At 42.1% G+C, this 219401-nt stretch overlaps 4 protein-coding genes and 2 long non-coding RNA genes across 10 annotated transcripts; 2 read left to right on the top strand and 4 right to left on the bottom strand.

Annotated features, from left to right (window-relative positions):
• Positions 1 to 28466: 28466 nt before the first annotated feature.
• Positions 28467 to 36301, bottom strand: LOC137153527 (uncharacterized). Its single transcript, XR_010919825.1, has 4 exons — positions 36104 to 36301; positions 31761 to 33277; positions 30384 to 30552; positions 28467 to 28890 (listed from the first exon to the last, which is right to left on the bottom strand). It is a non-coding gene; the product is annotated as an uncharacterized lncRNA (long non-coding RNA).
• CCDC150 (coiled-coil domain containing 150) lies at positions 32032 to 77511 on the top strand. 3 transcript variants are annotated; one of them, XM_067548978.1, is made up of 28 exons: positions 32032 to 32134; positions 32408 to 32577; positions 32838 to 33058; positions 33186 to 33364; positions 34653 to 34721; positions 37428 to 37544; positions 46678 to 46807; positions 50713 to 50756; positions 51917 to 52009; positions 53328 to 53435; positions 54897 to 55021; positions 55297 to 55474; positions 55987 to 56055; positions 56797 to 56889; positions 58262 to 58345; positions 60194 to 60301; positions 60445 to 60507; positions 65179 to 65307; positions 67427 to 67596; positions 69129 to 69222; positions 70029 to 70198; positions 71055 to 71181; positions 71888 to 72082; positions 72709 to 72777; positions 72863 to 73024; positions 73398 to 73484; positions 74449 to 74568; positions 75572 to 77511. In XM_067548978.1, the coding sequence occupies exons 2-28, from the start codon at positions 32432 to 32434 to the stop codon at positions 75686 to 75688; spliced, it is 3267 nt and encodes a 1088-aa protein (XP_067405079.1). In that variant the 5' UTR covers positions 32032 to 32134; positions 32408 to 32431; the 3' UTR covers positions 75689 to 77511. The 3 variants fall into 3 exon arrangements, with proteins under 3 accessions (XP_067405079.1, XP_067405080.1, XP_067405082.1); XM_067548979.1 differs by lacking the exons at positions 32032 to 32134; positions 32408 to 32577; positions 33186 to 33364 and having other exon boundaries at positions 32992 to 33058; XM_067548981.1 differs by lacking the exons at positions 32032 to 32134; positions 32408 to 32577; positions 32838 to 33058; positions 33186 to 33364; positions 34653 to 34721 and adding an exon at positions 36947 to 37080.
• A 1325-nt stretch (positions 77512 to 78836) lies between these two features.
• On the bottom strand, positions 78837 to 117663 carry GTF3C3 (general transcription factor IIIC subunit 3). The gene is made up of 19 exons (XM_067548977.1): positions 117562 to 117663; positions 113118 to 113220; positions 112570 to 112772; positions 107980 to 108103; positions 107222 to 107413; positions 106106 to 106271; positions 105136 to 105283; positions 96147 to 96219; positions 93839 to 93916; positions 92153 to 92256; positions 91445 to 91616; positions 90596 to 90798; positions 89731 to 89832; positions 88456 to 88591; positions 88138 to 88375; positions 87432 to 87622; positions 85190 to 85314; positions 80663 to 80815; positions 78837 to 80152 (listed from the first exon to the last, which is right to left on the bottom strand). Exons 1-19 carry the CDS (start codon positions 117661 to 117663, stop codon positions 80030 to 80032), a joined length of 2736 nt encoding a protein of 911 aa, XP_067405078.1. The 3' UTR covers positions 78837 to 80029.
• LOC137153525 (uncharacterized) lies at positions 117455 to 167470 on the top strand. The gene is made up of 3 exons (XR_010919824.1): positions 117455 to 117630; positions 164246 to 164395; positions 166917 to 167470. It is a non-coding gene; the product is annotated as an uncharacterized lncRNA (long non-coding RNA).
• On the bottom strand, positions 123919 to 129258 carry CUNH2orf66 (chromosome unknown C2orf66 homolog). Of its 3 annotated transcripts, none has more exons than XM_067549836.1 (4): positions 129169 to 129258; positions 128421 to 128561; positions 126332 to 126532; positions 123919 to 124209 (listed from the first exon to the last, which is right to left on the bottom strand). In XM_067549836.1, the coding sequence occupies exons 1-3, from the start codon at positions 129241 to 129243 to the stop codon at positions 126350 to 126352; spliced, it is 399 nt and encodes a 132-aa protein (XP_067405937.1). In that variant the 5' UTR covers positions 129244 to 129258; the 3' UTR covers positions 123919 to 124209; positions 126332 to 126349. The 3 variants fall into 3 exon arrangements, with proteins under 3 accessions (XP_067405937.1, XP_067405939.1, XP_067405938.1); XM_067549838.1 differs by lacking the exon at positions 129169 to 129258 and adding an exon at positions 129093 to 129141; XM_067549837.1 differs by lacking the exon at positions 123919 to 124209 and adding an exon at positions 125726 to 126037.
• PGAP1 (post-GPI attachment to proteins inositol deacylase 1) lies at positions 147750 to 218828 on the bottom strand. Its single transcript, XM_067548976.1, has 27 exons — positions 218708 to 218828; positions 206926 to 207079; positions 201271 to 201446; positions 200374 to 200545; positions 198984 to 199144; positions 197189 to 197241; positions 196827 to 196893; positions 195370 to 195475; positions 193805 to 193860; positions 193641 to 193724; positions 190449 to 190498; positions 188669 to 188720; positions 187023 to 187100; positions 185935 to 186010; positions 185560 to 185633; positions 185411 to 185462; positions 183668 to 183734; positions 174919 to 175027; positions 174409 to 174447; positions 163296 to 163389; positions 162577 to 162667; positions 162135 to 162332; positions 152493 to 152628; positions 151524 to 151574; positions 149856 to 150082; positions 149311 to 149415; positions 147750 to 148320 (listed from the first exon to the last, which is right to left on the bottom strand). The coding sequence occupies exons 1-27, from the start codon at positions 218738 to 218740 to the stop codon at positions 148182 to 148184; spliced, it is 2700 nt and encodes an 899-aa protein (XP_067405077.1). The 5' UTR covers positions 218741 to 218828; the 3' UTR covers positions 147750 to 148181.
• Positions 218829 to 219401: the final 573 nt, after the last annotated feature.

The raw sequence follows: 219401 nt of genomic DNA, 5'->3' as shown, positions 1-219401 counted from the left end.
CAGTAATCATATTAGGTTTGGATGAAAACTACCTTATCACCAGGATTACCAGGGATTTCCACTGGGCCCTGAAAAGACAAAGCAAACAAGTGGTGGAGGCAGCACATATAAATTAATAGAACTCTCTTTTCCTGTGTTGTGGACAGGGCTAATTATTGCAAGAAAGAATAGTGGTGATCAATTCAAAGACACTGCAAAATCTCTGTGAAAAAACACTGTCCCAGATTAATAGTCTTTTTGAGAACAGAAAGACCATGAGTACAGGAAAAAAACCTGACCAGTATCAATAATATTAGATCAATCTACCACACAAAACATCTTCATGCAGACAAAAAATTAACAAAATTTCTCCTAAAAATTATGCTTTTTAAAGAAGGAATTCACAATATATTATACAGGAATGAATAGCCCGATTCTGCCACGCCTCAGTGGGATTTGAAGGTGCTCAACACCTAAGACTGAGCCCTAAATGAGCTACCAAGAATTCATTACAAGTAGAGCACTCTGTCTCGTAATTTCATTGCTAGAATAGATAGGGCACCAGTGCAAAGGAATGACACACTGCTGTATGCTACAGTAATTCATATCTGTGTAACTTGCATGATAGGCTAAACTGGAGACAGTTGCTGAGGATTCTAATGATACTGTGTTTGGAGAGGAATTTGAATATATCAAGGTCATTTCTACACTCGCACACTTATCAAGAACACTTGTCAGACTTCAGCTGTATTCATAGGAGTGTAGCAAGGACATACCTAAAATCTGTAAAAATAAGTTTGGGTTAGAGTGTGATTACATAACAGGAATACAAGGTTACAATGTGGCAAACATTCCAGCTGTCCCTTCAGGGAACCCTTCTGGAGCCAAAAGGAAGCTGCCAAAAGCTGTAAAAAATCTCTGTTCAACATTTTAAAACTGCATAATGAAAAAAAGAAAGAAAATCTCACGTCTACATCACAAATTTAGTCTCTCAAATAATTCAGTTCTGGGTGCTCCAAAAAAACCCCTAATTGTTTCCAGGGAAATAACTGCGTAATTACAGTAAGAGGAGAACATTGTGTACATTATGCATGATCCTGAATTCCTTACTCAGGCAAAACCCCTATGGAAAATAAGAGATTTCTCTTTATAGAGAGATGGAGTATAAGCTTTTGTCTTCACTGACACAAAGCTGTAAAAACAGAAAGATAACTAAGGGTTTTAGTGATCAGGCTGTAAAATTCTAAGTGGAGACAAAGCACCTGTAATGTTTACTGTGTAATAGGTGAGGGGTCAGCACTATTTACCCCCAGGGTGAACCACACAGTAAATCTAAAGTGCCTTGTCTCCACTATAGTTTTGCAGTAGGATGGCAAACACAGTTATTCCATGGTAAAAACATACCTTCTTTGTCATTGAAGACATAACCTTAATCCTACTGTCTTTAAATTCTTCTCTAGAGGAACTTCAGTAGCTTAAGATTTAATGTAATAAATCATACATTTTATCCCAGCAGTAGTATGAAAACAATTGCAACTTTGCCCACACAGGACCTTTTTCCACAGGAGTTCATTTGAACAAAGTGTATCTAGCGCTCTCCTCTTGCTAGAATAACTATTAGAGAAGAACAGTGTGCAACTTGGATTTAAATTTTGACAAGCTAACCACTGATTACAGACATTACAGTACAACCTACAAGCTATAAAGCCAGCCTGAAGTTTTCATTCATCCAAAGTTCCACTAGTGGAGCAGTTTTGCCTGAATAAGGACTGGTTGGGTCCTGTGCTTGGAGTCTATAGATCTAATTCTCCATTGCCTACCAAATTGCTACCACTCTGATTTGGAGAGGAGAATCAAGCCTGAATATGGTAGGTGTCTCATCTTTAGAGATTTTTAAAGCTAGACTGGACAAAGTACTGCAATTATGCTATGGGGAAAAATCCTGCCCAGACCCAGAGATGGTCTTTTTTTCATCTCTAACATCACTGGTTCTTTTAACACAGTTAACATGACTGAACAACGCACATTGGAGGTCTTTGATGGTGTGAGTCTGACAACATGAACAAGTTGGTCACCACAGTGAGGTGAATGTTCATAGCCTGGAATTTGAGAGAAACTATTTCATGAACGAGTAGAAAAAATAGGAAAGTCTGTTCTAATCAAATTACAATGACAAGTTTTGTTCCAACCTAATGCACCCTATTAGATCCCCTGATGTGATTACATTGAATTCCTTAGTGAAGAAGCTGAAAGCACTGAGTGGAAAGAGAACAAGTACAAAATAATATGGTCTTGTGGGTTAATTCATGCTGTTTTATCTCCCCCTCCCTTATCAAAGGTATCTGAATAACTCCAATAAAGTGCTATGATATATCGCTACAAAACGTATCACCTCTACATGACATTTCTATGAGTAACACTATTAAAATGGGCTCACTGCAGCTCTCTGTGGTGGGTCCTTGTCCAGTCAGCAAGAAGAAAAGAGGTCAGTGCCCCTTTAAAGACTCCCCTTTCAATGAATGGGTAGTAGAGAGGGAAAGTTTACATGGATGGAGCAGGGAGGAGTAAGAAGCTGGGCCAGGTTGGTGGGGGTGGGCACGGCCTTTCCTTCTGACTGGAAGAGTTTTTTGGGGGGCACGAGTATTTGTACCCTATTCAGTTATGGACAAACCCTCCTTTATCTGGATCAGGCTGCTGCACCCAACCATAACATTTGCAAAGAGGAAAAGGTTTCTTCATGATCTGCTGTGGGCATTATGCTACTCACCCTTTTTTCCTTTGGGTCTGGGGAAGAATTTTCCCTTCTCTGCCACATTGGCTGAAGTGGGGTGGGGTATTTTTCCATCTTCCCCATGGCAGGTTTCAAACCTGGTGGGGTGGAGTGACACTATAACCTAGCTCCTCCTCAGTTTAGTACACAACACTTGTGTCAGATGTCCAGTGCAGGTACTTGGTATGGACAGGATACGGTTACCCAATAACATGGATTGGAAGAGGATTTGAAAGAAAGCACCTTAACGGAGATGAGGATGGGAGCTTGGAGTGCCTACATCTGATACAGCAGGAATCTGACACTCCTCCTTTTCTAGCTCCCTTTAGCCCTCATCCAAAGGTAAGGCAGTGGGGTCCTAATCATCCCAGGTTGGGGATTATGTGGAAATGATTAAGGAAATTATGACCTGCACTGTACAATTTCTGGCTGGATACTTCCAGATTTTTTAAGTAAATAAAGTTGAGGCCTAATTAAACCACACCCATTGCTTCCTGTCTTCTGTTGTGGCCAGAGAATATCAGACTATCACTTTTGGGCTAAACTATGAAGTGACTCCCAGAATCACAGTTCCTGGTTTGACAGTCAATACAGTGGCACATGGAAATACAGAGATAGTCTGGATACTCCAGATAATACAAATATAAACTTATATTGAAGAGTCCTTCAGGATGAGCTTGGCATGTCTCAGACAATATCATTAGCATACATTTGGGAAACCTCTTAATTTAACCAATCCAAGAGCACCACACAGGATTTGGTAGAGCAGGTTGAAATGAATTTGTACATACAAAGAACTTGCAATACATGATGCCTGGCAAGTGCTAGCTCCATTTGTTTCTAAGAAGTGCTGGAATGTAGCATGAACAGAAAGTATCAGCATAGAAATAGCAATCCTGCAGCTGAACGCACACTTCAGAAATCTACTGAAAAAGCTTAAAGTGTATGACAGGTGCTAGCAAGGCAAGGTTTGGCCAGACAGCTGCAAATTTTCTTTGATCTGTACCATACGTTTGAACCACAAGCAAGCTAGGACTGTTCTGTATCCTGATTGGACATGTCCAGTGTAAGCAACTTCATGTCAGGAAAGCAAAGGGCTAGGGTTGAACATGCAGTATCCTGGGCATGAAGGATAGAAACATACTAATTTTCTTTTTAACTAATTAGACTATTGCCCTTACATCTAACTGCATGCTTGGGGAGGTTGTAGGTCTAGCTTGACATAAGTAATTCGCCTCATTTCTTAGAGGACATGATTGGGAAAGTGAACAGAAGGTTAAGTTGTCATAACAAGCACTATGCTGGAGTCAGGATGGCTAGCTAAGAGCAGCAGGAACATTCTGGTATTAGTAAACAAGCTTAATGTAAGAAGATAGGGGTCAGATCATGCACGAATAGCTCATGGATAGAGCATGTTGTACAGAGAATGGTTCCTACAAAGTAACCAAGCCAATCCCAAAATGTGTGAAGGAATGTAATGTTTAAATGTATATAAAGAGGTTTGCTGTGTAACTGTGGCTATGTGGTATGCCCTAAACCCACCCCCTATGCTTGAGTCTGATCAACTCAGTGTAGCTTCACTATATGCCAAGTGTACCTGAGTGACAAAACCTGAAGTCAAACAGTTCTTGGGAAGCTAAGGGGAAAGAGGTCTTGCAAGGCCTCCTAACCAAGGCTCATTTATGCCAGATTCTGTCCAAATACAGCATTAAACCTGACAAACAGGTGCAAAATTTCAAGAGAGGCACAGAAAAGCCTGTCACTATTTGTTTTCACAGACTTGTTTAATTCAGAATCAGAGGACATATTCCAAAATCCTCATTTATTCAAAACTCTTAAAGCCAATGGGTCAAATCTAGCTTCCCTGACTAAGAGTAGCCACATTGACTGGAATGGGATGGCTTCCTACACTACGGCCATCAGGGTTTGGCCAATGAGATTTTGCCTTAGAGTTGAATGAGAATTGAAGAAGGGCTTAACACTTAAGGGAGTTTTGCCCGAGTAAAGATTTGAGAAAAAGGAAATTGAATAAGGACTTCAAGATTTGGAAGCTGAAGAATTGTTTCACTGTGTGGAAAAATAAGTTACGAATTAAAATAACTGCAATTCTGTTAAGTCTAGATTTGTTTATGATTGTGTCATTTACAGGACAGCAACACATACATACATATACCCAGATGCCAGTGCTGAAGTGGGATGTCTCATGATTTTTTTCCTTCAGATTTTCTGATGCAGTAGGAAATGTGGGCAAAAAGTCACATACTGTGGAAACCTTGTCACAAGTTTGCCACTTATGAAGCTGGCCAAACATTGAGCTTTTTAGATATCACTGAAAGGGTCTATTTTAAAATGATATTTGAGACTATGTGGTCAAACCTAACCTGACCCTGCTTTTTTAAACAGATGGTGGAATCTTACTTGAATTTGCTTGATTGAATCTATTCAATTCACTGAAAAAAAATTGGAAATGCAGCTTAGAAAACTTTAATCCAGGAAGCTTAACTCCTTGGCACCAGCTGTTTCTATGTGGCAATGGATTTCAAACAAAAATATCCTACACAAAATGATTAATCTTTAACAGTTGTTTTAGTTAGCTGAAAAAAAATACACTCTATGGCATTATTCCACTCACTGCATGTGGGATTTTTTTTTTTGTCTAATAATTTTCAGCTCATCGTTTTTATTGTTAGAAGGTCTCAGACCACAGCTTTTCTACCTAAACAAAACCTTAAGTAGTTTCAAAACTCCAACTACCTCTAATATTATGACACTTTTCAGGAAGCCACTAGTCATTACTCTTCCCACCAAGATTCTTCTAAAGTCTGAGGGCTCAGACCTTCTACCTTTAAATATATGAATGCTGACTAGTATGATGCAAATATTACAAAACTTGTGTACAAATAACTCCTACTGTAAATTCAATAGCAAAACCATACTTAAAGTTAGATGTAAAGCATTCAAGTGTTGATAGGTTACTGAATAATGTGCACATTGCAGTTTTGCATGACCTTTCCTAATGTTAGAGAAAAGGTGAATGAGTTCGACCAACTGAAGTTGGTGAGAGACAAGCAGGTGTGATGCTGTCTAAAAGGGAAGGTAACCATCTACACTAATATGGTCACCACTTTTACAAAATTGTGCTAAATGTTGTACAAAGTATGTCTTGTGAGGTGTCATTAGAAAAGTGGTAATCTGCTGAGTATTATCTTATGTGTGTATCAACATTGTGTGTGGAGTTATAAAATTTTGTTATATGCTTGTAACTCAAAAATGTGAGTCCAAGACATGCCCACAGGTTAGCTCTTCAGGAGTAACAAAGGAACTGTAAACAAGAGCCTCCACATGTCATTCTCGAAGACACCTCAAGGCTTATAGGCAAATCCAGAAGTTTGTTTTATGCACTTTGAGGGTGAGGCATTATGGGGGAAAGCTTATAAAATGTTACTCTTTTGTGGGCCAAATTCATCCATAGTGTAACTCTTATTGTGTTTGTCTCATTGCAAATCAAGGAAGAGTCAGGTAAACCTACATAAAATACGTTATCGTATTATTACTTGAACATATCTTTCTGAGGCATGAGGTATAGCCTATTATAATTTCAAACATGGTGTTTAATTGGGCAGAACAGAAATTATTAGTAAAATAGAATTTGCATTAAAGATTAGAAGACGTAAATTACATAATCATACAAATTAGCAAGCAAAAAAAATGAATAAAAATAAAAGCATGCAAGTGACAACAAACAAAGCTACTACACCATGTGCACTTTGCATGGAGTTTGTTCATTTATTTCATGAACATAGTTTACGAGTAATTATTTAGGATGATACTTTGTGCTCTATTAGGAAACATGCTGAACTGGTGAGGTTCTACCATTATTATTGCTATTGTTTTTAGTACTGTCATTACAATTATGATCTACTAAGAACCTTTTCACAGGAAGTGGCACAATTCTAATACATGCGACCAAATTGACTCTAGTAGAATTACAAGGAGGATGAATTTGACTTAGTAAGTCTCAGACATTCAGTATTCATTTGCCATAAACCATGTAGGATGTTACTTACATTCAAACATTTCACCAAATTTTGCAGCCTTCTCCCTCTGTGGGTGCATTTACTCACATGAGGAAAGCCACTGACTATCTTACACTCACCAGCATGAGTAAGTGTTGCACAACCAGGTTGTTATGGTCTCCAATTTCCATTTTGTATATTTTCCTCACTGAACTTATATATTTCACTGATTCTGTACGTCTTTGCACTAACTTCTTTGTGGTGAGTCAACTTTATGTTGAAAATACTGGGGCAAATTCATTTCTGGTGTAACTCCTTTGGATTCTGTGGGATTACACCAAGGATTAATATGGGCCAGTCTTTCAGTTGTCGTTGTTAACTGATTGTATTACAGGAGCGTCTAAGAAGTTCAATGAGTGATCAAATAATTATTGGAAACTTTCTGTCTCTTTCTAGGTTTAGCTGCAGTGCCGTCCTCGCAGAAGTAGTGTTTGGTTTGTAGGCAGTGTAGTTAGCTGATTATATCCATCTCTTTGCAATCACTAACTTTAGTGCCATCAGAACAAGGCACAGAATTCCCAGCTACAGCATCAGCACAGAGAACAGCACATCTAACAACATCCTGGTGCCCACTTTGCAGAATTAATCATTACATCTTTAATTTACAGCTTAATTTTTAGAAATGTCAACTGTTCAACAAAGAATGCATTGGTGAAGAAAGGTGAAATCCTAGCCTCATTGAAGTCAATGGCAAAACTTCCATTGACTTCAGTGGACCCAGGATTTCCCCTGTTGTGTTTAATTTGCCTGGCTTTTTGAAAACACCTCCAACACTCAGTTCTTTATGAACGAAGATTTGGCCAACGAGCATTCTATGAGCAAAGAAAACAGGCCAAAGAATTTACATCCAGTTCATTTGACTTTAAAAATTCTTTTGAAGATATGAACATGTATCAGTTCTTATTTAACAAACTAAAAACATGTAAATACTTAACAAATGCTTAGAGATCATATGTCGTATTATGCTGTAAATAAACCCTCACCATCTTAGCATATGTCACCCTACCCACTTTGCTGAATTTCTAAGAATTTTGAAGAAATATCACCTCAACTTAATAGTACGAGAGTCTGCCATATTTCAGTAGCAAGACCTGCTCTTCATAAAAACAGATGTTGGAAGTGAACTATCTTGTACATTAGCCTAGTTACCAGGCATTGTAGTTAGCTGATTGCTAAAGGTAATGCTCACTAACCACACAGCCAGGTAAAAAGATATGTAATGCATCTTATTGGAAGTCTGGAATATTGAAGTGTTTTGTCAAAAGACATTTAGCCTGGCTTCATTGTAGAGGTGCACAATGCAGGGACACAGTAGAGCAAATGAAACATAATGGATTCCCCATCAAACATGCAAATGACATCAATCTAATTGTTAACCCAATAATGTATGTTGTTCAGCTGGAACACAGCTGCATATTAAAATGTTTCATACCCTTGCATGCAGAAAGAAAATGCAAAACAGAATCTGAAGAGATCTTTTTATTTTGTAATTTGCAAACATAGGGTCTGATTCTGATTCATAGATTCCAAGACAAGAAGGGACACTGTGGTCATCATGCCCCCCCAGGAGCTGAAGCTGTACCCGGTCAATACCACCTGCTGGTTTGCAATGTGAAGTTGGAGCCCCCCAGTGGAGTAGACTTTCCTGCCAAAAAGGTCCATCTTTTTTGCCTCCTTTGCTCTAGGCTTAGGCACTTGCTGACCCTGCCACACTCGTTTGCCGCTACAATGACCAGCGAGCCTGGAGGCAGGTGGGTACAGAAGTACTCATAGGCCTTCGAGGGAACAAAGTACTTCCTCTCTACCTTTTTAGCAGTTGGGGGAAGGGAGGCTGGGGTCTGCCATAGGGACTTTGCCAAGCTCTCAATGGTTTTTATGAGTGGCAGGGCTACCATGGCTGGTCCTGACAGGGTTAAAATGTCCGTCATAGTGTCCACTCCCTTAGAGACCCCTTCGACCTGGAGCCCCATGTTTTGGGCAACTCTACGAAGGAGCTCCTGGTGAGACCTGCTATCCTGGTCGAGATATGATCTTTGAATGGAGGGGCTGATGTCTGGTCCCCAAAGCCAATGAAAGGGAATGTCCCGAATAAGACCCTTGGTCTTGATGGAAGGCTCACAGGGTCCAATATGACCCCTGCACCGGGACTTGCCACTGAGGTGCCCATGGCATGGAAAAAAGAGGGACTGCCTCCATGGTATGCCTCTCTCTCACGGTGCCAACTCTGCCTGGAGCTGTTGGATTCTGCTTCAGAGTCGGATCCTGAATGATCACTCCTCAGGGATCAGGGTGGTGCAGTGCCAGTGATCAGTTCCAGGGAGATGGGTGCCAGGGCATCATTGAAGGCTTGCTCTTGGAAGGCACCGAGTGATTCTTCGGCACTGCAGTTTCTGGCTCTGGTGCGCCTTCCCTAGCTGCAGGCAGCAGAGCCGTCTCCTCGATGAACTCCCTGGCAGCCTCAAAAGTTTCAGGTGTGGAGGGGAGCTGCAAGTCTTCCTGCATAAGCTCCTTGGGTGGGGAGTCCCCGGAGGGGCCGGCCTCAGCAGTTCCCGTGCCAGGGCCAGAGTCAACGGCACCATAGCCACGGGAGCAGAAGTTGAGTGACCTGACACAGGTCACCCTCCAGTTGAGCCCTTGCACCCAGATGGTTTAGACATTGGCGAGTGACTCCTGTCTGTTTTCTTCTGCTTCTTGCATAAGACAGGAGAGTGTGAGCGGTGCTGCGCTCTTCGGGTGTCCCCCGGTGCCAGTGCCCCATGACACGAGACACTTCAGGCAGATAGTATAGGGATCACTCCTGGGCATGGGCTTCTTGCAAGCCCTGCACAGTTTAAACCCGGAGGACTGAGGCTTGCCCAATCCCGGGGAAGAAAGGGGAGATCCCTTAACGGTGATCTAACTACTAAAACTACTTTTATCTACTCTAAACACTTAATACTACTCTAACTATTTACAAAGAACAGTGTGGATAACACTACGAAAGGGACTCTTGCAAGCAAGAGAAAACCAGTGTTCCAGCTGACCATCACAGGTGGTAAGAAGGAACTGAAGAGGCGGGGTTTGGCAGGGCCCTATATAGGCACTACTCAAGGAGGCTCCAGAGCCAACCTTACAGATACCAATAAGGGAAAAAAACCTTCAGGTGACTCTGCGCGCACACCTGCTTGGAATCGTCATGAGCACGCACTTGAAAAAGAACTATCAAATACAGATCAGTATACTGAAGTTGTTTATTTATTTGAAGGCAGCTGATATAAATCAAATTTAAAAAGAAAAGAAATAAACAGCACTGCCACAAGGTGGCTGGTACCTTTAAGTGAAACGGGTCCAGCACCTCTGGGCCAGCACAGGTGCAGCCCATAATGACTTGATGAAGAGAGTGGGGTGGCACTTGAGGCTAATAAATGAGTGGAAGACTGTTGTGAGCAAAGAGAAGGTCCCTGGAAGAAGATGGGAGGTTGGTGGGGAAATGACAGCTACAGGAGTGGTGTGAGTCCTAGAATAAGGGCCATGGCCTAGGGAAGCAGCTGTGGGACCTGTATTCCTAAAGAGGAACTGAAAAGGAGAGCCAAAGCTGGGAGGCTGACAAGAGCTAGGGGTATGTTGATACTGCAATAAAAAATCCATAACTGGTCTAGTCAGCTGATTCAGGTTTGGGCTGCAGGGTTATAAAATTGCAGGGTAGATGTGACACACTGCACCCCCATGTGCACTCTTATGGTGTGACTGTGTATCATTCATGTTCACCCGTATAGTGTAACTGCATTGTTTAATTCAAGGTATGTCATGTAAGATGTTTTTGGAATACTCATGGTGGGCTGACCATTATAGTAATATGTTGTAATGTCAAGCGTAGGGTTATGAAGCTCTGCTATGTAATATTTCCAAATATGTGTCTCATGGCTTGAGACAGATCTAGGCAAAACTCTCCAAGAGCAGAGAGGCAATTCGTGCCTCATTAAGGTTGCATAGAAGAAACCCAGCAACATTCCAGGGACAAAGGACTGTCCCAGACGTCAACAAATGGATCCACAAGGTACCTCAGTGACTCAGGACATGGAGGGAGCCATACAGTCCTTGTTTGTCATCTGACCCTGAAAGGGGTGGTGAGGCCCCAGAAGCGAGAAGGAACATTTTAAAAAGGAGGGACATTTTGCTGTTCTCTCTCCCTTCCAGCTCCATCTACAAACATCACCAACCAGCTGAAATGCTGACCCAGGGGAGAGCCTGGTAGGAGGCAGACCAGCCAGCCTGTGGTGAGAATCATCTAACACTGTTGCTGAAAGTGCTAACTTCGTTTAGAATGTGATTTGCCTTTTATTTACTTTTGATCAAATCTGACCTGCTTTCCTCTAACTTATAGTCACTTAAAATCTTTTTGTACTTAATAAATGTGTTTGTTTGTTTGTTTCATCTAAAGCAGTGCATGTGGTTTAAGGTGTGTAAAGACTCCATTTAGAAAGAGCAGGCTGGTGTATGTCAACTTCTTTGATTAAACTGACAAATTGATTATGAGCTTGCATTGTTCAGTGGGCAGCACTGAACACTGTAAGACGAAATTTCCTAGGGTAGCATCTGGGACTGGGGGTGTTTGCTGGGGTAATATTATTGCATAATCCCATGAGTGGCTGGCCAGAAGCACTCACTCACTGAGTTGAGAGCAGCTTCCTTGCAGGAGACTGTGTGTGAACTGCCCAGGAGGGGGGTTCACACAGCAGAGCAGAGTGAGACGGGCACTAAGAGTGAGGGATTGGGGTGACCCAGCAACACACCAGTCCAGATGGTGGAGGGGAACACCACAGTAGACTTTTGCGGTCAGGGCTGCAGCCCAGTCTATGACATCCTGTAAGCAGAGAGGATCCCAAAACCAAAGTTCCAGCCTAAGTGTCTCCACTGCAATTTTATAACCCCACAGCTTGAGCCTAACTCAGCTCACCTGGGCTAGCTGGGGTCTTTTATCACAGTGTAGATGTACCCTAGGAGACCAGAGGAGGGACTATCCTGATGGCCTTTAAAACAAAGGCTTAGAATCCAGGAAGAAGCTGCAGAAGAGCTCTGGCTGGGTGTGGCTTTTCTGATAAAAGAACAGGTGGGGACCAAAAGGAAGTCTGGGTGTGGAAGAACATGCCAGAGCTGGGAGATGAGGTGTGCTGTTGGACTGTGTTTTGGCACTCTCATGGACTATGTGCACTGTGTGTGGGATAAATGGAGTGTGTGGGATAAATAAATGGAGTTTGGGGCTTCCAAGGACTATGTGTGCTATGTGGAATAATAAACCAGCCTTGGGAAGGGGTAACACTGGACATGAGAGATCATGTGGTGGAACCTTTGAGGAGCCTGTGAGGGGAAGCTGAAGTCATTTACCCTGGGGTTATTGTGCCCAGCTGGAAGGAGACACTTGGAGGGGAGAGGGAATTTTGGGAAGCACAATAAAGGTATCATGCAAAGCATTTCAATAGCAACAATACCTGTCTTCCATTATACAGCAGTGATGCTATTCCTGAGTAGAACACTCTGGGCTGAATCCTCTGGTCCTTACTTAAGCAAAACTCCTGTAGACTCCAAGGAGACTGTGCTTGGCTCTATTACCACTTCAGAAAAACATCACATTTCACCTGAAAACTAGAGTTCTGGGTAACAACAAAACATAATGCAATTCTACTGTGCAGTACAAGTGAGTGCTAGATTTGTGGGGAATTAAGTGTCTCATCATCTCATGGTATAGATCATGCCAGGGTAGTTTGCTGGTTTAAATGTGGCTCCTGGTAACTGAAAGCTATCAGCTGATGGTGCTATGGTGCCCTACCTGAAATCTAAAGTTTTAATGCCAGCAGCAACATTCTAATTGAGCCACATCACATATGACAGACAGCTCTCCCATAATGGGTCCACATCCGCAGTACCCTCTGATGGACACTGCTAGATATGCTAAGGGGTGCAATAATTTCACTCACTGGCTACAAATTAAAAGGCAGCGCTCCCTAAAAGAATAAACAGGGCTCTGAGTCAGGTACTGCACTGGACGGATTAACATACAGATCCACTAGGCCCAGCCCTTAAAAACAAATTATAGAAGAAAAATTAAACCCAAGTCCAAATTCACCATTGGCCTGCCCATGGGATACCCACGTACGGCAGTGACAGGAGGGTGTGAAATGCTACCTGGTTACTTTGGAAGCCTTTTGCTTTCATGGTGTATAGGTGCAAATGAGAACATGAGGTGCGGGGTAACATGGCCCCATGTTTTAGACTGGAAATGTCTCTTACAGCAGCCCTTTAAAGTAAATGAATGTAGGTAACTGTACTGCCCAGCTTCCTGCCCCTCAGCCACCTAGGCCCTAACATTCAGAGCTACATGCCTAGCTTGGCTCACCCACATATCTTGATTTAGTCCTAAACTGTTGCACATGATCTGGTCCAAGAGGTGAATGTAGCTGAGCTGCTTGGCAATAGCCACCATAATGCAATTACATTTAACATCCTTGTCAGGGAAAAGGGTATCCCAAAGCCCCCAGGAGCATTTAACTTCCAAAAGGGGAACTACACAAAGGCTAGTCACCTGGCAATTAAAAGGATTAATCACAGGAGAGAAGTGCCTGCACCCTACATGGCAACTCTTTAAAAGGTTTGTGTGTGGTGGTATGAGTAAGCAAACAACCAAGTGGCTGGGGGGCAGGGATGCTGGGCTTCCCAGGGAGCTGGGCGGGTACTGGGCTGAGTGCACAAACACTGACCTACTGGGGGGCAGGATGCACTGTCTCTGGGGATCCATAGAGTGACTTCCATAGGGTGGCCCCTGAGGCTCTGCAGCCTTCCTCCCGCCAGCCAGTCTTCACCAGCTCTGCCGAGTGCAACATGGTCTTTGCCAAAGCCTTCTGGAACCCAGTGACCCTGCAGTCACTGTTGCAGTCCCGCCTGCTCCTTCTTCCCTTCTTTGTCCCCCACTAATGGGGGGAAACCACCCATACCCTCCTCAGCATTGACAGAGACCCCCCCTGTGCACTCTCCTGTGTGAGAACTGGTGGTGCAAGTGACCCTCATTTCCTTTCCCGCTCCCCTCCATCATGTGGGGGTGACTCCCATTGGGGGTGACTCCAGATTATTACTGTTTATTTCCTGCTTACCTAGTGTGGGGGGCTCCCTACAGAGCCACAGTCTCTGCTCCAAAGGGGAATCTCTATCTTAAATATGGCCTGGGCAGGAAAGCCCAGAGGCACCCCACACTACCTGGACAGCAGGCACTGGCCGGAAAAGCCTAGAAGCAGTTTGTGCTGATGGTGCAGAGGCACTGAGTGGGAAACCCCACAGGTGGTTCACACTGACTGGGCAGGAGGTGCTGGGCAGGAAATCCCAGAGGTGGTTGACACTGCCTGGGAAGGAGGCACTGGGTGGGAAAACCATGGAGACAGCTTATGTGGATTGGCCAGTTAGGTGCTGGGCAGCAGAAGCATAGAGGCAGATTGTGCTAACTGGGAAGGAGGCACTGGACAGGAAATCACTCAGGTGCCATGCACTGGCTTGGCAGGTGTCGCTGGGTAGGAAAGTCCAGAGGCGGCTCCCGCTGACAGGGCAGGAGGTGCTGGCAGGAGAGCCGGGATGTTGTTAGCACTGACTGGGTACGAGATGAGGGGTGGGAAAGCCTGGAGGTGTCTCAGGCTGACTGGGCAGGAGTCATTAAGTGGTAAAACCACTAAGGTGGCTGGTGCTGATTAGCAAGCAGGCACAGGGAGGGAAAGCCCAGAGGCAGCTTGCACTGACTAGGCAGGAGGCGCTGAGTGAGAGAAGTCTGAATGTGGGTCGAGCTGACTGGGGAGGAGGTGCTTGGTGGGAAAACTGCTGAGTTTGCTCAGGTAAACAGGACAGAAGGTATTGGGCGTGAGAAGCCTCGAGGCAGCTTGCGCAGACTGGGCAGGAGGAGTTGGGCAAGAAAACCCCTGCAGTGACTTGTGCTGACTGGGCAGGATGAACTGGGTAGGGAACCCAACTAGGTGGCTCATATTGACTGGGCAGGAGGCTCTGGGCAGGAAAGCTCAGAGATGGCTCGCACTGAAGGGGCAGAAGCAGCTCAGTGGGAAAAGCCCAGAGGCACCTTCTGCAGACAGGACAGGGGGTGATGGGTGAGAAATCTGTACAGCAACTTGCACTTACAGCACAGGACAGGAGGTGCTAGGTAGGGGAAGCTTGTAGGTAGATCATTCTGACTAGGCAGGATGCACAGGGTGGGAAATGGAGCGCAGGTTTCTGGTGATTTGATGAGAAAAAGTGAGTGGGAAATGTCTAAGCCATTTTGTACTGACTGTACAAAAGGCCCCATGCAAAAAATACCTGTGGAGGCCTGAACTGACTGGGCAAGAGGAGCTGAATTGTGCTGCAAGTTCTGACACAGATTGGTGCTGAAAAAGAGGGGTTGTGGTAATTTCAAAGAGGGGTGAGTACCTAGTCCATTTAATCTGAATTCACCTTGTTAACGTGGTGTCCACTGAGACTACAGCTAACTACTTCACCTCTTTCCCTCTCATTCTAGGAAATCAAAGGACAAATTGGACAACATCGTAGAACCGCCAAAATAAAAACAGGAAAAGAGAAGTGCAAAATGATGCACACATTGCAAACATGGCCCTCCTTGTAACGAGGGCTTGGGATTAATACTTGTTCACGTAGACACAATTCCCCTGGAGGTACCTGTTAAACGATTTTCCTATAAACAGGTATCAAGATGTGCTCCTTCCCAAGAGAAAGGCTTTATGGGTTCATCCTGTACCTGAGACTGAGTGACCTCCCTTTAACAAGGATTGAGGTCTCTCTGGGTTTCTCGTGTTCCAGAACCAGTCTTTAAAATGCCCATGCCACTGACCTCTCCCTGTAAGGAGGATGCACGTCCCCCTTTTCTAGCTTGTCCTGGCCACCAGGACTCATTTGCCAAAGATACCAACCTCTGCTGAGGGAATGGAGGTGTCTCCTTTTAAGCGCGTCTGGTTCTGGCCCATTGTAGTGCACCTGTTTGCTGTAAGTAGAGTTTGGATCTCCTTTGCCACGCTTATTAAGCCACAGAGCACTTTGAAACGCCAGGCAAAATGAGTGCCCTGTAACCAGTGTGTAAGGTCTTATCCCTCTCATTCTTAAACTAGGGGGGCATTTCTCTGCCTGTGGCACAAGGAGGGTTGAGATTCTATTGCTGTTAGTCACAGAACATTCCCCTAGAATGATTGAAACTTGGCTTTTTGGACCTTTGAAGTGAAATCTTATTAATGACCTGTGTATTTCCTGTCTGGGTCAGATGTGACATGGTGTGGCAAAAGGGGGGCTGTAAGAGGATGGTGGAGGCCATGAAAAATTCAATCCTTTTTTCCCAAAAAGCCAAGAAATTGCCCAAAAATGCATATCTCACAAAGTCTGGAAATGAACAGATGAGGTGGGGGCTCCTTTCAGATCCTCACAGCTATGTAATCTTTCCTCATTTCCTCTTGCCCTGCCCTCGTTACACTGCCCAACCAACCTCAGCTTTGACCTCTTGCTTTATTCTGCTCAAGAAAGACACTGCTGGATGTATTAGTATTCATTGTATAGATTCTGGAGAGCGCCGTATGTTGTGTCTGAATTCTTGTGTCTCTTTGGTGATAGACAGAGGATATTCCTAGGGTTGTGTTCGAAATGTTTGATGTGGCTCTCCTTTCTGAAATGTGTTGACACCCAGGTGGTGTAGGTACATGTCGTGGTACTCAGATCCTGCACATGGGTGCACCTCACCGTATTAACGATACTGTGTCATAAGCAAGGGGTGTTGTTTTGGGTAAAGTTCAAGGGGCACAAAGTTGTCATTTTCTTGGTGGGGTAGAAAGGTAAGCTGGGAAAGGTGTCACTGAGGATGGTGCAGTTAATGGTAGTGGGAGACTCAGCAGGATTCCTCACTTTCCCATTCATTTCCAGATCTAGTCACAATGAGGAATTTTCCCCCTTCCCTCAAGGAGGAGTATTTTAGTAAAGAAAGGGTGATCGCCCTGTACTCAGAATTCAGGTCTGTTTCCTTCTTCCTCCTCTCTACATTGGGCCGCCTACTGCCAAAGTGACTTGCCTGGGCAAACAGACCACCCTATACTGAGGGAATGCAGCTCTCTCCTTTTCTGCACAATTGGCTCTGGCCCATTGTAATAGCCCTAGCTTACGGACCACCCTGTTTGGGACGCCTTTGCCATGCTTATTAAGCCACAGGACACTGGGACCTCCCAGGCAAAATGACTGCCCTGTAACCAGGGTGTAAAGTCTTATCCCTCTCATTTTTAAACTAGGGTAGCCTTTTTGTGCCTGTGCCTGAGTGACCCTCCTTTAGCAAGAGTTGAGGTCTCTCTGCGTTTCTACTGCTTAGGACCTAGCCTTTAAAATGCTCTCTGCCATTGACCTTCCCCCGTGAGTACGGTGTAGGTCTCCCCTTTCTAGCTTGTCCTGGGCCACTGGCACGTGCTGGCCAAAGAGACCACCCTCTACTGAGGGAATGGACCAGCGGATCCACTGACACCCTTGCAGGGACCGAAAGAAAGCCAGGGGGTAGTCGAACCTGCCAGAGCTGGAAGATGAGGTGTGCTGTTGGATTGTGTTTTGGCACTTTCACAGACTAGGTGCACGGTGTGTGGGGATAAATGGGCTGTGTTTAGGGCTTCCAAGCACTGTGTGTGCTATGTGGAATAATAAGCCAGCACTGGGAAGGTGCAATACAAGAGATCGTGTGGTGGAATCTTTAAGGAGCCTGAGAGGGAAAGCCGAGGCAGTTACTAGGGTGTTATTGTACCGAGATGCAAGGAGGTACTCAGAGAGGAGGGGGAATTGTGGCAGGCCCAACAAAAGTAGCATGCTTGATTTAGTCCTAAGTGGAGCACAGGATCTGGTCCCAGAGGTGAAAATAGCTGACCCGTTTGGTAATAGTGATCCTTACATAATACAATTTTACATCCGTTTCAGGGGGAGGAACACCAAAGCAGCCCATGATGGTAGCATTTAATTTCAGACAGGGGAACTGCACAAAAATGAACCTAAAAGGTTCAGTTCTAACATTGAAATGAAGTACTATGCCAAAAGTTATAGGAAGCACTGCATTGTTTATATACAGTTAAATCTTTTATATAGACCTCTTTTGCAGATGAGCAGCAACATAAATCAAAACCATGACCAAAAAAATAAAAAGTGATCCATGTTAAATCTTTAAATAGATCATTAACTGCAGGAGGTTCAAAAGATGAGCAATACGATGCATTTGGCTACTAGTATTAGGGTTATATTATCAAATAATCTACAATTCTTGATAAGTAGCTGCATCTAACATCTGTTTCTGCTGCAATTGTACTGAAAAATAGGCCAGATTCCCTATAGTTATATGCTGTTAATCTGCGCTGCCCTGTGATGGAATCCTCTAACCATGGGAGGATCATGCCTGTGCAAGAGGAACACTGATGGTACTGATGCTCCTATGCAACTCTGCTTCCCTGCTGCTGACATAGGGGCACAGAGAGATCACCTTAATGGTGTGGCTTTGGCTCGTTGGTGTTATTAGTATGTCTGATGTTGAAGCAGACTAAGAGCTGTTTTAATTCACAATGGGGGAGCGGCTCTGTACACAGCAGTCCAGGAATTTGGAATTACAAAAGGTGAGTTCTATCTACCTTTGCGCACACAGCTTAATTTACATTGCCCGCAGATCTGCCAGACCCCAAGGATTTGGTCCAGCCACCCAGGAGCCTTGCAATGATCACTGGCTGGTCACATAAAGGTGATATAATTCTCAAACTGAAGAAAATTACAATACAATGCCACTTTTAAAAGGGTATTTAATTTTCTGTATTCTAAAGAAAAAAAGTTTCCCATATAGATGGGACAGAGGTATATCAGGATTACCTAAACAATTCTAAACTCAAAACATAAGATGTTAATTTAAACTTTATTGTATCTGTAGTGTAAACAGCCACCTTTCTGTGTGTTACATCTTTAAGTCTGAGGCTCTACTTTCTACAGACACACACTAGCAGCTATTTTGTGTTCAGTGTGGTGCAGACTGTATGAGGGACACACCCTGTATGCAACTTCATGTAGACTTGTTTTGTTATTCACTTATTCTGAAATAAAGGTAATTCTGAAAGAATATGTTTGCTCTTTGTGTATGGAAAAACATTCCGTACCAAACACACCACAGAGGTGATGTCGTTTCTTTATCTCCAACATCAAATGAATATATGACAAGATAGGGAGTTGGGTCAATTCCTACTCAAGAGCCAACCCAAACCATCACTCAAAACTCCAGCTCAACTTTTCTTGATGTTTTAAAGAGGTCTTAACATTTTTTCCCTCTACTGCATTTTGTGTGTCTGTTCTCATTCACCTCTTCACTTCCTGCAATACAAGAGACCAAGAGAGATGCAAACACTGAGATGGTGGTTGTCCAAATCTATCATGTTAATTGAAATGTTTTCAAGGGGCTTGTAATGTAACTTTATACAGATTTAAAAGATTTCCACCTGTTCCTAAACATTCCAATGCATTTATCTCTGGTGTTGTATAGCAGCACTTAGATTTGTCTTGGATAATTAATAAATTCCTCCAACTCTACAAAGGAGGCATTTGCCTCTGAAAAGGCAAAGGATGAAGAATTTATAGTGTCACCATTGGGCTCTGAATGGTGAACCCCTAATGAGGATAGTGGAGTCAGATTTTTATCTGGGTTAAGTCAGCTATGTATTTCAAGGAAGGCAGTGGAGATATCCTGATTACAGCACCTGGTCCATGGTCAGTTTGGTAGTAAAGGAGATTAGAGTGGACCTTTTAAGACATTATAGTTCAGCTGTGACATTTAATAATAAAAACTTGCCAAGGGATCTGGTCAAGTAGTTATTCCCTTTTATTGTGAACAGGGAAATGAGATAGATAATCTGTTTAAGTGATGTGGAAGTATGTACTCTGATTAGTATAATGGATCCTGATTAAAATAAAGATACTGAGTTATGTTATGTTATCTCAGAAATAAAGATGTAGAGGCTGATTCTGATCTCAACTTATACCAGTGAGAAGCAGGAATAACCCTAATGAAATCTGTGGAGGTACACTGGACTATCAGAAAGTGAGATGAAAAATTTCTTGCCCTTTGAAGTCTCAGTATCATACACTGAAGTTAATAAAATATGAAATACTTGCACTGAGGTACTCAACCTGCAGAAGAAATCTGAATATCATGAATAGAAATAATTCACAGGGCTGAAACCTACTGTCATTGAAATTAATGGGAGCTTCTCTATTTAGTCCAGTGGGAGCAGGATAGGTCTCATACAAACAGAAGACAGCTGTTTGACTGAAGGCATTTCTCTGTATGCCCTGTAGTTTAATTGGCTTCCAAAATCTAGAAAAAGGATTATTTGAGATCAATATACCACTTAAGTAATTTTTTTTTTAATTGATTTCTTCCTGGAGGGACTGAATGAATGAGTCTGCTATAAACAGAGTACTAATTAATTACTTTTGTTTCTTATTAAGTTACCAAATTTCAGCCAGAAATTGTTGGCAGTTCACTAGGAAATTCTTGATCTCAGTATTTTGCTAAATCTTAAAAACATATTAAATTGGACAAGATATTCTAGTTGATTAGTTCTGTGTCCTTAAGACCATACTTTCAACTAAGTAAGTCTGTCTTCATTTGTGTAACTTCATGGTCTAGATGATCACATATAGTATTATATCCCAGCTGGAAATAGAAAGAACGCCTCTCCCCCCACGTTTGCTTGCATGTTTTGCACATTACAGATATTAATTCTCACTACAGGAGAATTTAAGATTTGAAGTCTGGGAAGAGCCTCATTTAATGTCTTTGCAAAGTAGTGGGGAAGAGGCAGCCACCTTTTTCCTCATATCTAACTCAAGGAGTACCATTATCCTTCAAAGGATAATCATCATATATGATCTATACAGAATGTCCAGTTTCAAAAAGCAAGGGAAAGCAAAGCCACATTATGGCAAATTTAAACTGGAGATTCCTTACATGCCTAAAAAGTAAAGGTGAGTCTATGCTGCAACATTCAGATCCAAATTTCAAACACCTCAAAGTCTGCTAGTGTTCAGATCTGGGGTTTTAATTTAGCTCTGTTGTAAAGATAAGCACATCTGTGAAATTTAAATCTGGATTCCTATACTTTCACAAACTCAAAGTTCAGGGCAGCAGGAAGGGGCTAATGCTACATTTTTTATTTGGGCTCTGTTCTGGTGGGAAAAAAAAGATGGGAGAAAGCACCAGGACAGAGGAGAGAAGACACTATTAGATGGTCTCCGTATGTCTCACGGAAAGTAGGGGAAGTTTGACTAAGTTTGAGTCAGACAGTTAATTGTGCTGCTATCACAATTAAAGCTCTGGAAAATATTCTATTTAGACAGATATTTTCTGCATTTTTTCCTGGAGACATTTGCCTGCAGAGAAGATATGGTGATGTTGAGTTCATCTGCTCCTACTGCTTACTCCTCAGTGTGACATTATAATTAGTTATCCTAGTTTGTAACATCATAATCAACTCTATCTTCACCTAATGAGATAAAGGAGCTAATGCAATTCATGTCAATCTGAGTTCTATTTTCATGCCACTAATTTTAGTGTCACAGGAGGTTCTACTTACCACTAGAAAGCTCCTCCTCCTGTCAGTTAGCTCTGTGAGGTCAACATCCCTTCCTATAGTCACATCCTGTCTCTCCATTGCTCTCTGTCCATCTGCAGCCCCTCTTTCACTCCAGGAGTTGCTGCTGCCATCACTATTTCTTTTTCATGACTTGGCCCTCCAAGCAGGTCACCATGTGGTTTCCTCTTCTAGGACAGCCTTTCAAAGTCTCTTGTCACCCACAGCATCAGACAACTCTAATATGCACTGCCCAGATTCAGCCACTTCTACAGTGACCTAGGCAGTTTTCCAGTTCACTGTTCTACTGGTGCCACTTCCCCAGTGGCAGGCAGGGGAACCCAAGCCTACTTTCTACTTCAGGTTCCAGTTCTAGGACCATCTAATCAGCAGCTAAGATCTATTCCCTCCTAGACCTCGCTGCCACTTTCCTTTAGCTTTTCCTACCTGGCTAACTTCCCCATCTGGGTTTGCCAGCCTCCTAACTGTCTCCTCTCTGGAAGTAGCTGTAGGCTACCACCTCTGTCATCCCCAACCACACCTCCCTTCCTCCAGAAAGCAATTGCAGCCTACTGGTAAACAGCCTCCTTCTGCTCTAAACTTTATACAGACCCCTCCTCTTCCTTCACAGATGAGCTTCCTCCCAATTAGCTCCATTCACACAGTTCAATTGGCTGATTGGGCCCATCTGACCTCATTAAATGCTCAGAACCCTCCCCCCCCAATCACACACAGTATAAGAAAATCCCCTAAGTAGCAGGGAAGCGAAAGTCACCTAAAATTGTTATTGTCCCATGACCCCACTGGAATTGCCCATTAGACACTGAGGGCCTGGTTCACCCTTGGGAAAGCATTTATACTTGTGCAAAGTGAATGGATATGGTAGCATGTGATACTCATTTTGTTTTGGTGTAAATGTTTATATAAAGGTGTATGGTAATGAGGAAGTAGGCCCTAGGTCTGTCTATTTTAAAAAGTTAGCCTGACTTTCATTGACACGTTACATGCATTTTTGAAAAACAATGGAGATAAAGTTTGTACATATTCACACGTTAGCCTTTTGGAGAAGATGAATTTCTGTTAATGGTGCTGATTTAACACTTCATTTACGTCTACAGGCTTTGCTATTGTCTGTCTGCATTCTTCTACTGCCATCTCCACCTTGTCAAAGGCAGTTACCAGCATGAATATCACCATGATCACTCTCGGCCTGCTCTGAGAAAAGACCTTCATGCAGGAGAGCAGCATATCAAAAAGATTAAACTGCAGTATGGAGCTGAGAACAGAATTTTGTTCTCTATATCAGTTCCCATGGCATAAGCCAAATTATTTTCCTCCTTCAGCATACCATTATTATGAATTGGTTGTATTACCATAGCACCTAAGAGCCCCAGTCACGGACCAGGACCATTATTTTAGATTTTGTACAGAGAACGAAAGGATGGTCCCTGCCCCAAAGCTTCCAGACTAAATATAAGACGAGATAACAGGTGCTTACAAAGATGGTGGAACACAAGGAAACAATACTGGTCAGCATGTTAGGTGCAGTACCAGCGCACTAGTACCATAACCATTCTGAAATGTTTTGTAGATATCACAAATAAGAATTTTGAGGACAATAAGAAGATAGTTGTGTGGCTGTTGTTTACAGGGTGCTCCTCCCAGTCATGCAGGGCAGACTAGGAGAAAGCACTGAAGTGTTTATTTAAAAATTTAACAAGTGAGTGATAGAGGCTGGCATCGACATCTTGATAGTGAATGAGAGATAATAGGTAGGGTGCCATCCAGGCTGTGCAGGGCCTTGAAAGTGAAGACAAGCAGCTTATGTTTGATGCAGTAGAGAAGGGGGAAGCCAGCAGGAGGATGGAAAGAGAAGGGTGACATGGTCAAAGAGACAAGCTAAGAAAGTGATCTTTTAGTATTTCATACCTGACAATATGCATTACAGACAAGAGGTTTTCACTCTCTCCTAAAGCATCAGTGATTAGCCATTGTAGATGTGAGACTAGGTGGACAAACTGATCTAGTTTGGCAGATTTTATGTTCGACTTACCAGCTTAAAAAAAAAAGGCACTATTCCTTCCTATCACCCACGTGAGCAGAAACACCACTTGCAATAAGAACTTTGTCCTGGTATTTGTTCCCTGAAGTGACTTTATAACAAAGATTGTTTTATCAAAAGGAGATTAGACAGGCAAATAATGGGGTGAGCTGAGGGGAAGATAACCCTAAAAACAATAATTATATGGTGCTAGCAGTCAAGACCACATCTTGAATACAGAGTTCAGTTCTAGGAACTGAAATACCAGAAATAAGTAGACCAACTGGAAGGAATTCAGAGAAGAGCAATGCAAATATTAAGGGAATACAAGATTTTACATATGCAGGAAAGGTTCAGAGGAGTAAATATATAAAGCTTTGCTAAATAATAAGAGAAGCAAGATATAACAACTGCCTATTATTAAAAGTATAAACAAGAAGGGAGAAGCATTTTTTAGAATAGCAAGGGGTAGTTGTGATGGAGTCCCCAGGAACAGAGCTCTGGTACCACTCGGGACACAGCCAGTCATGACTCTAGTGTTTCAGAATTTGCCCTCCTCGGGTCTCCACACACCAGTGCAGCTGTCTCCTGAATCTGGCCAAGTTCGCCAGAACTTCCTCTATGGACCCCCTGGATGGGACCCTGGGGAGTTCCTCCATGCCCAAAGGGCCAGGCACCCCCGTCTTGCAGTCAGAAGTGATTCACAGCCAGCATGGAAGTCAAAAGGGTTTATTAGTTCTCAGGATCACAGCGTAGAAAGACTTTGTTAGCAGATTAACTAGTAGTTACAACAGCGACTGTGGAGTCTCGGAGCCCCACTCTCGGGCCCCACTCCTCTTGACCCCTCATGGGCGACTGCCCTTCCTCCCAGCCACCAGACAGACCCACTCCCACTCTGGCCCCTCCCCAGTCCTTTGTCTCTTTCCCTGGCAAGATGTTACAACCGTAACTACAACCGTTAAAATATCGTAGCTGGTTTGCTCCAGGAGGGCAGAGAGGTTTGCCAATTGTCTGCCTATGGGAGGCTGGGGAAGGCCCATCCACCCCCTAATGGCCTCTGCAATGATCACACACCGGGTCCCATCACCGAAATACAAGTAACATATGGGAAGAAACTGAGGCGTGCACACAGCACTGATAGAAAACATTAGGGTCATCTCCACTTCGTCACAGTGATATAACTAAAAGTAATGTTATTACAATAAAAGGAAATGTAAGCAACAATTCTGGACAATGAGATCTATTGGGCTGTGAAATCGTCTCCCAAGGAGAAATAGTAGAAGCCCCATTGCTTGAGACATTTAAAACTGGACAGGACAAACCACCAAAAGAAAAGAAAACTGCCGAGAACAAAGTTGCTCTACCAGGGAAATTGACTAAATGACCAGCATTTTTGTCTCCAAATGCTATGATAGCATCCTTAGGATTTGTGATCTATTGTGAATATAGAATGAGCCATATGCACCTTTGCCTGAAAATGCATGAAACACCAGATTGTGCAAAGTGGAAGAGGCAAGGTATTCAGCAGAGAGGGAGGTAGAAGGCACAGAGGAGTGTAGATGTCTCCCTAGAAAAGTCAAATTTCAATCTAGCATTACTTTTCAAACCTGGTTTACAATATGCCTCTGCATACAGCTTTGTGCACTGGCATGTGCATGCACCTCTATGACTATCAGGTGCACACGTACATATAGGTTTTGCACACAAGTGGAAAATGATGTTGAGAACATAAATTAAAAAAACCCCAAAACTTTATCATCACAATGTCCTGTCTCCTGTATCATTGCCTGTACAGAAAAGCAATTTTAAATAAATAATCACAGTTTCAGGCTCTTTTAAAGACTGAAATGAAATTCTATTGTGCAAGGATATTTGGGACTGCAAAGTACATCAGACTGCTTCATCTCCATTTTCACAGTTAAGTGCTTTGATCTTAACTACAGATTCTTCTTTTGAGAAGTTTAACCTAGAAAATGCCACAGACAGGGTGATTTATTCTTTTTACTTCTGCAATTTGGATGTGAAGTTACTCTTGCACATCAGTTTTTGAAAGGAAGATCAAGAATGTGAATAACAAGTTCACATCAATCAGATCTTTTAATGCAAACTAAATTAGGAATCTGTTTGATCAGTTTATTACAAAATTAATAATGTGCCTTCAGGATAAGATATCATTTATCAAATATTGTCACCATACAGCAGCTTATGAAAAGATCTCATTTCAATTTAACTTATATATCAGTTGCTCTTTTTATATGTACACTTCATGTATATGCGGATCTTCTGTATAAGTGCATCCCTGTTTGGGTCAGAGTACTAGCACAGTCTGATTAGAGAACGGCCTAAAGTGCAAAAGCCGACTTATTAGTGAAACATTACATATAGTAAAAACATTAATATACACCTTCTTTATATATCATCTGCTTGGGTTCTTACCTAGAAGTTTATACAGGTTAGATAACAATGTCACTTTCAGCCCCCCCATCACTTTCTACTTTTCAAATTTCCCATGTCCCAACTGACAGTAACAAGCATCTTGGCAGTACCTCTTGAGGATAGGTTCCTGGGACAGATTTTTGAGGATAGGTTCCTGGGACACCTAGGTTTCTGAATGAATGCTAAGTTTATCCCTACTCATGCTCATCCAAGTCCTGTGTTTTGTTTCTTATTTTTCAGAAACGTTCATAGCCCTTCTTCCAGTATGAATCCATAATGCTAAAGTTACCCTAAATAAACCCAGCTAGAATAATAGACAATTAAGTTAGTGAAGCAGAATACAGCAGGCTATGCAAAGCCTGAACTAGGGTCTAGTCTCAAGAGTTGGCCAGCACCTCTTGATTGGTGTTGTGTGCCCTTAGTTCATTAAATTCAGTAGGAACTAAGGGAGCCAACAGAAGGCGCCGAGCACGTAAGGTCAAAATGTATTGTTACTACTCTGCAATCATAGTCTAGAACAGTGGCTCTCAACCTGTTTACCATTGTGGACTACATATGCAGCTCTCTATGTATTATCCATATTCACACAATACATATACTACCTGTGTGACCCTCAGGATGTCACATGGGCAACAATTGTGTGCTGATGGGGCTGCAAATGGCCCCCGGGTTGAAAACCAATGATCTAGAGTGTGTGTGTCTGTGCCATTCTGTCTGCATCTCAGACTTTGTAGAACACATATCTGTGTCAATGATGTTTCCCTTCCATCCCCCTGAGGTTGGCCCTCATGTCCAGTTCAGATCTGTAAGAGGGCAACTCTTTCTCAGAGTGCCCCTGTGTGGCAGGCTGCAGCACAGCTGGTGTTCCTGCATCAGTTTCCACTTAGCTCAGCTTTGAAAAGAACAGAGTTTCTCTCGCTGTCCAATTCAAAAGCCCCCCTGGGATAATTGATTCCTGTATGTGTTCAATAGTCTGCAGAACCCTCATGATAAATCCATTCTCCCCAAAATCCCAGGTTCATAATTTTCCATGCCCCCTCCTGGAACATCATTTTCAACTCAGCCTCCCAAAAGTCCATCTTGAGGCTGCTCCCAGACTCTTTCTGCCCTTGTACCAGGGCTCCACTCTCCTGGCCATCCATCTGAGAGTTACCAGATTCACTTGGTATTGGCTAGTGTCAGCAGACAGGACACTGGGCTAGATGGACCATTAGTCTGACCCAGTATGGCTGTTCTTATGTTCCTTCCCACAGTTCTTCTCTGGTAGCTCCAACTCACAGCTCTCCTAAGAGAACTCTACAGTATTCCACTAGCCCAGGCTTCCTGCCTGCTAGTTCTAACCCTGCTTAGGGAACATCCCTCCAGGACCAACCCCTTGTTTTGGCCTCTGCTTCCTACAGTCCTCCACTCAGGCCTGCTGCAAGGGCAGTGCTTAATTTGTAATGAAAGATGTGCCAGGGCTCAAGCAATTAGGTGCCCAGGCTCAAGAAATTGTTTTACGTTCATAATTGATGCAGCAAAACAGAGGTGCCAGGGCTCAGCTCTGGAAAACTGTGGCACAAATTAAGCACTGTGCAAGGAGGCTTCTTACTGTGTTCCATTCACCAAACCTCCATGCCAAAAAGTCTAAGCCTGCTCCTGGGATCTAGCATCAGCCCTTTTATTTTGCACTCTGCTTCTTCTAAGCAGGCTGGTTCTTCCCCTTGTTCTTAAAGGCCTCTGCACAAACTCTTAATTCAGCAGTGGTTCCCCAGATCCAAATCAACTCTTTGCTCTTCCAAATGGTTCTCTGTACCAGATCACCTCTGCTGTTCCAGTTTCTCTCTGGGTCTTTCCTTTCCTCTTCAGGTAGCTCTCACCTGCCCCTTCCTGTCTCTCTCAGGCAGTTCTTACCTCTTTTCCAACTAACACCTTACTGTGTCAGTCTCTCCCATTTATGTGGCCCAGGTACCCGCTCTTAAACCTAATTGGGAGTCAGCTGATGAATCTGAGGTGCACTAGACACCCCCCTCTTTTAAAGGGCCAGTGTCACCCTGTGACAGCATCCCTTCAATGTTCACGTGCCATATTATAATTTTAGACATGCAGGGTAGAATTGTCAAAAGCCCTCGGCACTGGCCTAACTATGTTCCCATTGAAATCAGTAGGAGTCTTGCTATTGACTTAAAAGGCAGTAGAATTAGACCAGTGCTGGTGATTTTGCAAATCCCATCTGAAATCATCACTTAGACAATGGAATCTCTCAGTTACAACACCTTTGAGGTTACCATTGTCTCCTTTTCTACACAATTTACAATTTACTCTTGTACTCTCTCTCTCTCTACATATATACACTGAAGCTCAGGCCAGCTCTGCATGGTGGGTCCCTCGGAGGGAATGCCATCTCCACCCCGACTTACTTCAGCAGGCAACCCAGCCTTTCTAGGTGTTACCAAATGAAAGCGGAATCCAGGAATAATAAAGGACCCACACTCCCTCTCAGAGCTGATATGCTTTTACTTCCTCCCAACTCAAATGGATATCAACTCCAGTATTTATTTAGTGGACTTCTAGAAGTTCGTCCTCTCTAGCTTCTTTCATCCAGGGACTCACCAAGGGAGACCAGTGACACAAATGTAAATAAACAATTAAATGAGTTATTAACAAACAGATACAAGACCAGAGACCAAGGGCCTAAAGCCCAGGAACCTAAGATATAAATGCAATAAGGGGGTAAATGGACAAATTAACCATGAAGATTTCTCTAACTTACACCCTCTAGGCATACACAAGTGAGGTGAACATATAAGTGTGAAGCAGGTAGATGCAGGAACAGGACTCGGAACCAGAACAAGTGAAGAGGAGCAGGTGAGCGGGAATAAAATATCAGGAACAGGAGCCAAATCACAAACAAATCATGGACAGGAACAGGCAGGAACGGGCAGTGGACAGGTAAGCTCTCCAGATGTCTTCTCTCTAGATCCGAAGCAACAGAAAATATGGGCTGCCACTTGGATGGGCAGCAACCCTCCTGTGTTGCTGTGTGTCTTATATAATCATCCCAACCAATTCAATAACTCCATTTTCCCGCCTTTGCACTTATTCCATTGGTTATGCACATGTTCTTATAATATTGTGCACATGACACCACAATTTATACACACAGCACTCTGTATGCACACGGTCCTTAACGATGTTGCACACAGGCAGCCCTTCAAGTTCATATGTCTTATGCCCAAAGCCTACCTCTTTAAATGTGAGAGCCACAATGAAAGGATGCCAATTTGAAATTTGAGGTCAACCAGGGTCTATACCCTGGAGGGTTCCCAAATCTGCTAAAATTGGGTAACATGGGGTTGGGGGGGGTAAACAAAAATTATAACTCAAAGGCGGAGGGGCTCAGTTCATAAAGTGTGAAAACTGCATAGGGTGCAGGCATGGTACTAGGGACTGTCGGCCAGGAGGGATGTAGTGCAGGAAGAAGGAGCTGTGTGCAGACAGGGAGATAGGGTGTAGGGAAGGGGTAGCTAGGAGCCATGTAAGCTCAGGGCACTAGGAGAGGAGTAGCTAGGAGCTGTGTGTCAGAAAGGGAGGCTCCGCCACAGTTGTTGCTCCCCGAGGGCTCTGCTGGCCCCAGAACCAGGTCCCCTCACTCGGGCAGCTCTTACCAGCTGCACAAGCAGTCAAAGGGGGCTGGGAGCTGACGAGCAACTGCAGCCCCAGGGCCCAGGCACTAGCAGCAGAAGATGGGGGAGCACTGCAGCTGCCTGCTCCATGGCACCAGCCAGAGCAGCAGCTGCCCCACTCTGCCTGGCTCTGGCTTCCCACCTCTAAATACTCCGCTCTGGTTAAGGCACTGCAGTTTGGAGGGGCAACACCCTCCCATGTGCCCCCCAACTCTAAGCATGGGCTCAAGGCATCTGCCCTGCTGAGCGCTAGATCTCACAGATCCCCTGAAACCAGCTTGTGGCACCCCTGGGGGCCATGGACCCCCAGTTGAGGACCACGGATCTAGTTCATCCTCCTCCTGCAACACCTTGCACTGAGGCAGGATTAAATATACCTAGACCATCCCATTAGATTTTTTTTAACCTGTTCTTAAAAATCTCCAATGATGAGGATTCCACATTTTATATTCCTCCATACAAATATGGACCAACCCTATAGTAAGCCCAAAAACCTTTTACAATGTCAACTGTAAGTTACAATTGAACTCAGTCAATTTGTTAAAAATATATCATTTATGAAATCTTAAATTAAAATCATTAATACAAACACGAGAACAACAATTAATAATAGTTAGCCACTATAGTCCTCTTCCGTAATATGCCAGAAAGCAGCAAATTATTTGCAGGGGTAGTCTTGACAATAATTACCATTAAAAATTTAGCAGGCATTGTCTACAGTTTAGATTCCAAATTCAAAACAACAACAAATGTGATTTTAAGTACACTATTTGTAACACTTACTTCTGGACTTAGGATTTCTGTAGTATCTGATTTAAAAAAAAAATCTTTATTCTTTTCAATATTAGTGGATGACCAGCATTTGCAGTTATGCACAATATTATAAGATTCATGATCATCCCATTAGGACTTTTGCAGCATTTTCATGATTGCCTCTGCTCTCTGCTGCCATCTAGAGATAAGATTTAATTAATAAAAATATTATAATAGCACTTTACACTTGTATAAATACATTTAATCCAAAAATCTCAAAATTCATAACACCTTTTTGTTTTTTATTTTACAGATAAAGAAGCTGAAGACAAAGTGTCTCAAGATGCCGAAATTTGCGCTATCATGACCCATGATAATAATTTGCCCAGGACAAGGAGATACATAAATCCACATATGAACTGACCTAAATGCTTATGTTACAAATATATGCAAAACACCAACATATTTCTGTACTGTAGTCTTCTTGATGAATTAATAGAAGTGTTATGATGTATCAGCAATAAAAATCTGAAAATGACTAGCTCTTACTACCTGCTGCTATGTTGATAGGGTGAGCTCAGAGACCATATTTTATGCAGAGGTCACTCCATCTGTCTTAGCCTGAGAAGGCCCAAATGTAGGATAAAATGTGTAATTAAGGCCCAAAATTAGGGATAAAAAATTATTCAAACAGGACACTTAAAATGCTGTGGAATTAATTCCTGTGGTGCAAATACTTTTTTACAACCTCCATGATTCATCATTTCAGGTGTAAATGCATTTCAGAAAAAAAGAAAGAAAGATGTCTGCTCCCTTTTTATTGTGAAAGACAGGTGACTTTGTGTCTAAATGAGTGACATCCCTCAGGATGAGGGAAACTGACATATATAGGACAGATTACGAGGTGGAAGAAAAAAGATGGTGCCAATTTTGCCAATGCCAAGCATTCAAAACTGGTGAGGTTTGCCCTCTCCTGCACCCCAATACCCCATGAGACTGAAAAAATAATACATGATATGTTTTGTTTTCTTTTTATTTCCCTTCTGGGTTTTGAGCCTTTGCGAATCCCGTTTTCAAGATTTTTTCTCTGCGCCCAAAAGGGCTAGAAGGAGCCTTTAAAAAAACCCATCAAATAATGAAAGCTGAGATTCTTGTGTCCTCACATCTCTCTAGGACAGGGGTGGGGAACGTCCGGCCGGCCCGCGAAATCATGTGGTCTGGCCCTGGCGGCGGGGGGTGGGAATTCGGTGGCAGACACTCAGCCGTCTTCCGCGTACCACCATCAGGCCCTTGGCAGAAAAAAGGTTCCCCACCCCGGCTCTAGGAGCTGGAGTTTAAAACCGAAACCTCCACCGAGTGTGAGAATCGGATTACCCACAATACCCGGAAACTGAAGTATCAGGTCACCTTGAAGGCCACACAGAACGAGAACCCACAGTGCCCGCCCTCAGCTCTGACCACTAGGCGCCACGTTGGTCTCTGCTGGGATAGCAAGACACAGACAGAAAGGACAGCGCCCAGCCCGGCTCGCTGACACTTCGGTGTGGATCACTGCGCATGCGCCTCCGGCATCCATGCTCCCAGATGCCTCTCCGGCAGGCCGGCGCCGCTTCTCCGCGTCCGGGTGGAGCGGGAAGGACTACAAATCCCAGCGTGCATCCGGAGCTGGTGGGGTCTCGGAGCATGCGCAGAAAGGGGGCCGCTGGTGCCGCGGCGGGTCGGTTTGAAGCGGGGAAGAAGCTCTATGGAAACGGGGCAGCGGCGTGTCAGCCGGCGGCGGGGTAAAGGGCGAGCCTGACCCCGGAGGAGCTCGAGCGCGGCCCCCATCGCCCGGGCCGGCGGGGTCGCATGCGGGGGGGCGGGCGGGAAAGCGGGGCAGGATCAGGATCAGGGGATGGGATTTTGGGAACAGAGCGGCCGCCGCGGGGGGATGGGGAAGAGAGGGGGAGGGGGGAGTGTATACGCCTGGGAGTGACGGAAAGGCCCGTTCGGGGGCGGAAGGTCAGCCAGGCGCCCAGCTTGTTCCTTCTGTGACAGGGCCACATCGCCGACAGGTAACCGCTGGACGCGGGGCAGCTATGGCCAGGCCGACCGTGTCCCCCATGAGCGTCAATGCCACAGCGCCGGAAGCCTTCACCGTGCTCCAGCAGAGGATGAGCGTTGTTGAAGAGCAGACGAGCGCGCTGGTGAGAGACCTGGAGATGCTAGGTGTGAACGGACGGAGGTACGGATGGGAAGTATTATCCGGGTCCTTCTTTTCCCGGGAACGCTCAATTTTTTTTTAGTAACTTGTCCCCACTTGTTCCATTTTGCTTCGGAGTGAGCTAGTATCTTGGCTTCCCTCTGGAGTAGAAGTTGCTAGCAGAGTCAGAGTCACATGCTACTGCCATCAGCAACAGCAAGAAATACTCCAGTGGCATGAAACAAGATTTAAAAAACTAAAAGTATTATATAATAGTGCCACATGTTCTTCTTTTCTTTCAGCCTTGATCTCTTCCATTCAAAGCCCTTAGAGACATGTGGGAACCACCAGCCTGTTAGCCCTGTTCGGGCCAGGGTAGCGTTTGTAGGTGAAAGTGACATGCTATGGAAGAACTGTGAATCTCTGGTGAATCGAATGTGCCGGTTGGAGAGTGTTGTACAGACCTTGAAGCTAAACCTCTTCCGGTTGCAGACTGAAAAGGAGCTGAATCCCAAACATGCAGGTATGGGAAGGAGAAAGCTGTTTTTTGTGGTGGTAGCGGATGTCCTCATTCTCTCTCCTCTCTTCAGATGCATTTTTTCTGCATTCTTTATCATGACCATTTTTGATCCTCCCTTGCTGTCTGGCAGCCCACCTGGAACAACGTATGAATGCAATGCAGGAGGAACACTTGCAGGAACTGAAGGTTGTGCAGCTGGAGGCAATGAAGTTGCGCCAACATCTAAGTGAGGCAAAAGAGGATGTAGAAAAGGCACAGGAAGAAGTTCAAAGATTAAGTGCTGCTCTGGAAATTGCCACAGCAACCAAGGTACAAGACCTGGCTGTGAGTGTGCATGATGGCCTGCTGAAAGGCGAAGGCATAGTCCTTGAAGAGTGGCTATATTGATCCCAATACTAATGTATTGGTCTCTAAATGCTGCCAGCTCTGAAAATGAGGCCTGGTCTACAGTAGAGAGGTTGGTGTACACACTACAATCATCACCCCCTGCTGACAAAACTGTCTTTTTTTTTTTTTTTTTTTTTGGACAAAATAAAACTACCTTGATGAGAGGTGTAGGGCTTTTGTTGGCAGAGCCAGGGTGACACAGTGTCAATGTTACCCTTGCAGTTGTGGAGGGGCTGTCATTCTTGTCAATTTCACCACTCCAGTGGCCTCCTGGCTGGCACCCATCTCCCAGCTGGGACTGGGTGGGAGGCAGGCAGCTGGGACTGGCCAGGACATGGGCGGCTGCAGCCCACTGCCCGGCTGGCACCCACCTCCCAGCTGCATGCCAGGACTAGGTGGGATGCAGGCGGCTCGCTAGCTGCTCATGCTCCTGGTTGGGACCGGGGAGTGTGTATGTGGAGGGTGGGGAGGGAGCCCAGGAGCCCATGGGCTCCTGACAGGGAGCTGAGAGATGGGTCTCTCAGCTGCCCACACTGCCCCTCTAGGTCAATGGAAGTGCTTCTAGTGAGGATGCACTCCATCGACCTAAGAAGAGCAGTGTGTACATCAGCCATCTCTGTAAGTCTACATAAAATATTTTTCTAGTGTGGACAAGGCCTAAGACTCTTTGCTTTGATGTGCTTAGAGGTCAGATGTGTGCGATTAGAAATAGCATTGTGTGGGTGGTGCTAATTTTGTTGGAGTAAAAGACAATCTCATCTCTGTGAATGGGGCTGTCTGGATCTAGTGATACATTGAGAATGACTTTTTTTTTTTTTTTTTTTAAACCCAAAACCCTGTATTTATAATCCCTCAAGAGTTGGGTTTCTTGCCACTCTCAACTCATGGATTGTTAAGCATTTCTCCATTTTTCCTTGTTTATCCTTACACTCTCTTGGTCCCACATCTGGGCCACTATTCTTCCAACTGAAGTAGACTGTTCTGGAGTCTGTAATCCTGTCTCCTTAATTGTTTTAAATGGTTGCTGAAATACAATGCAAGGTGCTTGTCCCTTGAGAGCACCAGACTACAACTAGGAATCAAATCCTGGTCTCAACGTGGCATGTAATATAAAATAATACCAATGGGTTACTGGCCAGCCTGGTTTTGAAATACTCTTGAAAGTTTTTGCTGCAGTTGTTGTGAAGAAATTATTTCTTGTCTTTTTTAGACAAATGTAGCCATTGCAGCGGAGGAGCTGAGGACAACAAAACACATAATGAATCGTAGACTTCATGAGGTAAGGGCAAAAGAGGGTTAGAAGGAAAAGTGAGGTGATAAAATTTTTGGGGGGGACAAAGCCTGGATGATCATCTGGGTATGAATCTATGAAAACCAGGGATGGAAGGTGCACATCTGAAAGGAGGCTGCTAAGCATGCCCAAAACTACAAACCTAAGACAGAACGCCTTTTATGCAAGATATAAAAATGTGTTAGTTGAAACTACTGAGAGAGACCTAGTATCTATGCTGTGGAAGAAGATTTACCCCCTTAGCCCACAATTTTCTAACTGCTTCTCCTAGTCATGGAGAATGACGTTATTGCATCCAAAATAGAACTGGTGATTTAATGTCAGCTAGCTAGTGAACAAATTGTAGCAGATATCTTGTGATGGACTAATTAAATATAGTACATATACTAGGCCCTAAGCTTCTAGGCATCATTGTCCTGATGAAGTAGAGTGTGAGCTTCTGGAAAGCAGCCTAATCCTGTTAGAGTGTGGGTTGTGTCCCTTATGTCATTTAATAACATCTCAAGCTAAATGAGCAGCAGTTCTAAAAGACTCAAAAGGTATCCTGATCATGTCTTGGCCAGAAGGATGCTGGATGCAATATGCAGGTCTCAGTGATAAGCCTCTAGAGCATAGAAAGGATGGGAGGTGGGTAATGGAAGCAACTGGTGAGATCATACAAGTCCTTCCTTCCATTGGGGAAGATGGATTCCTTCCACCTCTTCCAACTCTTGCTCCATTGGGGAAGATGTATCTCCTCCTTAGTGCCAAAAACCATAAGTGGCTTGTGGGGGTGCCAAAAAGCTAAGCTGTTTCTCACACTGTTCTTGGGAGCCTAAAGCCCTAGTTGTCAAAACCTTCAACTATAAATACAATGTGGTTACTCTTTGTCAACATAAATCATACTGAAAACTTAAGCATAAAAGTGAATATCAAACTAAGTTATACACTTAAATGTCAGTGAATAGTTTCTCTGACTTCTGATGTGGATCCTCTCCCCTCCCCTCCCATTCATAATCACACAGAACACAGTCAATTGATGATTGAGCCTCTCTGTAGCAGCTGTAGCAATTACTTTCCTGGCATTCCTTTCCTATGTATTTTCAGCTTATTTTAATGTTACTTATCAGCTGGAAACAAGTTTGCACTATGTGTGACAAGCCAGATCTCCCCCAGACTACTGGTACAGAAATTATCACTCACTTGTCATTGAATTATTAAATAAAATCCTCTGTTTTAAAAAATACTTGACTTTGTAATAGAACTTTCAGTTGCTGCACTGGAATGCTGTAGAAATGCAGGGGCTTTGCAATAGCATTCAGGTTCAGCTTGCTCTGATGTACATGGCCCTGGTTCTAAGCAATGCATTTAGGTACTTGTGTTGTACTCACTGGAGGATGAAGATCTGAAGCAGCATGTAGAGTTTAAACATTTCTCTTGTTGTGTGTCTGATGCTCTCTTCTTATAGTTCGCAGAGATATCTATTCCCAGATACACTAGCTCACATGCTTAACACAGTATTTAGGCAGTACTCCTGACCAGCATGTAGCAAGGCCCCAGTTCTAGGCTCCACCTCAAATTGGTGCTAGTTTCTCTGCAACAAATAGAAGAAGAACCTTTTCTCATAGAAGCCTCACTCATTCATCTTTATCCCTAGGAAGTCTGTTTTTATATAGGCCCCTTATTAGTAATTTGATACAGATGCCCTGAGCAAATCAGGCTTAAAAGTAATCCACATGTTCTATCAACACCTGGAGCTAACTAAGGGAAACTCTCCTGGGTCTTAGTTTCCCCTGGGAAGACCAGAGATTAGAATTACCTGTTGCATAGGGTCAAGACTCAAGAACATACCATATGTGTGATTTGCTTTCATGGGACGTTTCACACTAAATGTGTCTAAACCTTGTCGTTTGAGTTAACAGAAAGCTTTAATGGTAGAATCTTGCTGCAAGAGGTTTTCTGTATATAAAAGTTGTGTTAATAAAATGGATTTTGCTCTGGGAGATTCAGCTAAATTAGGGTTTTTGAGGGGAAAAAAGTTGCAGCTTAGTCCTTATTAAATGGCACCTATCTGTTTTAGGGATGAACCCAAGAGTCTCATAGTAACACAGTGCATTACCCTGCAAGGAACTGAACTTTGAGGCTTGAGTGTGCTGTGGAGACAATATACCTGATTCTAGTCTCAATTACATTGATAGTCAACTGGAATTGCAATGATGGGAGACCAAAATCAGGCCCACTGTGCGTGCTCAGTCTCTGCAGTGAAAGAAGTGCCTCATCTCTGCAGCGACTCTTTCCAACGTGTTCAGAAGCAATATTAATTCAGTCCAGAGGAAGACAGACACAGCAGGCTCTAGAATCGAGAATGGTAATGTGCACAAAAGCAGTGAGATTTGAGGCAGAAAAAATAGTTGTGTCTCTGAGAACACTGTAGAAAGTAGAATTTCAACTCTCAGTAAACACAAAATTTGGCCCAGATGCCCAGTCTGATTATTAATCCATTCTGCATAGCTGAGTGGAGTGTTTGGTTTTGCTTTCTTATTTTACCATTTCCATGAAAATACTTACTCTATAGTGTTGTATCACCTTGAGCAGATCACTGGATATTATTAACTATGCTTGATTTGCTGTATTTGCACCCTATTTGCTTCACTAATCTTCAGTTGTGACTTGATGCTGTCTCCAGCCACATACTCAGTGTTTTGTGTCTTACAGCTTAGGGAGCAGCTGTCCCAGGAGGCAAGCCTGCGGGAGTCTTTGGAGGAATCCCAAGAAGCCATGCTGCGACGTGTGCAAGATATGGAGATAACAGTGGAGGCAGAGCGGGAACAGGTTGGAGAAGCACAGCACCTCTTACACTCTTCCTTTGTTTTCACTTTTTTGCCCCCTAGCGAGAAGAACAGTAAGAGGTTGGAGTGTTCTGCCAAAAGAGCAGTTAAAATATCTTTGCAATCACTTAGCTTCAGTATTCAAAGTGTAGAAAAGGAAATCTTGATTAAATAATTATAAGATCTTAAAGGTCTAAAAATTGAAAAGCAATTCAACATGAATGCCTTGCAGGGAAACAGACCTGCAATTGTGAGCTCCAGCAACAGTAAAAATAATGCAGGCAGGAGTCCAACTGCAGAGTGAGGGCTATTGCATTTATTGCACTGAATGCAGCACATATGATTATCTGCCTTGTAGGTAGATGGTATATGTGTGGATTTGGTGCAAGCAGCTCTGAGCCCTTAGAGATAGAGTACAGGCTCTTGAGATCAGAGTGGCTGAACTGGAGGAGCTAAGGGAGACAGAGGTACATAGATGAGATTTTCCTGGACACAGTAAAGCAGTCCTGCCCCTGCCTGATAGCCCCTGTGCTGGTGAGGAGGATGAAAGTCTTGGCAAAGGAGAACATAAAGCTGGAGTGGAAGGAAACAATCCCGTAGTTGGGACCCTCGTTCCAGATGATGTCATGGTGTGTCCTCTTGCACAGAGCATACCTCTCTGGGAAGGAGATACCTGTTATTAGGAAGAGACAGGTAATAGTAATAGTGGATTCAATTATTAGAAATATAGATAACTGGGTTTATGATGACTAGAAGAACTGCATAAACTCATAGACTTTAAGGTCAGAAGGGACCATCGAATTGTCTGCCAGGTTCATAGGTTGCAGACTTCTTGAGACTAATTGGCAGTGCTGGGGAGGAGCTGGTGGTCATGGTACATGTAGGTATCACTGACATAGGGAAAGGTAGAAGAGAAGTCCTGGAGGCCAAATTTAGGCTGCTAGGTAAGAGAAGACCACCATGGTAGAATTCTCTGAAATGCTTCCAGTTTAATGTACAGGGCTGCTTAGACAGGCAGAACTACAGGGTCTCAATGCGTGGATAAGATGATGGTGTTGGGAGGAGGGATTTAGGATTATTAAGAACTGGGGAACCTTTTGGGAATGGAGGAGCCTATACAGAAAGGATGAGCTGCTCCTAAACCAAAATGGAACTAGATTGCTGGTTGGTGAAATTAAAAAGGTCATAGAGGAGTTTTTAAGTTAAGGGCTGTGGGAAAGCTGACTGGTGCGGAGGAGCACACAGTTTGGACAAACACATTGCTTTAGGGAGGATTTATTAAAGGGTATACTTTATATCCTAGTTCAAAGGAGAGGATAGAAGTTGAAAAAGTACAGTTAAGAACTGAAGAGAAACAGTCAAACAAGAAACAACCCTATTCAGTTTCACATATGAAGGCAGACAACTAAATATTGACCAATATAAATGCTTCCATACAAATGCAAGAAGTCTAAATACTAAGATAGGTGAGAACTTGAGTGCCTGGTATTAAATGAGGATATTGATATAATAGGCATCACAGAAACTTGGTGAAACTACAATAATCAATGGGACATGGTTATACCAGGGTACAAACTATAAAGGAATTACAGAGTAGATTGCATTGGTGAGGAAGTGGCATTATATGTGAAAGAGAGCTTAGAATCAAATATAGTAAAAAATTTAAATGAATCAAATAGCACCATTGATATGGATAGAAATTCCATGCTTTAAGAATGAGTAACAGAAGGAATATACTTCCGACCACCTGACCAGGATGGTGACGGATTGTGAAATGCTCAGGGAGATTAGAGAGGCTACAAAAACAGAAAACTCAATAATGATAGGGGATTTCAACTATCCCCATATTGACTGGCAACATGTCATCTCAGGATGGGATGCAGATGTAATTCATGACTGCTTCTTGGAGCAGCTCGTTCTGGAACCCACAAGGGAAGAGGTAATTCTTGATTTAGTCCTAAGTGGTGCACAGGATCTGGTCCAAGAGGTGAATATAGCTGAAACACTCAGTTATAGCGACCATAATGTAATTAAATGTAACATCCTTTCAGGAGAAAAATACGAAAGAAACCCACCACAGTAGCACTAAACTTCAAAAAGGGGGACTGAACAGAATGAGGCGTTTAGTTAGATGAAAATTAAAAGTACCGGTCACAAGAGTGAAATGCCTGCAAGCTGCATGGAAACTTTTAAAAAACATCATGATAGAGGCTGAAACTATATGTGTGCAACAAATTTAAAAATAAAAACAGGATGAAAAAAGCCATCATGGCTAAAAAGCAGAGTAAAAGAGCCAGAGACAAAAAGACATCTGTTAAAAATTGGAAGTCAGTCTACTGAGGAAAATAGAAAGGAGCATAAACTCTGGCAAGTGAAGTGTCAAGTATAATTAGGCGGGTCACACAAGAATTTGAAGAGCAACTAGCAAAAGACACAAAAATAAAGAGCAAAAATGTTTTTCAGTACATGAGCCAGCAGGAAGCCTGCCAAATCATCAGTGGGGCCACTGGATGATTGAGGAACTAAAGGAGCACTCAAGGAAGACATGGCCACTGTGGAGAAGCTAAATGAAGTCTTTGCATCAATTGTTACTGCAGTGGGTGTGAGGTAGATTCCCACACCTGAGACCTTTTTCTTAGGTGACAAATCTGAGGAAATATCTCAGATTGAGGTGGCAATATCTGAGGTTTTGGAATAAACTGATGAATTAAATAATAAGTCATCAAGACCAGATGTATTTACCTAAGAATTCTGAAAGAACTCAAATATGAAATTGCAGAACTACTAACTAGGCTGTATAACTTCTCTCTTAAATCAGCTCCTCTACCAGATGACTGGTGGCTAGCTAATGTGATGCTGAAATTTTAAAAAGGATCCAGATGTGATCCTGCCAATTACAGGCCGGTAAGCTTAATTTCAGTAACAGGCAAATTGATTGAAACAATTGTGGAGAACAGAATATCAGACACATATATGAACACGATATGTTGGGGAAATGTTACATGGCTTTTATCAAAGGAAAACATGTCTCACCAATATATTAGAATTTTTGAGGCTGTCAAACATGGAAAAAGATGATTGAGGGGATATAGTGAACTTAGGCTATGTCTACATTGCCGCGGGAAGTCGACTTTGTTTAATTCGACTTTCAGCAGGTGATTTTTAGAAATCATAGCAGAGTGTACACACTACGGTATTTGTGCTGGTCTCTTGCATTCACACTGACCAGCCTTAATTCGATTTAGAAAGCAGTGCAATTTGGGTAGCTATTCCACAGTGCAACTAGCCATGGTGGCTGTTGGGATGAGTGTCTTCGTCCCAGGATGCAATGCTGCTTCCTCCATCCTCCCCCCCCCCCGCCCAAACAAACAGGAATAGTGTTTTCGTGCGGTTTTTTTACTCCCTGCGATCGCCATTGCTGCAGAGACATGGAGCCAGCTCAACTCTGCACTAGTATTGTGAGCGTGACAAATACATCGCGGCTTATCATCGATTATTTTCAAAATAGAGCAAGAAGCTGAAGCAGAGACAACACCGATGCCACCAAAGCTGCCCTGCTAGAAGACATTGAGCAGAACAATTCCTGGTTGCTGCAGGCTGTAACGAGCCATCTGCAGTCCGTGGAGCGCTGGTTCTGGTACAGGGAAACAAGCACAGACTGGTGGGACCGCATCGTTATGTAGCTGTGGGATGATGATCAGTGGCTGCAAAACTTCCGTATGCAAAAGGCAACTTTTCTGGAACTGTGCTCTGAGCTGGCACCATCCCTGAAGCGCGTGAACACTTGCTTGAGATAAGCTGTGGCGGTGGAGAAGAGAGTGGCCATCGCTCTGTGGAAGTTGGCAACCCCCGACTGTTACCGCTCGGTTGGGAATCAGTTCGGAGTTGGTAAATCTACAGTGGGCATAGCCATGAATCAAGTGTGCAGTGCCATAAATAGACTTCTGCTATGAAGGCTAGTGACTTTGGGAGATGTGCAGGACATAGTGGAGGAGTTTGCCACGATAGGCTTCCCAAACTGTGGGGGGGCCATCGATGGGATGCACATTCCCATCTTAGTGCCTGCCCACCTAGCAACCGAGTACATAAACCGCAAGGGATACTTTTCCATGGTCCTGCAGGGCCTTGTGGATCACAGGGGTCATTTCACAGACATCTATGTGGGGTGGTCTGGGAAGGTGCATGATGCTCGTGTATTTCGTAACTCGGGGCTGTTCTCTAAGATGCAGGTGGGAACTTTCTTCCCTGACCAAAAAATTCAGATTGGGAGTGTGGAAATGGCCATAGTGATCCTGGGGGATCCTGCTTACCCCTTCCTCCCTTGGCTAATGAAGCCATATACCAGTCACCTTGACAGTGACAAGGAGTGTTTTAATAAGAGGTTAAGCAGTTGCAGAATGGTTGTAGAATGTGCCTTTGGGCGTTTAAAGGGCAGATGGAGGAGTCTCCTCACTGGGCTGGACATGAGTGAGAAGAACCTCCCTTCTGTGATATCTGCTTGCTGTGTTCTTCATAATATGGGTGAAGCGAAGGGTGAGCGGTTCCTCCAGAGTTGGGCTGTGGAGGCAGAGAGACTGGCTGCCAATTATGAGCAGCCAGTGCCACCACTACACTGAGAGCTAACCGCAGAGAGCTTTGCATTAGGGAAGCTTTGAAAACCAGGTTCTGCAATGAGATGCAGAACTGATTTCTGTTCCTGAATGTTGTTTGCCTTTGATGTACCCCCCCCCCACCGATATCTATGCCCACCAAATCCCTCTGAAACAAGATATGATTTAATAAAGAAACGTGTTGAAATGATGCAAAACTTTATTTCTGAACATTCAAGTCATGGGGGAAGAGAGGAGGGGGGTCCATTCACTGTATCGAGGGGTGGGGTGGTAGCTTGCTGGCCAGCTATCAGCATGGCCGCCGCTGCTTTCTGCTCACCTCCACCGGGGTGGAAGAGAGCACGTACTGCATCCTGGACAATCTTCTCCGAGACCTCTTGGGGGCGGGGGAGAGGAAGGGTGGCAAAGCCTTGGGTTGAGGAGCATTATGGAGGGGCTGCAGCGGGACTCTGTCCTGCCTCCGCTCCTCCTGAAGCTCCACAAGCCGCTGGAGCATATCTGCCTGGTCCCGCATGATTTGCAGCATTTCCTGTGTGGTGCTGTGATCATGCTCCATCATTTCTCGGCGACTCTCCCTGTCCATGTTCTGTGACAAGGTCAGCCTCCACGTTCTGTGCTCTGTCTCTGTGGCTGTTGAGGCGTTCATGAGCTCCGCAAACATATCGTCGCTGCTTTTTTTTTTTTTTTTTTTTCCCCCCCTCTTCCTACTCTGAGACAGTCTGTTTGCAGCATTTCTTAAGGGTCTGTCCAGTGCCGAGGTGTCTACAGAATGAAAGAAAAGTAACAAGGTAGCCACAGTTAGCATAGTGAAGAAAATGAAACAAATGTAACAATTTAGATAATGATCCCCTGAAAAAATGTAGCAAATGATTACAGTGAAACAACGTACACAGTGTTTCCATTAAAACTGTTGCAAATGGTTTCATTGATACAATGTAGCACAAGATTCACTCTCTGATTGTATTTTAAACCATTACCGAGAGGAACTGCAGACGGGGGGTGGGGGTGGGGGGAGATCTCTGCTGGTATTTTAAACCCTTACAGAGAGGAATTATGGACGGTGTTGAGGGGGGAGGGGGAGAGGCTATGCTTAAAACACATGAAGCTGGCTACCTTGATTGCAGAGAAGAATCCTACTGTGGAGGAAGGAACAAGGCAGCCCTCCTCTGAAAAGTTTTTCTAGGGATAACAGATTACATACATTAAATTTTCCATGAGATATCAACAGATGGTAAACGTCGCATTTCTCATCACATAAAAAAACTGATCCCTGCGTAACCACCCACTACAATCAACAAAATGCCTGAGATCCCCTTCGTGCTGCCGCCACCGCCCCCTCCCCCCAATGTACAAGGACAGAAATGCTAATAAGAAAGAAAACTCACCAGATGTGCCTTCCCTGGGATCATTTGTGCTGTCCTGTGTGCTGCTGGACTGCTCAGGGGTCAGGAATAAGTCCTGACTTTCGGGGAGAATGGACACCCTGCTCTCCTGCACCCCACTCTCCTCAGCTTCCTCCTCCTCGTCGTCCACGGAGTCCTCATCGTTGATCATGGACTGTGACCTACCGGAGGTATCAATGCTGTGGGCAGGCACCATGGAATTGCGTGCACCTCATCATAGAACCTGCATTTTTGGGGCGAGGAGCCAGAGCGGCTGTTAGCTTCCCTGGCTTTCTGATATGACTGGCGCAGCTCCTTAATCTTCACGCGGCACTGCTAAGCATCCCTCTGGTGTCCCTTCTCCAGCATGCTCTGGGACATCTTCCCATAAATGTCCAGATTCCTTTTGCTGGCTCTGAGCTGAGCCAGAACAGACTCCTTGCCCCACAGCCCGATGAGGTCTAAGACCTCTGGTCGACTCCATGCTGGAGCGTGTTTGGGCTTTGCAGTAGCCATGCGGAGAACAGTGACAATGCTTTCTCCACACTGGCAGCACAGGAAATGAAAATTCTAATCTTCCCGGAGCTTGAGGGGAGGGGACTTTTCCTGCTAGCATGGCCACTGAGCAGCACAGCGCGACTGTCCAGAGCGGTCAAAACAGGACATTGTGGGATACATTCTGGAGGTCAATTAATTCAAATTAAATTCCGTCGCATCTACACTAACACTAAATCAACTTAACAAATTTGAATTAGGCACTACGCCACTTGCGGAGGTGGTCTTATTAAGTCAATTTTACAGGCACCTTAATTTGAATTAAGAGTGGTGCCAGTGTAGATGCGGGTGTAATTAAGTCAATTTAGTGACTTTAAGTCGACCTAAGTCGCCAGTGTAGACCAGGCCTTAAACTTCCAGAAAGCCTTTGACAAGTTCCCTTACCAAAGGCTCTTAAGCAGAGTAGGCAGTCGTGGGATAAGAGGGAAAGTCGATGAGACTGGTTATAAGATTGGAAACAAAGGGTGGGAATAAATAGTCAGTTTTCACAGTGGAGAGAGGTAAATAGCAGGGTCCACCAAGGATCTGTACTGGAATCACTGCTGTTCAACGCATTCATAAAAGATCTGGAAAAAGTGATAAACAGTGAGGTGGCAAAGTATGTAGATGATACAAAAGTACTCAAGACAGGTAAGTCCAAAGAAGACTATGAAAAGTTACAAAGGGATCTCCCAAAACTGGGTGACGGGGTAGCAAAATGACAGATGAAATTCCATTGCTAAATGCAAAGTAATACACATTGGAAAACATAATCCCCACTATACGTACAAAATGATGGTGTCTAAATTTACTGTTACCACTCAAGAAAGAGATCTTGGAGTAATTGTGGATAGCTCTCTGAAAACATCTGCTCAATGCATAACAGTAGTCAAAAAAGCTAACAATGTTAGGAACCATTAGGAAAGGAACAGATAAGACAGAAAATATCATAAATCCATGGTATGCCCACATCTTGAATACTGCATGCAGTTCTGGTTGTGTTATCTCAAAAAAAATACATTAGAATTGGAAAAAGTAGAGAAGGACCAAAAAAAAAAAACAACAACAAACCAACAACCTGCTGAGGGGTATGGAACAGCTTCCTTATGAGGAAAGATTAAAAAGACTGGGTCTTTATTTTAGAAAAGAGATGACTAAGGGTGGATCTGACAGAGGTCTATAAAAGCATGAATGGTGTGGAAAAAAAGTGTTATTTACCTCTTCACATAGCACAAGAACCAGAAGTCACTCAATGAAAGCAATAAGGCAGCAGGTTAAAAACAAACATAAGGAAATACTTCTTCACACAATGCACAGTCAACCTGTGGAACTCGCCACAGGATGTTATGAAGGCCAAAAGTATAACTGGGTTCACAAAAAAAAATAGTTCATGGATAGTTCAATAGTGTTTTCCAATATTAACAATGGTACAAATGTTTTCAGTGTGTTAGGTTATATGTCTGATAAGCAACTAAACAATATTGAACATTAAAAAGAAATATACATAGTAGTATCAGCTAATGAAGTACTGGTATAACCTTCTGCTAGAAAACAACATTCCTGAAGATATTCTATAGAGTTTATTAAACCTTTTGGGATTTACAATGTTTTCCCCATGAATTCCCACAATAACAAAGGTAGCTTTCAGGTTGCAAGTGCATTTGCAATATGTAGCCCTTGTTAAGCATGAGGGAGGTGAATGCAGAGAGAGATTTGGTTATACTTCAAATAAACAACAAAAGAAAACCCCAAGCAACAAAAGGCTCTCTAGGCATTTCTAAATCCACAGCAACAATGAAACAGGACTACAAACAACAAAAATACAGGTTGTGAGATTGATTCATGTTTAAATAAGGAATCAAATGAGCAAACACTGATTTATTTATGTATTTTGTCAATTCTGGGAAAATTGGTTTTGGGCTGTCAAGCATCTGCTTAATCTCTGTTCCATTGAGGTCCTTTTGCTGCCTCTAGAATTGTTCAGCATACTGCTAATAGAAATCACATACAATCTTCCTTTCCTGTCTCCTTTCGTAGCTTTTGTGAGTTATCTTAAGTTTCTTGTAGACTTCAAGTTATACAAGAAACTACCAATGAATGAGCAAAACAAGACTGGACTAAAAGGAGAAAAAAGTTTAATTTAATCCATCTCATGCTTTCTGATGTTTGTAGTTATCACAATGTCCTGTTTTAATAAGTAGTGCAAGAAGACACAGAATGGTTTGTGTGTTCAGATTTTGCTAATTTAACAGTCTGTCTTCAGTGGCAGATCCACAAAGCCTGTCTTTCTGTGGTCCTCATTAGTGCAAACGCTTACCATCCTGCTAATTTGATTTCACTTCGCTTGTAATATGTATCCTTGTTATCTCTAGCTCCACTCTTTTGCCTGCATAAAGTAAGCAGGCAGTCAGACGCTATCTACAACCTTTGATTCTCCACAGCCTGTTCTCTTGTGACTCTTCTTTAAAAAGTTATGCTTGAAACAAACAATCTGATCAGCTTTTTCCTCTCTAATAGGTCGACCTTTTGGATTTTGAACCTTGCTTAGATTTATATGTTTTTATAAAATTCTATATCCTAGAGAAAAGCTGATTTTGTGATATCACTACAGGTGCAGATGCTGCAACAGGACTGCCAGGGCCTGCACAAGGATGTCCAGCTAGCCCGAGAGAGACTACAGAAGGAGGAGGAGAGAACTGCACAACTGGGACAGGAGTGTACACAGCTGAAAGCCAACCTGGGTATGACAGGAGGTTCTCAACTAGGACTGAGTATTGCGGTTTTTGTTTCAGTTTTCACCAAACAAGTTAGCAGTGATAGGACAACTAATACAGTGAACATCAGTGTAAATGGGGTAGGATCTGAGGCTAAAACAGGAAAAGAACAAGTGAAGAATTACTTAGGCAAGTTAGATGCCTTCAAGTCAGTAGGGCCTGATGAAATTACCATCCTCGAATACTTAAGGAAGTGGCTTAAGAAATCACTGAGCCATTAGTGATTATCTTTGAGAACTCATGGAGAATGGAAGAGATTTCAGAAGACTGGAAAAGGGCAAATATAGTACCTATCTATTAAAAGGGGAATAAGGACAACCCAGGGAATTATAGACCAATCAGCTCACCTTCAGTACCCAGAAAGATAATGGAGGAAATAATTAAACAAGCAATTTGTAAGCACGTAGACAAAAATAAGGTGATAAGTAATAGTCAACAGGGATTTGTCAAGAACAAATCATGCCAAACCAACCTAATATCCTTCTTTGACAGGGTAACAAGCCTGGTGGATTTGGGCGGGGGGGGAAAGAGCAGTAGATGTGATATATCTCAATTTTAGTAAGACTTTTGATACTGTCTCACTTGACCATCTCATAAACCAACTAGAGATATATAGCCTAGACAAACCTACTATAAGGTGGGTGCACAACTGATTGCAAAAGCATATTCAGAAAGTAGTTGTCAATAGTTCACAATCAAACTGGAAGGGCATGTTGAGTGGGGTCCTGCAGAGATCTGTTCAGGGTCTGGTTCTATTCAATATTCTCATAAATGATTTGGATAATGGCACAAAAAGTACACTTATAAAATTTGTGGGTGATACCAATCTGGAAGAGGTTGCAAGTGCTTTGGAGGACAACATTAGAATTCAAAATTATCTTGACAAATTGGAGAAATGGTCTAAAATTCAATAAGAGTAAATGCAAAGTACTACACTTCGGAAGGAACAATCGGTTGCACACATACAAAATGGGAAATGACTGCCTACAAAGGAATACTTCAGAAAAAAATCTGGGGGTTATAGTGGATCACAAACTAAATATGAGTCGTCAATGTAATATTGTTGTGCCAAAAAAAAAAAGGGGGGGGGGTGAACATCGTTCTGGGATGTATTAATAGGACTGTTTTAAGCAAGATATGAGAAGTAATTCTTCCACTCTACTCAACACTGATAAGGCTTAACTGCTGTGTCCAATTCTGGGCACCACACATCAGGAAAGATATGGACAATTTGGAGAAAATCCAGAGGAGGGCAACAAAAATGATTAAAGGTCTAGAAAACATGACCTATGAGGAAAGATTGAAAAAAATGTATTTGTTTAGTCTGAAAAAGAAAGGACAGAGGGATATGATAAGCCTTCAAGTACATAAAAGGTAATTGTAAAGAAGAGGGTGATAAAATTTTCTCTTTAACCATGAGGACAGGACAAGTAGTACTGGACTTAAATGAGAGATATAGGTTAGACTGTAAAGATAGTTGAGCACTAGAACAAATTACCAAAGCATGCTGTGGAATCTCCGTCATTGGAGGTTTTTAAGAACTGGTTAGACAAACACCTATCAGGAATGGTCTAGATAATACTTAGTCTTGCCTCAATGCAGGGGACTGGACTAGATGATTTATCAAGGGCCTTTCCAGTCTTATATTTCTATGATTCTGATTTGTTAGACCTACAGTACCTTCCACACCAGACAGCAAGAACTTGAGTGACTGAGGTTCATCATTTTAAGCTAGTAGGGTCCTCCTGATAGGATATGGCTCTTTTGGCTACTGAGAGGCATGCTGATTATGAGATGGTGAACTCTTGAGACCTCTCTTGGCTTTTATCTGAGGCTGTTGAACCTTTTCCAGCAGGAGGAAAGTGGCTGCAGTAATAATAGGTGGAAGGGAGTAGAATGATAGCTATTTTATTAACTAATTTCATCAATGCAAGTCTCTTTCAGAGAAGATTTGCACTAGAGCAGCGGTTCTCAACCGGTGGTACGCGAGAAAGCTGGGTGGTACGCGAGTCGTACTGCGCCGCCGGAAGGGCCCTCCCTCCCACCCTTGCGATACTCTGCTGTCGAAAAGGGGAAATGGCGGAAGGGTTTCGGCAGAGGGCATTGTTCCCGCCATGGAGCCCGCCGCGAAACCCCGCTGCCGCCGAAAGTCCCGGCCCGCCGAGAAACCCCGCCGCCGCGAAACCCTGCCGCCGCCGAAAGGCCCCCCCCCCCCCTTTTTTTTCCCGAGTGGTACTCGGGGAAAAAAAGGTTGAGTACCGCTGCACTAGAGAGTAACCCCAGGACTTAATTCTTGAACTGATATTTGGGTATTATGCTGGTTGCTAATCATTTGGTCTTTTGGAGCTATGAGCAGGGGTGTTAGTTAGCACAGCATGACAAGTTCCCTGACCACTTTGCCTTTTAATTTGGGAGATGCTCTGAGAAGCACTGTGATGCAAGGGAGGGATTTAATGAGGAACACAACAGCTTCTCAAAACGAAGACATAAGTGAATGAAAAATTTAGTAGATCTGATCAGAGCTCCCCACTTCAGTGAAGAAAGCAGCTGGAATCTCCACCAAATTTTAAACAAAACTTGCGCACTTGTAGAATAAAAGCACCATTCCTCCTGTTATTTGCTTTTTTCTTTAAAACAAAAAATATAATCCCTACTCCCTAACCCCAGAAAAATCCACAATATTGCTGTATGAACTAAGTGTTATCTATAGGGTTCCTTCCCTCAAGACCTGTCTGTCCCAGATTTTAGCTCGTTCTGCCAGAGAGCTACTCCCACTTCCCTTATATTCAGCATGAAATCTAATGAGCCATATCTGCCTTATTAAGACAGCAATAATTAACCTGCAGCTTGCTTAAGGGTTACAACACCTGCTAGGAGGGTATGAAAACAGGAGAATCTTGCCATCCTATTATAGCAGGATTGGTTGGGTGAGAGAGCTCTTTTCCTGTACAAACACAGAATAACTCCCTTTTCTTCCAAACAAAAATCCATCTGTTTACCAAGTGCAAAATTTAGGCTTAAACTTAATGAGTTTCTAGTGTGCACTAAAAGATTAAAACCTGGTCACCTTATATTTTGATCCCTTCTCCACAGATAGAATTAGGAAGAAATGGTGCAGCATTAACACTTTTTCTTTAGCTTTTCCAAAGGGAGTTTGCTTACCTCTGGGGGAAGAGATTCATGCAGAAAATAAATGAAATTGTCCTTCTGATTAAGGCTTTCTGCCTTTGTTATTTGAAAGATCTTTTGACTGACCTTTCCAGATTGTACTTTGGATACTGTAATCAGGAATCATTGGTTGGCTTCATTTTTTATATTATTTTTATTCATGTCTCTCTCGTCCTCTTTACCTTTATCAATACCTCATCCAGAAGCGGTGCAGAATTGGAAGAGGCACGGTGTGCAGATAGTTCATTCAGACCAACATAAATACATTCTTACTATACGCTGCATATGTTTAAATTAGGGGCCTGACTTTTTAGAGATTATAGGTGCACAAAAACTATGTGGAATTGCACATAATTTGTGTGTACAATTACCACATAGCTTGTGAGCATAGTTACCCAGAATGCATGTGCAATCACAGTAATTGCATGCACAGCTATTAGGTACAATTTGTGTGCTTTCCTCTTTTTAAAAAAAAAAAAAAAGAGTCTTGCCTGTGATTTACAGAAAGGAAGGATAAGTTCTATGCTACGGTAATCCTGCTGAAAGGTTAGATCCATCAATAAAAGTATTATCAGACAGAGCAGCATGCTTGCACATTTGTTCCATATTCAGTTACCTATGCAAGCCACTTTAATTAAAAAGATGACATTTTGATTTATAACCATATAGTTTCATGACTTTGTTTTGGTTTTTCTCTGCCTTAGATTCCAGAAACTGTATCATTTTCCAGCTCAGTGAAGAAGCAAAAGTAAGTTGTAAACAACTGTTGGAGGGGGAAAGGGATGATTTTTCTCCTTTTTCTAATGTAAGAAGCAAAATGCCACTGTACCTCAGTTCTGACCAGCAGACCCTCTTATTCCTCTTCTGTACGGGGACTGTTCTTGTGGGTGAGACTGGATAGTGGTTTTTTATATGAACAAATGCCATCCAGAGACTCAAGGCTACATTGAATAAAGGCCATTTTAATTCTGAATGAGAATGTACACACAGGGCCTCAATATGGTTTAAATAATCCACTTTAAATTCACACCTTTTAGTTAGTTCAGATTAATTTTTCTGAGTTCCCTGTGTAGACAAGCTCTTAGAGGCTACTAAACAGTTAGCAGAGTAGGGATTAATGTCCCAAGTTATGTGCCTAATTTAGGTTTGCCTTTGATTTTTGGAGGTATTTACTGTAGCACCCTACTGGTTGTGGATGTTTTTACAACTATAGGGAATGGCTGCTATCAGTGAAGAGCCCAGAATTAAATGCAGAGTTCCAAATGTGGCTGCAACAGGGTAATAGAAAGGGGCTATTTACTTTCTAATCCCTTATTATTTATTGTGTGTATTATGGTAGTGCCTAGGAGCCTGAGTAATATACCAGGACCTCCTTATGCTTGGCACTATACAAATACAACAAATAGGCAGTCTGTGTATATGCAGCCAAAAGCTGTGCTTGAAAGCATAAAGGTTATAATGAAGTTAAGGCTTGGTCTGTATAACAGTGCGGTAGCAATGATTATAGATTAGCAGATGTAGGATTTGTGGCAGGAGGAGAGTTTAGAGTCAAGGATGATGCCAAGATCACTGACAGTGAAGAAAAATCGGTGTTTTGAATTGATATAAGGTTGTGCTTGATTATCCAAATAAAGAAAATACAGATGAAGAAAAGGCTAACTGGAGTCTCAGAATCTTGGCTGGCATTGGCAAGGCACAGTCAAGTTTTGTGAGGAAGTTTATGTTAGTGGAGCCCTGGCTGACACATGCAGGGGTTCAGATAGCTTGTGACAGTGCTAACAGGTTCCATTAAACAAAAGGAGAGAGACAAATGTGAAATGCCCTGAAATTCTTGGCTGGATGGTGAAACACACCATGTCTGCTTTAACCTTTTCTCAGGGAGAAATTCTATGTGATTCTTCCCTTTAGAATGCACAGCTGTCTTTCAGCAAAGAACACGAGGAAAATGTGCAGCTGCAATCTGAAATAACAGCTCTGCGAGAGACAGCAGAAAAAGTACAGGTAATGAAACTAGCATCTTTTACCATATCCAGGAGCTGCAGTATGGAGGAGAGGATCCACAGTGACTAATTGAGGGTGATCCTTGCATCTTGATATGCCTCCCTGGTCTAGGGTAAAACTGCACAATGAAATTCAGTCTCTTTGCTGAGCTGGTGACAATGAAAAGGCTTCAGATACAGATGTTAAATATGATGCCTTAGCTTCTTGTTGTAATCTGAAATCCCAAAATATTCACTCAGTTTTATAGTCTCTGACATAGTCACAATACTAACGTAGGCTTCCATTTTTGTGGTTGCTTTTATGGATATACTTAGACTTTTAATCAGGTGCAATTACTACATCTTAAAAAGGTATATTAGGGCAGTTGGCTCTAAGATAACTCATCTCCAACATAAAGGCTGAACATAATTGTGGATACTCCATCACTTGAAATCTTTAAATCATGACTGGATAGCTTTCTAAAAGAGATGTGATAGCTCAAACAGAACTTATTGGCTTGATGATACTGGAGGCAGTATTATGGCCTATATTAGGATATTAGGCAAGAGACAAGTTGATCATAACGGTCCATGCTGGCTGTAGAATCTATGAAAGACACTTAATTGCTGCATTAGTAAAAACAAGATGTGCTGTAAAATGTTTGGAGTTTTTGGCTGTCTAATGCTCTCCTTCACTGCCATCCTGTACAACTATTTCTCTGTTTAGCAGCAGCTCTTCAGTGAAGTGAATGGATCTTTCCAGTGTTGAAGTCTTGGCATTTCTGCAGCACTGCCATACTGTCATTGTAAAGAGCTGTCCTTTACAAAAAAGCATTCTATAATGGTTTTATCACAGAGTTGAGAATAGTACTTATCTCTCCTGATTTCCAGTCCTGTATGTTTGTCACAAGGCCATCTTTCACCTCCTGGAGAAAGGCAAAGGGCAGCCTGCATATAGACAGTCCTGCAGTGGCTGGTTCTAGCCAATTTATTTTTTACACTATAGAATGGAATGGTTCTTTGTTCTTGCCCTCTGCTACTTCAAATACAAAGTGTCATTGAGTGAATCAGGGTAGATCTTCAGTGTCATCAGCTTAGTTGATACTGGTTTGTGCCAATCTTATAGCATTTCTATAGCAGCATGCTTTGTGACCCTTCCACTGAAAACTAGTGTTACCTAAACCCTTTTTTCAGTGAATGTGGTTATAGCAAAGGTCAGATTGACCTTGAAAACTGTAAGGTGATGGTGGTAGAGGAAAGGTAAAAAAAATAATAGGTTTGAGTTTTTATTTTCTCTGTAGAAAGTCTGAAATAAAACTTGTGTGTTTTCTCGTTCCTAGGCCCTTAATGACCAGTTGAATCAGCAGTGCTCAGAAATGAGTGCTACACTTCGAAGTGTTTCCATGGAGAATGCTAAACTCATTTCAGATCATCAGGCCATGCTTAAGGTATGCAGTTCACAATTAGGCTAGTAAAATAGCAAATGTGAAGCATCTGTGGCTCAGAGACCAGGAAATTTGACCAGGAAGAATAGATGAGGGGAAAACTCAATAAAACAGTAGCCTATAGGAATCCAGTAAAATATTTAATGGCTAAAGACTCCAAATTCTAGTCACCTTGATGGAGTTGGTTTTGAACCCCAATAAAACATAAAACCATGTTATCTTATAATTCTGTGTCCTCCTCTAGTTCAAATGACAGGCAGTATCCTTGATAAAACTAAAATTAATGTCAGGGTGGAATCAATGCACAGTGGTATCCACGAGTGTGTTTAATTGACCAGATCCAGAGTTTCACCAGGTCATTCATTCTAATATGTTTCACTTTCTGGAATTTATTGTTCTCTGAAGGCAAAGAGAATGTTTCTCTTATACTCTCCTTCCCCCACATAGTTTCTGCGTTTCCTTCAGTGCAGAACTAGCTCCTACTTATTCTGGGATCTATAACTATTTCTCCGTCAGTCAGTTGGTGTTATCAGAGAATGGCATGAAGCATTCTTTCCTTGGGATAGATAATTCAAAACATAGACTGATAGCAATGTATCAGTCAGTCTATCTTATTCGTTTCTCAAAGATTAAAGACTTCACTCTCTTGCTTTGATGTGTCTAGCAAGTATTTATTTAAAAGTGACATGGTCAAATTGATTTTTTAAATTGACTAAAGAAATTCCAGTTTCTGGTGGGCACCTTTTAAATAGTAAGTACAGATTAAATTAATAAAAATAAAGAGTGTTTATGCTCTCATGCATTGTTTAGAAGGGTATTTTGGGCAGGCCCAAAAACACCACCAAACATTTACATTATTTAATATTTTTATCAATGAACTGGAAGGAAACTCAAAATCATTACTGATAAAAATTGCTGATGGCACACAGATTGGGGGAATGGTAAATAATACACGGGGTAAACTGGGCACCAGTAAACAATATGTGTTTCTATACAGCCAAATGTAAGGTCATCTAAGAACAAAATATAGGTCATCTTTACAGAACAGGGGACTGCATCCTGGAAAGCAGTGACTCTGAAAGAGTGTGGGTCGTGGTGGATAATTGGCTGAACATGAACTCCTGGTGCAATGCTGTGGCCACACACTCATGCAATCCATGGATGTATAAATGGGAATATTGAGTTGGAGTAGAGAGATTATACTACCTCCATATTTGGCACTGGTCTGACCGTTACAGGAATACTGTGTCCAGTTCTGGCATCCACATTTCAAGAAGGATGTTGAAAAATTGGAGTTATGCTATAATATCCCGTACTAAGAGAGGATACAGAAATCCTCTAACTGACCAGGAGGGAGAACTTTGGTTTAAACAGCAACTTTGTGTCCTCTACCTGTCTTCTTTTGCTGCAACCTTTTGCATAATCCTTTAGGCTTTCACACTGACATTTCCTTTGTCTCTTTAGGCAGAACAGGAGAGGATGACACAGAAATTGCAGGAACAAGACTTGCTGCTGGATGCTGCCCGTGCCAACATTATGAGAGAGCTGCAAAGCGTGCAGAACGAAAAAGCCCAACTTCAGAAAGAGCTGTGAGTGAGGAATATTCTAAATCTTTATCCTTTGTTCTTTTCCCCCTTGCCTACTAGTCCTCTTTGGTGTGTCCAGGTCCCTGTATCTCTCCAAGCTTCCTACAGACTCTACTTATTTCCTGCTGGCTGACATTTAGTTGAAAGTTTTGAACACAGTAAAGCAGATACCAACAGGCATATCTGGTATATAACGTAAAATCCATTTTCTGTTCACGATGTCTAATATTGTGACATATAGAACTCCAACTCAGCTGTTTCCTGTTTCACTTATATAGAGAAGCCTTGCACACTGAGCATGCTGGCTGCAGACAAAAAGCATGCCTAGCTGAGGAGACGACAACCACACAGAAGGTACTCCTGGAGTCTACTATTGCTAGACTTCGAGGTGAACTGGAGACAGCACTGCAAGAGAGAGGATCTCTACTGATGGAGAAGGAGAGTCTTCAACAAGAGGTACAAGGGATATTTTACTGTCTCTTCTCTTTATTTTAAAGGTGTATCATAGTAGAAAGCATTTGAACCTGCTTTGCTAAAATTCCCATCTCCCCAGTGTTGGTGAAGTGGTATAGTCTCAGAATCTCTGCAAATGTTGAAAGATGTGTGGGAACATATTATTTGGTCTCCTTCCATTCTGATGCTTTGATGTTGTTGCAGACAGCACTAGTGATAGGACCAGTGGATGGATGTAAGAGAATGGATTGCAGTGTAACTGTTACGATGTTGCCTTGCCCTGTCAAAGAAGGAAAATGAGGAAAATGCCCTGACTGTGTAGGGAGGAAGGGAAAGAGGATGCAAGGGCCCCTCTGTATAGAGCTGTTTCTCATCTCAGGGTTGGTCTGTGATCCCTCTGTCTGAGAAGTGCTACATTTCTCAGTTGGAAGTATTAATGGATCTCTAGGGTGAATCTAGTACAATGGCTTTTTGGCTGATTTTAAAAGTGACTTTATTTTAATTCTTTATCACAGATAAAGAAAGCAGCAAGTGATATAACACTGGAGAGGAATAAACTGGAAGTGGAACTAACTGGGAGCAAGGTACTACCCAGTATGCATGGCTTCGCTCTGACTTCTGATACTATTCCTTCTTTGGGGTTGGTATCCAAAATATAAACAGTTATCTTAATTGAACCTGTGACAGGGAAGCAAGAATCTTCTTCTAGTATTGATGTTAGCAATATCATATGGGTTGGAAAAGAGACCTGAACTCTGGACTGAATTTCAGGACTGTGTCTGCATTAGCAAACTTTAAAGCTATAATTTACCTTTAGTCAGCTCTTTTGACTATAGCAATAATTGCAGCTGTGGTGAGACAGAACTCAGATGTTTTTAGAGCTATGTCGTCTGTGTTAGACTCACATCTACACTACAGCTTCTGCCCTTGCTGGAGGGTTGGTGGTTACATGATACTGTTGCTTAACAGTTGAGTGCACACCTCAGCAGCATCTTCAGCCCTCACTGATTTTTTTAGGCCATGTGTATTTATTATTTGTGTAGCTCTCTCAAACCTACATAGCCTGGAGAAAAAAGATGTTGTATCTGTGATGTATACTTGAGTGTATCTGCAGCTTAGTTATTGCTAAGCTTACCTGATTGGTTAACTTTCTGAGGGAAGGCTGAATCACTAGTGCTGAAGGGAAGGTAAAAGCAAGTAGCTCTGGGTATAAGGGCCTGAGTATAATTCACACATTTGGAGTTGAAGCTTGGTTGAGTGATTTGTCTTGTGTCCAAGACACTTAAAGGGCATGATTGGAATTGGATTTTTCCCTTGTTTTGAAGCTGGAAATGGGCTCTATGAAATCCACACTGGAGACTCTAGAGAAGGAGAACAAGAGGCTAATGGATCGCTTGGCTGCACTGGAACACCAGCAGGTAACCTGAGATTTTCAGTCAGCTTTTGCATTTGGCCTGTGTACTCTGACCTTCAGTTTGTTCTAAAATAGGGTAGGTAACTCTAGTGTTCTGATTGGTGAGTGACTGTGCCAGGAGTCAAACTGCAATCTGAACTAGTTATCATGGTCACATGATATTTCTGTGCCTAGTTTCCAAGCTAGTGGAATGGGAGAGGGGAGACAAAATAATAAAACAACATCTACATGTTAGTTTTGTTTTCAAGTTTCCATTTGAACCCAGTGGCAAACAGTGACACAGACTAGCTACCCCAAGTATGTACCCTGAAGTACAGATATATCAGGGATTTAGTTATGACCTGATATTCCCATGACACTATTCCATTATGTAATGTAGGTGGGACTTTGGCCTGTATACACCATAAGATGGTAGTATTAACTAGCAATGTACAAGACATCTTATGTTGGTACTTTGAGACTTCATTTTTGCTGTCTTTTTTTTTTCTGTCCTCTCACCATTGCTGTAGCACAGATCAACTTGACCCATGCTAGAAACAGTGGAAGTGTTAGTTTAGACCATCTGCAACATTTTGCCCACCGTGTCCTCCAACTGTACTGAGCAGGTCCAGATCTCATCGTAATAAAAACAAGGGCTGTCTATACGAGTTGTGTCAGTGTGAGACTTTCAGAAAAACTTCATTGTAAATAAGTCCTCAGACAGGAAGCTAGAGAAAATTTAGCTGACAGTATATGAATGTCTGTAATATGGTGATGAAAATTAATTATAAGATGGTTAAGTTCTTTAAAATTAGAATGTAATAAGTGACAGTTTATTTAACATCCCCCCTCCTCACACACAATTAGCTTCACAATAGTTAGTCACTCATTATAGGAGTGACTCAACAGAATGTTTAGAAGCTTACAAATAGTGTATCTCCATAATTTGCCAGTTCTTTGTGCCTTCTGGTACCTGTTTTCACTCTGAACCATTTTTTGCCTATGATCCTTGCCTTCCCCATTTTCTCTGTCCTCTGCCAATTCCTTTTGCTCCTCCTTTCCCTCTTGCCAGAGTACAGGTTCCTCTGCCATCCACTTTCTTGCTGCCTGTGCTTCAGGGATTTGTCTGGATGGTTGAGAACCAGTGTGTGCCTGCTTCTTCCTGTAGGCTGAGGTGGCTTATTGAAGCGTGGTATGACTACATTTTTCTCCTGCTCTGTTGTTTCACTTGGTGAGAACTCTTGTTCATTTTAAAATGAAAATCTGGACAAAACAGGAAGGCAAGGGTACTAAAGTGGAAAAGGAATAAACATCAGGGAAAAGCAAGACACTGAAGCCCAAGTTCCTTTTGGCTTGTTTTTCCTAAGAGAAGGTGACTTCTGCTCTTGTTTTCCCAGTATGCTCAACAGCAGGTCGAACAGGTTCTAGCAGAACTGACTGACAGTAAGAATAAACAGGCCTACGACAAAGGAAAACTTCAGGTACCTGATTTTTGCCTTTATTTCAGTTTGGTCAGAGCAGGGAGAAATCCTCCTGCCCCACTGATCCAGATTTGTTTAACCACACCTTTTCCCTATTACATTTGGAAGGAAGTTCTTGTATTTCCTTCCTGTGCAACAGCAGCCAGATATTTTAGTAGTTTTGGATTTTAAACTACCTTTGATCCTAGTCAGACCATTTATTGCCTTTAGGTAAAAGATTGGGCTGAGATGCCTCACTTATTACAGCTATAGGATTCCTGGTAAATAAGTCATTGGATGTCTGAAAATCATTGAGCAACTAAGAAGGGGCATTCTAAATCAACATGCATGTTTAGAAACCCTAGTCAAAGAGAGCCTGGGAATGCACTGTGTCTTGGATAAGCGGATTATTCCAAGGAGTAAAATGAAGGAACAGACAGCATGGTTATAAAGATAGATAAAGAACATTAAGGTAAGTGGACAATAGAAGGGGATGATGAAAGCAAGATATTTTCATTTCTGAGTTGGGGATGGGTACCCTAGAATTTGGGAGATGGGTGTGTGGATTTTGATGTGCTTGTGAAAACACTGCTTGAAAGGAGCCACTGGAGAGAATGGTGGTTATTTACATGGTCAGAAAGCTGCATGTCTGTGTAATGTCACTACATCTGCGATGATGATTATTAGTGAATGCACAAGTGGTACAATAAAGATGGGTAAAGGTCAAAATATAAAATAGGGAGATAAGACAGATATACAAGTCAAAAAACAAAAAATGTCAAAAGTGCCAAAAGGGCTTAGGTAGGCATCACACATGCTTTACCATTCAATAGCTTTGTGGTCAGTAGAGTGGAGGCTGGAAAGTCCTGATAGCCCAGCACGAAACGGACAGCCATTCAGTAAGCATGCAGTTTTCTCAATCTCACTGCAGCTACACAGAGGGCTGTTCCTGAGTCCCCAGGTATAGTCATTTGCTGCCCACTTCACCACTCCACATTTGAACAGTTGAGTTTACACCAGAGACAGCATGGCCACTCAAGGCCAGGAGTCTCTCATAAAGCTGACTGATGAGGAGGGCGTTTCTTACAGGGGAGGCAGCTCATTCCCATTCTGCTCGCTATAACATTACAGCATCCACCAGGAGATGGTCGGTAACATAGTCCATTTTGGTCTTTTATTGATAAGTTGGTGGTGAGGCACCACCTAGATATTTTTGAACAGTGATAGTTGTAGTATCTCATGCATTGTGTCAAGGAGGTTCTTTCCTGTAATATAAGGTCTGATGTTAGGAGGCAGGATATTGGAAAGGACTGGTAATCACTTGGTGTTTTGTGGTCTCAAAGTTCCTGTTCTCGTCGCTAGATTTAATTGTACATCAGCTAGCTTTGTGTGGGGAGAGTTTAACCACACAGGAACACAATGTTCTCCGATTGAGTAGCAGAGAGCTGTCATTGAGCTGGGCAGTGTTTGTGCATTAGCGCCCAAACTGAGCCTGCAAGCTTATTTGAGAGACCATTTCTTTTCTTAATCTTCTGAGCTACCTTGGTGAGATGGTCCTTATAGGTAAGCGTGTGAGCTAGAATTACTCCTAAATATACTGGTGATTGTCACAGTGAGTGGCCAAGGCACTGTACTGAGCTTTGTATTAAAAATGATTTATCTTGTTTTAATTTTGCCTTTATGTGGCAATAAAATGAAATGACTCTCTTGCTGCTTCTGATATTCTGAGACTTTGCTCAGTGTTAATTTCTTTTAGTTTTACAAACAAACACTCTCTTTGCTACTTCGGTGTCTCAAGCCCACTTCTCTTCACTTACTAAATAGGTGCAGTGAGATGTATGCTGACTATGTCTCTGTTTTTTCCTTTAGACCAAAGTACAGCAGCTGGAGGAAGAGCTGCAATCTCTTGCAGATGCACGTTCAGAGAATAGCCACCTTCGCAAGCTGAATACACTCTTGGAGACCAAATATATGCAGGTACAGTCAAACTCAGAGGATTCCTCACTTTTCAGCATTGGGGTCAATCTGCTGCTAAATTTAAATAGCCATTGGAAATCAAACAACACCTCCCGTTAAGAACATCATAGCTTAATACTAACTTTTATTATTATAAATTACAGATGAATGCAGAACTTGACTCTGTCAAGATTAACATGCAAAGGATGGAAGCTCAGCTAAAGCAGGTAACAAAGTAACAAGGTTGTTCTTCTGCAGATTTAATGTGTATGTGTGTTTAGGGCTGGAACATGCCAAAGTGGTGGGACTGTAGGAATTTTCATGTCTGTCTATTCCCGGCTTCTGGTAGAGAATGCTAATTGTCATAGGTTATTTGTCTGCTTTTCTGGGAGGGGAAAAGGAAGAAGGCAGTGAATGTTCAGGCTAAATTGATCTAGATCACTTATTCAGTCTTGTTAGGAGTAACACAAAGAGGGGTCATGTTGTCCTGGGCAGAGGTATTAAGCTTGCAGGTTTTATTTGGTGCACTAGGCCATGTTCTCTGCTGGTCTTGCTTGTGTGTCTGAGAAGAAACAGAACTCTGAATGCTAGTTTAATATTGCACATTAGTTTTTGGTCATAGAAAGAAATTCTTTAGACTCTTAAAGAAAATTACAGTTTATTGTAATTGCCTTAAGTGTGTTCTGTTGGGCTGGAGAGCTCCTAGATGAGTGAATGAAAATGAAATGTGTAAGTTCTGTCTGGTAACCAAGGGACAGCATGGTGCCACACTAGTTTGCACTACAGATTAGAGAGGCAGGATGCAACAGTGGCTGGGTTGTAACACTGTAGAGCAGTAGGTCTTGATTCAATTCCCTACCCTACCACATATCTCCCATAGGCAAATAAATCATTTTGTCTTCATATCGCAGTTTCTCAGTGGGATAATAGCACTGCCCTACCTTACAGGGATGTCATGAGGATAAATACTGGAACTGGGCAGGAAAACGTTAACTCATCAAACAAAAGTTTGAGAATTCAAAAAGCTTTCCCATCCTGAATTGGGATGACTCAAATTTTTGCCAACCAAAAATCCAACAACAACAAATTTTGTTTGAGCCAATCAAAATTCATCTAACCTTAACCTTTCCTGCAAAAAATTTGTTTTGACAAATTAGAATTTTCTGACAAATATTTCATCAAGCAATTCCCAACTAGCTCTATCCAGATACTTTAAAGATTGCGAGACAATCTGACACTATGGTATAAATCCACTCAAGAAAGAGATCTTGGAGTCATTGTGGATAGTTCTCTGAAAACATCCACTTAATGTGCAGCAGCAGTCAAAAAAGATAACAGAATATTAGGGATCATTAGGAAAGGGATAGATAATAAGACAGAAAATCTTGAATACTGCGTGCAGATTTGGTCACTCCATCTCAAAAAAGATATATCGGAATTGGAAAAGGTACAGAAAAGGGTAATTAAAATGATTAGGGGTATGGAAAAGCTTCCATATGAGGAGAGATTAGTAAGACTGGAACTTTTCAGCTTGGAAAAGAGACCACTAAGGGGGATATGATAGAGGTCTATAAAATCATGACTGGTGTGGAGAAGGTAAATACGGAAGTGTTATTTACTCCTCATAACACAAGAACTAGGGGTCACCAAATGAAATTAATAGACAGCAGCTTTAAAATGAACAAAAAGTAGTATTTCTTCACTCAACGTACAGTCAGCCTGTGGAACTTCTTGCCAGAGGATGTTGTGAAAGCGAAGACTATAACAGGGTTTAAAAAAGAACTAGATAAATTCATGGAGGATAGGTTCATCAATGGCTATTAGACAGATGGGCAGATATTGGACGACGGGATTGATCACATGATGATTATCTGTTCTGTTCATTCCCTGTGAAGCACCTGGCATTGGCCATTGTCAGAAGACAGGATATTGACCAGGTACCATTGGTCTGACCCAGTATGGCCATTCTTATGTTCTTTTCCACACCAAAACCCACTATCTGAATGCCCTCAAACTTTGGGAAAGCGATTTACAAAAGTAACTTAATATTATTTCCATTCTACAAAGAGGGGAAAAATGGAGACACAGAAAGGTCTCACAGCAAGTGATTGTCAGAGTAATTAATAGAACCCTTAGAATGTGCTGCCTTATATGACCCAACATTATGTTCCAGATGGTGAACTGTTACATTCTGCTTGGTGGGATCACAATACATAGTAAGATAAGAATGACAAGGCATAATGACATCACGTGTTGTTCTAATGCTGTACTGGTGAACAGTGATGTGCTAGCAAGATATGAAGGGAAATCACACTGATTAGCTTCCTTAGTTAATTGCTGTGGAAAGTTTGGTCTTATAAAGTGTTAGGAAAGCAAACTCAAAAATAACCCCACATTAATCTAAAATAGCAAATGATGCTTTAAAATGGCTTACAAAGTCTCTATACAGCGATGCAGTGCAGGAAGAAAATGCAGTATTTGTGAGTGTGGCCTCTGTTGTGTCTTCAGTGGATAGACATTTTTAGGGGGTAGTTTGTTACCTTACTGTGTGCTCTTCTGGTTGTTCTCTATGTCTTGCTCTTTCCCACTCCTCCCTCCCCATTTTTCTCTACTTGGACTGATTGATTTGTTTTGTATCAACCATGCCACCAAAAAGAAGAAAATCCCCAGAGAGGCTCTGGCAGCAGAAGCCCAATGTTTGTTATATTAGGTCAGATACGGGTGGTTTGGGAGAGGGAGCTGCAGGCTTTGGATCGCATGCTTCTCCGGTCCATTACCCTTCACACCGGGTTCATTTCATGCCGGGTCTACATTCAAGGAAGTCTACTTCTGAATGTGGGGACTGTCCTCGAATCTCTCTAAGGACTCTGTTAAATGCTATTAAGACCATGGAGGAAAGGCTGGAGGGTAAAATAGACATCCTTGCTCCAAGGCTACTGAAAACTGAATGGTCTGCAGAACTTAGTGAAGATTTCCTGATGGTGAGTGAAGACTTAGAAACATAAATTAGCAGGGGGTGCTCAACCTACGGCTCAACAGAGCATTTTATAAGGCCCGGGGCCTGCGTCAACAGACTATACTAACGGTGCATTCATTAGCATTTTGTCATCATGTTTGCATCATTTTAGTTACCACAAGTGTGTACATAGATAATACTGTACATAGAAACATCCTGTTCAAATACATACGAAACAAGCTGAACCTAAAATATAAATCAATATGGGTGACTTTAAATCTTATTAAAATAGGTAGAATCTGTTTGGCTCACAAAGGTTGTGCTTAGGTTTATGTGGTCCCCTTGTGTAATAAGGTTGGACACCACTGAACTAAAGGATGGAAACTTCAAGGCAGTTTCTGGGGCATAAATAATTAAATTGTTAGCAAAAATAAGGAAATACTGGAAAATACCAAAGACTGAAAGTATTCTTGATTCTAGACTTGGGATCATGTAGTTGTGGTCCTGCCTGAACTGTTGATGTAAGAAAGCCAGACCACCTTCTGACTGATGCTATATATTTAATTCATTTGAAGACAAGAATCAGGTTTGGTTTATAATGGGAATGTGACAAAGGAAGCTCTCTGTGTTCTAACTCATATCTTAATAACCCAACTCAGAAGCTGTGAACTTGATTTACACGTGAAGTTTCAAGGAACAGAGTAGAAACTGAAACTTTGAGTTACCCTGGGTGACACAAAGTAGATCATCTTTGATTTTGAGGAAGCCAAAAGAATTTTAGTTTTAAAGTATTTTTCCTTGGGAACCAGAGATTGGAGAATATTGTGTACCTGATACTCAGAGGAAGTCATTAAAAGTTGCCATTTGTTATTCCAGAAATATAACTGGCCTTTTCTGGTTTCCATTTTTTCGACAATACATCGGAAGTTTGGCTACAATCTCTTCCTTTCAGCCATCTGTTTTTGAATTACCTATTTTGTGTTGTCTTTTAATATTAACATGAGTGGTATACCTAGAGACATGTTCCTATGCCCAGAGCTATAGTTATGGCTAGCAGTATCCAGATGAGTCTCATGAAATGTTAGCTATTTGTGTTAAAGTGGCCTTTGGATTTTGAAAATTGATTTTCCCCTCCTTCCTGTCTGTTACAAACTGTGGACTATATTTAGAGCCTTGCAAATCTGTAGATATCCACTTTATATCTGTGGACCATTTTTGTGGATCACAGATTGGATGCGGATACAAATTTAGTATCCATGCAGGGCACTAACTATAAGGATTATGGAAGATTAGTGAGCAGTGGCTCTTTTCTTGCTTAGTCTAAATTTATTTAATCTAATTTTAATTAATAAATGTAATAATTAAACAGTCAGTGATGGAACTAAAATGAGGAAATGCTTGAAGAATGGCGATCTGTAGTGAGAAACCGGAATGACTAGTAATAAAGCACCCATGTCACTGTACATCATAATAAATATTTAAAAATCCATTGAACTAGAAGACTATCCTCTAATAATAAAACCAATGCAATAAATCAGATCAATAGATTCAGGAAAAAGCACATGCTTGTTTCACTGCTACTTTATTTTATTTTAAAGCTTGGGTTCTGAGGGAAATATTAGATCTTTGTTTCATAAAGTCAAAGAGGTTTAATGCCCCCGAAGGAAAGTACCGTGGCCCCCTACTGGGGCTGGAGTTTCCAGTTCCATCTCTTTATCTCCCTCATCAAACCTGGATGAAGGGATGGCAGTTTCTTTCTAATGTTTTTTTTTGAAAAACAAAATCCCTTGTTTTAAATACCAAATCAAGGTCTCTTGTTTTCAGAATATGTAGACCATTTTGCTGGGAAAGTCTCCCCACAACCTTAAATTGTAAACTATTAGAACCAATTTCTGTGATTTGGAAAACTAGAATTCACCTCCTCCTCTTTTTCTTTGAAAAGGCGCAGACCATCCTTGAAAGAAAAGAAGAAGAATTTTCTATGGCAATCAAGTCACGTGATGAGGCATTGCGAGAGAGTCAGAAAATTAAGGGGCACATGGAAGCCATGGAAGAGAGGGAGAAGCACAAGGCAAGGAAGCAGGATTTTTTTTAAAAGGAGACAAATCTGTTATAGTCTGGCTCAGGTTCCAGCACAGCAAATTTAAGCTTCAACATATGTCTTATTAACTTGTTGGTGTCTTTATCGACAACGGTGCTCCGATACTGGTTCTGGAACAGGTGTAGAATACTGACTCCTGAATGTCAAAGTGCTGGCAATCCTGTATGCTGTTTTACAGTATTATTCTTTTAACTGATGGTCATTGATAAAGTAGGTAACCAGTTGGTAACTAGTGGTTTAATATTTACTTTAAAAGTTCTATATCAGCAATTAGGATCTGATTCTCCTCATACATCAGTGTAAGTCAGGAGTTATTATCTTGAAATCAGTGGAGTTAACACTTAGGTAAAATGGGTGTGAGGAGTCCCCAATTTTATATTTAATGTTGGGCCCTAAAGCTTTGAACAAGGGTACAAAATACAATCTGGCAGATGCAACACAGTCAGTGTGAACTTCAAAGTGAACAATCCCGCAACGTGCTAATAGAGTTCTTGCCTGTTCCCTAAGCTGACAGGAGCTGACTGCCACAGAGGCAGCATGCTCAACCAGTGTTGGTGAAGTAGGAGGGGGTTAGGGCTGGCCCTCCTTAGACAGAATGCCAGGTTACTCTAACAATTAAACCAAAGGGAAGGGTGGGAAATGGAGAGGAATTCTGGAGAACTTTCCTCCCCCCACCATACTTCCAAACAGAGGCAGAAGGAGATGTTGTGGTAATTGGGCCTACAAATTTACCCTAATTGTAAGCTCATCTGTAAAAAGTAAGTGAAAGTTCATAAGATGTCACAAATGCCGTAACAAATGTTGATGGGAAAAGGTATGAAAGAGAGACAGACTGAATTAGTCCACTCACCATTCCTTTTTGGAGTTGTTAAGAAAGATACTTTAGAGAGAAAAATTGGTTATTGGATGCCACCCTCAAAATTTCCTGGGACCCCAGGTCTGTGTCATCCTGATCCTAAGAGATGTCCTGACCAGCCCAAGCCAAAGAGAGGGAGCCACGTGACACTGCCACTGGCTCCAGTAGAACCTCGAATACCACTTGGGATGTGAGACTTCGTCTCCCCACCCCTCCCAAAAAAGTGTGTGCTTTTCCTTCTTTCCTATCCCCCCTCCTTTTTCCTTCTGTCTAATAAGACTCTGGCTTAGCTGGTCAACACTATATTTTGTAACACTGTGGTAAGTTCGTGACCAGAAAGAGACAGCTAAATGCAATGCCCTCCTGAACAGCCTGATGCTGGTACAAGTTTGCCAGGTCTTGGAATGACTGATAAGACCTTGTGCTGTGCCTGTATTTTTCCAGCAGTGTAGTTGCAAATGAAAATCAACACCAGAGACAGAAACTTCATTTTCTATTTTCTGACGAAGTGGGTTACAGCCCACGAAAGCTTATGCCTGCGGAAATTAAATTTGTTAGTCTTTAAAGTGCTACAGGACTCTCGTTGTTTTTGCTTTATACACACTAACACGGCTACTCCCCAGGAACTTTTCATTTTCTATCTTTGCTGTTCTTTTCTCTCCCTCATGTATGTTCATCTTGTTTTATCTTTTAGGAAATGGGATCAGACTTTAACAACAAGAAGAACTACAACTGCTCTTACCCATCTCTACTAACTTCTTTTCTTTTTTCCCCAAAAGGACAATTATTACAATCTAAGAAAGTATCAGACAAGGGTTTTTTCCTTCTCAAGACTCTCTCTAACTAAAGGGATAGGAAAAAAGGGATGTTGTTGAAATAAAAGCCTTATTTATTTATTACTTTACATTTTAAATGGTTTAATTGTTTCTTTCTTTTCTTTATCTTTAACAAAAGGCTAAAAGAATTTTTAATTATGTGTTTGCCATGGTACCAAGCAGGCTGAAGTCTCTATATACTAAACCCTGAACCTTGTTTAAAGTTGGACAGTGACTGGGTTATGTTAACACCTTTGGCCCATATCTTCCATTAAATTAATACAATAAAGACCAGGCCTATCTTCCCTGAGCCTGCAGGGGTGTAGGCTACTTATAATTTACCTGAGGAGTATGACCAAAGTAGTCTCTATTGGAAGTTAACCAATTTCCCCACTCTGCCTGCTTGCTTGTATTTTAGATGGCAAACTTACAGCATCAGCTAGAAGAGGCAAAGGAGGATAATGACAAGGTGACAGCTATGCTGGAGAACGTGCTGGCTTCTCACAGCAAGATGCAGTCAGCTCTGGAGAAGGTGCAAACTGAACTGGGGCGCAAGGATTCTGAGATCACAGGTCTCAGAAAAGACAGGTAACTGTGCTTGAAACTCTTCTCTGTGGCTCTGTATCTGCATTGTAATGAAAAACTAGACAAGCCACACCAGGAAATGGCTTGATCTCTGGTCCTTTCCCTAAGGCTCAAGACCATTATCTGTCTTTTGGGAAGTAAGCAGACTATATAGGTCCAGAAAAAGTAGTTCCTAGTGAATCCAATTTGTTTTTATAAATTCCTGCGGTTAGTTTTTCTGCAATATTGAGAGAATGGAGGCATAGCAGTGGTAAAGCAGCCGCTGTTTTGCCCCTAAAGTACACATGGCCAGCTCTGTATGGGTTATAGCTGAGAATACACTGCCTACTCTGTTAATCTACCTATCGTTCTTGTGCAGCAGGCACACTGCACCTGCTTCATAAAACTATCCCCAGAAGTCAATCACGTGTAGGGATTTATAACTGGGGATAGTGGGAGTCAACATCCAAAAACCTTCTACTGACTGTTTTGATATCCTTAATGTATGACGTTTTTTTCCCAACTGGAGCATAACTCCTTGAGTATCTCTGCAAATTTCAGGGCATACATACCCTGGAATTTGTCTTACTTTGTGTAGTAACTGCTGATTGTTTTAATATTAGGGGAAGTGCTGTTATTACATAGCCAATATCGGATAAATAATCCCTATAGGAGTTTATGTAGGCAGCAGAGAGGAGATTGCATTGTAAATGCAAATAGCACATTAGCTGTATTTTTGTCTCTGATCTTGGCTGTTATCATTCCTTGTTATCTAACTTCATTAGCACATGGAAAGACTGCTCCATTTTCTATGTGGACAGAATTTATTCTGTAATTTTTGTGATTTTTTTTATTCTAGTTTGAACCAGTTAACATCCCTGCCTGGCCCAAAATCTCACAGGTCAAAGATATCTGAGAATTTGCAATACTTTCCTCCATATGTTTGTGGACTCTGTTAGTTGTAAAAGAAAATGTCAGATTGATGAGTTGGCAGGACACATAATTACAGTCATGATGTGATCCAGTGAAGCCTGCCAGCCACATGTACAATGCTATTTATGGGCAGGCAACTCCTGTCAGCCATGTATCTAGTGCCAGTCATGATACTATAGGCTAGCAATTCCTGTGTAGCAGATTCTCATTCTGTTGAATGGGAGATGGTTATATGTTGCTGCACAGCAAATCATAGTGCTGAGAACTGGATGATGCTATAAAATTAAAAGCTGATCTTGGATGCCTAGACCAACTAGCTAACAGAAATGTAATGTGGCCTAGCTTTGTAAATTGCATGGGAATACACCAAGTGGAATGATACCAGTGCCTGAAGCCAATTCATCATCTCATGGTGTACATCAGAAAGGGAAGAAATTGGGGGGGCGAGAGGGAAGATGAACTGAGTTTTAATTTCAGTCGTAGTCCAAACTGAATACTTTGAAGGTAGAAAACTAAACTGTGATATTGCCCCTTCCCTACAAGGGAGAGCAAGGCAGAGGTGGCTTTGCTGTTAACCATACCCTTTGATCAGTTCTTTATACTCTCACTTCTTTTGTTTGCAGGACCCAGAGCCAACAGAAAACCCAGAGGTTAGAGACAGAATTGGAACAGTGTCAAGCCAAACTGGTTGTCATAGAAACTCAGCACAATTGTCAGGTAGAGATCAAGTTTTTCCAATCATAATAGGTGGGATTAGTTCTGTATACTGAACCATCCTGCTTTTTTTTTTGGAAGATGGAATGTGTCAGAGTATCTGACGGGAAACTTGCAAGGCAAAATCTTTTGTAAACATTGGGGTAGATCATTTTCTGGAGATTATAGAAAGGAAGCTTTACTCTATCCAGAGAGGCCTTCAGAGAGGTAACCTTCCAACTGTCTTTACATGGAAACAGAATGTGGACGCAGTATTTATTTTGTTTTGGTCCTCACATTCTCCTCTTTACCTCTCTTTTTAGTGGGGGAGGGCATTGCTGCTTGTTTTTAACCTTTGAAATATTTAGTCTAGTCTTCTGTTTTTTGCTGGAGGCATCTCTTGGGCCATGTCTAAACCTAGAAGGATCATTGTGTTTTAAAACTGGTTACCTTAAAGATGATTTTGCCCTTAATGTAGTCAGGGCAGCTGTATTTTAGTGTCAGTCATGGTTACCATGGGGTACCTTCACTTGGAAGGAAGTTTGCTGTCTTGTGAAGCCTTGATGCAAAGCAGGATTTGCATCCTGGTGATCTGAAATTGATTCTGAGGATCTCCCTCTGGCAAATACCAATGGTGTGTTAGCAGCCACTGCCTAACGACCTAGCAATTGTGGGCAGTTGGTGGTCAGAGTTCTAGTCCAGTGAACTGACACTAACTGGGAGAAAAAATCCCATCTGTTCTTACTGGGGAGGTGGTGAGGGAAGAATTGTTTCTATACATTCTTTTCATTCAACTAAATAGGAATTAACTCTCTCTCTTTACCCCTGAGGTGGACCCACTTTGTAAAGCACTAGACGTCGCTAGAGCAGACAACAAGAAACTTGCTCTGAATTTGGAACAAGCTCTGCAGGCGAATAGTACTCTACAGAGCAAGCTGATCCATGCTCAGGAAGAATTGGACCGCAAAGAAATTGAGCATCAACAATTGATGGCCTGCAGGTAAGAACAGGTGCCAGGCGCGGTGGCTGAGGAACACTTTGCTTTTCCATTTCTAACTGTGGAGCTTCTGGCCTTTTCCATCCTTTTATCAGTAGCAGCAACAACCTTAGTGGGGTGTCTGCTGAGCCAGCAGCTTGGTGGACACTGATGGACTGGTGCAAAGCCACAGGAATGAACTGTTTGCCTGCTGATGGAATGACTTTTCCAGGCTCCTCTGCAGTGTTAGAAAACTGCAACTGGAGCCCAATATTTCCTCTGTACTGTGTGTGGAGCAGCCCGGAATGCAGGAGCACTATGCTGCTGTTTGAGTGGCTGACGGCACTTGCAATAGAGCTATCATTCCTGTACTGCCAGCAGGGGATGGGGGAGAGGAAGGAATCTCCCTCCTGGAAACTGCAGGCTGCTTGCTGATGGAAATCCATCATAATTTCCTTAGAGATGAGGAATATTATGAGCTGGAGCAGTTTGCCTCATTCTCTTGGGTCTGAACTCTGCAGGCTGGCCTAGAGCAGTCACCTGCTGGCTCTGAGGGGAAGCCTCCCTCAGGCAAGGAGAATCTATCTTGTATTGCTATTTGGAGCTGCTGTTGAGGAAAGAAATGTGCTGAACATGCAGCTGAGTGGGCACATTGAACTAGTCCCCGGACTGCCATGCTTCAAAAGCTAAATCAGATCTTTGTGGCTCACATAATGTGGCAAAATGAGGTCCACCCAAGCAAAGGAAATATTTTTGGACCATCACTTTTTCCTGCTGTTTTCTTTTTGTGGTCAGGTCTTTCCACTTGTAATGTTTTATGAAGTCACTCAATAGGGTTAATTTTCTATAGCTTGTGCGTGTCTTCCCTCTTTCCTGAAAGGGAGCAGCTAATTGAGGAAGCCAAGATGGAAGAAAAGCTGTATTCCGAACGCTTGGAGTCTTTGAAGCAGCAGTTTCAGACCGAGCGAGAAGCTACAAGGAAAGCAGCTCACAGGGAATCTGCTGAGGTGAGGAGGGGCCGAATTGCAAGATTCACTTCATGATCAGTTTCAAGAGAAGAGCCCTGCTTCCCAACAATAAGAAAACAGGATACAGAAGTGATCCATGACACTTCCTGTCCCCCTTTTGTATTGCAGTATCACTTGGTAGTAACACAGAGAGTTTTGGCCTGCTGTGGACAACATGACACCCTGGTGGCTGTAGCATAGTTAGTGACGGATTTATCACGTTGGTCTCCTCCCTTTGTTTTTTGTGCAAACATAACTGTATTCACCTCTAGATCCTATGGAATAAACCAAAAATTAATTGGATACGGTGTCCAGGAAGGACCCAAAAGCTATAGTCTGAAGGTTGTATGGTGTTTGATAGCAGCCTCCAATTACTACAAAACCCTTGTGATAAAAACATGGTATATGGCAAAGAAGAGGCAGTAAAGGGCAGTCTCTACTTCTTTGATCTGTTCTGAGCAACATTCTTTCTATAATCTGTGTTCTCTGTCCATAGAAGTATTAAGAAACCCAGAGGTCAAGCTGTGCATTCCTTCATTCCCTATGAATAACTGGAGAATCCAGCTTACCAGCTACCTTATCACCTTCTAAATAGGAAACTTGTCACTCTTCCTGGTGATGTTCACAAGAAATACATGTCTTTGATTACTCTAACCAGACATTTTTCGGGATGAGCATGAACTGACCTCTTCTGTATGCCTCCTAGCTGAAGAAAGCCCTTGAAGAGGCTTCTTCCAAGTCTGCTGAAGTGTCTAGAGCTAACAGGGACCTGCGACAGAAAGTAATGGAACTGGAAAAATCTCTGGTCAGTCACAAAGGGAAGCTAAAGGGTCAAAGAGCTCAAATCAGGCACTACTTGGCCTCCAAGGCTAACAACATCCAGAACACAGAGAGGATAAAGGTTTGTGTAGATACCGCTTCACCCTGAAAAACCCTGTTTATACACTCTCTCTCCCCAGAAAGGGAAGAACTGCTGTCCCTATGCAGTGGAGCCAGGCCAGGGTACAGCTATTAGTATGGAAAAAGCAAATCTACCCTGGAGTGTGGTGCCAATAGGAGTCTATTAGTGTCAGTAACAGCTAGAAAATGCTTGGCCTTTGTTTCTTTTCTTCCTACATTAAATGTGGTTGGTTTTGCTATGGAGTCACTTTGTAACTCAATGGATGACTTCCTGGCAGCCCTTTGTTTCCCAATTCTGTAGATTGGATAATGTATCTTTTTGCCAATGGATCAGGTTGAAGGGAAGGGCCTGCAGCTTCTGGCTGCCTTTGTGTCCTTTTATAAACCAGTGATTTCCAGTCAGTAGAACGCCCACTGGTGCTGGTATTGTGCCTCCCTCTCCCTGCCTCAATGAAGATCCTCTGTACTGGGCTCCAGTGCTACTCTGCTGCCTGCTTGCCCCCAGCAATGCACATGTGACGCCAAACCTCAAGTCACACAGTAAGGCTGGGGTGTGGAGGAGCCCAAGTTCTGTCACATGATACAATTACCCTGGGGCATCCTCATTTCATTTAAAATTATTTTCAGGAGATTGAGTCTGAGCTGAGGCAAATGGAGCTAATGAAGGAGCAGTATCAGAAGAAAAACTGTGAACAGGTGGGAGCAAACTATACAAATTCCCCTTTCCATTAGATTAGAGTCTACATGCGGTCACTGAGATCTCATTTTATGCCATCTCTAGTCACAGAGCATCCAAAAATTCATGACAGAGTTAACAAGTCTTCAGAGTGAGATGCAAACCTTGGCCAAAAACCAGCATGAAGTGGCAACACGGAACAGGCAGCTGGAGACCCAGCTAGAAATGGAGCAGAAAGTGCGGCAGCAGCTGGAGAACCAGTGTCAGGTAAAATGCTCACAGCCTTGAAAATACAGGGAGATCCAGGCTGAGGCTGAATGATCCTGTCCTGGGGCTGAATGCTTATTGCCTCTGAGCATGTTGTTGGGGCCACCTCCATAAGGTCCTGTTTACTTCCCATTCCAAGAGAGATTTTATAACCTCTCTTTATAGCTGCTTATTGGAGCATGTCCAGCAATGTATGGCATGTTCTACTGTGCAGCTTAGTATCTGACCTACAGGGCTGGGAATGACAGGCTGTTGTTCTAACAAACGTTTCTAGTCCAGATTCCTGCTCCTTCTGTTATACAGAAGTGGTTTGTGTCATGTCCTCCATCAGCAAAATAAACAGAGGTCTGGGTGTTTGTTTTTCTCTCTCCAGAAGCTGGAAGATACAGTCAAACAGTTGAAGAAATGCAAAGAGGAAACCGAGCATAAATTGAAAGAAGCCAGTGTAGAGTCAGAACAGGTGAGTACAACAGTAGGAAAGAAGAGATCCTCTGAATAGAGCTAGAGTTCTCCTTCCTTGGGGATGACAAGATCTGTTTGTGAGACATGCACTGAGGGGCCCGTTAAGAGCAGGGCTTTGATGAAGTGGGAAGTAAGGTGTAGCCCCAGTTTATTTCTCTCCATGGCAGTTGGCTGGTGCTTATCCCCAGCCCTTCTTCAGTTAGTGCTCTTAATAGTGTCCTATACAAATTATTTTAGTTTTAAATGTGAGTCACATTTCTCCATGCACCTCATCTCTTATTGAAAGCCTATGGTATTGCACTGTAATAGTCCAAAGCATGATAACTTACAGGAGTGTTACTACATACATTTGGTTCCAAATTCTGCATACTTTAGTTATTTTACAAGGGGAGGTGTCCAGTGTAGGAAAGGGAGTAAGTAACAAAGGTCCTTTCAATTCAAGCTCTACAGTACATTGTAGCGTCTGTATATAGGATTGTTCTTAACAAGAGTTCTTGCAAATACAGGAGGTGAAATAACTTGCTGATACAGTGGGGATGGTAATTTTACAGCATTTGTCATTCTTTGAATGATCCTGGTGCCAGTACATCTCCATGCAAAGGCCATGATCTCCCATCTTTCTTCTGTGGCTTGCTGTATTCAGCCTCCATTTTACTCTCTTTCTCCACCACCTTCTTGATGCTTTTCCCTCATTAGAATTGTCTTCCCATGGTCTAATGCTAATGAGATGCCCATTAGTTACCCAGTGAGGGGGTAACAGCAGTGCAGTGTGGATCTCTTCCACCCCTTCCATAATGTTGCAGAAAGGAGGTCAGGATGGCCAAGTGGTGTATTCTATATTTACATAGAGGTGGGAGATTTAAAGAAATCTGGATCTGGAATCCTGCCTGTCCAGTGTGGAGCCAGAAGTTGGAATTGCGAACAGTTCTCTTTCTGATTCTAACCACTACTGTCTGCCCCAGATCACAGCTAACCTGGAAGAAGCTCACCGCTGGTTCAAATCCAAGTTTGACAGCCTGCAGCTAGAGCTAATGAAAAACAAACAGCAGAAGATCCCCAGTGAAAGTAGCTCTGGCAAGGAGGTAAATAAGTGAATCACTTTTACTTTCAAGGTAGAGGAGCATAGTTAATGGCAAGATGAGGATCAGGGGAGTAGATTTTCCTGTGTATATGTCAGAGGAGCAATAATATTAGTACAGCCAGAGTACTGTTGTAGGGAAGAGTGCTGGCACTCACTGAAGTGAAGGTAATAGCAAGGCCTTGCGGGACACTAGCAGGTGTTTCCTATGCAGAAGTGAATGTCAGTGCCAGAAGAAAGCCAACACTGTTCTGTTTGGATGCACATAACATGGGTAGGAGACAACGTCTGGAGAACTGTAAGAAAATCCTGCCCCAGTGTGATGTTCTGCTGTATGCAGAACAGGAACAGAGAGGAGTCATCTCCAAACAGTGAGGAAAAGAGCAAACCTCAGACCCAACTTTCCCATCTCACTTTTTTAGCAGATTAAAGGTGACAATCAGAATTTTGGTTTCTTAACCCCTGTTTATTTCTGTGGTTCCCATCACCCCACACCTCCCTCAGCCCAACCAGCATCTCCTTGGGGCAGGAAAACATTCTCAAAGGAGTCAAGCCCAGGTCAAAGGTTTAGAAATTTAGTTTGTTCTCTCAACTCTTGCTGATGTTTCACAGGATGTGCGTATTTGGTGGGCAAATTACATTTGTGTAACCTATTGGGGTCTCCATTATCCATATCCGGCTATATTTCAGGTCTGATTAAGCTCCCTACCCAAAAAACTGTATTGAAAACCAGTGGCTCTAATGTGCCATCCTCTCTTGCTTTTCTCCATGACTGTTGCCATTCTCCATCTGCCATGCATCCAAACATTTCTGTAAAAACAACTCTCCTTACCTTGTTTTGTATGGAGATCTCAGAGCCTTTGTCTTTTACAGCTGTGGCAATTCCCAGATAGCTGTTTGCAGCAGCTCAAGATACATCTGTAGAGCTAGGTTAATCTCTGCATTTTCTGTCATTGGGAATGAGAGGGGATAGCTCAGTTTTCACCCAGTTTCCTGTCCTTTAACAGATGGAGAAGGAAAAGGCTGTGAAACTCCCTAGCCAAGCCTCCCTGAATCGCTGGGAGACTAAACAGCAGCTCAAACTCATCTCCAGGAAGTACCAAGCTGAGCTAGACAGGAAGTGATGTCATCTGACCCAGGAAATTCCAGGTTTCCATACCACCCTGCATGTGAATGCCACAGTTCAGGCCAGAACTTCACATGCTGGAAGATGAACCCTGAGGCTAATGCATCTAAGTATTTGCATATTTCAGGAGAACATTTTTGAGTGGGTATAAGCAGAGGTCCTCTATGAACTGGGCCTACTCTGTATCAGGGAGGAAGACCCATCAAATAAAATGTATATTGACTGGCTGGTTGATGGGAAACCAGTGCAGACAGGTTTTGGAATATTAATTTAAATTGCATACTCCATTTCAGCTTAGCTCATAAGTCTCAACTGTCTGACACTTACTAGAATGTCTCATTTTGTGAGCCAGACTTCCATTTCCCCCACCCTATCATGGTCTTTGAGTGTGAATAATTTGCCTAAATGCTTCATCATGGAACTGAGATTTACAAAAACATTATTTATAGCAAAGAAATAATTCTTATCGCTATAACTTCTGGTACAAGTAACTATGTTCTGGATCATTGTCTCCAGTCACATCTCTCACTGGCATTTCAGCAGCTCAGAGGAGAGTAGTGGGTGAGAATAAGCCCTGTAAAGTGAGCAGGCATCATAGTTGTTGAGAGCCCAGATTGTAGTGCAGAGGTTCTATCTATCCAGGCCAGGCCACTGGATTCCTACGCTGGTGATACTAAACATAGTGAAACAGGACAGTTGTCCATTGTTAGATACCCATGGTCTGACCAGTACAGGGAGGGGAGCCCTTCTTAGCTGATGGGAACAGCTATTAGTAGCAGTAGGAGGAACCATAGGCCTAGGCAATGAGAGGAGGATAGTACCCTCGGGCAGTTGCAGGAGCCCTGTGTCCAAGGCTTTGCTGCTGGAAGCTGCTCCCCAGAGGCTGCCAGGTAGCATAGCTTGCACCCTTGTTGCCCTTGGGATTAGTAGAGTTGGTTAATTCTGCCCTAGCTTGGAACAAGCTACACAAAGGGGAAGGAGGTGGTTAAAGCAGGTGCTGTACACCAGTGGGTGCAGTGGGTTAAGACTTTAACTGCCATTCGCTTATGATATAAAAACCAACCATTTTCATCCATTGTTCAGTTAATCACTTATGAGCAGCTCAGAACCCTCCTTAAAACTCACTCCTCCTCAGCTTACAGTGCAACCCAGCTGCAGCCCCTATGCTTTTACGCACCCAATTTTTTAAAATTTAATAATTGCAGTGCTGTTGGCTAAGCTGCTTCCAGTTGTCTAATGCCATTTGTTTCTCTGGGGCTAGCTTGAAGCTCTGTGGTGTGTACAGGGCCAAGCACATTGCTGGAACTTAGAAAATGTCATCCCACCCATTTTATATTCCTACATTTGTACCATAATTAGGTTTATATGACAATAGCCTGGACCCTGCCCCTGTTGATGTCAATGGATATTTTGCCATTGACTTCAGTGAAAGCAGGATCAGATCGTTAGTACAATGGTTCCCAAAGTGTGGGGCAGGCCCGCCCCCAGGGGGACATAGAGAACATTCAGTGGGGCAGGAGCTGGGCCAGCCCCCCACAAGAGGGTGGGGAGGGAGCACCCCCACAGCTCTGCTCCAGCTGTGGCCATGGATCCTGTTCCTGGCTCGGGGAGACATTCTACTGGTAAGGGTGGGGGAGGGGCATGAGATGAAAAGTTTGAGGATCATTGCCTTAATGACTAAGGGCCTGATTGGAAGCCCATTAAAGCTGAGGTATCTTTCATTAACTTCAATGGCCTTTGGCTCATGCCTAAAGAACTATGCAATCTTATGTTCCGCTTCCCACCCTACCAACAGTGAGATCGGAGTTTCTGCTTGCTTCATCACTGAGTGCATAGGTTAAAATGAGCCTCGGTGTAGGATTCTATTCTACAGCCCTGTTCTCTTCTCCCATGGGCCTCTCAAACCAGCCTCAGCAGTAGTCTAATGCTACAGTAGCACCAGCCTGTACTTGTAGCCTGCAACCAGCAGGGCTATGGCTGCCTTATCTCACACTGCAGCTCTTTTAAGCTACATGGCTAACTGACAAATAGTGTGGTCATTCTATAAACAACGGACAGAAAACACCTTGCTCTGCAAAGAGATTTTCCAGCGGCAGAGAGAAAGCTCCAAATCCTACCATCCAGTGTGTGCCCTTTAGTAGTAGTTGCTGCTACCCATGCACCATTGTTTTAGTGATTAGCGGATAAGAAAATGTTGGGGAAGGATTCTTTCTTTCCAGATACAGACACTAGAGTGCTCTGTGTGTGTGTATAATTGCTGTGTATACAGATCTAATCTGCTGACTTTGTATTTAAATGGGCATTAAACCTGTTAGTTTCTAAAATATTTGCAGTTTGTCACATGGTGCATGAAACCTATTCTTTCTTTTAAATAAGTAGACGATAAGCACTGGTCCTGAGAGGTTTAGGATTGAGCACTGAGAGACTTAGCGAGAAGGCACAGTCTGAGCACACAGTATTACTTAGCTTGCTATAGTGCTTTTCATCCAAACCGCTACCAAACTATGGGCTATATACTAATGGGCTGCAGTAAAGCCCAAAGAATGGGACAAAGGACTGGGGAAACTCCTTGATGTTCACTTAATTGTTTCTTTGGAATACTCCCTTCATCATGGAGGGGTTTGAGGAGTAGCATGACAGGAAGTAAGGCTACCATAGCCTACTGCAACTGCATAGGTAGAATGCAATTACCTGACTTTTACAGGAACAGTAGGGTTGACACTCCTGTTATTACAGACAGCACCCTGGGCTTGGGCAGGAGTTGTTTTTTGTCTGAATCAGAAAACAAATGCTCCTAGTACGGGGCTGGGGTACTAGCTCACTACTGACACAGAAGAAAGAATAGCAGCTCCACAATCACCAATCAGCCCTTCCTGCAGGACACAGCAACTTTCAGCAGTGGTATGTATGTGTCATCTTTTTGTCTGACCTGTGCTCTCATTGTCTGATCTAATGTAAATAATTTATACTTGGGCTCCCTAGGAACAGAGAAGTTGACAAGGCTATTGCTCCATTTTTCTTCAAGAGCTGTAACGAGTGGTTGAGATTTAATGCATGAGCCTATTACCCTGCCAGACCTACTAATGTGTAATCTAATGGAATTTGTGTCCGAACTAAACTTTAATTAGTTGGGCCAGATGGAAGTATTACACATACCAAAATTTAGTGTTGTAATGGTACAAAGGCTTTTAAAATAATTCTTACTGGAGACAGGTTTCAGACATGGGACTATTATCATCATCACGTCTAGCATGAGGCTATTTCTCTGCAGGACAGGGTAATATATAGGACACAGCTATAATTGGAATGATCATTCTTGATTAGCAAAGCAATATACAGAATTTGTAATACATCTCTCAATATTTAATACAGGAAGATAATGGACTGTAGGTTATTACACTAACAAATTTTTAGCCCATTAAACTTAGGCTAAGAATAATTATTTAAATGATTGTTGATTTCTTAAATAACTAAAGATCTTTATTAGAACAAATTACAATACTCCAGAAAATGGATTTCTTTTATTACTAAATCACTGTCACATCGATGAAAGGTAATTACTTTTCTTAGACACAGCTTGCAATGAAGTAAAAACGATAATAAGGATGCCTGGAAAAATATTTTAAGTACTTTAAAGTTATTTGCAACATTAAATTTGTCCCCCTTTTCTCTGGAAAAATTCTCCCAGGAATCCAAGAAGAGTTACTGTCTGGGGGAGTTGGGCTTATATCTTTCCCCTCCCCTTACGCCAATTTCTTCAGTCTTCCTTCTCTTATATAATAGTAACAATTTTGTACAATAACTAGCAAATGTAACCAATTGCGAGAATTGAATAGCTTCCTGAACTGTGACAGTAATCAGTTAAATATTACTTTTTAAAAATCTTCTCCAAAAAAGGTTTTTGCTTCATTTTTAGTCCCTTAGCTAGCTGAGAAATCTGTGTACCAGCACCAATTTCAGGCTTCAGAAAAAGTCTTCGGGGCTGGGAGAATAGGAGATCTTATTAATAATGCGCTGGACCAACATCTAAGTACGTCAGGAGAATCTGCTCATAAAAGCCTGCTTGTAGTAGGTTGTTTGCATCGGGACATTTTACTGTTTCAGCCTCAGGAAATGGGGGAAAAAATACTCAAAAGTTCAGGAAACAAAATATATACAGTAACGTAACAACTCTGATCCAATGACATCTAGATCAGTTTAGAAAAAATATGTACATATCTTTTTGAATCGGTCTCTCTATAGATGCGTAATGCAAGAGATTCTTAATGGCCTAGTTGAAGTGATAAATATAATTTTCCTAGCAGGCTCGCTCAGTCAGAAACAGGTGCCACAAACTCCATCATACAATTCCATATGTATACAACAGCTTTTGAGCCATTCTTATATTTCCACTGCTCTGATAAATTAGTGATAAGTTGAAGGCAACATCTCTTCGCAAGTCTGTCTGATCAGCTTCTATTCCCTAAAAGAATTAAAAAATCATTCACTAGTGTGCATGGATACTATACCATAAGTTAGATGAGAAAACCGTAACAAAATGAGAGCAAGTTCTTTATCATCTAGGGACTCATTTCATTCCTATCACATTCCCATAGTTACACTGGAATTCTATATTTCTATACTAAACCTTCATACTCATGAAACACAGAAAATGCCAGTTATATTTAACATTCTGCCTTTAAATTGGACATTAGGTACAGTTCAGCAACCATTTTTTTTGCACTTGCTACCCCAGCCAGATGATAAAATAAACCCAACAAATATTACCTGAGCAATTTGAATTATACATGTTCATAAATATAGCTCAGATGACAATTAAGTGCTTTCTCTACAGCCTGCAAAATTATAGTAGGAGTTATTCAGTGCAAATATAAACAACAGAAACTTGTGCACTGGTTTTACTTCTGGTTAAAAACATAGTAACGCTGATCTGATTTTACTTTTATAGTTCAAATGTTTAACTATATGGTACCTCTAAGATGAGAGGAGGAAGATCAAGTGCCTTTTGGTAATAATGGATTGCCAAATGCACTAATCCAAGCTGATGAAGGCCACGGCCTAGGTTATAGAAAGATTCTTGGCACGGTCCACGGAGGTCCAGGTACCGATGAAGGAAAGAGAATCCCTACAAACAAAACAAATACTGTAAGCTTTATTTTAAATAAATAAATAAATAAAGCGGTATGTTTTAAATTTCCAAACAGAGGTTTTTGCCCATAAACATAACTGCCTAATTTAAGACCAAATGCAAAAACAAACCATCCACTTTCCATGACATTAGACCAGCAGAGGAGATTCTTCATGGCCTCGGCAGCCTCACATAGTGAAGACGACAGACAGATCTTTTGATAAGATGTGTGCAAAGTTGTTCAGAATTACTAATATTTATATAGCGTTCAACTATGAAGATACTTTACAGACATGTAAGGCAGGTCCATGCCCCGAACAGTGTACCATCTAAACAGACAGACGAAGGGGAGGAAGGAATGGATACAATGAGGTTGTTTGTTTAACCCCACACCTATTACTCTTGAGAACATCACTTCTTGTCTGCTATTATTTATTTAACCCTTGCCCACTCCCTGCCCCCTTTAGCCCATTTGAATTTGAACCTGCTCCCAAATTAATCTGAATTGTAAGGTTGCCAGTTTTGGTTGGACATATTCCTGGAGGTTTCATCACATGACAATCTTTAATTAAAGATTAATCTTGACTCCAGGACAATCCTGGAAGGTTGGTAACCCTAATTTTCAGACCTCTTCTTTTCAAGGTATCAAAGAAAAGATGGTTAAATACAGCCTTTTCTAGCATCAAACCATTAATATAGCACAGTACTATTTCTGGAATACAAACGCATTCACTACACAGGCTAGTTAGTGCTCCTTCTAAAGCTCCTGCAATACCAGTTAACTTCAGACAGTTACCAATTGTGGGCAGATGAAAATCTGCAAAATAGCCAGTTAAAAAAAATGTAGAGAAACCAACAGATCAGGCTAAACTCCTGGACAATTCACATATCCGAAATAAAAAGATAAAAGCATCTCAGCATGCTTCTACTGAGCCAATGAGAGTTTTCCCAAAGGAACCCAAGTCTGGCAGAGCTAAGAACTTGTGATTCCCTTGTCCTAAGGTGTGGCCACTAGACAATGCCTCTATCCTAAAAAAGTAACTATTCTTTCCTTCGTTACATTAGTTCTTAGGGACCTGTTTTGCCTTGTTTAAAAGACAGACGTTAAACAGCAGAGTCCTGGTAATACACAGCCTCATTCTCCTTTCCAAAATTAATCTGATGATGTACTCATATGCAGAACATAGTTGCTCAGAAAAGATAAACAAGAAGAACTAGAAAGGGAGTCATTTTCAATTTGTTGTTTGCACAACAGCATATGATTGCAGGCATCAAGATAGAGCAATGTCTAAGAAATAACGAATAATAGCTTGAGAGAAATGAGCAAGGGGCTGCAAGGAACTACTCTTAGCTCTACCACGAGAGTGGAACTGGGGGTGGAGGCAGGGAGGTGGGCAGTTACCATTCCTGCAGTGGAAATGGCGGGGGGAGGATCTATGTTTCTACCCCCCTGCCAATATCTTGCAGAGGCAAGAGTGGAATCTGGTTATGTTCCACGGCCCCCCCACCCACATGCTGGTGAAGGGAGGCAGAAACAAGAGCAAGACCTAGACGAGTGGTTTGAAAGGCCACCAAGGTGCACAAGATTAGGTTGGCTGTTGGGGAGCAGGTAGGACTCCCTAGTCGAAGCTAGTCCCTCCTTCCAGCCAACACAAGGTCACGGCAGATACACCCAACCTGAGGAAGGGACTGGAATGTGTGTGTCAGGTGCTAGGGCGTGGAGGGGGAGATTAGCACAAGGCACTGCTGTAGGAACAGTGGTAAGAATTACTGGGAAGCCCCTTCCCAGCCCAGAGCTGGCTATCCTCTCCCCCGCCCATCTCAGTAGCTTCTTTGCTCCTCCCACATCCCTCTGCCCCCCATTTAGAAGGATCATCCGCCCCCATCTCTGCCACTGACTTGCTATGTAACTTTGGGAAAGTCATTTAACCTCTACGCCTCAGTTCCTCATCTGTAAAATGAGAGCTCATATTCCTGCCTGCCTGCCTCCCTCATAGGGTTGCTCAGAGCATTCATTAGTTAATGTCTGTACAGTGCTATAAAAGTGAATGGTGTTAGAGTCAACTCCCAAAGAAACACATTCAACAATTTTCAGATTAAAATTCACCAGAATATTTCCTTTTAAATTGAAAGAGTCTTGGGAAAAAAAATCAAACCAGGTTCAGGATGAGGGGGGCAAATGGAACACAAATTACTTACAGGGAAATTTGATGGCCGTCGATGAGAGTTACACAAGTTACGCAGAGTAGTTTGCGTAACTTACATTGACTTCCTCAGTCCTCTTCTGCGCGCCAACTCCACTACACTGCGCCAACGGGAACTGCGTACCCGTTGACGCAGCGCTACACCTTTAGGAGGTGGTTTAATTGAATCGACTTTCAGATCGATTGAGCGGCTCTTCACTGCTGCTCACTCGATCTGGATAGATTGATCTGACAGATGCAAATTTGCCACCGTCAGTGAAGACATGCCCTGTATAGAAGTGACAAGAGTTTTGTCTCATTTTGATGTCACACAGAAATGTGCTGCCTCTGCTATAACCAGAGGGCTTTATTTCCACAGAGACTATTGACAATCAGAGAAGATAGATCTTTCAATATTAAGGAACTAGCTCATACTCTAGCAGCTAATCATCATAATTAGGGTCACCACTAAGTCACTGTCTGGGTGAACTACTGAACAAACAAACAAGAAGCAAGCAAAGACTAAAAATCCTCAACGTGGATGAACAAGAAATGAGAAAAGCAGAGACACCAAAAAGAAGGCATCGCTGGAGGGTGGCATAAATAGAACATTTTTCAAGTATATTCTTAAAATGAGTTTGTCAGGAAGAGAGATAAGAAGGAAGGATTGTTAGAAAGAAAGAAGTGGTTAAACACATATTGAAAGCTAGGCCAAAGTATGCAGACTTGAATGCCTAAAGCTAGGCACCTAAGTCATTGGTCTGATTTTAGAGAAGCTCGTCACCTGCAACGCCTACTGAAATCAAAGGGAGCTGCAAGTGCTCAGCACTTCTAAAAACCAGGCCCCTTATTTAGGTGCCTAATTTCATGCCCCCAAACTTGAATATGTCGGCACTAGCTCTTAGCCTTGTTTAGTTCACTGAAAGGTACAGGGAAGAGAGGAAGAGGGAATAAAAAACTGGAAGGGATTAGAAATAGTGAAGAAAATGAGGATCATGCCAGCACTAGAAATGGGACTGATCCACAAGCTTCAGATCCAGTATGGGGCTGTTAAGTCTCAACTGTCTGGAAGGTGCAGGACATCAAGAAATGGGAGTGGCTGAAGATGGAAATATATAGGGTGGGTTGTGTTGGAGCAGCAATCCAAGAAGAGAGTCTCTGTGGGCTGTGCAAATCCAGGAATCAGTGTAAGCCTACAAGGTAATTATGCTAAATTTGTATACAGGGATCCAGGAGAAAGAAATCAATAGAAAGGACAGTGATGGTACATTTGCACTTCCAATGTGTGTCATATTTTAACAACAGATAGCAGCTGAAATCTCTCCAGAAAGAGTATGGATTGACTTAGAAGGTTGAAAACCCAGATGCAAATTAGTCTACTTTTAAAAAAAAATTAAATCAATGCCATTTTCTTCAAGGGTTTGGGTTAAAAAAATGAAATTTCATACACAATTTGTCCACAGTGATTTTATGCACAGATGATTATCCACACTTTCCTGTTCAAAACTTGCTGCCAGTTATACAACAGAGCAGTACCACTGCAGTATATCAAAAGTAAAATCACTTTAATACCATTATACAATGGTCCTTAATGCCTTCAGGGTACAGAGCACAGGATTTCCTCTATTGGATCTTTACAGACTAGCCTAAAACCACGCACATGGCCCAACACTGCCTCAATGGGAATTGAGGGCACGCAGCATCTTGTGAGATCAAGCCCTTAACAAATACTAGGGATTGCTCACTGGTTAACTCTCCCTCATGCATTACACACTAGTCTCGATGTGCTCAAACTGTAGATACAAGGCACAGTGAAAAACTGCTCTTTGACCCTTGTCCCTACACTGTACATAATAAAGCTAGTGAAGCTGAAATTATTAATGACTACATGGCAGCTGCCTAAATATATGCAAATAATTAAAGATTCCCCAAACCACAACAAAATGAACAGAATTGCTTTTATTTACAAAAAGAAGATTTTCAAGCACTGAAGTGACTTAGAAGCACAAGCTGACTGTCATTGGGACACGTGCTCCTAAGGTTCTTGGAGGGTTTTGAAAATCCTACCCTAAATCTGTTTTTTAAACGTCAATCAGCTCTAATAATGTATCAGAGCTGTAACTGTGAGAGGCAAGACAGAGATAAATGACAGCATGTGCTATGCACAAAGGAGAACAGAATAACTTACCTGTACTAGAAGAGCATGTCTTTTTAACACATACTTCTGAGATGCCATATGGACGAAAGTTAAGCCTATGCAAAGACTGTACAGAGGCTCATCTGGGTTAGTACGGAAGGCTTGCACATATTGTCCTAGGAGAAACAGAAGTAAATGATCTGACACAAACATGGGTTTCATTTTTTCAAAAACCTAACACTTTTTTGGAAGCGTGAACTGAAAAAAAGGAATGGCGCAAGGAAAAATCACATTTCAAAATTACTGCATCAAAGCAGGAAAGAGGGAGAATATGAGATGCAGCAGATTTCATGTTTTCAGCAGCTCTCAGATACCACACACAGCAGTGTGGTATAAGAACTTAAATATAAATATATCAGAATAGAAACAAAGACTTATGAGAAAGGAGCAAGAGGGTCTTGTTGAAGTTGTAACTCAGAGTCACAAGGTTTAATGCAATGTGCTACAGCATCTTTTGAAACATCATGAGCAAACTCTTTAGCCTTTTGTTGTATTGCTACTTTCTATTGTATTTTTTTTGAGAGACCTGGGGCAGATCCTCAACGGGTATAAACTGTCATAGCTTAACTGAGATCAACAGTGCTTTATGATCATTTACATCAGTTGAGGATCTACCGCACTTGTTTTAGCACCCTAGGGGTAAACTGGTTGCTTCTAGCATATTAAAAACAAAGCATTCATAATAATAAAAGATCTATTATTTCAAAGCAGAAAAGAAACTAAATGATATGTACTGAATTGTACAATGTACAAAGTGTGAAATTAACTATTTTTGATAGAGTTCATGGGCCAGATCCCTAGATGGTGTAAACTGATTTACACCAACTAAAGATCTAGGTCTCTCTTCTGTATTTATTTTAAAGCAGAATGCCTCAAATACTATATCTGAGGCTGGTTAATGCTCTTTAGATGAAAGAGTAAAGACTATGATAATTCAGAACATGGTCTGTGTTTCTGATTGAGTGCCTTATGGTTACTTGACGAGAAAGAAACATCTTATTTTCCTTGGATTTTTATTTAAAAAATGCCACTTTCTAATGGAACACAAATTTTAATTTCAAAAGGTTCATTCTGCACATTTTCTTTTTCTCAAATATTAGTGCTGAGAAAGATGTCAAAGTCAGCCTTGAAGAATAAGAAGAAGGGGTAAAATACTGATCCCACTGAAGTCATGGCAAAACTCCCGCTGACTTCAATAGGACAAGGATTTCATACAAGACTTTCAAAAGATACTTTAAGGGGCCTGATTTTCAGAGTGGGTGCTTAGCACTTCATTTCAAGTCTCTGAAGTTAGGCATCCAAAAATGGAGGCACTCAAAATCAATAGTCACTTTGAAAATTCTGGCTGCCTTCTATGGTTATCCACAATAAGACATGGATGGCGGCAATGCAGATTCCCCGCTCCATTTGATCACCTCCACTATGCCTTAACACTAAACTGGAGGTACCACTCTTAAGACTGGGAGGGTGGGTTCAAGCTTCAGGACCAGTCAGTCCTTCGTCTCTCTACTGAGAATTACTAAAAGAGTGCCAAACAGGATGTTGATTTTTCTTATGCGGACTCATCTATTAGGAACTGTACTGAGACCACCAACTAATTTCACAACTTTGAACTGAGTGATTGCTATCAGAACCTGAAATTCCTCTTCCCTAATCTATATAAGGAGACGGCAAGATGGCAACTCCCTGGGGTTTTTTTAATTGTATTGTTGATAACTTGCTCTTCTCTGAAATTGCAGTGGCTGATGACAATTTCTTAAATTAACCCAGCAGTATTCCTTTGAAATTTAAAACTTACTTAAAACTTCACATTTGCCATATATTGCTGATTAAATTAGCCTGTTTCCTTCTTAGTGTAATCATTTAATTATCTTTCTTGCAGGTTAATCAGAGAACTTCTAAATCACTATACTATATTTTAAACCAAACACTGAAACATTGCCAGCCTCATTTTCATAAACCAACCCATTCAGTAATGCTCAGAGATTCTGTTACCAAACAGTTACATAGTATGAAAATGCCTATTAACATTAAGAACTGTACTTCATTTATTGAAGCAGGAAATAAATACTAAGTGATTTTTTTCCTACCTGTAGGGCGCATTCAATCTACTTTGAAAAATATAATGAAAACATGAGAAAATTGATGGTAAAAAAAAAAATACAAGCAATTAATATTTAGCACCCCAACTGTTATACTTGTTGATATTAGTACAGTATAATGATGGCCTTACCAAGAGCATGCTTGAAACTACCAGATACAAATGCATTATGCCCATTTAGGACACACAGTGCATGATTATCAGGATTTTTCAGCATTAATCTAAGACAAAAGCGATGATGTCGTACATCCTGAGAATGCATGGTGACTTGATTGAAGATGTTCCAGAGTTGTGGTTTATTAACATTTTCCATTACCATTATCCTAAAATGTGAGTAAAAAGCATTTGTTGAATATATTGTATGTAAATATGCAATAAATCAGTGAGTGAACAGCCTGTAGGGGAAGCCACAGCAGCTACAACTTGCTTTTGGACTATTCTTTCACTTTGGACTTTCCAGAAGTAAACATCAGATCAGTGAAAGAGACAAACTCAGTATAAGAAAGTTTGTAGAGTACCTTCATAATGTTCATCAGGATGACCAAGTAGTGCATTGCACACAGAGCTACCTACTGTATTATACTGCTTTGCAATAAAAGGATGTCAAAAAGCCCCATAGTTTCAGTCAATGTATCTGCTTTTAAGGCAATTTTAAAGTAAAACAGGTATTCTCTTTCCTTTAGAAACAAAAGATCAGCCCAACGGCAATTCAGAAATTCACTATTTTACATTAACAGCAAACATTCTTAGCAACATAACTACAACCTCAATGGAAATCATTATATAAGATCATTAAAAAACACAATGTTGTGGTCAGCTAAAATCCAGTGCTTCTCACCTGATATAGTTGTATCCTTTTCTGAAGTTCTTGTCCAGAATTGCAGCTGAAAGACCAAAGTACTCCAGCTCTTTGCGCTTTTGCCTATCATCATAAAATGAATAATATTCCAGTGAGGAATCCACCAGCAGCTCTGCCTCCTCATATCGGGAAAGGTCACACAAAGAGTATATGGCTTTCAGGAGGAGGTTCCACCAGTCATCTTTTGTCAGAACACTTGTGAGCACAGCAAATATTGCTAAAATATTAATAAACCCAATCAGTCAAGAGTTGGTAGGTAGGAAATGAAAATGATTAATTTTTTTAAAAGTCTGTTACCTTTTGCATCACAGTTTGCTGTCTCTTGGTCATCATTGTCTGAGATTTTATCCCTAGACACCTTAATAAGGTAAAGGTGTCTCTCCCCAGATTTGGAACTAGATATCAAACACACTTGAGCTCTGTTCATTGCTACCTGGAAACAATTATGAAGGACAACAATTCTAAGTTTCTGATTATACAACTACATCCAGTTGCCAATGCATCTTGCTCTAGCTGTATTCAAAAATAGTTGTCAGCATCAGCTATGCCATAATAAGCAGAAGCATACTTGACAACTGTTCACAAACAATAAGATTGTATTTAGCATTGTTTCATGTTCCTGTGTATACTGAGCTATACAAAAGAGAAGGATAAAATCTCTCCAGAGAAGTTAAAGAATTTTACAAAGGTTAGTAGGACTTCTGTTTATAGCCAAATCAAAATGTTTTTCCTAGAGGCATAATAAAAGAGATGCCATGCTACCAGTATCAAGATTTTAGAAACAGATGGACAGCCAACTATCCAGTTGGTACAGTGAGTGTGATCCCAAACTGTAACAATTTTGAGCAAATGGAACTCTGAATATAATAAAACCCAAAACAAAAACAAAAAGCAACACCACTACATTTGCAAATTAAGCAAATTCTATCTAAAATTAAATTTTGTTATGAAATGGGCAAGAACTTCAAAGGAAAATTATTTAAATAATTTCAGTTTAAATCATCTTATTTACATGGCTGGTGTTTACAGGAAGATCTGTAATTTACAGTTGCTATACATGAAGCACAATACTGTCTACCACAAAGATTAAAAAGTGATTCTCTGTTCTGATTGTTTTATGAAGACTCAGGAATAATGCAGAACTTGAAATAATCTTGAAATCATCCAGTAAAGACCACAGTGTACATTTCATTTAACGTAATATATGCAGATAATTGTGAGAAAATACCAATAAAAACAGTCATGTACAAATAGGCAGTATCTGTAAAGAAGGCACATCAGTAGTTCAATGTATACAATAAAAGTTCTGGTTATACAGAACAGAGTATTGTTTTTATTACAAATTAATGACCCAATTCTCAAAAGTGGCTTTGATGAGGGCACCTCTGAGAGACTCAGGTGTACCAGCTGATGATACAAGCATATTAAATGATGATATTTCATATATAAGACATCAGTTTACAATTATTTTCCATTCAGTTTTCTTATTTCTATATATTTACATTTGTCCTTGGACTTCAGCAGGCCACGTCTGTCCCACCCAGTGAAGCTTGGCTACAAGAATTAACTTACCTTCAATAGCATTGCTAGCATGGTGAGTAAAGTGTCCACATAACCATACATTTTGCCTTGAGAATACAACAGCGTTGAACGATGGAGCAGTAACTTTAATTCCTAGAGAACGTTGAGCAGAGTTAATTAAGTCATAAACTACCACTAGCTACACTTAGTATTTTTATAAACATTACCTTTTCCGGCTGCTAGTACAATATTATTACCAAGAAAGAAGAAAACAATCTTTAGAAAACTGCAGTAAAATCTTAATGACCACATAGGACAATCAAAACTTCCCTCAAGTAATAGTTGTTTTGTTTCATTTAAATTTAGTAGAAAATCTGTATAGATCTTATTTGATGGGGGAGCTAATGGAAATGGGATACAGAACCTATCAACTATGTCGCCACTTACAATCAGATCAGTAGTGATTAAAGTTAACATCTGATGGCTGTTGGACAGCTGATGTGAAGTGACTGGTCTTTAGTCCAGTTCCTAGTGGACAGGATGCATCACTTAAAAAAATCAGAGACAGAATTCGGATCCTGGGAGCAAGGATTAAATAGACATGTAGAATGAGATATCCTGTTGTCCCTAGTGCACAGAAGGGAACTTTTCACCACAACCCTCCTGGTGACCTGTGTTGTAGATAAATGGACCTCAGTCTCCAGTATTGTCAAGCTGGCATTTTTTACTGGCATTAAAATTACAAGATTTGTTTAGAGAGTATACAAAATCACTTTAAATGCCATGGAGGAAATTTACCAAAAAAATTAATTTAAAAGTAATGTATTGCCATAACAGAATCATGTACACTAAAACTGAGGACAAAAGAGCCAAGACAGAAGAAGAGGAAAATCACATTATATAGCATTACACCTACCTGCTGGGCAGCATTAGCATCTTGTGCCAGTGTATCTGGATCATACATTGGTTCCAGAGCCTCCAAAGCTTTCTCAGGCCGGCCCAGCTGCTGCTGAAGTGTAGAAAGTGAAATTCTTGCATCCAAATGCAACGGGGCAAGGTCAACAACTTTGGCATAGCTCTCTGCAGCACGCTCCATATATCCCAAGGCTTTTAGGCACTCTAGAAATAAACACCAACAAATACAATATGCTTATATGGCAGAAGTGGGACTGTACCTATTTGCATACAAACCAGACTAGTTCTGTACCACACACAGTTTTTTGTTGTGCTCATAGAACTACAAATAGAATTACACCGAGCACATATTACTAAAATAGGAACACACAATACAGTATTTTGTGCCATGAGGAATAACTGTCATTAAATCTGCAGAATCTTAAGAGAAAAAAAAATTTTCAGCAATCACCGCGTAAACAGAAAGTTGAATAATGGCACTCATAGCTAAAACTAAACATTTTATTCTGAAATTGTTTCAATCTATCTGAATATTTTTGGACATGCTTGAGGAAGACCTACCACAAAAGAAAGCCTTCCAGCACAAGGATAAATGTTATACTCTCTAACCGTAACTACTGTATGGGAGACACTTATGACAATTTATCATATGAACTCGCTATCCGATGTTCAGACATTCTTAATTAATGGCCTAAGAGGTCAATGGGAGATGATGGTGCTCAACACCGCACAAGCACCTTTCAGTGCTAGGCCTTTAAGCACTAATGTCACCAGAAGGTTATTAGCATCATATGGACGTGAGTTTCTACTGTTCAGTCAGAAGCATTAAGCAGTTTTGCAATGTTGTTACCTGCATGCCGGAGCCAAACTACAGCCAAGTTATATCTTTCAGAACAGACTAGGGCACTCAAGAGAGGTAGTGCTGAATTGTATTCTCCAACATCCAGAAACGCCTCTGCAACATCTAGGTACAAGTCCCCCATGTCCTCTGGATTTTGCTCCACTAGAGTAGTCAAAAGAGGCTTTCCCAAAAAACAAGTGAAAATGAAATTCTTAGACCAGCCAGATACATAAACAATTATAGTACTAACACATTTTATATAGGAACATTTGGAATATTTACATTTTATATTCAACATCTAAAACAATGTGCATAGATGGTCCATCCTGAAACTTGAACTCTTCGTTTTATGTGATTTCAAAGGGAAAAAATTAGATTAGAATTTCAGGATGAGTTCCTAAAAGAATGATGTTATTTTGGTTCTGGTAGGGGAAAGGCAAACTTCACATCCAAATATCCTTGTGAAGGGCTCCATCAGGATGTGAGAGTTCTTGATACTACATTACAGTTATGATTTTTAAAATCCATCCCACATGCCTCCTGTAGTGCTATTGTGCTTCCTAGCTTTGTGGCCATTTTTGGAAAATTAGCAGTTAAAAAAAAAAAAAAAAAGCACTATCAAACTGAAGTCCTCAGCCATGAGAAGGTGAGAACAATAACTCATTACATTATTTACCAAAATTACCCCAATTTATCTCTGTATTAATTTCTACTTACATTGAGTGGCTCTAGGATGTTCAGGTGAACCAAGCACACCATCAGTTTTACCGTGATGTCTATCGGAACTCCATCAGGTATAGAGCAGCTAACTTTATCTTCAGCTATAAAAAGACAATTCTTAGTTCTGAACCCACAGCTTTTAACAATGACATCACATCCTCAACACCCTTTCTATTATACTATCTTGCTCGTTACACTCCTCCACACTCTATCTCTGGGCCTGATTCAGTTCCACAAAAGTCAATGGAAATCTTTCTATTGTTTCTTGCCTTCCTTGATGTTTGAAGCAACTTCCTACTCCCTGCGACCTAAGCACCTTATCCTGCAAAGCACTAAGTGCCATCAATTTTTACTGACTTCAGCAGTAGTTGAAGATGCTCTCCACCTAGCAGGAGATATTCAGCATCACAGGGAATTGAGTCCTTGCTGCCTTCCATCTCCTCCTTCACAAAGCCTTCCTATATTGACCTACTCAACAGTGTCCCCAGCTCCTTTACTAGCATGTGAATTGTCCTGCATATGCTACTTTTCTCCATTAGACTATAAACCCTATAGCAGTGGTTCCCAATTTTTCCAGACTACTGTACCCCCTCCCTTTCAGGAGGCTGATTTGTCTTGCATACCCCAAGTTTCACCTCACTTAAAAACTATATGCTTATAAAGATACAAAAGTGTCACAGCACATTACTGAAAAATTGCTTGCTTTCTCATTTTTACCATACAATTATAAAATAAATCAATTGAAATGTAAATTTTGTACTTACATTTAATTGTATAGTATATAAAAGTAGTATAAATTTTAGTTTGTACTGACTTCACTAGTGCTTTTTATGTAGCCTGTTGTAAAATTAGTCAATATCTAGTGGACATACCCCGCTGGAAGACTGCACATGCCCCTGGATGAGAACTACTCCCCTATAGAACAGGGATCTGACTCTTTCTGTATTTTGTAACACACACACAGCATACATGTACAGAGCTCCCTAAATAATACCTACAAAGAATGCAATAAGGAGAGAGTAGCAATTGTATTGTACATGTCAAAGGAGTTACGCTCAATAACTAACTATTAAATCTTATAAAAATCCACACTAAAAGTTCACTAATTTAGGTTTACAGTTGCTCAAATGTACTTCCTGTAAACACAATCACTAAAAGTCAAAGAACTCACCACTACTATCAACCAAATCAACCCAACATGCCTTACCATCAATCAACATAAGCCCCAAACACATTCACAGACTCCTCAGGTCTACAACAAACTCCCTTTCACTTCTAATATATAACCACTCACAATACATACCTCCAGGTCCTATAGATCACAGTTGTGAGGATTAATTAGTCAATGTCTATACATTTCTTTGAACAAATAAAGCACTATATACACGCCACATATAATAATTATCATTATGCAGTTGCTGATAAATTTTGAAAATAATTAAAAACAGAACAGTTTCAAAGTGGATAATCTCTGGAAATTGGGTGTTTTTAAAATGTGAAGGTGGACTGGGTAAGAGGCAGTAATTTTCAACTAAGGAAGCAAGACAGATCAAGAGTCTTTTCTAGAATAAATCCAACATCCCTGCTGTCAAAAACCTTTACTGTTGCTCACACTTTCAAAAGCTGCATCCCAACCATGATCAGGTTGCACATTTACACTAGATTCAGAATTAAATTCCTTACGAACAGTGCTGGATTCAGCAGGAAAATCTTGGTAGTCAATCACCGCCACTTTACTCTCCTGAATTTCCACAACAGCCACTACATTGTTCATATATGAAAGGAAACAAAAAACAAATTAAACTCATTAGCAGTTTTCAGTGAATCTGAAACTATTTAATTTGGAGTCTATCTTTGATTAGTAAACTTTTTGTTAACTTCTGAAAAGTACGCTCTCTTTTCAAAAGGTAGCACAGTGACAAATGATTTAAAAAGTAGAGATGAGAAAGACGGTGTGACACTGCACCCCCATGATCACTTTTATAGTGTAATTATGTACTGTTTAATGCAAAGTATGTCATGCAAGATGTTTTTATGCTCATGATAATAATAATAATGCTCATGATAGACTGAGCATTATTGTTATAGTAGTATGTTTGTTGCAATGTCATGTGTATGGTTATGAGGCTCCACAATGTAACAACCCAAAGATGTGTCCTCACTGCTTAAAACATATTCAGGCAAAACTTTCCAGGAGCGGAGGGGCAGTTCGCACCTCATTAAGACGTGTATAAAATAAACCCAGCTCAGCATTACAGAAGCAAAGGACTGGCCTGGGCATCCAGGGCGGGGATCATCTCAAGTGAGTCACCTCCCTTCCCCAATGCAACTTAGAATCACGGGGAGGTGATGCTCACAGACTAAGGACATGGATGAGTCCATGTAAGGACATTGTTTGTCACCTGACCTGGGGGAGGGGAGAGGAAGGGGGAAGCCCCAAAGGGGAGAAGGAACATTTTTAAAAGAGGAGACATTTGCCATGCTCTCTCTTCCACCTCCATCTACAATCACCACCAAGCAACTGAAGTGCTGACCAAAGGGGAGAGCCTGGCTGAAGGGAAAACAGCCAGCCTGTGGTGAGAATCAACTAAGTTTGTAAGGTTGCTGAAAGTGTTAAGCTTAGTTTAGAATGTGTTTTGCCTTTTGCTTTCTCTTGAACAAATCTGACTTATCTTTTGATTTATAATCACTTAACATCCTTCTGTAGTTAATACATTTTTTTTTTTTTTTTTTTTTAATCTAAAGCAGTGCATTTGGTTTGAAATGTGAGAGACTATACTGGGAGTAACAAGACTGGTGTATATCAATTTTTTTGTTAAATTGACGAACCTATATGAGCTTGCATTGTTCAATGGGCAGCACTGAACATTGTAAAACAGAGATTCCTAGGGTTGCATCTGGGATTGGGGGTATGACTGGGGTCATTCTGTTGCATAATACAAAGAGTGGCTGGCTAGAAGCACTCACTCACTGAGTTGTGATCAACTTGCTTGCTAGAGGCTGTGCAGGAACAGCCCAGAAGTGATAGTTCTCACAGCAAGGCAGAGAAATACAGGCTCCAAGAGTGGGGGATTGGGGCGACACAGAGATTCACCAGTCCAGATTACACTAGGGGAACGTCACAGAGGGAAAGCATGTTCCTGGTGGATTGTCTGGCTTGTCCTAATAACTATGCAATTTGGCATGATATAATAAACTACATTTATTTTTTGATTCATGATAGTTTTGCTCTCATTTATGGTTAATAGTGAAAAGATTTGTCAGGAGTTTTGCCTGAAAAAAGAGTGCAAGACCAGGTCTTATATTAGCACTGGGTTTGGACTTGACTGCTAAACCAATTGGTCAGCCACAGACAAATACTATTGGCCCATACTAGCGCTTTTTTTAAAACATTTTTTCAGCTTGACAAACCACTTAAAAATATAGCAGACAAACATTTTCAGAACCAAGCAATGGCTTTCATATGGAAGCAAATTTCCAGAAGAATGCCACATTTAATTCAAGCCACGAGCCCAAACTAGTATTTACACATCTGCATAAACCAAGAGATTTGAATTTGTAATTGCACAGGTAGGGTTATAAAGAACATAATTAGTTTTATCTCATTTAGTTTAAAGACAGATATTTGAGTCAAGATGCTATTCAATTGATGAGGGTTTTTCAAAAAGCTATTTTTCTAAGAGAAGTAAATTGTATGATCTGAAAACTCAGTGGGAGTTTTAGCAATTTAAATAGCCTCCTATTATACTATATCCTAGACAACAGTCCATGGATTTGATGAGTTACCACATCAAAGTGGCCATCTGACTTTCATGGGTAAAATTAATTTACTATAAAAAGTTTCATGGACCAGGTGTGACTCAACACAACAATGAAGAACTTTTAAAGAAAAATCTAGAAGTACTGAATAGATCATAAGAAGATGCATTACAAGGAAGATGGTATATAACACTAACAATGGTATCCTAGTAGCTGCTTGTTAGCCAGTTACCTTTATTCTCCTCAGAAGGACCTTGTTCAGTCACTTTCTTTGAAACTACAATTCCTGAAAAATCCGTAATAACCTAAAAATGGAAGAACAATTCATGTCCTGTTAGAAAAAAGAAAACAAGCCCCTTAAAATAACTTTTAGGTAAACAGTTTCACAACATGGTCACTGACAGAGTAACTCATGTGGAAAGTTAATATAGGGTTTTTTCAATTTTTTTTCCAGAGTCTGGATCACATCTTAATACAGAGACTGTCTTTACTGCAATATACTTAGACTTCCATAAGGCACTGACTTAGTATGGCACAATATCTTGATTAATAAATTAGAATGATGAAAAATCAACACCAAATGGATTAAAAACTGGCTACCTGACAAGTGTCACGATGTAACTCTAAACAGGGAATCATGATCAAGCTGGTGTGTTTGTAGGATTGCAGAGCTTTGGCCCACCACTATTTAACATGTTTATCGCTGACACAGAATTTAAAAAAAAAATTTTTTTTAAATCAATGATAAAGTTTCAGGTGACACAACGAATGGGGGAGTGGTAAATAATGAAGAGGACAGATCACTGATACAGAGCAATCTGCATAGCCTGGTAAACTGGCACAAGCAAACAATGTGTGTTTCAATAAGGCCATATCTAAGTCATACATATATCTAGAAAAAATAATGCAGCCCATGCTTACAGGATGGGGGACTCTATTTTAGGAAACAGTGACCAGTGACTCTGGGGGGCATGGTGGATAATCAGCTGACCATGAGTTCCTAGTGTGAGACTGTGGCCAAAAAGGCTAATCTGATCCTTGAATGTATAAATGGGACTATCAAATGGATTAGATTGTATTATTTCTGTATTTGGCACTGATGTGACTGCTATTGGAATAGTGTGTCCAGCTCTGGTGTCCACAATTCAAAGATGTTGAACAAAGATTGTAACCTTCCGTAACTGTTATTCTTCGAGATGTGTTGCTCATGTCCATTCCATTTTAGGTGTGTGCACGCCCACATGCACAGCTACCAGAATTTTTTTGCCTTAGTAGTATCCATAGGGCCAGAGCCCCCTCGAGCCCTGCGCTCATGCACGGGTATATGAGGTGCCACCGGTCGTGCACCCCCCCTCAGTTCCTTCTTACCATCGACTCGGACGGCAGGGATGGGTCATGGAATGGACATGAGCAACACATCTCAAAGAACAACAGTTAGGGAAGAGTAGTAACATCCTTTTTTCTTCAAGTGCTTGCTCATGTTCATTCCATTTTAGGTGACTGACAAGAGCATCACTGGAAGTGGGCTCGAAGTTCATGGCTGTGCCATCCGTAGCACTGCTCTGCCAAAGCTGGCATCATCTCGAACTTGCTGGATGATAGCATAATGGGTCACAAAGATGTGAACCGATAACCAGGTAGGTGCCCTGCAGCTACCCTGAATTGGCACTTGGGCCAGAAAGGCTTTAGATGTGGCCTGAGCTCTGGTCAAATGTGCTGTGACAATCGCCAGTGGAGGAACAATTGCCTGTTCATAACAGAACCTCAGGCAAGAGGTAATCAGAGAGGAAATACTTTGTGAAGACACCAGTTGACCCTTCATCCTTTGTGGTAATGCAACAAAGAACGGAGGATTTGCAGTAAGGTTTAGTTCTGTCAGTGTAGAAGGCCAAGGCCCACCTTACGTCCACAGTGTTCCATCTACTTTCCTTGTGAGAACTGTGTGCTTAGGAAAGAACACCGGGGAAAGTATGTCCTGATTATTGTGAAACTGTGACACCACCTTTGGTAGAAAGGCTGGGTGAGGTTGCAGTTAAACCTTGTCCTTGTAGAACATCATATACAGAGGATCTGAGGTGAGCGCTCTAATCTCAGAAACCCTCCGTGAGGAGGTAATTGCCACTAAGAAGGCCACTTTGGAGAGGATCAGCAATGGGCAGCAGAGGATCAGCAGGTTCAAAGGGGGGGCCCCGTGAGCCTTGCTAGTACTAGGTTCAGATTCCAGGGGGGTATCGAGTCCCTGGCCTGTGGATAAAGCCTCTCCAGTCCTTTCAGAAACCTGCCCATCATGTCGTGGGCAAAAATTTATTTTAGATCGGGGGGTGAAAGGCTGAGATGGCTGCTAAATGGACCTTTAACAATGAGAGGGCCCAACCTTGGTGTTTGAGATGCAGCAAATAGTCCAGAATAGACTGAACTGGCACCCTGAAAGGTGAGGTATTATGCCTGGAGGCCCAGCTGGAGAACTTCTCCCACATGGCCAGATATGTTGTTCTGGTGGATGATTTTCTGTTGCCCAGCAATACTTGCTGTACCTGAGCCCAACACTCCTGCTCTTCTGCATTCTGCCAGGCAGCTGCCATGCCATCAGGTGCAGGGACGCTAGGCTCGGATGCAGGAGCTGGCCGTGGTTCGGTCAACATCTCTGGTAGCGTGCCGAACTAATGTTAATGCAGCCATGCTGGAGCTATTAGGGTCACAGTCTCCTTGTTGCACTTGATCTTTATTAGCACCTTGTGAATCAGAGGTATCAGCAGGAAGGCGTACATGAGTGCCTCCTGTCCACGGGAGAAGAAAGGCATAGGACAAGGAGCCCTTGTTGAGACCACAGATTGAGCAGAAGTGGGTGGATGCAAAGAGGTTCACTTGGGGAGTTCCCCATCTTCAGAAGATTACGCCAGCGATCTCTGCATGGAGAGACCACACATAGTGAGACGAGAAGAACCTGCTGAGAAGGTCCACCAGCGTGTTCCTGGTGCCCAGGAGATGAGAAGCCATGACATGAAAGTTGTTCCATATGGCGAGGTTCCATAAATGCAGGGCCTCCTGGCACAGAACTGATGAGTGGGCGCCGCTTTGCTTGTTGATAAGGAACATAGTGATGGTGTTGTCTGTTAGAATCTGGACTACTCTGCCTGCCAGATAGGAGAGGAACACCTGGCAAGCTAGTCATATAGCCTGGAGTTCTCTGATGTTTATGTGGAGGCTGCGGTCCTCCTGAGACTAGGTTCCCTGAGTACTGAGATCACTGATGTGGGCCCCCCGCCCATAATATGAAGCATCAGAGACCAGAGTCACCGAGGGGGCTAACTGCTCAAAAAGAATGCCCTTCATCACTAAGTGGGGGGATTCATCCACCAGTTCAGGGAAGACTGAATGTGGGTTGGTATTGTGACCACAAGGTCTAAACTGTATCTGCTCGGTGTATACACTGAGTTCAGCCACCACTGAAGGAGTCTGAGGTGTAGGCACGCATGGCCTACTACATAAGTGCAGGCCGCCATGTGACCCAACAGCTTGAGGCACGTTTGTGCCCTGGTGAGAGGGCAGGCCTGGATGTGCCTAATGAGATATGACATGGCCTGAAACTGGGGTGCTGGGAGAAAGGCCCTAGCCTGTCTGTAGTCTAGGACCACTCCGATTAACTCTATTCACTGGACTGGAAATAGGGTGGAATTTTGCTCGTTTATCAGTAAGCCCAGTCATCGACAGGTAGTGATTACCAGGTCCAGACTGCAGCAGACCTGAGCCTATGACCTGCCCTTGATGAGCCAATTGTCCAGGTAGGGAAAAATCTGTACACCCTGATGTCTCAGGTAAGCAGCTACTACCAATATGCATTTTGTGAATACCCTTGTGGCAGATGAGAAGCCCAAGAGGAGTGCCGTAAACTGATAATGGATTCTGCTCACCACAAACTGGAGGAATTTCCTGTGGTCAGAGAAAATTGAGATGTGAAAGTATGCATCTCATAAGTTGAGGGTGGTGTATCAGTCCCCTGGATCCAAGGAAGCAATGATAAGAGGCTAGGGAGACCATGTGGAACTTCAGGCTCTTGAGATATTTGTTGAGGCGATGCTGGTCCAAAATAGGTCTGGGAATAAAACCCTTTCCCCTTCATGTTTGGGGAAACCTCTTTTATGGCCCCTACTCTTAGGAGGGCCTGCACCTCCCAAATGAGATGTTGCTCATGAGAGGGTTCCCTGAAGAGGGAGAGGGAAGGAAGGGGGAAGGGTTGGATCCTCGAGTGGAACTGGAACGCCATCCTCAAGCTCACCCTCAACAGCTGATGCTGCCCGCTTGAGTAGTGTGAAGGGCCTGGTTGAGTCACAGTAGAAGTAGGGCCTGGGCAATGATGCTTAAAGCTTCTGTCTTTCTTTTCCTTGCAGGGGCCGTATCGTGATGGACCCGACCATGTAGGCTATTGGTGTTGAGGGCAAAACTGTTTCCTGGAGGCCTGTGGTGTGTAAAGGCCCAGTGAGTGTAAGGTGGCCCTGGAGTCTTTAAGGCCCTGGAGTTTGGTATTGGTCTGCTCTGAGAGGGGAGTGTTGCCTTCAAAGGGAAGGTCCTGGTTAGATTACTGTACTTCTTGGGACAATCCTGATGATTGCAGCCAGGAACATTGATGCATAGAGACTGCAGAAGCCACTGATCTTGTGACTGAATCTGCAGCATCCAATGATATCTGCAAGATGACTCTGGCTACTGCTTTGCCCTCTTCTAGGATAGCAACAAAGTCCTGCCCCAACTCCTGAGGCAACAAGTCTTTACACTTCGACAGGGAGTTCCAAATATTATATCTTCCCAGCAATACCAGCTGGTTAGAAATTCAAAATTGAAGGCTGGCCGTAGAATAATTTTTTCTCCCAAACAGGCCCAGCTTTTTGGAGTCTTTATTTTTGGGGGTGAAGCTCATCTGACCCTGTCTGTCCCACTCATTTGCAGCTGCCATCACTAAGGACCCAGGGGCCAGGTGCGAAAAGAGATATTCAAACCCCTTGGCCAGGATATAATATTTCTTCTTGGCCCTCTTTGAGGTTGGTGGCAATGAAGATGGTGTTTGCCACAGGGCCTTGACCACCTTAAGGCCTCTTTCATGTACTAGCAGCACGAGCTGGACCGGTGCCACGGCTTCCAGTACACTGAGTACATCCAATACAGGTTGTCCCTGGGCTTCTCCGTCTCCAGGTCTAAGTTGGAGGCCATCCTCCTGAGGAGCTCTTGGTGGGCTCGGAAATCGTCCAACGGGATCCAGGAACCTGAGCTCATAGCCACCTCATCTGGGGAAGACAAAGATGACGGTATGATCTGGGGAGGGTGTGATATCTCCCCTTCTTGTAAGGGGGCAGTGGTGGTAGCCAGGACCTGAACCTCACAGTCGGAGTCGGACGCTGAATCCTAACTCTCTTCTTGGCCTGCTGACACTGTGGAGTGTCTCCCAAATGACTGATAGGAGAGAGGGTCCAGTGCCATAGGGGCCCTCCACGGGTTCCAATATAGCCAGTTGATCGGCCATTGACCCTGTGGCCAGTCTGCCACCGCGTGGCCCACTGCTGGAATTTATGCCCTGGATGGGCGTTGACTGGGATTAAGTGAGGGTTCCCTTTCTGAGTCCAAGGAAGAGGGGGTCATCCCTTGGGGACCATGGTGGAGCTGACGGTGCTTTCACTCGATTGCTGAGTGGTGTCAGAGCGTGGTACCGCAGTGATGGAGAGCAGTGCTGGGTTTCTCACGAGCAGTGCCAATCGGGTGAGAATCGATGTGGCAAATAGCGAGGTGTCAAAGATCGTGCCGGGGTCCTGTGCTCAGTACCGTATCTCTGGTGACCAGTGAAGAGAAGAGGAACAGTGCCGGGGTGACCGGGATTGGCACTACCCTTCTGGATATGAGCATCTTTGTTCCGGAGATCAAGAATGGGTTCTCAGGAACCAGCACCTCAAGGATGGGGATTCCCTCCATGATGACTATTGGTGCCAGGATTCAGGGGAGCGACACTTCTCCAGTGCCCATTGTGGTAGACCTCTTGCAGGCTTTCCTTTGGAGGTCTGCGCCCTCACTGGCTCTAGCACCAAGGGGTGTCTAGGAGTGAAAAGTTGTGGCAGGGCCATTAGGTCCCTTGCTGCTTGAAGTGCCTCCGGTGTGGACAGCACCACAATCTGGAAAGGGCCTCTTCTACTACCTGGTGTTGGCGGTGGTTCCCTCATTGGGATCAGGGCCCCAGGTGGGGAAGCTGGATCCTGTTGCTCCAATGAGGGCAGCTAGCCCTGCATGGGTCCTGTGCCCAGCCCCGCTTTCCTGTTCTTCAGGGCAGTGGAGCGCCCTCTATCTGAGTGCTGCTTCTGCCGCTTGTTCAGAGCTGGAGAGACTGAGCGGAATCAAGAAGGTTCCGGTGCTGGTGGAGTGCTCTGTACCGATGCAGACATGCTTGGCACCAAGTTGACATGGGGTGGTTCAGAGGCCAATCTCAGCACCACCTCCATGAGCAGGGCCTTCAGGCAGATATCCCGGTCATTTTTTGTTCTTGGTCTGAAACTCTTACAAATCCGACACTTGTCCTTTCTATGTGCTTCTCCTAAGTACTTACAGCAGATATCGTGGGGATTGCTGACAAAAAAGGGTTTGTAGCAGGTTGCACACGGTTTGAAGCCCAGGGAATAGGGTGTACTCCGCTTCTCGGGCAAATGTCCCTAACGGGACTATGATTACTTAATCACTACAAAACTATTTAGCTTGGCAATCTAGAGCACTTACGATTGCAAGAGAGAAAATGTTCCAGTAACCATCATGGGTGGGAAGAAGGAACTGAGGGGGGCGCAGGGCAGGCAGCACCTCATATACCAGTACAGGGCTCTAGGGGGTGCTGGCACCAGCCCTACGGATACTGCTAAGGCAAAAAAATTCTGGTAGCCGTGCACGTGGGCGCACACACACCTGAAATGCAATCAACATTAGCAAGCACTCGAAGAAGAATTGGAGAATCAGAGAAGAGACACAAGAATTATTAAAGGATGGGACAACATGACTTATAGTAGAAGACTTCAGCTCCATCTATTTAGTTTATCAACAAGAAGGTTATGGTGTGATTTCATCACAGTCTATAAGAACTTACATGAGGAACAGAAATTTGATAGATACATTGATAGATACATTGCTCTTCAATGTAGCAGAGAAAGATACAACAAGATGCAATGGCTCAAAATTGAAGCTAGTCAAATTTAAATTAGAAAAAAGGTGCAAATGTTTAAGAGTGAGGGTAATTAACTATCAGAATTTACCAAAGATTGCAGTGGATTTTCCACCACTTGCAATTTTTAAATCAAGATTGGGTGTTTTTCTAAGAGATATGCTCTAGTTCAAGCACAGCTATTGAACTTGAAGCAGGTGTAAATTCAGAAGGTCAGATTACATGATCATAATGGTCTATGCTGACCTTAAAAATGTTTGAATTGGCACCCAACTATCCATCCATTTCTGACTGCTTAGACTACCTCCCCACACACTGGAGATCAAACAACATTCCTGATAATAATTGTAAATACTGAAATTAGAAAAGCATTTAACATGTTTTTAGCACCATTTAGTAGCTGGAAAAAGGGCAGCCAGCACTACATAACCAGCTAAGCTCTCCAAAGACCACTAGGGAGTGTCCACTGACTACAGTTTGGGAATACTCTATGTTAATACATTTTATAAAATGAGCTAGAAAGAAGGGTACAGTTTATCTCACCAACAAAGGATCTGATCTATACTTAAAAACTTTTGCAAGGTGTTTGCCTTAGTATTGCGTGACACTGAATAAAAAAATTAGCACTATACAACATCAATGAAAGATGTTAAATGGACTAAGAACTGGATAGCTCAGATCTCGGAAAGTGCTTGTCAATGGGGAATCATTGTCAAATGGGGGTGTTTCTAATGAGATTCAAGTGAGGAATCTGTATTAGGCCCAATGCTTTTGAACAGGTCATCAGTAACCTGAAAGTAAACGTAAAATCACTGCTGATAAAATTTGAGGATGACACAAAGACTGGGGAATGATAAATAATGAGGACAAGGCAATCTCACAGAGCAATCTAGATTGTTTGGTAAATTAGGCCCATTCAAGCAAAATGCATTTAATATAGTCAAGGCCATACATTTAAAAACAAAGAATGCAAGCCATATTGACAGAAGGTGGAACTGTATATTGGACAGCAGTGATTCTGAAAAGGATCTAGGCATCCCAGTGGACAAGCAACTCAACATGAGCTCCCAGTGCAGTGCTCTGGCTAAAGTGATCCATAAAGTGATCCAAGTGAGTAGGAGCAGGGAGGTGATTTTACCTCAGTATATGGCACAGATGAGACTGATATTGTTATATTGGTACAATTCTGGTTTCCACATTTTAAAAAGAATGTTGAAAAACTGGAGAAAGTGAAGAAAAAAGCCACAAAAGTGACTGAAAAATGCTTTACCAGTCAGACATGAAGCACTCAATCTATTTAGCTTATCAAAAAAAAGAGGTGACTTAACTGCAGTGGTTAAGTACCTTTATGGGGAAAAATAACAGGTTCTAAAGTGCTTTCCTTTAGTGGGGAAAGATATAAAGAATGAATGGCTTGAAGCTGAAGCCAAACAAATTCAAATTAGAAATAAGGCACAAATTGTTAGTAGTCAGAGTGATTAACCATTGGAACTAAATTATCAAGGGTAGTGGTGTATTTCCCATCCTTTGAGGTTTTCAGATCGACTCTGGATGCTTTTCTGGGAGATATGACTAAAGCATAACTTAATGGGTAACTAGGTGAAATTTTATGGCCTGTAATACATAGTTATAGATCATACAGATGATCAAATGGTCCCGTCTCACCCTAAACTATGAATGATCTGTGCTGATGTGTCACAGACACACAGATCATGACTCATTGGCTTCATCAGGCTACTCACAACAATACATCTAAGGAGAAGAAAATCACATTTTTAAAATCTTCCTCAGAAAACAACATACAATCTTCTGTTTCAAAAAATCTTCAAATCTTCTGTTGCCTCTTACCTAATAAATATAACTTGATTTCAATGCTAATTTATTGATAAACTGGAGTAATGAGTATTAACGTATCTGATTTACTGAACTATCACAACATAGAAAATATTATATTGTTTAAAAATTTCAATACTATAATCTCTTCACCTAAAGGGCATGGAATGGTTAAAGCTGACACAAATGCATTTTATTCTCATACCGCCAATGCTTTATCATACTGTTTGTTGGAGATATATAGTTCAGCAGCTATATTAATATCTTCCATGGAGATGAGGCTCTGATGTTTAGTAAAGGCTTCTTCCATTATCTCAATAGCAGAAGTGACATCATTTGCTTCATAATAACTCCTATAAAAATATGGGTGTAAGATACTAAATATTAGTGAAAATTATCACAATGTTCAACATAATATGAAACTAAAGTAAACTAAAAGGCTCACTAAAAAAAAATCCTACAGATTTCGAACATGTTCCCTTGCCCTTTTCATTTGTCTTTTCCTCCTTACGTGCATTTTTATTTGAGCTGATCAATTATTTTTTTAAATTTAGATGAAAAGGGTCAGATTTTTCAACCTTGGGGCAATTTTTTTTTTCCATTTGATTGATTTTTATAATTAATTTTTCTCTTACATGTTAGCATTTTAGTGGGTTTTTAAAAAGTTTTCTCCTACTTTTGTTTTTCAGTAACCAAGTTTGCAGGTTTTATTGTATTAACAATGTATTCTCAGTTGAAACTCTAATATTGTTACAACACTAATTCGCATTTATATGGCACCTCTCATCCAAGGATCTCAAAGGGCTTTAAATTATTAAAGAATTAGCCTTGTTGGGCCTCTGATATGAGGTAAATTATTCATAGCCTATTTTACATATTGGAAAACTGAGGCAGAGAGCAGTCAACTGACTTGCTGAATAAATCAAATTGTTGATTTCAGTGCCAATTATTGGATATATTAAAACTGTCCAGAAAAGGCTTCAATCCCTGATTTCAGGCATGGCTCCTGCCTACATAAACTAGATTCTGCAGAAAGAACGTTATTTTAAAGGATGTAGAAGTCACAAGAAGAAAAATCATTGGGAATGTCTAAGAGGCAAAGGGAATAAGATTAAATTAATCAGTTTTCTTTCAACCCTGAAAATCAAGTCATGTTTGTGATAAAGCTAACTTACTTCGCCATGTCCCTGGCCAACTGCATAAAGCGTTCTCCATCAAAAGGGGAAAGTAGATTTAAGATACGTCTATAGCCATCCATTGCCATTTTATGTTCCCCCATCTGCTCATACAAGCTTGATCTCTCCCACAGATAACGCACATTGGTAGGGTCATACTTCAGAGCTACAACGATAACAAAAAGTAGTCAGTAATGTACACAGATTAAACCAGTGGCTCTCAACCTTTTCATGAGTCTGATTAGTCTTGAGTACCCACAAGTTTCACCTCATTTAAAATCTACTTGCTTACAAAATCAGACATAAAAACACAAAAGTGTCACAGCACGCTATTACTGAAAAATTGCTTACTTTCTCATTTTTACCATATAATTATAAAATAAACCAATTGGAATATAAATATTGTACTTACATTTTAGTGTATATTATACATAGAGCAGTATAAAATCATTTTCTGCATGAAATTTTAGTTTGTACTGACTTTGCTAGTGCTTTTTATGCAGCTCATTGTAAAACTAGTTAAATATCTAGATGACTTGATGTACCCCCGGAAGATCTCTCTGTACCCTCAGGAGTACGCGTACCCTGGTTGAGAACGACTGGCTTAGACAAATTAGTTTGGATTCACTATGCTTGCTTGACTATCCACCTGAATGATGCATGACAAAGCCCTTGGCAAGTGTCAGTATCATCTTAGAAGGTAAGAAAAATAGTACAGAAAACATTTTTTGCAGCCTGAGGAAAGGTCTCCTATAACACTCAAAATCCAATAGACTTATCTAAGTATGTACATTAGCTACTAATGTAACGCTTTCAGATATATACGTTTATTAGGGTTATGTTCTCCCAAAACACAATGAAAGGGGTTGCTCATTCATCCATAGATTTTTAATGCACACACACACTTCTAGTAAGAAGGAAAGTCTGACAGTAAACTCTCAGACCTTGCAGAATAAATATGCCTACATACAAAGATCAAATCAGTTTTAAACAATGTTATCACAATCTCAGTGAACAGAAAACTGAACTGGATAGCTAAAGCAAAGCAAATGATTATCATATTACCAAATAAAATTAACCACAAGTACAAAGGAATATTAAAAATCATTACATTACCTTTTGAATAGCAAAAAATGGCCTGTTTAATATTGTCCTGTTCTAGTGACATTTCTGCTAGTCTAACCCACTCCTCTGTGTCACTAGGGTTTAAATGAGCTGCAATCAACTCAAATTGCAATGATTTCTCCATATCACCTTGGTCTTCGTAGATCATGGCGAGAGTAGAAAATGGCTCATAAGCAAGAGGAGCTATTAAAGACAAAAACACTCATTAAGTTTTACACTTTTAACCAACTTGAAATAAAATAATTTAGGCTTCTGCAAATAATTCACATTAGAAGTATATTAAATTTTCAATTAATTTGTTAGAACATAGCAGAAACTTTCTGACAATCTCCCAGTTCATCTTACATGTAATTAAACAAATTGGCTAAACCTTACTAAAACCTTATATAGTGTTTTATCCACACAGCAAACTATTTCCACAAAGCCATTTAGACCCCAATTTTGCAAACTTAATGGAATTTAAGTACTTAAAGCTATGCAAGGCATAAATCTTTGCAGATTCAGGGTCTTAATTTCTTTTTACAAACAACAACAGAGAGTGCTTGAAGATGAGCTAGGAACATTCCTAATACCAAATTAATGATATGACCATTTATAAATAGACCAGTTCCTGATGCTGCAGTATTTGATACTAAATGAAGCAACAGTTAATGTTTAAAGTTTCCTTGACAAATACTATATAATTCTTATTTTCCTTTAGATGGCTGGTATACTAGAGTCTCACACACACCCACAAAATACTGAAGTACCTTGTCTTATGATTTCCATGCACATCAGTATAGCTTCCTCATGTTCCCCTCGAGCAAACCTAATGTTGGCTTCTCCCATGAGACCTCTCAGGGCTCTAGGAAGTTTACTGCGAGGCCTTTTCTCCTAAATTGAAAGATTATAAGAGAAACATATATAAAGATACCCTAATAGGCTTGGCAAACTGATCAACTGCCCAGTCAAATAATGTCAAATTGACCATCTATTATTTGAGCATAGTCAAAGGTTGTCAAATATTCTAGCAAAAATGCCTGATGTAGGTGGTGGCCTAACTTTTATATTATATCATGATGCTATTCTTTCTTTCTTTCTTTCTTTTTTTTTTTTAAAAGAACTTCATTTCATTGTGTTTTGCATTTTTCTGAGTTAAAATAACTCAGTCAAATAACTTGTTTTTTGTAATTAGGCATAAGTATCTAAGATTAAGCCTATTGAATATCATAAAGCCTTACTCTTTTTTGTTACTGTTCTAATAAATTAGTGTTCTAAAATATTTGATCATTTTGGGCTTTATTTGACCAGTCAATTGACCAATTATTTTTGGACTGGTCAAAAGCCAGATCCTATTCTATTATGCCCAAATTCAAGAGGAATCAATCAGATCTGTAATTAATTTCTGTTAAACAAATATAAATATTTTAAAATTATTTGTTTCAGTACCACTGGTGCTGATACAACTGTTTGAACTAATTTTGGTAGCTTTACTGTGTCATCCCGATTCCATTTACAAATGTTTAAAATCCAGTTATAGAAAAACTAAAAATAACTCCCCTATTCTTTAACCAGGTGCCCTTTTATGAGCAGTTCCAAACTGGGATTAAAGAGGAGAGCTCTGTGGCTGGATTTGTGACTTAGTTGGGTGAAATCTTACTGCAACAAAAACAATTCAGTTAAACCAAAACTTGAAGATGGTAGGTGCACGTGAAGCTCAAAATCCAAGCATGACAGATCTTAATGACCGCCAAAGGAAGCTAAGATCTCACTACATTGACTCCTGATGACCAAATGTATAACAAGAATAGGCACGTGGAATATACATACTTATCACAACAGGTGACAGCAAATAAGGAGATAATCTATGAGCTGATGCAGCAAGTATTGGAAGGCATGCCTAACTATGACATCAAGTTGATGATAGGTGACTTCAATGCACAAATCAGCAACAAGGCTACTGGCTGGGAAGAAGTGATGGGCACAGCAGTGGCATGCATCCAAACTGATAACGGGGATGCCTCTTGAATCTCTGTCACACAAACATCCTAAAGATAGGAGGCAGTCTCTTCCAGCCCAAGAGAATTAACAAACTCACATGGAAATCACCAGATAAATGTGACTGTCAAACAGAGAGGTTCATGTGTCTATATCAGTGTTTCTTAACCTGGGGGTTTAGAGGGGTCGCAAGGGCAGAACTGGTATTGGGGGTGGCAAGAAAGGCAATTGCCTGGAGCCACAGGGGCGCCATGAAACTAAGTTACATGCCTCAGCCCCATGGGGGTGGGACTCAGGCTTCAGGGGTACAGTAGTTTGGAAAGGTTAAGAACCACTGGTCTATATCTAAGAGATGGGCATCTTCTTTTAGGGAATCAGATCATAAGCTTTTAGTGGCCATGTTATAATTTAAACACAAAAAGATCATGAAGATAGGATAATAGAATTATAGAAACATAGGACTCGAAGGGACCTCAGTAGATCATCTAGTCCACTCCTCTGCACTGAGGCAGAACTAAGTGTTATCTAGACCATCCCTGACAGGTATTTGTTTAACCTAGTCTTAAAAACCTCCAAGGATGGAGATTCCTCAACCTCCCTACATAATTTGTTCTGGTGCTTAACTACCCTTTGAGTTTGGAAGTTTTTCCTAAATCTCCCTTGCTGCAATCTAAGCCCAATACTTCTTGTCCTATCCTCACTGGATAAGGAGAATTTATCACTCTCCTCTTTACAACAACCTTTTCCATGCTTGAAGACTTATGTCCCTCCTCAGTCTTCTCTTCTCCAGACTAAACAAGCTCAGTTTTTTCAATCTTTCCTCAGAGATCATGTTGTCTAGACTTTTAATCATTTTTATTGCTCTTCTATGGACTTTCTCCAATTTGTCTGTCTGTTTCCAAAAGTGCTGGGGCCCAGGAACTGGACACAATACTCTAGTTGAAATGTTATCAGCAGTCAGTAGGGTGGAAGACTTACTTTTCATGTTTTACTTACAACAGTCCCACTAATACATCCCAGAATGATGTTCATTTTTTTAGTAAGATGAACAAAAATAAACAAGTTCAAGGACAAAAGAAATGCAGGTCAGATGTTAGATTGCACTTAGCAACTGTTCCAGTATTTTGCAGGAGAAGCCTGATGAAAGTCTGGAAGACAAATGGTCAAACTGGAAGAAAATTGTAGTCAAGATGGCAGAGGAAGTAGCAGTTCCACCAAAGAGGGCAAAAGTAAGACGCATTGATTACATCTGGAACATGGGCAGCAACTGACAAGTGGAAAGCTCTGAAGGCAAAAAAAGAACAATACAAGACAAGCAGAACTTCAGAAGTGGATGCAAGATACAGAAAAAAGAACAAAGAAATAAAGAAAAGATGCAGTTGAGTTAGAAATGCTTGGATGCAGGAGAAGGCTACAGAGGCAGAAGCAGCAGCACAAAGGGAAACTTCAAACCACTCTATGGAACAGTGAAAGACCCCCTCAGGGACTCTCATGGACAAATGTTGAAAATCATGAAACCAGATGATGGAAAGAACTTTTCCATTAAAATTTAATTGTCTAGAGCTGATATTCATGGACAGGTTTGAGAGAAATGCCAATGCTAAGTTAGAAATAGAAGAGGGACCAATAACATCCAATGAACTCAAAGCAGCCACCACAGACCTCAAACAAGGGAAAGCTCCTGGGGTTCATGGACTTTAACAGAGGTTCTAAAGACAGGGGGTGAAATTCTGATTGAACAGCCAACAGAACTCTGTAATGAAATATGGATGAAACAACAAGTGCCACAAGACTGCAAAGATGGTATGAATGTGTCATTGCCAAAAAAAGGGTGCTCTTATTCAGTGAGAACTGGAGAGGCATTATACTGCTATCAATCCAGGGCAAAGTATTGGCTACAATGCATGCTGATTACAATGAAAAAGGCAGCAGATGAAATATTATGAGAACAGGCTGGATTCTGATCAAGTAGATTATGTTGTGAACAGATAAAAATCACTGAAAATGCTACTGCTTGCCAAAAACCCATTTTAATTAACTTTATTGACTTTAAGATAGCATTGGATGGTGTCCACAGAGAGACCCTATGGAGTATTGCAAGAAGCTATGGGTTACCAGACAAGATGATCAACATAATAAGGGGTTTGTATGATGAAAGTAGATGTGCAGCAAGATCAGATAGAAGCCTGGGTTAGGAGTTCAATATTGTGACTGGAGGTAAGACATGGGTGTCTGTTATCACCAGTTCTCTTGCATTAGCAACAAACTGGGTGATGAAGCAGGTAACAAAAGGCACCATGGATGGTATAAAATGGGTTAGTGGAGAGGAGTGACATGACTGCAACTTGGCTAATGACATTCCGTTCCATGTCATAGTTAGTAAAGCAATAATTGCCCTTACATCTGAGCTAAAAAAAGAGGCAGCAACAATTGGATTAAAGTAAATGCAGAGAAAACCAAAATTATGAAGGTAAGAAGCTGGGATAACAGATGCAAACGTGTATGTGGATGAAAATGAAATTGAACAGGGAGAAAAGAGTTCTGCTATCTTGGGAATGTGAAGACATTTGAAATTGGCTATGATAAAGATAATCAGACAGGATTAGGAAACGCAAACACCACTTTTGGAAGAATGAACAACATCTGGTCAAACAGAGGTTTCCACAAAGGTTAGATTGTATCATGTGATTGTACAGAGCACACTACTGTATAGAGCAGAGACTTGGCTGATGAGTGCCTAGAAACTTGAGGCTTCCCATCACAGATGGCTGAGGAAGGTACCATACATCCATGGAAGGACAAAATAACAAATGCGAGAGTAAGGGAGCTGTCTGAGCAGAATGTGTTAGAAAATACTATCAAAGAAAGAAGATGGTTGGGACATGTTCACCATATGGAAGCTGGGAGATATACTAAGCAAGTAATGAATTGGGTCCCTGAGGAAAGAAAGAGAAAGCGAAGAAGGCCAAGGAAGAACTTGCAGAAGACAGTGACAGACAATATTAAGTGCACTGGCATCACCTGGGAAGAACTACAACAACTAGCAAGTTACCATAATCAATGGAGAAACTAGACTGCCCCATGTGTCAGTGCCACAAAGGAACTGAGGTCTAACATAAGAACTTACATAAAGTGCACTCAACAAACCAACCCAGGGACCCGCAGGAATCTTTTAAAATATACAGACATGTAAACAAATCAAACAGTTAAAGGAGATCAGGAGACATCATGAATAACATTTTCAGTTAAGTTTTAAAACGGAGCATCATGTCTCTAAAATGATGCTACAGAAGACATTTATTCAGTGTGTCTCCAGGGTATCATGCAGGCTACATGAAGATTTTTAAATGTAAAATACTTGCTTTCATCATTTTCTTGGTCTCTCGATTAAGAACCATCTCCAATACAAAAACATCTCCTGCTGTGGGTTGCTCAGGGGTTTCTTCATCTTCTTCCTCCTCCTCCTCCTCCTCTTCTTCTTCTTCCTCCTCGTCCTCTTCATTTTCCCCAAGCATGGAAGCAAAGACCCGATGCACAGATTTACTGATCCCATCTGTCGTTTCTCCTGGTTGAAGAGAGGCAGAACAGGTTTACAACACATCCTGATGAATCAGTGTCTGTTGATGTTTAACTCAGGTCTGGTAGTAAGGATGGAAGTGCAATTGTTGTTGCTGATTACCCATAATTCCCCCCCAATTCCTTTTTAGGATTGACTGAGCCTGCCTCTTGGAGATACAGACACCCAGTGCAATGGCAAGCCTAGATAGCAAGGAGAACAAACATTTCATAATTACATTCTCTAATTCAGTAAACTGTATGTAAAAGTCACCTATAAAAGAACACATGCTTTCAGCAACAAAATATTGTGATTTTTACATTTCTTCACTTAAGTCACCATACTGACACGTACCTTCTGTTTCACTCTGACTCTGGGATTTACGAGATCCTTTTCCAGATGTAGATGGCGCATCTGGGTCTTTTATATTTTCCTCAGCAGGTACACTTTCTCCATCCTACAGATATCAATAAAATTAGTCACAAGGCTTGCAATAGTACTGCTGATTTTATTTTACTGTTCCACCAGTGTTTAGGATTACTGGTATTTACACTATACGTTTCTGGCTTTTTGCATTGCTGATGGACCAGATGCTACATTATCCTATTTAACCAGGCACCAACATTGATTTCAAGAAACTTCTATTCTCACCAGTGTAAAGTAAACTCAAATTGTGACTGTTCACTGTTGTTCTACATTAGTTTTGACTGTCGTGTCCTGAAGTATACTGTTTTTATTGAACACTAGAACAAGATTATATGGTTGCCAACATCTTCCAAAAAAAATGAGGTGTGACTACGCAAGTGAACAAAGTTGTAAACAAACAAACTTTTAAAAGCTTGCCTCCCTTGTCTAAAATTAAATACAATAAAAAAACTGCTACGTGGTTAGATGTTGCAATTAACAGTTCTACTTTGAGTGAGTGCTCATATCCATTCCAATATAGGTGAGTGTGCGCACTGTGCACTGGTTCCCGGAACTTTTTTGCCCTTAGCAAGCCCCGTAGGGCCAGCTCCGACGCCCCCTGGAGTGCTGCGCTCATGCCGCGGTATATCAGGCACAGCCAGCCCTGAGAGCCCTCAGTTCCTTCTTTCCGCCCGTTGACGGTTGCTGGAACGTCTGCCCCGGCTCTTCAGCAAGTAGCAATCCCTGTTTTCTAGTTGTTGTTGTTAGAGTTTACACAGTCCCCACTTGGGTACTGACCTCCCTGGATTGGTAGAGGTACTCAGGGGAGGTACTGAGGGGTGTTCCCTTCAGAGACTTGACACCCTCAATAACTCACATCACGGACGCCTCCGATGTGGGCTGGGGGGGCCCATATCACCAGCAACCACAGCACCCAGGGGCTCTGGTCGGCACAGGAGAGGTGTCTCCATATCAACGTCCGGGAGGTCAGGGCAGTCCACCTGGCCTACAAGGTGTTCCTCAGACTCCTGAGAGGCAGGATGGTGCAGGTCCTCATGGACGACGGCCATGTTTTATATAACCAGGTGGGGGGGCGCACTCCTCGGCTCTTTGCCAGGAGGCCATTCGACTTTGGGACCTTGTGGTGAGGCATGACTTCCACATATCTGCCTCTCACCTCCCAGGGGTCAGCAACGACGAGGCAGACCGCCTCAGCAGGTTGTTTCTACTCCGCCATGACTGGTCACTGCACCCGGAGGTGGTGACTTCCATTTTCTGCAAGTGGGGTGTTCCTCAACTGCATCTGTTTGCGTCGTCCTGGAACAGGAAGTGCCCAAGGTTCTGCTCGCTCTGGGGTCACAAGCTGGGCTCCATTTCCGATGCATTCCTTATAGATTGGACGGAGACCCTCATGTATGCGTTTCCCCCCATTCCACTGCTGCCCAAAGTCCTCTTGGAGATCAAGAGGGACAAAGCGGACATCATTCTGGTTGTCCCGTCCTGGCCGAGACAGCATTGGTTCAGCATGCTGCTGGACCTGTCCATCACCATGCCGATGCTGCTCCTGAGGCGTTACGACCTGCTCTCCCAGGACCGGAGTCGCCTGTTGCACCCGGACCTGAACTCCCTCCACCTGACAGCGTGGAGACTCTGTGGTTGACGGAGGGAGAGAGAGCCTGCTCGGTGCAGGTCCAACAGGTTCTGCTGGGTAGCAGAAAACCTTCCACTCAGGTGGTGTACTGAGCCAAGTGGAAGCGCTTTACCTGTTGGGCGGAGTCTCGGAATATCCCACCGAGCTGCTCACCCATACAGGCGATTTTGGAGTACCTGCTCCACCTAAGCCTGCAGGGCCTGGCTCTGGCCTCCCTGAGGGTGCACCTGGCGGCCATCTCGGCCTTCCACCAGCCGTTGGAAGGGAGGTCGCTGTTTTTGCACCCTATGTCTCTCAGGTTCCTCAAGGGGGTGAAGAGGCTGTATCCACAGATCCATGACCCGGTACCTCCCTGGGATTTGAACCTGGTCCTCGCCGCCCTAACGGGACCCCCCCTTCGAGCCCATGGCTACATGCCCGCTGCTCATCCTCTCCTGGAAGGTAGCCTTCCTGGTGGCCATTACGTCAGCTAGGAGGGTCTCTGAGATTAGGGCCTTGACCTCGGAAGCCCCCTACACTGTCTTTTATAAAGACAAGGTACGGCTGAGACCCCACCTGGCCTTCCTGCCTAAGGTGGTGTCTCAGTTCCATTATAACCAGGATATCTTCCTCCCCGTGTTCTTTCCTAAACCACACGGCTCGGAGGAGGAGCAGAGATGGCACTTGCTGGACGTGAGACGGGCCCTGGCCTACTACATCGAGCGGACAAGCCCATTCCAAAAGTCAAGGCAGCTGTTCATGGCAGTGGCGGACCGGATGAACGGCTCACCTGTCTCCACCCAGTGCATCTCCGCTTGGATCACCGCCTGCATCAGGACCTGCTACAAGAAGGCGAAGGTGCCGCTTCCAGGACCTGTGTCAGCGCGCTCAACCAGAGCCCAGGCCTCCTCGGCAGCCTTCCTGGAGAGAGTGCCCCTGCAGGACATCTGCAGGGCAGCGACCTAGTCATCAGTCCACACCTTCACGTCCCACTACGCCATCATGCAGCAGGCGAGAGAGGATGCAGGTTTCAGCAGGGCCGTGCTCATGAGAGCAGCTCGACGCTGACTCCTACCCACCTCCAAGATATGGCTATTTAATCACCTATAATGGAATGGATATGAGCAATCACTCGAAGTAGAAAACAGGGTTACTTACCAGTAAATGTTGTTCTTCGAGATGTGTTGCTCATATCCATTCCACACCCACCCTCCGTCCCCGCAGTTGGAGTCGGCAGAAAGAAGGGACTGAGGGCCCTAAGGGCCAGCGGCGCCTGATATACCGCGGCATGAGCGCAGCACTCCAGGGGGCGCCGGAGCCGGCCCTATGGGGCTTGCTAAGGGCAAAAAAGTTCCAGAAACCAGTGCACGAGGCGCGCACTCACCTATATTGGAATGGATATGAGCAACAATCTCGAAGAACAACAGTAACTGGTAAGTAACTCTGTTTTTCTTGAAACAATCTGTTCTACCTATGAGAAATGTAGATAAAAATGGTATCGTGCTCTCCTGACCAGCAAAACCTCCTCTAGGGTAACAAAGCATTTTCTTTGTGGGATACCAATTTCAATGTCTTTAGTCTACAAAAATAGCACATTTATAACATAAGACAATTCTTGCTAGCAAATCTAAAAATGTTTGAAAAGCTATAGTCATGAATAATGAATCAAAACAGTCCATTGTATGCATACAAAACTATATTTATTCCAGTATGGGAAGGAAAAGTGTGTTGCCTTCATGTCCCCAAGGGAACCTGTAGTATAATCCTCATTTTCTCCAATTTTAACCCCTCCAAACTCTGCAGTGTGGGGACCAGCATTCTGGCCAGGAAAGCCTAGATTCTCTTTGAAGCCAGAGACCTACCCACTCTGCAAAAGGAACTGCCAGTCCTTATGGCGTAGGTCTCCATTCACCAAGAATTGTTCTTGTCTTTCCAGAAAATGACAATGTATAAGGGTCCTACCTTGACAAGTAGCTAATGATTAATAATTTCCCATACGTATAACTCATTATCACAAATTAAGTTCAAAACGCACAAAATATTTCATGGATGTAACAATGTCTACACTTCCGGCAGCATGTAGAGCACAGGCACTACATGCGTAGCTACATGCTGCAGGAAAAGTCAGGCTGTGCCCACACTCGTCACTCCCAGCGCGTAGCTACACACCAAAGTGAAAGGCTCTGGCAGCGGGGAAAAGGTCAGCCAGCTTGCTCCCTGAGGCCAGAGCCTGGCCTCACTGCTGGCTGGGACCTGTCATGCGGGTGTGGAAAAGCTCTGGCAGCAGGACACTACACTGCCAAAACAGAAAGAGGCATTGCTTGTAGGCGTGTAGGGATGTGTGCAAGGTACATACCCAGGGGGTTCAGGAGCAGAGAGCACTCTATTCACCTAAGCCATCCCACCGTCCACACTGCTACTTCTACCGTGCTGGGCCTGCCCTGACCCGTCTGCTCCCGACATGCCGCGGGACCCTAGAGCTGAAGTGCAGGACATTCTCTGCCCGCCCAGAGGTTGCCGAGCACAACTCGCTGTAGCCTGGTTCTGTGGCTGAAACAGCCGCGTGCCCGCGCCGCTCCCCCGCTGCGCGGCTGACCTGCCCTCGCGCTCGCAGCCTGGCACACGCGCCTGGGCGGAGCCTCCCGGCGAAAGGGCACCGGGCAGCTCCCTTCCCCGTGGGCGCGCGCGGCACTAACGGGTCACCAAACGGCCGTTCCCCGCCGCAGGGGCAGGCGCCCTCATCCAGGTCCTCGGCGCCCTCACCTTCCTCTCGCGGCTCTTGCGCTCCTCCCTGCGCCTCTCGAACTCCTCGAAGGAGATCTTCCCCTCCAGGTAATCGATCAGCTCGGAGCTGAAGCCTGACATCGCGCGCACGCCCTGCCGCCGCCGCCGCGCAACCGAAGCGGGGGGGGGGGGGGGTTTAGGGAAGGGGGATGTTTTCGCGCACGGACTCAGAGTCCTGGTGTTAATCGGTACCGGCCGCGGTCCGCACCCGCCGCACAACAGTTCCGGGGTAGCGCCAGCTGGCCGGGAGCTCTGAGCATGCGCCGTAAGGATACATCGCCAACCCGCGGCCCTCCTTGGGGGAGGCGCGGAGGCTCTGGAGCGCTGGTAGAAGGCGGTGGGGAAGGTGGATAAGAGACTAGAAGCGGGCCCTACTCCCTGCCCTCAGGCAGCTCTGGCCTGTCCACCCTATGGCCTATTGCCTGCAGTCCGTGCTGAGGGGCTAGGTGCTGCTAACTGCAGCCACTTGCTTTGCCTGCACAAGGGGAAGTGGGCCCTTGAGACATGGGATAACTATTTCTGATAAACAGCGGGTTGTCCGAGCTGTGCCACTCCACTGGTATCCCAACCTGCAGGGCAGCTCTGTCTGTGGAAGCTCAGAAGCTGTCCCACTCACCCATAAAGTTCGTTCAATTAAAGCTGCCTTGTCTTTCTGCTCACCTGGGACTGACAAGGCTACAACAACACTCCATGCATTTAGGTGAAGATGGCAGTTGCAAACTGGTGGCTGTCTGGGCAGGTGGGTGGGCGAGTATACCGCCTATTGCTATTCTGCTCCTCCCCCACCAATGAAACACTTCTTATGGTCAGTTTACTCAACATTTTTCCTAACCACCCGAATTACAGTTACATTACTGCTTTCATAACAAACCCTTATTTCCCCACCCATGCTCTAGGCCTGATTCAAAGTCTGTTAAAATCTGTAGAAGTCTTTCCTTTGACTTCAGTGGTCTTTGGATCAGGGAGGTACACCATGCTAGCTAAAAAGCCAGCTTTCTGTTCCTTGCAGTGTTTTAAGGGATTGAAAGATCACGTTAGAAGGGAGTCACTGAATCCTGACCCAATACAGCAAGTGAAGAATTATGAATAGAAAATAAACTACAACGATAGGTGCATTAGAAGGGCATAGATCAAATAAATGGATGCAGGTATCCAGGAAGAACAGCTGTCTAATTCCCTAATTTATGAAGGAAAATACTATTGGATGTAAACATTTTTGGAAAGCTATTCTATACTGGGAAAGCATCCTAGATTTGGTCAGGACTAAGCCAGATTCACTGTTGTCCTGCACAGTTCAAAGTAAGTGTGAAGTGCTATCAAGTCAGAACAGGAGCAGTTTACACCCATATTGCCCTTACTTTGTGCTAGTGAATTTGAAAGGCAGTAGTGAATGAGGCCCTTAATTTTTTCAGTCAATTGCTACAGGAAAGATACAAAATTTAGATGCATGTTTAATAACAAGTTTTACTGACTACATTGATTCCTTGGAGAAGAGGTGGCTATAGTTTCTCTTTTCATCAAAGAAAAAGAGTAGCATAGCTTTTAAAAATTGAAAAACCATCCCTATGACCCATCTGGAATAGGGCAGTGATAAGGTTTCTAGAGCAATTACTGTAATATAAAGCAAAGATGAAATCACTTACTTATATGTATTCTAGCATCCGAATATGCATTAATTTACATGTAGTTCTATAGGCTTTCTCCTATTCCTTTAAAAAAAAAAAAAAATTAAAAGATGCCCTTTGGTGGGCTGGATGGATCCAGACTATGTCCCTATGCTACTTTACAAAATAAAATCCCTTCAACTATTATCAGTTAAAGGAGTTTAGTTTAGATGATGCCTGTCTTTTGAAGCCAGGGACCCGCCTTCTTGTCCTAGTTCAACAAGTGTGCAGGTATAGCTGGTGTGCATGCAATATGGAGCTATTACTTCCATATTTTATACCCATTATTAAACAAGGGTTTAGGACTTGATTCTGCAACAAGGTAGGCCTGGTCTACAATGTGAAGTTAGATTGACAGAAGCCAGCTGCCATCAACCACATAATGTATAAGTCTCCACTGCCAGGTCCCAAGTTCCACTGACTTAGCTCGCCATAAATACCAACTTAATTAATCCACCTCCACAAGAGGCATAGTGCCACAAGAGGCACAGTGCTAAAATCAAAGCAGATGGGTCGACTGAATGGCAGTGGAGATGGAGCATTGCGTAAATCAACATCACTGGCCTCCAGGAGGTGTCCCACAATGCTGTGCTCTGACCACACTGGAGATCGTTTCAACTCCACTGCACTGAGGCCACATACACAGGAAAAAGCCCCTCCCCTGGTCAAGCCCCAGGAAAATTTGAATTCCCATTTCCTGTTTGTTCAGCATGGGGAGCTCGCCAGCATAGCTAATTATGGTGACTGAATGCCCCAAATGCGCTCCAGCGTGGAGTAGATCTGATGTGTTGGATCTTACTGGTCTGTGGGGAGAAGAGTCAGTTCAGGCACTACTCCAATCTAGCATAAGAAATGTAGAGGTCTATGAAAAAATCCCATGGGGCATGTTGGAAAAGGGGTACAACAGGGATATGCAGCAGTGCAGTGTGAAAATCAAAGAACTTAGGCAGGCATATCAAAAAACAAGTGAGGTGAACAGTTGTTCTTGGTTGGCACCAATGACATGCCACTTCTACGATGAGCTGCATGAAATTCTCAGTGGCGACCCCACCACTGCCCCCAGATGCAGCGTGGATCCATCTGGGGAATCTGGGCCCTAGGCCAATGAGGATGAGACTGTGGATGAGGAGGAGAATAGAGAGGGGGGCAGCGGAGTGGGGGGGATCCATTCTCCCCAACAGCCAGGATCTGTTTTTAACCACATGGCTGACCGTGATGTTGGGGAAGGCACCTCTGGTGAGTATGGAATTTCAGTTAAGGAGTTGGGGTTACATCCTCTGATGGGTTCTGTTTTATATGAAATAAAATATTAGGTGGAATGGGTATCGGCTGCTCTGTAGGTGCTCGAACTATGCAGAAGGCTGCCCCCAGAAAAGACTGTTTATGTGCACAAGGATGACTCGAGAAGAAGGTTTCTAGGTAGGGCTGACTTGTTTCTTCCACTGCGATAGGACACTTTCCCACGCTCCTCCATTATTAAATCTGCTGGCAGCATCGCAGAACACAGCATAGCAGCATAAGGACCAGGTGTATACTCAGAAGCCTGTAGCATCTGCTCCCTTTCTGCTTCTGTTACCCTCTGGAGGCTAATATCACATAGGATCATCTAGGGGAGACGATGGAATGTTTCATTACACGTGCTCACATCACAAACAATAGTAGGTGTGCTCCCCAATCCAAGGCGGTTTCCAGGTCCCTCAACAACAGTTTCCCTAACATCAGCTTGTTTTGGTTGGCAGGGAACTGGGTGTGGGTGTTAATAAGACTTTTCTCCCACGCCCCCTCCCTCAAGCTGCCTTGGATAAAAACCACATTTTGGGAGGCTTTCTGCTGATCCCAACTCAGGTTGCTGGGGAAATGGGGGCCTTGTCCACAAGACATTCTGATTTCCCAAAACTGGAAGCACTAGTCCTTTACTCACCCTGGCTGAAACACCAAACCGGCTTGTGGAATAGGCAGGGATTGTGAATCAGTTGTACTGTGCACTTGGCAATAATAAAGGAAGTGATTTATACATATCAGCCTTGCATTTCACTCTGGTATGTACGGACAATGGTTGCATTGTGCTTTGCATGCCTTACTGTGAAAAGCATGGCCTACAGCACATCCTCCACTCCCACAGAGTGACTATCACAGATTAGAAGGCGTAAAAGGAGAACACAGGATGACATGTTCAGCGAGATAATGAACGCAGATGGGACAGCTGATACAAAGGTAAGAGCCTGGAGGATCTCATGGTCTGAAAAACTGGACATGCAGAGCAGGAGAGCAGCCCTGGAGCATGAGCATGCAATGCCAGATGAGATGCTGCAGATAAAGAGGGATCAATCAGACATGTTGAGGAGTTTGGTTGAGCTTCAAGAACAGCAGCGGCAGGTTAGACTTCCTCTGCAGAACTGCCAGCAACAACCGCTGTGTTTCCAAGCCCCCATCCCCAAGCGTTCCAAGACAAGAGTAGGCAGGCTGCAATATGTGCTCCACTCAACACCAGGGGAAGGTAGTAAGAAGAGAAGGCGGCCATTCTAAAACCTGTCAATGTGGAAGCTTCGGTGCTTGCACAGACGAGCTGCATTTGTTTCTCCCCTCCAAATTTTATTACAACGGTTGCTGAAAGATAAATTATTTTCCTTTCTGGTTACAGTTGTGCAATAAAAGTCTATGTTTGTGTATTGAGGTACTTTTTATTTATTACAGTCATGGAGGTTGTGAGGGAAAGGGAGGTACAGGGACATTGCTGCAAGGGGGAGATGTTATGGGAAGGTACAGCACAGATAAGCGAAGCACATCACTGTGGCTCATTAGAAAAATGGGTTTTCAATGCCTCCTTGAGGCACAGAGCTCCTTGTTGGGTTCTCCTTGTTGCATTGGTATTTGGCTGCCTAAAGTTTGCAGCCAGCCTATCTTGCCTCCACAATCCAACCCAGCAGAAACTTCTCTACCTTTGTCTCTCGCATATTATGAAGCACACAGCAGGCAGAGATAACAATGGGGATATTGCTTTCACTGAGGCCTAACCCAGTTAGCAAACTGTGCCAGCAAGCTTTTAAATGTCCAAAGGCACATTCCACTGCTATTCTGCATTTACTCAGCCTATTTTTGAACCACTCTTTACCACTGTCCAGGTGCCTAGTGTATGGCTTCATGAGCCATGGGAGCAAGGTATAAACTGGGTCTCCCAAGATCACTACTGGCAGTTGATCATCATCAATGGTTATTTTTTGATCTGGAAAGAAAATGCCTGCTTGCACGTTTCTGAACAGACCTGAGTTCCTAAAGATGCGTGTGTCATGCACCTTTCCCAACCATTCAATGTTGATGTCAGTGAAACGCCCCGTGATCCACCAGTGCTTGCAACACCATGGAAAAGTATCCCTTTCGATTTACATGCTCTTTGGCAAGGTGTACAGGTGCTAAAATAGGGATATGCGTGCCATCTATCACCCCACTGCAGTTAGGAAATCCCAGCACAGCAAACCAATCCACTATGTCTTGCACATTTCCCACACTCACTACCCTTCTTAGCAGAAGTCTATTAATTGCCCTGCACACTTATATCACAGCAGATCCCACGGTAGATTTACCAGCTCCAAATTTACTCTCAACTGACGGGTAGCAGTCTGGAGTTGCTAGCTTCCACAGAGGGATTGGCCATTCACTTCTCCAGTGTCAGAGCAGGTCTTATGCTAGTATTCTTGCACTTCACAGCTGGGGAAAGCTATGTGCAAAGTTCCTAGAAAGTGGCCTTACGCATCCGAAAGTTCTGCAGCCAGTGCTTATTAGCTCATATCTTCATAACAATGTGATGCCACTAGGCAGTGCTTGTTTCCCGGGACCAGAAACGGCACTTCACCACGTTTAGCTGCTGTGTAACAGTCAGCAGCAACCAAAAATTGTTTCGTTCTATGGCTGTCACAGGGCGGCCTTAGTAACACTGTAATTTTCCATGCTGCGGCTCCTATCTCAGCCCTGGAAACACTGCAGGATAAGTTGCGAGGTGTTTGTAATGCTCACAATGAGGGGCAGAGCTGAGCAGGCTCCATGCTTCTCGAGCAATGGCATACGCACGGCAGAGCCAGGATTTCAGAAACAGATGCGAAAAAGTATTGGTTTGGTTGCTGTTGATATCAGGAAGGGAGGGAGGGAGGAAACTACATCATAGGAGGCCGAAGTCCTTCCCAAAAACCCCTGAGGCTAGTTGGACTGTGGAATAGTTACTCATGATGCACTGCTCTGTTCACTGATACAAGCGCAGCTGGTGAAGACGCACTCCCCCGATGCAATGAGCGTGGTGTGATCACACCCAACCAATTTCATTAGTGCAGTGGCTGGATGTTGACTGAAATTAAAATGACCTCACTTTAGAGTGCAGACTACCCTTATCCAGGTGCTCAAGTTGGGTGAAAACCTGATCCTATTGAAGTCAATGGAAATGTTGCCATTGACTTTAATTGGGCCAGGATTTCATCGTTTAACTTCAGTCAATAGGACTACTCACATGTGCAGAGTTAAGTAAAAGTCTTCTCAGGATCAATGCCATACTTTCCAAATGAGAAGTAACTGTGGTAATCTGAATGCAGGATTTCCTGATGCCATTTTAGAAAATGGTATTGGAAATCTGAAATGATTCAGCTACATAAAGAATGGTCAGAGCAGAAATTGTAAGATAGGCTCTTCTGAATAATTTATTAGTTTAATTACAAAATTGTGGGAATCATAGAGATTCTTTACTATGAGATTCCTATCAAAATATAAAAGCCAAAACAGACTAACTTTCACTGCCATACATACCTCACCACCTGAAAAGTGAGCAAACATGGCAATTACAGCCAGATATCAGCTTTGTACATGTATAGACTTGGATGTTGAAGATGATGTTAAATTGTCAGATAATAGTTAGAAACCCCAAAGCAGTAACATTTTGCCATGTATGCTTCCAATTCACATGAAGTCCAGAAGTAACCACCTGAAAGGAAAAAATATATAATAAAATAAGGATAGTATGCAGGAGCATTTAAAAACACATGAGGTCTGATCCAAAGCCAAAGAACCCTAACTAAAGCATTCCTATTGACTTTGATGGGCTCATAAATCCCAAATTATTAGAATGAGCATTGTTAAACTGGTAAATAATCTTTCCTCTCTGTAAGGGTCAGGGTGAACAACAGATTCCTGAAGGCCATGGAGTGGTAGCGGAGCTATTGGGTCTGCCCATCTGGCCACTCATCTTTCATAGGATCAGTCACTGGCTGTATAGCTACAAATACATCATTTCCATTCTTGCCCACCCCCCTGCACGTTTATGGAACAGAGACCCCAGTGGAGTACAGCTCTGTGGTGCCTGAGGACTGGGTTTCAAATCCTGCCCCCACCTAGAGTGGAAATGTACTAGTTCTGCTGGGTTTAGCACCTTGTGTGGCTGCAAGATTGATAGGATGCAGAGAGTAGGAAGTTCTAATAATTAACTGAACACAAACTGTAGTTAGAATTAAAATATTTTTTAAAATACCCAACTTTCAGTCCTTAAATATTCCATCAAATTAACAGACTCCCCAGATACTTTGGGGTCCCAGAATCCGATCTTATGTGATGCAATATTTAGACACAACAGAGTAAATCAAGGATGCGGAGCACAGTTAATTCTGTGTTTCTAGGTCATTCTCAATTTGTGTCAAACATCAGTGTTGTTTTGTGTTCCCTGGACCTCAGACCTTGAATTATTCTGTGTGGCTGATCCAGCAAAACAAAAGTGCCCAGTAATTTACTGATTTCTTATTTTGTAAGAATATTCAAAGCAAATAGTCTAATTTATGAACAAATAGCTGGAAATTTGTGTTCAGAAACCATCTCTTACACACTAAAAACACTTTGAAGAGCCATCTAAATTACATTTGAATTTTTCCCCCGAGTTTAGAATTTTCATAGCTTCACAAATTTTCAAGCCACAAGGGGCCAGTATGATTACTTAGTCTAACTTCCTGCATTACACAAGCTATAGACTTTCACCCAATAATTCCTTCATCAAACCAATAATTACTGATTGAGCTAGAGCACATCTTTTAAAACCAGTTTTTAATGCATTTTACACTGATGGGGTGATGCTGATTTTTTTCAAGTTATAAACCCATATGAAGGGGATTTAAAATGAAAATATTAATAGAATTGTCACTATAATATAATGTATAGCAATAGTATGCTACATAGTTCAGACAAAGCCATGGACTAGTGAGCTAAGCACAGGACCGGATGCCAGTAACTCCTGAGTTTTAATCTTGACTGCCACTGACTCCTTGTAGGGCCTTGGGCAAGTCTCTTAGGACCTGATCCAAATCCTATTGCAGTCCTTACTGTTTGTAGAATGGGGAAAATAATACCTACCCTCAGAGTGGTGTTATAAGAAGGATGATTATTTCTATAGTATGGTTATATACAAAATAAAAATAAAATGAACAACCAAATTCCCTGCAGTACTTTTGGCCGTAGAGATACTGCAAGTGCAAGTCTGATTCATTTTATTTTATACATATAGACTTACGAATCAGCTTGCATACCATTTTATCCAACATTCACTTTTAATTGAAGTAGTAAGAAAAGCACCACATTTACAGAGATTTAAAAGGCAGATTACTCTTTGTTACTCTAATATTTTCTTTCTTGGGGTCTATATTTTTCCTTGATATGCACATATCATGGGAGGCTATCAACCTCCATTAAAAAATTTAGATTGTACTAGGTTTTACTTGATTTCTTGAAATCCTTCCTTGTTTAATTCAGCAAATTTCAAGCACTTGTCTCTGGAAATAAATGAGAGAGATAAGCAGTGCATGCACATCTAACTTCAGAATACTACTTACCATGCAATTTACTCCTGTTATTCCAGGAAGAAATTAACTCCCCAGAAATTTCTCCTCAAATTTCATTCAGCTTTGAGTGAGAGTTAAGATATCATATATTTCTGATGTGTTATCAAGAGCAAGTTAGTTTTATTCTTCATATAGAAGTGAAAATTACCAGAATGCAAATCTGTAATTCAACATCTATAACTGTCTGTGACAGACAGCACAAGGGGAAAAAATAATTGCTTTTACCTTGGTCAGCAGCTTCTTTCAGCCTTTGAGATAGTTTTGAAACAATTTTTTCTTTTCTTCATAATCTGCAAATGCAGAAGCAGTAGGATCCAGGTAGATAGCTACCGGTCTCAGTCTGTCATTATTCATGGAGAAAGTATCTAGGAACTTTCTTAGATCAAGACCCCTCCCCGAATAATAAGCCTGGAGTGTTCTGAAAAACTGAAGACATTTTACATTTAAAAAATGTAATACGAATAATCATTTCCATTAAAACAATATTTTATCCACAAACACGTACTGCAAGGGCAGTGGCAGAGCAGGCTGCTCCGCTCTGCTTTGACAATGTACCTCAAATCTGAACTAGAATGATTACACCTAGCAGTAATTTAGTCATATTCATTTGAATATGAGTTCATATGAAGTCATATGAATTCACATTCATTTAGTCATATACATTCAGTAAATGGCTGCTATGATAGGACTGGCCAAACAGACAGCAATGCCTACCAAATTCTGACATTGAAGTTAATGGGACTGCATGTGGAATAAGGTGCTTCTTGTCATGAAGAAGGGTGTCAGAATTTGGCCTTGTGTTGTAGATACCTGTCCAAAGACCACCAACCCATTAATCAGTCAGTGATAAACTGAGTGGTAAACTCTGCTGAACTGTATCGATTCAAACTGGTAAACTTGAGGAGAAAAGCTTTCCCAACTGCCTGTCCCCACAATGTGTATATTTTGGACACTGATAATATTAGTAAAAGATATTTGTTAGCTTTGGTTCTCCAAAGAGGTGGCATAAATCAGTAAGATTAAATCAGACTGCTTCAAAGGTCTTTTAAATTATTTCTTCAGATCCCCAGCTTAATGTGTCTGATTAATTTTAACTGATGAGGTAGATAGCCCACTTTTTAATGCACTCCTTTTACACACTGAATATATCTTAGCTGTGAAGCTTATTAAACAGCCTACAATATCTGGAAGTCCCTCAAACTGATGTGTGTTCTAAATATACAAGAGTCTAGTTTATGTAAAGCCTTTAAGATCTTTTCAAGAAATGTGATTAGCATATAATGCTGCCCTATTTGCATCCCTTTCGAAAAGGCACACAGTGAAACCTGCACTAAGGGCAGCCTACAGCCAAAACCAAAGTAGAGGAGCCCCAGGTTTTCCAGTACAATCTGATTGCTTAAGGTAGACTTCATTATATTTCAAAAATATTAGTTTTTAGTTAGTTTCTTTTTAAAATTGATATTTGGTCACTTTCAAAACAAAGTACAAGCATTGGCCTGTTTCTCACAACTTTTGCATAAGACCTTGTAAGTAATGCTTTGTAATTTAGTATTCTGAGTTATTGTTAATTGGCTTTCAGATCTTAAACCACTCATGGTGCTGTGTCAGAATATATTTGTTTTCAAACCATGGTTTACCATTTGACTTAACAATATCATCTATACAGTAAAGAAGAACAGGACTAGAAGAACATACAGATCACCCCTATTCTGTTCGATAAAATGAGTTGTATTTTCACAGATCAAAATACATCTCTTGTAAAATTAATGTATACTGTACATAGGTATAAGAAAGATCCATATGCAGTATATTAAATTTGAAGTGTTTCTTCAATTTAGATTGAAGTATATGTAGGTGGCTGCTGATACTGACCACAAAACACATCGGAGTTACTAACATTAGCTAAGCCGGTCCCCTTTCACTTTGAAGTTTTTAACTACAAAAGGTACAAAATTCTTATAATGCTAATTCTTAACCAAGTAGGAGGAATTGGAAGTCCTGGCACAGTCAAGGAACTATAAAATGATTGGAATAACTGAGACTTGGTGGGGTAACTCACACAACTGGAGCAGTGCTTCTAAGCTTAACCCAGAGACTCTCAACTGGCTTATCTCCAGTTTCATACTGGAGCTCAGAGCAATCATAGTGCTCTCTTACATACAGTGCAACTCCTCCACCCTTTCGCCTCTGCCTCTCTTTCCTGAACAGTTTATACCCATCCCTGACAGTGCTAAATAAGAAGCACCTAAATACATGACACACACATACACAAAGCTTGGGCTTCATTACTATGATTTCTGCAGGGTTTCCTTACCAGATCTCGGTTTCTGGGATTGTCCAAAGGTTTCCATTTTTCTTCTGGCCTCAGGGGAGCCCCCTTTGCAAACCCTCTTAGAGCAAGCATAGTGCACAGAACCAGAAGTGCCACTTTCCACATGCTGGAGAGATGAACAGGCTGCACACAAGAGGGGGAAAGAATCTGACTGCATGAGTTCTATAAAATTTGCACCAATGACACATGAAATAAGCATTTCAGATAATTAATCCAGATAAATAGTTTAAAACAATCAGTCCATTACAAGGAGGATTTACCTACTGGAGAATATATTAGAGTGTGTGTGTGGTTTTTCTCTTCTTTTCCCCCCTCCTTTAGTGTATCTTGAGGAACAGATTAGTCCTAAAGAAATGCTTCCCATTTCATTGCTACCTCTGAGATACTGGATCCCCTCTACACTTCCATCACATAATAGTTCTAAAATAGCTAACAATTTAATTACAGCAGCAGATCTTTGTGTGCCGTGAGCAATATAATATAGCAATATAACTAAAAATCCAGATAGCCCAATTTTAAAACTGCTTGATAAAAAACAAATGTAGCAAATATACAAAATAATACATTAATAATAAATATAGAACATTTTACAACTTGATGCAACATAAAAACACACGAACATTTACTCTCGCCCTCTCCTTACATAAAGCTTACCTGTAAGTTTGGCTCTGGCTTGCCCCTTCCTGGTTAGCCTGTCTAATCTGCAAAACAGACTGATCTCTCCACTTACATTTCTAGTGGACTGGCTGTGGGTGGGTGCCAATGACGTTAGTAGTATTGCAGTAATGATTCCATTTCCATCCATGACAAAAACCCTTGAGAATCTCATCCTCGATATTCTTACGGCCTGTTGCTACTAAACGTTGCAGCACACACCCTCTTCATCCAGCCATGTCACTGAAAATGTGTGGATGGCAAAATTAATAAATGTCCTGCAGGGATAGTAGAAGCTTATTAAAATGTTATTTAAATTAATTTTATACATTTGTATTTTCAGGATGAGTATTTCAGATAATTATATTTGACAGATGGATTTCCAAGATAAGTTAGATATGGAGTAATTTCCTGGTGTTGGAAGATAGCATGGTAAGCTCTATTTCAAGAAGCGAAATCCTAGCACCTTAATGGAAGTGTTGATCTGAAATCCTAGTGTTATCTGCATTCACTTACAGATTGCTGGGGATAATAGAATGGATGATTCTAAGGTACTATAGACAAAGATTCCAACAAGAACTACATTGTTTAACTTGTTTTTATTCAATAGTATCAGTTCAAAACTGCCATGACTATTGAAGTGCCTCTCACATTCTCCTGACTCTTTAATGAACATTTTAATTACAGTGGTTTAGAACCAAGCACCAAACGGGCATCTTTCAAGTTGGGAAACTTGGTCATTCCTTTAGCACCACTCCCTGATTATTATTATTAAATACTTGTATAAAATGCCATACCAGGAAGTGTGTATCTTTTTTAATGATTGAGATTTAAACATTTTAAAGACGATCTATGGCTGTAGATGACATCGCTAGACATTGCTAACACAGATAAAATTCCAGCAGCATTGTTTTGATATCTATAGTAATGTGTGAATCTAGAAAATAGATTATTGTATAAGGTGACACTAGGAACTATTGTAGTATTTAGATTGTTTTAAACTGCTTTGTTTTTTATCATCTGTGGGAGGCTTGGAGACACTGAACTCTTAAGATCATTCTGGCTTTAGACCGACACCAGGAACAGCAACAACAGGAGAAACAGTATGAAAGAGAAAAGGCTGAGTACACTGCATGGGAGTTCAGCTATTTTAGATTAATCAGTCTGACAGAATAAGCTACTCACAGCACCAACACACACTTTATATGTCTGTCAAGCAGATGCTTCTCATATAAGGCAGGTGAAAGCTGGAAAGGATTTCAGTGTCCCCTAGTAGGGAAGACTTCTGGTTTCATACCAGTTCCAAGATGTTCATCAAGCTTCCCACCAGCAATTCTGTTTGTAGAGTTTCTCTCTTTTTAGACACAGAATAGACTGTTTGTCCTGGGGGATTCTGCAGATTTAAATGAGATCAGAAAAAGAACATAACTAGACCCAATAACAAATTCATCTTTGCCGTTGCTATTTACTTTCACCCCATAGAAGCAACTATTTAAAAAAAGTTAACAGGCCACCTTGCATGAAAAAAACAAACTTTAGCTCCTTGATTAAGAGATCTCTATATTGGGATTCTGGTGATCTGGACTGAATGTCAGCTCTGCTGTTGGCTTCCTGTGTGATCATGGGCAAGTCACAATCTTTGTGCCTCACTTCCCTATCTATAAAATGGGGATTGTCTTGTTTATTTAGATTGCAGGGGCTTCAGGCAGGGATTGTCTCTTGCTAGGTGTCTGTACTGCACCTACCACGAGGCCCTCACTTCCGTTGAGGCCTCTAGGCACTACTGTCAAACAAATAATATTTTTTAAGTATAAACAAGCAAGAAAAAAATAATAAAAAATAATGTGGAAAAACAAAACCATTTCTGACATGTTCTGAAAAAGTAAATCTATTTAGTTCATTTTGTTTCTTTTAGGACCTACTCCTGTAGAAGCCATTATTGCTTTTCTATCTGTATTCATAGCTACATCCTCTCCAAAAAAATGAACAAAAACATACACTATCTAGACATTTCAGGATAGAAGCCGTTTCAGGTGTTTTATTTTATTATCTTATGATGTGGGCATCTTATCTACATGATGTACTGGATGCAGATTAAATGGAATATGACTACCAACATATTTGAATGATGTGTTGAAAAACAGATGTTTATTAAATAAAACAAGTGAAATTGCCCATTACTGCTTCTGCATTAATGAATTCCTGTACTGTCATTTAGCTTTCTAACTTAATATCTCACATTTGCCCTACTACCACTCCCTGATGGTTGCTGATCCTCCTGTTGTGTACGTCAGTGCAAATCTCTCTGACTTTAATAGCAACAGGAGCGGGTTTAAAGGTATCCCTTGTCTGAAACCTGAGGAGATATCTAGTAGTTTGTTTTGGCAAAGAGGAAAGTGGAAGGAGATACTGTTTTTCTGCTTGCAATAACTGCTGTATATATTTATGTTGGCCTATGAACTAAAATCATTTCATTCCAAGAATAGGAATATAATCAGAGTAAAAAACACCCATAAAAACAAATAGTCCAGGAGAAAATAGCTGATTCTGTGGTCAACTAAAAGCAGAGGCTCATTGGGTCTTAGGCTTCATACTTACCCCATATTTTTATCAGTGATTTTTATTCTTTAACCAAAATTACAATCACATAATTATAAATCAGAGGAAACAAAACAAGAGTTACAACATTTTGATTTTTAAAAACCCCAGTATAAAACACAGAGTCTACTAAAACATCACATAGATATAGGAGAGGGAAAAAAACCTTAGCAATTCGAGGTTCTCAACCTGGGGATTGTGATATTCTCACTTTCTTTATGCATAGATGGGGAATAGGGGAGTGTCACAAAAATGTGTTTTGTGTTATGTGGTCATGAAACGGAAAATATTGAGAACCCCTGAAGCAAACATCTAAAGAAAAACACTTTGCATTTTGCCATACACCTAAAGAAAAATACTTTGCATTTTGCCATGCACCATAAAATGCGTGAGAGTAATGTAATTACTGTAGAAACATCTCTTAGCTAGTTTTAATTTTTTTCAAAGAAATATTGAGGGCAACACTGAAGTTTAGAACCCTAATGACAGGAATAAACGACAGAAAGGCAGGGTGCCACTAATTTTGATCTTTGATGTTGAGGGATTCTATTTATATCAGGGAAAATAAAGATTTTATATACACAAATTGTATCTTAACCCATATATGTTTCTGGTCAGAAGACCATGACAGTTACTGTAAACATTCCAGTAACAGTGATGACAGAGACAGTGGTTTAATTATGGATGTTTTAAGAGAGATGAAGAATGTAGAATACACCAGGAGCTGACTGAGGATATATCTGAGCCATGTGTGATCATCTTTGAAAATTCATGGAAGATAGGAGGGATTACAGAGGACTGGAAGAGGGCAAATATAATGCCAATCTATAAAAAGGGGAATAAGGACAACCCAGGGAATTTAATATCAGTATCCAGAAAGATAATGAAGTAAATAATCAAGCAATCAATTTCCAAATACATAGACAATAGGGTGATAAATAACAGTCAACATAGATTTATCAAGAACAAATCGTAAAATTAACCTAATTGCTTTTTTTTTTTTTGACAGGGTAACAAGCCTTGTGTACAGGGGAAAGAGGTAGATGTGGTATATCTTGACTTTAGTAAGGTTTTTGAAACTGTCTCACACGACCTACTCATAAACAAACTAGGGAAATATAGTCTTGATGGAGCTACTATAAGATGGGTGGCATAACTGGTTGGAAAATCATTCCCTGAGAGTAGATATCAGTGGTTCATAGTCAAGCTGGAAGGATGTATCACTTCTATGATTCTATGACTGCACCTTAAACTGAAGAATATTTTGAAGCATAATTTGTATACGTTACATTATTTTTCCCTTTGGCATTGAGGAAAGAAGTAGGTTGATAATTTGGATACACTGGGTTTGATAGGGGGCATTTGTTACTGAACAGGCTGCTTATTATTGTATGGACAACTCAAGAAGTATATTGAATATGATTAGTTTAATGTACATTTTAAAATGTAAAACATTAGAGACAAGTTATGCATTATAAAAAAGCAAATAAAATAATTTAAACTTAACGCTACTAATTTTCAAAGAGTAAGTCGTTACAAAGGAATGTAAATTAAATTTTGATTATTTTTTCAGTTCACAAAAGGTAGTTGACAATAATGCTTTAACCTTAGACTTTGAGTCTACTTACTTTCAACCTACTGTTCCTGTATATACACCAGTATGACTCTTTCCCAGTAGGAGATATATCTCTGTAGTTAAATGAGTAGAATCTCTACTGGAACTATGGGAAGGAAAGAGGAGACTTGATGCATTTCTTCTGACTCCGTCTTGGCATGCAGCACTTTGTTATGAAATCAGGTTCCATCTCAATAAATAAAAAAAAATCCTAAATAAGGTGCAAAAAGTCTGTCAAGAGGTTGTCTTTTGTACTGAACCACACTCTCCCCTACAAAGAAGCTATGAGTCCAATAGTCAGGGTGACCTCACAGAGATGTTCTCAGGCTCTCAGTTGTACTTGGATCACATGATCAATGCTTTGCTGGAGCAGACTGCTTTTAGAGCACAGAGTAGCATTAGAGAGTGGTGGAATCTTTCTCCCAAAAGTCTGTTTCTGACATTCTCAATACATTCTACTAGTAAATATGCTGAAAGCTAATGTGAATTAATATTATATTTATTTATATTGTTTCTGGAGAAGTCTATTCGCTATAAAACTGAGTTTAACAGAAATCATACACTTTGGCTGGTTGATGATGTATGCATAAACCTGAGAGAGTCAGTTATTTTATGGTTGTTGTAGGTTCTCTTTTTAATTTAATAATCTTTTATCTGAAATTATGTTTGTTCTTCTTAGAGTGCTTGCTCATGTCCATTCTGTGTGTATGCGCCACATGCACCGGTGCCAGAAGCTTTTCCCCTAGTGGTACCCGTAGGGCTGGCTCTAACGCCCTCTGCAGAAGTGCACGCGTATGTGCTTGTATATAGGGTGCTGCCGGCCCCCCTCCCTTCTAGTTCCTTCTTATCGCCCATGACGGTGCTGGAACAACTCTCTTGCTCTCGCAAGTCTCCATTTCCTAGCGGCTTCTAGTTTTCAAGCTTTTCCTAGTGTATATAGTTTAAAGTTGGTTGTTTAGTTGTTAATTCGTTAGTTAGTAAGTTCCCAGGATCAGGGCATGCCCCGTTCCCTGGGGTTTAAACCCTGCGCTTAGTGCAAGAAGCCTATGCCACTGAGCGACCCACATCAGAGCTGTTTAAAGTGCTTGGGAGAAGCTCACCTTTCCAAGAAGTGTAAGATCTGTAGGAGCTTTCGCCTGAGAATTAAAAAGGACCAGGACATTAGACTTAAGACCCTTCTGAGGGAGCCGACACTCAGACTGGTGTTGGAGCCGCAATCGGACTTGGGACTGAGCACTGCGGCCTCTTTAAAAAGTGCTCCTCCAGTGTTAGAGTTGACCTGGCACCGCTCAGCATTCCTGGGGCCGAAGAAGAGCCAAAAAAAAGTGCACTCAGGGAGGGAGTGCTCACTGGCACCGAAGCTAGCTAAGAAAACTTCAGGGAAGCTGGAGTCAGCCCGGAAGATGTCTTCGCACAGGTGGGCGTTGAGCCTGGCACCCGCACCGCCGCTGACTCCCGGGAGAGGCAGAACCCCACACCACCTATTGGTCTCCTCCACGCCTGAGGTGTTCCAGGCAATGAAGGACCTATTGGTCATGCCGGTGTCACCTACACCACAAGAGGGTAGGTCCCCGCACCGAGAAGCAGACACCCTGGTCGGGGGTTTGTTGAAAGGGATGCCAGCGACTACACAACAGTCCCGCCTCCCGTCAACTGGTCACCATTTGTCAGCCTCAAAGAGCTCATCAGGTTCTCAGAACTGGTCTCCGGAACCACGTCAGGACAATCGGGTTCGTGCCTACGTCTCCGGGTGCTAGACACCGATCCTCGGAGCACTGATACCAATCCGCTGAGCATCAGCATTGATCTTTGGAGTCCCAACGTTCGCCGAGCCTGCAGCATCGTGAATCACCGGCATGGAGCAGGTCACCAGAGCCCCATCACCACTCAAGTCCTTACAAAAAGCCAAAGGACAAGATGCAATCAAGACATGGCAATGCTCCGGCTCCAGATACTGCTCCCCGATGCCAGAATTCTGGCATGTAGACACGGAGAACCAGGAGGGCAGCGGCGCCCCCGTGGTCACCAGGATATACCTCTTCGGGTTTGGGGGAGGAAGTTATAGTCCCCCTGAAGGTGCAGGCTACAAAGCCGCCCGCAGTTTTCCCCATGCCACCTCAGATGGAGGGGTGGCCTCAAGGACAATAGACTGGATCCTGGTAATACTGGAACCCACGGGAACATCTGGCAATCGCTGGAAATGTTTACTGACTCTCTCCCCCAGTCTTCCAAACAAGACTTCGAGGCCATTCTGGAGGAGAGTAAGACTTTGGCCAGGGCCTCCTTGCAGGCAGCTTCAGATGTGGCTGACTCAGCAGCACAGGTAATGGCCTCCGTGGTACCAGTGAGGAGAGCTTCATGGCTCCAGTCATTTGGTCTCTTGATGGAAGTCCAGCAGTCCATCCAGGACCTTCCATTCATTGGCGCCACTCTGTTCGCAGACCAGACCAACTCCAGGCTGCATGGTCTGAAGGACTCTAGGGTCACGCTGCGCTCGTTGGGCCTTTATACCCAGTCTTCCTCAAGGAGACACTTCAGGCCCTCACAGCAACAGTGCTTCGGAGGCCAGTCCAGAGGAGAGCCCTATAGAAAGAGAAATAGAGGCTACAAGCGTCACCGGGGCAATTCGCTGGCATCTACCTTGAAACCAGGCCCGAGCCGTCATTCCTCGGATGGAAAGAGAAGCTTTTGAAGGTGCCCCCGGAGTGACCAACCAGTTTATATTCGAGATCCAGTTTCCCGACTGTTCTCCTCCTTCAGCCTAGATGGCCATTATATCAGACCATTGGTGTCAAACACCGTGGCTACCAGCTGCACCCTACAGTTCATCTGAATCCCACCCTCCCACTCCGTCCCTCTTCAGGGACCCCTCTCATGAGCAATTCCTCGTCCAAGAGGTAACAAGTCCTCCTGCAAATGGGAGTGGTGGAGGTCCCTCAGAATCTGAGGCAAAGGATTCTACTGATGGTATTTCCTGATCCCAAAGGCAAAGGGAGGCCTGAAACCCATACTGGATTTAAGGGCCCTAAACAAGTACCTCAAAAAGCTAAAATATCACATTGTCTCCCTAGCGGCTATCATTCCCTATCTGGATCCGGGTGACTGGTTCGCCACCGTCAATTTAAAGGACGTTTATTTTCAGATCGCTAGTTTCCCAGGCCACAGGACGTTCCTGCGGTTTACAATGGGAGCGTGACTCTACCAATTCGCAATCCTACCATTCGGCCTTTCTACTGCTCCCTGCATTTTTACCAAATGTATGGCAGTAGTAGCGGCCTACCTCAGGTGCAGAGGAGTGCAGGTGTTTCCTTGCCTGGACAATTGGCTCATCAGAGGCCACTCAAGGGAACAGGTCTATCGTGACATAGGAATCATGAGAGACACATGTCAGTTGCTGGGCCTGTTAAACTAACAGAAATCTTTACTTAAGTCTGTACAGAGAATAGTTTGTGGGGGCAGTACTGGACTCTATCCAAGCCAAAGCACTACTTCCCAACACCAGATTCCAGCTATGATGGAGCTTATAATCAGTCTAAGGGACCACTCAATTACCATAGTGAGGGTATGCCTCAGCCTCCTGGGACATATGGCAGCTTGTACTTATGTGGTCCACTATGAGAGACTGCATTTTCAGTCGCTCCATCCAGCTGGCCTGCAAGGTGTTCCTGCTGTACCTATTCAACAAGGTGGTACAGATCCTCAGCCCTGTGTTGGGACTGTCTCTGGGACTTCTGTGTGGATCACAACATCCACCATGAAGCAGTCCATCTGCCGGAGCTGAAGAATACCCCAGCAGATCATTTAAGCACATCCTTTTGCTCTCACCACGAATGGTCACTCCACTAGGAGGTGGCTGACCGCATCTTCCAAAGGTGGGGAGCGCTCCATGTGGACCTGTTTGCCACCAAGGAAAACAGGAAATGTGTTTGCATCTGCTCTCTTCTGGGGTCAGAGGACGGCTCTCTGACAGATGCTTTCCTCCTCTTGTGGTCAAGGGGTCTCATGTATGCATTTCCCCCAATACCTCTTGTGCACAGAGTTCTGGTGAAAGTCAAGAGAGACAAAATATGAATCATCCTGATAGCCCCAGAGTGGCCTCGCCAACACTGGTTTGGGATGCTGTTGGATCTCTCGGTAGCTCATCCTTGGTCTCTACTGCTGCACCCAGACCTCATTTCCCAGGACCGGTCGGTGACTTCACCCGGACCAAGCCTCCCTGCATCTGACAGTGTTGCTGCTGCATTGCTGAATAGGAAAGAGCGCCACTGTTCAACCCAGATCCAAAGAGTGCTGTTGGAAAGTAGGAAGCCTTCAAACAGGGCGTCCTACCTAGCAAAGAGGAAGAGCTTCGCCTGCTGGGCGGACTATCAGAATGTATCGCCAATGAAGTCTTCTATAAGATGATCCTGGACTATGTGCTTCATTTAAAACAGGAAGACTTAGCCTTTTCGTTGGTAAAAGTTCATCTGGCAGTAATATCAGCGTTTCACTCACAGATACAGGGCAGATCGGTTTTCTCCCATTAGATGGCAACTAGATTCCTTAAAGGGCTGGAAAGGCTCTTCTCTCCGATTAGAGAGCCAGTTCCCCAGTGGGCCCTGAACCTTGTCCTGTCCTGACTCACTGCTCCACCTTTTGAACCGTTGGCCTCCTGCTCGCTCATGTACTTTTCCTAGAAGGTGACCTTTCTAGTATCAATCACCTCTGAACACAGGGTGTCGGAGATTAAGGCCCTGACCTCGGAGCTGCCTTATATGGTGTTCTTCAAGGACAAGGTCCAGCTCTGCCCCCATCCTGCATTCCTCCTGAAGGTCGTGTCCCACTTTCATGTTAATCAGGACATCTTCCTGTTAGTATTCTGCCCTAAGCCTCACAGCTCTAATGAAGAGAGGCACCTACACTTGCTCGATGTAAGGAGGGTTCTAGCCTTCTACATTGATAGGACCAGACTGTTCCACTGCTCCACACAACTCTTCATAGCAATTGGTGACAGGTTGAAGGGCAAACCAGTCTCCTTTCAATGAGTATCATCCCAGATTACAGCCTGCATTCGAGCCTGTCATGAACAAGCCAGAGTCGTGCCTCTGGTGTCCTTGTCGGCCCACTCCATAAGGGCCCAGGTGTCTTCAGCGGCTTTTCTGGCACATGGGCCTATTCAAGATATTTGTAGGGCTGCTACATGGTCATCCATACGTACCTTCACGTCCCACTATGCCATCACGTAGCAAGCTCAGGATGATGCGGGATTCAGCAGAGCAGTACTGCAATCTTCATGGCCATGAACTCCTGCCCACTTCCAGAGACCACAGCTGTGAAGTCACCTAAATCAGAATGGACATGAGCAAGCACTCAAAGAAAGAATGGTTACTTACCCGGTAACTGTTGTTCTTCAAGATGTGTTGCTCATGTCCATTCCAGAATCCACCCTCCATCTCCTCTGTTGGAGTTCCAGCAAGAAGGAACTGGAAGGGAGGAGTGCTGACAGCACCTTATATACGAATGAATACACGCGCTGCTGCAGAGGGCGCTAGAGCCAGCCCTACGGGTACCATTAGGGGAAAAACTTCCGGCACTGGTGCATGTGGCGCGCACACACACCTAAATCAGAATGGACATGAGCAAAACATCTCGAAGAACAACAGTTATGAGGTAAGTAACTGTTCTTTCCTGAGCCAAAATGAAGTGTGAACAGATTTAGCATTGGCTTCAATACTAGGATTCATTTTCAGCCAAAAAACACATTTTTGAAAGATAATTCCACTGCAGCTCTTTCAGTGAAATAAGCTCACACATAAATAGTGCACATTCAGAATTGAATACTGTTACTGCAATTATACTCATTAAACAAAATTATATCCTTCTATGAGGAGAGTGACTGGTTTCACAAATGCTTTCCAGCTAACTATCAAAATATGCCACTTCAAATGTGTCTAAATTCAGATTGTACCTAAATGGATACATCCCTGCCAAACTGAAGATTGTTAATTATATACACAGTACATCATAATATGAATATTAATGTGTATCTGAATTAAACTTTACTGAAGTTAGATAACAATTCCATAAAGTACAGCAACACTTCCAGATAAATGATCAGCCTTTAGCCTTTTTTAAGTCACTTCTATATTCCTTTAACCTTCACCTCCAATCAACCAACCCCCAGCTATTCTTGAGCATGGATCAAGCAAGTCGGCTGTTACCCAGAAAACTAGACCAGATGATATCCTGGACAGAGCAGAAAGATGAGACACCAGGAATGTGGTTTAACTACATTAGGCTGAAACTTATCTGGGAACTATTTGGCAGTATTGCACCCAGAGAAATCATTCTTCTTTTGTACTCAATTCCATCACGGGAAGGGATGCAAGCAGCTTCCCACCCCATTAACTAGGTCCCAGAACTACTGCTGAGATTCCAATACCCTCCTTTGTCTGAAGATTAAAGGGGGAGATGAGGAAGAGGTGGTTGTCTCCCCACTGTACTAGTGGTTAGGAGCTCCTATCCCATTCCCCACTTTCTTTAGGAGTAGCTTCTCCTAATCCACTTCCAATTTGTCAGGGAGCCAGACCCCCTACTGAATGAATACCTGTATTGGGCATCTGCCAAATTGTGACACAATGATTCTGGCAACCTAACTTACCCACCAGGTCCCAGGACTGCTGAGAGGACGGTGGAAAAAACTACAGTTATACTGATGTCCAAGAAAATACTATGTGAAATAGTAACAGTTTGGGGAAGAGGATAGACTAGAAGTGAGGAAAGAATAGTTAACATTTTTCAGCAAGCATCATTTCAGTTTATTATATTTTCCCTTGAGAGAGTAAGGCAGATGATACATGCCTACTAGCTAAGCATAAATTAACATTTTGTAATATATTCTGTACGGAGTATAATTACTGCCTCCCAAGTAGGCCAACTAATGATCCTACTCATGAGGTCTGAACAAACCAATTACAAAACTCCCCAAAATAATACTATTGACACACACGCTTCTTTTGCTCACTGTTTTTATTTTATTTTACTTTCTGAATTCTTAGAATGCCAAGTATTACAATTTAAAAGAAAAGCACATAACTGCTCCACGTTAATACCTGAGCAAAGACTGAAGGCAAATGTTCACCACTATGCCCAAAAGCTTATTTGTAAGGTAAAAATACATTAACAACATTCACAACACTCTACACACCGTATGACTGATAAGTGGCACTTTTTGTGAATTACAACCATTTATATTAATGCAATTGTTACAAAAATTACACACAAGTGTGTATTTAGTACAGTATATATGCTGGACAAAGTACTGCAAAAGTCATGCACATTTATGTGGAAAAGACAAGTAAAAATTTAACTCTGAGAACATACTTCACACAGTACATGAAGGTCCCAAACGAGTTCCCACTCAAATCTAACTCCCACTGATGTCAACAGGGAAAGGACCAGCCTCCAAAAGCACAATACTGCAAGGTGCTGAGCGCTCTCACCTTTCATTGATTTCAATAAGGTACTCAGCATCTTTCAAGGAGAATTCAGCACCTCACAGGATCAGGCCCTGAGTGTCCATATTTATATCATACATTGCATAAAGTGTATTTGGGAACTTAATTACAAATAACTTTTATAAAGAATAATGATTGTAGCCTCAATATCCACACAACTATAGTGAAGACCCTGTCAACAGTCTATATAAACCTGTAACTGCTGGGGTTAACTCCACCAAAAAAATTCACACCAGGTTTAAACTGACCATACAAGATCTCAAACTGTAAGAAAAATTTTACAAAAGTCAGTTAGGCTGTTTTAAATGATAAAAATTCCAAAATTGTGGTTTCCAACATTTTAAAGTGCTCTTGGAATTACTTTAAATCAGTATGAACGGATATTTTGCAGGGGCATTAGTCCATCTTGGCATTTAGAGGAGAAATTAAAAGGTGAGCTGCAAAGGAAATGAAAGTTATTGGGATTGTGCAATTTTAAAAATTCTTCATGAAGTATAAAGAAGGTCTCAAAGTTGGTGGGTGGTGTGTGGTGGGTTTGTTTGTTTATTTTTAAGGTTTTTCATATTAGAAATTCAGGTTTTGGCTAGCCTGGAAAGGAACAATGACTGGAACTAGCAAAATAACAACATAAATATCAGAGTGAAAGCTGAGTTATTGACAGAAGATTCTTTTTAATCAGACCCTTTAAACAGGAATTAATGAAAAAAAATTTAAGTCCAGTCACTACTTAACATTTTTTAAAAAGGGCATCTTTGTTCTAGATTCAACATTCCTGCCCCTTCAGTTAAAAAGTGAGGGTTAACAATCTTCTGATATTCAATAGGTTCTATAGAAAGAAAAGCCACAGTTGACTGTCCTCATAGTCTTTAAAAAAAAAAAAAACAGAAAAAAGATTTTAAAATACCAAAATTAACAAGAGAAAAAGAGGACCTGAAAGGCTTTAATGTATCAGAAAGAACTAAAAAGGGCACAAGTCTACTTTTTTTTTTTTTAAAGGCCTTTGCAAGTTATACATAAAATAATTTTTTCTTCAGAAATATAATTCACTATGCAATGTTTATGGGGCCACTACAGTATTATACCTTTTTGCTTTTAAACAGGTCCAGATATTAACTATTCACTGTTAAATATAATACTTTCTGTGCTCTTTACAGCTTTAAGTAAGGTTTCTAGGGGAAAATAAATGCTTAATATAATTACATTTAACTTCTATAGAAGATTAGGAATGTGACACAAAAAGCAACAAAAGCCAAGACACATATCTAAGGCTTATATTACTTTGTTGTTGTTGTTGGGGGAGGATGGGGAGGGAGAATTGTCACAATGGAAAGAATTCAGGTACTAATATAAATAACAATGTAAAGAAAATGTAGTTGTATTTAAAAATAGTGGAGGCCCCTGTGAATGTGACAGCTAATGCAGGGAAAGTAAGAAACTAACATCCCCCTCTCCTCCACCACCCAACCAAATTGCCATTATGATCCATACTTAAAAAAAATTCTTTGGCGAATTTCATATGGACTTTCACAATGGAATTGAAGGCTACAGAAGTTTACAATTTAGAACTGCAGTGTATTCATTTAGTTGTTTAAGGCACAGTGTTTTGCCCCATAAAATTACAAGTTTAAAATCACAGTGAGAAAATATGTCATTTTCATTTTGGTCTGGCACTCTAATCATTTTTATTCCTTGAAGAGTGCTGTATTGTTATAGTTGTCAACTACTGAAATATCTCCAATATTATTCTTACACTGCAGTTACATAATAAATTGAACAATATAAATAAACAATATAAATGAATATAATTAATTGAACAAAGTTTGAATTTCCACCAAAATAAAAGTTAATAGTCAAATACTACAATAGAAATAAAAAACTCAAAAATCAAAATGCTTCATACATTTTTTCAGATTTATAATAAATACAAAAATGGACTAAATTGTTTGAAAAAAAGGAAAGATTCTTGTTTGTATTTTGATGACTACACAAAGCTTCAATACACCGATAATCTAATGGACCGATTCTGCATAAATTTAAGATATCAGTTATAGCACTTATTGTGAGCACAACGCTTGATAGTGTTTGCAAAGTTATGACTTAGGGGAATGATACTGCAAACCTTTACTGACACAAGCCCTTATAGACTATGGTCCTGATCTTGCAAGAAGCTCAACACAAGTGAGGCCTTGTGCCCATGCAGACATGCTTACAAGATCAGAGTGTAAAGTAGGATTACCCATGAGTCAGGACTCATGTAAGGGTAAGGGTTTGCAGGATCAGGCCCTAAATCTGAATTCAAATAAAGGGCCAAATATCAGAGTTCTTACTCAGGCCTCAATTCTGGCAGGCACACGCTTAAGTACCTTGAAGAATTGGGGCCCTAGGCAGATTTGCCTGATTAAAGGCCGCTGAATTTTTTCTAAAGACATTTAAAAATGATTAGAAAACACGGATGTAGTGTGGGTTTTCCCAATGCACAAATTTATACATTTTATTTAGTGTAAGCTTTAAGATACAAAGAACTCTTTAAATTAAGAACTTTGATTGCATTCTGTCATTATCAAGAAAATATATCAAAATACTATCATACTAAAAGGTTTTCAAATAAACTTGTATAGATTTTATATATTTGTTTATTTTGAATCTATCTTAAAGTTCCAGCTTTTTAAAACAAAAGTAGAAAAATTTGATTTTATTTAGTCCAGTATAGATTTGTTCGTTAAGATGTAGATCAGTGGCACAAATATCCAGAGGTATATAAGAGTTATATGTAGCTTTGGTGGCAAATGTGCATGTTTTGCTATGGTAATAAACTTTTAAAAACCGCTTACAATACAGTCTAAGTGTTATAAAAACTTAGTTTCCAAAAAAGGGATGTAAAAAGTCTAACACTAAAACTGAATGTGTCTAACATTTAATATGAAATATAAAATGAATCTAAAGACGTTAGGGTGCTTTGTAGTTAGAGTTCTAGCACTTTAACAATTTATAACAGCAGCAGCAGCATGATTGTATACACACTCAAAAAAGCACACCACAATTTTATTAAGCTGCAAGATATTGTGTCTATAATTTGGCTATCCTCTTTTCTCTCATAAGCAAGAATAAGGTCCAAATATGCATGTAATCTCTTCATAAATGTTTAAATTTGTTTACAAACGCTAGAACTGTAATTAGGCTCTCCTGTTAAAATTTAGAAAGCAGATATATCAAATATTATTAAATATAATAAATCAGTTGTCACTTGGCATTTGAAATGTTTATTACTGGCAATGAGACAGTAAAATAGACTTTGTATCAAGAGCAGTACTGATAAAAACAGTAACTTTTTAAACCCTTTAAACCCTTAAGTAAAATATATAATATAAATCTGATTCATGTTATTGTCAAGACTGTGATCTTTGTTCAACAGCAACTTTTAATATGACTGCTCATCTGTAGCCCGGCTGGGTTAACTTACATTTTGTTCTGTTCAATGTATGTAATCCATTATATGTAATCACACAGCACTCCCAATTTCTCCTACTGTGTGTTATATATATTTTTTTCAGTTCACTTCTCAGTCCTGTTTTACTATACCATTCATTTTGCAATGTGTAAATAGCTTGTTATTTGAATCAGCTTCCTAAATTGAACTATGCTGAGAGTCCCCAGTCCATTGAATTTGCAGGACATGATTTTTCTATGGTGGGCTACTCCTTGGCCCTAATTCCCCTGTATGTCAACAGCCATCTTCACCTTGAGAAGGGAGAGTGCCCCTAAAATATCACAAAATAATAGTTTTCAGACTGCTTTCTCTTATCCTTCCATAGGAGAAGAGAATATAGCCTAAATTACAAGAATAAACTGGAAACTGAATCCAATGAAAACTTTAAGAACATATTCCATATATCATATGCTGAGAATTGTTTAATACATATTCAATCACAGTATATTAATAAGTTATCATAATTATGTTTGCCATTGTTCAGAGTATACTTGATTCCCTTACAGTGGGTGCCCTTAAATTCGTGCTGGTTTGAAAAATTATTGATTCTACCCCCTATTGCCCTATCTTAAATATACAGACTCTTTTCAACTCATAGGCTCTTTAAAAGAAAAAGAAACTGAAATATGATCAACTTATTAAATAAGTGTATTATTTATAACTTATGAAACATTGTGTCATTTTATTTTAGAAAACAACAGAGGCAAGCATAATTAAACCTGTATTAATAGAAACAAACCTATATATGTACACATCTCTAAAGGGGTTGTCTGCTTTGCAGAGTGTTGGTGCACAGTACTGTCTGAAAAATTAAGTCTCTAACAGAAATTCTAAATTGGTCATCCAAAAATAGACCAAAGATTTTAACAAATCTGCAAAACACACTCAGCCTGAGACTGCTGTATGAGAATCCTCAGAGTGCCATTATCTCATTGAGAAAAGGGATTGGTCTATATAAACTAGAGAGACAAGATGGGTGAGATAATGTCTCTTTATTAGACCAACTTCTGTTGGTGAAAGAGACAAGCTTTCGAGCTACAAAGAGCTCTTCTTCAGGTCTGGGAAAAGTACTCGGTGGCTCAGCTAATTTAGCTGTGGAGCTTGAAAGCTTATCTATTTCACCAACAGAAGTTGGTCCAATAAAAGATACTACTTCACCACCTTGTCTCTCTAATCCCTGCTATCAATATGGCTAAAACAACACTGCTATATAAACTACACCTTTAATAAATGGAAGAGGGTTGTGAAAGGTATTCTTTCCTTACTGTGACAGTGGTTTGGGATAGCAAAAGCTCAGATATTTGTCTTAGAAAAAACATAGTAATATTCTGGGTTTGACTTCCATCAATTCTCATTTTGAAGCAGATGGTGTAGGTACTACAATGTAGTAAAAATACATTTCTGTATTTGCTATTTAATGAATAGCTTACTTAAAATAAAGTAATAAAATGAAATACTACTTTATTTTAATGAAAATTTCATGTGTCTCTGCAGAAGGCCATAATCAATAGAAATAAGCCTAAATACAGGTTTTATTCTCCTCATTCACAGGAAGTGCTTCATGAACAGGGAGGGAGATTATTTGACCTCTGCATAAGGCACTGGTGAGACCATTGCTGAAATACTGTGTCCAATTCTGGTGTCCATACTTTTAAAAGGGTGTTGAAAAACTAGAAGGGGTTTGAAGAAGAGTAACAAGAATGATTTGTGGCTGAGAAAACTCATCTTACAATAAGAGAGTAAATGAGCTCAATTTATTTATCTTATTCAAAAGAAGGTTTAGAGGCAATTTAATCACAGTCTGTAAGTACTTACACCCAACCCTCTGAAAATAAGGGGTCTTATCTTGCAGATTAGGACATAAAAAGACAGTGGCTGGAAGTTAAATTGGCAAAGTTAAATATTTATCTCCTGTTTGAACAGTGAGGGTATCTAACCACTGCAAGAATGTAAATTCAATGGGTCTACTTGCAGAATAAGGTACTACACAGCGTAAACCAGGGTAGCAAAAATCAGGTCCTATGCTAGAAATACAGTACAATATACAGCAAGGAAGACCAATCCTAGGATAAACAGCTTTCACTGGATTGGAATGGCTTACAGAAAACTCTACCTAGCTCTGCTTCTCTCTCAAATTACACAGTAATCCTAAACTAGAAATATTATTACTCTATTCTATATTTGGATATGAGGTTTTAGGATAAAGGACTGCAGAATTTGGCTACAAATACACAAGCAGATCATACTACGAGTGTGTGTGTCATATACATACATACTGCAGCATACATCTGGGTAGAAATCAAATTTCAGGTTGCAGTTTGTTCAAAGGCCTTTTCTGATTTACAAAATTTACATAAATGTTAAGATTAGAAAACCAGCATATATATTATTGGTAACAATAACGGTGATACAGTTAGCTACTGATTATCTTATTCATACTTAAATCAGTCTTAAGGGTTTGCTAACAGCTTGGACTGCCAGTTTACGAGCTGACAAATAGTAAGGTGCTGCAATTTGTCATGTCACCTCACACTTCCAGTTTGGAAAGTCTGTGTAAACTTACAGTCTTTTCAGCCAGCTCAACTAAATGCCTCTTAAAAACCCAAGCCAGAATTAACTGAGGCACTTCAGGCAAGAATGATGCAATACACTAAAACAAATGGGTTAGGCTCTACTGCTGCAGGGAGCATATGCTGTAACTTGACTGTTTATAGGTACTGGATTTCCTCACACTATTCATATGACAAGATCAGAAAGAAAGAAAGCTATCAGATAGGTTCAGTGCTTTGATATTAAGGTGATAGGTGTCTCAGAAATACCAGAGATACAGAAGATACACAGAAATGAGTAGTTGATCCATCTCTGTTTAGAATCAACCAATCAGATTTACAATGATTATAGATCATTTCAGCTTGATGGATACACTTTTGTTTTAAAACACTTATACCAAGGGAGAGATTTCCTATACATTACAGATACCTGTCTTGGGTATTTTAATAATGCCAGTCAATATAGGACTGAAGCAATAAGATGCTACTTTACAGAGCTGATTATTACGGTCAGTATTTCCCACTATTACTGAGATTCTGGCACAGGTTCAGAATTTGCCTGTTTTCTCCAGAATCTGTCAATGTTTTAAAACAACATTAGAGAAATTGTGTATGAATCTATGATATCCTTCCTGAATAGACAAAGACATACAGTATATATAGTTTTAGCACTCTCACAAAAGGTAAAGCTTATAAACCACTAACACTTTCAATAATCACACAAATATGCCACAGACACTGATAAAAATGTCTGTAGAAACAACAGTTCAGTAGACACAATACACTCTAGTTTGTATAGATGAAAGAAAAAAGAAAATTATTATAGCTTGTTAGTGTGGCATAAAAAGATTAAAAGTATTCTTGGCTTTTTGTGATACTGTGCATTTCAATCATTTGTGAATTTTACCCATCACACTTTAGGACTCAAGAAAAAGATGAAGGTTCAATATAAGCACAATGTAGGGTAAACGTGTTTCAACACAAAACCAAGTGTCAACAGACATATCAAAATGTCTGCAGTGTGGATACAGAAAGGTGTGCCTATTTAAATCTAGAACACCATAGTGTTATGCTAATAAGAAGAGATTTTTTTGTGTTCAGAGAAATATTGCAATTCTCCGATTAATTTTTCAAAATAGTAGGCTAACACGACAAGAAGGTTTCTAAAAGATTTCCCAAACACCCCAAACTACACAAGAAGTGTTTGCAATTCTGTCATCTTCTCCAAATGATGTTGATTAAATATTACATTAGTGTGGATATTTCTTTGTTCAACTTTGTATTATTTTCCAGCATCCATTTCTGGGCCACAGATTTTCCAATTCCATTTGGAAAGTTAAAGATTTACACAATGCAACACAATACATGTAGAAGAAGAGAAAAGATGACAAAGTATGGTACTCTGTATAAATGCATTGGTCCGAAGGCCACCACAGCTACAGACAAAGGGAGAGGAAGTTGCGCTGCAATTTTCAACAGTTTACTGTGTGAGAAGAGAGAAAAACAGTTTACCATTTTTATAACTGCAAGCCATACAGCAGGAGACAAAGCTGTGCAAACTCACCATTGAGCTTGGTTTTAAGAAGAATTTATTGATTTTAATATATTAATGGGTAATCTGGAAAATCTTGTGTTGTGGCTCTCTGCGCTGAATCTGTACTATGGATAAATAAAGGACTTCATCTATTAGCATAGTCAACTGAAACTACTCATGGGGGGAGCTTCACTCTGTAATGAAAGGCTAGGTTGACTATTCACACTGTGCTATTTTGTGCAACAAGATAAAGTATTTTAATTTAGAAGCAGATTATTCATGTGCAGTAAGTTTTTCATTACATTTTTGATTAAGGTCTTGCCTAGATGGAAAATTTTTCCAGTTATACTGCCCTAATTATATGGTGTAACTCCCTCATGTGGAGACCCTAATTCTGGAATAACAGCAGATTTTTTCAGCTTAACTTGAACAGTTGCCAAAGCAACAAAGTAAATCAGAAAAAGACATTCTTATATGAGAATAAGTGTCCATTCAGGGAATTATCACAGTGCAACTGTAGGAACTTAAATTCACATTGTATCTTATACAGATATAACTTTCCTACATATACAAGGCCTAACACTCACACCTGTGAAGAATAAGGCTCTGAAGGATTCAATAAGGTGTGAATGTAAAGCTAAAAAATAAGTTCTTGATCTGACAGATTGTTGATGTATCAGATCAATATTACATTTGATTTGTGATGCATAGATTATGTGTCAGATCAATATTACATTTGACACCTTTCATTAACACTCACCTTGGAATTTCAAGGTTTAATAATACAAATGTCATAAATGTTAAGGAGAGCTTAACAGCTAAATGTCTGTGCATCACAAATCAAGTTTAACCACAGACATGGAAAAGGACTCAAGAAATATAGGTATAGGGTCTACAGAGGACTAGAAATAATGAAGAACTGAGGATTAGTTAGCATACCTTGATTTTACTTTAGAAGTACTTGCATTCATGAGAATTCCCAAAGTGGATACAAGAATAATAGCCATAGTTCTACATGGATCAGGATCAAGTCTAATCTTGTACCTACAAAAAAAAGCAAATTGTGCAAAGACAGCACATTATTACAAAAAAAATTTTAACCACTATAAACTACACAGAAGTTAAACAATCAAAAGGACAGCCTGGCAACACATGAACAGCTAATCCCACATGAGAAATTAGGGTGGGAGCATTCTCAGTGTAAATCACAGGGGCTAAGATTCAGCCCTGCCTGTAAATCCCTTAAAAGTCTCTTCATCATATAATTTGATTTTCATAATAGCTAACCATAAACCATTATACAGGATTGATGTGTACAGATACCAGTTATGTAAATTCATTCAACTAGAGCCTTTAAGTGCTACTATAAAGTAATATTAATAGTCACAGAAACCTTTGCAATTTTAAATCAGCAGCTGTTTGGGAGAAAAGTACTAAGCAAACTATAATATTGATTTTTTTTATGCTGGCAATTTAAATGTTACCTGAGATTTTTAAACCAATAAATTAAAGATGGCAAACTGAGTAGCACAATCCATGTGAGTAAATGGATGACTGTAATATGTATCTTAAGACTGTTTACAACGTTGTCAATAGCTGAGGTGGTGGTGAGTGATGCTGCTACTGCTTCTGGAATGGTCTCTGTTGAATCACAGTTCTTTACTGTCTCTTTATTGGAATTATCTGAAGTTTCTTTTGTGTGCTTTGGATCCTGTAAAGAAAAACCCCCAAATATTGGTACAGAATAGATAGGACTAATAAAATTAACATAAAAACCCATTAAGATAATAATAGCAACATGCCATTTCTGATTCAGGAAAATAAACAGATTTGCAATTTTACCCAGTACTAGCCAAGGTTAAAGGATCACCTTCTTGGGATTCCCTGAAAAAGCCATTTTTAAAAGAAATATTCAGCTTTTAAAGCTTCTAATACAACCACTGTCTCTCCTTCTAGAGGAGTGGTTTCATGACTCCAGGGCTACAGGAAGAAAGGCGAACAAAGATGGAGAATGGAGATACCAGGAGGAGACCTCAGGGAGCTCCTGGAGGCAAGAAAGGGGGGGAAAAAGAACAGAATACAGGGGATAGTAAAGAGTCTGGGTGAAGACCAAAGATGAGGCAGAGAGAAAGGAGGAAGACACCACAAGCGGGATCAGAGACAGGCAGCAGGAGTGAAAGATAAAGAAAGGGGATGCTGATTTTCAAAGAAGAGAATAATAAAAGAAAGGACAAATGAGAATGAAACAGAGGGACAGAATGAAAGAGATGGAAGGAAAAACTAAGAGGAGGAAAAAACTGGAGAAAAAGATGACTTTTTTTTTTTTTAGATTAGTGAATTAAGATGTATTTTATTTCATTTCCCTGACATATCATTCTAAACTTGGAAAGTGATGGGTAGCTATTCTGAGCACATATATTAATATACATACCATAGATTCTATTGCTAAGTAATTGGAGAAAGAGACAGAAAATAATCTAAATGTCCCCATGCATGAAACTGGTCTAATATTTAATTTTCCATTCATTTTTAAAAATAATCAGAATTTTAGTCCATATCCCTACCCTCCTCCCTCTCCCTCCAAGTCCTTATTCATTAAGTCCTACTACATCTCCTCTTGTACCCCACCATAGTTAAAAAAATTGCCTGAGCTAAGTATTTAAAGATAGCACAGGTTATTAACACCTACACAATTAGATGCAAGGAAGAACATTTTCTCCCTATTATACACAGGGAACACAGGAAAATTACACACAGGAAAAATACCAAAATAATTAACTAGAAAAATAATTACTGTTTCTAATCTTTCCTAATCTCACCAATAGCACAAAATCTCTGGTTATTACCTAAGTGATCTCAAGAATGAGAGTATAAAATACAGATATCAGTGACGACACAGGCTACTCCAAGGGTCTCTGCTTTTTCCTCTTCTACTCTAATGAACTAGATAAGCCATTACCTTTAATGTTAGTTCTAGCCTCCTCTAGTCACCAAACCACTGACTAACGTTATTTCCATTTTAAGACTACCAAGTCCAGGTTCACAGATGACAATGTTGCTTGTCAACTGACATTGCTGACACATGATAAACACACAATCCCGTATAGGGGTGCTGATTGTTTTCTATCATTTGTAGTATTAAATAGACTTACCATATTAAGAACATTTTGCTCTATTCTTACATTCGAATGTAGCTTAATAACCTATGAGAAGACAGACATGTTTATTTTGTACATTGGTTCTACACATAGCACCTACCATGCCTAAATAAAAAATGTCGTGCTGGCTCTAGAGTCTTCTGTCCCCATATTTTGGCTCTTGGGAAGCACAGCTCAATTGAGGCTGTAATGAAAAGGACTTCCCCAGCAATGTTTTCAGAATGGAGGGTGTATTAGCTTCTCTGTTTTTTCCATTGAGTTTGACAGAGAGCAGGAGAAACTCTACATATCCCCTGCCCTTTACTTCCACTTCAGAGTCCCTCAGCAAAATACACAAGAGATGCCCATTTTCAGAGAATCTGCTGCAGCCAAAAAGGTATGCATGTGTTGAGGGTGTCAGCGTGGAGATGGCCCTACCCTCCTGTGGATCACAGGGAATTCAGAGAGTTTGGAGACCAAAGTGCTATTCATTTGACAGTCTGCACGCACATGTCCCCGTTCTTCCCCTCCCCCAAAAAACTTTTGGGAAAAGTCAGTGACAGGATCTTTACAGAATTTTCCTATCAAGGTTCCTTCCACTACTCAACTTTCCATGACAAGGCATGATCAGGCCCTTGGCTTTATAACCTCAGTTTGAAAAATTTAAAAATACTTTGTTTACAAGACTCACCATATAAGACACCTGTGCATAAGATCAATACAACCCAGAGATGAAGATTATATTTGTAGTTCCTTCAGGAGGACATGTTCAGATGAGTAAAAAACTTGAAAAATATCACTGGATTGTGAAACATACCAGATAAGTATGTATTTTAAAAGGTTCTGCATGTAAGTATATTAAAGCATTTTTTAAATTCTGAAAAGGATAAACTGTTCTATATTTTCCCTTTGATATTCACCTAGTATTAAAGTAACTAAGGCATTTAATTCAGATATTGACTCAATTATTTGTTGTTTTAATACCTTGAACATGTAGTGAAGATAGATAATTAATATAGCAAATGCTCCACAAGTGGTCCAGCTAACAAAAACCAGAAGAATGGCCACAAATGCTCTTCTTGGTGTCATCAATTTGCTGTCTTTAGGAAGTCCAGAGGGTCTACAATGACAAAATTACTATCTGTTAGAATACTAAGACAAAAATTCACAGTTATATAGAAGGGAAAAAGTTTCTGGTTCATGAAAAGCTTAAATCAATTATGTAATAAGTAAGGAGGTAACTAATGCTTACCTTCTCAGAGGTCCATAATCAAGTTTAGAATATCGTTAACATACAATGTTAAGATACCAATTACTGTGCCTGAAACACTCTTCAGCTGTCAATTTGTTACCTAATACATCCATTTCTTCAAGAATGTCAGGTTTTTTAGTTAATAAATTCATGTCCTTTTAAGTGCCTGAGACTGCATGTAATAAATAGTTCACATTCTAACTTCTGGTGCGAGTGAAAAAACAGGGTTACTTACCAGTAACTGTTGTTCTTCGAGATGTGTTGCTCATATCCATTCCATTATAGGTGTGTGCGCGCCCTGTGCACAGATTCCCGGAACTTTTTTCCCCTTAGCAAGCCCCATAGGGTCGGCTCAGGCGCCCCCTGGAGTACCGCGCTCATACCGTAGTACATAGGGCGCTGCCGACCCCGTGGGCCCTCAGTCCCTTCTTTCTGCTGACTCCGACAGTGGGGACGGAGGGTGGGTGTGGAATGGATATGAGCAACACATCTCGAAGAACAACAGTTACTGGTAAGTAACCCTGTTTTCTCTCTTCGAGTGATTGCTCATATCCATTCCATTATAGGTGATTAAATAGCCGTACCTTGGAGGTGGGTAGGAGTTAGCGTTGCGCCGCCCTCGCCAGCACAGCTCTGCGGAATCCTGCGTCCTCTCTCGCCTGCTGCATGATGGCGTAGTGAGTCGTCGGTCCACACCTTTATGTCCAGGTCGCTGCTCTGCAGATGTCCTGCAGGGGAACTCCTCCCAGGAAGGCCGCAGATGAGGCCTGGGCCCTAGTTGAGTGCGCTGTTACAGCTCCTGGAAGCGGCCCCTTCGCCTGCTCATAACAGGTCTTGATGCAGGCAGTGATCCAGGTGGAGATGCGCTGGGTGGAGACAGGTGAGCCTTTCATCCAGTCCGCCACTGCCACGAACAGCTGCATCGACTTCCAGAACGGCCTGGTCCTCTCGATGTAGTAGGCCAGGGCTTGTCTGACATCCAGGGAGTGCCATCTCCTCTCCTCCACTGAACTGTGCGGTTTAGGAAAAAAACACAGGGAGGAAGATATCCTGGTTATAATGAAACTGAGACACCACCTTAGGCAGGAAAGCTGGGTGGGGTCTCAGTCGGACCTTATCCTTGTAGAAGACCGTGTAGGGGAGCTCCGAGGTTAAAGCTCTTATCTCGGAGACCCTCCTAGCTGATATAATGGACACTAGGAAGGATACCTTCCAAGAGAGGACGAGCAGCGGGCATGTAGCCATGGGCTCGAAGGTTGGTTCTGTCAGCATGGCGAGGACCAGGTTTAAGTCCCAGGGAGGCACCGGGTCGTGGACCTGGGGATATAGCCTCTCCACCCCTTTGAGGAACCTAGCTGACATGGGGTGTGAAAATAAGGCTCTGCCCTCCATTGGCTGGTGGAAGGCCGAGATGGCCGCCAGGTGCACCCTAAGAGAGGCCAGGGCTAAGCCCTGTAGCTTCAAGTGAAGGAGGTACTCCAAAATTGCCTGTATTGGCGAGGACCTCGGTGGGATGCCCCGGGACTCAGCCCAACAGGTAAAACGCTTCCACTTGGCTCGGTACACCACCTGGGTGGAAGGTTTCCTGCTGCTAAGCAGGACCTGCTGTACTTGCATGGAGCAGGCTCTCTCCCCCTCCGTCAGCCACAAAGTCTCCAAGCTGTCAGGTGGAGGAAGTCCAGGTCTGGGTGGAGCAGGCAGCCCTGGTCTTGGGAGAGTAGGTCGAAACACCTCGGGAGCAGCAGGGGCGTGGCTATGGACAGGTCCAGCAATATGCTGAACCAGTGCTATCTCGTCCAAGCTGGGGCGATCAGTATGACATCTGCCTTGTCTCTCTTGATCTTCAAGAGGACTCTGGGCAGCAACGGAATGGGGGGGGAAACGCACACATGAGGGTCCCCGTCCAGTCTATAACGAACGCGTCGGAGAGGAGAACCTCGGGCATTTCCTGTTCCAGGACGACGCAAACAGGTCCAGTTGGGGAACACCCCACTTGTGGAAGACAGAAGCTACCACCTCCGGGTGTAGTGACCAGTCGTGTCGGGGAAGGAACGACCTGCTGAGGCACTCCACCTCATCGTTCCTGACCCCCAGGAGGTGAGAGGCAGATATATGAAAGTCGTGTCTCACTGCCAAGTCCCAAAGTTGTATGGCCTCCTGGCAGAGGGCCGAGAAGTGCGCTCCCCCATGCCTGTTCATATAGAACATGGCTGCTGTATTGTCTGTTAGGACCTGTACCACTCTGCCCTTGAGGAACCGGAGGAAAACTCTGCATGCCAGGCGGACTGCTCTGAGTTCCCTGACATTGATGTGGAGGGACATCTCGCCTGGTGACCAGCGCCTTTGGGTGCTCAGGTTGCCGGTAATGTGTGCTCCCCACCCCACATCTGAGGCGTCCGTGATCAGAGTCACCGATGGTATTACCTCCCTGAAGGGAACTCCCTTCAACACCTCCCTTGGGTCCTTCCACCAGAGTAGGGAAGCCAATATCTGGGTGGGCAACGTGACCACCCTGTTCAGAGGGTGTCTGGTTGGGGTGTACACTGAGGCTAGCCACGTCTGGAGAGGCCTGAGTTTGAGGCGAGCCAACTTCACCACATACGTGCAGGCTGCCATGTGTCCCAAAAGCTGGAGGCAACGCCTGGCTGTCGTCATGGGGGACCTGTGAAGGTCGTCGATTATGGCAGCCATCGCCTCGAAGCGAGGCTTTGGGAGGAAGGCTTTGGCCTGGGTGGCATCCAGTGTGGCCCCAATGAACTCTGCGCTGCACAGGAGTGAGAATGGACTTCTGCTCGTTGATGAGCAGCCCCAGGTTGGTGCACACTGCGCACGTGAGCTCCAGGCTGTTCCTGACGTGGGCCCTGGATCTGCCCCGGATCAGCCAGTCGTCCAGGTATGGGAATATCTGAACTCCACTGAGGCGCAGGTAGGCCGCAACTACTGCCATACACTTCGTAAACACCCTGGGGGCGGATGAAAGGCCAAAGGGCAGGGCTGAAAACTGGTAGTGGCCACCAGCTACCACAAACCGTAGAAACCTTCTGTGCCCTGGGAGGATAGAGATGGGAAAGTATGCATCCTTTAAGTCGAGGGCAGCATACCAGTCCCCTGGATCTAGGGTAGGAATGATGGAGGCTAGGGAGACCATCCGAAACCTGAGGCATCTGATGAACTTGTTCAGAGGGCGGAGATCTAGAATGGGTTTTAGGCCCCCCCTTGGACTTGGGGATTAGGAAATACCGAGAGTAAAATCCCCTTCCCCTTTCTCGTGGGGGAACTTCTTCCACAGCTCCTAACTGGAGGAGGGAGCAGACTTCCTGAGTGAGGAGCTGCTCATGAGAGGGGACCCTGAAGAGGGACTAGGTGGGGGGGGAATCTGGAGGGAAGGCCATCAGCTGTAGGGCATAGCCCCTGCAGATTATACCAAGGACCCATCAGTCCGAAGTAATGCTTTGCCAGTGGGTATAATGCGGCCTGAGTCTGTGAGCAAAGGGCCGGTAGAGACCCAGGAGGAAAGGAAGAGTGCCACCCCGTGCGCACCATCAAAAGGATTTTTTATTATTTTGGCCCTTATTTGGGCCTTGCTGAGGCCCCGCCGAAGAACCTGAATGGTCACGGCGGTTGGGGCCCCAGAACTGCTCCCGACCCCTCCTGGGTTGAGCGGGTCTGGGGGGCTGCCTTGGGGGAGGCTGAGGCTGCCGCTGGACCTGAGGCCAAGACTGACGTCTTGAGGCCTGTGGGGTGTAGAGCCCTAGGGACCGCAGCGTAGCCCTTGAATCTTTCAGGGCATGGAGCTTGTCATTGGTTTTGTCCGAGAAGAGGCCAGCACCATCGAATAGAAGATCTTGTATGGTCTGCTGGACCTCTTGGGACATCCCCAATGACTGGAGCCACGAGGATAGGTGCATGACTATGGCCGAGGCCATAGCCCTGCTGGCAGGATCCGCCACATCACTGGAGGAATGCAAGGCCGCTCCTGCCACCGCAGTGCCCTCCTCGATTACGGTCGAGAAGTCTGCCACTTGATCCTGGGGTAACACCTGTGGCAGGATCTTAGCGAGTCTCTGCAGTGAGGACAAGAGGTTCAGGTTGTACCTCCCGAGGAGCGCCTGGTGGTTCGCGATCCTCAGCTGCAGAGACGCCATTGAATAGACCTTGCAGCCAAACAGGTCTAGCTTTTTGGCTTCCTTATTTTTGGGGGTGTTACCCTGGGCCCCGTCTGTCCCTCTGATTCACTGCATCCACCACTAGTGAGCATGGGGCAGGGTGGTTATATAAGTATTCAAACCCCTTGGTGGGCACAAAGTATTTCCTCTCGGTGCCCTTGGCAGAAGGGGGAATCGAGGCGGGGGTTTGCCAGAGGGATTTTGCTAATTTGAGTACCCTCTCGTGTACAGGCAGGGCTACTCTAGATGGGCTTGCCATCCCCAAAACCCCGAATAGTGGGTCCTCCTCCTCTGAGAGCTCTTTTAGCTCTAAGTTCAGGTTGCTAGCAACTCTTTTTAGCATGTCCTGATGAGCCTTGAAGTCAGGCAATGGTGCCTTACGGTCCCGGGAGATCACATCATCCGGGGATGAGGAGGAGGATTGAGGAAATGGCCTTGTGGAGGGGCCTTCCTCTAGGTCTGATCCCCTGTCGGAGGGATGGCCCTTATCCGGCTGGCTCGTAGGGGAGTGGGTGGCGGGGCCACTGATGAGTAGAGCGAGGCGGTAGCCTGGCCCACTTGTGTGCTCCAGGGGCCCCAATATGGCCACTGCCAAGGTTCCTGAGGCCATGCTGAAGCTGGCATCGGTGCCGACTGGGACACCTGATGCCGGGATCTGGATCCAGAGCCGCTGGATCTCCGCTTACTTTCCTTTGCAGGGGAGCGGCTCCTGGAGGATAACTATGGTGAATGCGTGTGTGAACGTCGTGTGCGGTGCCGGCGTGGAGAGGAGCGGCTGGAGCTGGAATGTCTCCACCCTCTCGACGTCTTGCGTCGACACTTCTCCCCCTGGGAATGGGAGCGGTGCCGTCGGTGCCGACGCGAAGATCGGGACCTGTGAGGATCGGTGCCGACCAGAGGATCGGGACCGTAAGGATCAGGACTGCCCGTGAGATGCCGTGTGCATCGGTGCCGAAGGCATCGTTGCAGGCGGCGGTGTCAGTGTCGGTGCCAGAGGTGTCGGTGCTGGCAACGAGATGTAAGGCAGCAGGATCCGCGCCGGGCTAGGTGCCGGGGATCGAGACCGGTGCTGTGGAGTGCAGTGCCGAGTTGGGCTCTCCAGGGAGGACTGAGAGGTAGCCCTGCGTGAACCCCTTGACTTCTCTCGGAGCTGCAGTGTCGAGGAGCTCGACGACTCGGTGCCGGAACTGGGAGGGGAGCCTGCACTCTCTACCCTCCTTGACCGTATGGGGGGAGACTTGGACTCCTGTCTCCGCCAACCACCGGGGCCCCCCAGCGTGGGTTTACCCTGAGATGCAGGTCCTGTAGCCCTCGGCCAAGGGGGGGTACGGAGGTGTGGGCAGGCCCATGAGGGCGTGTGCCGCGGCGAACGCCTCCGGCGTCGACAGCCCTTGCAGGGGCACTACCCCACTCCGCAGAGTCGGGGAAGGCTCCCTGCGTGGAGATGCTGGTGCCGGAGTAATCTCCACGGCACGTGGCTGGGGCATCTCCTGACTCCCCCCAGACCGGGCAGGCGGTGCGGGGGAGCCTCGGCGCATGGTGTCCTTGCAGCGTTTCGGTGACGGGCCCTGGATCAACGACGCCGGTGCTGGAGGAGTGCTCCGCACCGAGGAGACGCTCGATGCCGCAGGGGAACGTGCCAGCTCAGAGTCCGGACGGAGGGTGGACTCCATGAGGACAGCCTTCAGCCGCGCCTCTCTCTCCTTCTGGGTGCGGGGCTTGAAGGCTCTGCAGATCTTACATATATCTCTGCGGTGCTGCTCTCCGAGGCATCGGAGGCAGCGATCGTGAGGGTCACTCACGGGAAGAAGTTTGGCACACTCGGTGCAGGATTTGAAGCCCGTTGAGCCAGGCATGGCCCAACGTGAAGAAAAAAACCCCTAAGTGTTTCCTTAACTATCTATGTATAACTAAACTCACTTAACTACTTAACAATCTGAACAATCAACTAACAATACTAAGGGGCTGCGACTTGCAAAGCAAGAGGCAATGTTCCAGCAACCGTCAACGGGCGGAAAGAAGGAACTGAGGGCCCGCGGGGTCGGCAGCTCCCTATGTACCACGGCATGAGTGCGGTACTCCAGGGGGCCCCTGACCTGACCCTATGGGGCTTGCTAAGGGGAAAAAAGTTCCGGGAATCTGTGCACAGGGCGCACACACACCTATAATGGAATGGATATGAGCAATCACTCGAAGAGAGAATCAAGTTTTTTCAAACACTGGCCTAGGTTCTTCATGTTCACATCAGGGGAAGCCAGTAACCGGGAGTAACCAGCTAAGATGTAGTCCTGCAGAAAAGGATCTGGGAGTTATAGTGGATCATAAATTGAATATGAACCAACAATATGATGTAGTTGTGAAAAAGCACTGAAAAAGGTTCCAAGGGAGGTTCTGGAATCCCTGTCATTGGAGTTTTAAAGAACAGGTTAGACAAACACCTGTTAAGGATGGTCTAGATATACTTGGTCCTGCCTCAGTGCAGAGGCTGGACTAGATGACCTCTCGAGGTCCCTTCCAGCCCAATATTTCTATGATTCTATCTGTTTATTATTACTGTAGTACTAGATCAATACACAATGGTGCTTTCTGTAAGAGTGTTAATAAAATGTAGTGTCACATGTTAGCACAGAAGCCATAACAAAGAGTGCTAAAAAAGATTTGTTTTGTGACACACATTGTCCTCAGAAAGACAGGAGTAGGTATCCTGATTCTTTGGACATTCAAATGGCATCACCAAGAGTCAAGAATTAGTTTCTGAGATCACAAAAACCAGCAGAGGAAGTATTTCAGCAACAAAATGAGTGAATAGAAAAACGAAAATTCTAATGAAATGTATGTTCTTTGTGGAAATACAGTGGGCATTGCGATGTTATATTTCAAAATAGTAACTTTAGAACAGAAACTGAAAAGCTACCTGGGCTGTCTAAGAGGTGTGAAATTATGTACAATTGAACACACTTTGCCAACTGGTAAAACTGGATGTTGGTGAAGACGCTCAACGATTTTCTGAGGACCAAAAAACGATGCTAGATAGCAACAGGGCATCTTGAACTTTGAGATACCAGCTGAAGTTAGAAAATAACTGCATGGGTCCTAATAAGAAAAATGGTTGGTCTGAGTGGAACTGAAGCACAGAATGGGTGAAAGGAGATAAGAATTCAATGACCAGAAAGACAGTGAACGTATGAGTTCTTAAAAAAAGAAAAAGAAAAGAACAGTCATGCCATTATGTAATAATCAAACATGAAAAATGGGGAGGAGAAAGGGTGCCCAAATGGACAGGAACTTCAAACAACAAGGAGCCAAGAGAGCTAGAGTTCATGGATCGGATGGCTGTGCAGGAGGATTAAGATGATAGGACTTCTACACTTTTCTCCAAGTAGCAGCACTCTGACCATGGGGACATTTATCATTTTTACTTTGTTTCATAATGCACCCACATTAGAGGCATCCAAGACATCATGCATATTTCAAAACATTCATTAAACTAACATTGGTCTTAGTGGTCTAGAAACCACCCATTCAACTGAATAAGGGCAAAAATTGTATGCTAAAAAGGAAACAATTCTGTTAAAAAATGGACTGTTCCAAATGAAAAGGCTTTGGTCTAAATACTGAAGACAGCTACACAGGGACTCTGGGGCTGACAGTACTTGAGAAAGAATTATATAGAAAGCCCCCCCGACACACAAATCCCCTGCTCCTGGCCTTAGAAGACCACTTCATTATAGACACTGAGGACAACCCAGCCAAACCCAGTTTTACCTTGTAGGGAGATTTATGGAAAGATACAATTGTTCAAAAACCTCAGGACTAGACTACTATTGGCTTTAAAAAAAAAAAAAAAAAATCACCAAAACTCTGAATGGAATCTATCGATTTACTGGCAGCCAAAGCAAATTGTGAAATGTGGGTATTAATTTTTTTACCCTACCCTGAGTGCTCTCAGAATTTGCATACAGTCACATTGTTCAGCCAAGACAGAACAAGAAATGGGCACCCGTAAGAGAAATCTAGCCATAGCAGGATTTTAATAAAAATATCCTCAAACTGAAAAGTAACAGCATTATCGCTTAAGCTAAATTCTATTAGCTTTCAGTAGTGATAAGAGTACTTGGGTTGAAATGTGACAGGTTGTGTGTGCATTGTATGTATTATTGCTATCTACTTGATGGAACGTCAAAAGTGCAAATGTGAAGAAAAGGTTCATCTGGTGGATCTGCTCTTTGCTCATAAGGTAGACAGATTGAGTTTCTGGAGCTAAAATACTAAATTAATTTATTGATGACTCACATGTAGTTGACTAAGGAACATATCTATGAGAATACAGTCCTAAGAAAATAAGAACGGCCATACTGGGTCAGACCAATGGTCCATCTAGCCCAGTCTCCTGTCTTCCAACAGTGGCCAATGCCAGGTGCTTTAGAGGGAATGAACAGAACAGGTAATTATCAAGTGATCCATCCCCAGTCGTCTATTCCCAGCTTCTGGTAAACAGCAATCTCTGCCCATCTATCTAATAGACATGGATGGACATATCCAGTTCTTTTTTGAACCCTGTTAAAGTCTTATAGTTACAGTCAAACCATTAAAATGTAATTAAGTATATAATCCAACTTGGCTAATTTAGTGTTCTGTCCTTTCAAAAAGTCTTGTTAGTCTTTTTATATTTTAACAGTCTGTACATATAAATAAAAATTGTACATTCAAAATACTGGACATTAAAATACTCTCAGACATACCTGTAAAATATATGTTTCCTGTACAATGAAATGTGTGTCTGTAGAATTCTTACTGTACTGCATCCTCAGTGTTCTATAATTCAGGGTATCGGACACTAACAACAGATCATGAGCTTACAGTTTGCCCTGGACAGAGGTACATGTTGTTGTGCTGCCCCTGGGAAAGGGACTGTTTGGGAAAGGGACTGTGACTCTGTCACCTTCTTCTTTCCAGTTTCCACAAATCAAAAAGCCAGTATAGGTAGCCAGTGCAAAAAAGGAGGCAGTACAGGCCGCAATCTGGCCCCTTATATGTTGCATTTGTATGTGGTGCTGGCAAATCCTGATGATCAATAAAAAGGAGTTTACTGTAACTGGATTGTAGGATCTCGCCCACCCAAGTATTCCCAATTTTACAACTGTTAGGTTTCTCTATTTTACTTATTATCATTACAGTCATCTATACGAAGATAATTATATATTTTACCTTGTCAAAGCTAACCACAACGAAGACAAGAGCCTTAGAGATGAAGAGAAGAGTATGCCACCCCAGTAAGCAATTCCTGTCCCAAAAAGAAATAGAATCAGGGACACAAGGGGGAACCACGTATCCTGCTTATTCAGTACAACAGCATCCAACTCTGGCAAAAACAATACATTCCATATATCTTTAAACCAGTTAAACCTGCCAAAAATATGAAACAAGTATTAGTTGTCTTTTCTGATCACTATTTCACAAAATATACATAATTATTCCTGACACTACAGTTTTTTAATAAGATCAAGATCACATGACAAAAGGCATCTCTGAATCAAAGGATCACAAAGAAAATAAAAGAATACTATTTTGTTTTTAAAACTGTATTAATAAAACTTTTACACTTTGGAAACTGCTACAAAATTAAAACAAGTAACAGAAAATAACCTACCCCAATAGAAATTTAATAATATTCACAACAGGGTCCACTTTGTAAGGTCTGGCTGCTCTAGCCAGTGCATGAACAAAATCTGAACATTGGCCTAGAACAAAAACAAAAATTATATAGACACAATTCATACCTTGCCACAAAGCTCAAAACCAAAAACACAAAGCTTCAAAAGTGAAAACAACAATGATAACAAACTAACACTATTACTGTGCAACAGCAAGGCTCTTGCTCAAAGTCCTCATTAATCAGTTGATTACTAAGACACAGTTTCAGACAGACAGACATGATAAAAAAAGTTTATGAGGAATACTAACTTGAGCTGGAATGAGCTTGAATAAAGATGATTTTAGTGACTAGAGATTGCCAGTTTCCTGCACACATTTCAGTTTATTTTTAAAACTCTTTCAAAATAAATTCTACCCTATAACTATTTTTTTTAAACTTCTGACAAGGGCAAAATGTTGCAAGAGGACACTAATGCAGAAAAACCACTGTGCTCCTTTTTTTTGTTTGTTTGTTTGATATCATGGTGCAACTAAAGAAGAAAGCTATTTTAATTCTGAGGTATTAATATGATCAAAAATCACAGGAAAAACTACAGTGATGTATCCATGTGACAAGAATATTAATATGGTGGTTTCTAAATTCACAATGTCTGAAGATATGATTACTGTACAAAAAAAAGTATGGCTAATAAAAATCTTTTTACACAATGTTACCTGTTGAAATTAAGGTGCTTAACTGTCCTCCATATGCAAGAAGCATATTAGAAATAACATACACAGGAAGGGAACCACCATGAAATCTTATTACCTAGAAAACAAGGATGTTATAGGGTTAACTTGAGCAAACTAAAAAGGAATAAAAAATTAACACAGGTTACCTCATACTACCATAATGAAATTGTTATCATGAGGTGCAGGTTCTGCTCTCCCCTTGATGTATGTGCTTCAATAAATCCCATTAGCAATAAAAGTTATATTTGCTAAATACCCATCAATCAACCTCCTGAATGCCACCTGATTGGTGATAGAAATAAGATCCCAAATCACGTCTTTCAGATAAAGTATTTTGCAGTCAGGATAAGCATGGAAGGAATTAAGTAGTATCTAAATCATGTTTCACTGATAAAACCAAATATATTTAACAAAACAGGGATCATCAGTTGTATGCAATGCAATAAGTTTATAGCCAAAGAGCTTTTCAAATCACAGTTTTAGGCATTGGTTAGAATTGGTGTAAAAACAAAAATGCTTGTAACAAATGACAGACAGGAAATAAGTGAGCAAAACTGACAGGTCTGACTATTTAGTGAATATTTTATTCCTTTTTCATTAACAGATAATCAGAATTCAGTAAAAAAACTAGGATAACAGGAGAGCATAATTCAAAGACACCATACTAAAAATCCAGTGAACCAGTATTTCATGACACAAAGCGGTTTTATTTTGCCAAATCTGTATAACAGATGTCATAAAATGACAGCTAATGATTTTTTTAAATTTACACTGTAACATAGAGACAGTATTGACAGCTCTTCTGGGAGGCTATAAAAGTAGAAATATTTTAGGTTTATGTATAAATTTTGGAGAGATGCTTGCAAACAACATTCCCAGTTACTTTGGTACCATGAAGCTTCAGATGACCTGTCTATTTCTATTGATTCTAGCCTGGAAATGCTTCCTTCCTGTATGACAAAGTCTGCTGAAGAAACGGCTGACAACTCTCAGGGTTTTTTTTGCCATTAGAATAAGTTATGTTGACCACCAAGCAACATTTCCATGTCTTAAATGGAACAAGACAAGTACCTGGAGGCAAGGTAAAGAACACCTATAGCACCACCCCTTTCAAGTCTAAATATGTGACTGAGGATTGACACAATTGAGTCTTATCCCTCATTTGCAACTGGGAAATTTCTGTTTACATGCAACCATCATCATCACATGCCAGTGATCTATAGTGCAAGATTTTTCTTGTTCAGTGCTCCATTATGCTATTAAGACACAGCCCACCACTGGGTCCTGCACAGGTGCACTGTCCCAATAGGTGCATCTGAAGGCATTGTGCTTGACTCAAGTACAAACACCTCTGGGAGCATCAGAAAGCATGTTTGGGTGCTAGTCTGCATTTTAGCCTCATCTACATTAGCTTCTTTCTCGTAAAGTCTCCAACAGTTGATACCACCATTTGAAATCTACCAGAGGTAACAATAATGGGAACTCTAAGACAAGACTCTGATGGCTGCTGGTGCTCCTGCAACCATATTGTCTAGACCCTTCAGAACCCTTCTGGGTCCTGTGATTGTGCCCTAGTTTTGGGCAGGACACAGTTAGGTCTGCAGTATGCAAGAGACTCCTTGTATCTTTCTCTAACCCTTTTGCACCCATGTATTACAAAGGGTTTGTCTTCATTGCAACAATTAGCTTGAGTTTCTACACTCAAGGCTAGGCCAGCTTGAGTAGAGTAACTAGAGTGAGAGTGACTACAGTGCAAAACAACACTTGAGGTACACAGAGACCTGGTCTACACTGGCAGTGGAGGTTGACATAACACCGCTTATGTCGACCCCCTAAAGTATGCGTCTCCACTGGCACATAAGTTCCATCGATTTAAAGCACGGTAAACATCAACCTAATAAAACCACCTCTGCAAGTGACGTAGCGCTGAATTTGAATTCCATGGGTCGAATTTGTGCCAGTGTAGGCAGAGTGCAATGTAAACTGACACTAATGGCCTCCAGGAGGTATCCATAATGCCCCTTTGTGACCACTCTGGACCTTCATGCTCTGCTGTAACGTGGTCATGTAAACAGGAAATAGCTCCTCCCCTCAAGCCCCAGGAAATTTTGTATTTCCATTTCCGGTTTAGACAGCTTGGAGAGAGCTTTGTAACTGATCTGCTCATGGCGACTGCACGGCCCAAACACGTTCCAGCTTGGAGTCGACCATAGGTCTTGGATCTCATCAGTCTGTGGGGTGAAGAGTCTGTTCTGGCTCAGCTCCGAGCCAGCAAAAGAAATTTAGATATATATGAGAAGATATCTCGTGGCATATGTTGGAGAAGGGGCACAACAGGGACGTGCAGCAGTGCTGCATAAATATCAAAGAGCTGAGGCAGGCTTATCAGAAAACTAGGGAAGCTAACAGCCGTTATGGCTCCTCACCCAAAACATGCTGCTTTTACGAGGAGCTGCATGCAATTCTCGGCAATGATCCCACCGTGCCACCATGTAGCATTGATACCTCTGAAGAATCCCAGACCAGGATGAATGAGGAGAACTCTGTGGATGAGGATGAGGAGAGCAGGATGCAGGAGAGTGGGGTATCCATTCTCCCTGAGAGCCAGGACCTGTTTGTTACCCCAGAGCAGTCCAGTCACACATGACAGCGGGACTGATCAAGACGCAGGGGAAGGCACATCTGATGAATGTGTATGGCAAATCTTTTTTTTTTTTTTGCAGTTATGTCCCCAGTCCAGCTTCTTAAAAGGAGTTTGTGTTTTTGAGGGGAGGGTCTTACTGGGTGGTGGCAACTTCAGTGGAGGGTTACTCCCGGAACAGACTATTTATGTGCAGAGATATGCTCCAAGAATCCTCTGAGGATCTCTCAAGGAAACTTTCATGCAGGTAATCTGTTAACCTTTGCAGAAGGTTTCTGGGGAAGGCAGCCTTATTTCTTCCGACATGGTAGGATACCTTTCCCTGCCAGTCTGCTATTAAAGGAGCAGGCATCATCACAGAACATAGCATAGCAGCATAAGGACCAGGCCTGTACCCTGATGCTTGCAGGAAATCTTCCCTTTCCACCTGCGTTACTCTCAGGAGACTGATATCACGCATGGTCACCCAGGGAAGATGGTGCAAGTTTAAAGTACCCGACCAATACAGTCACTCTGTTTTATTCTTCTGCCATGGACTAGGTCCCTGGGCTCCTCTCCAAGATTATTCCTAGTCCTAGTACTGTTGCAATGGATATTATGGGTCAGGACACTAGTTGCCCTGTTTTCTGCTACCACAATACCCGCAGTATCCTCTAATCTGTTCTGCCCACCTCCTCCCAAACCAGTCTTTGGCATGTTAAAGGGGAGCCTGGTGATCCCTCTCCTTGCTCAAGTGTGGATTGTGGATTTTAGTGCTAATGAAGCCTCTCTAGAACAGATGCAAGGGCCCCTTGCTTACCATGTCTGTAATGCCAGTCCAACCCTTCCAAGATGTACAGAATGGAATGCGAGTCTGGCTTAGCCTTCTGAACATGAAGGGGAGTACTTTTTACACTGGAACATTTCCTTTACTACTTTGGGTCAGCTAATAATGGCAACTTTGTGCTTTGCTTATCTTACAGTAGACACCTCGGCCTTCTGCCTCCCCTTGCCAAACTCCAACTGAAAACTTTCCCAGATTAGGAAGCGGGAAAAAAACCATGTGGGATGACATGTTCAGCAAACTAATGAATGCCTCTGCGGCTGCTGACACAGAGCTCAGAGCCTGGAGGATGTCCCTGTCTGAAAAACTGGACATGGACATGGAACCCAGAAGATCTGCACAGGAGAAGCATGATATAAAACAGGAGATGTTGTGTATTATGAGGGATCAGTCCAACATGCTGAGGCACCTGGTAGAGTTCCAGGAACAGCAGCGGCAGGACGGACTCTCTCTGCAGCCCCTCAAAACGCTCTGCTGTCTACCACTTTGTTAACAGCCCCCACCCCGAAGTGGTCTAAGAGGAGACTGAGTAGGGTGCAGTATGTGCTGGACACCACACCAGTGGAGGTGAGCAGAAGGACGCGACGGCCCCTTTAAGAACTGCACGCAACCATATTGCTTACACAGTGACACTTTACAATGTTAATTTATCCTCCTTTCCCCCCATTGAAACGGATCACAAATAAAACTTTGTAGCAATAAAAAAACATCTGTCTTTATTCATTCATAGCTTGGGAGGGGAGACAAAAAAAGGGGGCCACTGGAGCGAGGGTGCGGGATGGGAAATAAAGGCACAGCACAGACATACATTACAGCAGTTCACTGCAAAACTGGTTTTTCAATGCTTCCTGAAGCTGAAGCATTCTGAGGTTGGCTCTGAGCGAGGCGCTGGAATCTGGTTGCTCAAAATTTGCAGCCAGCCTATTAGTCTCCACAGCCCAACCTTGGGGGAACTTTTCCCCCTTTGTTTCACGCAAATTATGTAGCACACAGCACGCAGATATAACTGGCGGGATGTTCTTTTCACTGATGTTAAGCCTACTAAGCAGGCTTCTCCATCTGGCTTTTAAACGGCCAAATGCACATTTCACCACCATTTGCTAAGCCTGTATTGAAACGCTCTTTCTTGCTGTCCAGGTGCCCAGTGTAGGGCTTCATTAGCCAAGAGAGCAAGGGGTAGGCAGGATTCCCCAGGATCACTATTGGCATTTCCACATCCCCAATGTTTATTTTTTGGTCAGGGAAGAAAGTGCCCACCTGCATCTTATTGAACAGACCCAAGTTCCTAAAGATACGCACATCATGCACCTTTCCAGATCACCCCACACTGATGTCGGTGAAACGTCACGTGATTCACAAGGGCCAGCAACACCATTGAGAAGTATCCCTTCCAGTTTATGTACTCTGTGGCAAGGTGGTCAGGTGCTAGGATAGAGAGATGTGTGCCATCTATTGCCCCTCCACAGTTTGGGAACCCCATTGTGGCAAACCCATCCACTATGTCCTGCATGTTTCCCAAAGTCACTACCCTTCTTAGCAGAAGCCTATTGATGGTCCTGCACACTTGCATCACAGCAGTTCCAACGGTGGATTTACCAACTCCGAATTTATTCCCAACTGACTGGTGGCAGTCTGGGGTTGCCAGCTTCCACAGAGCGATGGCCATTTGCTTCTCCACTGTCAGAGCTGGTCTCAAGCGAGTATTCACGCACTTCAGGGCTGGGGACAGCTCTGCGCAAAGTTCAAAGGAAGTGGCCTTTCATATATGAAAGTTCTGCAGCCACTGCTCATCATTCCACATCTTCATAACGATGCAATCCCACCAATCTGTGCTTGTTTCCTGGGTCCAGAACTGGCGCTCCACAGACTGAAGATGATGCATGACAGCCTGCAGCAAATGAGAATTGTTCCGCTCTATGGCTTATAGCAGGGCAGCCTCACTAACAACACCACCTCCGTGCTGTGGCTCCTGTCTCGCCTTTGAACATACTGCAGGATAAGCCATGAAGTATTTGTTATGCTCACAATGATAGTGCAGAGCTGAGCGGGTTCCACGTCTGTCCAGCAACCGCATGTATGCGGCATAAAAAAACGGCGCAAAATAGTGTTTGCAGTTTGCTTGGGACAAGAAGGGAGGGGGAAGGAGCACACTGCATCATGGGAGGATGACAAGCTTTTGCAGCTAGTTGCACTGTGGGATAATTAGCCTTGGTGCACTGCTTTGAATGTCGATCCAAGCATGGCGAGTGGGGACGCAAGAGCCCGGTGCAAGGAGTGTGGTGTGATCACGCAACTGCAACTTCTACAATTTGGCGGGTGAAAGTCAATTTAAAGTAAATCGTTTTCAGTCAGCAGTGTTGAGATACCCAGAGTGACTGGATAAGCAGCTGATGAGTTGTTCTAATTCAAGCTGCTGAATCCCTGCTGATTTACTATCTCCATACAATCTTTACTCATCCTCATGTCCTGACCGGCTAACTTGCTCAAGTTTAAAACACTACTTAACTTGACCTATAGATTTTGGTATGTATATGGGAGTCAGGGGTCAGAGAAAAACTTGAGTTATAGCTCAAGCTGACAATGCAATGAAAAAACAAGGTTACTTACCGGTAACTGATGTTCTTTGAGATGTGTTGCTCTCATGTCCATTCCACTATAGGTGAGTGTACCTATAGTGCATGGTTCCCGGAACTTTTTTCCCCTTAGCAGATCCCGTAGGGCCGGCTCTGGTGCCTTTGGGAGTCCTGTGCACATGCCGCGGTATATGAGGCACTGCCGGCCCTACACCCCCTCAATCCCTTCTTTCTGCCAACTCCGGCAGTGGGGACAGGGGGTGGGTTGTGGAATGGACATGAGCAACACATCTCGAGGAACACCAGTTTAGTGAGGCTAGGACTGGCGGGGGGAACTGTGATCACCTGGTCCAATGAGTGTCTGCTCGGCACATATACCGAGGCCAACCACACCTGAAGCAGTCTGAGCCTCAGACGAGCTAGTCTCACTACGTACGTGCAGGCTGCCATGTAGCCTAACAGCTGTAGGCAGTGCCTGGCTGTTGTCGTGGGCATTGGTGCAGCTGAGAGATGATAGAGACCATCGCCTTGAAATGTGGCTGAGGCAGGAAGGCTCTTTCCTGGAAGCGTCCAGGGTGGCTCCAATGAATTCTATACATTGCACTGGGGTTCCTGTGAACTTCTGCTTGTTTATGAGCCGTCCATGCTTGCTGCACGTGGAGCAAGTGAGGGTCACGCTCTCCTGCACTTAGGACCTGGACCTGCCCCTGATCAGCCAATCGTCCAGGTAAGGAAAGATTTGCACACCCTTTTGTGTCAGGTGGGCAGCCCTACCACCATGCATTTGGTGAACACCCTTGGAGCAGAAGACAGGCCAAAGGGTAGGGCTGCAAATTGGTAGTGGGAGCCAATGACCCTGAAGCGGAGGAAGCGCCTGTGGCTGGGGAGGATGGACACATGAAAGTATGCGTCCTTGAGGTCAAGTGCAGCATACCAGTCTCCTGGATCCAGGGAAGGGATTATGGAGGTTAGGGAAACCATGTGAAACCTGAGTTGTTTGATATATTTGTTTAGATGACACAGATCTAATATGGGTCTCAGACCCCCCTTCGCCTTGGGGATGAGGAAGTACCTCAAATAGAACCTCTTTCCCCTTCTGCATTGAGGGACCATTTCTACTGCTCCCATGTTGAGGAGGGTGTCCACCTCCTGCAAGAGGAGTTGCTCGTGAGAGGAGTGCCTGAAGAGGGACGGAGAGGGAGGGTTGTGGGGGGGGAGGGGTAGAAGTAAACTGCAGGGAATAGCCCCCTGAGACTATCCCAAGGACCCAATGGTCCGACGTGATCTTTGTCCATTCGGGATAGAAGGGCCTTAACCTGTTTAGGAAGGGGCAGATCCAGGAGAGCAGTAGGGGTGCCACCCTCGGGCGCACCATCAAAACTGCCTCCTCTGATTGCCCGACCCCCTTGTGGGCCCCTGCTGGTGGGCTGAGGATGAGCTGGGGGGCTGATTTCATCTTCTAAACCCCCTATTTCTGTAGGGTTAAAAGGGCCTAGATGGAGGCCTAGGTTGCTGCTGTGCCTGGGGCCATGACTGCCGCCTGGAAGCCTGGGGCATGTACAGGCCCCGGGAGAGAAGCGTAGTCCTGGAGTCCTTCAGACCGTGCAGCTTCACATCGAAGAGGAGGTCCTGAATTGATTGCTGCACCTCTTGGGACAGGCCCGAGGACTGCAGCCACGAGCACCTTCTCATGGAAATGGCGGAGGCCATGGCCCTACCCGCCGAGTCAGAAGCATCACTGGACATCCGGAGCGCTTCCCTAGCCACCGTGATTCCTTCGTCCAGGATGATGGTAAAGTCTGTGGCCTGGTCCTGGAGCAGGGCCTCAGCAAACCGCCTGAGGGAGTCCCACAAGTTAAAATTATATCTACCCAGGAGGACCTGATGGTTGGCAATCCTGAACTGCAAGGCTGCCATGGAATAAATCTTTCTCCCAGACAAATCCAGCTTTTTGTTGTCTTTGTTCTTGAGAGTGGAACCTGGCTCGCCTTGCCTGTCCCGCTGGTTGGCTGCGTCTACCAGGGTTCCCGAGGCTGGGTGAGTGAACAAATACTCGAACCCTTCAGCTGGGACATAATACTTTTTCTCGGCCACCTTTGACATAGGGGCAACCGAGGAAGGGGTTTGCCACAGGGCCTTTACAATTTTGAGGACCCTATCGTGGACTGGTAGGCCTCTCTCGCTGGGGCAGTCGCCGCCAGCACATTGAAGAGGGTATCATCGGCCTCCTCTAACTCCTTCACCTCCAGTACCAAGTTAGAGGCCACCCTCTTCAGCAGCTCCTGGTGCACCCTGAAATCCTCCAGTGGTGCCATGTGGTCCTGGGAGACTGCCTCGTCTAGCGAGGAGGAAGAGGACTGTTGAGGCGCGTCCTGTGGGTGCTCTCTCACCTGACTAAAGGATGCACCCTTAGAGGGTCCCTTCCATGGGGTCCGACTCCTCATCTGAGGAGTGGTGTCTATGGGCCTTCTCCTGTGCCGGAGGCACGGACTGAACCCCCAATGACAGGATGGATTGGGGTCCCCACCCCATCTGGATGCCCCATGGGGCCCAATAAGGCCATTGTTGCGGCCATTGTCCCTGGGGCCAACCTGGGGCTGACTGCACCACCGGCTGTGACGCCTTGTGAGGGTGTCGGCTGTCCCGACTACTGTCCCCCCTGTGGGACCCCGAGCCACTGGACTGGCGGTGCTGTGCACTTCCTCAGTCCCAGGTGCCATTCCGTGCCAGGGATCATCCTCTCGGCACCTCCGACCTGGAAGACGACGAGGACACCTCTGTGGCCGTGAGTTGAGGTGCTCTCCGAAGAGCTTGAGGTACTGGAGCATCGTCTCGGTACCGATGACTTGCGGTGCTGCTTGCCCTTAGGTGACCGAGACTGGCACTGTTCCAAACTCCGCGGTGCCGAGCTGGACTCCGGTGACCAGGTTCTTCATTGGAGCTGTGCAGTGCCGGGTCCTCTGATGGCGACCAGGTTCTGCATCGCCTCAGTACGGGCGAATTCCTCGGTGCCGGAGATCTGGAAAGGGAGCTGTCCAAGCGCCGCCTGGCAGACCTCGACCGGTGCCGCCTCTTGGCCTGCGCTGCCGCCGGTGCCGGGAACTGATGTCGGAACCGATAGGGAGACTCCTCATCCTGAGTCAAAGCAGGCTGGCTCGACGATGCCGACCTGCAGCGACTGCTGGGGGAGCGTCCTCGCTCTACCCCTGGTGGCCGTCCGATGAGAGATTTTCCTCCCCGCACCAGGGACCTCCACCACCCTTCGGGGGGGACCCAACGCAGGTTTGCCCCAGGACACCAGCCCCTTCTCCCTCGGCGGAGGGGGGGAAGGAGGTGGCATAGGCAAGGCCAACAAGGCTCTTGCCACCTGAAAAGCCTCCGGTGTCAACGGCATCAGCAGGAGCACTCTCCCACTCCCAGGAGTCAGAGGAGGCTCCCTGCGTGGAGATGCAGGCACCGGAGAAGACTCGATGGGACGGGTTCAGTGCATCTCCACACTCGACCCTGCCCGTACCGACGGAGCGGGGAGTGTCCGCGCTCCATCTCTTCTTCAGCATCAGGGATGTTGCTTGGTGCCAAGTTGAGCCCAGTACCGGCGGTGCATTCTGCACTGCTCAGTGCTGAGGTGGAGCAGGACAGCTTGGACGCCAGGCAGAGCACTGCCTCCATGAGCAGGGCTTTTAACCGGATCTCTCTGTCCTTCTGAGTCCACGGTTTAAAAGTCCTGCAGATTTTGCACTTATCTTTTTTGTGCTCTTCCGCCAAGCACTTAAGGCACTGATCATGGGGGTTGCTGAGCAGGAAGGCCTTCCCGCAGGAGGCGCACAGCTTAAATCCTGGCAAACGGGGCATAGCCCGGCTGCTGTAAGTCCCTGCAGGGACTTACTTATCTAACTACACTTAACAACATTTAACTACACTTAACTACTTAAAGCTAAGTAAACTACTTCGAATAACAAACAGTTCAAGGAAGGGGAATAGAATTTGCAAAGAACAAGGCTAGTTCCAGCAGCCCTCATGGGCAGAAGGAAGGAACTGAGGGGGCGTAGGGCCGGCAGTGCCTCATATAATGCGGCACGTGCGCGGGACTCCAGGCGGCACCAGAGCTGGCCCTACGGGATCTGTTAAGGGGAAAAAGTTCCGGGAACCATGCACTGTGGCGTGCACTCACCAATAGTGGAATGGACATGAGCAATCACTTGAAGAACAAGCCCTTAATGTTCATCATTTTGTTGTGCTGTACAAATAAAATAGAGATCTTTGCCTATTAATTTTATAAAGCTAGGTGATAAGTGGGATGGAGGAAGGAAAGTGACCTAAGCTAGTGCTAAAAACACATTGTTAATATTAAAAAGCATCTTAAGTGTTACAAACCACACACTAGTTCTTATTGACATACAAAGAGTTTATAGACTGGGTCCTAACTGGTTCCGTTTACTTTGTTGAATACCCTGTAGTCATAGCTAATCAAATTACTAATTCTATTATTAACCATTGACTAGTATTAAAAATTTTAAGTGGTTTTTTTTTTTTTTTTAGTACAACTTGCCATGACAAAATTAGAGCAAAATATATTCTAACCCATGCATATAAAAAATCTATACAAAGTTGAGAAAAGCTAGAATATCTTTTATAATTCTTTAAAAATTTAGGGCAAAATCTATCCTGGTATGTTGTATTGCTGAGTAGAAGTACTTTAATCTAACATTGGATGGTATCTTATAGCCACATGCACATTCTATCATGAGAGAATCCAAGAGGGGCATAGTAAAAAACAGCTAATTTTAAAACAGTGTATTATACACATTTAAAAGAAAAAAAATCCAAACACTATTTTTGGCAGAACTTTTGGTTCCATACATCACTCTTTTAAAATATTGCTTTTATAGTCCACAATTTCTCAGATACAGCACTGACTTACATTATAATTAAATCAAGACAGTACTCAAGAATGTCATGTGTGTTTTCATTTATGTTTGTCATTTACCAAGTGGATCAACCATAGACATATACTAGTGATACGCAAAACAAAATTAAATATTAAAAAGGTTTCCTTACTTGCCCAAGAACTTGTGAGAATGAGGTCTTGAGGGTTACCTAGTTGAACACACACATTAAAAAGAACTTTAACATTTTGTTGAATATTACTGTTAAGTGACTGTTAAGTGATCTTTTCAATAATGCTAAGCACAAACATTAGAAAATTAACACTATTTCACATTTTGGCTTCCTGAAAAAGAAAAAAAAGTCTTCTATATCAGCATCAGCTCGATAGTTGAAATGTATCTCATCTCACCCTCAGATAAGGAAGGCTCAAATGATATTTTAAAAGGGTTTATTTGTTTGAAGATATCAGCCAAGCTTTCAATAGACCTTAAACCACTTCCAAACTACTTTTATCTGCACTACATAAATAAAAAATGATAGAGAATATTAAACACCTTTTGATTTGATGAGCAAGCAAAAAAAATTGAATTGTTAATTCCTCAAAACTAGCTAGAAACGAATCCTCTAGCTACACAGTAATGTAAATTATAAATGGTAAAGAAATTAACTCCTGTTACTTACTTCATACTGACAATCTGAAGATGAATAAATATTTAATGCTGCAACAGTGCTGTCATTTTCAGGTTGTGCAATATGTAGTTTTGCAGAAATCTCAGTAAAAGATGGAACTCTGAAATGAAAACAATTAGTAAATGCTCTAGTTATAATAAAAAAATACAGAAATATTATAGTGTTCAGCACAAGGGGCTGCAAAACACAAGCAACATATAAAAGTATCACAGCAGGGACCAGCCTGATGGCATAGTGGTAGTTTAGTTATACCGTCATGAAGAACCGGGTTACATTTTCAGTCCAAGTCTCTTTCTCTGAGCTGGCAATAGCCAGGGTACTAACATAAGATGACTGCAAGCTCAATCCCCTAGAGGAGGAACTCATAACAGTCCTTAGTGAGCTAAGTAAGGGGTGGGCTCTGATGGACTGAAAAAAATTCAATCCAGTCCCCAGCAAGTAAACTGTCGATTGGAGCTTCTGTGTTCAAGAGCTGGGGAAGGTGCATATATGCAAAAAAGGGAAAGTGAGAATCCTCAGAGCGCTGAAATGAACAGGGAAGACTACTGTTGGCCCAATCCTCCTTTTATAAAATACATGAAAGAACAGAGCCACAAACACCCCTCCTTCCTACCAAGAGACACTTCAGCCTGATACGCTGTAACTTTAATCAAAAGCTAAAACCTCAACTGACTCTTATTGTTCTACCTTTTGAAATATTCACTTCAGTCTTTTTAAAATATTCATTTACTGCATATCATTGGAACAAGAGATCCCAGATTTTTGTCTTTATTCTCTGCAAGTCCTACATTCCAGTTTGACATGGTTCCAAATCATATTATTTAGTAATAGTTCAAGTCTGTCTTTACTTTGAATAATTCTATCTGTTTTAAGATTATTTGTAAAACCACTCCACTGACAATGTTATCTGTTGATTTTACCCACTTTCAGAATATTTGTAAAAATCCTATTTTATATGTGCTTAAGTCAAAAATGAAATAATGTTTGCTTTAAAAGACATGTAAGTTCTTCAGCTAGGAGTCTGCACTGAGTAATTGGAGTGTGAATGGCTGAGCAATTGAGGTGGGTGTAGACAGGGAAAGTTATTGAACAATTGGTCTAAGTAAGGAATGTCGAAACATGATGAAGAAAACACCAGCCTCATCTCAAACATTTGAGAGAGGAAGAAAGGAGCGAAGATAATAACTTTTACCACTCAACTGGCCGAAGAGGAGTCCACCCTGATAACTTTGGAGTCAGCCCACTTCAAAGGACAAAATCTGATCAGACTTGCAACAATGTGGGTGATTAAGGATCACACCAGATGCAGCATGACAGAGCAAAAACCCATAGACTCACATGGATCTTTTTGCTATAAAATGGGACAGAAAGATGAAGGCTAGAGGTTTGGGTCTACATCACCAACCATCCAAGAGTATTGATGCACATCAGCAGAACCTTGCTCCTCACCCTCGTGCAACTGTCACCTGGCCAGTGACTACCACGAGCACCAAGAGGCTGGTAACTATAACATCTGTGAGACCCCTATGTATGTTTGTCTGTCTCCCTGTCTGTGTATGCCTGTCTGTGTGTATGAGTGTGAATGAAAGTACCAACTGAAACATGTCAATGGAGTATACTTTATTTGCAAGAATCTCTGTATTTGTAAAGCACAATATTGATATTGTTACAGTGTTGATACTGTTTCCCTGGTATTTGCATTATTGATACTATTTACCAAATTTTTGTATTCACAATAAGCATGGCTTGTTGCCTTATCCCCTGAAAAAGATTCTGTGATATTTGTTATTTGGATAACACTACAACATCTGAAATGTTCATCAATTTTCAAAACATTTAATCTAAATTGTAACCTACAATGTATTATAATTAATCCTATTTCAAACCCATTTTATGTTCTAACCTCAAACCCAAGAAGCTTCTGATGATGGTCAGAGCAGCTTATTATTTATGAGAGCCATTAGAACAAATTGTACACACTACTTTTAAATATGTACTTGCCTAAGAGAGCATAAAAGTATAATTGTAATTAGGTTATTGCTAACCATTAAATATGAATTTTGGAATTTGTTTTGTATGTAAGAATGAAAGAATATTTCTTCAAAGCACCATAAGCACTACCATAGTGTATTTCAGATAAATAAATGGAATATATTAACTGATGTTCAAGGACTGACCTCCCCAGTCTGAGATAACTGGGCTGCACTTCTCGTCTTACAAATACTGGAGACAGTTCAAACTTGTTCATGTTTTTTCTGCTATCACTCCCCTACATACTTCCAAAACTCCATAGATACACTAGGGCTAGATGCCTGCCTCACTCGGTCTCTTTTGTTCATCTCTAGAAGCACAGAGAAGATGGAACATGGCCTTTCTTTTTCCTGGTGAGAATTCTTGAGGCAGGGAGCAGTCCCCAGGGGCAGCCAACCAGTGTAACAAACTTTTATGCCACTCCCCCACATAGCCAGGGGACATGGAGTACATCAGGGCAGAGAGGAGCATGTTACAACCCGGTTGACAGCTGGCATAGATTGGAGAGCTCTTAGGCCATAATCAACTCTGATGCTCATCCCAGATTGTGTCAAATAGAGCTTTGGCACAGCAAAGAATCTAGGCCTAAATCCTTTTTAATAGATTATATTTACTCTAACAGAAATATCTTATTCAGTTGTGTTAACTACATACATGGACCCTGAAGAAGCGATCAGAAAGATACCTAAAGGCGCACAACCCCCCACCCCTTCCCCAGTTTGTCCTTAAGGAAAATGTAGTAAGGTTTGTCCTTTCCAAGAACAAAATTTCTGAGACTCTTCTTGCCAATACAATGGCAACCAAGAAACAAATTTTATGGAAAGGAGTGACCTAGCTCCCAGGATTTCAACTGAACTACTACTGTACTTGGGTCAGAGACAATTCTGTGTTGCCCATCTGCTCTCCCCTTTACATGGCTTGCCCTGATTAACACCAGGGAGCTCACACCCAAGAAAAAATGGTTACTAACCTTCCGTTACTGATGTTCTTCGAGATGTGTTGCTCGTGTCCATTCCAAGTAGGTGTGTGCATGCCGTGTGCACAGTCGTCGGAAGGTTTTTACCCTGGTGGTATCCATCGGGTCGGCTCTGGTGCTCCCTGGAGTCGTGCACTCCTAGTGCCGTATATAGGGCCCTCCTGCCTCCTCAGTTCCTTCTTGCTGGCTGACTCCAACAGAGAGGGAGGCAGGTGGGTCTTGGAATGGAATGAGCAACACATCTCGAAGAACATTTACAGAAAGTTAGTAACTGATTTCTTCTTCGAGTGCTTGCTCATGTCGATTCCAAGTATGTGACTCCCAAGCAGATCCGTAAGAGGAGGGGTCAGAGTTCATTGACCTGTGGATTGCAGCACCGCTTTGCCAAATGCCACGCTGTCTCTGGCTTGCTGTGTAACACCATAGCGGGCAGCAAAGATGTGCATAGATGACAATGTCATGGTTCTACAAATGTCCTGGACTGAGACCTGAGCCAGGAATGTTGCCAAGGATGCCTGAGCCCTTGTGGAGTGAGCTGTCAGCGCTGGGGCAGGTACCTTTAACCAAGTCATAACAAGCCTAGATACAGGATGTGATCCATGATAAGATTCTTTGGGATGATACCAGGTGGCCTTTCATCTTATCTGCTATTGCTCCAAATAGCTGAGTTGTTTTACTAAATGGCTTCATCCTTTTGATATAAAAAGCCAAAGCCTATGTAATGTCCAGAGAGTGGGAGCCTCTGCTCCCAGCTGTTGGCATGTGGCTTTGGGTAAAAACCCAGGAGAAATATATCCCGGTGTGAGTGGAATTGAGATACCACCCTTGGAAAGAAGGTTGGGTGAGGGCATAGCTGAACCTTGTCCTTATAAAAAAAAAAAATTGTGTATGGAGACTCAGAAGTGAGGGTCTTGAGTTCAGAAACCCTCCTGGCCGATGTTATAGCCACCAAAAAGACTACCTTCAAGGACAGACAGGCCCCATCAGTCTGAATAGGACTAGGTTGAGGTCCCACTGGGGAATGGGCTGCCGCGTTTGAGGATATAATCTGTCCATACTTTTGAGGAAGCGCCCGACCATAGGGTTAGCAAAGACCGACCAGCCCGCAACCCAGGGATGAAATACCAAGACTGTGGCCAGGTGGACCTTGATTGACAATATGGATAGTCCTTGCTGCTTTAAATGCAATAGATAGTCCAAGATTAAAAGGAATTGACGTCTGCATAGGTGGAGTGCCCTTCTGGACTGACCAGACTGAAAATCAATTCCACTTCAGCAGGTAAGAGGCCCTGGTGGAAGATTTTCTGCTGCCAAAGAGGACCTCTCTAACTGACTTCGAGCATATGGATTCCAGGGGGTTCAACCATGGAGTTTGCATGCTATGAGGTGGAGAGATTCAAGGTTGGTATATTGAAGACAGCCGTGGTCTTGGGTGAACAGATTTGGAACCAGGGGCAGGCTGATCCAAGTTTCCACTGACAAATTGAGGAGTATGGTGTACCAATGTTGAGACGGCCAGGCCAGTGCTACCAGAATCAAGGAGGATCCTTCCTTCCTGACCTTCAGCAGTACCTTGTGAACGAGTGGGATAGGCGGGAACACGTAAAACAGATGACCCGTCCGTGGGATGAGGAATGTGTTTATGATTGAACCCAGGCTGTGATTCAGGAAGGAGCAGAACTGCAGGCACTTCCTATTGTGTTTCATTGCGAACAAGTCTATGTGGGAACTCCCCAATGCTGGAAAATGCTGTTCACCATGTCTGGGCGAACAGACCACTCGTGGATGGAGAAAGACCTGCTGAGGCGGTCCGCCGACTCATTCTGAGATCCTGGAAGGTAAGATGCCTTGAGGTGTATCGAGAGGGCTAGCAACTGTCCTAAAGTCTGAGGGCTTCTTGGCACAGGGGAAAGGCTTCTGTTTATACAGAACATCGCTGTTGTATTGTCCATCATGACTGATACAAATTTGCCTTCCAGGTGGGCTTGGAAGGTTTGGCAGGTCAGATATGCCACTCTCAGCTCTCTGCTATTGATGTGCAGTGGGAGTCCTGCTTGAGACATAGACCTTGAGTTCTGAGCCCTTCTAGATGGGCCCCCACCCCATTGCTGACGCATCCATGACTAGCGACAGCAAGAGATAAGGTTTGGAAAAGGGGACGCAGACAGACTGCGCATTGAGCCACCAGTGAAGAATCTCAATCACTGAGGGTTGGAACGAGACCATTCTAAGGGGTATCAGGTTGGGTGGTATACTAAGGATAGCCAAACCTGCAGAGGCTCGAGCCGGACTCTTGCATGTTGAACGACATACATGTATGCAGCCATGTGTCCCAGCAGCTTCAGGCAATTCCGTGCTGTGGGGGTGAGTTACTGCCTTAGGTCCTCTATAATGAAGCATATAGCTCGGAAACAGGACTCTGGGAGGAATGCCCTGGCTTGATTCAAGTCCAGTACTGCTCCTATGAATTCTATCCTTTGAATGGGAAAGAGTCAATTTGTGTGTGTTTATTAGCAGATCTAGCTTGACGAAGGTTGCTCTTATCAAGTTCACATCCACATCCACCTCCACCTGTCCCCTGGCGTGGGCTTTAATCAGCCAGCCATTGAGGTACGGATATACCTGTATGTTCTATCTCCCAAGACACACTGTGACAACTACTATGCATTTGGTGAACACCTGAGGGGCCACTGACAGGCTGAAGCGGAGGACTGTGAATTGGTAGTGGGTGTAGGGTCACTATGAAGTGGAGGAATCTTCTGTGGATTGGGGCAATAGTACCTTCAAGTCGAGGGTGGCATACCAAAGTATTTTCGCTCTGTCCTCTTTGCTGTAGGGGGCAAAGAGGGTGGGGGCGGGCGCAAAGAGGCTGGTGTTTGCCACAGAGTTTTTCTTCCTTCCTGGATGGTTTTAATCAGAGGCAAGGCAATCCTGGATGGTCCAGCAAGAGTCAGAATGTCTACCATGGGGTCCATGCTCTCCGATATCTCTTCCATTTGTAGCCCCAAATGTGCTATCCTTTTCAGGAGCTCCTGATGAGTCCTGCTGTCATCCAAGACCAGAGCCACAGAAGTTCCCTCCACAGCTTCATCTGGAGACGAGGATGACGACACCCTCACCGGCACGGGACCTTGTTCTTGGCCTTCTGCCCTGAGAAGATCATGCGGTGCCAGTTCTTCTGGCTTGGTGCCGAGTGTTGTGCTGTGCAGCTAGTCTTGCAATGATGGTGGTGGTGGAGGTGCCCGACTACCTGAGGACACTGAAAACGAGCTCCTGCAGTAGGATTCCTGGGCCTGGTGGAAAGGCCATGGGGTCCGAAACGGCCATTGGGCTGGCATTTGTCACTGCCCTGGCCAGGGCATGGGCAAGTTGTGTGCCATTGGGTTGGTCCCCAGGTGCCGCCTCTGCAACCAGTGTCTGCTCCTCCTCAAAGTGTATAACTTTGCTTCAGATTTGAAGGGCAAAGTCTTGCTCCAAGGTGACCAGAGCAGGGCAGTGCCAGATGGTGCCAGGGAGCGGTGCTGGTGGGAAGGTGACCAGTGTGGCATCATCGCCAGTTTGACCCTGGACAGCACCTATATTTGTGTTGTTGGTCTAGGGTCTGGTGCCCACTCCCACCTGGATGGAGACAGCGGTGCCATAAGTTGTCAGCTCCCTTGCCACCTTGACTGTCTCTGGCGTACAGGGAAGCTCTTTAGTCTGCTCCCTCTCTCAGGGAGGAGAATCCAGTGGCACTGGACTCAACGGACCCCTCCCTGGGACTAGAGTCAACACTGTGTTTGAGTGGCCCGACACAAGTCACACTCCACTCAAGCCTTTAAGCCCTGGTTGTTTTGGCGGAGGTGAGCGCCCCCATCTGTCTTCTTTTGTTTTTTCCATAGCGCCAGGGATTGGGATCGGTGTTTCGCTTTTCCTTGCAAGGAGCCACTCAGTGCCAGATACTGATGCCAAGCATCTTTTGTCACAGAGCTCTTTCTCTGGGCCGTAGACACTCTTGTTGCTGCCAGTGTGTTCCACACCGAAGTTGACATGCTGGGCGCTGGTTCGGTCAGGCTCTGCTCAGAGTGTGGGCGGAGGGCTGCTTACATCAGGAGGAACTTGAGTCTTTGGTCTCGCTCCTTCTTCATTCTGGGGTGGAATCCCTGCAAATTTTGCAGTGGCCCCTCTGATGGGATTCTCCCAGACACTTCAAACAAGTCATGTGGGGATCGTTTCTGGGCATAGGCTTGTTGCAAACCCACACAGTTTGAACCTGTAGGACTGAGATATGCCCCGGTCCCAGAGAGGAGGGGTGACCCCGATAATTTGTGTCCTAACTATTCTAAGTACTAATCTATATACTAACTTACACTAATACTAACGCTTATAACTATATACAGGTAGAAGAGAAAAGTTCACTGGGAAGCGCTTGTCAAAGCAAGAGAGAACTGATGTTCCAGTGACCATCACAGGCAGTAAGAACGAACTGAAGAGGCAGGGGGTCAGCAGGGTCCTATATACAGTGCCCTCCAGGGGGCACTAGAACTGACCCGATGGATACCATGAGGGAAAAAACCTTCCAGCGACTGCGCACCCGGCACACACACACACCTACTTGGAATTGACATGAGCAAGCACTTGAAGAAGAAAGATATTTGCCCCTTGCTTTAAGAATGAAGAACTGACATTTTTTTGGCTTTTTTCCCCTATGTATTTTGACCTTCTGGAGGATTTGTGAGGGTACTCATTGTTAGAAGGCGAGTCTCCTCCTTGTCTAGTGTTCTCTTTTAGGCTTTATATCAGGGTTCTGAGCCCTTGTACTTACTCTTCACCCTCTGAAATATAGCTGGAAAGGAATGAGAAGAATGTCCAAGAGTGCCCCGATCTCTCTTAGGCAGAAGAAGAGAGAATGAAATTGCACATGCATGAGAACTGCATGTGCTTTAAGTGGATAACTGAGTCTTTTGTTAAGATGCCAGATTTCTTACTGAATGACTCAATTACCCATTTAAAGCACATGCAGTGGAACCCTGTAGCTTTCCCTTTAGAAGTGGTTCAGAACAGGAGGCTGAGGGACATTTTAGATTTACTACTGAAAAACTGTTAGTCAGTGAGGAGAGTCCAGTTTGCTGAGTTCCAAAGACTGAAGAGGACTGACTGATCAATGCCAAAGAACAGAGAGAGAGAGAGAGAGAGAGAGAGAGAGAGAGAATGTACAGAAATCCAGAGATACCATAACAAGCTGTCAAGGCTCCCAAGCTCCCACCCCTGGCAGAGTGAACGTTAGCATCCCTTCTACAGCTTCTGGGATGTCTTCCTCCACAGATGTAACATCTTTTGAACTTCAGAGTACTGCCGGAATATGGCCTATCCACACTGATGGGAGAGAAGGGAGCACATAGAAAAAACAGCACTGGAAATGTTGGCCCCTTAAGGGAGAGGAGTAAAGATTTTGCTTGCTGCTCGCCCTAAATCAGCTTTACAAGCAAAGATTTGCAATGTACAAGGAGAGAATGCTGAACTACCAATCTATCTTCATCATTCATTTAGAGAATCTGGTGCCAGAGGTGCAGTCAACCCCTCGAATTTCATGGACAAGTCTGAACTACCTCTGGTATTTACAGGAAAAGAGATGCAGCCCAAATGTCTACAACAGGGGGAGAAATTCTATTCCAAAAAGATCATTCTTAATATGCCTGGGATATTAAAATATTGAAAGATAACAAGGAAAAACAGAATCTCAAAACTCCTTACTTAGAGACTGTTATTGAGTCTTCATGTGACCATGGTATATGGAGTCTGTAAACACTAGTTTTCCTTTCTGAAAAGGAATAGAAGTACAAATGAAATATAAAACTTTATTGTACTAGGTTAAAATTACTGTTCATTCACAGTTCAACACAACAGGTAACATGACTATTGAATTATTTCTACATTTCAAATATCTGTGACAACTGTTACAGTTTGCATTGTTAAAAATCACTAATGATACTTTGGAAGACAAGATTCAGTGGAGAATAAAGGCTGTATATCAATATGTATGGAAATAAATCTAAATTTAGACTCATTTAATAATTTATTGAGAGTTAATAATTGGTTGACAATATAAAGTTTGGAATAGTGTGTGTGTGTGATTGATACACATATATATATCGTTACAGTGAAATGTGTCAACTGTCCTCCAATAAGCAAAGTAGCAAAGCTTAACAGGCACCCCACTGTGCCTAGATCTTCTTTTTGTGTCCTTCCACCACAATCACAGGCTTTTCCAGTGTTGGGTATAAAATATGGCCTGGTCTGTAGTCCTGGCAAGATCTTCCATGGCACATGGTTCCTTCAGGAACCTAGATAAATCCTTGCTAATTATTTTCCATTTAGAACCACTCTCCCACACACACAGTAATATAGATTATATCTACAGGTAGAAATTTAAAGCCTGGAATAGAGCCTGGCATGACAAGGTAAAATTAGTTCATGTCCTACGGTATTTAAACTGCAATGATAAACGTAAAATACAGTTGGCATACCAGTACATTTATAAAGTCATCGTGCTTGCGATTGCTACGACCTATGAATGAACTACAGCTCTTTTGCACATACAGTTACTGAACAAGAAACTAAGAAGCTAACATTCAGAGGTGGGGTGAAGGAGGATAACCCCAATTATTTTGTGTTACTGAGCTGTCACATCTAACAAAGTGACATCCACATCTAATTTTACTGACTTTTTTAGGGAACAAAGAAGTGCATTAATTTCCAAACTACCCACATTTTTCTTGTAAACATGCATTATTCACAACAGGATTTTTTCCAGTTTTTGTTTAAAAGAACTGTGTGAATGGATTGAGACCTGTGCAGAGACAGTTTGGGTTAGTTTTTAAAAACTAGAAAAATCTTCTACAGAGAAGAACAGAAGAGTCTAAATGATTCAGGAAAGCAGTAATAAGACACAGAGCTTCTCATCCCTAACTCAACAATTCAGATTTTACTCCAGTCAATAGCAATTGAAAGCCCTGGGCATACGATGACTCAAGAACTCACAGTCCAGATCCTGACAGACACTGTCAACCTACTAAAAGCCCACTAATACAAGTGGCACCTCTCTCTGCAGAGAAATCAAGGCTGGAATGGTTAAGGAGACCAGACTACTCTCTCCCCTTTACAAACAGACCTTCCAGAAAGAGAGGTGAAGCACACTGGCAGGGCAGGATTGTGAAGCTTGCACAGACACTGCCCACATTTTATCTGTTCATTGGACAGAACAAAGGATTTCAGTCTCCAGAGCACTCAGTCTGGCAACTTTCACAAACCTTAACTTTGAGGGCAAAAAACTAACACAAAAAGTAAAGAACTCAATAGCAAATCACACTACAGTATAGAACACGAGAGAGCTGGGAGGCAGATATATTTTAGGCAGATATATTTTTGACAGCTTTTTTTCTATTGTACATTTTACTGCAATCATTTACATACACTTCAGGAACACAATGAATTTACCTTTGTGTGGGTGGCAGTGGCTCTCAATGTAGATTTTAAAAGCTTGGTATATCTAAACAAAAACAAAAAAAACCCTCAAGAAACATGTATTCACTTGCATTTCCAAAGAACTAGTTAATCTCAATTTTGTTTTAATTCAGTATTTTTACCTGGCCAAAGTGCTGGAGCTGTACATGGTAAATTAGACCAGTTGAATTTAATACAATTTTGCTTGAAGAAAGTCCTGTAGAAATGAGGACCCCATATTATTTCCAATTAGTAAATCTAGAAAGCAAAGGCCTAGAGACTGATTTGCTTGAAAAGTTCACTACATCTAAGATTTTTCTTGGAAGTTGAGATACTGTATATGTACATCCAATATACAATATTTATGAAATCCCCAATAGTAAGAGGGTTAAAATAAGGCTTGCTTAATAGGAAATTATCTTTACACTTACTAAAAGATTGATCTTTGGAGTTCTTTTAAGACCAAATTCATTACTCAAAATATGCCAACAAATGCAAGAGCAGTGCATTATACCTACCAAAAGAAAAAAGATGTGTTACAGGAAGCTGTACTGTTCGGGAATCCTCTTTAACTAATTCACAATCCAAAGTAAACTGCAACATAGATATGTTATTTTATTGCATAGCTCTGAAATGAACATAAAGCTAGAGCACTGGGTCTGGCCATGTTCTCTTCAGAACCCCAGGCAGAGGATAACACACAAAGGTTGCCACAAGTCATATTTCTACGCTTTGCTTATGGTGGCTGGCCAGCAGTTGACCCAGCCGCCAGCACAAGCTAGAACAGTTTTAGAGTAGCTTGCTCTGATTTTCAAGAGTGTTGCTGCATGGCCAGGGCACTGCTATCTCCAAGTCAGTGCCTCCTACTCTGGGCACAAGAGGGTGGAATAGGTCTGGCTGTTCCCCTTGAGCATTCCCCCATACAAGAAAACTTAGCTGGCCAATTATATCAGCTTTAACTATGCTTTGCGCCCTTGGAGCAGCACAAATGGGCTGAGCTGAGAATCTGGTCCACAATCTAACAAATATATTTTGTTCATTTAAAACTATTTTCTCATCTCACCTTAAAAACAGTATTTCCAACTTTCCTTTACAAAAATGGTTTTCAAGCTGTTTATAGTATGTACTATAATCAAGTTAACAGAAAGATGGTCTCTCTATAAAATAATCTTACTTCATGATTACACAGACCAATTACTCTCACCTTCTCAATCACAAAACATCTTTGTCACAGTTACTGCAGCTGCTTACATGAAAATGCAAAACTAGGAACATATTCATGTATATTTAGCTGAAAAATTAGCAGACAGACACAAGAAAGAGAGCTAGAATCACAAGCAAGCACCAGTTTGAGAATCACTGCTCTACGCTTTTTTGTGAATTTGTAACTCCTGTTAAGAATTATAGCTACCTTCAGTCGACTAGATGTTAAATTAACTGAAAAATCTACCTTTCCATCACACACTGTAGGACAGAGCTATAATTTGTTGAAGATATTTAGTGCATATTTAATACATTTTCCTTGCAACCAATAATGACAAAATATAGTATTTGGTTATCTTGAACAGATGCTGAATAAAACGTTTTTAAGTCTCATCTTTGTTACCTTATTTCCATTAACAGCTGGTACATAAACTACAAGATCGGACAAAGAAGGATAATCCTGAAGTTTCAGAGTTACAACCTAAAATAGGAAAACAAAAATTACTTACAGTAAAAATATAGTTTGGTTCTTAAAACCCATATGTGGCTTGGGGGGAACTTGCAAGTCCATGTATAGGGGGGCATGGCCACAGCACACTGTACTACCAAGATTCCAGGAAGCACTGAAGGCCATAGGGCTGTCCCAGGAGGTTGCTAAAACTAAGAAAGGCTCCCAGGGCTGTCTAAATTATGCTAGGACCTGCTCCAGCTCCTACAGATGATTGGGAGTGCTCAAAAGTAGACTTAGAGCTCCCATCACACCTCCCCTCCTCTGGCACTGTGAGCCATATGACCTGTGCCTCTTTAAGGTACATCACAGAATCCGACACCTAAATGTGAACACGTGTAATCGCTGTATGCTTCACAAATAATAGCAGTTATAACTAAGGAAAAAACACAGTTCATACGTGACTGTCCTGCATTAAAAGAGTGCTACGTACTATGGTGCACTAAACTGTGTACCACATTACGTGCTCCACTAAAGTTTCATATAAACGTTGAAAGACTGTACACAACTCTATAGATATGGCCCAATCCTGCTCCTATTAAAAAGCTAAAGGTTAAAAACTTTATTATGAATTTCCAGTTATAAATTTCAGATACAGTAGGTGCTGAAGTAAATATGGTGAGATACACCCCTAAACTGCATATATTTGGAGAGCAGCTGAGAAATGGATTATTATAACTACCACCGTTCATGTTCTGTCACTCCCCATGGATTAACAACTTAGATAAATATACTCTTGCTATGATGACTATTTACCAGTCTTTCATGATGAACTTTCATCATCAATTGCATATCACACAATAGTCAGCCTGTTTGAACCCTGTTGCTCTCTTTACCTATGTGGCTGCAAACTGTGCTTTCAACTTCAGAAGTGAAAGAAAATGTCTGCCAATAAAGGAGAACCATACAAAATCTACAAGGTGTAAAATACACGCTAAGCCTTCTTTTATAAGAAGGAGAGTGAAGGGAAATCTTCCAAGAGTAGAATGACACAAGAAGCGACTGATTTGGCAGTAGTAACAGACAAGTTCAAGTTGCATTCTAGAACAACTCAAATGTAAGTTAGTGTCTATCTAGGGTCTATAATCAAAGGAAACAATTTTAACACAATTTACCTCACTATTTTATTGGTGTAGTTTTATTACACTACTATGTTCTTTTAAGTTTCCTACAGACTTAACAATCAATTGCCTAGTTTTTTAATGTCTCTTTTTGAAAACATCAGCTTTCTTGCTGGACCTCTGACAACCAAGTCATTGATATGGACTTTTAACTTGAATTCCAGCTTAAAAGAATTTATTGTCAGAATATCATCACTTTCATATACCTTCAAAAATGGGGGAAGAAAGCTGAATTTTTAATTAAGATGGTTTCCCACTACCCCAATAGCATATATCCCAATAGGAAACCTAGCTTAGACATCATGTCAATTCTATACAATAAGTGCATTTATTAAATTGTTCATAAACCCACATAAAACATCTTTATGTAAATGCTCACTTCACTTTTGTTGCAACAAAATAACAAATAGTGCAATGTACCTTAACAGTTGGCAGTAACTCAGCTTTCCAGGATAAATCAAAACCTTCATGACTGTAAAAGTTAAAATACTTTAAAGTGCGAATATAAAAAATGTACATATTCATTCTGAAGGTAGCTAGGCAGTGCTTAACTTGTGCTTGGGCTTGCCAGGCCTGAGCCCAGCACGTCTAGGCTCGGTAGTTCATAGCCTCAGCATGTCTGGGCTTGTGGCATCACTTATGAATGTAAAAATATTGCTTGAGCCCCAGCACCTCTTTCATTACAAATTAAGCGCTGTAGCTATGCAGTAATATATATTAATGCACCAACCTCCCCCTACCTCTATAGAAATATACAAGGTTAAAACAGGACCCAAGTCTAGATATAGTTAACTGAATAATTGTCCATATACCACACATTATAATTTAGCAATTTAAAGTAGTTTAAAACTCAAATAGCAGAGATGTTGCAAATCTGATTTCAGGCATATTGACAGAGCTGCATAGGTATTGATAACTCTGCATGCACAAGATCTGGCTGTTATTAGCCTGAGCTTTTTGAAGCATAATGAAAACACTTAATGAACGGAGATCAGTATTTGTTCTGAAGTAATGCACAGTTTCATCAGTCTTTAAAATAAGAAAAAGAGCCTCACAGCCTCAGGGAACCAGTAAAAGTGTACCATATGCAGCATCAGCTTTGCCTATTGGTACAAACCTTTCAGATAGCAGTTCAAAGTAGATATTGGACCTATATTTTTAATGAACTTACTCTAGATCAGCTACAAATATTTTAAACGAAATCCCAGACATTTCTCAAAAGATGTAATTTAGGAACATAATTCATAGATTCCAAGGCCAGATGGGGCCACTGTGATCACAGGCCATAGAACTTCCCTAAGGTAGTTCCTAAAGCAAATCTTTTCAAAGAACATCCAATCTTGATTTAAAAATTGTCAATGATTGAGAATCCACAACCACTTCTGAAATTGTTCCAGATCCCTTTAAATGGTGCTGTTTGACTATACAGACTTAACTCACAAAAAAAGGGGGTACTCTAGGCAATTATGACAGCTGGGTACCAGGTGGACATACAAGTTCCCTGGCCATGCGCTCCACTATTTTGGCCCAGGAGACAGAGGAATAAGACTACTACTTTGGTCCTATGCCACCTGGGGATTCTCCCAACCCAAGCAGTAGATTAAATATGCTTTAAGCCAGCTTTGAGCTGTGGGACTGCAAGAAAGCAGACTCTAAAAGGCTAGTGAATCTGCCCTAAAAACAGTTTAAATTTGCATTAATGCATTACGAATTCCAAAATTTATCAATTAAATCTGACAATCTAATTTGCTAAAATAAAGTTGCTAAAACAAGCACATTCATTTCTAAATGTCCTCAAGTGACAATAAAGTCATAGAATAATAGTTAGGGAAGAAGATGGTCATTCAGTCCATCCCTTGCATACAACAGATTCAGTCCCTTGACAGAGCATGTATTAAAGTGATATTATACAGAGAAGCGACTCACAAGTTAGTAACAAAACAAGTTACACTGCCATAAAGGTTAAGACAGTTATTTTTTTCTTTAAATACTAGGTCACTTAATATTGCTTTGAATTTATTTAAATATTTGATAAAGTTGATTGTGTACATGATACTAAATGATAATGAATTATTAACAGCAGTAATACTTCTTAAATCCCTATAGTTCTTCCTCCTAAATTGCTCTGTTACATGATTGAACACCCAAAATTGATCTTACAATACTAGTTAAATAAATTCCATGAAGCCTTGATACTCACCACATAGATGAACTACTGTTTAAACAGCCATAAATCCAGCTACTTGTATCCTGTTAAATCAATACCATGTTAAAATGTGCATTACTACTTTAAATTTTAAATGAGTTTACATATAAAAATATTGAACTTCACTCCAAAGAAACTTATAGAGTTAGTGCTAACAATCCACTTAATTTATACTTGCCTAACTGTGACACCTCACCAGATGTCACCCATTGTTCTAAACCTCCTGCAATATTTATATACAGCAATATTATGTATATATATTGCAATATTTATATACAACAAGCAGACTTCCATTTTCATTTAATTTCATTTTCCTATCTTTATCTACTATGCATTTCTATAGTGGCCATCACCTATAAGCACCAACCACTCCTAAGAGGGACTTTATACATTCAAGCAAAACACAAAAATGCAGTTACTGAATTATTATTAACTAACTACTGTGCTTTCCATAGGTGGCAGAAGTGTTCCCTCTATATTCCTCACCAACTTCACACACAAATTGCACAGCAAAGTGTTTGAAAGACATTAGATCCTCAGATAAGATGATGATGACAGTTGCTATACAAATCTGAAGTATTATTTATCTAACCGTGTAATCAAGAATTCTAGATTAAAGATTGTTATGAAAAACAGATATTAAAGATGTATTGTTGCTATATTGCAAACAATAGATGTTTTTCTTGCAATCAGCAATTGTTTTGGTCAAAATCCTGTAAGCAATTAATATACCTTATAAATGTAATGCAAAAATTCAGCTTAGTTAGAAATTAAGCCTTTTCTAGCAGATAGAATTGTTCCAAAATACCCAAGCAGACAAAGTAAAATTTATATTCTCACCAATCCCTCATGGTTTTGTTTATATTTGATTTAAAGAACTTCAGTTGTTTAAATCTTATAAAAAAATTCTATTCTGACGCAAGAGTCAGATACAACACTGCTGATGATTAAAGCTGTTCAAAAATCAGAATTTCTATTCTGCAGAAAATTCCAAAATTCTGAAAAAAAATGGTGTTCTATTTTGGAACAAAAAGTTGTATTTACAAAATTTCCCACAGAAGGGAACATCTGGGGAAAAATCATTTTGAAATAATCAAAACATTTTGTTTAAAAAAAACTTTGAAATTAAATTGAGTCTGGGAGCTCAAATTTTGAGGCCGCTGGTTCAGCCACAGCTCCCCTGGAAGAAGGCTCCCACGGCATAGGGACTGGAAGCCAAGAAGCACCGGGAACTATGGCCGAGCCAGGAACCTCTGTGCTTGGGAGCCAAGCTTTCAGGTGCCTTGAGAGCCTTGTTCAAGCTGGGTCTCCCAGTATTTCCACTGCTGCCATGTTTCTCCAGCTAGGTCCCCAAGTGCTTCGAAGCTCCTAGCTCTGCAGCAGGGAGCCTAGCAGCCCTTGTGTCCATAGCCATGGGATAGTCTGCATGTCAGAGCTGTCCCAGAGCTGTGGACCCTGGAAGCTCAGGCTTGCCAGTAGCCGAGCGAGCAAGCAAGCTGGCAGGAAGCCACGCAGGGTTCCATTGGACTCCTGTATGTTCTGTCAGAAGTTCAAACCAGATGCGTTTCTGTGAAACATTTCCATTTGGACAAACCAGCATTTCCTGATGAAAACTTGCTTTGTTTCAAAATTCCTACTGGGCTCTACTGATGACACCCAGCCATAGCTCCCTCCACCGCATGCACTCATCACAATGAATGCAAAAGATCAGGACATTTAAGGGCAGCTTGGTCAAAATTAACCCAGGTAAGTCTGCAGAGATGCTGGTGAGAAGGGGAACAATTAGAGGTGCTAACCAAAACATTGACCTCTCCTTCCACTAAAGGCATCTACCTTCCATTCACCAAGGTTGTATGAAATCTTGGAGTCTCAGTGGACTCTTCACTAATCTAAAATATTATGTGGTAACAGTGATGAGAAATGCATTCTTCCACCTCCAGTTAAGAAACTACATTCCTTCCTCTCAACTGAAGATGTTAGCCAAAGTAATCCATATGTTTGCCTCAAGGTTAAACTATTGCAAATCACCATGTTTGGGGCTGAAAGCTCCCAGTTCATTTATACTGCTCTGGGTAAGGCCCTTAAGGCTGTTACTAGAGCCCCATTTTGGTACAGCATCCCTATTCAGAAAAAACACCATTCAGGAAAGCCCGAATGAAGGCATAAGATGGGGCTTTGCTATATTAGAGACCTACTCTCCATTCACAACTCACTCAAACAGCTGCACTACTCCTTAAGGATAATGCAGTCAACAGCAATGGAGGCTAAACACAAGAGAACCAAAGAAAAGGGTCCAGGGTCAATGGAATGTGGAATGGCCTAATGGAGGAGACTGTGCTGAAGGCTGACCATTTTCATACCACTATTTGCATGATGACTGAAGTCAAGTTATGACAACAGGGAATTGGGCTAGGAAAGAATAGCAAAGCCGCTGAAGTTTGGAGAGGTGAACTGCAAAATCTACTATGGGCAACTCTAACACCTTGTCTACACTTGCAGTTATACCAGCAAAACTCTGTGTATTTTTCACACCCCTGAGAGAGAGAGAGACACACACACACACACGAGCTGTACAAGTTTTGCCAGCATAAGCACGAGTGTAGCTGCGTTATGTCAACAGGAGAAAGCTCTCCCACTAACATAATTAAACGACCTAAACAAGCGGCGGCTGCTATGTCGGCAGATAGTCAGTCACAGGGCTTGTCTACATGAACAATTAAACCACAGAAGGCTGAGGTGTTAATCCACCCCACACTAGCCTGCCACAGTCTACCTATCCATGTGTCCCCTGCTGATACATGTTTACAGTTCATTAAAAACTTAAAGCACTCTAACAAACTACTAACATGCATCAGGGTACACATGGACAGTTAGACTGCAGCAAGCTAATGTGGGATGGACTCAATTGTTGCGAGCTAATTATTTACGTAGAAGAGGCCTTAGTATACATGTGCAGTGCTCAGATACTACTATAATGAACACACTAAAAATAACATATACTAAAAGGCACGCCTCACTAAACAAATAATAGGTTGGAATTACAAACAGTCAAAAAGCTGACTCTGTTTAATAATTACTAGATACATTATCTCGATACAGCTTTAAATGGAAACAATTTAATTTCACAAAGCTAAAATCAGGTAACAGATATATTTACAAAAATATAGAAAGCATGCATTTTCTCACCAACATATTGCTTTGACAGTGGACATGACTGTAGGTTTTTCTGTGGTTTGAAAGCGGAAACATGAAATATTTTCCATCAGATTCCTTAAAAGAAAAAATATTACTTATTAGAAAAATCTCAAATGTCAACATTGAAATTAGAAAAAGAAATTAATGCTACTTACATTGTAAACTGTATAGGTCCATTTTGAGTTTTCAATTTTAATCCAAATCAAGGCTCCTAGAAGTAAAATCACATGCTTTATTTTGCTCACTTCTGTGTGATAGGAAAATTTTAATTCTATTTTTATGTTACTGCAGGAATTGCCTATGATGCATAATAGTAATCTTCAGCAGACCTTCACAAACACAAATGTTTTGCTTTATCAAGCATATTTTATCCACTCCTTGTTCAGGGCTCCAGAAGTTTGATTACATATTTTAACGTTCATATGGCTAATACTCATGACTGCTGTTCAGAATTATATACAATGGTTAAAATCAACTGTCTATACAGCACACCAAACCAGGGGATGTCATTAAAACATTATTTTACTTGCAAAATTTATCAACAAGTGCTGCACTTAAAATAAAAAGTCTCAAAGAAAAAATAGCATTAGCATCTCATGGGTGTCAATATCAGTATTGGGGCTGAATACAGGCAAAGGAGTGTTGGAAATACCATAGCACACTATCTTTGCCTTGCCAAACTTTCAGTCTCAAAGGAAAGGAACATAAAAAGCACAAATGCAGACAGCAGAATCAGGAGCAGAAGACCAGCTATAAGAAGAAAGTAAAAGCAGAAAGAAATATAGATGAAGGAAGAGGAGTAACAGATTTATTCGACACCCAAATCACACAGGCTCAAATTCACCCTCGTGTAATTCCAATGAACTCAATGGATATAGCATGGATAAATTTAGCCAAGTGCCAAAAGGGGATGGGAGAGAGGAAATTGCAAGAAAATCACATTAAATATATGCCAAATTGCTATTAAAGTGGGCAGGAAAAATCTGAGTAAATGATTAATGAAAATCTAATCTATAAAGTGATGTCAGTTATACTGTAAATTAAAGAAATGTACAGATAAGGATTTACCTCCACCTAGCCTTTTTCAACAAAATTAAGCCTTGGTAGTTACCAGCCCATGAAAGATCAATGGACCCCCTAAGCTCCACAGCCAACGCTTTCTTGTTCACTTCCCTAACAGCCATAGAATGTCAAATACAGAATTCTGCAGATGCCCCAATCCCAGAGACAGAGGGGCCAATTCTCATTATAGCATGGGGTCTCTTTGCACAGCTCTGTCAAGGGAAAGGAGCCATTGAATCTGCATGTCTGGGCGCCTTGCAATTCTTCAAGGAGCACAGAATTGGTATAGTGGCTTTACAACATATAGAGACCAACCTCCTGCCAGCACAGGGTGTGGACATGGGAAAACTCAGAACATCTGAGCTCCAGCTACTCCTGTGGTTACTGGAACTCAGACAGCCAGGCCTAAACTGAAACAACCTTTGGTTCCTGGCTGGTCCCCAGTATCTGTGGAATGCAAAAATGGCAGACACATCTTTGCCCCACTATGGTTCTTAACCAATCCCAGTTCAGCTAGAAACAATACCAAGACCACAGTTTGTCACCTAAGTGTCTAAGGAAGGACCAAGTGTGCTTCAGCAATTTGCTAGTGAGACGATTAACTCATAAACTAAATGAGTTAAAACCTTGGTCACAGCAATTAGTAAGAATTGCAAACCTTTAAGTTCAGTAAGTGTTTCAGGACCTTCCTCAAAGAACTTAGCTGGGTGCCTCACAAAGTGGTGATTCAATACCGACATTCTCTTCTTTGGATCCTCAGTTATCTAAAAATACCAGACAACTTGTTAAAAATCTGCTTACAATTTTGTGTGATCAACAAGAATTATTAGGCAGCAAAGCAGCTTTATTTATAGTAAAAGTCAGAGTTCCAAAAAGACAGAGGATAATATGGCTTCTAGTCTTAATTGCAGCTAATAAAAATATTCTATTAATTAATATCCAATTATTGTTATATGCAAATTGCAACTGCTCAAGCAATACAAAAAGTTAACATGTATACATAAAATCAAAAAGCTTTATCTACATTTATATAATATAATACAGAGAGACAGACTCATATATGCGAAGTACTCATACCAGGTGGTATCTATGAGATAAACTGCAGAGCCATGTGACAAGTTAATTTTTCAAGCACCTTTAACTGATTCACTTGCTTGTGCCCATTAACCAACTTCCTGGGCATAGCTCTTACATTTCAAATGTGTGAGTAGCTTCAAACTATGCCATTTTTTCCCCCTTAAATCAACCTGCCAAAGTAAGTTTCCTCCTACTTCCCACAAATATGGCTTTCCAACTTCTGAGTATTATGGCCATCCCAATGAGTTTTGAAAAATTGTATCTCCAGCAGACCAGTCAACTTCCCTATATCCATATTAAAAGGTTCAACTGAACAAGTTTCAGAAACCAGAGAAGCTCTCAAAGAATGACCCAACCTCTCAGCTTTACTCCTAGTTCTTCATTTTTATTGCTGTAAAATTACACAAAGATTCGGGAATAGGATGAAATAAGGTTCTTCAAATAGTTTTTTGAACAGTAAGATGCAGTGGCAACATAACATTTAAGCAGGTAGGAAATAAAAATGAGATAGAGGTAGCAAAAAGAAGCAATAAATAGGAAGAGTGAAGAAAAGGAGTAAACATTAGCTTTTTCCTTGATTTCCTCTAAACAAGCATTCCAAATTTACATAAAGGTTTGGGGTTTTTTTTGTTAAAATAATTTGCAAAAGGACACTATATATATACAAATGTATATACCTTATCACAGTACAGCTGAGCAGATTTGTTCAGCATCATAAAGTCCCAGGCCTGTTGAACCCATTCTATCATGGTGAGAAAGTCAGGGTTTTACCCCAGCTACAATTAACTCAAGCAGCAAAAAACTGAACTTTGTTATCACTGTCACATTCTTCACAGAACCCAAAACACAAATTTCTGGAGCACTAGACATCAAAAAGTCAGCAATCTTTTCAACATAATACAGAATTATCATAAATAATATAAAGTATTTGTCCCTGACAATTACAGTGGTGGCTAAAACATCACTTCGTTGGGAAAGAAAGTCCCCCTTACTTCCTCCCAGTATTTATGGGGCATGGAGGAGATAAGAGCTACAAACCTGTTTGGTGTTTTCATCAATAAGATCAAAAAATGCCCTAATGGTAGCCAAGATCAATTCTTTACACCTAGAAAAAACATAAGGGAAACTATATTTAAAAATCAGAAAACAACAACAAAAAAACAAAAAAAGCATCCAACTAAGTGGGTTTCTGCCCGCGAAAGCTTATGCCCAAATAAATTTGTTAGTCTTTAAGGTGCCACAGGACTCTCGATGTTTTTTTTTAAACAAAAAAGAATATGGGCCAGATGTTATCAGAATAGTACACTCTGAGGTTAAATGAACTTATAAAAGGTGATGAAGGTAAGAGATAGAGAAAGATGTCATGTTAGTTACCTAACTTCTTTGTTCTACTTGCTTACCATACTATGGAGAGGTGGTCTGTTGAGGCCCAAGTTCTAGGCACTGCTGAGCTCTGTTTGGCGGTGGAGGGGAAGGAGAAATCTATTAGCTTTTTTAGAATCCAACATTTAAACATTAGACATTTGAAAAAAAAAGTTTATTTCTGATTTATGTTTGAATATTTATTGATAAGATGGGCTTTTATAAAATTACCAGACAAAAGCTTGGTTATCCTTAAGATAAAGCTGGGACACACTTTGAATTCTCATGGTAATTTTATTTATTTATTTATTTTAAAGAAAACTCTATTACTTTCCCAAAAGTTAAGGCTCTCTTCCTTTAAAAAGAAAAAAAACAAAAAACAAAACAAAAAAAAGCAAGCTTTCTCAATGTATTTAAAGGGATTCTATCCCATGTTCCCAACTGTCCATCAGCCACCCATATCTGCATCCACACACAAACCCTGGGAAAGCAGGAGAGTCTTGCAGTGTAGCCTGAATATCACCAGTTCCTGGCTCTGACAGATCCAGGGTAGAACAGTGGGGAAACAGTACCAGATGGCACATAATAGAACCAAGACCTCCCCCCGCCCATATTCCCCACCTCCAAAAAACATTTAGCAACCATACATTTCAACTATTTAACTTTTAGCTCAGAGCACCCAATTTCTGTCCTGCTACTCTGGGAGGAGAGCTGAATTTGTAAAAGGCTAGATCCCATTTAGGGCTAGTTAAAACTGACTTCTGTTTGAAATGTAAGATGTTAACTGATAGCCATACAAGATCATGGAGCACAGTTGCAACATGTTATTTGAGTGAAATGCCAGTTAGGTGTCTATGTTCTGCAGCAACTGCAGTTCCCTAATGATATAAAGGTAAAGTCTCATGCAGAGCATTTTGTAATAGCTCAGCTTTGAGGTGACAAAGGCATAGATAGCTACAATGAGCCAAAACAAAAAGGATGCAAATTTATTACCAAAGAGATATGATAACACACACTCTTGACTACTGCTACCACCCGGATATTTAGAATCAGGTGGGAATTCAACATGACTCATAGCCTGCAAACTTTAAAATGAATGGCAAGCTCCTTTCAACAGTCAGGGATTATTTCAGCCTTTCAATTTGATCATTATAGCATGAGGTAAACAGCAACAGGGAAATAATTCACTTGTCTGAATTGAGCTTCAAGTCACTAGCCCTCAACAACACCCACATTTCCATTTAACCCCAGGTAAATCATTCCATACCTCCAATAGGATTGGTGGAAATAAAAATATAAATATAAAATATAAATCACAACAAAGACACCATGTACCTACATTCTTCAATATACAAGTTGTCAATCCCATGGCACCCCCTTGCTCACCATATGCATAGACCACCACTACAGCACAGCACATGAAAAAGCATTTGTTGAAAATTGCCATTGTCCAATACTACCCCTTGGGATCTCTCTTAATTACTAGCAAACTGAGTTCTGTTATAAAGCAGGTTAAAGAAAAATCAAATTTCCATTTATTTATTTATGTATTACTAGTGACGCAAGTTGCTTTAAATTCACCATATCTGAGGATTATGAAGCAGAGTGGAAAAAGTAACTGCAAAATGAAATATTTTCTCCATCTCACCCTTGTACTCCAAAGTGAAATTTGCATACGGCATATCTCATTATCAGATGTGTTCTTTCAAACCTAGCAGTACTGCAATAAGAATTTATTATATTATGCTATACATACTGTATTTAGACACAAGTACATACGTGCCATAAATTGTTAACATAATAACATTAGAAGGCAATTAAAAAATGTTTTACCACAACAAATAAGGCACTGCTATGTTGACTTAATCTTGGTAGAAAAGCGAGTCCTGAACGAACTTGGTAATCTCTGAATCCTCCCGCCACAGAAAGGGTAGTTAAATTTCTTACATCTTGGGCCTTTAAAGTCCAATGATTGTTTACAGCTGTATAAAAATCTTTTAAAAATTGAAAATAGATTAAAATTCATTTTATATAAAGAAAAAGCAGAATTTTTTTTTCACATTTTAGTATGAAAGGTTTTTGTGAGTATGCTAGCAGCCTACCAGCAGTCAAGTGTCTGCTTCCATTTTTGAGTTTTGTTTTAGAAAACAACACTGTATTTCTGTACCCAATGCAGGGGCAATCAGGCAAATCAGATGCAACTATGCTTTTTTACACCAGCAGAGGATACGTTTTCAAGTATTTATTCTTATGACAGATAGGTTAAGGCATCAACTGCAACACACTACCAAACCCTGTAATGGCCTGTTCAGCGTATTGCAACAGTGATCAATAAGGAAGGCCAGAGGGAAGTATATATCTGTGACATTAATCAGGAGAAATGAATAGAAAGGCGGCAGTAACAAAGGGGTTAAGGATCACCTGTGCTTAGCTGCCAGAAAATACAAGCAAAAAGACTAGAACACAAAAAATTCAACATATAGCAGCAATATAAAATATACTACTCTACAGTACACATTCATAAGTTTTGAAATGTGCATTCTTACCAAGTCTAGCATCATAATAATTAAAATACTGGAGTATTGATATAACATCAATGTAGTAATTCTGTACTCCTGTTGGGCTCTGCAGATCTGTATGTTTTATGCTAGCTGCAAACATTTAATTTCAATTAACACCAATGTTTGAATTTAATATTCTCACTCTCTCACACACATCCCCAAATGCCTTTGAGTTCCTTGAGAGGACAGGGATGAAACTTGGCAAACAGCACAAAAAGTAACAGAACAACTAGGCACTCAGTCAGAAGAAAAGGTGATTTTTAAATATAAAGGTTTAACAAAGAAGCACTGCTCACAGGGGAAACAAGAAATCATTTTGACCTGTAATTTACAGGGTTCCAAATTACTTCTATTTTCTGTGTAAGGTGCTGGAAATTAAGAGCTCCTCCCATTACACCAAAAGCCAAATTAAAAGCTGCAAGACAATATTTTGATATTTATGTGATATAGACTGATGTTCTTTTAGTGTCCAACTTCTGTCAAATAATAGAAAGAGAGTGGAAGATTAGAGGATCTAAGAGCATCTCTCTTTTTCCATAACAATGAGTTTTCAGGCCACAGTAATGCAGCAAATTCTCACCCACACACACACTCTTAAACACTATGAAAGAAACAAACAGTTAGTGCCCAATGCAAGATGATCTTAACTGAAGTAAACTTACCAATAAGATATTTGTCTAAAGGCATTACAGGTGCAACATGAGGTGTGGCTTGTGTAATAAGGAGGTTTATAAGTTCAGGCTTAAAATTCTTTAGAGTGAGCAATGCTCTTGCAACAAGACCACCCATAGAATGACCTACTATTGCGACACTGCTTGGTGCAAATTCTTGATCCTTCAGAAAAAGAAAAAAGTAATCACTCAGTTAGAATTTGAAAACATTCATTTAAACAACACTGGACATTGGCCTATCATTTAGTTATCAGTTGTACTTGTTCCTCTTAAATTAATCATGTTGCCCAAAGAAAATAGTCTGTTTTAATAGTTTGACAAGTTTTTACTAGTTGACCTGTACTTTAGATGCTATTGTCTTCCAAAAATCACTAAGTAGGTTAGGGCTCATCACAAGGAAAAGTTAGCATGTAGGAAGTGCTGTACTTCAAAAACTCTAGTTTATAGCTGATGTTATAATGTTTGAGAACCTTAGGGAAGCAGGCCAGCGCATAAGCTTTTGGGCAAAACAATGTTTTATAAATTCTGTATCAAACATTTAAATAAACAGTTCTGAAACATAAATGAATCTACTGCATTTCTATTAAAAAGAAGTTCACATATTACATGCAAGTGTTGATTTTATTTTTAAAAATTCTGTATTTTGTGTTTACTTTCATGGTGAGGGTGCCCAAAGCTTTGGATACGTTTTGCATGGTTTTAAAATAAAATAAAGACTGAAACAGAAGTATTTTTTCACCTACATCCCCACCATATAATTAATAGCCAATTTATCTATTATAATTTAAATTTTCCATCCCACAATTGGACAAAAATCCCCATCCCCAGTTTCTTAGGAGAAAAGAAAAAAAGCCATCAAAATACTATTCATCTGCATACCTCACTTACCTTGTATAGCTTAAGAATTACTTTAATGCACTCATGTACAAATCTGGTTTGTCTTTGCAGACTACCACCATACAGTGCAACCAGTTCCTCATTAAAATTGACAGTGAAGAAATTGAAATGGTATTTGAAGTCAATGTCTTCTGCTTTTCTAAGTGCTATAGAACCAAGAGAACGCACTAGGAAGAGAAAATGCATTAGTTAATCACCTTTCTTCCAACTTTAGTCAATGCTACTATTCTCAGTTGGATTCTCCAATACAAGCAAGTCACTATATATCTGGTCAAAAACAAACATTATCTTAGGCTATGTGTTCACTGACAATGACGCCACTGTCAGATCAACTTCACTGGATCAACTGAGTGATCAGTGAAGACCCGCTCAGTCGATCCAGAAATCGATATATTAAGACCACCTTCTCAAGTGCCATAGCGCTGCGACGACGGGGTGCGACGACAGAACAGAAGCAGAGAAGTTGATGGGAGTTACGCAAGTTTTTTGCGTAGCTTGCGTAACTCCAGTCGACTGCCGCCGAATCTCCAAGGTAAGTGAAGATAATCCCTTACTCCCACTGGTTATTTAAGTTCTTTAAACCTGACCAGTGTTCACTTCATGCAAGTCCTTTGTATGTGTCAAAAGGAGGGGAAATCTTTCTTTTTTTGCCAACCTAAGAGATTTCCTACCTCGTTTTAAGACATACATACATGAGAAATTAGAATGAAAAATATCAGTCAACTGATCAGAAACGTAAACATGAGATAAGCAAGAACATATTTTTTTTAATTTTCCTTTGACACAGCAAAGAATACTGAACATTTCGTATAAAAACCTACAAAAGAAAACACAGAAAATACAACTTGATAAAAAAGAGGAAAGTTTATAGACAAGTTAACTACAAGGAAGTACCATACTCATTGCAAGACTCATTACAAGTCATTAAATCTGTTATCCGTCTAATAAACCTCCATGACCACTGAAAAGACAGTTTGTTTGGATTATATACAGTTTGCTCAAAAGCATTAGATTGGACCACAGGTGTGCAATCTCCTCTAGATCTAGTTTCCCACTCATTACCCATCAATAGGACAGCCTAGTAAGGGGACTATACTAGACTTATGCTAGACGCACTACCATTGATAGCGTCTACCAAATAGTCCTTTGCACAACACTGGACCTGGGCAGCTTGACTTCCAAACAACATGGAGCCATGGAGAAAGCACTTTTTCTTCATTCTCACCACATGGGTAGATGTGATTCTTCCACCTTTTCTTTCCCAAATCTTCAGCCTTGCAGAGATAAAATCCTCTCTCTGCAAGACACCATATGTGATCTGCTTTCCCTGCCCAGCCCTGGCTACTACCAAGCATGGCCTTCTCACTGTAGCACTGCCACTCAGTTACTACTGAGACAGGGGCAAACAGAGGGGAAGTGGTTGCAAATACAGAACTTAGAAACTGCACAGCTGAAAGACAGGGGACCCATTCCCAGGCTGGAAATGACTAGTTTGTGAAGACAGTATAAAGACTGCAAGGAAGAATACCTGGGCCTGGGGGGAAATGTCTATCTGGGGTCAAAAGGCAAGTATCTCCTACAGAGCAACATTTTTTGAGGTCTAGATTCTCCTTTGTCTTTATTCATCCCTGGAAATATCCTCTCACTATAGAAATTCAGGTATCAAACAACCTCAATGAGCCCTGCTGAAAAAGCTAACCACATAATCAAAGCACTGAACAGATATTAACTAATTCCCAGAGCACTTGGGTAAAAGTAATAGATTTTACGACCAGAAGGGACCATAAATCCTTTAATCTGACCACCTGTATAACAGAGGCCACAGAATTTCATCCAGTTACTCCCATACTGAACCCAACAACTTGTGCTTGACTAAGCCATATATTCCAGAAAGGAATCCAGTCTTGAATTGAAGACTTCCAGAGAGGGAGATCCATCACCTTCCGTGGTAGTTTGTTCCAATGGTAAATGAACCTCACTGTTAGCTTTGTACCTTATTTTTAATACAAATATGTCTGGCTTTAATTTCCAGCCACTATGGAAGATCTTTGCTGTGCCTCTTTCCCCTAAATTAAAAAGATCTTTAGTACCAGGTATTTTCTCCCCATAAAGGTACTTAAACACTTTAATCAAGTCTCTTCTTGGTTTTTTTAATAAACTTGCTTGATTTAGCTCTCAAGTTCCTCACTGTAAGGCAGGGGTTCTGAAACTGGGGGTTGTGAGGTTATTATTGGAGGGGGGTCACGAGCTGTCAGCCTCCCGGGCATGCCGGTAAGGATGGCATGGCATGGGGGAGGGGTCATTACTTTTGGGTGAGTCATCACAGCCTGGAATATTTTCAAAGGGGGTCCCAGCAAAAAGTTTGACAACCCCTGCTGTAAGGCATTTTTGCAGCTCTCAAATAATTTTTGTGGCTCTTCTCTCTGCAATTTTTCAATATTCTTTTTAAAATGGGGACACCAGAAATGGATGCAGTGTTCTATTATCAGTCTCACAAATGCCACATAAAATCACCTCACTATTCCTCCGTTTATATATCCAAGCATTGCATTAGCCATTTTTGCCCCAACATCACACTGGGAGCTCATGTTTGTCCGCTATGATCCCTAAATCCTTTTCAGAGTCATAGCTTTCCAAGATGCAGTCCCCCTTCTGTAAGTATGGCTACATTCATTGTTCCTAGATACATGACCTTCAATTTGGCTGCAATAACATACATTTTGTTTAAATTGGCCCAGATTACGAAGTGATCCAGATAACTCTATATGTTTCCGTTTAATTACTAAATGGTCACACTCTAATTGCTGTTCTTTCAAAAAGACAATTAGTTTACAATGGGATTTATACTACTTTAAACATAATTACAAGTGTCCATATGGCATCCTGTGTGATTATTTCAGTAATCTTCTTTGGATACGATTGTCTTCACATGCCTTTAAATATATTTTCTAATACTATAAATTATTACGATGTCATTATGACAAAGTACATATAATCTCAGTCAAAAGAATCCACAAAGCACCTTTGAAGGTTAAAAAAATCAGCACAATTTACTCATTGTATAACTGCTTATTTACTCAGCTTTTTAAAAATAATATTTGACTTGACTAACAAACTATTGTGGGGCACATACTAATTGTTTACAAAAGAACAGGTTTTTTTTAACATCACCATTAGAGCTCTGAGTAATTCTGTATCAAAGCACTTTTCTATAAAACAAGAGTAATGGTCTAATAAAGAATGATTGTCTTCAGAATAAAACTGATGATGCTATATTTAGTTAGTTAATGTTTGTACAGCACTTTCAAAAACATATAAAGCTGCAAAGTATTCAAATACCTTAATTTTCCTCTACAAATATACAACTATTACTTCCGGTCTCTGAATGGAACGAAGTACAGCAGAGGATAATTAGTTTATACAGACTGAAGAAACAGACTACATGAAGACTTAGAACAACATGCTATGGTGGAGCCCTTGCCCATCAAGTAACTAGCAGGGGATCCAAAACCACTTTTGTAGTTGGTAGGAGGAGTTGAGGCTTATTTTTAAGGTATCTAAAACTAGACTTTATATCAAAGGCCTTAGAATTCCACAGTAGCTAGTGAGTTTTATCCCTTCTTCTAATTCAGTTGTACTTTTATTCAATATGACTGTTCTAAAATATCATTCAAGTTAAAATAAAATCAGATTTTTGCAGGCCAACCAGGCTGGCAGTAATCATGTAATACAACAGACCTGGTTTGAGCAGCAGCCTGTGGATTTTTCCTGCTTAGGTTAGTGAAATTTAGAGGAACTACAGAGTGATCCCTACAGGAATCATACACAGATGCTGGGTTCCTGAAGCACAAATGCCTTTTAGGATGTATCCATGATACTGAAAATAGGAGACAACTCACCACTGGCGCCCACTAGAGGTTCCCACACTGTGGGGTGCGGAGGAACATTTGGGGGGGGGGGGGTGTGGTGGGGCCTGGGCCAGCCCCTATAGGGGGCAGGAAGGGAGTGCCAATCAGCCCCTCTCCACTCCCAGCTGCGGTCTCAGCCCCTGGCTCCCAGCCCGGCTGTGACTCTGCTCCTGGCTGCAGCCTCAGCCCCAGCTTCACCTGCAGCCTCAGCCTGGCCGTGGTTCCACTTCTGGCACCACCCCCGGCCCCAGACCTGCCCCCAGCTGCAGTCCCTGGCTCCTGGGCTAGCCACGTCCCTGCTTCCAGCCTCGGCCCCAGCTCTAAATCAGTGGTCCCCAAATTTTTTACATCAGGCCCCTTCTTATCGCTGCCTGCGCGCACACACACACCCCTGGGAGCCAGGGCCAGGAGCGAGGCCTTGGTCGGGGCTGGGGGCTGCAGCTGCGGGCCATGGCTCGAATAGGAGCTGGGCTGAGCACAGCCAAAGCCCCAGCTGCGACCCTGACCTTGCCCCTGGCTGTGGCTCCGCTCCCACCCACTGCCCCAGCTCCACCGCCAGCCTCAGACCAGCCCCAGACCTGCCCCCGGCCCCAGGTCCAGCCCCAGCCTTCGCCCCACTCTCATAGTCATGTGAAAGAAACATAACAACACAATCAAGTCATCTTAACTTAAGACAACTAACCTCATGTAGAACTGTGTAAAAATCTTTAGTTACATCATTGGACAGATAATATACATTTGTCTTAAACATCGAGTGACTGATTCAACACAGCATTACTTCAGTTTTAGGTGAAATCAATTTGATTTCAGTGGAGTTACACTGGAGTAAAACCAGTGTAATGCCATGGGGAATCAAGCCCAGAATTAAATCTGTAATTTTAATAGGTTAAATAATACATTCTATTGAGTCAAGTAATTTAAAGTTTTGCTATTTCTTTGTTTTTGTTTTACTATTTATTTATTTAGGAAGTATTAGCAGGTTTACAAATCCTTGCCATGTAAATATCAGAAACAAAAAAAATCATTATAACAACAGCTTTTGTTTACAGAGACATTATACAGAAATACAGTCATCAGTTGTCTCTATTTAACACTGTTAACAGAGAGCGCTCTGTGACGTCATTATATTGAGTGAAATGTCTGATTACACATTTATTTATTTTGCAAGTGAATGCACTTTGTCTGAGTATTGAATAAAAGGTAACCAAATATTTAATTATCTTTTTGTCCTTTGTCTATTTCACTGGGTATGTAATTGGTATGTGATTTTTCAATAAAAACAACCTCTTGGGGTTTTTTTTTAATATAATTCCTCTAAAGTTAGATTTATTTATTTATTTATTTATTTTTGGGGGGAGGGAAGAGGAGGAGAGGGTATCAGAGGCCATCAGTAGCCGAGCAGATATGTCTATGAAGTCTCATTCCAGATAAACACCTGTGACTGGGTTCTCTGCTCATGAATATCAGTATGGCTTCATTGACTTCAGCTGAGCCACACCAATTTACACCAGCTGAGAATATGGCCCCCATATCTCTTTGACACTGTGCATAAGTAACATCCTTCATTATTTGTACTTAAAGGGGTAGCAAAGAGGCATTTGGATATCATTCCAATAGCAGATTTGACCATTAAAAGTGTCTTTCTTTGTTAATATTTACACAGAGACTAAACCCTAAAATTAAAACTAAACTAAAACTGTTTGTACAACTTACAAAATTCACTTTACTATATTCTTACCTTGTTTGTAACTCCCAGCATTCCCAGGAAGGAAGAGAACTGGAATCCCTGTTAATATCAGATTTTTGTTTTCTTCGGCATAATTCCCTTCTCCATAGAGATAGAGCTCATAGGCTGTATAGCGTCTGGATATTTTCTTAGGTAGTTTTATTTTCTGTGACAAGAAATACAATATATCTGACTAAAATTAATGGATCTTTAGCAACTCCTAAGAATTCAAGTTACTGGACTCCTAAAATGCAAATGAACCTAACTACAAAAGAAGCAATTTGCGTCACTACAGACAAAGAACTACTATGGAAATCATTTTTTTCTTAAATCTAGCAGTGATGAAAACAAAACATAAAGGTTTTAATTTGTTTATTTTTTTGGAGATCTATTCTGTATGATGCAATCAGAAAAAGAGAAAGATGTTTTATACTGCAGCCTTGTGGTCTTTCTAGCTCATACTCTTTTCTCTAATATTTTTTAGTAATTTAATTGTAACTTTAATCAATTTGGGGCTTGTATTTTCTGTAACATAGAAGCTTGTTGTCTTGACTAACAATTGCCTGGAAGGATGAAATATATTAGCTTCTGTTTGCTGTTTTAGCTTCAGAAGAGCAAGTGTCTATACTGTAGCAAGCAAAAAGTCTATACAGCATGTATTCTAACTTATGTATTACATATTGCTTCATCTTTACATTTTGACAGTGTATAGAATGCACGACTTAAATGGGTTTTGCTGTAAGAACCTATGAAAAGTTACTACAGATAAATAAATAAAGCTGCCAGTTTTTTGTTTTATTATTTTTACTACATATAACCAATCTCAAAAGCTGAAGCCAGCTTTAGGCAACAGTAGCTGGACAATAAGATCCTAATCCAAACTGCACTAAAGTCAATAAAAAACTCCCACTGACTTCAGTGAGCTTCAAATCAAGCTCCAAGTGAATTGCAATTATTCATTTTTCAGAGCTATAAAACTATAGTGAACTTTAAGGGAAGAAATATCTGTACACAAAATAAAGATGCATCCTAATTTCAACATATCTTAAAGGAAAAACAACCTTGTGGAAATCCTTGTCACTAAGACCATTAAAAATTCTTCCTGGGGAACCGGACTAGAAATTGGGGCATCCAAGTGACCCTCATCATCCCAAATATAATAGGTTCCAGAATCATGCTGCTGCAAAATATTGTTCTACTCTGAAACAGGACATGCCATTTTTACTTAAAAGTTAAAACCCTAAAATGCAATTCTACCTGAAAAGTGACTAAAATGACTGTTTCACCAGCTTCCAGTTCAAATGTACTCCATTTATAAATAAGAGGTTATCTTGAAACTGTTAGATTTTCTTCAAACTCAATCTGAACTCAAAGGCAACCAGGGTTCTTTCCTTCTTAATGATCAACACCAGCAATAAAGATTCTACAGGCCAAATTGGACTACTACTCAATGGGACTACTAGGTATCTCTGTCTTCATGGGTTTTGCACAAATAAAATTGACTGGGTATGTAATGAGAATTTAGCAAACAATTTTGATGGTGATGTACATGACAGAATAAAAATGATCTCACTCTGTCCTAAATGTGTTACCCATATAAGCCTGAAAGGAGGGGAAAAAAAAAAAGAGTTTTACTTTTTGTCATCGGTCAGAAGATGTGACTCTGAATGCATGTATCAGTTCTGAATTGCGTAGACTCATTTTACACAGTCATCCTTCAGACTGAAATCACATTCAGCTGCAAATGAGTTTTTTTTTTTAAATAAAAGCATATTTCTACTGTGCTACAGCAGCATTTCCTCCAGACAGTCTGAATCCTGGAAACAGGGTCTAACTATTGACATTTTTTGGGAAAACAGTTATAAGTTACATACACACTCAAATCAATGTCAGTTACAGAGCCAGGACCAGTGTCTCCATAACTAACCAACCAACCAACGCATGTGCACATGAACCCTTTGTCCCAGTATCTTTTGTACACATCCTGGGAAATAGAACTGATTGACCGAGCAAATGAAGCCTTCACAAGGACAGGAATGGCAGGTTCTTCCTTCCCTTCCTAATTAAAAGAAATACATTTCACATGGCAAAGCAATAGAAGGGAATTTATACCAAAAATGCAAGACAATGTAGGAAACATGAGCAGAGCTACGCTGCCCAAAATTTACTGAAATAATAAGTTTAAGAGTACTAAAAATACAATTTAAGTGGAAAATACTTTACTCATACTTCTTACAAGGTTCTAGATTAACTGTGCCATCTCAGGAAAAAGGACCAGGACATCACTGTTGCCAGCTCAATTAAGACTTCTGCTTAATGTGCAGAAGCAGTCAACAAATCGAAGTATTAACATGCATAAAAAATAAGATGGACAATATAGAAAATGTTACAATGGCACTGTATAAATTAACAGTCCGCCCTCACTAAGATTATTGTGTTCATTTATGATCACTACAGCAGAATTAGAGGGAGTTCAGAGAAAGTTTAAAGATAAACCATTTTAAAATAAATCTATGGACTTCCTACAGAAACAAAATATTCATAATTTTGAATATTAGACTAGCAGCATGCTACAATTTCTCACTATACTGTTACTCAAAACCAGTATATAATGTACAAAAAGAAAAAAGAAAGCTAATTAAAATGGTAACATTTCAAAGAGAGAACTACAGAGAACTACACCACCATTCACTTAAACAAAATAATTCAGAGAAATTCTCAATATGGCAATTTAAATATAATATTATTGAAAAACGTAGCACTTTTCACCTTATCTTCCATTTCTGTACAAACTATGTTAGTCCTTATTATTCTATTTTTACAGATGCGGGAACTGAGGAACACAGGTTAATTGCCCGTTAATCGCCTGAGGTCAAAACCAATCCATGAGAGAGCTGTGAATAAAATTCTGATCTCCTGACGCCAATCCACTGACACATCCAATAGGTCATGCTGCTTTAAGACTGGAGAGATGGATCAACAGTCTAGAAGCAGTACCACTTACTTGCATGTTGGGAGGCGATGGCGAGAAGAGGGAAAATTAAGGGTGAGGCCAGGTCTACACTACAAACATTTGCTATGGAATAGCTAGGTCAGTCAGGGATGCAATGAGATGTGATTTGTGACTGACATAGCTCTGCTGGCAAAAGCCCATAACACAGATGCAGTTACTCCAGCAAGATGGCACGTTTGTCAATATGGCTTATTTCATTCAAGAGGGCTGGAATAAACTATGCTGGCAAAAGCACTGTTTTGATGATATAAGCTGCGTCCACACTAGGAGCACTTTGCCAGTATAGTATGCCAGTATTGCTATACCAGCATAATGTGCCTAGTATAATCTTGCTCCTTCAGTCAGGGCCAGCAGAAGCAATGGAGGGAAATACACACCTTGTGATACACTTGAACTATCTGCACTTACAAACTCATGATATGGTGTTGGAGAATCTTAGTCCAGCATTTTCCCTAGTAGAGGAAAGGGAACTGTTATAAAAAGTAACGAGAAAGCAGAGAAAGATGTCAAGATGTTTTTTTAAATTTCTTTTCTGTAAAACATGTAACTTACACTGCTTAAAAGATTTCAAGTTCATTTAAGCACTAGTGAGAGGATGTGCATAACTTCCTTAATACCTGGCCAGGTGTAGGGTAACAGATTTCACAAGGGCCAAGAAAGATGAATGGCCTCACCCTACCAGAACTGTACAGTCTGGAAAATTGGCCCGCCAGTTGTAACTAATTAGCATAAAGCACATAGGCCTATAGTATTGTGTATAAACTTTCATTTACTTTATTTTAAATGGGGATTTAGGCTGGGTCTTCACCAGACACGGTGCAACGGCACCACTGCAGAACTTCAATGTAGACACTCACTACAGCAACAGGGGGAGTTCTCCCAGTGCTGTACTTAATCCATCTTCCCAAGAGGTGGTATCCATGTTGATGGAAGAATTCTTTCGTTGACCTAGAACTGTCTACACCAGGTGTTGGGTTGGCTAAACTACATCAGTTAGGCATGTGGATTTTTCACACCCCTGAGAGATGTAGACCTAGCCTTAAATTAACACGGATCTTAAAAGCTGCCCTCTCCCTAGACTGTGTCAGAAGTAAAATGATTAAGCTACAAACTGTCACATCCTCATTTCTTGCTTGCTGAGGCCCAAATAAGTATTTTAAGAACATGCTAGGCAAAAGATTTGTGAGTGGGCAAAAACAAGTCAAGTCTATGGCCTTAATGAACTAGGAGTCCAGTGCACCCCTTAATCATTAACCCAAAAGAGGGTTTTAAGATGTCATCTCCTGTTGATCTCATGCCACTTATGTTGAAATTAAGCATGGGCTTGTGGTATAGATCAAAATAACTGCCAGTTGATGGGGAGGGAGCCTCCAAAACAGACCAAAGATTATGCTTGACCACACACAACCAGGACTGGATCGCAATATTAGGGAGCAAGAGTGGTGAGCCCCTGGATTCACTGGAAGAGCGCCAGGGAGATACCAAGGAGAGTAACAAGCTTGAATCACAACCTTACAGGTCAAGGTAAACATGGATGAAGTGTTCCTCCTTTCAGGCCACCACAATGACAACAAGGGTGGCTGATGCCCCTACTTTCTCTGGGCTAATCCCAGAAAGAGGTACCCAGACCACCGCAAGCCATGTCTGCCTGACCAATCAGTTACCCCATGCAAGCCCACTGCCCAGCATAAGGTACCAAGGCAGAACCAACATCATCTCATTCCTAAACAACAGTTTCTGACACTAGTATTTCTATGACCAAGCAAGCTGAAAAGCAGATCTTTATTTATTTTTTAAGTATCATTTTTCCTTTGGTTTCTTTATTTTAAATAGAATACTGGTGCAGGGATGCTGCCAATTCATTGATTTTTCTAACCTTTTAAGGTGAATGTGCGAGACCTGTACATGAATGTGTGGTAGCACATATGTAAATCTGTATTTAAAAAGGGCACAATTAATTAGATACAAATTCTATGCAGCTCCTACTCCAGATCAGAGCATCATCCTGAACTCTTACAAATGTCAGTGTTAAATATTCAGTCTGCAAAAGGAATCTGAGTTGCTAATTACTACTGAACTTAAAGTAGAGACATTAGCTGGAAGGGGAGGAAATGGAGTACATTAGTCAATGAATGGTACTTTGAAGGAGTATAGTGACATTTCAGGGCTGAAGCCTGGTTTCATTTGGAAATCATGTCAGTATAACTATGTCACTCACTGAAAAATCCTCACCCCTATATGATGCAGTTAAACTGATCTAACACTCAGTACAGACAGTGCTAGGTCAATGGGAGAATTCTTCCATCAACCTAGCACTACCTCTCGGGGAGGTAGATTACCTACACCAATGGGAGAACCCCTTGTTGGTGTAGGCAACATCTTCACAGAAGTGTTTCAGCAGTGCAGCTGCAGTGGTGCTACTGTAGCAATTTGTGTGTGGATAAGCCCTGAGAAAGAGACACTTCATGGAGCATTTGAGAGTTAGTCTGTGTAATTTATCATGCATTGCATTGATCTCATGATGTGATTATTGATGGTGCAGATTCTATGCTTTGATCAACTGTTTATCCCATTTCATGTTACTAACTCACTGATTTATCAACCTGACCTCAATTGTAACCTGGATTTTATTATTTTTAAATGGCGTAGGGAAATTTTAAGTAAATTAGTCAATGTATTTGTTTAGTTTCATATTTCTCTTAATAAAACTGGCTTCTCTTTCAAAACTCCCAAATGACCTACTACAACTGGCATACAGGCCACTGGACTCGATTCTGAATAAATTGCTACTATCCTTATCTGACAAATAGGTAATAAAATGAGGTGGACATAAGCAAGGGACTCTTCTAGGAGAGAACAACAGCACTTATTTGTACCTGAGTTTGGATGACTTAAACCAGTGAGCCTTGATACTCAGGGTCATCAAATGATAATACTGCTTAGGACCAAATAGGAAGTCACTGGAAAAACAGTCCAATCAACCCCTTTAACAAAAGGTTGGTTTTTCGTTTGCTTGGTCTACCTTTTGAGTTAGAGCCCTGATTTTTTGAATGAGGAGTTTTTGGCCTTTATTTGTTTTAAATTTCCATAAGCACAAAGGAGCATATATATTTGTAATAGAAGCCAAAGACTTATGCTTGTAACAGAAGCCAAAGACTTATGCTTTCCTGATAATAAGAGGCCACTGGGAGTGCCGCCTTGAAATAAAGAACAATTATTTTTTGTTTTGTTTTTTTAGTACTGACATCTCATCTTTGAGGAGTTGAAGTTCGCTCACACTCAACATGGTCAAAACTAAGCTCACAGTCTTTCCTCCCAAGCCCTCTCCACTATTGGTCCTCTGTCATAGCTGATGTCACCATCATTCCCTGTCATCTCATATCTGTAACTTAGGAGGTCATCTTTGATTTCCCCTGGGATTCTCCTTCTACATCTCTTCTTTCTCCAGAATATTGTTTAAAAATCCCTCCTTCCTTTCTCTCCCAATAGCCAAACCACTTATGCTGATTACTCCAACATCTGCTTCTCTGGTCTTTTGTGTATTAATGTTTTCTTACTCCAATCTGACCAAAATAATGCTGCCATAATCATCTTGATCTTACCTATCATTTTGACCACAACATCCCCTCTATAAATCCCTTCATTGGCTCTCCCACTGCTCTGTATGCTAAGTTGAAGCTCTAGGTCTTTGAGAGAGGCTGTGGAGCAAACTGCCTGCTCGGTTACCATGAGTCCCGCACTTTTCCTTTTCATGTGCAGACAGGGTGCCACCTGTTGCCCCTATTTCTGGGCATTGGCCACCCCAACAGTGCCCAATGGGGCAAGAGGGCAGGGGGAAGGGACCTGGGCCCATCCTCTTCTCTGGGTTTCAGCCCAGGGGCCCTTATAGTAGCAGCTATGCACTGCTGACAATGCTTCTGGCTGCAGCTTTCCCCTGGGCTACTTTCCTCCTCTGCCCTTTCAAATTCAGGGGTTCCCCACCCCCTCTCTTCTTAGGCAGGGTCTCCTCCAATCCTTCTGCCCGGGGGAGTCTCTCAGTCTCATTTCCCCCTTTTGGCAGGGTCCTTTTCCCCTCTGTATCTTTGGGCCAGGGGTTTGGCAGGGAAGCCTCCCTCAGTGTTCCCCATCACCTGGTTCTTTTGGTCTTTCATTAGTCACTGCGCTCCAACACTCTCATCAGCTCTCCTTCCTCTCACACACTGCCTGGCTGGAGCAGGGTTTTTTTTAATCAGGTCCCTGGCAGGGCCTTAACTGGCTCCCAGTGCACTATTTAACCTGTAGTAATGTCTCTTCAGTCCCCAGGGAACAAGACCCTGATTATTCTAGGGCTTCTATATCATCCTTCTACCACTCTCCAGCTGCTCCCTAACCCTGCCGTCTCACAGCTGTAATTGAATAATGGGCCATGAATGCAGTTTCCTTTCACATCCCTCACATCCTGTCCCACCAATTTTGCCAGCCTTGCTGCCCCTTTTATTCCCTTCTATTTCTGCCTTCAATGTACCAAGAACTCTGTGCCAAGCCATCTCCCTCACCTTATTCAAATTCTGTCATAAAAATTCCTTTTTTCATTTCACCTATCAGAAGTGAGTGAGGGGAAAGGACAGAAAAACCCAAAGTTAAAATAACCAGCAAGATATGTACCTGATTTATTGAATAACTGTACGATCCAATTGTTATCTAACTTGAGGGGCTTACAACCTAAATTTAACATGACAAAATGTCCTTCAACTCCCCTTCCGTCCTGCTTTTCTGGTCCACTTTTGACACTCCTTTCTATCCCATAACTCCTATTAATCAAAAACAAACAAACAAACAAAAAAACCTCACCCCAAACCAAGTTTTTACCCCAAAAAGGGAGAAATGCTAGGGACTTCCTGAAGTCTATTAGAAATTTTGCTATTGAATTTACTGGAAGGCACTTAGATACTATGATGATTGGCAGCAGTATAAAACTCTAAATAGACAGATTTAGGACCTACACATTTTGTCATGTTAAACTTAGGTTGTAAGTGCCTCAAGTTAGGTACCACGTTATTATTTGTTTTTGGGAGGTGTCTAGCATGTTTTGGGTGCTTGAAAACAAGAACACCAATTAGTGGTGAATGTGGTTTTTTGGTGTGGATACTTGCCACTTAAAGTCAGATTAGATAGCTTTGACATACACCAAATTCTTGTCTAATAAATTTCCGTCGCTGCCAAACTTAGCTACATTTAAACAGGCACTTTAAAGATAAAAGGCAGATGGATTTTGCTCTGAGTATGTACAGCGCCTAGCACAATGGGGTCCTGGTTTATGACTGGTGCTCCTAGGAGCTACAGTAATACAAACAATAAATAATAATGGAATACAATACCTAAGCCATCCATCCAGTCTACCTCATTTTCTTTCCTCAAACTTATTTTTTTCTCCAAAAACAACAAATGCCAGTTACTCTGGAGATAGAACATTCTGTGATGTAGTCCCTCTCGCTATGACGTCAGGCATATTGTTAGGGCAGTGCGCAGAAGCTTGCACTTCCACAGCTTGTTCTACCACTGCTGTGTAGATTGAGACTTCAATCTTGTACCTTTCCTCAACATAAAACTTGCTTATAAAACAGATAATGAGAATTTAAGTGCTGACAATCAATGAACAGAACAGTCATGCCAGTGGGTGTTAATTTCAGGCAACTTCCAGTTCCATAATCAAAACAGAGATTTTGCCAATTACTTGTCAGTTGGTAGTACTATATTGCAGCTGAAGTAGGTTTCAACTACCAGTAGTTCTGAATACTATATTTATAAAGAGACTTATCACTTACATGGTTCTGTTTAATGAAGTGATCACGTAAGCAAGTTAGTCCTTGCATTTACACTAAGTAAGCTTTCTCTTGTGCTTTCATTTTCAAAAGTGATAGGTAACACCCAATTTAGGAGATCCTAAAATTAACTTGCTGCTTTGTTACCTTTTTAGACCCTGGGACTTTGTTTAAGGAAAAGTGCTTCAGTGTTTTTCTCCTCCACTTCACAAACAGTTTTCATCTCATACCCATCCAAAATAACTGACCATTAGCTGGGAAAGTGATTTTCAATATGCATAGCAAGCTTAAATATCAGTTTATTATAATGACTTTTTTTCCCTAAATGTTGATCAGTTATTTGTGTTGGGAAACATTTCAATAAAAAAATTAGAAGCACATCATCATTATACACACTGTAACCATTGACAAATCATTCAGCAGATCAATACAGGATTTAACTTAGGTCACTGTCTAAGATCTAAATTCATGCAGGATGTGGACGGATGAAACATTCCTGCAGTACAAGATGTAGTTGTTTTGAGAAGGGAATATTTTTACAAAAAATACAGTACAAGTCAGAACATGTGCGCATATAAACCAGCTTTCTCCTCCACAGCGTGGCTTTTCTTATTATTGGATTCTGCAATTAAATCATATTCCTGTATTTGAAAAAAGGTTTGTTATCATAAAGGATAATTCGCAAAGCAAATTCAAAGAAAGACAGCTGTCGTTGCTTGATTCAGGGCAAAGAGGTCCTTATAAAAACTTCAAAAATCTTTATCACTTTACTAACAAAACCAAGAAAAACAGTTATCAGATTTTTTTGTTCAGATGCTTGTAATGTCCTACACCATATCGAAGTGTCACTTTAGAGACTTCTTCTTGTGTCCTTGCCACAAACTAGATGTTTTTCCAGAATCATGCACAAGCAATAGCTCTTTCCATCATGGCAGCGAGGTCCTCCTTCGTACAGGTATCCCCAAAGTCGGCAAAAAAGCAAGTGCTCCATGGTCTGCACCTCACCGCACTTGCATATATTCATGTCATTAGAGTAGTCCCATTTGATCATATTAGACTTTGATCTGCCAGTTTGCATGCTCAGGCAGTTCAAGCATCACCACATTGACCAATCTGTATCAGCCCCTCCAGGAAGGTCCTCCGGGGTTCCAGATCTATTTCAGTGCATCTGACTGCACTTAGTCTTTTATTCCATAACCTGTCATGCCTCTCCAGCTGTCGTATCCAAAGGTACAACAGAATAAAACTCTTTTGTGATTTTAAGAAGTTTGATGACTCCTGTGTGACCATATCATGGATGCCTTGAATCTTCCATCTACCATGATCTTTCCCTTTGGCTAGCTATCTTCCTTCTGATATCAGGTGATGCAATGCCAGCCAGTAAGTACAGGGTATCCTTTGGTGTTAGTGACATCCTGTTATTTCACAACCACCATTGGTTATCATGGACGGATAGTTCCCACACTGGACATGCATTCTCTACTGTGAAATAGCACAAGACGATAGCAGTGGTTTGCAAAGTAACTGAATTGGCTCCCCAGTCTGAGGTGATCAACTTTCAGAGGATATTGTTATGGGCGCTAACTTTTCCTTTCATCTTCTCTACGTCTGATTCAATGTCATCCCAGGTACACAGGATCTGGATGATTAGCCGGTTGGAATCCATCCCGTGTGATGTTTATTTTCCGCTTGGCTTCTCGATGGTGTAGGTGCAAAGCTGCCACCTGCGTCTTGGTCAGGCTGGCAAGAAGCTGGTTATTATTGTAATAAATTGAGAGGTTGCTCAGTGCACATCAGTCTATTCTCAACAGTAGCAAAGTCCTTCTTCTGGGACGCGATGCATAGATCATCAGCATATATAGCTACTAATTACATTACTCTCTTAAGTTGAGTTTTTTAACTCTTTTATATATTATTTGTTATTTCATGTTTATAACGAGGGAAATGAGTAAGATAAGATATAAGAAACTTGTCATCAGCTTTTAAAGAAAAGCTGTGAGATCAAATCTGGCCCCAAATTTTTGCTTTGTAAAAGCTTCAATGTTCACCTGCAACTCACAAATAAGGAGATGGAATCTCATTTACCTGAAAATGTTGTACTTACCACTGCCACAAGTAACAACTAGCCTGATCATAACTGAAAGTGTGCAGAAAAAGCGCTCTTTTCAGTTTGCTTACTTTGTGCATTTCACAGCACTCTGTGCAGCATCAATTTCACAAACACCCCCTGAACAGTCAGTTTCTCCTTGGTTGAAGAGAGATTATATACACAAAACTTCATTATAAGGTATACTACAAGAAGCTGCTGCTATGCAAGTTTCTCCACAGCATACAAACTCTGAAAAGAATTGAAAGTGGATTTGCTGTAAATTGCACGACACACTACTCAGGTGGCGTTCTAGTCAAAAGCAGGATTACAGTCAGTTGATCACCAAAAAGTAGCCCTTTCGGGGTCACAGAAAGGCTTTCTTGGTTTTATTTTTTCAGTGAACACAGAGTGTGTTTTAAACAAACAATTCTTCCCCTGCCGGAGGTGAAAACCAAGCGTGGCTAAACCGGTTGCACAGGACGCTAACGCCGGAGGGAAACACAGGTTACCGGTCTGAATGCAGGGTTTGGGGGGTAGAGATTCAATGCCCTGTGACAGGCGGGAGGTCAGACCAGAGCGGCTCCCCTTAGAAGTCAGGGCTGAAATCCGGGCCAGGGAAGATGTGGACTAAACAAAGAGCAGCGGGCACCGACAAACGCCCTGGGCGGGGGCAGGGAACCGAAGAGGCCGGTTTGCTAGTGACACGGTGGCGCAGCGAGCACACGGGGCGGAGGCACGTCTGGCCCCTCTTGCACCCGCAGCGGGAGGCGGCCGCCCGCAAGAGCGCGGCGGGCAGGCCCCTGAGCGCTGTGCCCGCCCCAGACAAGGGGCAGCCGGTCCCGCCGCTGCCCGGAGAGGGAGAAAGCGCCGCTAAGCTCCGCCCGCACTCACCACGTACTCGGGGTACTCGTACATGTAGGTCATGCTGCACCGGTTCTCCTCGTACAGAAACAGCACGTCCCGCACCCCCAGCAGCAACAGCGCCGCCAGCGCCCCGTAGAACAGCGCCGCCGCCACCCCAGGCCCCCTGCCCATCGCCCCTGCCGCCAAGCGAGCGCCGGCAGCCTCCCGCCAACGCCACTGGCTTCACACACGCCGGTCGCTGGGTCGCTGCTGACTGAGGGGAGGGGAGAGAAGGGGAGGGGCAGCGCCGAGCGGCCTCCCGAAGAGGCGGAGCTGAGGCGTGGCCGGGCGAAAACCTAAGTAGAGGGCCGCCATGTTGGAAAGGTCAGAGCCTGGAGGATCCCGTCAGCCGCAACGGGGAGGGCGAGCCCGTCCGCCATGTTGGGAAGGTCGGGCTCGGAGCTAAGCGCGGGCGTCCACGACGTCGGGAAATTCCAGCCGGCGAGACGCGCCCGCCATCTTGGGAACGTCAAAGTCTGAGGGTGGCATAGAGGGACCTACCCTACCGGTCCTGGGTACGGGGCAGCGGGAAAGGTCACCTCAGGGCCGTTGCTGCCCTTGCATCACCCTGCCTTCTTTGCATGGGCCATGAGAACAGCCCTGCCCAGTCACTAACTACGCCCCCTTCCCACTCACTGCTGCCCCCACCCCTCTCACTTCTGCCGGGCCCGGTCCCAACAAC

This window comes from Emydura macquarii, unplaced genomic scaffold (assembly GCF_026122565.2).
Source record: "Emydura macquarii macquarii isolate MOO-44397 ecotype Brisbane River unplaced genomic scaffold, CSIRO-AGI_Emac_v2 contig_1253, whole genome shotgun sequence".
Lineage (NCBI taxonomy): Eukaryota > Metazoa > Chordata > Testudines > Chelidae > Emydura > Emydura macquarii.
This window is presented reverse-complemented; position numbering and strand designations above follow the sequence as displayed.

Bases quoted from the DNA above. Each gene is read 5' to 3' on its own strand.
- GTF3C3 (XM_067548977.1), bottom strand. From the start codon at position 117,663: ATGTCAGGCTTCAGCTCCGAGCTGATCGATTACCTGGAGGGGAAGATC. The intron at 80,816-85,189 runs GTAAGTTATTCT...TTTTGTTTGTAG, and splicing joins GACATGCTCTTCTAGTACAG to GGATTCTCTTTCCTTCATCG. The intron at 80,153-80,662 runs GTACCATATAGT...TAATTCTTTTAG, and splicing joins TTCCTCCTCTCATCTTAGAG to GGAATAGAAGCTGATCAGAC.
- CCDC150 (XM_067548978.1), top strand. From the start codon at position 32,432: ATGGCCAGGCCGACCGTGTCCCCCATGAGCGTCAATGCCACAGCGCCG. The intron at 34,722-37,427 runs GTAAGGGCAAAA...TGTGTCTTACAG, and splicing joins TGAATCGTAGACTTCATGAG to CTTAGGGAGCAGCTGTCCCA. The intron at 56,890-58,261 runs GTAACCTGAGAT...TTGTTTTCCCAG, and splicing joins CTGCACTGGAACACCAGCAG to TATGCTCAACAGCAGGTCGA.
- PGAP1 (XM_067548976.1), bottom strand. From the start codon at position 218,740: ATGACCTACATGTACGAGTACCCCGAGTACGTG. The intron at 200,546-201,270 runs GTAAGTGAGGTA...CTTTTTCTGAAG, and splicing joins TAATTCTTAAGCTATACAAG to GATCAAGAATTTGCACCAAG. The intron at 163,390-174,408 runs GTAAGGAAACCT...CTTGTTTTCTAG, and splicing joins TCTCACAAGTTCTTGGGCAA to GTAATAAGATTTCATGGTGG.
- CUNH2orf66 (XM_067549836.1), bottom strand. From the start codon at position 129,243: ATGGATGGAAATGGAATCATTACTGCAATACTACTAACGTCATTGGCA. The intron at 128,562-129,168 runs GTAAGTGGAGAG...TCTTGTGTGCAG, and splicing joins ACAGCCAGTCCACTAGAAAT to CCTGTTCATCTCTCCAGCAT. The intron at 126,533-128,420 runs GTAAGGAAACCC...AAATGTCTTCAG, and splicing joins ATCCCAGAAACCGAGATCTG to TTTTTCAGAACACTCCAGGC.